The 267926-nt window shown below is 47.2% G+C and overlaps 9 protein-coding genes and 1 non-coding gene across 22 annotated transcripts; 6 read left to right on the plus strand and 4 right to left on the minus strand.

Annotated features, from left to right (window-relative positions):
- Nucleotides 1-617: 617 nt before the first annotated feature.
- ZMYND12 (zinc finger MYND-type containing 12) lies at nucleotides 618-37279 on the minus strand. Of its 2 annotated transcripts, XM_040974455.1 has the most exons (8): nucleotides 37097-37279; nucleotides 22683-22824; nucleotides 20116-20287; nucleotides 9557-9726; nucleotides 6255-6377; nucleotides 4706-4817; nucleotides 3790-3939; nucleotides 618-739 (listed from the first exon to the last, which is right to left on the minus strand). In XM_040974455.1, exons 1-8 carry the CDS (start codon nucleotides 37204-37206, stop codon nucleotides 618-620), a joined length of 1101 nt encoding a protein of 366 aa, XP_040830389.1. In that variant the 5' UTR covers nucleotides 37207-37279. The 2 variants fall into 2 exon arrangements, with proteins under 2 accessions (XP_040830389.1, XP_040830390.1); XM_040974456.1 differs by lacking the exons at nucleotides 20116-20287; nucleotides 37097-37279.
- A 461-nt stretch (nucleotides 37280-37740) lies between these two features.
- PPCS (phosphopantothenoylcysteine synthetase) lies at nucleotides 37741-40662 on the plus strand. The gene is made up of 3 exons (XM_040974313.1): nucleotides 37741-38248; nucleotides 38375-38478; nucleotides 39864-40662. Exons 1-3 carry the CDS (start codon nucleotides 37741-37743, stop codon nucleotides 40185-40187), a joined length of 936 nt encoding a protein of 311 aa, XP_040830247.1. The 3' UTR covers nucleotides 40188-40662.
- Nucleotides 40663-91575: 50913 nt separating this feature from the next.
- CCDC30 (coiled-coil domain containing 30) lies at nucleotides 91576-154334 on the plus strand. The gene is made up of 15 exons (XM_040974312.1): nucleotides 91576-91650; nucleotides 93399-93524; nucleotides 95066-95203; nucleotides 99639-99802; nucleotides 105887-106130; nucleotides 111093-111272; nucleotides 116994-117203; nucleotides 126325-126479; nucleotides 130268-130430; nucleotides 137280-137392; nucleotides 143323-143464; nucleotides 146373-146509; nucleotides 149789-149903; nucleotides 153570-153628; nucleotides 154000-154334. Exons 1-15 carry the CDS (start codon nucleotides 91609-91611, stop codon nucleotides 154193-154195), a joined length of 2184 nt encoding a protein of 727 aa, XP_040830246.1. The 5' UTR covers nucleotides 91576-91608; the 3' UTR covers nucleotides 154196-154334.
- A 3708-nt stretch (nucleotides 154335-158042) lies between these two features.
- Nucleotides 158043-176378, plus strand: PPIH (peptidylprolyl isomerase H). Of its 5 annotated transcripts, none has more exons than XM_040974316.1 (10): nucleotides 158043-158127; nucleotides 158402-158466; nucleotides 158689-158712; nucleotides 158928-158972; nucleotides 163012-163054; nucleotides 163969-164061; nucleotides 168279-168366; nucleotides 169852-169892; nucleotides 170910-170999; nucleotides 176051-176378. In XM_040974316.1, exons 1-9 carry the CDS (start codon nucleotides 158062-158064, stop codon nucleotides 170976-170978), a joined length of 534 nt encoding a protein of 177 aa, XP_040830250.1. In that variant the 5' UTR covers nucleotides 158043-158061; the 3' UTR covers nucleotides 170979-170999; nucleotides 176051-176378. The 5 variants fall into 5 exon arrangements, with proteins under 5 accessions (XP_040830250.1, XP_040830248.1, XP_040830249.1 ...); XM_040974314.1 differs by having other exon boundaries at nucleotides 176205-176378; XM_040974315.1 differs by lacking the exon at nucleotides 176051-176378 and adding an exon at nucleotides 175713-175836.
- Nucleotides 176379-183363: 6985 nt separating this feature from the next.
- Nucleotides 183364-198023, plus strand: YBX1 (Y-box binding protein 1). 2 transcript variants are annotated; one of them, XM_040974320.1, is made up of 8 exons: nucleotides 183364-183677; nucleotides 184092-184155; nucleotides 192335-192368; nucleotides 194351-194440; nucleotides 194766-195068; nucleotides 195322-195404; nucleotides 197014-197287; nucleotides 197652-198023. In XM_040974320.1, the coding sequence occupies exons 1-7, from the start codon at nucleotides 183512-183514 to the stop codon at nucleotides 197246-197248; spliced, it is 975 nt and encodes a 324-aa protein (XP_040830254.1). In that variant the 5' UTR covers nucleotides 183364-183511; the 3' UTR covers nucleotides 197249-197287; nucleotides 197652-198023. The 2 variants fall into 2 exon arrangements, with proteins under 2 accessions (XP_040830254.1, XP_040830253.1); XM_040974319.1 differs by having other exon boundaries at nucleotides 183370-183677; nucleotides 196993-197287.
- On the minus strand, nucleotides 191068-191172 carry LOC121152427. The gene has a single exon (XR_005883266.1). It is a non-coding gene; the product is annotated as a U6 spliceosomal RNA (small nuclear RNA).
- Nucleotides 198024-213459: 15436 nt separating the features above from the next.
- Nucleotides 213460-217199, minus strand: CLDN19 (claudin 19). Of its 2 annotated transcripts, XM_040974458.1 has the most exons (5): nucleotides 216847-217199; nucleotides 215651-215815; nucleotides 215465-215549; nucleotides 214189-214341; nucleotides 213460-213508 (listed from the first exon to the last, which is right to left on the minus strand). In XM_040974458.1, exons 1-5 carry the CDS (start codon nucleotides 217067-217069, stop codon nucleotides 213460-213462), a joined length of 675 nt encoding a protein of 224 aa, XP_040830392.1. In that variant the 5' UTR covers nucleotides 217070-217199. The 2 variants fall into 2 exon arrangements, with proteins under 2 accessions (XP_040830392.1, XP_040830393.1); XM_040974459.1 differs by lacking the exon at nucleotides 213460-213508 and having other exon boundaries at nucleotides 214165-214341.
- An 8092-nt stretch (nucleotides 217200-225291) lies between these two features.
- On the minus strand, nucleotides 225292-239721 carry P3H1 (prolyl 3-hydroxylase 1). Of its 4 annotated transcripts, XM_040974321.1 has the most exons (16): nucleotides 239219-239721; nucleotides 236583-236735; nucleotides 235450-235639; nucleotides 235176-235307; nucleotides 233613-233752; nucleotides 231938-232027; nucleotides 231625-231677; nucleotides 231337-231458; nucleotides 229412-229539; nucleotides 229214-229309; nucleotides 228703-228853; nucleotides 227051-227168; nucleotides 226542-226617; nucleotides 226133-226273; nucleotides 225730-225844; nucleotides 225292-225583 (listed from the first exon to the last, which is right to left on the minus strand). In XM_040974321.1, exons 1-16 carry the CDS (start codon nucleotides 239687-239689, stop codon nucleotides 225444-225446), a joined length of 2316 nt encoding a protein of 771 aa, XP_040830255.1. In that variant the 5' UTR covers nucleotides 239690-239721; the 3' UTR covers nucleotides 225292-225443. The 4 variants fall into 4 exon arrangements, with proteins under 4 accessions (XP_040830255.1, XP_040830256.1, XP_040830257.1 ...); XM_040974322.1 differs by having other exon boundaries at nucleotides 225481-225844; nucleotides 231337-231473; XM_040974323.1 differs by having other exon boundaries at nucleotides 225481-225844; nucleotides 239219-239718.
- A 237-nt stretch (nucleotides 239722-239958) lies between these two features.
- CUNH1orf50 (chromosome unknown C1orf50 homolog) lies at nucleotides 239959-244856 on the plus strand. 2 transcript variants are annotated; one of them, XM_040974461.1, is made up of 5 exons: nucleotides 239959-240041; nucleotides 240155-240270; nucleotides 243232-243318; nucleotides 243832-243963; nucleotides 244564-244856. In XM_040974461.1, the coding sequence occupies exons 1-5, from the start codon at nucleotides 239972-239974 to the stop codon at nucleotides 244747-244749; spliced, it is 591 nt and encodes a 196-aa protein (XP_040830395.1). In that variant the 5' UTR covers nucleotides 239959-239971; the 3' UTR covers nucleotides 244750-244856. The 2 variants fall into 2 exon arrangements, with proteins under 2 accessions (XP_040830395.1, XP_040830394.1); XM_040974460.1 differs by having other exon boundaries at nucleotides 239961-240050.
- An 8504-nt stretch (nucleotides 244857-253360) lies between these two features.
- On the plus strand, nucleotides 253361-266605 carry TMEM269 (transmembrane protein 269). 2 transcript variants are annotated; one of them, XM_040974462.1, is made up of 7 exons: nucleotides 253361-253488; nucleotides 254590-254701; nucleotides 257875-258013; nucleotides 261184-261281; nucleotides 261747-261890; nucleotides 262407-262607; nucleotides 266364-266605. In XM_040974462.1, the coding sequence occupies exons 1-7, from the start codon at nucleotides 253474-253476 to the stop codon at nucleotides 266483-266485; spliced, it is 831 nt and encodes a 276-aa protein (XP_040830396.1). In that variant the 5' UTR covers nucleotides 253361-253473; the 3' UTR covers nucleotides 266486-266605. The 2 variants fall into 2 exon arrangements, with proteins under 2 accessions (XP_040830396.1, XP_040830397.1); XM_040974463.1 differs by having other exon boundaries at nucleotides 262410-262607.
- Nucleotides 266606-267926: the final 1321 nt, after the last annotated feature.

Below are 267926 nucleotides of genomic sequence, written 5' to 3' on the forward strand. Positions count from 1 at the left end.
TTTGAGCCAGTCCACACTGGGGCTCATTGAGAGTAAAACACATGAAGACCTAATGGCTGGTTGATGCATCGCATGATTTTTATGTCTCACATCCATTCTTCTGGCCCTCCTTTACTGACTTCTTCTGCTATACAATATTTTTAAGTCCTCTGTTGATAGTATTTTCTTAGTGACTGCTCTAGGAATTATAATGGCTACTTCATCACAATCTAACCACAGACCAATGCTTGCTTAACTCCAGTAGAACAGTGTTTATTTCAATACAGCTCTATCTCCTACCTCCTCATTTAAGCACACAGCTATGCAACATGCGTCCCTGAAAGACTACTGCATTTGCAGGTTAATTATAAATATCTTGTTAGAGATTTGACTACATGTGACTGGGAGAGGTAAAAAGTCACAAAACACCAGGTACAAAGGTCCTGATCAATTAAGAGTTTTACTGCACTCTGTGCCTAAGGCTCTACACTATGGCAACAGGCAGCATAAGAATAAAACCCCAGTTATGTATACAGGCCCCAAGGAAGGTGAAAAGTCCAGTCACCCAAAGTGCCTCCAAGCAGTTGGGCAAGACTCATTTGTCCCTCAAATACCCCCGATGCAAAGCCCGTTGATCACTAAGTGATGGGTTGATCCTCTTCAGCTAAGATGAGACTCAGCAACTCCTGAATGGTGTTTTCCTCCTGGACATCGAGATGATAGTCTCTGACAAGCTCGAGGGCTCGCATGGCATATTCCTCTGCCTAAAACAGAAACGTAATGACAAAAGGCAACTGTCACAGGGAGGGCAGAACATTGGGAAGAAGCCCACTTGTGATCACCACTAGTTGCGTAGGAGAGAACTGATCTTTTCATGCTGGTTGATGAGCTCTTGACACCCATGAGCATTGGGGGCAGGTGCTGTGGCACAGCTGTCACCAGCAACGCCCAACAGTATTCAATGTAGGCACTGGCTTGAGTCCCAGCTGCTCAATTTCGGATCCAGCTCCCTGCTTGTGGCTTGGCAAAGCAATGGAGGATGACCCCAAAGCCTTGGGATCCCGAACCCATATGGGATACCTGAGAGTTCGTGGCTTCCATTGTAGCCATTTCAACAGTGAACCAGCAGATGAAGAATCTTTCTCTCTGTGTCTCTCTGTTTCTCTCAAACGCACACACACACACACACACAGAGTAACTCTGCTTTCAAATAAGTATTTTTAACAAATATGGAAAAACCCTATGAGCACACACTGAGCCCTTACAGCCTCCCACACCTGTGCTGGGTGTGGCGGGGTGAAGGGCAGAAAAACCCACCCATCTTCACAAACTAAGTACCTCTTTGTAGCAAAGTGAAATTTTGTAGGAACTCAGCCAGAGCCCGGTGGGCCAGCAATGGGAGGCACAGAGGTCACTAGGCAGTCACCACTGTGGAGGCCACGTGATTGACAGAGCCTCACAGGGCACCTTGGCATAGTCTCTGGCTCATTTCTTCCTCCTTGCCTTCCTTACTTCCTATACATATTTCCTGAAGGGCTTTATGTTTCAAGTACCATGATAGTAGGTAAAAATTCCTCTCTTCACAATATAGTAAGGGAGAGAGGATAAATAAAATGAACCAATAAAACAAGGTAGTGCTTGAAATAGTGATAAATGTCAAGGAAAAAAAAAAGATCAAGTGAGACAGGGAGATTTGAAGCATTAGAGGGAGTAGGAGGGGCCCACAGGCTTAGGGAGGCTGGGAAGACCGCTGACAGAGACCTGGAGGAGAGATGGACGGAAGTGCATCCTTTTTCTACGGTTCTTGTAGCTCTAAAGCCTTCAACACATTCTGAGGCAATGACTTCATTGGATATGCAGAGAGAAACTTGATCCTAGACTTGCCAGGACACTTGCCTTTGCAGAATTCATCATCTGGGGACCTGGCATGATAGCTCAACTGGCTAATCCTCTACCTCAGAGTGCTGGGATCCCAGGTGAGTACCAGTTCGTGTCCTGCCTGCTCCACTTCCCATCCAGCTCCCTACAATGGACTGGGAAAGCAGAGAGAATGGCCTAATACCTTGGGGCCCCACACCAGTATAGGAGACCTGGAAGAAACTACTGGCTCCTGGCTTCAGATCGACACAGCTCTGGTCGTTGCGGGCATTTGTGAAGTAAACCAATGAATAGAAGATCTTTCTGCCTCCCCTTCTCTTTGTAAATCTGCTTTTCCAATGAAAATAAATAAATCATAAAAAAAGAAAAGGGGGTGTGCTCAATATAAATTTGGAAAACTAAATGGAAATATTTACCTATTTCCTAACCATTCCTAGCACTAACTGAGAAAGGGGTTATGCCCCTCCCTGAGTTCCCACAATGCCCTGGGATTCACTACTGCACTTCACTATAACACCTGATTATGAACCTCAGGCCCTCGAGTTCAGCAGGTGCACAGCAAGGTTTGTGAAAGAAAGGAAGAAATGGGGCTCAGCATGGTGGGTCAGTGCCTAAATCCTTGCCTTGCATGCGTTGGGGTTCTTCTACATGGGCACTGATTCTTGTCCTGACTGTTCCACTTCCCATCCAGCTCCCTGCTTGTGGCCTGGGAAAGCAGTTGCGGATAGCTAAAATCCTTGGGAACCTGCACCCATGTGGGAGACCCGGAAGAAGCGCCTGGCTTCCAGCTCCTGCTCAGCTCAGTTCTGGCTGTTACAGCCATTTGGGGAGTGAACCAGTGTACAGATCTTTCTCTTCTTCTCTCTGTAAATCTGCATTTGCAAGAAAAACAAATTAATCTTTAAAAAAAAAAGAAGAAGAAGGAGGAAAGAAAGCAAGCTTTATGTTTTCTTATATCACCTGCATGGAAAGGCCTCTTCCAACCAATACAACCCATATTCTCCCACTTTCTTTATTTCTCTTTATAGGACTTGTCCCTCTCTGAAACGTAGATTATATTCTTGTATACTTACTTGTCTGTGTGACTTTCCCCAGAGAGATAGGGCGTTTACCTGGCTGTTCACCACCATGTCCCCAGTCCCTAGGTTGGTGCCTTACTCATGCTAGAAACTTAGCAAATATTTGAATGACTAAGTCAATCAAACAGACAATAAACCAGAGATACACCCCATTTACTCTCTGTAGGAAATTAGACAATTCCTCAGTTTCCTTATCTATAAGATGAAGGCAATTAAAAAAATCAATTTCATAAGATTGATAGATTAAATATACCAATTATGTAAAGGTCCTAAGCAAATAACAGAAACCTTGACTTGGAGGTTGTGACTCGGCCTGTGATGCCAGCATCCCATAGTGCAGTGCTGATCTGAGTTCTGGCCTATTCAGCTCCCAATCAAGTTCCCTTCTCATACACTCAAGTGCTTGGGTCCCTAACACCCACATGGGAGACCCAAATGGATTTCCAAGCTCCTGGCTTCAGCCTGATCCAGCTCCAGCCATTTTGTCCATTTGGAAAATGAACCAGTGAATAGAGGGTCTCCATTTCTCTCTCACACTCTGCCTTTCAAACAAACAGATTTTCCTCATCACCTGCACCTGCAGCGATCTGGACGCCTGTGTCTGAGTGCAGTCGGAGCTGCTATCCCATTCCTTGGAGGACTCTCCAGAGCTCTCCCAGCTTCCTGCCCTGGCCCAGGCTCAGCTCTCCTATGACCTCTGGGAAGGCTCCCTGGAGGAAGGAGGTAACCCAGGCTTGGTTACGTGGGCTGCACTCAACAAACAAGCTAGGTGCTAGCTCAGGACAGAAGCCAGTGGAATTGGGCAAAATGGAGCAGAGTTTGGCTATTACACAGGCAGCTTTTACCAGGACACTTGCCTTTGAAGAATTCATCATCAGGTAGTAAAGCATGGCCAGGGTTTTCAGAATGAAGACAGTTTTTTGGGGGGCTTGGTCCACTGTAGATTCTCGAATATTCAAGATGCACGTCAGCACCCGAATGGCTTCTGCTTCCTGGGCTTCATCTGCAAGGGAAGGGGAAGAGAAGGCAAGACTGACCTTGAGGGCACCTGGCCTGTGGGTGCTTTTCTGCCAGCAGCACAGGCCCATCAGTATCACCCCTGAGCAGCAGCCATAGGACAGCTCCCAGCTCTGTTTCCCCAAGCCTGCCAGTTTCATGGAAACCCTGAGAGACCTTCACTCCCTCAGGCCTCTAAGTGGCTGAGATCTCTCCCATGCAGAGAGTCCTGGATGCTAGGGTTTTTGTGCTCCTACAAACGACGCATTTGTCACGAATGGAACCCCTTGGGCCCACTTCAGCCCCCACTCTACAGCAAAGAGGGAGAGCAGGGAACTGAGGAGGCTCACACCACAGCGGTTGCAGGAGCCCGCGTGGGTCTGTTTAGGATTTTCCTCCACTGATGTCCACTCTTGCTTTGGTCACCGTTCAGAAGCCCTGCCACTGAGGAGGTCATCACGCGTGAAGGGGAAAGCACTGGAGTACAACAGCAGCACAACTGCTGTGCGGCGCTTGCTGACCCTGGAAGGGTCATGTTCAAGAAAAGGATCCTGGGACAAAATCCCAGGAGCTCTCTTGGGGCTTTTCCTCCCCCCGAAAGTTGTGTGCAATGCCAGGGATCTCAACTCCCGCTGGCACTGGTCGGGGCTCTTTGGGTCCCACGTTTCAGTTTTCCCCAGCAGCAAACCCGGGCAGAGGATGGAGATGAATGCAGGGAGCAGGGGGGCAGGTTTGAGAAGTGGGTGGGATGAAGTCACTGCTCTCCCACTTACCCAGGCCAGTGTCATTCACAAACTGCTTGCCCAGCAAATCTATCTGTTGGGTGCGAGCCTGTGAGAGGGCTTGATAGTGGTCATTTAAATATTTATACCAGATCTCAGAGACCTGTAGGGAAGGAAACAGCAGTCAGTCGAGCAAGCCAGATCACAGCAGTTTGACTGCCAGGTGGGGAGGCCAGGTCTCCTCTTTCATTGTATCTGGAGATAGTGGGAGTCCAGCAGCCTTAACAGCCCGGATCAAAGGGAGTGTGAAGGTCACCGGCTGCCCTGGCAGGTGGCAGGCTCAGCCACAGGCAGCCAGGATGGGGCTTAACAGCAATGGCTGCCTTTTGTAGAACACCCGCAATACCAAACCTCCACAGCTTCACATCTCCCTGGCGGGGGTGATAATGTTACTATTTCCACTTTAAATGTAAGTCAACTGAGGCTCAGAGAGGGTAAGATCTGCTTGATTTCTGGTAAGACCTGTTAAGTGACATAGCCAGGATGTAAACTCAGGTCTGTTTGACTCCACAGCTTCCATATTTCAGCTACGGCAAAAATGCCTCTTCCTGAGAAGTGGGGAATAAACAGAATCAACAGTCACAGGGTGACAGCCTATGATTATTTGCTAAGTGAGGTGTTATTGAATCAACATAACTGATATTTTAATATACCAGAAATTTAATAGACCAGAAGATAGAAATGTGAAAGTACAGCCACGCATGATGCAGTGTTCGAGATAACAATACACTGAATAATGACAGTGATCCCTCAAGGTTATATCTCCTAGTGATCTCACTACATTCTGTTTCTCACAAATGATGAAATTTCCCAAGGATGAATTTCTTAAGAACGTGTTCCTGTTATTAAGGATACATGACTACACTCTCATTTTTTTAAAAAGATTTATTATTTTTTTTAAAGATTTATTTTTTTTTTTATTGGAAAGGAGGATATACAGAGAGGAGAGACAGAGAGGAAGATCTTCCATCCGATGATTCACTCCCCAAGTGAGCGCAATGGGCCGATGCTATGCCTATCCGAAGCCAGGAGCCTCTTCCCCGGTCTCCCACGTGGGTGCAGGGTCCCAAAGCTTGGGCCGTCCTCGACTGCTTTCCTATGTCACAAGCAGGAAGCTGGATGGAAAATGGGGCTTCCAGAATTAGAACCAGCATCCATATGGGATGCCGGAGCATTCAAGGTGAGGACTTTAGCCTTTAAGCCACTGCGCCGGGTGGCACCTGTGTGTTTTACAACACATGCTGTTGGCTGTTTGGAGGAGTTTCATTCTTATTGAGCCATGATTCATTATTTGTTATCATCCTGTGGATAGTAGGGATTACTCTATTTTAGTAGTGAAGAAAAGGGAAGAAAAAAAGTGAGGTATGTCATGTGGGAAGAAAAACGTGGGTGCATCATGTGTCAGGATATGTGAGCTTGAGCAAGTCATTTCATCTCTCTGAGACTCTCTTTATAGAACATTTCTCATGAATGGATTGACACCATTTGTAAAATATCAGAGCTGAAGGTCAAGGCTCTGTCGCCACTTTACCCAGCTCACCTTGGAGTACAACGTGTCTGCCAGGTCCAACTTCTTAAGACCGTAGAATATGTTGGCCAGGTGGAAGTACCCTCCTGAGGTCCTGATGTCATCCGTTCCAAATGCACAGCTGGCAAAATAAATCTACAGCCAAAGGAAGAAGAACATCTGGGCTCACTTTGCAAATCACATATCCAATTAAAGACTTGTATACATAGTGCATTTAAGAAACTTTCAGAGAATTCCAAAACTTTCTGAATACATATTCTTCCAAAAGGAACTTCGAATGGTTAGCAAGCACAGGACAAAATGCATAACAGTCCTTGGGAACACACAAAATAAAACCACAGAGAGAGATCACTCCCCACCCACTAAAGTGACTACAACCCAAGAGATAGAAAGTGAAAAGTGTGGGTGAAGAGTGGAGCAAATGAAATCCTTGTGCATTATTGATGCCTCTGTGGAGTTTGTCGGGTCCAAAAGTTACAAGTAGCTAGATGTCTTTGTAATTCCTCTCCTAGGTGCTGACTCAAGGGAACTAAAAACACATGCTCACATAAGACTTGGATACCAGCGTCCATGGCAGCATTATTCACAGTAGCCAATTTGCAAATCACTGGAATGCCCATCAGCTTGTTATTGGGTAAAGCAACATGGTACACCCAGATGATGGAATACTACAGGTGAAAAAAGAAAAAGAGGGGGTCCGGCATGGTGGTCTAGTGTCTAATGTCCTCGCCTGGAACTCGCCGGGATCCCATATGGATGCCTGTTCTAATCCCAAGGCCTTGAGACCTGCACCCGTGTGGGAGACTAGAAAGAGCTCCTGGCTCCTGGCTTTGGAATGGCTCAGCTCTCGCCGTTGCAGTCACTTGGGGAGTAAATCATCAAACGGAAGATCTTCCTCTCTGTCTCTCCTCTTCTCTGTATATCTGACTTTACAATAAAAATAAGTAAATCTTTAAAAAAAAAAAAAAACAAAGAAAAGAAAAAAAAGGTATTGATGCATGTAGCAAGGTGGACACATCTCATATAATTTGTGGTAGATGAAAAAAATCAGATACAAAAGACCATATGTTTATATAAAATATCCAGAGAGGGAAAATCAATAGAGACAGAAAAAGCTTGTCTGGGCCTGCGCTGGAAATGGGAAATCACCACAAATGGATTATGTGGGAACAATGTGGGGTGCTGGAAGGTTTCCAGGACTAGCTAGTGCTGATGTTAGCATAACTCTTTGAATTTTCTGAAAACCATGGAACTGAGCACTTAAAATGGAAGGGTTTATGGCATGAATCAATAAATGTGTACATTTACAGGTTGGCTGAGAACTTTGTGCTTAATCTAGTCTCTACTGTGTGGTCCACCTCAAGACAGAACGTGCCCATGCTGGTTGTCTTGGAGGATGCAGAGTATAGAGAAGAAGCACAAAGGAAGTAGTGCGTTTCCTTCATGGCCAGGGCAAAGAGGTGGCATCCTCAAAAGAATTACCTGAAGGTATTTCATGGAAAGAGTTGTTCAAGATATGAAAGGGTTAAAGAACCAAGAATGACACCAGGGACTACCAATAGCCAGATGCTATTACCAACCCAGCACCCGACAATGTCAGGATTACCAGGGCCTGGTCAGACCTCGGGCTACAGAAGGAGAGAGGAAGGAACACTGCCCCTGCCAGGGCTGGGGTGCAGCATTGAGGCAGCAGAGGGTAAGCATGCCACCCACTCACTCTCCACCTCAACCCCCACTATGCCTCTCATTCTCCAAACCCAATCAATGCCAGAGAACAATGGAATACAGATTGTGTCATTCCCCAAAGTCATCCTCTCATGGTACAGAGGAGGACAGAGCATGGGTCTGGGATGGTGAATATGGGGAAACAGACAGCCTCAGAGTTCACTTATGGGTTTCTGCAGGCCCCAGAGGGAGGGTTGTTCAGTGGAAAAGGACATAACATCACCAACCCACATAGGGAAAGCAAACTGATCCTAACTCAGCCCACACCTCAGGCTCAGGACCTGTTCTTACTAGTAACACTTCTTTTCTTAAAAGATTTATTTATTTTCATTGGAAAGATAGATTTACAAGGAAAGGAAAGACAGAGGAAAGACAGAGAGGAAGTTCTTCCATCACTGGTTCACTCTCCAAGTGTCCAAAATGGCCAGAAATGAGACAATCTGAGCCAGGAGCCAGGAACTTCTTCTAGGTCTCCCATGCAGGTGCAGGGTTCCAAGGCTTTGGTCATCCTCCTTTGCTTTCCCAGACCGCAAGCAGGGAGCTGGATAAGAAGTGGAGCAGTTGGGACATGAACCATTGCCCATGTGGGATGCCAGAGCACAGAGGTGTAGGATTAGCCAGTTGAGCCGTAGCAATGGCTCCTGATAACACTTTCCAAGACTGAAAGCCTCCCAAGTTTGAGACTAATACCTCATTTATTATTCTCATTCTTATGTAATGTATACACAGAACTTTGTATTTTATAAAGTGTTTTTAAGTACCTAGTTCATTGAAGTTTAATGATAATATTCTAAAGTAGAAACAATAAGTTTATTTTTTAAAATAACAGCCAAACTACAGTTTATGAATTATATTGTTATTAACCTTTGTGATGAGTCCATAGGACAAAGATTATTGTATGATTTCTATCTTGTGGTGATGTATTTGTCCAAAACTACACAACTAGTGAAACAACAGAGCTGGGGGCAAGAAGTGAAACGCTTGAGGCTGGTACTACAGCCTGGTGGCTAAAGTCCTTGCCTTTCACATACCCCACATCCCATATGGGGGCCAGTTTGTGTCCCTGCTGCCCCACTTCCCATCCAGCTCTGTGCTTGTGTCTTGGGAAAGCAGTAAGGATGGCCCAAAGCCCTGGGACCTTGGACCTGCATGGGAAACCCAGAAGAAGCTCCTGGCTCCTGCCTTCTGATAGACTCAGCTCTGGCTGTTGCGACCACTTGGGGAATGGATCAGTAGGTGGAAGATCTTCCTCTCTGTCTCTCTTCTTCTCTGTATATCTGACTTTCCAATAAAAATAAATAGAATCTTTAAAAACAAAAAGAAGTGAAACTCTTCTTCTGAAATGTGTTCTTGTTCTATCCCTCTTTTTGCTTCCTCAGAGCATCCAAGGCTTGGAAAGACGTGACAGGGCCAAAGTTGAAGAGCTGGGAAGTGGGAAAGCTTGAACTCAGCTCCTTAGAAATATGTTCTTGCTTTTCACCCAACCAAATGGTAAGCTGTAAACAAAAAGTACTAGGGAAATGCTCAATTAAAAAAATAGAATTTGCTTTTCTCAGGACTGTGTGGGGGTTAGGACTGAACTTGCTTACATCATTGGCCAAGTGATAGCGGGCGTCCTCATAATTTTCCTTAGCCATGTAGAGAAGTCCAAGGTTCCGATGCAGTAAAGAATGGATGGCATTACTGCAATGAGTTGATTTGAGGACAGTCCACTGGGCTTGGGATAGATATTCTTCAGCCTGAACAACCCGGCCCAGACCTGCTCCAAAGAAGTAAAGAAGATCATGATTCAGATCCGAGCCAAAGAATATGGATGAAGTATCAGTCATCACTTATTCATTCATTTACTCAATGCCTCAAATATTTATTGATATGCAAAAGTGTGGATAGGGATAGTCATAGCAGCCTATGTGTAAAAGCCAAAAAAAGAATTAGTGGCAGGCATTGTGACATGGTTGATTTAAAACCACTGCTTAGGTTGCCCATATCCCACATCTGACGGTTGGGTTAAGACATGGCTACTTCACTTCCAATCCAGCTTCCTGCTAATGTGCCCTGGAAGGCAGCAAGTGTGGATTTCTGCCACATCTGTGAGAGACTTAGGCTAGTCCTTGGCTCCTGGCTGCAGCCTGGCCCAGCCCTGGAGGTTGCAGGCATTTGGAAAGGGAAGCAATGGATGGAAGTTCTCTTTCTCCCTCTCTCTGCCTTTTAAGTAGATGAAATAAATAAATAAATCTTCAAAAATAGTCGAATGACCATTAACTAATGAATGCAATGTGGAATATTTGTATCCATAAGTGAAATATTGTCCAGCCATAAAATGTGGCTAAACCTTGAAAGCACTATATTCAGTGAAAGAAATCAGACACAAAGACTGCACATGATTCCGTTTACATTAAATGTACAGAAATGGCAAATCTACTGGGACACAGAGTAGGTGTTCTTAAGGGCCAGCAGGTGTGGTATGAGGATGACTAACGGGGAACAATTTCTGATAGTTATAGGATGTTATAGGATGAGGGGTAATGAAAACATTCTGGAATTAGATAGTGATATTGCTTATACAACTTTGTAAGTCTACCAGAAAAGTCATGGAGTTCCACTTTAAAAGGGTGAATTTTTTTAAAGTGTGTGGGTTACATTTCTATTAAATAGTTATCCTTACTTAATAACTATTATGTGCCAGGCCTTGTGTTGAGTGATGAATCAAAGCCAAGACCCTTGAAAAACACACAGATGGGCAGGGGAACCCATTGCATCACCTGAATTAATAACACCACATACTCGTAAGGTGCAACAATAGCAAGTATCAGGTTTGGAAGTGGCAGCAAGTGGGAAACACAAAATCCTCTGGTCGAGATGCGGAGGGAGAGGTGTGATCAACCAACTCCCAGCCAGGTTTGGGGGTGAAGTCACAGCACAGGTGGAGTCATGGAGCATAGAAACAAGAGAGTTGGGCTTGGAGAACCTCTGGTTGGTCACAATGCTGGAGCACAGCATGAAGGACTTGAGACTCAGGAAATGAAGCTAAAAAAGGTAGATGGAAGGACTGGGCTTTTCTCCCTCCTATCTAGCTTCCTGCTAAAATACACCATGGGAGGCAACAGGAAACATTGGGCTTCCCACCACCCAAGCAGCAGACTTGAAAGGAGCTTCAGGTTCCTGTTCTTGGCCTGTTCTGGCTATTGCAACCATCTGGGGAGTGAGCCAGTAAGTGGAAAATGCATCAATCTATCTAGTTCTGCCTTCTACATAAAATTAAACCAAAGAAATTTTAAAAAGAAGAGGAAGGCAGGTCTTCAGTGGGAGAAGATTTGGATTGGGTTCCTGGCCCACGTTATTGTAGGCATCAGAGGGGTAAACAAGTCCTGGGTCTGTTTTTCTCTCTCCTCTTTCCTTCCCTGCATCTCTCTTGTTCTTCTTTCTCTGTTCTACTCAAACAAGTAAATAAATAAATAAATAAATAAATAAATAAATAAATTTTTTAAAGCAGATCACATTTAATTCTGATATTCAGACACTCATTGTACTGAAAACTTTAATTCCTTACAGCTGCCTAGCCCCTGCTTCCCCTCTTGGGAAGCTGTCTGGACTGGATAGGAAACTGGAGCTAGAGCATCCTATAGAGCACAGGCGGGCTATGGATGCCAAGTGTGGTAGATACTGCCGCAGAGATGGCCACAATGAAGGTTAGAAGATGACAACACAGCTCCCCATAAATTCCCCTCTAGTGCTTTGTCCTTGCTCTCGAGCCCAGCTCCTAGGTGAACAGTCTTTCTGTTCTGGTTGTAATCCTAGGCCACTGAGGTGAAGCAAAGGGCTGCTGCTAGCCCATAGGTCCTTAGCACTAGAACATAACTAGTATGGGTGCGTTTCAGTGTGTCTCTCCACACACACAGAACCTGCCTGCAGTGGCACAGGCTAAAACAGATGTGGTACAGACAAGAGGTGGACAATGGAAGTGAGGCAATCCCACTGTGGGATGGTAACTGTAGACAGAATAAAGGACAGCCACTTAAGGAGCCGTGGCATTTGCCTGAAGGGCAAGACAGTAGGCATATGCAGGGTTGGAAGCAATGTGGGTGACATTATGGGGGAAGCTTTGGCGGAACTCAGTGAAGAAAGTAAAGGACCTCAGAATACAGCAGTCACACCCCTCTTGAAGGTTGTGGTTGTGGACACCTGGGGAAGAAAAGGGATTCAGCATATACTGAGATCCTACCAGTTGCCATACTCTGTGTAAGCCATTTGTTATCTGTGATTTCAATGAATTTTGATTTGCTGATTTCCATGTATTTGAAAAGCAGAGTCAAGGGGAGAGAGAGAGAGAGAGAATATCTTCTAGTTGTGTCATTTCTCAAATATCAGCTATAGGCACATTTGGGCCAGGTCAAAACCTGGAGTCAAGAACCCTATGTGGTCTCCCACATGCGACCTAAGTATTTGAGCCATCACCAGCTGCTGTCCAGGGTCATTAGTACCTGGACTGAAAATAGAGGCAGGACTCAATTCCAGGCCCTCTGGTTGGCTTTGTGAGCATCTCAAAAGGTGACTTAACCCAACGTATCACAATGCTCACTCTGCATCTGTGATTTAAGTCTGTCAACAGCACTGTGAAGTAATTATCACAGAAGGGATTCACAGGGGAGGAAAACTCATCTATTCACCTAACTTACTTGTTTTCTATGACTTTACTAGGTGCCTGATCTCAAGGAACTTGACAATCAAATGAAATAAATAAACACGGGCCCGGCGCGGTGGCGCAAGTGGTTAAAGGTCCTCGCCTTGCACGCCCGGGATCCCATATGGGCACCGGTTCTAATCCCGGCAGCCCCGCTTCCCTTCCAGCTCCCTGCCTGTGGCCTGGGAAAGCAGTCGAGGATGGCCCAAAGCTTTGGGAACCTGCAACCACGTGGGAGACCGGGGAAGAGGCTCCTGGCTTCGGATCGGCATAGTATCGGCCCGTTGCGCTCACTTGGGGAGTGAATCATCGGACGGAAGATCTTCCTCTCTGTCTCTCCTCTCTGTATATCCGCCTTTCCAATACAAAAATAATAAAAAATAAATCTTTAAAAAAAAAAGAAATAAATAAACAAACAAACAAAAACATGAGATGCTATGATGGAAATAAGCAGAAAACAGAGACCAAGACAAAGTGGAGAGGTGACATTCAAGCAGACACTTAAAAACAGAAGTCAACCAGGCATGAGGGAGGAAAGAACCTCCTGAGCAGAAGGAGCAGTATGTGCGAGAACCTTCATCGAAAGTTTGGTGCCTGGATCATCCAATCAGTAAACAGAGCTGAGATTCAGGGGTTGGTGCTTGGTTTAGTGAGTAATCCTACCAGCTGTGATGTTGGCATCCCATATGGGCATGGTTCATGTCCTGGCTGCTCTATTTCCCACCCAGCTCCCTAATGATGGTCTGGGAAAAGAAGTGGAGGATAAAACATGAGTTTGGGGCCCAGCAGCGTGGCCTAGCAGCTAAAGTCCTCACCTTGAATGTGCCGGGATCCCATATGGGCACTGGTTCTAATCCTGACAGCTCCACTTCCCATCCAGCTCCCTGCTTGTGGCCTGGGAAAGCAGTCAAGGATGGCCCGAAACCTTGGGACTCTGCACCCATGTAGGAGACTTGGAGGAGGTTCCTGGCTTCTGGCTCCGGATCGGCATAACACCAGCCGTTGTGCTCACTTGGGGAGTGAATCATCGGATGGAAGATCTTCCTCTCTGTCTCTCCTCCTCTCTGTATATCTGACTTTGCAATAAAAATAAATAAAAATCTAAAAAAAAAATGCTTTTGGGCCCCTGCCACCCATGTGGGAGACCTATATGAAGCTCCTGGCTCCTGGCCTTGGTATGACTCAACCCTGGTCATTGTGGCAACCTAGGGAATGAACCAGCAGGTAGAAGATTTTTCTCTCTGTGTCTCTCTATCTGTGTAAATGTGCCTTTCAAATAAATAAATAAATCTTTAAAAAGCAAAAAGAGAGGGAGAAGGGAACATTGAAATTTGAACCCTGCTTCTTCTTTCTCCACAAAGCTGACAAGAGTGGGGAAGATGAGTAGGTACTTCCTTGAAGTGTTACAAAAAAATGTCATTTATACTTAATTAAAATTCTAAACTCATGCTAAAAAGGAGAAAAAAAAGGAAATCTCCAGTCTTAAGAATTTTTTAAGATGAGATAGAAGTATATTCTCAATTTATATGTTCAAGAGTGTTGGTAAAGGCTGAGCTAAACGACCATATTCACTGATGCATGCATTAGCCAGAGTAAGTGTGAGCTGGTTGAGCTTTGCCAAAACATTGACTAGCAGGTGGTGAGACAGGGGATGAGTCCTGTCAGGCCAGACTGCAGTATCACCCGGAAAGTGCAAGATCCGGAACTGGCAGTGGGCCTAGTTGAGAAATTTGGGCACCCCTCTGTTGCCCTCTGATGTGCTACAGCTTCCACCAGTGAGTATGAGAACTAGGGCTAGGGGCAGGCCTGGCTAGACAGGCGGTGGTATCAGCATGAGTGTGGGCTAGAATGGGGTTGGTAGGGCTGAGCTAGGCTCCAATATACATTGATGTGTATGAGAGCAAATGGGACGCGGGACAGACTACACCAATCTGCTGTACACATCGGCATGTGCAGGAACCAGGGCTGAAGGTGGGCCTAGTGAGGGTTTTGGGAGGGTCACTCCAACTGGGCTCCAGTTCCTGATGGTGTATATGAGTGTGTGGTGGGCAGTGTTGAGCTGGGGCACAGCATTCATTGGCTTGCATAAGAAATGAGGCTGGGGAACAGAACTGACTGGGAGGCTGCAGCTACCACTGTGTGTGCAGGCTGATGTGGGTGATGCAAAGAGTCGGACCCCACAAGAGCTAGCACACATAGGAGTCAGGTCTAGCATCCTCTCTGGTGAGGTTTCTTTGGGGACCCCCGAACTGGACTGCTGGACTCAAAACTCCAACCATGGGAAAAAGCACAGGGTCTGTGATCTGACTACGGAGTGCATGTATCAGAACTGGGCCTCCTCAGTTGCTGAAGCCTGTGCGATGGACAGCATGCCCAGATGCACATGGGAGACATGTCAGACAACTGAGGAGGATGCGGAGGATGTCTAACACCATGGATGGTAGAACAAAACGAACAGCACTGCTGGCCAAGCTTTGACAGCAAGTATGCAGTGAGTCAAGACTCTGAGCTGGGCTATGTCTGCCAACGACTTTGGAACAATTTCCTCAACCTTGCAGCAACGGGATCAACAGCATCTCAGAACTATTGAAATCACTTAAAGCATTACCCTTGGAACAGGCTCCACAGTGGGGACTCTAGGATGACATCAAGTGGCAGTCTCACATCCTCAGTCAGGTATTGGTGTAGCTAGACTTCCAGGAGCGGCCCTCTCCTCCTGCTCTCTCCCCTCAGAAACAGGAAGAATAGAAAGGAAGATTGGAAGTAGTTGTCTCACTTTCCCCCATTCCTGGACCGTTTCCATCCTAATCCATGGTTCACATGGGCATGCATCCTTCTCAACCATGTAAACATCATTAAAAAATAAAATAAATTTAATACGGGGGTTGGGGGGAGGAGGCTGGCGAGGTTGTCCACCACTGGCCTAACATGGCAACTTCCCACGTGGATGGCATTTTTCAGCTTTCAAAGCTTCTTCACGTTCGTCACACACGAACTCCTTTAATCCTCAATGCACCCTTGTGAAGAGGAATCAGAGTCAACCAACGTGGACACAGGAATTGCTAGGTGTCAGGTGCTGCGGGAATACTTTCTGAGAACCTTCTCTGCGCTGAGTTCTGTGCTGGCTGTACAGACGTTGTATGTGACTAAGAGGGGACACACATCTAGGTTTCCCTGAGCTTACATTCTAGTGGAACAAGATGTTAACTGTATCATGTTATTAATGAATATATAATTATTACTGGCATACATGCTCAGAAAAAAAAAAGGTGAGGATGTTTATAAATGAGAGTATGGAAAGAAGACCTGATCCAGTGTTAGGTTCCTAGAGAAGGAGATGATAACCTTTGAGTGAGATCTCCAGGGAAACCAGTTGGTTATCTGAGGGGGAGGGCAGAATTAGAGCAGTTTATAGAAGAGCCTGCAGCATCCAAGGAATTGGGAGAAGGTCCTTGTGCCTGGAAGGAAGAAAGATTTCGAGAGACATAAGGTTATAAAACTAAGGTAAGAGAATTCACTAAGAGTTGTTGTCATAGGCAAGACCTTGTAGCTTGCTTTAGCTTAATACATTTTGGCTTGGTACGGGCAACAGAGTAGCATATATAGCAGGAAAAGCCACTACCTACGATGCTAAAATCTCATACAGATATTGATTCCTGTCTCACTGCTCCACTTCCAGTCCAGCTCCCTAATAATCCAGATATGAGAACTAATGAAGATAGTCCACGTGTTTGGGCCCCTGCCACCCATGTGGGAGACATGAATAAAGTCCCCAGCTCTTGGCTCTGGCCTGGCCCTGCACTGACCATGACAGCCACCTTGGGAGTGAACTGGCAAGTGGATGATTCTCTCTTTCTCTCTCTCTCTCTCTCTCTTTCCCTAATTCTTACTTTCAAAATAAATAATTTTTTTTTAAAAAGAAAAGTTGGGCTCTTTTTAGGGGAACTGTTTTGATTACATTGTGTGTGTGTGTGTGTGTGTGTGTGTGTGTGTGTGTGTGTGTGTGTGTGTGTAGAAACCAGATTGGTGGGAGACCAGGGAAGACATTCAGAGACCAGTGAGTGAGCAAGCAGTGATGCAGATGGAAGATGATGGGACCTGACCAGCCTGACTCTTCCAACATTCCATCGATGGTCAAGATGATCTACAGAACCCTTGTCCAGTGTACAGCTCACTAGTTTGAAGGAACTATGTTCAGGATGGTGTGTCAGCCCTGAGCATAGTGAAGAGGGGGTACCTGCAGCTACCATCGTGGTACATAGAAGCAGAGCCTCACCAAGTCAGGGTCAAGAATGAGGGTGAGGCTGTCCTTACAGAACATGCAGCCCAGAATGCACAGACAGAGCTCATGGACGCAGAGCAAGGCTCTGCAAGGGGCAAGGAGCAGGGTTGCAGCTGGAGGATTAGTTCCTGCAGGGGAACTGAGGAATAAATAAATATTACCAATGAAAAATGAAGCCACTATTCTCATGGCCAGAGAAGGAACAATAAACATGGAATGGGAGAAAATTAAACAGAAGCCTGTGGTGTTGTAGTGCAATTGAATGCAGCAGTATAGACTCCTGGTCATCCACATATTGATATAAATATGGCTACAGAAATAAAAAATCTATATTTGTGCATATACAAGGGTATTATCAAAATTCGTGGGAGATGGAACAAAAAGATAAATTTATTTTGGTGCAGAAAGCATTTGAGATGCATGCATAGTTTATTTACAATTCATATTTCCTGTAAACTTTTGGATGCATCCTTGCATACACACATTCTTGTAGCAACATTTAGCCCCTCCCTCTGCTCATTGAGAAGACCCTGAGGTTACGGAAGGACACCAGTACTCCTGGAGCAATGAGGATGGCCAACAGAGAGCCTGTGGCTTCTCACCTCCACTCTCCACTGAAAGAAATCAGAGCTTTTTGGAGATACAACCTGCAGAGCAGGAAAATGATCAGAGAACAACAGGATATGTCAAGGAACCACAGAAGCCCACTTGGGTGGGGGCTGGTGCTGGACAAATCAGGGATAATTTGAACATCAGATTAATGATTATAATGGACTGTCCTCCACTAATAAAACAGGAAATCTAGAGGCCATATTGATATACATGAGCACATTAGAAGTTTGGTGAGGAATGAGATGTCTACACAGTTTCAGAATATTTCAGAATAAAATTAAAATTGTAGAAAGACCTTATGAAAAAGAAGCATGGCAGATATCACTTTAGTAAAGTAATTAAGAAGCCCGGTTGTGGCACAGCATGTTAAGTTATCACTTGCGATGCCAACATCCCCATATGGACATTGATTCATGTGCTGGCTGCTCAACTTCCAGTCCAGCTCCCTGCTGATATGCCTCAGAAAGCAGTAGAAAATGGCCCAAGAGCTTGAGTCCCTGAGCCCACGTGGGAAACCTGGATGGAGTTCCAGGCTCCCAACTTTGTCTTGGTTCAGCTCTAGCTGTTGCAGCCACATGTGGCGTGAATCAGTAGATAGAGGATCTCCTGTCATTAATTCTGCATTTTCAAATGAATCAATAAACCTCAAGGTCATTAAAATGAACATCATCGGTAGTGGGAAAAAGTGAAAACATGTGCCAACATGAAGAATGAGATGAGAATACACAGCTTTGCCTCCTCTCTAAATTGCCAAACTTGAGTCTAGTCATAAGGAGACATCAGACAAATCCAGATTCGGTGATATCGTCTAGAATGATTGACTTTGATAGTGTCAGTCATAATCATCAAGGACAGACAGAGCTACTCCACCATGAAGGCTAAAGATACATAACAACAAAACAAAATGTGTGATTCTGAGCTATCTCTTTTGGTTACAAAGATACTATTGGTATGGTGGGTATTATGGCACAGTGAGTTAAGCCGCAGCCTGAGATGCCTGTATCCCACACTGGAATGCTAGGTAGAGTCATGGCTACTTGACTTCGGATCCAACTTCCTGCTAATAATCCTAGGAAGCAACAGATGGTGGTTCAAATACTTGAGTCCCTGTCATTAACATGGAGACTGGATGGAGTTCAAACTCCTGGTTCTACCCTGACCCAGCCTTGTCTATTCTGACCAGTTTGGAAATAAATGAGCAAAGGAAAGATGTGTGTGTGCGCGCGCGCGCGTGTGTGTGTGTGTGTGTGTGTGAGACTCTGCCTTTCAAATAAATAAATACTTTCAAAAAAAGATGTTATTGGGAGAATTGGAGAGATTTGAATGGAGGTTACAATAGATGAGGTTGTGTCACATTTAGGAAGGAGAACATCTTTATGGGTCACATAGGCTGGAGTACTTCCTGAGAACAGGATGTGAGGTAAAGATGGCAAGAGGGGAAAAAGTGCTTGCGTGCTGAACCACCTAGAGTTTCATTTTGGAAAAAAAGAATAATAATAAACGGTGACTATTCTGATGAGGGATGAGGGCATTTGACATAGTGCTTGAGACCCCATGTGATAGATAGCAGAGTACCTGGGTTCAAGGCCTGCCTCCACTCTGAATCCCAGCTTCCTACTGCTGCAGGCCTGGGGAGGCAGCAGGTGATGGCTCAAGTAACTGGGTTCCTGACTCCCACATGGAGGGCCTGGATTGAGTTCCTGGATTGTGGCTTCCACCTGGCTCAGCCCAAGCTATTAGGTCATCTGAGGGAGTGAATAGTGGATGGAAGATTCTCTTACTCCTGTGCTTTCACTCATTCATTTTCTGTGTCTGCTTTTAAAAGAATAAAAATAACTAGATGAACTTCAGAAAGTAGTGACATGCTGGCCAGTGTTTAAATTGGAGGCCCAAGATTCTTAGTTGCTCACAGAATGCTGCCTCTCTTGCTGCAGCAGCCCCACGTGGGAGTCAGCTAAGCCTGTGCTCTCCTCTCAGAATTGCTTCTCCTTGTTTCAGGGTTGGGTCAGTTCTTGTCTCTCCAAACCATGTGACCCTGACCCTTGGGATTATGCTTCCAACACAGCTTCACATGCAAGCTCCACCCACAAGAGTCTGCCTCCCAGGAATGTGTAGTTAGATCATATATAACAAGAAGCTTCTACTGTCATTCAAGAACCACACCTGATGTATTGGGGGTGGCTGCCTCCTGCAAGGAACCTATGGTAGAAAAGTCTGGTCTGCAGAGACCAAGTAACTGAAGCAGATACCCGAAGGTCCCAGGGAGAGAAACTGAGGGTACCAACCTTGGTTTCCGACAGCATCACAATTCTAGTCCCTTGCAAAGCCTCACCTCACTTAGCACACTCCAGCATCCTAACACATCTGTTTCATTCCAGAGACCAGCCTTAGTGGATTTCTATTGGTTGTGGCCCAAACTTACCTACATCTCTTTCTCCACTCTGGCCATGCTTCACAACAAGCTTGCTCTTCTACAAAAAGTGCTCTGGGGACACTGTCAACGCTGGGCTCAGGTTATCGGGGTGACTGAATGTAGCACTTCTGACAGGCTCCAGAAGGTCAATTTTACTTACCAAGGCTGGCCTCAGCCAACAGCAGGTAAGCAGGTACAAGCTCTACCGAGCTCAGGCCATGAACGTTCATGCGGAAGCGGAGGGAATGCAAAGCTGCAGGGACGGCATCTTCGTGTCTTCCTTCAAAGAGGTATTTCTGGGCGACAGTGTAGCAAAATTCAATCAAATGCTTCTGTAGAAGACGGAAATAGAGCATTTGAGACATGAAGACTAGAGGCAAAAGAGGGTATGATACACCTGGAGAAGCGGCCAGCTCAAAAAGGAACCAATGAAGACACACTGTGAGCCTGCTTATATTAAGGTGGCCTTGAGACCACCCAGAGAGATGACATGAAAAGGCAACCTCTGCACCGGCAGTCCCTTGGGGTCCAGGAGCCCAAGGTCAGTGCCTGGCACATGAATGTTCGATGAATGTTCAGTTGTTAGATGAGTTAATCAGTATTATTCTTATGGTCTCAGTACAATTTCCAGCTATTGTGTGTCAGTATGATGCTACCTTTTTTTTATTTTTCCTTCTGGTTTTATTCTGCTTAGCTAATAAAGGGAACTTTAACTTTGCACCATTACAAGGCCACTTTCAATGTGTTCATTTGTTTGTTTATATTTATTTATTGGAAAGCCAGATATGCAGAGAGGAGGAGAGACAGAGAAGGAAGATCTTTCATCTGATGATTCACTCCCCAAGTGAATCCCACAATGGCCAGAACTGAGCCAATCTGAAGCCAGGAGCTTCTTCTGGGTCTCCCATGTGAGTACAGGGTCCTAAGGTTTTGGCCCGTCCTTAGCTGCTTTCCTATGCCACAGCAGGGAGCTGGATGGGAATCAGGGCTACCAGGACACTAACTGGTGCCCATATGGGATCCTGGCGCATGCAAGGCAAGGACTTTTAGCCACTAGGCTGCTGCACCAGGCCCTCAAAGTGTTTTAACACTAAAATTGATGAGTCTGGAGTTTGGAGATTTACAGCTAATGAAGGAATACTTTTTTAAAAAGTGGGATGTTATTATCAGAGAGTAAAATATCCCTCCCCACATACATTTCTTTAGTATAGCTTGAGTTGATTATTCAGAGAAACTGCATACTGGGAGACAAAGAAAAAAGCTGTGCTTCTGCAAAAGAAAATTCTATGTTAGACAACAAGAATGCAGATAGAGGTTTTCTTATCTGCTATCCCCTTATCTGCCTGAAATAGCCAAACCTAGTCTTCTGATGACTGTTACCTGGGAGACTAGCTCGCTAAGAAGGCCACCTATATTGGGTGCATTTTCTGCTCCTCACTCTTCCCTACCGTGTGCCACCTCCCTCCCACCACCAGGATCCTCAAGCCCCCATATACTTCTAAGGTTCAAAATGCTATTTAAACACCAGTCATCTGACCCTTTCCATGAGTCTCATACCTTGCGACTTCTGTGTTTCTGCACGTGTACATTTTCCCCTGTTAATCTTTCTATTGACATTTCATCAACTAAAATTATAAAACGTTCAGAGGGGAATCAGAAAATTTAGAACTTCCCTACCGTACCAATGGTAACAGGTATGAAATTTGCTGATACTCTTTATTTATTCAGTAGTGTATGTTTATATAATTCAAAACTCTTCTACTGGGGCTGGCATTGTGGCATAATGAGTTAAGCTACTACCTACAGCAAAGGCATTCCATGTGGGAAGCAATTGAAGCCCCCGCTGCCCCCACTTCAGCTCCAGCTCCTTGCTAATGGCCTGAGAAAGCAGCACATGACCCAAGTACTTGAGCCCTGCACCCACGTAGCAGACCCAGAAGCAACTCCTGCCCCTGGCTTCAGCCTGACCCAACCTCACACATTGTGGCCATTTGGAGAGTGAACCAGTGAATAGAAAACTTCTCTCTCTCTCTCTCTCTCTTTTTCACTTTGCCTTTCAAATACATAAAACAGGTGTTTTTTTTTTTTAAAAAAAAAAAAAAGCCCTCTTACATGACCAGGCTTTTATCAAACTACCTGGCAAATGTATGTGCTATGAGCCAAATTATATTCTCCCAACATTCCTATGTTAAACCTAGCCTGTAGTCCCTCAGCATGTGACTGTGTTTGAAGACAGAGTTTTGAAATGTGTGATTATGACAAAATGAAGCCATCACATGGGGCCCTGACCTATTCCTATGGTGTCTTTATGAGGAAAAAAGAAGAAGAAGCTGGGCACACACAGAGTCACCAAGATGGGAGTACAGCAAGGACACCACAGAGGTCGCGTCCTGCAAACCAAGAAGCAAGAAGAGAGGCCACTAAAGCAGCCGAATCTGCTGACTGCTTCCTCCTGGACTTGCAGCCCCCAGAAGTGTGGGAACATAACTGCATTGTTAGACCACCCCACCTGTGGTGCTTCACATGGCAGCCTGCGCAGACTAATGCAGTGAGCGCTGAGTCAATGTGTGAGAAACAAGTGACAGAGAAGGATGGATAAAGGCATGGAACAAAGTCTCTGCCCTCATCCAGGTCAAGCTTCAGTGATCTTGTGGCAACTGAGGCCTTTCCCTTGTCCTGGGTACTCTGACTGCACTGTGACCCTCCCCTGCAACCGGGGGGACCTACCTGTCGCTGCTGCTGCTGCTGCAGGCCGTGCTGCCGCTCTTCCTCCGAGTTGTAGAAGGGCATGGTAGTGCGCAGTGGAATCAGGAGCTGACATATCTTCTCGTGGATGCTGCTCCAGTCAGCTTTCTGATGCACTACGCCACTGACATGAAAAATACGGGCTTCATTATCTTTACCTTTAACCTCACTTAACATTTTATGTGCCCCTCTGACTGGCCTAGCCCTTAGATACTGCAAAAATACATCTAAAACAACCCAGGGAGGGAGCTCCAAGCCATTTCTGATGCAAGTTTCTTTTCTTGCACATGGTTATTTTAATAGTGTAAAACCCCATGTTGGGGCTGGCGTCGTGGTGCAGCACGTAAAGCTGCCACCTGTGATGCTCCTCCACTTCCAATCCTCTCTAACTCTTTCTAATAAACACATCTCACAAACAAAACAGCACAACCCTTTTGAGGTTGGGGTATGTTTGGAAGTGGGAGTTTGTCAATTCTGCCAAAACTTTAGAATTAAAATCACACAGAGATGTGGTGGTTGATCTGCTTAATGAATAACAAAGACAATTTTAATCATTTTATTTGCTTATGTAACTATTTTTTTAAAAAAGATTTACTTATTTTTATTGCAAAGTCAGATATACAGAGAGGAGGAGAGACAGAGAGGAAGATCTTCTGTCTGATGATTCGCTCCCGAAGTGATCGCAACAGCCAGTACTGCGCTGATCTGAAGAAGGGAGCCAGGAGCTCATCCAGGTCTCCTACACAGGTGCAGAGTGCCAAGGCTTTGGGCCATCCTTGACTGCTTTCCCAGGCCACAAGCAGGGAGTTGGATGGGAAATGGGGCCACAGCCATTAGAACTGGCATCTATATGGGATCCTGGCACATTCCAGGCAAGGACTTTAGCCGCTAGGCCACCATGCCGGACCCTTATGTAGCTATTTATTTTAAAGGCACGGTGACAGAGAGACAGGCATAGACACACAGAATCAGAAATCTTTCATTCCATAAATGCTTGCAACGGTTCAGATTGGCCAAGCTGAAGCTAAGAGCCAGATACTCCATCTGGGTCTCCCACGTTGGGGGCAGCGAGTTGGGCCATCAGTAGCTGCCTTCATGGTGTATTGGCAGGAACCTGGATGTGAAGCAGAGTAGCTGAGTCTTGAAGCAACATTCTCACTTAAGATGCTGATGTTACAAGTGACAGTTTTGCACACTGGATCGCAATGCCAGCCCTGGGCAACTTAATTCTAGAGTAATGTAAGGTCATTTTCAAGAGATGTGAACACGGAAGTTGATGGACTTGAGTCCTTGTCTTGGGAAAGGGAAGGGATTTACACAATGAAGCTCTAGGAGTTACTATAAAAGCCTGTTTGCCTATAATTGGTGCCACTATGCTGCATGGCTCCCAGGAGTACTTGACATCCTAGTGGATGTAAAGTAATTATCTCACCTATGGTTTTAATTCATATTTTCCCAACATTTTTCATGTGCTAATTGGACACTGATGTATTTTCTTTGGGAGAGTGCTTGTTCAATTTTTTTTTTTTTTGCTCATTTCTTTTTGTTTTATCTATATGTTTATCTTCATTTTGTTTGGAAAATAGAGAGAGACAGAGAGATCTTCCATCCACTGGTTCATTCCCCTAAAGACATCCACTGGCTCATTCCCCAAATGACTTTAGAACTGGGCCAGAAAAAAGTCAGGAGCCAGGAACTCCAACTGGGTCTCCCATATTGGTGGCAGGGACCCAAGTACTTGACCTATCATCTGCTGCTTCCCAGGGTGCACATTAGCAGGAGGCTGTGTCAGAAGCAGAGGAGCAAGGATTTGAACTCAAGGACTCTGCTATGGGATGTGGATATCTCAAGTGGCACCAAATGTCCATCTTTGCTCATTTTTAATACTACATCTTTTGTCTTTTTACTTTTGAGTTTTTAATTATTTCCTTATATATTATTCCTTATACTAGATCCTTCTCAGATTATGATTTGTAAATATTTTCTCCCATTCTATGGATTGTATTTTCAGTTTGATAGTATTTTCTGATGCATGCAATTTTTAATTCTGATGGTGTCTAATAATCCATTTTTCCCTCTGATTCTTTGTGGTTTTGATGCACTCTCAAAGAAACTGTTACCTACTGTTACCTAATCCAAGATGATAAAACTTTGCAACCATGTTTCCTTCTGGAAATATTTATACATTTAGCTCTCACGTGTAGATCTCTTTGTACATAAGGCACTTTTTAAACTATTGTTTATGGTAGGAAGGGTTTATTCTTTCCCCATTGGCATCCCTGTTGAAAATCAACTGACCCTAGATACATAGGCTTATTTGTGTACTCTCATTCCCATTCTATTTACTTATATTATAATCATATCAGTTCCATAGTAGATTTGTAGTAAGTTTTGAAATGGGAAAGAGTGATGTTTCTAACACTGTTCTTTTCCATAATTGTTTGTCCATTATAGCTCTTTCCATCCGTGTGAAGTTAATGGGCAGCATGTCTACATCTGCAAAAAATATACGTAAGTTGACATTTCATAGACATTGTACTGGATCTGTAGATTAACTTGGGAAATGTTGGTGTCTTAATATTATTAAGTATTTCAGTCAATAAATATAGAATAAATTTCTATTTTTTATGTTTTCTTCAATTTCTTTCACTGACCTTCGGTAGTTTTCAGTATTCTATGCCTTGGGTTAAATTGATTCCTAAGAACATTTTTTGTTTTAAAAAAAGAAAATGGAATGGCTGGGCCCAGCGTGGAGCCTAGTGGCCAAAGTCCTTACCTTGAATGCACCAGGATCCCACATGGGTGCTGGTTCATATTCAAGGCTGTTCCACTTCCCATCCAGCTCCATGAGTGTAAGCTGGGAAAGCAGTAGAAGATGGCCCAAAACTTTGGGACCATGCAACCACATGAGAGACCTGGGAAAGGCTCCTGGCTTCAGATTAGGTCAGCTCTGGCCATTGTGGCCACTTGGGGAGTGAACCACAAGATGGAAGATCTTCTTCTCTATCTTTTCTTCTCTCTGTACATCTGCCTTTCCAATAAAAATAAATAAGTCTTTTTTAAAAAAAAGAATCTGGAATATGTCGCTCCATTCTCTTCTGGCCTGTAGAGTTTCCTGTGAAAGGTCTCCTGTGAATTTAATTGGCATTTCTTTATATGTCAATTGATTTTTTCGCATGCACATTTAAGGGTCTTTTGTTTATGTTCAATTGAAGAGAGCTTGATGATCAAGTGTCATGGTGAAGGTAGCTTTAGGTCGACCCTGTTGGGGTTTCTGTGTCACTCCTGGATGTTGTTTCCCAATTCTTTTTCCAGATTTGGGAAGTTTTCCCTTATTTTTTCATTAAATACACCTGTAATCCCAGTTTCTCTTTCTGCACCTCCTGGGACTCCCATAACTCGTATATTTGGCCTTTTAATAATGTCTTTCAATTTTTGAAAACTTTTTTTTAAGCTTGATCCGGCTCTGCTTCCAGCTTTTTGTTTCCCTCTGGTGACAGGAAATATTTTTTTTTAAGATTTATTTATTTATTGGAAAGTCAGATATACAGAGAGGAGGAGAGACAGAGAGGAAGATCTTCCATCCGATGATTCACTCCCAAAGTGAGCTCAATGGCCGATGCTATGACGATCTGAAGCCAGGATCCAGGAACTTCTTCCGGGTATCCCACACAGGTGCAGGGTCCCAAAGCTTTGAGCCGTCCTCGACTGCTTTCCCAAGCCACAAGCAGGGAGCTGGACAGGAAGCGGAGCTGCTGGGATTAGAACCGGCACCCATATGGGATCCCGGGCGCATTCAAGGCGAGGACTTTAGCCGCTAGGCCACGCTGCCGGGCCCCAGGAAAATTTTCTAATTTTGAAATTCTTTTTTCTGCCTCCTTCATTCTATTTTGGAGACTCTCTACTGTACTTTTAATTTGCTCCACTGTATTTTCATTTCTGATACATCACCTTCATTTGATTAATTCCCAGTGTGACATATTCCCTAAATTCCTTGAATGCCTGCTTTATATGCTTCTCGTTGTTGATAAGAAGCTTTATAACAAGTGTTTTGATTCTGTATCCCCCATTTCCTCAATGTCTTCCTCAGTGAACTCTGAGATTGGCAAAGGCTTTTGCTCCTTTGCAGGGGAGTCTTCAGTAATATTCATTGTGTTTTTGTCTCTTCTTTTGCTCTTGGTCATTGTACTTCTAGTTAGAAGATTCTTCTCCTTGGGGCAAGTTTCTAAACCTTGTCACCCACAGATCTACAATTCAATTTTACTTATTGCTTTTGGTACACAACTCTTTGCAGTCAGTTGTGCCACTTCTTCCAGCAAGTTCTGGGTCTGAGTTCTTATGTTAGATTTCCATATGGTCTCCGTAGCCCCAGCTCCTGGCTCACCAGTCTCCACCTCCTGTGACACTGTGCTTAGGCTACACTGTTGTCTGCACAACCTTTCTCCCACTTCCAGCTTGAGCAGTTCTCAGGTTTAGGGAGACACCAGGTATCCTATATAGCTAAGTTGTTGGTAGTAGTGATCTTGCCAGAACCTGTTGGCCATTAGGTCTCAGGGCCACCCAAACCTATCTTGACCCATATGATGCCATAGTCAGTAGTATTTTCCATGTGTGACTAGTGCAATGCAGTGAGTTCACTCCCAGCTCAGTGTATGCACAGCTCACTCTTGTCCCTGCCATCTTAAATTCTTTACCACAGTGTACGAAATGGTGCCTGATGTGCCATTACTGAGTTCTTGATCTACTGGCCGTCAGGTCTGAGGGCTACCCAGACAGATCTTGGATGGAACCTGTAGGATGCGATGTTGTTGCAGTTCACTGAGCCAGAGATGAGTTTACTCCCAGCTCAGTGCATGCTCAGTCCTGTCCCATAGCCTTGCCTCCCTGCACAAAATGGTGCCTGATTTGGCTCTAGGGGGCAGACTGGGTTGTGAAATCCACCCTGTTCCTGCACTACCTGTCTGGGTCTGCTGCTCTGTCTCAGCTCCTGGTCAAATCAAACAGACCAGCAGGATGAGCAGTTCTTTGTCTGGGTTCACCTCCTGAGTTCCTGATGAAAATCCCTTCCCACCTGATTGCTGGTGGAGTTCTGGCTGCTGGTGCAATTCAGATTGCCACTGGCTGGATGCCACTGGGCTATCAGTCACTGATACATAAGTTACATAAGTATTCTCTTATAATCTCATTTCCATAATTTGGTGCTAATATTAGCGTTTATTTCATCTCTGATTGTTGTAACTTGAATCTTCTTTTTTCTTCAGCAGTCCAGCTTACAGGTTTGTCAATTCTGTTGATCTTTTCAAGGAGTCAACTTTGAGTTTCATAGATCCTGTAGTTTTGCTTCTTTATTTACCTCTGTTTGTCTTTAGTATTTCCTTCCCTCTACTAGCTAAGGTCTAAATCCTACTCAGAGCAATGCAAAGAGAAAGAGCTGACAAATACATTTTTGCTTGCTTTGTTAGTTATTGAAGATGGAATCCTAGGTTGTTTCTTCGAGATATCTTTTTTAATGTATAGGTTTAGAGTAATAAATTCATATAGTATACTTTGAATTTCATTAGTATATTGTGCTTTTGTATTCATTCGTATCAAAGAGTTTACAGTTTCCCTTTAAGAGTTCTTTGATTCAATGTTTGCTTAATAGTGCACTGTTTGTTTCTATATATAGTTATGTGGTACACAGCAATATTTCTTCAGACCATATATGCAATTGTAGAGCCACAAGATCATAATGTAATGGAAAAGTGCCTGTCACAGAGTGATGTCATAGCTATCTTCTAAGCACACAACAAAATCTCTTAAGGATGCAGTTCTCAGAACTTCTCCTTCATTCTTGAGTGACACATGACTATCTGTATATTTCCAAAAATTCCAACCATTATTAGTACTTTCATTACATTGTGGTTGGAAAATTTTGTATGATTTCAGCACTAATTTACTGAGATTTGTCTTATGGTCTAAAATGTGACTTATCCTAAAGAATGTTCTAAATGTTCTTGAGGTTACGAATTCTCATATTGAGTGATTTAGAAAAAGATTTATTTATTTTTATTGGAAATGCAGATTTATGGTGAGATGGAGAGAAACAGAGAGATTTTCCATCCACTGGCTTATTCCACCAATAGCTCAATGGCCAGAGTTGAACCAATCTGAAGCCAGAAGCCAGGAGCATCTTCTGAGTCTCCCACATGGGTGCAGATTCCCAAAGCTTTGGACCATCCTCTGTTGCTTTCCCAGCCCATAATCAGGGAGCCGGATGGGAAGTGGAGCAACCAGGACATGAACTGGAGCCCATATGGGATCTTGGTGTGTGAAGGGGAAAGATTAGCCAGTTGAACCATTGTGCCAGGCCCATTGAGTGGATTTCTATCAACGACTGTTAGCTCATTAGTGTATAGCATTGTACAAGTCTTACGTTTCCTTACTAATCTTTTGTCTAGTTGTTCTATTCATTACTGAAATGTGGATAATGAAGTCTCCAAAGATTATATCCAATTGTATTTTTCTTCAATTCTCTCAGTTTTCACTTTATATATTTTGAGGCTTCTTGTTAGAATCATATAATCGTGGGCTTTTGCATTTATATTGTCTATTACACATGTTCACTTAAATGCAAGATAGCTAACTGCTGGATTTCACTTACTCATATTTCAAAACAAATAATAACCCAGGGGAGAAGCAAATCAAGCCTTACTGCACAGGCCCATATGGTAAATATTTTAGGTTTTGAGAGCTCCCTGTTCCCTTGCAACTACTTAGCAATGTTGTTGCAGCACAAAAGCAGCCAGACACAAAACAAGGCTGTTTTCAGTACACTCCCTTCTTCCTTCTTTCTGTGACAACATAAATTTTGGACAGCATTTAAAAGCAGTCTGTGGGGAGATATACAGAATTGTTGTAAACAGATCAATGAAAGCTCTTAATGGCAAGGATACAGAAATAGCTGGGTTTTACAGTGCATTTGTCAAGTAGGCCTGACTGAATTACCAGGTGAGCAATGGAAGTGTCAAGTTGGGTGAGGAACATACTTTCCACTGAGTGAGGGTGGCCTATCTCACCTTTCTAAATAAAGTGAGTTTTATTACATATGTGTGAGCTCCCTCCTTATCCAACTGTCTCATCACTAACACCCAATACAAGCGGGGCTATGTATAAACGACTTTTCACTCAGGGTTCCCAATGAAGCAGCTTATGAACTACACAGATTTTGTTTGGCCATTATTATGATTATTTCAAAAACCTGAAATCAAAATTTTTAGGCAGGAAATCATTCTATAGTTCACCACAGTTCTGAAGGCTTCCCATGACTAAACACTGCTGATTTTCTCCTGGCCAGTTACAGCATTTAAATGAGTCCCATATGCTAAATAAGAGAATTTTTAAAAACAATTAGTGTTATCTATGTGCCATGATTTGCAAATGTACACTGTCTGTCACTAATACTTCAATGTATACTTTCTTAAATGTACATTTTCTTAACAATGTTCTGTTTCTGGGTTGGCATGATGGTTCAGTGGCTAAATTCTCACCTTGCATTGTGACAGGATCCCATTTGGGTGTTGGTTCATGTCCTGGCTGCTCCACTTCTCATCCAGCTCCCTGCTTGTGGCCTGGGAGAACAGTGGAGGATGGCCCAAAGCCTTGGAAGGCTGTGTCCACGTGGGAGACCTGAAAGAAGCTTCTGGCTCCTGGCTTTGGATCAGCTCAGTTCCAGACATTGAGGCTATTTGGGGACTGAGTCAGCAGATTAAATATCTTCCTCTCTCGCCCTCTTACCATAAGACTTAAATCTACCTTTCTAATAAAAATAAATAAGTCTTTAAAAAATGTTCTGTTCCCTGGGAATATGACATACAAAGTAGAAAATACATATTGATTATATCTCGTACACAAAAGAAATGTATATAGAAAAAGAACAGAAGAAAATTCACCAAAATGGCAGGTTATCAATCTCTGGATTATGGGAGTCTGTGTATTTTTCTTCTGCTTCTTTAGATTTTTAAGTTTTCTGTAATGAGCATGACTACAAAATAAACTTTTGCACACACAAAGAAACTTTCATGAATCCAAGCTGACTTTTCTTTTGCTGTTTAAACTGAAGATGATGAAAATATGTGTAATGTTCCAACTTGGTCCTAAGTAAGGACAGCACTAGTGCTTCCTAGTGCTGGTATTAGATATACTTAGCCATTAAAGCCTATGGAACAGTTGGCTTTGTTCTGCTGAAAAATCTTAAAATCTTTATTACACAAGGGCATAGAAGTCTCTTGAAAAGAAATAAAAAAAGATGTTCTTTAAGAGAATTAAAAGCATGTAAAAAAGAGAAAAAACACAGATGAGGAGGGTATAGCAAATGACACTTTCTCCATTCACGCATCCTATATTAGTAACAAATATTTCAGAATACTTTGCTGGAGACTCTGGGGCATGAACTGACAGATGTGACATAGATCTAAGATGGCAGACATCTAACAGTCCTTCAGTACACATTCAACAAAACACCTGACATTAATGAAGAATGCTGAAACAGAGATAGCATACTCACAAACATTTACAACAGAGAAGGGCATAAAAAGTGATCAGAGGGCCCGCGGTAATGGCCTAACACTGCTGGATTCTCGCCTTGCATGTGCCAGGATTCCATTTGGGCACCAATTTGTGACTTGACTGCTCCACTTCCCATCCAGCTTCCTGCTTGTAGCCTGGAAGGGCTGTGGAAGATGGCCCAAGGCCTTGCAATCCTGCATCTGTGTGGGACATCTGGAGGAGGCTCCTGGCTCCTGGCATTGGGTTGGCTCAGCTCCAGATATTGTGGCCATTTGGGGAGTGAATCAGTGAATGGAACATCTTTATTTCTATATATCTGCTTTTCCAATAAAAAAAAAAATATATATATATATATATAAAAAAGAGTGGGGCCAGGTGCAGTGGCCTAGCGGCTAAAGTCCTCACCTTGAACACACTGGGATCCCATATGGACGCCAGTTCTAATCCCGGTGACCCCATTTCCCATCCAGCTCCCTGCCTGTGGCCTGGAAAAGCAGTTGTGGACGGCCCAAACCCTTGGCACTCTGCACCTGTGTAGGAGACCTGGATGAAGTACCTGGTTCCTGGCTTCGGATCGGCGCAGCATCGGCTGTTGCGCTCACTTGGGGAGTGAATCATCGGATGGAAGATCTTTCTCTCTGTTTTTCCTTCTCTCTGTATATCTGATTTTGCAATAAAAATAAATAAATCTTTTTTTTTTTAAAGAGTGACCATAGATTACAGAGTGAGCTGTGAGGAAGGAATCACTTCCGGCTGGAGGGATAAGGTGCACAGGGATGCCTTAAGAAAGAAGAGGATTGTCTACCGCCATACTACCCTGAACCTGCCCGGTCCCATCTGATCTGCCACCTCTTTCAACGTAACCGAAAGTCCCTCAAGTGATGGTCACACAGCAAATATGCACTGGGTAGATGGCAGGTGTGGACACAGATGTTGGTTAAGTAAACACACAAAATATACAAGCAGTGGAAACGTCTGGCAGGAGGCGGGGGGGGCGGGGAGTAGTATTTCCTAGAGAGGAAAAAAAAGAAGGGTGTTGAGATTGGGTTTAGACCTCTTTGGAGAAATGATTTTTAAACTGATGGTTGAAGGATAAAAGGAAACCACGGAGGTTCATGGTTGAAGGAGTAGTTCTCAGCTCAGGGAGAAGTGAAGAAGCTGAGGAAGCAAATCAGAACTCCAGTCCTCTGCAACTCTGGAGAGCAGCATAGTGAAAAATCACAATGGAGAGGCAGTAAGTGCCAGTGGTTGCAGTTACACATTCTGAATCACATTCCAGACACAATGAAGCCACCAAGGAGGAAAGAGTGGATGCCACCCCACTCTCCTGTAGCACACAGCTTACAAAGAGGTGCAATTAAACAACGGGCCTCAGTCCATGTTCTAAGTGCTGGGGTGCAAGGCATAGGGAGGACTGTGAGAGCACTGAGACACACCTGCTCCACCTGAAAAGGGTGCATCACTTTCCACTTGGATTACCACAATAGCTCCTTCCTCAGTTACACAGCTTTCAGTGTCCACCTTCCAATCACCACTGCGTATCACCTTTCCTTCACACAACAGAAAGTACCTTGGCACAAAATCATTCATAACTTTGCCCAGGATACATCTATGTTATGGGCTGGTCCTTTTTTGTTTAAATTTCCACCATGACTTATCACAATGATTTTCAAATGTTTGACTCAACCTACAAAACAAAATCATTGTACCAGTATAATGCACACATATTCCCATAAAATACTAAAAAACTGTTTTAAGCAACCCCAGTTGTAAGCAACTGCCTGGGTTTCCTTGTATCTATGCAAGTTTATACTTCTGGGAGAAAAGCAGCCAATAGCTATCAGGCATTCTGGACCTGCTTATTGACAAATTTGTGTTAACTATACCAGTATGCCAACATAGTTGTCTATTCTTTTTTTAATATGTGGCAAAGGCAGAGAATGGCAGGGCAGGATGCACCACCAAAGCTCCTAAGCAGGGGTGCTATAAATGGCCCAGGGAAGGTGCTCTAGGGACATGTTAAAGTGGGAGTAATTGAGCACATGTTTGAGAGGGGAGGAATGCCTTCTGAGGGTTTTTACAGACCAGTCCACTGCATTTGCAAGTGAGAGAATTGAGATGGGTGACTCAGAGAAGGGAAATGGTAGATATGCCTGGGTCAGGCCAAGTCACCCACTCACAAAAGAGACCTGGGCTGGGCTGGGCTAAGTCACATTGCCCACTACCCACTGGCTCATGCAAAAGCTGGGGCTGGAGGGCATGCTGAGTGCGCTAGGCCACAGTACCTACCTGCAAGTGTCAGAGCAGGGGTGGCCATGTCAGGCTGGGCCACAGCACCCACCAGAATGTGAGAGACTATGATCTGAGGGCAGGCAGATTCTGAAGGGGACTTGCAGGCTTGCCTCTGTGGGAACGCAGCACTCAAAAGTTTGGGTGAATGGCAACAGGCTGAGCCAGGCTGGGTCACAGAAGTAAGCTGACATTCACAGGAGCCACAGCTGGGAGTTAGCCAGACTGGGCTTGGCTGCAGCACCCACCAGCATACACAAAGACTGGGACTGAGGGCAGACCATGACAAGCAGGGCTATAGAACCCACCAGCACATGTGATAGCTGGTCCTGGGAGTGGGCCTCGTAGGGGAACTGGGGAACTCCCCTAGTAGGTCACAGCTCCCTTGAGTGTGAAAGCCAGGGCTGGCCAGGCCAAAGTATCTGCTGGTGCTTGAGAGCCAGGAATGGGTATGAAACAGGCTGGGCTTGGCCACAGCACCCACCAAAACATATAAGCTAGATCTGGGAAGTCTGGGGGTGGGCCAGGTGAGCTGTGTTATAGTACCCACTGGTAAAAGCCAGAATGGAAGTGGGACTGTTGGGCTAGGCCACAGTACCTGCCTGTGAGTGACAAGATTGGGAGATGACCATGTTAGGTTGGACCACAGCACCCAATGGCACAAAAGATCCAAGGCCTGTTAGGGGAACTTTCCTACTAGGCTGCAACTCCTACTGGTGAGCACAAAAACCAGCACAGAGTGGGCAGGGCAGGGTGGGCTGCCACACATCAGCCTATGTGTGGGCCAGGTCTGGGGGCAGGTCAGGCTGGGCAGTCTGCAACACATACTGGCACAAACAAGAGCCAGGACAGGACTGCAGGCCAGGCCGAGTTGGACCACAACACCTGCCAGCTCACCTAAGGGATGGGGGTGGGCCAGGCTGGGCTAGCCTGCTGCACCAGTTGGCATACATGTGGGCTGTGGCTGGGGGGCAGGGCAGGCTGGATTAAGCCGCAGCATCCAGAGGTGTGCATGAGAACCAGATGGTATATGGGCTCGGCTAGGATGTAGCACATGCCAAAACCAGAGTTAGGGACACACCTTTTGGGGCTACTAGGGTCACCCTGACCTGGCCATGGTACCCACTGACCTATGGGAAGACTGGGCCTGTGGTGGGCTGGCTGGGCTAGGTTTCAGCACTCATCAGTTTGCATGAGAGTTGGGGCTGGGTCAGAACTGACCAGGCAACTGCAACCATCAGTATATGTGTAGGCTGGTGAAGGTAATGGACTAAACCTGACCCTACATACAAGTCAAATTTAAGGTCATCCCAGGTGAGGTTTCTTGGGGAACTCCCCAACGAGACTGTAGAACTCAAACTGAAGCCACAGGGAAACATCACAATATATGTGGTCTGTCCCTGGAGTGCATGTATAAGAACTGAGACTCCTCAGTTGCTGATGCCTATGCAGTTGTCAGCATGCCCAGATGCACAATGGGGATATGACAGCCAGGTCATCTAGGCCAGCAGAGGACACTGAGTGCCTTGTCAGAGGATGGAAAGCAGAATAGGATGGACAATTCTCCAGCCAAGCTTTGCAGCATGCTCCTGGGTCTTCAGATGCACTAAGGTGGGTCTGGTCAGCAAACAGATCTTGGAAAGATTCTCTCAACCTGGTACAATGAAGCTGATGATGTCTCAGAGCTGTCCAAACAACTCAAGTGAACACCCTCAGAATAGTCTTCCCCACACTGGGATCTCTGAGGCGTCATCAAAAGACTGTCCCCCATCCCTGGGTGTTGATGTAGTTTGACAGACTTTCCCCCCTTGCATACACAAGAGAGAAAACAACTTTAAAACATTTGTTTTAAACATATCTCAACCTTCCCCTCTCTAATGGGAGGCCCACCTCTCTCAACTAAGTAAATAATATTAAAAGATAAAATGAAAAATTTTAAAGCTGTAAAAAGGGAAGCAGTTCAAACAGGGTGACCCTGATTCTTTTTATTCTAGGTCATGTCTTTTCTTTAAATGCTGGTTTTAACTTATTTATAAACTGCTAATGAGCTCTGGTATAGAGCCCAAAAATCACTGGCCACTCTCTCCACTACTGTCTTCCCCCTGATTTCTCAGAAAACCCTGTTCTTTCACCTTTTATCCCAACGACGCTGGATGCCAGGAATGCCCCACCCTCCTGCATGATTCTGTCCTACTTCAGACTCCTACTGATGTCTCAAGACTCAGCCCACACACTTCTTCCCCAGGGAGACCTTCTGGAAACAGTGCCCCTGGGAGCATGCCTCCATCCTCAGAGGTCCTGGCCCTCATCACACCCCCGCATTCACAGCATGGGTCATGAGGACTTCTTCAGAATGAACAAGTCAGGGCAGACTGTAGAACTGAAATCAAAATGCAGTAAACTTGGCTCATTGCTAACTGCAATACTTCTCTCTTTCGTAACTCCTGCTTTGCTTACTTGGCTGTGAAACTGTATGAGACTGTGTAGGCTCGAAGGCAGAGCCTCCTACGTGACCTTTGGCACGTTCGGTTCCCAGTTCCCAGGTCCGCTTATCTCATGCATGTTGTCAATGCCTGACAGGACTGCTGGACCGGAAGGGAGACAGGCACAGGATGCCCAGCTGAGATAGGCAGGAACACACAGTGCCTCCTCTCTTGCCACACTATGCAAGCCACTGTAAAGTGCCCCTGTAAAAACTCTGTAAATGTGCTGTCTGGGACCACACTCTGGTAAACACGGTCAGTCTTGGTCAGTCGGTTGCCTAATCCTCTCATTGTAATTAGAGCTTTGTTGTAACTGTCGCTAGTGTAACATTGTGTTTTAGCGGTCAAAATGGATGCAACACAACACTGCATGGGACACCCAGATTTCACTCTGGAGTGCAGGTATGGGTACTGCTCCTCCGCTTCTAACCCACCCTCCCTGCAATTTTATCAGGGTAGGCAGTAGATGACGGCACCCACCCACGTGGGGAGCCATGGGTGGCGTTCCTGCCTCATTGGCTTCAGCCTGGCCCAGCCCACCTGGGCAGGTATTGAAGGAAAAATCATCTGATGAAAGACCTCTCGGTGTTTTAAATAAATCAAATCAAAACAAACAAACAAACAAAAATAAACAAGTGAGTCTAAGTTGTGGATTCATTTGTCGATGTCAGTAAACTCTGTTTTTGTTTTTTTTTTTTTTCATTTCAAGCCCCCAAATAGGGTTTAATCTAGAGCAAAGATCAGGTGATGTCGCTGAAAGACAGGGGCATTGATCTGCTTACCACCCCTTCTCACAGGTCAGCCAGCTGTGTCCCTCCCTCACAGCCTCCGGAGTCCGTCTTCCTTCACGTTCAGAAATGCCCCATCTACAGTGGCAGCAGCTGTCCCCCCAGCTGCCCACAGCCTGCTGACACCTGTCATTCTCCTAAATGACCTAGTTTTCTGTTGGAGAATGTCCACCCCTGAGGGGAGCTGGGCTACGGGGATGCCGCCTTGAGGAGCCCCTGGCAGCACCACGCTCAGCTGGGTGCAGGACGCTGGAGGAGGGCGTGGACCAGAAGGAGTCGAGGCGCCTACCAGTAATAGGTGACTGCACAGGCCGCGCACACGCGCTCCGCCGGGGCTTCGCACACCTCACAGCAGAGCCGGCGCCCCTTGGGCACCGCCAGCGGGTAGATGGAGTTCATGCCGCCGAGAGCCGCGTCCGTCTCCAGGACGGTTGCCCGGTGAGGCCACGATGACCCTGGCGTCACGTGACGAGGCTCTCCTAGATTTCAAGGGCAAAGAGGAGGGGTGTGGCTCTGCCGACCTCTCAAGTCTATCTCTGAAGTTGTTTTTAAAAATGCAAAACAAAAGAAAAAAACCTAAAAGGACATAACCTCCTCACAACTTTCAAAGGTAGCTAGAAAAACTTCTCCAAGAAAATCCCAATTCGGAAAGGGCTGTACGGTGGCCGCTACAGATTAAACATGGTCGGCTCTTTATCCAGGCTAGGAAACTAACAGAAGGAAACGTGGCAGGAGGAGTACGTCTCAGCGCAGGGTCCGGTTCTCGGGGCTCCGGGACGCAGCCTCCACACACTCCCAGACAGGCGAAACTCAGACCAGACGCCCAACCGGGCAGCCACACGCCCACTCATGTTGCGCCTGCGCGTGGGCTCGGCGAGGGGCGTGGTGCCAGCGGCCCGGGGCGTGCGCAGGCGCAGAGGCCCTTCGAGACTGATGGCGGAAAGGGACTTGGCCGCCGAGTTCCCCCGGCCTGCCGGTGCTGCGCGCTGGGCCGAGGTTATGGCCCGCTTCGCGGCCAGGCTGGGCGCCCAGGGCCGGCGGGTGGTGTTGGTCACGTCAGGCGGCACCAAGGTCCCGTTGGAAGCACGACCAGTACGCTTTTTGGATAACTTCAGCAGCGGGAGGCGCGGTGCCACCTCGGCCGAGGCCTTCCTGGCTGCGGGCTATGGGGTCCTGTTCCTGTACCGCGCCCGCTCCGCCTTCCCCTTTGCCCACCGCTTCCCGCCCCAGACCTGGCTGTCGGCCCTGCGGCCCTCGGGCCCGGCGCATTCGGGCTTGCTGAGTCTGGAAGCCGAGGAGAAGGCGCTGCCGGGCTTCGCCGCGGCTCTGCAGAGCTACCAGGAGGCAGAGGCTGCCGGCACCTTTCTGGCGGTGGAGTTCACCACTTTGGCGGACTATTTGCATCTGCTGCAGGCGGCAGCCCAGGCGCTCAACCCGCTAGGTGCGTGCTCTCTGAGTTCGTCGGTTGCAGGGAATCAGAACCTCCACCCTTACCTCCCAGGGGGTCCAAAAGGAGCGTATCCCATAACCCTCCCCGAGATGTCATCGCTTCTGCTTCCTTTTGCAGGCTCCTCTGCGATGTTTTACCTGGCTGCGGCCGTGTCCGATTTCTATGTTCCCGTCAATGAAATGCCTGAGCACAAGATCCAGTCATCGGGGGGCCCACTGCAGGTGATGGGCGCTTCTCTTCCCGAGCTCTGACCCTCCCCCCATAACCAATCTGGGGTTAATTTCCTCTTGATCTCGAGATGGTCTTTCCGCGTTCTTTAGGCTCTAGGCAGTGGGGCTACAGAGAGGAGCAGAGACGCCCCCGAGGCCTCACAGTGTAGTGAGAGAGCTGGAGGCAGACGTGATGAGCACAGCGCAGATGTGTACTGGGTGCAGTCAGGCCATTGGGTGCCCCAGGACGGCATTCTTGAACTGGGTTTAAGGGAAGTGTGGAGGGTTTATCACAAAGTGGGGAGGGTCATTCCAAGTGGGTTTACATCGTTGGAGCTTGTGCTGAGAACCGAAAGGTGACCAGCAGGTGGAAGAGATTGCTGGCTTCACCATGGGCTTGGCCTTGAACCGTGGAGCTCTGGAGCCCCTAAGGAGGGGAATAAGAGAGTCTCTGAGAACATTCTGGCATTGGTATGAGCGGTGAGTTAGCAAGAGAGTAGGAGAGTTATAGTTGCAGGTTTGTATAGTTTAAGGGGAAGGTAGTGGTACACCTGAGGTATTGAGGCAGTCTGGTGTCTTGGAACTCAAGGGTATTTTTCATCCATTCCTTTGGGTGATAGCAATAGAATTTAAATAGAAGCAGCACTTGCCAGCTTTGTAATATTATGGTTCACGTGGTCATTTCTTCAGCATTTACTGGACATCTCTTATAGGCCAGTCACTGTTTATACTCACTAGGAAGGCCATAAGACAAATATATCACTACTTGTGATAAAGAGAAAAAGAAAGCTATAGAATCCTGATCACTTGCTGACAACCTTTTCTTGGGGAAAATTCTAAGGATCCGTGATTTTAAGCTCTGTAAACTTTACCATCTTTTTTTTATTTCAGCTGTTATTTTCTTAGTCCTGTCTTGAAAGTAGAAATGGGATTGAAGTCTTGAAAAGTAGAAAGATGGGATTGGGAAGCAGGTGGTAGGAGTTGAAATCTAGGGACAATAAAGAAAATCAGTTGCTTCCTTGCTGCTGAATCTTGAATGCTACCAGTACAAGCGATGTTTTATGCTGAGAGGTTAAATAACCCAACTTCATTGGTTTTCTGCCAGAGTAGCATTTGCACAAGCTGATTATTTGTGTTTCTTTGAAGGTTTTGTTTAAAAACTGGAGGGGAATGTTTGATCATAGCTTGTTGTTCTTTAGAGTTCTGTGAATAGTGATGAGTGGCAGAATAGGACTTGCCAAAAGGCTTTCAAACTAAATATTTAATGTGCTTTGAAAAGTTTGATAGTTGGAAACTTCACTTAAATTTATATCAGTAAAAATCAAAGTCCTGGAATCCTTGGTTTCCTGGTAGGTAGTGACCAGTTTGCTTATTAAGCTTTTCTTTTTTTGATACAGATAACAATGAAGATGGTGCCAAAAATGCTTTCTCCTTTGGTTAAAGATTGGGCTCCCAAAGCATTTATTATTTCCTTTAAGTTGGAGACTGACCCCTCCATCGTAATTAATCGTGCTCGGAACGCTTTGGAAGTTTACCGGCATCAAGTGGTGGTGGCTAATATCCTTGAGTCACTACAGTCCTTTGTGGTTATTGTAACCAAAGACTCAGAAACCAAATTGTTGCTATCAGAGGAAGAAGTAGAAAAAGGCATAGCGATAGAACAGAAGATAGTGGATAACCTTCAGGCTCGACACACAGCTTTTATAAGTGAGAAAAACTGAAGGAAAAAGCCCTTAGAGGATGAAAAGGTGTTCAGTGGACCAGGGCTCTCACAGAGGGTGAGAACCAGAATAAATGAGGACAGGGAAAACAAAAGAAAGGGGAAAAGTGGCAGTGTGCAGGCCAGTAGGACTTGCTGTTTGTCTTTAGTGATGGAACTACCTGCCACGCTCAGCTGAGTTTCTTCTTGACTTTGAAATTGAACACTAGAGCTATATCTCACCTTTAAAAAAAGAGCATACAGGAATTCAGTACTCCTCAGAATGTACATGGAGGCCTGAATGTCAGCTTTTCCATACCAGAAAAAGGGGATTATGGGTGCATGAATGGTCATGCCTTGAAGATCAAGTAATTGTTGAGTGCCTACTATTGCCAGGCCCTGTGTTGAGCTTTGGTGATTAAAAAGATGAGCAAACATGTCTTGTTTGAGAAATGGATGTATAAAAAATTATGTGCAATAAAGTCTGTGCCTGAAAGCCTCCTGAATGGAAGGGATATTGTTTTTGGAAGTCAGAGGTGGAACGCGGGAAGAAGCAGACCTCCCCGAAGTTGGGTCCTGCACAATGGTGAGTTTTCCTCCAGTTATGGCTCACTTCTTGTCCTGTATTCATTCCATATTTGATGAACAGTTTACCATATATATATTCTTTAAAGCTTTATTTTTTTTTTTTTATTGGAAAGGCAAATATATAGAGAGGAGGAGAGATAAAGATCTTCCATCCACTGATTCACTCAAATGGCCACAGCAGCTGGAGCTGAGCCTGTCCAAAGCCAGGAGCCAGGAGCTTCCGCATCTCCCATGTGGGTGCAGGGTCCCAAGGCCTCAGGCTGTCCTCGCCTGCTTTTTCAGGCCACAGACAGGGAGCTGGATGGGAAGTGAGACAGCCGGGATACGACTTGATGTCTATATGGGATCCCAGCAGATGCAAAGCAAGGATTTTAGACACGAAGGTATAGTGCTGGGCCCACCTTTCAAATATTTTGGGAACTACTCTTGAAGTCAGTTTAGCATGATCTTCCAGCTGGGACCATGCTGAGGGTCAACCAGCATTGTAAAGAATTATCTGTGTAGAATCAGTTTAGCTATCCTTGCCACCTATTAGTTTTATAAAATAATAATAAAAATAAACAAACAGGTAGGTAATGTATTCAGTTTCCTCATCTGTAACATGGCAATTATGGGGGTGAGCTTTTGAGGCAGTGGTTGCCACTTCAGACATCTGCATCTTTTTTTTTTTTTAATATTCAAAGGCTGAAATTCATTTATTTATTTTTTAAAGATCTATTTATTTTTCTTACAAAGTCAGATATACAGAGAGGAGGAAAGATAGAGAGGAAGAACTTCCGTCCGATGATTCACTCCCCAAGTGAGCGCAATGACCGGTGCTACGCCGATCCGGAGCCAGAAGCCAGGAACTTCTCCTGGGTCTCCCACACGGGTGTAGGGCCCCAAAGCATTGGGCCGTCCTTGACTGCTTTCCCAGGCCACAAGCAGGGAGCTGGATGGGAAGTAGAGCTGCCGGGATTAGAACCGGCACCCATATGGGATCCCTGCACATTCAAGGCAAGGACTTTACCTGATAGGCCACTCCACCAGGCCCAGACATCTGCATCTTAAATCAGAATGAGTCTTAAGTCTTGGCTGCATTTCTGATCTAGGTTCCTGCATCCTGGGGACAGTAGTGATGGCTTGAGCACTTGGGTTCCTGCCGCACACATCGGGCACCAGTCCTGATTATTTCAGGCACAGGTATTGGGGGAATGAAATTGGCAGGTAAAAGATCTCTCTGTTTTCCTGAGATGAAGTCTAGCCTGATAGGGCCTAAGTGGGCTTAGAGGGGGCTGGAGAATTTAGCGGCCAAGAAAAAACACTTAGGAGAGCTGTGGTGACAGAGGGAGAAGCCGAAATACCAAAGTAAGAGGTAATAAGATCCAGCCGGGCAGGCCCGGCACAACAGTGTAGTGGTTAAGGTTCTTGCCTTGCACGCCTGGGATCCCATATGGGCACCGGTTCTAATCCCAGCAGCTCCACTTCCCTTGCAGCTCCCTGCTTGTGGCCTGGGAAAGCAGTTGTGGACGGCCCAAAGCCTTGGGACCCTGCACCCATTTGGGAGACCTGGAGGAAGTTCCTGGCTCCTGGCTTTGGATGGCCACAGCATTGGCCGTTGTGCTCACTTGGAGAGTGAATCATCAGACTGAAGATCTTCCTCTCTGTCTCTCCTCCTCTCTGGATATCTGACTTTGCAATAAAAACAAACTAAATCTTAAAAATAATAATAATAAATAATCCAGCCAGGGAACACAGGTAGACCCAGCAAAGGTTTGGAAAGTGTCCTCTTGGGGAACTAGACTAAGACCAAAAAGTGTAAGTGGTGTTTGGAATACCAGTAAAATGTAAGTTTTGATAACTAGAATCGTGCAAATTTAACATCTTGGCAAACTAAGCCTAAGTCAAAATCCGTGTTGCTCAGAATTATTTTATTTTGCATTATTTACACAGGACCCAAAAAATGTAGCTAAACTGAAGTGTCAGTGAACAGAATTTGCAAAGATATTCAGCCTTTGGTGTAATTGGCTCATGTCAAAGTTCTTCGGTTTTAGAATAATGAGTCCAGAAGTGTCGTGTAACCCTAGTGGCACGAACAGATCCAGGCCTAAAATTCTGAAGTCCTGATCTAACATGCCTGCTCCTTTAAGAATCAATAACAGAATAATAAAGATAAGGTTCACAGGTAGGCCAGTGCTTAGATGAGGCCTTTATAACCTACTGAGGCTCTTTGAAAAGTTAGTAAAAATAAAATTAGAAACTTATTTTGCTGCATTTTTTATTTTTTTAAAGATTTATTTATTTATTAGAAAGTCAGATATACAGAGAGGAGGAGAGACAGTGGATATACAGGAGAAGGAAAGATCCTCCATCTGATGATTCACTCCCCAAGTGACCGCAACGGCCGTGGTGCTATGCCCATCCAAAGCCAGGAGCCAGGAACCTCCTCCAGGTCTCCCACGTGGGTGCAGGGTCCCAAAGCTTTGGGCCATCCTTGACTGCTTTCCCAGGCCACAGGCAGGGAGCTGGATGGGAAGTGGAGCTGCCAGAATTAGAACCGGCGCCCATATGGGATCCTGGCGCCGGTTCAAGGCGAGGACTTTAGCCGCTAGGCCATGCTGTCGGGCCCATTTGCTGCAATTTTTAATGCACGCCTTTTTTCATTTCAAAAAATCATTTTCCATGGATTTGGGGGGAAAAAAAGAACAACAAAATTCTGCACCAAAATGAACTTTTCATTCCCTTTGCACAAACTTTTTGAAGTCCCTTTGTGTTGGAGAACTGGAACACCCTGTGACAAAGAGTCCCACTCAGCCACCGACGCGCTTCATAACGTTGCTATGGCTACTGCTCTCCAAAGGCAACGGAAAGAGCCTTCACCTCAGCTCCTCCCCCACGGCCTGAAGGCCAATGGCGTGCATCGGAGCCACGGTCTCCACAGGAAGAACAGTCCTCGGGGCCAATGGCAGGCCTCTTATCTGTGGCTCCAGCCGGAAGGACGCCTTAGCGTCTCCGCCCTGAGCACGGTTGCTATGACGCTCGGGTTCCCTGGCTGCTGAGGTGCAGAGAGACCGTGAGTGTTGCCACGGCTCTCCCGCTGAGAAATTCCCGGTTTGCTTCCTGACGTTCCCGCCTCAATCCCGAGGAGAAAAGCCCTGATCCGCGCCTGTTTCTCCTTCCTGGACCTGTCCGCTTCTGTCCCCAACATGGCCCGAAGCCGCCAGAGGACAGCCCCTCCTGGTCCGGCCCTGCGTGCCCTGGGCTGACTCTGAAGGAGAAGAACCTTGCCGGTGCTGGCTTTTAGGGTTCAGCCACAGCTTTAACCAGAGAGGTGGGTGAGGAGATTCGCGCCTAGAGCCAGGCCGCTGCAGCGTCCACGGGGCATAGCTGTCCCCTCCGTGTAGGTGTGTGAACTCGCCCTTTTCTGTGGTATTTCAGCCGTCGTTCCCACAGAAACTGAAATCCCGACAAGGCCTCGGGGGTTTGGGCCGTGGTCATCGAGTCAGGCACCTTCTGCCTTTCGAGCTACAACCTCATCCATTCCACTCATCATGCGAGCTCTGGTTTTCTCATCTTCCTCCTTCATCTTTCATGCTTCCCTGTTCACGCTGCACGTCATTAAATGTCCACTCGTGTCCACCACCTGTGTGTCCGTAGTCCACCTCATCCTCTCCCCTCAGCGATGCTCTGTGTAGCCAACAGGAACCTTCTCTATGTCCCTGCACTGCAGCAAGGATTTGGTTTTGGCCAAACCAGGGACTAGATGCGACAACCAGGGACAAATGCAAAGTACCACAAAGCTGATATATTTTGAAAAAATGGAGGAAAGAAATTAAAACTGTAGTTGGAGGCCCATTTCCAGCTTCGAAAAGGAGGTTGCTGCTTGTGAAGTGATCACTGCCTCAGGAGTGAACCTTAGTGAAGTGCCATATATGTGACAGGGCTGTCCAAAGTGACCATCTAACAGGATTTCAATGTTAAACCTTTGTGAACCCAGCAGCAGATGTGCTGGAATTTTCTCTAGAGGAGACAGTTGAAACAGTTCATGTCCTCTCTTCATGTTACTTTTTCAGTCAGAAAACATTCTTTGTGACCTGAGTCAGGATACAAAAAAACAGTGAATGAAAATAAATATTTTTTGGTAGGAGAATGAGCTTACTAGTGCTAAAAAGACAGAACTGTTATGCCTTACGTACAAAATTAGATGAATTTAGATACAGTACAGTTGTAGTTTAGCTTGGAGAGTTGATTTAATTTGTCTTAATAGCATGACTTCCTTATTAAGCCTCACTCTTTCTTCAGCATTCAGGTTTAAATGTAAGCTTGAGTATCTTGGAAATTTTTGATTGATTGATTGACTTGAAAGGCACAGTGACAGATCTTCTGTCTGTTGGTTCAGTGTAATAGGTGGGACTAGGCCAGATCACAGCCAGGAACAGGAGCTCCATCCCAGTGTGGGATATGAGTGACAAGAACTCAAACGACTTGGGCCGTCCTTCCTGGGTGCCGCCTTCCTGGGTGCATTAGCAAAAACTTGGATCTCAAGTGTGGAGTAGCTGGGACTCAAGCCAGGCTCTCCAGTGTGGAATGCAGATGTCCCAGGCAGCAGTCTAACCCACTGAACCATAACACCAATCCCAGGGTACACATTTTGGCAGGTGTTTTGAGAGGCTGTGATGATTTGGATATTTTGAGTTCTTGGACCAATTGAAGCAGCTATTTACAATCTCATGCTTAAAATCATTTTTTCTGATACTGAGAACTCAGCTTTCTGTTTTCTGAAATGTTCTATAGAATTTTTTATTTTTTACTTTCCACGAGAACTGAATAAATTCTAAGTTGAAAAAAGGTTGGGGGAAGCTGTTAATGCTATATGGCAAGTAGCCTTTTCTTTTTTCTCTTCCAATCCATATTGAATAAAACAAAGCGAGGTTGAATTAAAAGGCTTTTTGTTGGTCTCACGGTAGCAAAGTTCTAAACCTGGGAGGCAAATTGCCCCCTAAAAGACATTTGGTGGTAAATGGAATTATTTTTAGTTGTCACAACTTGGAATGTGCTGCTGGCATCTGATGGGTAAAGGCTAAGTAGGCTGCTAGACAAATACCTGGCTGTGCACAGAACAGCCCCACAACAAAGAACTGTGCAGACCAAAATGCCAGCAGTGCCAGGACTGAGAAATTCTGTCCTAAGAAGTCAGCAGTTCATCCTGTTCTGTCAGTCGTTCCTCACGTGTGTACATGTGTACTGTTACGTGTCTTTTCACTTAGTGCCATGTTTGGAACATTTCCCACATTGCTTCATTGTTTTCAACTAGTTAAAAAGGTATATTCTCCTTTGGAAATTGAAAAGGAAGAAATCATAGGGGCTGGCATCTTGATATATTATAGGCTAAACTTCCACCATACCTTAAGGACACTGGCCCTGGCTGGGGCAACTCCCTGCTTGTGGTCTGGGAAAACGGTAGAGAAAGACCCAAGTCCTTTGGACCCTGCAGTGATGTAGGTGGCCCAGAGGAAGCTCCTGGTTCCCAGTTCCAGATCAGCTCAGCTCTGTGGTAGCTATTTAGGGAGTAAAGCAGCAAATGGAAGGTTCTCTCTCTCTCTTCTTCCTCACTTTCTGTCTTCCTCTTTGTAGTTCTGCCTTTCAAACAAAACAGAAGGAAGTAATAGCAACAACAACAATAAAATAGAGGAAAGGGCCCTGCGCCATGGCTCAGTGGCTAAGTCCCCACTTTGCATGTACCAGGTTCCCATGTGAGTGCTGGTTCATGTCCTGGCTGCTCCACTACCATCCAGCTCCCTGCTAGTGGCCTGGGAAAGCAGTAGAGGATGGTGCAAAGCCTTGGGACCCTGCACCCACATGAGAAACCCAGAGGAGGCTCCTGGCTTCAGATTGGCTCAACTACAGTCCCTATGGCAGCTGCTCGGGGAGTAAATCAGTGGATGGAGGATCTTTCTCTTTGTCTCTCCTCCTTTCTGTAAATCTGCCTTTCTGATAAAAATAAATCTTTAAAAAGAAAATGAAGAGAAGAAATCATGTAGTATGTATTTTAGGTATCTGTGAATTTCAAATTGTAAGAAGGGATAAAGGGATGGGTGAAAATTCACTTGACTAGGTATTTCTCTTTTGATGCTTTACTGTTTACTTTTGTTTGCTACTGTCACTCAAAGATCACTGTATCCAAATCCCATCCTTTGCTCAGAGCCAGAAGATGTGCAGTAGCCTGAGGTACAGTCCTAGTTCCTATGCTGTACTCAGGGGAACCTGCAAGGAGGAAAAGCAACAGCAAAAAATAGAATGCGTACATTTCCCTGTCCTCTGTCCACTTATAATGCTTTGCAATCCACTTTGACAGCTTTGCCTCCGTGTTCTTTGCGTGTACAAGTCTAAAAACACACTAGGAAGTGCGTCTTGAAGGTACTTGGTGATCATTTCTACTTTGAAAAGAATAGTATTTTTTTAAATATTTATTTTTATTTGGAAGACAGAGAAAGTCAGAAAGATCTTCCATCTGCTTGTTTGTTCCTCAGATACTCATGACAGCTGAAGCCGGGCCAGGCTAAAACCAGGAGTCAAGACTTCAGATATTTAGCAGGGATGCAGGTAGGGGTGAGCCATCACCTGCTGCTTCCTGGGGTGTGCATTAGCAGGAAGTGGAAGTCAGAGAGCTGAGACTCAAATCCAGGCATTCTGATAGAGAATGTGGTTGTCTTATCTGCTGCACCAAGTACCTGCCTCACAATAGTATGCTTATGTATCCTGTTGTATGGGCGATTTTTGGTACAGTTTAGATATCAGCTTGAAAGAACAGATTTAAATTATCCCAAGATCTGCTTTTGTGGTATTGTGGGACTGGGATTGTGGTATTGCAGGTTAAGCTGTCACATGCAGGGTCAGTATCATAAGGTTGCCTATTCAGGTCCTGGCTGCTGCACCTCCCATCCAGCTCTCTACTAATGTTTAGTGGGAAAGTAGCAGAGGATGACCCAAGTGCTCAAGCCCATGTACCCACATAGGAGAACTGGAAGAAGCTCCTGGCTGCAGCCTGGCCCAGCCCTGGCCATTTCTGTCATTTGGGGAATGAACCAGTAGTTAATGGATGGAAGACCTCCTTGTCTCTCTCCCTCTCTCTCTGAAATTCTACCTTTAGAATAAATAGAACAAACCATGTTTTTAGTTAGTTAGTTTTTTTGTTGTTTTTTTTTTTTTTGTAAAGAGATGTTTTACTAGAATTTTCGAGCTAGCCAATCATCAGGTCTCACTAAATCCACTAGGACGAAAAATGTTCTGAAATCATAGCATTCCACACAGAGGGACCTGAGTGTCCAAAGCCCTGCAATATGTGTTTTGATGGAGAGCAATGAGTATTGTGGCAAAAAGAGTTAATGTAAAGGGGCCTGGCGCGGTGGCCTAGCAGCTAAAATTCTCACCTTGAATGTGCCAGGATCCCATATGGGCACTGGTTCTAATCCCAGCTGCCCCACTTCCTATTCAGCTCCCTGCTTGTGGCCTGGGAAAGTAGTCAAGGACGGCCCAAATCCTTGGGACCCTGCACGCACTTGGGAGATCTGGAAGAAGTTCCTGGCTCCTGGTTTCAGATTAGCTCAGCACTGGCTAGAGTGGTGACTTGGGGAGTGAATCGTCAGAAGATCTTCCTCTCTGTCTCTCTTCCTTCTGTATACCTGACTTTGCAATATAAAATAAAGAAATCTTTAAAAAAAAAAAAAGAGTTAATGTAAAGCAGACAGATGATAAAGTTACAGAGGTAGGAGCCAGGTTGCAGAACATCTATGCTGCCAAGCTAAGGATTTAAACTTGCCTGAGTGATCTACATTCAGAGACCTGTCTGGGAGCTTTGTGGAACACAGACTGGATGGGGCCAGTCTGGCAGGAGGAACATCAGTTAACAATGCTATTACAGTAAACTGAGCAGGTAGTGAGGAGAGCCTAGGCTCAGGCAGCAACCACAGCCCTGGAGAGGAAGAGAATTGGAAAATGATAAAAGAAGTAGAACCTATAAATTGTTGATTGGTTGTGCATGAGAGTCATCTGGGAAGGCAGAGGATAGTGGCCCGAGTACTTGGGCCTTGCCACCGACATTGGAGTCGTGGATGGAGCTCCTGACTTCAGCCTGGCCCAAGCGTGGCTGTTACAGACATCTGGGGAGTGAACCAGTGGATGAAGATTGATAATTCTTTTTTTTTAGATTTTTTTAAATTGGAAAGTCAGATATACAGAGAGGAAGAGAGACAGAGAGGAAGATCTTCCTTCCGCTGGTTCACACCCCAGGTGGCCACAGTGGTTGGAGTGATCCAATTTGAAGCCAGGAGCCAGGAGCCTCTTCCATGTCTCCCACGTGGGTGCAGAGTCCCAAGGCTTTGGGTAGTCCTCGACTACTTTCCCAGGTCACAAGCAAGGAGCTGGATGGGAAGTGGGGCTGCTGGGGCACAAACCGGTGCCCAAATAGGATCCTGGCATGTACAAGGCAAGGACTTTAGCCACTAGGCTACTGTGCTAGGCCCAGAAGATCAGTAATTCTCTTACTCTCCCTCCCTCTCTCTGTTACTTTGCCTATCAAATAAATTAATTCAATCTTATGTAAAATAAAATAGGTAAAGAATAGTCAAGTGATCAAACTTCCGGGAATGGAATGTGTAAGGAAAGTAGAATAAAATAATTGGGGACATTGGTTGTTGAATAAGGGTTGTTGAAATGATCAACAGTTCAGTCCAAGCCTGAAGAGAGAACAGATAAAACTAAAAAGTGCCTTGTCATTTGAGAGGATCTGATGATCCAGAGACTGAAGGTCTCAGTGTCAGAGTACAGTGAATGAGTACAGTGTAGGGGAGCAGCCATTATGATGACTACACATGTGCACACACACATACACACAGAGAAATAGAAAATAAAAAGTTTAGCAAGGATGGGTAGAAATTTTGACCCTTCTGCTTTGCTGGTGGAAGCACAAAATAATACAGCTATCATGGAAGATGGTAGGGCAATTCCTCAAGAAGTTAAGCAGGTATTTATCTAGAAATTCCACTCGTGTCTACCCTCAAAGAGTTGAAGGTAGATGGTTGTGCATCATTTTCCTTTGCAAAATCATTCACAACAGCCAAAAGGTGCAAACAGCTCAATATTCATTAACACATGAGTGGATCCACAAAATGTAGGCATATAATGAATACTATTCAGCCTTTTAAAAAGGAAATTCTGATACATGCTGACAGATAAACCTTGAAGGCAGTGTGCTGAGTGAAATAAACCAATACTGCATGATCCCACATTATGAGTTTCTTCAACTAGGCAGATTTATAGAGATAGGACAGAGGTTACCAGGGACTGAGGTGAGGGGAAGTGAGAAGCTGTGGTTTAGTGGGTGCAGAAATCATGTTATAGGGTAATAAAACGGTTCTGAAAAATGAATCGTGGTGATTGGACAATGCTGTAGATGTACTTAACAACACTGAATTATATGTTTATGAATGATTAAAATGAAATTTTACATTACATACATTTTATCAATTTTAAAACAAAAGGAGGTGGGGTCAGCATGGAACATTGGTAATTTGGAACTGCAAGATTGAGCAGTAGTTAGGACTGTGCTGAGAGCTCAGGAGCAGTCCTGGGAACGAGTGGCTAGATAGAATGAGTGTTGAAGAGCACTGGCACGGGAGTGTGCTCAGGTGCAACAGCTTGGGTGTGTTATGTGCTTGGACATTAAACTGTAACCTACACTGTCTTCCTGACCAGCAAGGCCCTTCTTTCTGCACCCCAACTGAACCTCAGCTATCCAAGAATTTCTTGGAACCAGGCATCCGAAAGTATCCTCAATATCTCCCACTTCTTTCCTTCCTTCCAAAGCAACACTCACACTCATCCCCCACAACGTGGAGCTCTGAGGTTCTGTAAGAGCAGGAAGCACAGAGACCTTACTGTCTGATTATTCACAAAAATAACAGCCTCATCAACAGTTTAGCTGTGACTGCTTTAAACACTGATGTTTTTGCTTTCAGTCTTTTCTTTGTGTGTCTGGTTTTCCCACCACTGTAATAATACTTTTGCATTCTGCTTTTTCTCTTATCACTGCAGCAGGGACAGTTTCCCACATTACCAAATCGTCTTCACACGATGGTGTGTATTTGTAATGTCTTGGGCCCTATGTACCCAGGATTAAACCATGAACAACTGATGCTCAGAGACCTTAACAGGAAGGAGAAGGGTGTGAGTAAGGACCAGAAAGTGGAGGTGGGAGCCACAAGATTTTTAGTTATAGGTTTTGGAAGGACACACGTGATGCTGCAAAGATTCAGACTGGGGACTTTTTTCTTTCAGTATGAATATCAGATGATAATTAAAGTTCAATCATCCATGAAAACCATTGATATGAAAAATATTGAGGCTGGAAATTTAGCAAATCAAAGGAGAAAAATTATTTTCCAAATATTTTTGTTTGCTTGTTTAAACATTTTCATTGGAGAGGCAGACCCACAGAGAGAGGGAGAGACAGAGATCTTCCATCCACTGGTTTACTCTGCCAATGGCTGCAACAGCTACAGCTGAGCTGATCAGAAGCCAGGAATTCTTCTAGGCTTCCCATTTGGGTACAGGGTTCCAAGGACTTTGGCCATCCTCCACTGCTTTCCTAGGCTACAAGCAAAGAGCTGGATGGGAAGTGGAGCAGCCAGGACACAGACTAGTGTCCATATGACATGCCAGTGCTTGAAGGTAGAAAATTAGCCAGTTTTGAGCTGTTGTGCCAGCCACTATTTTGCTTTTGAAAAAATGAAATTTTAATTATGTGAGCTCTCTGTAGTACAATAATAATTATGTACGTCACTATGTCTTGGATTACCTTGGTTAAAAGTTGTGCTTGGGCCCGACAGCTTGGCCTAGCGGCTAAAATCCTCACCTTGAATGCACTGGGATCCCATATGGGTGCTGGTTCTAATCCTGGCAGCTCCACTCTCCATCCAGCTCCCTGCTTGTGGCCTGGGAAGGCAGTTGAGGACAGCCCAATGCCTTGGGACCCTGCACCTGTGTGGGAGACCCAGAAGAGGTTTCTGGTTCCCAGCTTTGGATTGGTGCAGTACTGGCCATTGAGCTCACTTTGGGAGTGAATCATCGGACAGAAGATCTTCCTCTCTGTCTCTCCTCCTCTCTGTATATCTGACTTTCCAATAAAAATAAATAAATATTTTTTAAAAAGTGCTTAATGATAATACCAATTCCTATTCATAGTGTTATTTTTTAAAAGATTTATTTATTTATATTGGAAAGACAGATTAGAGAGAGAGATCTTACATTTGCTGGTTCACTCCCCAAGTGGCCACAACATCTGGAGATGAGCTGGTCCAAAGCTGGGAACTGGGAGCTTCCTCTGGGCCTCCCCAGCAGGTACAAGATCCCAACGCTTTGGGCCATCCTCTTCTTTCCCGAACCACAAACAGGGAGCTGAATGGGAAGTGAAACAGCCAGGACACAAACAGGTACCATATGGGATCCCAGTGGTTGAAGAGGAGGATTAGCCAATCAAGCTATTGTGCTGGGCCCCATAATTAGTGATTTAATAACAAAAATAAAACTTCCCAACAATCAGCATATTTTTCCCAAAGAATTATCTATTTTTTTTCTTCCTCACCCTTTTTAAAAATATTTATTTTTTGGGAAGGCAGATTTACAGAACGAAGAAGATATAGAGAAAAAATATTTCCGTCTGCTGGTTTAATACCCAAGTAGCTGCAATGGCCAGAGCTAAGCCAATCCAAAGCCAGGAGCTAGGAGCTTCTTCCAGGTCCCAAGTGGGTGCAGAGTCTCAGGCTTTAGGCCATCCTCTACTGCTTTCCAGGACACAAGCAGGAAACCAGATCAGCCAGAACATGAACTGGCGACCATATGGGATCCTGGCACATGCAAGGCAAGGATATAGTCAGTAGACTATTGCACCAAGCCCTCTCTTCACCATTATTATTTTATTATTATTATTTATTAGTTACTGAGTGATAGGGTTGCAGACCTTTGTGGGCTTCTGTTTAGGGTAGAGAGGGTCGAAATTAGGGGGAAAGGTGTATGAGACAAATGTTTCAGGCTTTTCTGCTGTGTAGAGGAGTGGTGTGGCACGGAGGGAGTGCATTGCTCCTGGCTGTTAAGCTACATCAGTGCTCTGGGACGGAGATGGAGATTTGCTGTTGGCTTGGACATTCTGATGTTGGAGGATGTTTTGAGGATGTTACTTGAGTGGTCTTGATTGTTCTGAAAAGTTGTTCAGTATCAGTTGTTACGAAAAGTTGTCAGCTTTGATAAACCAGCAGTGAGACATTCATTTTAAGATTGTTGGCTGTTCTTTTCCACCTGAGTGTGCCCATGAACCTAGGTGCTTGTTGTAAAGCCTGAACTGGAGTGTTGTTCAACCTGTCCTGTCACCCCCGCTCTTCAATAAATCAGCTGATATGGCAGTTCCACAGAGGTGAACCTAAAACTCCCCCACAGAATCTGCTCCCAGACCTGGTTCTCTAGCGCTAGTTAGTGTCATGGCCCAGTCTAATGTTGCCTGTTCCCTGTTCCAACACTCACTGGTGGGTACTGTGATTTGGCCGTACCAGGTAATCCCTCAGCCCTAACTTTAGTGCGTACCAGTAGGTGATAGTCGGTGGTGATCTATGGTATTAGCTCAGTTCAGGTCTCCCACCTAGGCAGGTGCATTAATCTGACTCAGAAAAGTCCTTTAGCTTTCTTCCTCCAAATGGCTTATCCTCAGTCCCCTTGCTGCCCTGCAAGTACAGTGGCCTTGTTTGCACACATGCCCCAGAAATCATTTTTTACCTGCAATGTTCTCCCCCCACACACATCCCAGACCCCTTTCCTGATCAATCCACAGCTCCTGTGCCCACAAGCACATGGGTCTCCCAGTCCAGTCTTTTGGTGGGGCACTGTGCTGGCCTGCCGCGCTGCATGCCCACCTGGAATCTCAGAGCCAGTCCTCCACACATGCCAGCCTGGGACACTACCTCTCTGCCCAGCCAGGATTCAAGTATGTTGACGAGTACCCAAGGCCAGACCACCAACACACCATGCCAGCATGGGGTCCTAGCACGCCTCCCCCTACCCAACCTACCTCTGCCTTGGACCCAAACACCAGGCCTGCTCTGCTCCACTGGCTCCCAGACTCCCAAGGCTACCTAGGTGCTGCCAGGGCAGAAGCAAGGGACCTAGAGTAAATTCTCTTAACTTCCAAATCTTTACTTTGTCAAGACTTTAACTCTCTGTGTAGCAGATTTACTGCCTCCTGGGTGTGTGTGTGTGTGTGTGTGTGTGTGTGTGTGTACATGCTTATAATGCTTTTCTCTTCTCTTTAACAAGGAAAAGGTTCAATTAGAAGACACACTTCACCATCTTGAGAAAGAAGGAGTGGATTTCCGTGCTCCAACAGGATTCTCTCTGATACTTAGACCAGCACAGTGAAGCCAGGCTGAGGACTGCTTCCCAAAATGTAGCCACGTTCATAGTGAAGCACATGGAAGAAATCAAAGAAGTAAGAATGAACAGCACAGAGTTTTAAAGGTACCTGTGGTTTGGTTCCCTGTCTTTGTTTAAGCAGACACATTATAAGTCAACGTTTGAGGGTCTAGAACAATGTTTCAATGGCTAAATCCTTGCCTTGCCCACACTAGCATTCCATGTAAGCGCCAGTTGCTGTCCCAGCTGCTCCACTTCCCATCCAGCTCCCTGCTTGTGGCCTGGGAGGGCTGTTGAGGATGACCCAAAGCCTTGGGATCCTGCACAGATGTGAGAGACTGGGAGGAGGCTCCTGTCTTCTGGCTTCGGATCAGCTTAGCCCCAACCATTGTGTCCACTTGGGGAGTGAACCAGCAGATGGAAGATCTTTTTCTCTGTATCTGCTTCTCTCTGTGAGTCTGCCTTTCCAATAAGGATAAATAATTTTTTTTTTTTTAAGTTAACACTCGAAAAAAATCACTGAGTGGTTGTAAAACACTTGGGCCCACATGTGCTTGTCCCCGGGCCTGTCCTGGTTTACAGGAGAGTACCTGTGCAAGTGCAGGATGTTGCCCACAGGCGACGGGCAATTTGGACATCAAAGCAGGGCTGCTCAGGGTGACATCCTTGTGTTGATAATGTTAGGATCTCAGCAGCCGGTCCACTAGGTCGCTCTTTTCTGTGAAGGCTCGGAAGTCTGATTAGTCAGCATACTGTGAGTGGATTCGCTTCCCCAAGCTGAGGTTCTGGTAAGCAAATTCAAAGAGACATTTGAAAAAAAAAACCCACATGCTTATTAACTGTTAAGTAATGTAATAGCCAAAGGAATCAGACACATGTTTCTGGTCACAGATACATTCTCATGCAATCACATTATATGGGGAGCCTTATGTTAATCACATATTTTTTAGTGAACAGACAGCACTGGCTAAGAGAGCCAAATTTCTGTGTGGGACTGTCTTCACGTGCCCCCATTTCTGGACCTCTTATATCTACCTACCAGCTTAGGTGGATAGACAATGTCATCTTCCACTGCTTACCAACTTTCTCAGATATTCTTTCTTTAAACAAGTTAGTACATTGTCTCACATTGCCTGGGAGTCTGGTGGCTTCATTTCTGTATCTCAGCTCAGATAAGTAACATTGAATTTTTAAAAAAGATTTATTTAGTTTTATTGGAAAGTCAGATATACAGAGAGAAGGAGAGACAGAAAGGAAGATCTTCCATCCATTGGTTCACTCCCCAAGTGGCTGCAACAGCCGAAGCTGAGACTATCCAAAGCCAGGAGCCTCTTCCGGTATCCCACGCAGGTGCAGCATCCCAAGGCTCTGGGCCATCCTCGACTGCTTTTCCCAGGCCACAAGCAGGGAGCTGGATAGGAAGCAGGGCTGCTGGGATTAGAACCAGTGCCCATATGAGATCCCAGAGCATAAGAGAACTTTAGCCACTAGGCTATTGTGTTGGGCCCAGCATGTTGATTTTTATTTTGGTTCTTAAAGGGCACTCTGAGTTGCAAATTCTTAAAGGGAAATGGGAACAGAAAGCAGCTTAGCTTAATAGGACATGAACTTTAATGATAGGCAGCTGTAGGTGACAGCTGCTTTTAATCTGGTGTTTGTAGCCTAGAACAAATTCCTTGACTTTTCGAGCTGAAGATCCTTGTCTGTGAAGTGGAGACGATGCTAGCTCCTTTAAGAGGATTTGTGAGTTTTATTCAGTTTAAATGTACCCTATCCTGGCTCTTGTGCATGCTGGTATTCTATGAATTGGCCTACCCCTACCCAGTCGGCTGCCCTAGAGCCAACCCACACATTTGTTGACACATGAAGCTGCCTTGCCTGCGCATGTGGGATCCCAGCATGAACAAGACAGGAACTTTAGCTACTAAGCTACTGCATCAGGCACAATTATTGGTTTCTTGTTGCCTTGGTCTTTTCCTCTTAAATAGGAATAAACAATGGTTCCTACCTAATTGGATTATCATAAGTAGTAAATGAGACAGTTATCTTAATTGCTTGGTACAGTAGCTGTCAATATAATAAGTGCTTGATAAAACAGATATTATGTGGCCCAGAATGGTGGCCTAACCTCTACTGCTTTCCCAGGCCACAAGCAGGGAGCTGAATGGTTGGTGGAGCAGCCAGGAGATGAACTGGTGCTCATTTGAGATGCTAGCACCTGCAGGAAGAAGATGAACCAATTAAACCATCACTCGGCCACTCAATATAGCTTCTTAACTTCGTTTTTATTTACTTAAAAAATGCTTTCAGCATCTTATGACAACAGCAGTTTGACTGTGTTTCCTTTAACAGTGTTGGTCCTTTGATTTCTTCCTAACAGGAACCAAAATAAAGGAAGATGAGGAAAGGCCTTATCCACAAGCCTCGCCCAGGATCTCTCTGAGTAGCCCAGGAGCATGGTGCATGCCTGGCAGTGGAGAGACAGACACTCCTGGTGAAATCTGAACTTGTGAACCCCAAGCCGGAATCTCAAAAAATGTGTGATCAGTGGTCTACAGGCAGAATTGTCACAGGTATTCTAAAAATAATTAGGTAATTGATTAAGGTACAAGTCAGTTATGAAATGCATTCCAGGGACAGGCATCTGGCCTGGTAGTTAACGCTCCAGCTGAGCTACCCACATCACACACGCTGCTGCACTGGCAGTCAAACCCCAGCTCTGCACCCATTTATAGTTTCCTACTAATGTGCATCGTGAGAGGTAACAGGTAATGGCTCTAGTGGTCGGATCCCTCTCACATTGCGGGAAACAGATTGGCCTGGCTTTGGATATGGTGGACATTCAGAAAGTAACCAAGGAATGGGAGCTCACAATCCCCCTCACAAATTAAGTGAATTAAAATGGATTCGTTCATTTGATGTTATTCATTAAAATATCAGAAAGTCTGTTTACCCTTGCTTAAGAATATAAGTTCAGGACCCGGCGCGATGGCGCAGTGGTTAAGGTCCTCGCCTTGCACACCCGGGATCCCATATGGGCGCCGGTTCTAATCCCAACAGCCCCACTTCCCATCCAGCTCCCTGCCTGTGGCCCGGGAAAGCAGTCGAGGGTGGCCCAAAGCTTTGGGACCCTGCACCCATGTGGGAGACCCGGGAAGAGCCTCCTGGTTTTGGATCGGCATAGCATCGGGCGTTGCGCTCACTTGGGGAGTGAATCATCGGACGGAAGATCTTCCTCTCTGTCTCTCCTCTCTGTATATCCACCTTTCCAATAAAAAAATAAAATAAATCTTAAAAAAATAAGAAGAATATAAGTTCAACAAGTCATGGGCCCAGCATGGTAGCCTAGCTGCTAAAGTCCTTGCCTTGCACATGCCAGGATCCCATATGGGTGCTAGTTCTAATCCCAGCAACCCTGCTTCCCATCCAGCTCCCTGCTCATGGCTTGGGAAAGCAGTTGAAGATGGCTCAAAGCCTTGGACCCTGAACCCATGTGGGAGACCTGGAAGAGGCTCCTGGCTCCTGACTTCAGATAGGCTCAGCTCCAGCCATTGCGGCCACTTGGGGAGTGAATCAACGGATGGAAGATCTTCCTCTCTGTCTCTCTTGCTCTCTGTATATCTGACTTTCCAATAAAAATAAATCTTTATTAAAAAAATTAAGTTCAACAAGTCAGGGAGAAGTAACATTTAGCCCAGCAGGTAAGATGCTCTGTGTCTCATCCAGTTGCCTGCATCTGCACCCTGGTTCCAGCTCCCAGTGATAATTTCCTGCTAATGCAGATCCCAGAGGGCAGCAGGGCTGGCTCGAGGAGCTGGGTTCCTGCCACCTGTGTGTGAGCCTGGATTGATTTCCTAGCTTCTGTGTTCAGTCTATCGCAGCCTTGGCTGTGCAGGCGTTTGGGGAACGAACTAGCTGATGGGGACTCTCCCTCTTTCTACCTCTCATGTAAATAAACTTTTTTAAAGTTTTCATCACTTAGATAAAAGCCAATCTGACCATATAAATATGTTTTCTTTATAAATGACTGAACTAGGTTCAACAAAATGTTGTTTAAGATTTTTGTGTCTATGTTTGAGTCGGATTACCCCGGATTTAATATAGAGTCTGTTTAGCCCAGTGTTGGTCAACCTTCTTTCCATGAATGCCTCTGTAAGGCAGTTTTTAAAACAACGTTTTCCTAATCATTCTCCGTTAACACTTTAATTGTACAAGCATGCCATATATCTACTTATAGGATATCAGCACATCTGTGCTATCTGCATTAAGACAGCAAGGAGGTATTTTGTGCCTCCAAGAACAAGTATCATCTGCTTTAAAAAATGAATTGAACTATGTTTTCTCTTTTGCTAACATAAATTGGTCTTTAGTTGTTTAGCTATAAATGAAATTTTTATTCGTAAAGAGTGGTTGATGCAGGGTTTCTTGATTTTTGTTAAGGAGAAATTTAAACAAATCCACCAACCTTGGGAAAGAGGACATCAGAAGTGTCAAAACCTGTGTAGCAAACTAAAAAAAAAAAAAAAATCTGAATAAGGTGTTAAAATATACATATTACACATATACATATTACACATATATGATCCTTTATTTGGTAGTAGTAGCTAATTGCAAATTGGCTTTTACTGTGGCAGTATTTTGTTTGAATACATGAAAACACACAGTGTTCTGGTGCAGATGTTTAGCACAGCAGTAGATGTTCTCATCCCTTATGGGTGTGTGCGGCTTGCTTCCTCATGCCAACGCACTGGGAGGCAGTAAGTGGAAGTTCAAGTGTCTGGGTCCCTGCTGCCTACATGGGGGACCCAGGCTGAGCTCTGGGCCTCTGGCTCCTGTAGGACTTCAGGGAATTAAGTAGCAGATCTATCTGTGTATCTCTTTCTGGCTTTTCGAATAAAACGAGAACAAATAGATAAATAGTGTTTTTGTAATGTATGGATTCATGCTGTAAAGATCATTGAAGTGTGTGTGACAAAACTTGGAGGAGAAAAAAAATGCATCACCCATTTAACACAGGGACTAATTTTGATTGAACATCTCAAATTTAAATAGTCACTGTATGTAATATCCCTTAACAAAATCACATTGGATTTATGCCTATTTCAAAAGTATCTTTGGAACACTTCTTTTGGGGGAGTCCATTAAAAGGAATAGCATATAATTTTAAATAATCAATTGTCAGCAGCAAGTTTAATTTTTTTTTAATTTCATTTTTAGTGTTGTTTATATAGTTGAGAAGAATGCAGGTCCATGTAGGTCCCCAATTGGGTGGGGAGGGTTGAGATATGGAGGAAGGTGGGTCTACAATTGTCTCTGTTTTTTTCTCCTGTGTCTGCAGTGGGGGAAGCAGAGAGGGCCACTCTTGCCAAAGCACATCAGCACCCGGGGATGGGAAGATAGTCATTTGATGACATCGTAGAGAAGCTGATGTGGGGAAGAGTGTTCTGAGGGTGTCACGTGAGTGGTTTTATTTGTTCTTAGATGTTGTCAGCCTTGTAGCACCATGGTTGATGAAATCTTTCCAAGGTCTGTTAATTGACAAAGTTTACCTTAGTGCATATACAAACCCAGAAACATACTATAAAACTTGGCCAGGTGAGTGTCTGACCTGTTCTGCTTTCCATCCTCTGATGAGATACTTGGTGTCCTCTGCTGGCCTAGATGAACTGGCTGTCATATCCCCATTGTGTATCTAGTCATGTTGACCAGTGCACAGGCATCAGGACTGAGGAGGCCCAGTCCCTATACATGCACTCCAAAGATGAAACACATATGTTGTGATTTTCCTTGTGGCTTCGGTTTGAATCCCTCAAGAACCTTGCCTGGGATGACCTCAGCCTTGGGAAGACCCCAGTGCAGGGTCAGGTTGGTCTGTCAGCATCACTAGTCAATGCACATATACCAGTGGATGCAGTTGCCTGGTCAGTTCCGACCCAGCCCCAACTTTCGTGTAAATTGATGGGTGCTGCAACGTAGGCTAACCCAGTTTGCCACAGATTCAGTCTTCACATATACCAGCAGGTGCTGTGGCCCAGTTGGGACAACCCCAAATAACCTCCACCAAGCCCTCCCCCAGCCTCGGTTTTTGCGTGTGCAAGCATGTGCTGTAGCCTAGCGTGTCCCAGCCCATATACCATCTCCTTCTATGCATACTCATGGATATTGCGGTGTAGCTCAGCCTGTCCTGCCCCACTCTCAGCCTTGGTTCTTGTGCTCACCAGTGGTAGTAACAGTGTAGCAAGGAAGTGCCCATGGTTTCCCTGTCAGGCATGCTCCCATGCTTGCAATAGTCAGACTGAAGTAGGCTGAAGTCAGAAGCTGGGGTGCAACCCAGATCCCTCTTATGGATTGCAGGAGATCAAGTATTGGATCTGTCCCCTATTGCCTTCCAGGATGTGCATTGGCAGGGTGCTGGATTCAAGAAGTGCAGCCAGGACTCAAAATCCAGACACTAACATGGAATAAAGGCATCTCAACTGGAACCGTAACCTCTAGTCCAAATGCATGTCTAGAAATCACATGATTATAAATAAAAGTCATCAAATTTTTATTTGTTTCAGCCTGATGAAAGAAATGCACTTAAATGAAACATTGTTTGCTACTTTGCTAGCTTTCAAGGGTTATAGAAAATAGCAATATGTCATTATTAATGTATCGACTGTTTCATTACTAACAGTATCTTTATTTCAGTCACATGATGAAGATCTGGAAAAAGAGAAGGCATCACAAAACTGCATAGAGAGAGGTGTGGAACACTGAGCAAAGAGGTCAGTGATGGCTCATGCTGAGGTCCCGAAATGCATTGATGAACTGCAAGAGGAGAAAGAACAGAGTAATTCAAGTAAGCTGTGGTTTCAAGTGACCATTTCTGGCCGTATTTTACCTGTAATGTCTTTTCTTGGGATAGGGGAAGAGAACACTAAGGAAAAAACCTTTTTAAGGTGAACACATGAAAGTCTGATTAATAGTCTCATTTTCTATAATGTCCAGAAATCTTTATTGAAGTGTAAACATAACATACCTACCAAAAAAACTGCAGTACTCATTAGTATATACCACTCATCACAGAAAGTCCCCAAATCAACCCACAGATTGGAAGAAAAAAATGTAGATCCAGAAGATGTCAAGAACTCTTTTCACTAAATCAGAAAAAAGTAGCCCAGTTTAAAAGAATGGGCAAAGTGTATGTGAATGGCCCATAGGCATATGCATAAATGCTCAACACTTTCCATCACAGGATTTGATACAGGTATATGAGGAGGTGAGTATTTTAATTTCCTGAATGTATTCATACCACAATCTAAAATGCTATGGTCTGAATGTGTCCCCCAGAATTCATGTGTTGGATGCTTGATCCCCAGTGCAGCCGTGTTGAAGGGTGGGACCTTCAAGAGGTGGTTAGAGCACGAGGACTCTGCCCCATGAATGAGCAGACACCATTATCATGGGAGTGGGTGAGTTGCTGCCAGAGTGGGTTCCTGGTAGAAAGATGAATTTGGCCCCTACCTTGCATGTATGCTCTGTGGTACTTTCCCAATTCTCCCATGAGATTAAGACCCTCACCTGATGTGGTACTTTCCTCAATTTAGACTTCCCCAGCCTCCAAAACCGTGAACCAAGGACTTCTCTGTTGATGATAAATTATGCAGTTTCAGCTATCCTATCAGAATATTATAAAATGAAATAGTCATGTAGCAAAAACATTACACATATATAACTTTTAAATAGTTACTATTTGTCAATTTAAAAGGGAGAGAACCAACACCATTAGTTGTTAGGGAAATGCAAAATAAAACCACCGTAGATCTGCTTCACACCCATCACAATTAATTGTAATAAAAAGGACCAATGGTAGATGTTAGTAATTACGGATATGGAGAAATTAGAAATCCCATACATTGCCAGTAGGAATGCAAAATGGTATAGGCACTTTGGAAGACAATTTGATGATTTCTCAAAATATTAAAAGTGGAATTACCTTATGACCTAGCAGTCTTATTCCTAAGGATCTACCTAAGAAAATGGAAAACCTTGTGTTCACACGAAGACTTTCATGTGACTCTTACTGTTATTCTACAATAGCCAAACGTTACAAACAATGCTCATGTTTATCAACTGGTGAATGAATAAACAAAATGTAATATAGTCATCTGGGTAGAAGATAGCTAATATACCAGGCCTGACAGCACTGTTGTCCCATAGCTGGATGGTGAGTCCTTGGCTTGCTCCTGGGAACTCGGATTTAGGAGGGTTTCCACCATTCCATTCCCTTACTGACCACTGGGTTCACTGAGCTCAAGTTGTCGGTACAGACAGCATGATCTCCTTTCCTCCAAAGAGGCTGGGATTCGGGGACTTATTGGGCGTAGAGCATGGATGTGAGCAGTCCCCAGTAAAACTTTTGGGTAGACAACACTTCATATGGGTTGTCAGAGTTCACTGCTGGGATACACAGCTCTTCCCAAGTATTCAACCAAATATAATCTAGAAGCTACCATGAGGAGATTTCCGAACTAAAGTTATTGTCCCAAATAGGTTGATTTAAAAGGAGATTATCTTGGGTGAGCCTGATCAATCATTTGAGTCCTTAAATGGGATGGGACTGTTTCTGGAACCAGAAATTTTGAAGTGTGAGAAGGGTTTAACCTGAGAGAGAACCATCAGCTAATTGACAAGTACTGTTTTAAGCTACTGAGTGGTGATTGTTGTACAATATTAGAAAACTAATGAAATATCTAAAGGGTGTAAGTGAAACAAGATGTGCTTGAGTTGGTCATCTTCAGTAGCTGAATGATGGACACATATATTTCCATTCTTCAGTTCTATCTACCAGAAAGTGTAATACTCATTAGTGTATGCCACTCACTCCCAGAAAGTCCCAGGATCCCAGAAACAATGATTGAATTTTTTTTTTTTAGAAAATATCTAGCTGGGGGCTCTCACTATGGAGTAGAAGGAAGCTGCTGCCTGTGGTACCAGCATCCCATACGGACACCAGATCAAGTCTCAGTTGCTGCATTTCTGATGTGCTCCCTGTTAATGTGTTCCCAAAAGAGGAAATAGCTTTCCCCAGGAAAGCAGTGGATTATGACCAAACTGGTTGGGCCCCAGCACCCATGTAGGGCAACTGGAGGAAGCTCCTCGCTTCTGGCTTCTGTGTCGGCCAACTTCAGCCACTGGAGCCGTTTGGGGAGTGAACCAATGAATCTCTCTCTCTCTTTCTCTGTCTTTCAGTGTGTGTGTGTGTGTGTGTGTGTGTGTGTGTGTGCGCGCACGCGCGCGCATGTGCGCAACTCTACCTTTCAAATAAATAAACCTTTAAAAGAAAGAGAGAATATCTAACAGGCTGGCACATGCCATGCGATAAAGCTGCTGTCTGCAATATTGGCACTGATTTGAGTCCTAGCTGCTCCACTTCCCATCCAGCTCTCTGCTAGAGTTCTAGGAAAAGCAGCAGAAGATAATCCAAGTGCTTGGGCCCCTACCACCTGCATGGGAGACCTGGAAGCAACTCTTGACTCCTAGCTCTGGTCTGGACTATCAGAGGAGTGAACCAGAGAATGAAGACCTCTCTTCCTGTGAATGGAAGATCTCTTGCTAATTCTCCCTCTCTCTGTAACTCTAACTTTTAAATAAATAAATCCTTAGAAGAGGAAGAAAATAGTATCTAGAGTAAACACTAAATAGACTTGAAAAGTAAACTGTCAGTACAGTAGAAAGTTATTAAAAAGTTACAGCCAATAAAGTTCTAGAGACTTTACCAGTTGAAGAGGAAGCAGACTGCTGCAGTTTTTCAGCAGCTTCACAAATGCGGCAGAAGCAGCTCATCTGGCAGTTCAAGCTGTTGTATTTGATCTCTGATGTTGCATGAATCTAGTGTATAATATATTTATTCAAGTGGAAATGAAATCAAATCATTTCAGAAGACCTGAAGTTCCTATTCAGGGTTTTAAGCTTCATAGAAAGTAATCTGGAAACCCCTGGTGGGGAGATAATTCTGAACTCTCTTGTATAGTAACTGAGGCCTTTGGGATTTGATGCCTGCCTGTGTCTTTGCACTCATTTACCATTGCTCATTGGCTCATTTGCCACACTTGCCTAACTTTTGGCAGTGTAAACATGAGTTGTGTTCAACTACATATATAGCTCTCACAGACTCAATAATCTTTTACCTTCCTTCCTTTGTTCTACTCTTGGTCTATTCCTTTACCTGTGCTATTCCCCCTTTTGGAATGTGTTTTCTACCCAGTTTCACTCTCCTTCTAAAGAAGAACACATTGGAAAATCATTCTTTGAAAACAAACCTGGTTTTTACATTCCAGCCACACTATTTACTAGTTGTGAGACAGTGGGCAAATTGTTTCACTTTTCTGAGCTTTGCTTATTCATCTATAAAATGGGAATTTAATATCTACCTTGCATATCTGTCATCATCATGTCTGAAATTGGGGGCAGTGTTATGGCACCATAGGTTAACCTGCTGCTGGGATCCCCACATCCCATATTGCAGTGATCGGAATCAAATCCTGCCTCCCCTCTGGTCCAGCTTCCTGTTAGTGTGCATCCTAAGCGGCAGCAGGTGATGGCTCAAGTTCTTGGTCTCTGCAATCCACGCAGGAGACTGAGATTTAGTTCCTGAAACCTGGCTTTGGCCAGGCCAAATCCTGGTTCTTGAATACACTTGGGAGTGAATTAGCAGATGGAATATTCTCTTTCAGATAATTTTTTTAAATATGCATATAAAGTGAACACATGTCAACAGTGATATGATAGCAATACCTGCTGATGATGGTAGCAGTAGTAGTAGTGTTATAGTCAGAAGATAATTTAAGGTGAACCTGACAGGTTATATTGGAATTTGCTCCAAAAAACCTGAATGTTTTGAATATAATAAGAAAACATGCACAACTGGTGCTGACAGACTCACTCTGATCAGTAATGGTCTTTTATAAGATTCGTGTTCTCCATTCTGACAGTGCTGGAGACCCTTTGGCCATATCACTGGTGAGGAGACCACAGGAGGCAAGGGGGTAAAATCTGGATTTGAGAGCCCAAATTAAATCAACTCCAGTGACTTCTGCTACCCTCATACAATTCTCAAACAGCACCAAAAGTGTTGTGAAATTTTCTCTTCTGCCTTCCTTCTTTTCTTTCTAGCAGACATTAGAAAAATATGAATATAATCATGTGCTGAAAAATGATACTTCAGTCAAAATTAACTGTGTGTTCCATAAAATTCTGACGCCTAGTGGCATCCTTGCCATCTTCACTTGTGTATGCACACTGTGTGATGTCCACACATAGAACCTTCCCTGTTGTTAAATAACACACAGCTCACATGACTGTGTTATTGACTGCAGGAACTGTTTTAATTATTTCTAGGCATAACTTCCTTTCACTAAACTAGTACTATCCCTGCTAGAAAACTTTCAACTGTTCATTGTGTTACAGTGCCACAAACTCTTCAGCCTGGAATCTAGTGGAGGAAATAGGTAAAGACATCTACGAGTTCAGCAGATGAAGGATAGGGATATGTATATAGGGTGCAGTAGCAATATTCAGAGAGAAATCTAGAAAACTACGGAGATGACATTTATGTTGAAACTCTAAGCCAACTAGATGAAAAGGGGTGTCTCAAAGAGAGTTATTTGAATTATTATTATACTAATTTTTAAAAATATATATTTATTTTTATTGGAAAGGCACATTTACAAAGAGAGAAAGAGAGCGCGAGAGGTCTTCCATCTGCTGGTTCACTCCCCAAATGGGCACAGTGGTCAGAGTTAAGCTGATCAGAGGCCAGGAGCTCTGCTGGATCTCCCTTGTGGGTGCAGGGTCCCAAGGCTTTGGACCACTCTTCTTGGGTTTCCAAGGCTTCAGCAGGGAGCTAGATGGGAAGTGGAGTATCCAGGATACCAGCCAGCACCAGTGTGGAGGTAGAAGATTAGCCAATTGGGCCATCATACCAGCTCCTCTACTAATCTTTTTTTTCTTACACGATTTTTTTTCCTTTTAGATTCTGCACTTGAAAAGGCCCACCTAGAAATTGAGAAATTGAAAGAAAATTTGAGAAAACTGAAGGAAAGTGGTGAGTCATTCTAGCAGATATAATAATAACAATATATTAGCAATAATGTAATAATATGTTAACTAATATTTTTTAGTAATTAACTATTACTACTACTAATATTGCTGTTGATACTACTGTTATTGCTACAGTTTTTCTGCTAAGTGACTGGCACTGTGCCAGGCACTTTATTATCTCTAATCTTGGTAACAATTCTAAGAGTATTATTATCCACATTTCATAGATAAAGAAACAAACATGGCAATATTAAGAGAGCTCTCCGATAGTTACATTAAAGTTCAGAGCTGGCATTTGGATTCTTATTTGTCTGACTCCTAAAAGTGTCATCAACAACAATAACTCATGTTTTACTGGAACCACTGAGAGAAAGCACCGTTATAATACACATAACCATACTTGCATACATTTGTTCACTGCAAAGCCAATAGGTTTAGAATCAGTGGCTAATTTAGTAATTGACGCTAGCTTGACAACATGAATATGTTACAAACTATTAACACTGCAACAAAACTTGAGTGTCATTATAGTAACAGCTCTACAAATAATTTAAAACATGTTTATCAGCTCTAAATAATTCTAAAATTAGATGTGCTGTACTTTTCAAAAATGTATGAATACGGTTACAAAATGAATATGGCTTTCTTGGTAACTGATAGAGTAAGCATAGAGGAAGTTAGGGTGGAAAAGACCTGAAAACACTACCAAAAAGACCTAGTTGGTATACATAGAAAACTACCAGAAGCCACATTTTTTTTTCATGTCCCCTTTGAACTTTCAAACAAGGAGACCACCCTAGTCCATAAGATCAATCTCTGGAAGAATGAAATCATACAAAGTATGTTTTCTGATCATAGTGGCAACAAACTAAAAACCAATAACAGGACTCTATTAATAAAAATCTCTGGGCCTGACTCAGTAGCCTAGTGGCAAGAGTGATCCCATAAGGACATCGATTCTAATCCCAGCAACCCCGCTTCCCATCCAACTCCCTGCTTGTGGCCTGGGAAAGCAGTCGAGGACGGCCCAGAGCCTTGGGACCCTGCACCTATGTGGGAGAGCTGAAAGATGCATCGGGCTCCTGGCTTTAGATTGGCATGGCTCCAGCCATTGCAGGCACTTGGGGGTTGAATCATCAGACTGAAGATCTTCCTCTCTGTCTCTCCTCCTCTCTATATATCTGACTTTGCAATAAAAATAAATAAATATTTTTTAAAATCTCTAAATATTAGGCAAACTACTTCTGAAAAAGAAAAACATGCCTTCAGAGATAAAAATATGATAAAGGATATAAGAAAGTTGTACAGCAGAAGGCCGGCTCTATGGCGGCTGGGTCAGTCTGTGAGGGCACAATCCTGGGCTGCCTGGTCAGGAGACCCAAGGACTCTGTGTCACCAGCATCTGCCACCACCATTAGACTGAGAAGAACCAGATGAAGCCGCTCTCAGGCTACAAGCTCATCTCTTGCTCTCAGAGCTGTGCTCATCACGGTGGCTGAAGGTGGCCCAGCTGACAAGCCCATTTCAAAGGTTGCTTGTGCCTACCACAAGTGCCAAGCAAAGAGGAACTGCTGGGTGGCATAGTGGGCTAATCCTCCACCTGTGAAACTGGCATCTCACATGAGCACAGGGACTGCTCTACTTCCATTCCAGCTCCCTGCTAATGTGCCTGGGAAAGCAGTGGAGGCTGGCTTTGGGTCCCACACCCATGTGGGAGACCCAGAAGAAGCTCTAGGCTCCTGCCTTTGAACAGGCCCAACTCTGCCTATTGTGACAAGTTGGGGAGTAAACTAAAAGATAGAAGATCTCTCTCTCTCTCTGTAAGTCTGCCCTCCAAATAGAAATAAATAACTCTTTAAAAAGTCAAAAAAGAGGGGACTTGAGAGAATCAAAGTGGCAGAATAGGGTAAGGACACATTTAAACAGATGGAGAAACATTAGCCAGTGTGAAGCTGAGAGGGCACATTCCAGAAAATAGGAGAAGACAGAACAACAGCAGCAGAAGGGTACCTGGAGACTGACAGACACAGCAAAGCAGCGAAAACAACGGTGTGGTGTTGCAGTGACTGATAGCCCAGTGGCATCCAGCCAGTGGCAATCTGAATTGCACCAGCAGCCAGAACTCCACCAGCAATCAGGTGGGAAGGGATTTTCATCAGGAACTCAGGAGGTGAACCCAGACAAAGAACTGTTCATCCTGCTGATCTGTTTGATTTGACCAGGAGCTGAGACAGGGCAGCAGATCCCAGACAGGTAGTGCAGGAACAGGGTGGATTTCACAACCCAGTCTGCCCCCTAGAGCCAAATCAGGCACCATTTTGTGCAGGGAAGCAAGGCTATGGGACAGGACTGAGCATGCACTGAACCTCAGTTACTGGACATCTGTGCTCAAAACCGTTTGGCTCATGAATAAGTGTGAGGAGTACAAAATTGTGCATTCTGTTTCAATAGTTGGCAGGGTATTTGGGACTGGACAGGACAGTCTGGCAGCTGTGCTGCACAGACACATGGTGGGACTGAAGAGAGCAGGAAGAGTCCTCCATAGATGTCTGAGTGAGTGCTCCCTAATGGAAGCTTTGGTCCACAGAGTAGGTGATGTTCTCTTTATTTCAGACTCACTTGACCTACAGAAAGCCAAAGAACATAATCAGAGGCTGGATGAGGAAATTCTGACCTTAAGAAACCGGGTTCGATCACTTGACTCAGAAAAAAAAGTGCTTGGAGAAATGGTGAGTTTGATTTAGTTTTGGAAATTTTCATAATTGATATGACAATAACAGTCAGCACCTGAGTTGGCCATTAGGAAGACGTGATGCTAGTGGATAGAATATTCCAGGTAACTGTCTTATATGCTTTGGCCTTATATGCATTGTATGAATATTTCTGTTTTATGCATTTTATTTATTTTTTTAAAAGATTTATTTTTATTATTTTTTTTTTATTGGAAAGGCAGATATACAGAGAGGAGAGGGAGAGAGGAAGATCTTCCGTCCGATGATTCACTCCCCAAGTGAGCGCAATGGGCCGATGCTATGCCAATCCGAAGCCAGGAGCCAGGAACTTCTTTCCGGGTCTCCCACACGGGTGCAGGTTCCCAAAGCTTTGGGCCGTCCTTGACTGCTTTCCTAGGCCACAGGCAGGGAGCTGGAAGGGAAGCGGGGCTGCTGGGATTAGAACCGGCACCCATATGGGATCCCAGGCGTGCAAGGCGAGGCTCTTAACCACTTGAGCTACCACGCCGGGCCCTGTTTTATGCATTTTAACGCTTGTGCTGAACAGTAAGGTTATGCTGTGGTATAAATATAGAATTGCTCTCTTGTAGTAGGAATTCAGATAATTGTTTGGAGTTAACATATTTGCCAAATAGAAAATACTGTTACTGGGCCCAGCATGGTAGCCCAGTAGTTAAAGACATGCCTTACACATGCCAGAATCTCATGTGGGTACCAGTTCATGTCTTGGATGCTCCACTTCGCATCTTGCTCCCTGCCTGTGGCTTGGGAAAGCAGTCAAGGACGGTCTAAAGCCTTGGGACCCTGCAGCTGCATGGAAGACCTGGAAGAAGCTCCTGGCTCCTGTCTTTGGTTCGGTGCAGCTCCAGCTATTGCGGCCACTTGAAGAGTAAATCAGCAGACAAAGATCTTTTTCTCTGTCTGTCCACTCTATAAATATGACTTCTCAGTAAAAATAAGTAATGCTGGGCCCGGCGCGGTGGCGCAAGTGGTTAAAGGTCCTCGCCTTGCACGCCCGGGATCCCATATGGGCGCCGGTTCTAATCCCGGCAGCCCCGCTTCCCTTCCAGCTCCCTGCCTGTGGCCTGGGAAAGCAGTTGAGGACAGCCCAAAGCTTTGGGACCCTGCACCTGCGTGGGAGACCCAGAAGAGGCTCCTGGCTTCGGATCGGCATAGTATCGGCCCGTTGCGCTCACTTGGGGAGTGAATCATCGGACGGAAGATCTTCCTCTCTGTCTCTTCTCTCTGTATATCCGCCTTTCCAATGAAAAAATAATAAAAATAAATCTTTTAAAAAAAAAAAATAAGTAATGCTTTAAGAAAAAAAACAGTGTTACTCTGTTACATTGGATAATTTGACATTGTTGATATAAATCTTTAGTTGTATTCTAGGTTTACTCCTTTCTTAGCAATGTATCTATTGATTTTTAATATATACTTACAAGTTAAGAATATATATGTATATATATATGTAATACAGATGTATGTGTGTATTGTGTGTATGTATGTGTATATACATATATGTATGTATATATTCGTTTTTTATACTCACTTTTCATTTATAGCTCTAGTACCAAACAAAATGCTTGACATAAAACGAGATGCTTAAGAATAGCTATTTTCTGGGCTGGCACTGTAGCATGACGAATTAAGCCTCTACCTACAGCACTGGCATCCGATATGGATGCTGATTCAAATCCTGGCTACTGCTTTCTTTCCCATCAAGCTCCCTGCCTGTGGCCTGGGAAAGCAGCAGAGGATGGCCCAAGTGTTTGGGCCCCTGCACCCATGTGGAAGACCTGGAATAGACGCCTAACTCCTGCCTTTAGATTAACCCAGCTCCAGATATTGTAGCCGATCAGGAAATGAACCAACAGGTGGAAGATCTGTCTCTATGCATGACTCTCATCTCCCTATTTCTCTCTAACTCTCTCAAATAAAAATAAATAAATTGTTTTTAAAAATTGACTATTACCTCAAAACTGCATAAAATAACTAGTACAGAAAAGGATACAGATATGGAGAAATTGCAGCCCCTGGCTGTTACTGCTGGGAATATAGAGTACTGCAGCCAGTGTGGGAAACAATTTGGCACTTCCTCCAAAAGGAAATTGTTGTGTGATCTCAACGATTCCAATCCTTTTTTAAAAAAATGTATCTTTATTGGACAGGAAGATCAGATTGACAGAGAGGAGAGACAGAGAGAAAGATCTTCCATCCTCTGGTTTACTCCCCAAGTGGCCGCAACAGCTGAAGCTGAGCTGATTCGAATCCTGGAGCCAGGAGCTTGTGAGTACAGGGCCCCAAGGCTTTGAGCCATCCTCTACTGCTTTCCCAGGCCACAGGCAGGAAGCTGCATGGGAAGTAGAGCAGCTGGGACAGGAACTGGCACCAGTGTGGGATCCTGGCACTTGCAAGGTGAGGATTTAGCCATTGAGCCATCATGCCATTTGAAAATTTTATTTTCAAATTAAATAACCCAGTCGCAAAAGGGTTATGTATTTCCATTTATATGAGACGCTTAGAACATTCAATATCAGAGACAGGAAGCAGAATCTTGGCTACCAGGACCTAGGACTAGGAATAATAGGGAATTATTGTTTAGTGAACAGAGTTTTGGTGTAACATGAAAAAGAGTTCTGGAAGGACCAGCCGTGTGGCATAGTAGATTGAGCTTTCCTCTCCAACACTGGCATCCCATGAGTGTTAGTTTAAGTCCCAGCTGCACCACTTTCAATCCAGCTCCCAGATGAAGTTTCTGGGAAAGCACTAGGAGATGACCCAAGTACTTGGGTCCCTGGCACTCACATGGGAGACTCTGATGAATGTACCAGGCCTGTCTGTTGTGGACATTTGAGAAATGAACAAGAGAATAAAATAGCTCTATCACTCTCAAATAAAAAATGTTTTAAATGGTTAAAACGGTAAATAAATTTCCAGCTATAGGCAAGTGCCTGGATTGCATTGTGCCTCTGCAAGTGTTACACTGCTGGAAGAAAAGCAGCCGGTAACTGGAGGCATTCTGGGCCTGGTTATGCCAAATCTGTGTTAGATATAACAGTGTGCCAGCATAGTTGCCTAGTCTGTTTTCGTCTATTAAAGATATGTGGATGGGGGTGGTGGGGTAGGGCAGCAGACACCAGTATACCAGCAGATGATGTCTGGGGCCCCTGGCAAGTGAGCAGGCAGGATTCAGGCTGGTTGCCATACTGCCAGAGAACTGAACTTGAGGATCTGTGCTCTCAAGGCATGAGGGATGTGGATTGCTCAGGGAAGGGGGCCTGGGGATGTGTAAGAAGGAGCACTGCTGAGGGAGAATATGACAGGTGAGGCATGACTTCTGGGGAACTTCCACCAACCAGGCTACTGCACTTGCAGGCAAATCAGGGGACTGAGACCAGGTGGTTTGGAAGAGGGAAACCTTTTAGGGCCAAACCAATACACCTGCCCACGTGGAAGACCTGAGCTGGGCTTGTTAGTATCAACCACCATCTACTGGCACATGCAACAGCCGTGACTGGAGGGTTTGCTTGTTAGGACTCAACCACATTACCTGCCAATCAGTGTCAGAACAGCAACGGGTAATGTTAGACTGGTGCATCACACTCTCCAGGCTGCGAGAGAACCAGGTCTGGAGGCAGTTTCTGTGGGGGGACTTGTGGGCTTACCCCTGTGGGACTGCCATATCAGCTGCTTGCTTGAGTGCTGGGAGTGGTGACAGGATGAGCTAGGCATAACCATGGAAATCACCAACATTCATGACCACTGGCTTCAAACAGGCTGGGCTGATCCAAGCTGCAGCACCCGCAGGCACAACCAAGAACTGGGTGTGGGTCAGGCCAGGTCACAATATCCACCAACACATACAAAGGCTGACAGTCGAGGGGAAGGGGAGCAGACTGTACCAAGTAACGACCTAACACCCACTGGCATGTATAATATCTGGATTTGGGAATGAGCTAGGAGTGGGAACTTGGAGAACTCTCCTGTTGGGCTGTTGCTTCCGTTGGTGAGAATGAGAACTGGGAACAAGAGCAGACCAGGCTGGGCAGGGCACAGCACCTGTTGACTTTCATGTAAGCTGGATTAGGGAAAGAGGCTGGACTGAGTGACCGTATCTCCACGTCGGGAGCCCTGGGATGACACTGGGTGACTGTCCCAGGTATTGATGTGGTTGGGATGCTAGGAGCAGCCCTCTCCCTTCTCTATCAGTTTTCCCCAAATACAAGAAAAAAAGAGATTGAAAACAGTTGTCTCATCTACTTTCCATGATTCCTCGACCCTCCCCACCCTCATCAGTGGTCCAAATGGGCATACATCCTTCTTAACTATATAAACATCATCAAAAATAAAATAAATTTTTTAAATGGTAAATAATGCTATAAAATGAAATTGTAGAAAAGAAAGGGTGAATAAACCAATGATTGCTCAAGATGTCTTGGTAAATTTGTAACACACGTATATGTTGTATATATGCATGTGTGTGTTTGTATGTGAGAGAAAGAAGACAGAAAGTGTGTTAGTTCAGAAAGTACAGAGAGAGAAAAAGAGAGTGTGTGTTACTTCAGGAAGCGCAGAGGAGAAAGAGAGAGAAGAGCTCGAGAAATGTTCATCCCAAGCAGTGAGAAACAAAAGAAGGGCTTTTATTTGAGGGGAAAATGCCTATTTTATTCTGTTGCCATGTGTTGTTAACAACAACAAAAAAAATTTATGTATTTCTTTTGTATTTCAAATACTTATGTAATTTAAAACAAAGTGCTAATGTACTCTAAAATTGGTAAGTCTACAAGCTATTTACTTTATTTTTAAGGTTGAAAGACTTAAAGGAGAGATGCGTGACTCTCAAGAGAATAAACAACTCGGAGACCGTTCCCTTGGAAAAGCTGCTGGTGCTGACCAGAGAATACAGGTATTTTAAGTTCTTTCTGACTTTGAAATTTTTTTTTAAGATTTATTAATATTTGCCTGTTCAGTGGTTGCCGTTTTCGTGAGCCCTGGGGGTATAGCATCTGGTGGGACTCAGGTCGCCTGGCCTGAGTCCTGAAGCCCCCCTGCAAGTTAAATGCCAGATTCGTGAGCCCTAGGGGTGAGGGATCCGGCAGGACTCGGGTTGCCTAGCCTAGGTCCTGGAGGCCAGCTGCATGGTAGGTGCTAAGTTCATGAGCCCTGGGGGTGGGGGGATTTGGTGGGGCTTGGGTCTCCTGGCCTTGATCTCTTGGCTCGCCTAAGCAGTGGGAGCTGGATTTGTGAGCCCTGAGGCAGGAGATCTGGCAAGACTCAGGAGGTTGTTTGGCCTGGGTCCTGAGGCCCACATGCGAGGTGGGTGCCAAGTCTATGAGCCCCCAGGGGCAGGGGATCTGGCAGGGCTCAAGTTGCCTGGCCCTGGTCCTTGGATCTGTCCACAAGTCAAAAAGGCGTAGCAGTGGGAGCAAACGCTGATGTGCATAGAGAATATGGCAGTCCATTTGGTACCATTCCAGAGGAAGGAGAACAGAGCAAATTGGACAACTATCCCCAAAAATCTTGGTGAATGGAGGCTTGAGGTCGACTATGTCATCCAAAGGACATTGGGAGGATTGGCTCACCCTTGGATTGGTGATATCAACAGCATTTCAGAACTATACAAAGCACTTGGTCAGAACCCTCAGAACATGAACTACAGCAGGACCCTGGGTGATATCGGGTGGCAGCTCCGCATACATGGGTACTGGGACATTTCAGAGGCTGGGTGCGGCTTCCCCCTTTATCTCTCCCCTTTCCCCAGAGATAAGAAGAAATGGAGAATTAGGAAACATGATTTTACCTACATTTCCCTAACCCTCAATACTTCCCACCCTGGTCAACCATGTAATCATCATCAAAAAAAAGAATAAATTTTTAAAAATATTTATTTTATTTCTTATTGGAAAGGCAGGCTTTACAGAGAAGGAAAGATAGAAATATCTTCCATCTGTTGGTTCACTACCAAGTGGCCGTAAAGGCTGAAGCTGAGCTGAACTGAAGCCAGGAGCCAGGGACCTCTTTCCGGGTCTCCCATGCAGTGCAGGGTCCCAAGGCTTTGGGCCATGCTTGACTGCTTTCCTAGGCCACCAGCAGGGAGCTGGATGGGAAATGGAGCAGCTGGGACATGAACCAGGCATGCAAAGCAAGAATTTAGGTGCTAAGCCATCATACCAGGGCCCTGAATTATTTTTTTTTTTTTAGTTGCATTTTTGTAACATATGCTGGAGCAGTTGGTGCTAAGCTACTTTCTTTTAGCTGGATTACTTTTCTTCCTGTTGCCTAGCCAGTTCAAATGGAAGAAGCATTGGGATATAGAAATATGTTTCTGCTTCTTTTTCCCTCACAAGTAATTTTAACAATATAGTAGATTACTACTTAATAAAAAAAAGAAAGTATTACAAAGATACAACCAATCTGAACATTATAAATGATCCAGAAGAGTTAATTTATGGACTCGGACAATAATTAGACATGGATGGGTAATGGAACAACACTGAACATAGCCAAATATGGCAAAAAAAACTGCTGAGGTCTAGGCTCCCATGTGTACAATCCCATGTGTACAATCCTCCAAGTATAGTTCTACATGATTAGTCTCTGGAGTGGTGGACAAAACAGCTCAACCCAAGACCCCAAGACAAACTGAAATAGTCAGTAATGTGTGTTTGGAAGATCTGTGACAATATCCTCACTGTGGTTTTCATTGCCTTTTAACGGTGTCCACTTATAATTGGATGTTTTAACATGCTTATTGGCTATCTAGACTTGTTCTTTTATGAAGCATCTGTTCAGATCTTATGCTCAACTTTAGTTGAGTCACATGCGTTCCTTATATTGAATTGGAAGAGTTCCTGATCTTGAATAACAGCCCTTTGTTAGATATATGCACAAAGGAGCTTTGAGAAGTTTGTGGAAAGTAGAATTAAAAGTTTGTCATAGTTTGTTGTAAAAAAATTGAAATCCACACATAATTTTTTTCCTAGCACACATTTTTAATGAACTTTTTGAAGACCTTTGTAAAACACCAGTGTTCATTGGAGATATTGATCTGTAATTTTCTTGTGGTGTCTTTTTAAACTTATTGGCTTGCAAGAGAGATACCAGACAACAGAGAGGTAAACAAGATCTCCCATCCACTGATTGATTCACTTCCTAAATGCCTACTGTGGACTAGGCTAGGCCCACCTTGAAGTCAGGAACAGGGTGCTCGACCCGCATCTCCTGGGACCCAACTAGTTCATCAGCTGCTGCTTCCCAGCATGCACGTTATCAGGAAGCTGGAGTCAGGACTCAAACCCAGGAGCTCCAGAAGGGAAATAGGTGTCCCAACTGCCATCCTCACTGTTGGACCAAAAGCCCACCTCTTTGTGCAATCTCTAGCTGCCTTTGCTTTCATGGTAATATTTGTCTCTCAAAATGTGTTAGCAAGTAGGTCCTCTCGCTTTGATGTTTTGGTGAAAAGAGGAGTGGTATTACTTCTTATTTAAATGGTAGAATTACAGTAAAATCATCAGGTCTGGACATTTTTTGGTTGGAAACTGATTCAGTTTCCTGGTTAGTCTTGTTCAGTTTTCTATTTCTTTGTGATTTAGTAGTGGTAGGTCTTGAGTTTCTGGAAATTTGTCCATTTCATGTCAGTTGTCCAAACTATTGGTCATAGTATTCTCTTGTATTTGCTTTTAGTTCCTACTTTCAGTAATGTTCCCACTTTCTTTTCAGATTTATTTATTTCATTTTTATTGGAAAATCAGACATGCAGATAGGAGGAGAGACAGAGAGGAAGATCTTCTGTCCACTGATTCACTCTCCAAGTAGCTGCAACATCTGGAGTTGAGCCTATCCAAAGCCAGGAGCTTCTGGGTTTTCTGTGTGGGTGCAGGGACACATGGCTTTGGGCTGTCCTTGACTGCTTTCCCAGGCCACAGACAGGGAGTTGGATGAGAAGCAGGGCTGTCGGGACACAAACCAGTGCCCATAAGGAATCCTGGCGCATGCAAGGCTAGGACTTCATTTCTGATTTCAGCAATTTGAGTCTTACCTCTTACTTTAGTCAGTATAACTGAAGGTTTATCAATTTTGTTGATCTTTTTGAAGAAAAATTTTTATTTTATTTTCTCTATTTTCTACATCTCTTTATCTCTGGTATAATTGTTATTTCCTTCCTCCTGCTAGCTTTGGTTTTATTTTGTTCTTTTTCTAGTTTGTTTGTTTGTGGGGTTTTTTTGTTTTTTTTTTTTTTTTTGTTTTTGTCATTTCAGACCATTTTTATTCCCTGTTATACTGAGAGACAGACAGAGCCACCTCCTATCTGCTTTTTCACTCCCTGAATTCCTGTGACTGCCAGGCTAGTCCAGACTGAGGCCAGGAAGCAGAAACTCCATCCTGGTTCCATATGGTGACAGAGCCCCAGGCTAACAAGGAAAACAGAGTTAGGATTCAAGTCCAGACACTCCAGTATGGGGTTCAGGAGTCCCAAGCTGCAGTATAGCCACTGTGCTAAATGCTCACTCCTAGTTCTTTTATGATCATTATTGGTTGATTGATTTGTTTGTTTGAGACACATAAAGAGATAACAAAGAAGAAGGTATATGGGGGAGGGGTACAGGGAGGGTACTCTCATCCTGTGGTCTCACTTTAATGCCTGCAATGGCTAGGGTAGACCAAGACCCAGTTGCAAGCCAGAAATGCAATCTCCCAGCAGGAGTGGCAGGAACCCAGTTACTCAGCATCATCACGTGGTACTTGCTAGCATTGGTATTGGAAGGAGGCTGGGATTAGGAGCCAGAACTGAGAACTGAAACCAGGTACTTTGATATGGGATCCAGGCATCTTAGCTGCTAGGTTGAATGCTCACTCCCTTTGTTCTAGGTCTTTAACTTACACTTAGGCTGTTGGTTTGAGATTCCATTTTTTGAATATATGCAATTATTGCTATAAAATTTCCCCCTTTTCCTTGACTGTGCTGCATTGTAAAAGTTTCAATACAACATACTTTTGATTCCATTTGTCTTCTTGTTGTTGTTGTTGTTGTTGTTATGGCAGATTTACAGAGAGGAGGAGAGACAGAGAGGAAGATCTTCCATCTGCTGATTCATTCCCCAAGTGGTCGGAATAGACAAGCTGAGCCAATCTGAAGGCAGGAGCCAACAGTTTATTCCGGATCTGCCACACAAGTGCAGGGTCCCAAGGCTTTGGGCCATCCTTGATTGCTCTCCCAGGCCACAAGCAGGGAGCTGGATGGGAAGTAGAACAGCCGGGATATGAACCAGCACCTATAAGGGATCCTAGTGCATGCAAGGCAGGAATTTAACCACTGTTTCGTTGCATCAGGCACTCCGTTCATCTTTTTTCTTTCATTATATAGTTCCATAGGCACAGTGATTTCTTCTTCTTCACATTCCCCCCAACCAATGCAAAGTCCTCATTCTGCTATTTAAATAAATCATGACATTGTAGGTATAGACAATAGTAGAAAGTCAAGCTTCCTAATATCCAGATGGCTTTAACAGTTTCACTGGAAGTCCTCCTTTTTCCATTTATCTTTATGAATTTTCTAATTTTACTTATGATTTCTTCTTTAACACATTGGCCATTTAATTCCCAATAACCTGTGAATTTTCCTATGTTTTCTCTATTGTTAATGTCTAACTTCATCCCATTTTAATTAGGGAACACAGTGATTCATCTATTGAAACTTACTTTGTGGTCTGACCTGGTCTAGGCTGGGGACTGTCCTATGCTTTTTTGAGAAGAGAAGAGTGAGGGATATATTGAGTAGTGTTTTGCATATCTGTTAGCTATTATTGGCTTACTGATTTGTTCAAGTTCTCTGGTTACTTACTTCTGTGTAGCTGATCTACCTTACATTGAAAATGGAGTATTGGACCCAGCGCGATAGTGTGATAGTTAAGGTCCTCGCCTTGAACATGCCAGGATCCCATATGGGCGCCGGTTCTAATCCTGGCAGCTCTGCTTCCCATCCAGCTCCCTGCCTGTGGCCTGGGAAAGCAGTCAAGGACAGCCCAAAGCCTTGGGACTCTGCACCCGTGTGGGAGACCCGGAAAGAAGTTCCTGGCTCCTGGCTTTGGATTGGCATAGCATCGGCCGTTGCACTCACTTGGGGAGTGAATCATTGGATGGAAGATCTTCCTCTGTGTCTCTCCTCCTCTCTGGATATCTGGCTTTCCAATAAAAATAAATAAATCTTTGAAAAAAAAAAAAAGAAAGAAAATTGAGTATTAAAGATTCCAGTTGTCATTGTTGAACTATTTCCTATCGGTTCTACCGCTTTTTGCTTCATGTTGTGTGACAGCCTATTATAATTTGCTAAAATATTTGTGTCATATCTTCTTTCTCTATTGAATCTCTAATTAAGATATATTGCCGGGCCCAGCACGTGATGGCGCAATTGTTAAGGTCCTCGCCTTGCATTCTCGGGATCCCATATGGGCGCTGGTTCTAATCCCGGCAGCCCCGCTTCCCATCCAGCTCCCTGCCTGTGGCCTGGGAAGGCAGTCGAGGATGGCCCAAAGCTTTGGGACCCTGCACCCACGTGGGAGACCCGGGAAGAGGCTCCTGGCTTTGGATTGGCATAGCATCGGCCGTTGCACTCACTTGTGGAGTGAATCATCGGATGGAAGATCTTCCTCTCTGTCTCTCCTCTCTGTATATCTGCCTTTCCAATAAAAAAAAAAAAAAGATATATTGCCCTTCTTTTGTTTCTTGTAAACTTTTTGGTTTAATGTCCTTTTGTCAGCATTAATGTAGTCACCTCTGCTGTCTTTTGGTTATTATTTATATGCAAGGTATTTTTAATCCATTCTTTTTTTCAGCCTATCGAGTCTTTCAATCTAAAGCCAGTCTCTGGTAGATTATGTATGGCTTGATTGATTTTCAAATCCATTATGTTACTTTCTGACATAATTGTGAAGCTTAATCCCCTTATGTTTAAACTAATTTCTGATAAGGAGAGACTTACTTATATCCTCTGTTTTCCTTAGTTTTTTGGTCCCTCATTTCCTGAATTTCCCTCTCACATGCAATTGAGTTCCTTTCTCTCTCTCTCTCTCTCTTTGTATACATTCTATAACTATTTTCTTTGTGGTTAACATGAAGGGTAGAGTAAATTTGATATTATGTGAGATAAACTTCAATGTCATACTAAAACTTGTCTTTTATAGCTATGTGACTACCCCTTCAACTATTAATGTTACAGCTCTGTTCAGTGTGTTTCAAAAACATAAATTAATAATATTTTAGATATTTTAAATTGTCAAAGGCAAAATGAAAATTGTAAACCAGTATTATATTACTAAATTTTAGACTAAGGGCTTTTGTTTTATTTTTAAAGGACTTATGCATTTAATTGGAAAGGCAAATTTACAAACAGGAGGAGAGACAGAAAAGACCATCTGGGTCCTGGCGTGATAGTGTAATGGTTAAGGTCCTCACCTTGAACGCACCAGGATCCCATATGGGTGCTGGTTCTAATCCCGGTAGCTCCACTTCCCATCCAGCTCCCTGCCTGTGGCCTGGGAAAGCAGTCGAGGATGGCCCAAAGCTTTGGGACCCTGGACCCATGTGGGAGATCCGGAAAGAAGTTCCTGGCTCCTGGCTTTGGATCGGTACAGCACCAGCCTTTGTGCTCACTTGGGGAGTGAATCATTAGATGGAAGATCTTCCTCTCTATCTCTCTTCCTCTCTGTACATCTGCCTTTCCAATAAATAAGTAAATCTTTAAAAAAAGAAAAAAGAAAAGACCATCCACTGTCTCTATCCTCAAATGGTTGCAACCACTGGAGCTGAGCTGATCCAAAGCCAGGAGCCAGGAGTTTTCTTGCTAGTCTCCCACATGGATGCATGGTCCTTTGACTTTGAGCCATTTCCGCCGCTTTCCCAGGCCAGAAGCCAGGAACTGGATGGTAATTGGAGCAGTCAAGACACCAACCATTACCCACCTGGCTTGCTGATACTACAAGGCAGAGGATTAGCCAGTTGAGCTATGGATCTAGACCCATAGACTATTTTTTTATTATATCTTTGACAATCTTTACATAGTGTATTAGGGGAAAAAAGGTTCAAGGGCTATAGGGAAGGGGTAAGACTATTATTTCCATATTGTTTCCTTCATGTATCTGAGGTAAAGGGTGATTTTAAGGGAGAAGCCCCACCCAGTTTCCCACCTACCCCAAGTCCCGGATGTGGGGCATGCTCTGAGATACTTGTTCAAGTGGTTTTGATAGTTCACAAGCTATGAATCGCTGCCCATCTTGCCACTCCCAGCACGATGAGGTCTTTGAAGAATCCACTGATTGACACAGTCCATCATAGAGTCTCCATTTGCCCAGTATTTGCCAACATATAGCTGAGGTGGTTGATTGACTTGTTCTGTCTTCTCTCTTTTCTTGGTTAAGGTTCTGAGTCTGGCATTTCGATTGGGGACATCCCCAAAGAAACTTTGAGGTGCTCTCAGACCAAATTCTTCTTTGTTCTAGCTAGCACAGGGCCCAGCACAGTCCATCGTCCCAATCAGTTGGTGGTTGCAATTGCTGCATTGGTTCTGTTTTCAGCCCCGACTTCCATTGCAGCCAATGGGTGTTGCAGTCCAGCCTAGTTCTGCCCAGCACATACTCAACCCTCACATAAACCAGTGGGAGCTGCAGCCTAGTCAGAGCAACCCACAATAACCTCCAGCAGGCCCGCCCCCTACCCTGGTTTGCCAGTATGTGTAGCAGTAGTCCAGTCTGTCCCACACCCCATTCGGCTCTCGTACATGTCTGTGGCTGTTGAAGCTTAGTTCTATCTAACCAGCTCAACTATCCAGCCCTCACGGATGTTGTTGAGTGCCTCTCTGTCTAGCCCCACCCCAGCCCCCTCTCATGGGAGTGGTAATCCAAGAGGGAGGATCCCACTATTTCCCTCCCAGGTTTCTCTCACGCCCAAATTATGCACTCTTCAGGTGGTTCTGTGATTTGACTTGACAGAATTAGCCCCCAGTGCCAGCTTCTGCCAACTGATGCTGCGGCTAAGCTCAAACATCCCTCCCCCACTCTAATTGTAGTTTGCACCAGTAGGAATAATCAGCCCAGCCTGGCTTTTCCCTGATCTAGTCCCCATGAGGCCCACAGGTGTTGTAGCCTGCTTAGTCTGGTCTGCACCGATCCCAGCCCACGATCTCCAGTGGGAGTAGCTGTCCAGCAAGGGGACCCTCCCCTTAATCCCCCTGTCGGCTCTGCCTCCTCCCTTCCTGGTTCTCACGTGTGCATTGGTTGGGTGCTGCGGTCAGATCCATTACAGGCAACCTCGCCTTGGCATTCCGTATTGTGCACTAATTTTTGTCGCAACCAAATCCGGCTTGACCTACACTCTGTTCTGGTGCTCGGATTTACCAGTGGATGATGTGAACTGATTCAGCCTTGTCTGCCCATGACCCATGCCAAATGTATGCTAGTGGGTACCTTTCCCTGGCCTGATCTGGGCTGTTCCCTATCGTAGAGCTCACTGCAGGGTCTGTGTCCTGCCAGAGGAGTTGCCCAGGCTCTTCCATCAGAACCCCTCCCCATGCCAGATTTTGCGCATACCAGGAGGTCCATGAGCCAGCCCTACTCAGTCCACCTCCTGTCCTAGCAGGAACAGTGGCTTTTCTTGACTGGCCTTCAGCCCAATTTGGTTCTTGCTGTTGGATGTTTCAGCCCAGCCATGGCTCGTCCATACCCACATATGGCTCACACATGGCTCAGTAGGGATTGAGACCTTGCCTAGTCCGTCCCACATCTACCCTGATCCTCCAGGACACCAGAGGATGTTGGAGTCTGGCCAAGCCTGGTGCATCCAGTCCCAGTCCATACTTGTGCCAAGGGATACTACAACCGTTTCCTGATCAGAACACAGCCCCCATTACAGCCCACGTGCCCCTTAGTGGGAACCTCAACCCAGTTAGGGTGTCCCCTTAGCTCCCCAACCGGGCCAGTTCCCAGCCATAGATCACGCGCATGCCAGTGGTTGCTCTGACTCAGCTTGGCACAGACCTTCACCTGTCGTGGCCTCTGGCTTAGCGTTCCTGGCTCATGCAGACCAGTAGGTGCAAGAGCCTAGCTCGACATGACCTGTGCTCCATGCTGGTTTCTAGTTTTGCTTGTGGGCTAAGGTTTGCTCAGTCCTGCCCAGTACACCCCATTCCATTACCAATTCACACAGCTGATGGAGCTACTTTGCCCAGCTCGTCCGACCCCCAGATCTTTACTGCATGTTCACCAGCGGGAGCTATGACTTGCCAGGGGCATTTCCCAAGTTCCTCCACTTGATCCACTCCTTGACCGAGTTCTCATACATGCCAATGAGTTTTAGGCCAGTGCCCGGCGCAGTCTGGCCTTCCATTTGGCCTTGTATGACCTGGTGAATATTGCAGCCCGGCCCGCCCCACACCCTGTTCAGGATGCACATTCGGATGCTGATGCCTTGACCAGTCCAGACTGTTGCAGATTCCTTTACTTGTGATTGATGGCAGGCTCCTTGGTTACACCTAGCTTAGTCCATCACCACCCATACACTTGAGCTAACCAGTGGGGCTAGAATTTCCACAGGGTTTGGCCTACACATCCCCCGCAGAATCTACCCCTACTTATGGTTGTTGAGTGTTAGTTAATGTCATGTCCGTATCTAATGTGACCCATCTTCTGATCCATCATCATGTCAGGTAACAGGATATGATTCTGCAGGACAAGCCCCAAGCTTAGCTTTTGCATGAACTGGTGCTCGGTGCTCAGCATTGTTAAGTGATTACAAGTTCTTCAAAGGAAGGGTTACTGTCTTTGGAAGTCTTTAGGATTGACTCACATTCCAGAAGCACAGTGGGTTCAACCTGGAGCTACATAAGTAGCGATTCAAAGAAACAAAACCCCAGAGGTCCAGTCCAGACAGCCAGCAGGTGGAGCCTGGCACCAAATGGTGCACTGACCGCCCGGGGATACATGGTGGCTGGCGTGTGGGATCCAGGCATGAGATGCCCCATCCTGAGGCCCACCAGACCCATAAACTATTAAGTTTTAAAACTGCAAAACCTTCTCATGTTATATAGAAAACAAAAAGTGAAGCTACAAACCATTGTTAAAAATAATAGTTAGATTTTATAATTGTAATGTGTTTGACTTTAATTTCATGACTTTGAGTTACTATTAACTCTCCTTTCATTTTTGCAGATTTCCTTTTACTGTTTCTTGTGCAACCAGAACAGTGGTGATGACCTCACTTATAGCTTTTGTTTAACTGAGAGTTATCTTAATTTCTCCTTCACTTTTGCAATATACAAGGTTCTTTAGTGAAAACTTTCCTTTTAACAGTTTTGTTGTTTCAGTCCCCAGCCCTCTGACCTACAAACTTCCTGATTTATAGTTCTGCTGTTAATCTTATAAAGGATCCTTCACATGTGACAAGTCACATCTGTCTTACTATATTCAAGGTTTTCTCTTTGTCTTTGCCTCCAGTATGGGATGCAAGTATCCCAAGTGGAATCCTAACCAATGTACCAAATACCCACCCCTGTTTTGCTTTCGGTTGTTGTAGGATTAGCCTGAAATGTAAATTAGGTCTTGCCTGAATGTGTATCTTTCCTTGGGCATATGTACTGATTTTCTAATTTCCTCCATGTTGTAGTTGCTTTTGGGTAATCTCTTCATGTTGCCACTTTCTGGAAAGTGCCTTGCATCAGAAATCCCTGAAAGATGTAGTGTTTACCTAATCCAATCTGTGTCCCAGTAGCTAATAGCTTCTAATGTCTCTTATCAAATGCCCCAGACATTTATTTTTTTTCCACTTTTCTGCTTGTTGTAATGAAGATAAGTCATTCCCCTTTTTTCATCATGGTACTTTATTGCTTGTTTGTCTTGTTTTAATTTTTTTTGTTTTTGGTTCATTCCCTGCTTTTCTGTGGGCAGATTGAAGGTTTGTTTTTTTTTCTTTTAGAATGAATTTCTAGTGCTAAATTCATGTCATAGCACAGCAAGTTAAGCTGCCACCTATAGCACCAGCATTCCATACAGGCAGCAGTTTGAGTCCTAGCTGCTCCACTTCTGATCTAAGTCCCCGCTAATGTGCCTGGGAATGAAGCAGAGGATGGCTCAAGTACATGAGACCCCACACCCAAGTGGAAGTTGCAGATGGAGTTCCAGGCTCTTGGCTTTGGCCAGGCTTAGCCCTAGCCATCGTGGCAATTCAGGGAGTGAATCAATAGATGGAAGATCTCTTTCTCTGTCTCGCCCTCCCTCTCTGTAACTTTATCTTTTAGATAAATACAATAAACATTTTTTAAAAGAATGGATTTCTGTATTTTTAATTAATTAATTTTATTAATTTTAAAGAGATCTAAGAGTCAGAGATTTCCCGTATGTTGGTCACCCCCTCCAAATGCCTCCAACATCCAAGACTGGGCTATACCAAAGGCAGGAGCTGAGAATTCAATCCATGTCTCCCACATGGATATCAGGAATTGAGTACTTGAGCCTTCATTACCTATGATCTCCTGAGCTGGATACTAGCTGGAAGCTGGAAATGGTAGTAGGACCAAGGTTTGAACCTCGGCAATCTGATATGTGATACCAGCATTCCAAGAACCATCTTAACCAGTACACCAAACACCCATTTCTGTTTTTTCTTGTTTAAATTTTAAAGCCATCTTCCATGAACTTCTTGTAGTCCCATGTATAGTCATTTTCTTTTGTCTTTGATGGTGACCATAACTGTGTACCTCTCCTAGTTTTATCATCCATATAGTCACTTGAAGGAGGATGATCTGGGAATCAGATGAACTGAAAATTGCAGGAAAGTTCTTGAGGGTGGTATTTGTTGAAGGGCAAAGTAAGGAAGAAGGTATGTTCAAGGAAAGGCTTCAGGTCACAATGCAGATCTGATACTGGTTAACCAAGAAGCAGGAAGCAAAATTGCAAAGGAAGAGCATCAGACTGGCATAGGCCTTAGGATGTCTCAGCCAGGCCAACAGAGTTTTGGCAGTGATAACATTTAGAGGAATTCCAGATTGGGCAGAAATGGCCAGGCCTTACTATTTCCACTATGCTCGGTTGTTCATCAGAAGCTGCCCTGGGGAGACTAAGGTGAGAACTTCCTTGAGGGGGATATAAGGGATGCCTCCTCATGGCCCTCTGTATCATAGAATCCTTAAAACTGCGGAAGATCTTTGGAGACTCTCAAATTATTCTACTTCCTCTGTAATAAATGTTGTCTGTGAAATTTTGGATAAAGGAACATCTATCTTATTTTAAATGAGGTTCAGAAAAGGAGTTCACACTGGTTTTCCTAATATTTACTTCTTTCTCTTTTTTTTTTTTTTAAGATTTTTATGCATTTATTGGAAAGTCAGATATACAGAGAGGAGGAGAGACAGAGAGAAAGATCTTCCATCCGATGATTCACTCCCCAAGTGAGCACAACAGCCGATGCTATGCCGATCCAAAGCCAGGAGCCAGGAACTTCCTCCAGGTCTCCCAAATGGGTGCAGGAGCCCAAGGCTTTGGGCCGTCTTCAACTGCTTTCCCAGGTCACAAGCAGGGAGCTGGATGGGAAGTGGAGCTGCCGGGATTAGAACTGGTGCCCTTATGAGATCCCGATGTGTTCAGGGCGAGGACTTTTTAGGCACTAGGCCACGCTGCCAGGCCCAATATTTACTTATTTTTCAAAGATTTATTTTATTTGAAAGTCAAAACAACAGGGAAAGAGAGAAAGAACACACACATACTCATGAAGAATGAGAGGGAATCTTCCATTCACTGGTTCACTCCCCGCGGGTGCAACAGCTGAGGGTGCATCAGGCAAAAGGCAAGAGCCAGAAACCTTTGCTGTTTCCCATGTGGCAGGAGCTCAAGTATAGGGTCATGCTCCATTGCCTTCCCAGGTGTATGAGGAATCCGGTTCAGAAAGGGAACAGCTGGAACTCCAACCAGTGCTCCATTATGGCATGATGGCATTTCAAGCAGCATCTTAACTCCCTATACCACAGTGCCAACCTCATTTATCTATTTTTATGTATTTGAAAGACAGAGGCATCTCCAGTCTGCTGGTTTACTCCCCCCAAGTGCCCAGAACCATGATTGAACCAGGTTGAGGCCAGGAGCTGGGAGCTTAGTCTGGCTCTCCCGCATAGGAGGCGGGATCCCACCGCCTGAAGCACGTTTCTCAGGGTGCTCATTATTCACAGGAAGCCTGAAATCATAGTAGATCCACAACTTGAACTCAAGCATTGTGGTATGGGTGTCCCCAGTTACTATCTTAACTGCTGTACTAACTGCCTGACCCACTTTTCTCTCATGTTCCTGGATCTCATAGTCCTCTATACTGTAGTATAACCAAGTTTTCTTTTTCTCTCTCTTTGACAGCAAGACTTGAAATACATGAATTTCTTATATTTTCCAAATAGTAAAAGTGAAGCTTAATATTGACTCTAATGACCCTTTCTCGTCATCCCCGCTGGAGAGGGCCATGAAGAACACTGCATAAATGCCTCTTCTGTGTAGAGGTTTTTGCAGCTAGGACTCTTAACTCCAGAGATGAGCAGTAAATAGAAGCTAAATGACCTTTCAAATCCATTTCCTCAGTGCCTTTGGAGATACTTATCCGGAGATAACTGACGAGGTTTTACCTTCAGAGTTCTCTTTTAATCATGCATGAAGAATAAGCCTCAAGCTTCCTTGATTGTGTTTGCAGACAGGCCCTGGTAGCCTCAATAATGATTAGCTGAAGGGTCATTCTTAGCCTGGCGCTGCCGTCAGCGGGTGAGAAACACAGCCCTTGCGAGTGAGTGCCATGGCAGACCTGATCTGCTCCTGTACTGTACCCAGCGTGGGATCGTTAGCTTCCCCATGGGCGCTCAGGTGCCTCCTGCAATCGCCCCTTCCTCACTGCTGACTGCTTCATTTTCTGCTTCTTACCCAGAGGAAGTAGAAGGATAATCTGTTGTTTACTTGAGTGTGTCCACTTTGATGAGAACACAGGACACCCAGACGTTTGGTTAAACATTATTTCTGGGTGTGTCAAGGAGAGATTTCCAGAAGAGATTACCCTTTGAATCCATAGCAGATTGCACTACAGCTTGCCAGCTTGAGTGGGCATCCTGCAGTCAGCAGAAGGCCTAGGAGCACAAAAAGTGGGAGAAGGGACTGTGTTCTCTGCCTGCTTAAGCTGGGCCACTAGTCTGCTATCTTCTCAGACCCATCATTATATGATCTGAATCATCTCTCTCTCTCTCCCATATATAAATATATGTGCATTTATATATGTATATACACATGTATGCATGATCCCCATATTTGAAAGCTCAATCTGACTACAGGTTCATATTTTTATTTCCAACCTGTATTCCAGGGATGCTTAATGAACCAGAGAAGATATAAATTTCTTGATCTTCTCAAATGCTAGTCAGAGATGCCCCTATTCCTGGACATTCTACAGAGAGTTTCTCCTAAAAATTTCCTGGAAAATAAAGGGGGGAGCCCGGCACGGGGGCCTAGCAGCTAAAGTCCTCGCCTTGAACACGCTGGGATCCCATATGGGTGCCAGTTCTAATCCCACCAGCCCCACTTCCCATCCAGCTCCCTGATTGTGGTCTGGGAAAGCAGTGGAGGATGGCCCAAAGCCTTGGGACCCTGCACCTGTGTGGGAGACCCAGAAGTTCCTGGTTCCCGGCTTCGAATTGGCACAACTCTGGCTGTTGTGACTTGGGGAGTGAATCATCGGAAGGAAGATCTTCCTCTCTGTCTCTCTTCCTCTCTGTATATCTGCCTTTCCAATAAAAATAAATCTTTAAGAAAGAAAATAAAAGGGCCTGGCGGCGTAGCTAGTGGCTGGAATCCTCACCTTGAATGCACCGGGATCCCAGCGGCTCCACTTCCCATTCAGCTCCCTGCTTGTGGCCTGGGAAAGCAGTTGAGGTTGGCCCAAAGCCTTGGGACCCTGCACCCGTGTGGGAGACCTGGAAGAGGTTCCTGGCTCCTGGCTTTGAATTGGCCCAACACCGGCCCTTGTGCTCACTTGGGGAGTGAATCAACAGACAAAAGATCTTCCTCTCTGTCTCTCCTCCTCTCTGTATATCTGACTTTGTAATAAAAATAAATTTTAAAAAGGGGGGGGCATGAGGCTTGAAAGGGAAGAATAGTCTAGAACAGCACTCCTTTCTGTCGAGCAGATACCTTGAGATATGAATGTGTTACTGACCCATTTCCACCTGAGGACAGACTTAGCACCCAGTCAGCCCCCTTGGTGCTGATGGTATATACGTCCTCAGAAAAAAGACTTAGAATGGAAGGGGTGCCAGGTATCTTGCAGGAATCAGGAGAGCAACAGCATGCTGAGCCTCTGGAATGTGTCAGGATTGTTTTAGGTGTCTTCCAAACATCTTCTCTTGTCATCTGTGGGGTCATCTGACCCAAGGTAAATAGAAGTGTTCCCTGTTCCCTTTTTTTTTTCTTTTTTAAAATAGTTATTTCTTTTTTTTTTTTTTTTAAGATTTTTTTTTTTTTTAACAGACAGAAGGAGATACAGAGGGAAAGATCTTGGATCTGCTGGTTCACTCCCCAAATGGCCACAACATCTGGAACCAAGCTGATCCAAATGCAGAAGCCTAGAGCTTCTTCCAGATGTCCCACGTGGGCGCAGGGTCCCAAGGCCTTGGGCCATCCTTGATTATTTTCCTAGGCCACAAGAAAAACTGGGAGCTGGATGGGAAGTGGATCAGCCAGTCCCCATTGGGATCCTGGCGCTTGCAAGGTGAAGTTTTAGCCATTGAGCGATTGTACCAGACCTGAGTGTTCTCATTTCATACTCTTGTTTGTGAAAACTTAAGGGAATTTGGCCAGAGTCACAGCCAGGAGCTGATCCAGGTTTATCTGGCCCCAGTGCTTATTTTCTACACCACACTGATTCTTGTGTCAATTTATAGAGAGGATTTATTGTAACCCATGGGACCATAGCGTGCCCAGAGGTGAGCATGTAAATCTCTTCATGCAATGACCGGGCATGTCTTATTCTCTATACAGTCTCACTTAACTACGCAATCCTGGGGCAGCTACACACAAAGTTGGCAGTAAAACTCATCAGGTAGTACCTGGGAGTCGCAGTTGAGTTCAGGGCACAGGAAGATCCCTATCTTCCAGGTAATAGAACACAGAAATGGAAAATTCTGAACTGTTAAACCGTTGCTTTCAGGCCATTGGTGGCTATCCCATGCTAATTAGACAGTTTGAAAACAAATCAGCACACCTGCTCTGTTTGCTGCTGGCCTTGGCTTCCAGTGAGGTAGGTTCCCTTGAGCTACCTGGGAAACTCTAGATCTCATTTCCCATCTCTCACATTATTTTCTGGCCTTTCCTTATTTCTCTATTTTAAATTTGGTCAGCAGTCTCAGGAGGTATATAAATCACCAAACTGTGTAGATAATTTGTATAACTATATTAAGCATGTATATTGAATATTTGTAACTATGTTCAATGTGTTGCAAATTATGACACATTTCAAATATATCTTAATTGGGAAAGCAGTCTTTTTGAAAAAATATAACATTAAAAATATGTGACATTCTTTTTCAAAGATAGTTTATTTAAGAGGCAGAGAGACCACTCATCACTGATTCACTCCTCAGATATCTGCAAAGGCTAGGCCTGGACCAGGCTGAAGCTGGGAACCAGGAATACAATACACATCTCTCACATGGGTAGCAGGGAGCCAAGTATTTGAGCCATCACTTGCTGCCTCCCATAGTGCACATTCGCAGGAAGGTAAAATTAAAAACTGAGCGGAACATGAACCCAGGCACAATATCGAGCAACTTAATTGCTGTGCCGGTGCCCAATGCACATGACACTCTTACTCTAAAACAGTACAAAGAAAATGAAAAGTTTTAAGGTTGACATGGCTTCTTCTACTGTGTTCTGGGGTGTCTCAGGTGGCCTGAAAGCAGAGCTACTAGAATTCTTGCCTAGAGAATTGAATGCCCCAGCATGCCATGGTCAGATTTTCAAAAACATTCACCATCACAGGTGATGGTTGATGAAAAGGAAGAAGATCTATCCCAGAACAAAAGAATACATGCTTCCCCACATCCCTGTGTAATGTTGTTGAGTCAATAAAATTCCCAACTAAACCTGTGGTCCACACAGCTGAAAGAATTCTGAACATTGCAGGTTTCAGCATTAATTTTCGTATTAGCATTCCCCAATCTTTCCAAATCATCAGTTTGGGATTGTTACCTATTTTATTGATGTTCAGTATGAGACAGGTTTAATAAAGTAAAGCAGTTTGATCAATAGAAGACAACTGGAGTTCTATATTGGATTTTTCTAATGCGTATTCCATTTAGCTCTGCAAAGGCTCACGTCGTAGTAAAGCAACCCGCTCGCTGAAGGATCCAGAACCAGATAGGAGATGGCACTTGCCATTCAGAAGAGACCTCATGGGTGTATCCTCAGGGAAGGATGCTTAAGAAATGTAGCTCTGTTTTTCAAGTAACACATGTATGCATTATAACTATGGTTTATTTGGATTAAGATTTCCATCTTAGAGCCCAAGTTATCAAGCACATAGGAAGACAGAAAAGAGACCAGTATGAAAGGCCAAGAAACCATTAAAGCACAAGATCTGAATGAGGTAAGACTATGTAAAATTCAACATTCTGTTACCTTTTGAAATACAGACAAGGTAAACTCCATAAGGATGCCCAAGTATTACTGAGAACAGAAGGAAGGCAAAGCCATGCTTCCAGAACTGCTAACTCTGCATTCTAAGATTGTCATCAGTAGTTGCGAACTGCCCTTCCTGGGAGTAGTCAGTCAGAAAGGAAACCATCAAAGACAGATCTGGGATAAGCTAGTATAAAATAAGCATGTTGCAGTGCCTCAATGAATAGTTAAGTGTGAAAAATGAGAATAACATTGCAATAATGTAAGCTGTCACTCACAAACTTTATGAATAGCACATCCATTGATACGTGTAGATAGATTTAGATAGATCCGGTCATCATCATCCCTGTTCCTCACATGAGGAAACCAGGTCTGAAAGTGAAGTCACTAGCTCTTGGTCCCACTGTTGGGAACTGGAAGAATGGGACAGGTAGGGTTCTCCGCTGACACACCATTTGGCACAGCCCGGATAGCAGAGTACAGATCAGATGTGTCAGATGCATGCGGCTTCCCTACTGGCCAGACTTCACATGTAGTTTGTTCCCGGGACAGGCACACCCTCATGGTAGAGCAGGGTCCTCAACTTACCTGATGACAGGGAGGCCGATCATCAAAGAAATTGGCTCCATTCTCACTCTGTGCTAACTAAACTGCATTTTTATTGCAGTTTAATCCTCTGGTAGGTTTAAAAGAGATTTTCTAATTGTACAGATTAGGGGTGTATAAGGGTGATAATTTTATATATACCTGTGTGATGCATGTGTAATAATCAGATCGGTTTAGCTGGCATTTCAGTCTCCTTAAAGAATATTTATGATTAACACAGAATTACACGTATTTATGGGATGCAGTATAACATTTCAATACATGCAACAGTATGTTTTGATTAAATCAGGACAATTAATGTTCCCCTCCCTTTATCGTTACTTTGCATTTGGAAACTTTAAGCTCCCCTCTTCCAGGTATTCATAAATATATAATAAGTTTTGTGAACTACAGTCACCTCACTGTGCTTTGTAACAACAGAATGTAATCCTTCTATCTGTGTTTTAGACAGGAGGCATAAGTTCCTAACAGGCTTTTGTACAAAAGAGAAAACACACTTGACAAAATTGAATGGAGTAGATATTAAAAGGGCTCTTACATCAGACCTGGATTTGAATCCCAGTACTGACTGGGTAACTTGGTCCCATTATGTAACATACCCAAGCCTCACTTCTCTCTTCTGAAAAAAAGCATGTAAGAATTTCAGTCTTGTGAGAGTTCTGAGGAAATAAAATGAGATAATGCATGTAAAGCAATTACTACCATAGTATCAGACAGGTAGGATAATAATAATTATCATTATTACTATTCAGTAAGTAGTAGCTGCTACCTATATCCCTCCAATCATTATTATTAGTTAATGTGGAAAGATTTTAGCAACACCTTATATTTGGTAGGTACCGAGAATTTATACAATACTTTCAAAATCACATTTTATTCCTTCTGTGATGGCCGTACTGTAGGAAGAATAACTGTCACTACATTTTACATTTGTATGAACAGGCTCAGAGAGGAAAATACATTGGGAGTGATGGCACCCTGAAGTAGTTTGTCTTAGTTCGTATTCATATAGTTCCTATGTGACTTTATAACTGAGCTAGAAAGCATTATCACAATTTATAGGAAACACTGCTGTTGTATATAGGATTAATTGTAAAATGCTTTTTACAGATATTTAACATGAGCCAAGAAAACATTGAAATATTTGAAAGTAATTTAACAGAAGAGAAAAAGAAGAGAAAGCAATTGGCATGCAGTCTTAATTCTATACAAAAGGCTCTGAGAGTTAAAAGTGAGGTACTACCCTGCAGGATGGTGTCTCTCTCTTGTGTTAACCATAATTTAGAAATTTCATATTGTCTTCTATTTTATCTTAAAATAAATTGCAACTATGTATTCTTGCAGTGCCATAACTAGTACTGTAGACTGGGCAACTGAAATAACATGTATTAATTTTCTTACAGTTTTGAGACTGAAAAATCTAAGTTCAAGGTGCTAAACATTTCATAATTCACTTCCTAGTAAGGGCCTCTCCTCCTGGCTTTTAGACAGCCACCTTCTTGCTCTGTGCTCACACGAAGGGGAGAAAGTGAGTGCGGGTCCTTCAGAAGCACCAGACCTATTACATCAGGGACTCATTCATACTTTCTTATTTGGCCTTTATCACCTCCTTTTTGGTATTAGGGATTAGGGCTCCATCGTATGAATGGGGGAGACCATAATTCAGTCCATGGCACTACAGCATATGTACTTCTAGTAGTGATGAGGCACAGTTCTGCTGCTTCCCCACGCTGAGTTCCAGCACTAGCTAAGGGGTCTGTAATCAGCAGGTGATTGACAGCTGTGGTGTTCATAGATTCACATACTTGTCTCTCAACCTTGTATCAGAAAGATCTAAAAAGAGATGATTCATCTTTGCTTTGAAGAGAAGTCTGGAAGTGAGTTCCTGGAAGTCTAGATAACCAGTTGAGAGGACAGGGATGTTTCTTAACCAGTTTACAAGATGGGTGAGAGCCAGTGCAATACCCCAAGCCCCATCCTCATGGAATGAGGTAGGCCATTGATACCCTGTGCCTTCTGGGAGGACACCCTCTTACCTTCCTTTCTCTTTGTTCACTCCCTCTCTGACTTCATTTTAAGGAAACACCGAGTAGCAAATTTCTTCACCTAAAGTAAATTTGATGTGCCCTGTCCCCTTCATTGGACACCATAGACTAGCTCTCATAGACTGACTTTCCTAGTCTTCCACCAAACACTGTATATTCCATAAGATCAATATAAAATTTAATTTGAAAAAATCTATATCTAACTGAAGTATTTCCTCTCATGGGTATGAAAAGAAAAAGGAACAAAGAACACGCTAGCTGACTAAGTCACAGGACATACATTTTTAGATAAGGCAGCAGGATGTGTGTTTAAGAACCTGGAGACAGATGGACATAGGTCTGCAGTCTCAGCTTTACAACTTCCTGACTTTGTGAACCTAAGTGAGTCATTTCAGTTCGCTCAGCCCTAGTTCCAATAATCCTCTGATTTGACACAGGCTAAAGGTAAACCTCATAACACATTAGCCTATTAAAGGTGACTTTTAAAATGCATTTCAAAACAGGTGATAACCATGGAAAGCAGGAGTTGTGGGAGACCTCACTTCTGTACAAACCTTGCTTACAATACAAAAGACACTAGAAACCCAGTCTTTCAACCTTGTGGATCAGCAAAACTAAGAATGTTCAGGTTAAACAAGAAATTTCCAGAAGCATTTTAAGATCTGTTTTAGAAATATTAAACCTTATATGGAGAAGTAGCCTTATTCTAGAATATCTTCATTTTTTAATTAGGAATTAGAAAAATCAAAATTGGAACTTACATGCCTATATAATGAAATGCAAAGTCTTCCAGGGGCAGCAGACAGCAAAGGGCATTTTTTAATGGTATATGACCTGCTACAAAAGGAGAATTCTGAATTAGAGACAAAGGTGAGATCAAAGTATTCCTATTTAAATGTTCAATTTTTAATATGTTTTATGAGAGTGGGACAGAAGAAAATAACTTTCAATAACAAATGACTTAAAGATTGGAGTTTCTTTTATGATTACAGAGCAAATCACCATATAAAATGGATTATAAACCCTGCTATATTTGTATTTCAGTATAAATAGTAAGACTTCAACCAGTACCTGGTGTTTAGAATTTGTGAATTTTTAGATTAAAAGCAGCTTCATGCCAGCTTAGTTACTAGAGCACATAGTATAATCTGAAAGGTTACTCAAATGTCTTCAACTTAAAAAGTTAGGACCCAAGGCCCGGCACGTGAAGACGCAGTGGTTAAGGTCCTCGCCTTGCACGCCCGGCATCCCATATGGGCACCGGCTCTATCCCGGCAGCCCCGCTTCCCTTCCAGCTCCCTGCCTGTGGCCCGGGAAAGCAGTCGAGGACCGCCCAAAGCTCTGGGACCCTGCACCCGTGTGGGAGACCCGGAAGAGGCTCCTGGCTTCGGATTGGCATAGCATCGGCCGTTGCACTCACTTGGGGAGTGAATCATCGGACGGAAGATCTTCCTCTCTGTCTCTCTTCTCTGTATATCCGCCTTTCCAATAAAAAATAATAAAAATAAATCTTTTTTAAAAAAAAAGTTAGGACCCAAGTATAGTTTTCAGTTACACTGGGAGGTGGACTTACACTTAAGATGTTTCAATGTCCTGACCCCAGTTAGTTCCCTGAGCTTAAAAATGGCAATCAGACCAGAGTTATTCTGGTGTTAAATTGAGAGGTCACCTGGAGTGTAATTTCTTGAGTCCTACCTAGTGTGTTATCTTCTAACTGAAAATTCCCTTCTTCAATAATTCTTTTGATCTAGATTAAAATGGCAGTAAGGCGTGAAGGTTTGAACACAACAGTTAAAATATGCTGGATTATGGCTCAGCACCCTCTGTGAGATGAAGAACGAGATCGAAGCCTAATTCGTTGTTATGTGTAGTTGTTTAAAAAGAAGGAAGGAAAAAAGCGAGGGAAGAAACCAAGTTACTGGAAGGTTGGGGCATGGATCCCTGTGTAACCATAGGGAGGGAAAGGTCCAGAACACAGGGTCAGCTGCCTGGAAGAGTGAGTGTGTAGGACACAGCCTACTACTGACCTTAGCTTGTGGGAGCTTGTCCCACGGTGACAAGGGAAGGACCGTGTGTCTCAGAGAACCATAGGAAAGTTAACACTGAAAAGATGGACTAAAGTGAGCAGCATACGATAAATCCTCTAAAATAATAATGTACAAATCTCTATCCTGGCAATACACCTCTCGCTCCTTCCCTCTCCCTGTCTTGTTTTTTAAACTGTTATGTTGAAACAATTTTACACTTAGTAGAAAAGTCACCAGAGTAGTATGAAGAATTCCCATAAAGCTCTGCCATTCTAAATGTTAACATGATGCTGTATTTGCCCTTTTATTATCTCTCTCCATGCACACACAAACACACACACACAGTGAACTCTTTAAAGTTAGAGATATAATCTTTACCTTTAAATATTGCCATGTGTTTTCTAAAAATAACAATATCTCATGTTACTGCAATGCAAATCTCAAAACTTGTAAAATTAACACTGACACAGTAGTTCTCTGGTATCTTCAGCTTGGATTCAGATTTGTCAGTTACCATGCTCTCTGTTTTTCTAGCATTAGGCCTGAGCCAGGACCATAAATTATATGTAATCACCATGTCCCGAGCTCCTTTAATCTGCAACAGTTCCTTGATCTGTGTTTGCCTTTCATGACTGTGTTGTTGAAATATGCTGTTGTAGTCTGGGCAGTCCTGACAGACTACCATAAACCAGGTAGCTTAAACAACATTCATTTCACACAGTTCTGAAGGCTGGGAGCCCAAGGTCGGTGTGTTAACAAGTGCCGAGTTTGGCAAGGGCTTCTTTCCTGCACACTGCCGTCTTCTCTCTGCACACTCCCACAGCAGGGAGCAGAGACAGAAGAAGCATACTCTTTCCTATCACTTCTCACAAGTGAATTAATGGCATCCTGGGGGATTTGCCCTGGTGACCTAAGCACTTCTCAGAAGCCATTGCACATCTCTTTCCATTGTGAGTAGGGTTGCGATATTTTGAGGGAACACAAGGATTTCTTCTGAGAAATGGCCATTTGGATTTGCTGACATTTCCTCACAACATTTTTTTGTCGGGGGGTGGGCAAGAATACTACACAAATGATGTTCTATCCCTTTCAGGGCATGTTATAAGGAAATAGGAAAATTTATGTTCCATTATTCATGATGTTGGCTTTGTTAGACCAAGGCGTTAAGTCTCTCTGCCTTCAGAATTAATAAACATAAGGAGGTATTTCAAGACTATATTGTTTTGTTTCCCTTCAAACTTCTATCCCTTACAAGTTTTTGTTTTAAAATTCATCATATTCCACTTTCTCTCCAGAACACAGAATATTTTAGACTTAAAATGTACTTTGCTAATTGTGGCTCAAGAGGATATGTTTTAAGTACTTGATGAAGCCCCCATTTTCTGATCTGGATCACAACACACAGAGTCCTGGTCAGAAAAATTCAAAACTGATAGGATGAGGTCATACGGGCCAACTGCTGCGCTTTACAATACAGAAATTTGTGCAGTGCACAGATGTTAAACTGCTGTCGAGTTAGATGGTGATTCTCAGCCCATGTTCTTTTCTATCCCACTGTGAGGCCTCAATCAGAAAATGGAAAGATCAACTTAGTTTTTATAGTAGTTAGACATGGTTAATTATTAGGTTGCACTATTAGTCATCAAGATAACATCCTGATAACTTGTAGAAGCAAGCTGGTCCCACAGTGTCTGTGTCATGGATGATTCTGTCATTTTTTCTTGACAACAAAGAGCAAAGCTCCCACTCCCCAGCTTTGTCATGCAAAAGTTCAGAATACTCAGAAATACGTTATTGTCACCATCCTCTTCAGAAGATAGTAGCATCTCTCACATCAAATCTAAACTTCACTTTTAGTCATCCTTTACTTCTGAAGAACCTAACATACATTATGTGTAATGTGTGTGTGTATTACAAAAGCCACAGAATCGATGATTAACTCATATTTTGGAAGCTTCTTCTTGCTTACAGTAATGCCAGATCATTTGGAAAGTTGTCTTTCAAGTCTTCCTAATCTGACCTCTCCCCTCAATCTTGTTTTATTTCCTCAGCTTCTCATTATGTAACCTCTATTCTAGTAAATCCTCCTCCTCGTTTCTCTACAGATTACTCTTCATTCATTCTGTTACTGCCTTTGACCACATCCCTCCCTAAGATTAAACTGTGCTGCTCAAAGTCTATTCCTCACCTACATGCTGTGCCTTGAGCCCAATCAAGGCCAACTTTTCTTCCTGGGAAAAGTTCGAGTCCATGTGAGATTATCTGGATTTTTGGGATTTTAGACCACAGTCATCACTGTAGTTTTGCTTTAAGGAATTAAAAAGGTATAGGAAGCCTAATTTAAGAAATTCTTAAACTAATCTTTAGAATTAAAGCCATTGTGTTCTGAAAAACATTTTCAGGCAGAGTTGGGATATGAGTCAGGAATATTGCTTCCCTTAGCTCTGTAATTTGATGGGGATCCCTTTTCCATTCTTTGAACCATTTTCTGACCATTTTTCTACTACCTGAAGGAAGTCTTACATTTTATATGAAGGTGCAAATAGTAATCCTAAAGGAAAGGAAATCTTCAGAACCTGGTTGTAGAAGTCAAACCACAAACGAAACCTGAATTCCTGCTTTTCCCAGTCACACAACCAAGAGGTGACTCTCACGCACGTAATCAGAATTGCCTGGGAGGCTCATTTACAGGGTGGGTTCTTGTCTCCTGTCCTGCTTGCCTGACTCAATCTCAGGACGGGAGCTGCAGTGTGCCTTTCATCAGCCTCTCAGGCGACGTGTTTGTGTGCTGGGGCCTGAAAGCCACTGTGATAGTCGCTGAGATAGCCTGGGAGCCCTTACAAGTTCATGTGTTTTCCAATAAGTGGAATCAGTTGTTCTCTGCCATATGAATCCAATCTTCTTTCTGTTCTCTTTTATAAAAGTGTAAGAATATACTTTTATGAGTCGGGGAAGTACATTTGAAACTTAACAAAGGGGTGTGATTATAGTGTAAAATTTTATGGGCCACGTCATTTTGCTTGTTTCAAAACTTAAAATGAAACTCAATGGACCAACCCCAGAAACCAAATACCCCCCTTTTTAACTTTTTACATCTTAATACCCTCAGTAAGAATGGGCTAAGTTATATAGCAACTACAAAGTAGTAACCTGGAGTAAAACCTCAATTAATACATTATTTAACGTGGTGACTAAACATTTAATTGAACAGTATACTTTTTTTCAGAGTTATATGTAATAGTACCCAAAGTAGAATACTTTATCTTTGTACTTTACAGGTCTTGAAGCTTTCACAACAATTTGAAAATTTAAATCATTTTACTCTTGGGGGAAAAACAGCAAATTTGATTACAAGTGAGAACACCTGTAAAGATCTTGTGTCTAAATTGTCAATTTTGGAAATAGAGACTCAAAACCCAAAGGAGGAGAGAGAGGAACTCTGGTAAATAGAGAAAAACCACGTGTCATAGGAATTATTTATCTTAATCACCATAAGAACTTGATATTCATTCAAAGGATGTGAGTGTAAAAACTAATCATAAGCATTCTCTAAAGAGTTTGTCTTTGATGAATTACTATGTTTTAAAAATGTTTTCTTTCTTTGTGAAATACATATGTGTTTTCTGTAGGAAATATAGAAAGCATGGAGAAGCCTGAAGGAATTCTTATAGCCTATTATTCCTGCTAAGATTATTTTATCTCAATTTTTTCTTTTTTCTTCATGTATACATACAAATGTATATTTTTATGTAATTAGGACTACTCCCTACATAAGTTTGTTTAGTTGGTTGCTGCGTTTGTTTGTTTTGCCTTTTTTATGCACTCATTAATAAATTGCAGAAATATAGAAACACCCAAATTTATATCTCTATAAGTTGATTTTGCTAGTTTAATCTCCCTGAATTTTATGTCCTCTTAAAAGTTGCTTTTCGCTTTAGAGTAAACTCTGAGTCCAGGATTCACCACCAAGAAATACAGTTTCCAAAGTAGGAAGGACATAAAAGAGAGTTGGTAGGGAAGGGACATGGTCAGGGTGTCAAGAACAAAAGCCATGAAGCAGGGTTACAATGTTAAGGTTTCCTGTTTGGGGGGAAGAGCACTAGAAGGCTGTATTATCAGGCTTTTGGATGATACAATTGCAGTATTTCTATAACAGGGAATACAAGGCTGCTTAATTCACTGGTGAGCACTGAGGAGACAGTGGCCTGGCTTTGGTAAGTGGCAGTAGAGATGAAATGATCGAACTTAGAGCTCTAGTGAAGGAGGAGCTGACAGCAATGATCAAAGCAGATAAAAATCCACACTATTGGTCTGGCGCAGCAGCCTAGTGGCTAAAATCCTCGCCTTGCACATGCCCAGGATCTCATATGGGTGGTGGTTCATGTCCCAGCAGCCCTGCTGCCCATCCAGCTCACTGCTTGTGGCCTGGGAAAACAGTCAAGGACAGCCCAGAGCCTTGGGATGCTGCACCCACATGGGAGACCTAGAGGAGGCTCCTGGCTAAGGATTGGCTCAGCTCCTGCCATTGCCGTCACTTGGGGAGTGAATCAGCAGAAGGAAGCTCTTCCTCTGTTTCTTTTCTCTGTATATCTGCCTTTCCAATAAAAATAAATAAATCTTTTTTAAAAATCCACTCTACTGATTGGGGTAATTGGCAGGAATATTTGCAACAGGAACCAAGGCTGTGGCCTTCATTCATATGTGGACTGGGGGTGCCTTTCCATTAGAAATATACTGGGCTTCTCTCTCTGAAGAATTGCCTGCTGCCTCCTGTTTCCATGACTTGGTCCAAACTGCTTCCCATATCTGGGCTATTCCGTCTCTGTGTCTACCACAGGCTTCCCTGTCTACCTGCCTCATGATGCTTTCCTGAGGCCCTGTTCACAGTCTCCACCTGCCTCAGGTCCATCATGTAATCACATCAATAATAGCAACCAACAGACAGAGAGGGAAAGGCACAACAGGATCCAGATATCCATCTGGGTCTCCCATGTGGGTGGCAGAAGTCGTCATCCACTGCTTTCGTCAGGTGTATTTGCAGGGCACTGTGCTGGAAGTGGAGCAGCTGGATTCAAACTGCCTTTGCACCACAGTGTTACTAGCCCTTTAGAGTTGTTCTTAACTTTTATTCAAAAAGATTACTCATGTGGTTCTTCCTGAAATTCATCTCTTCTGTTACTTTTATACATTCTGCAAAAGCAAATGGCACTTGATCCCAGACTGGGCTTCCCAAGCAGAGGTTTAACCCCACGCGAATTCACTGTGCTCCAACCCCAAGCCTGCCATGGGGTCCCTGTGACTCCTGAGGAAAGCCCACTGTCGTTCTAATTTCCACTAAAGGCAGACTAACATCTCTTGTTTCTGCTCTCAAGATTTCCCTGTCTGTGTTTTTTTTTTTTTCAGAAGTTTGACTGTGATATGGCTTGGTCTTGTTTTCTTTAGGTTTATCCCATTTAGGAGCTCACCCGGCTTCTTGAATCTGCTTCTTTGCCATTTGGAAAGTTTGTACCTATTATTTCTTAAAATATTTTTCAGCTGTCCTTTTCCTCCCGTCCTTTATTGATGTGATGGCATTAAGTCCTAGGCCTGTTGTTGCAATGCCAGAGGTGCCAGTCACTCCTTTTGTTCACTTTTCTATCTCCTATTCAGAGGGGACAGTTCGATTGCATTGTCTTCAAGTTTACAGATTTCTTTTCCCTGTCCTTCCATCCCACTGTTGAGCCCAGCATTGAGTTTTTAAAAATTTTTACTTATGTTTTTCAATTCTAAATGGCAGTTGGTTCTTTTTTATGTATTCTCCACTTTTTTGAAACTTTTAAGACATTTTGTTTCTGTGAAATAGGCTCATAAATTCTCATGAAGAATTCTTATGACTGTTGATTTACAGTCTTTGTTGGGTAATTCTAATTTCTCAGTCTTGCCATCAAGTTTTTTTTGTTTTTGTTTTATTCATTCAAGTTTTGATTTTAGAATTCTTGATGTGATGATTATGATGAGTGATTTTAGTAGGCTGATTGATTGATTGATTGATTGATTTAAGTGCAGCAGTCAGTACACAAATTGGCATCCACATAGAATCCCAGTGCATGCAAGGCAAGGATTGCACTGAGCCTTTGTGCCAGTTAGTAGGTTTTTTTTTTTCAAAACTATTTATTTATTTGAAAATCAGAGTCATAGAGGACAGACAGAGATTGAGGCAGAGAAAAAGAAATCTTCCATCTGTTTTTTCACCCCTCAAGTGGCCATAATGTCCAGGGCTGGGCCAACCTGAAGCCCAGAACCAGGAGCTTCTTCTGGGTCTCCTGCATGGGTGTAGGGGCCCAAGAATTCGAGCCATCTTCTGCTGCTCTCCCAGGTGCGTTAGCAGGGAACTGAATGGAAAGTAGAGCAGCTGAAACTCGAACCAGTGCCCATAAGGGATATCAGTGTTGCAGGTGGGGGCTTCACTCTATGCCTTGACACTGGCATTGATACTTAAATTCAATATGATGAGTGATTTTAGATTGAAATCTAAATATTTTGAGTATTGTATGACTATGGGTCTTATTTAACTCTTTTCTTTATCTAATAGAACTCATGGATAAGACTGTATTTAGTGGTCTTCTCTGAGAGCACTCCGTTAAGGGAAGCATTTGGGGGAGGAAGGTGCTCTCTGAATACCTGCCAGGAAGGGGGATAGGTCCAGCTTCTCCACTCAGCCTCCAAGGAAACCCAGGGGAGAAAAGGATCTTTATTGCAGCTGGCGAGAGACGGAATTCCTCTCCCTACTAGGCTGAGAGAGGGAGTGCTTCATTACCGCTTCCCACTTCTTGTCTGACACCAGAAGACAGGCAGAGGGTGGGAAGGAATAGTGAACCTCTAAGCCGCCTCTGACGCCACCTGCTGGAGTGGGGGAAGAGTGCCTCCACGTGGCCGACGGGTGTCTGCGGACGCTACAGTAGGAATTCAAGTCCCTGCTCCGTAGTAACCTGGTGGGAGCCTGGTGGAAACAAATGAGGGGTGTCACTTTCCTGGTGTTTGGCTGGAAGTAGCTGGTGTATGTGTGTGCGTGCTGTGTATGGGGAGGGTGCTGCACTGTAGGTATTGTCTGAATTGCTGTCTTCTTCAGCGCCATGTCTGGATGTGTAAATACCAGTCCAGAAGTAACCCCGGGAAATTTGCAGCCATGCTATCCCTCTGGTCTTTAACTCTTCAGATGGTCTACTGTCTTTTCTTCACCTTTCAGTCTTCCTATGTTTTTTATTTATATGTTCAGGGTTTTTAGTTTTACTTGGGGGGGGGGGAATAGAGAAACATAGATCTTTTCCATCTTCAGGAAAGAAACTCTCTTTGTGTCCATTTCTAAACATTATGAAATACATGTTTACATTTCCCGTGTTCTAATAAAAACTGATCCTGAAAGGCCAGTGGTACACAAAGGAAAAGAGAAAGCTCTTCCATCCATTGGCTCATTCCTCAAGTGACTGCAACAGCCAGGCCGGGGCCAGGACAAAGTGGAGCCAGGAACTCCTGATCTCCAGTGGGGAGATGTGTTTATATCAGTTCTGTTTCAAGTATCTCCATTTCCATGTCTCCACTTGGTCATTTATTTTAAATCACATTGTTGTAAATATCATAGTTGGCATTCAGCTTTGTGTGTGTGTGTGTGTGTGATAACTTGCTTTATTTTAATAAGTCCATTCATGTGCAGTCATTTGAAGAGCCTTGGCATCTTTGGTCCGCCCTATTCTTCCTTCACATTCTCTGATCTTACCAGGCCCATTTCCTCTTCTTGGTTTCTGTGGTTCGTGGTCCCCTCTCTTCCTTCCTTGGACTCCTCAGACTCCTCTGCTTGTTCCTCATAAGGTTTTAATCTTCTTTCCAAGATGACTCTCCTCACCCCACTTTCTCTCTTCTTCCTGGGTGGTCTTACCCAAACCAGTGTTGACGTCACAGTATTCAGCCCCTGTGTCTTTTCCTTCGCCACCTCTTCACTCCATATCCCACATTTACCTGCTTTGCTCTTGCCTTTTTGCCCCAGACAAAAATCCAGGTGTCTTCCATGACTTCACTCCTCTGTCTTTTTTTTTTTTAATGGTTAATTTATTTAATCAAAAGGCAGAAGGAAAAAGAGATATGGAGAGAGAGAGAGAAGAAGAGGTCTTGTATCTGTAAGTTTACTTCCCAGATGCCTGTAAAAGCAGTGCTGAGCCAGGCTGAAACCAGGAACCAGGAACCCTAACCTGCGAGTAGGTCTCCCATGCGAGTAGGCCAAGTCAGGAACCCATGATTGAGCCTGGTTCTTGCATGTAGATGCCAGGGACTCAGGTACTTGAGCCACCATCATCTGTTGGCATGCAGGAAGCTGGAGCTGAAGCAGAGTAGCCAAGACTCCAGTATAGAATGTGAGTGTCACACAGAGTGACTTCACCGCTGTACGAAAAGTCTGCTCCCATGAACTTTTGGAAGACTGTTCATATACACACACTTCTACCGTTACATGTATTATTGTCTCTACTCATCCGTCAGACCTCATGTTTCAGTTCCCTGTGTGCCTCCGCAGGCTCTGCATCCACAGATTCAACCAATGATGGATCAAAAATACTTTTAACAAAATTATGTCCAGGTACAGGCTTTGTGGTGCAGCACGTCGGGCTGCTGCTTGGGACACCCACATTCCAATTTGGGGTTCCCAGTTTCGTGTTCAGCTACTCTGCCCTTTCCATCCAGATTCCTACTAATGAACCAGGGAGAGAACAGGTGATAACATAAGTATTGGGCCCCTGCCACCCATGTGGGAGACCCAAATGGAGATCCTAGCTCCTCCTTTTGGTCTAGTCTAGTGTCAGCTGTTAGGGGCTTTTGGAAAGTGAACCAAATGGAGGGATATTCTCTCTGTCTTTCTTTGTCACTCTTCATTTCAATTTGAAAATTAAATGCATTTTAAAATTGCACCTGTACTAACAATGTACAGAATTTGTTCCCTGCATTATTGCTTGAATAACATAGAATAATAGCGAATTTAAGTAAAATTTACATTGTATTCATTATTATAAGTAATACTAGAGATGATTCAAACTGTATGGGAGGATGTGTGTAGGTTATGTCCAATGCTACATCAGTTTATATCAGAGTCTTCAGTATTGTTGGATTTTGCCATCTGCAGGAGTGCTGGGACCAGTCAGCCATGGAGACTGAGGGATCACTGAAGCTACGATACATGTTATCTCCTTGCTTGATACTTGTTTTTGCCTTTCACTGAACTATAAACCTTGAAGTCAGAGTTTGTCTTACTGTAAACCTAGTGTTTGCCAAAGTACCTAATTTTATTTTAGAGTAGTTTTTTAATCTTGACAACATATATCTGCCCAGTTGAAAAGTGTAAAACTCATTAAAATGGTTGTTTTTGGTAAATTAAGGTCTGTGATGGGTCATCTCCCTGAATATAATAAATGGGACTTTCTAAGGGTTATTTGTGAGAATAAGATTACTCTGCTGAAGCATTCAAGGTGGACATAACGCTTTTTATTGTTGTATTTGCACCAAGTCCCACATTAGGAGAAAGTGAACAGAAGGAAATTGCAGAGGAGTCAGTACAGGAGGGTGTGGTCCTGAGAGAGAGGCAGGAGGAAGAGGACTGCCAGCAGAACCAAGATGAGAAAGATGCAGAAGAGCCGTTGATCATGAAGGCTGAGGAGGTGGTGAGGCTTAGACAAGAGCTGAGCCATATCGACCAGAGCCTGCTGCACTCCCAGAGCTCTGGGGATAGTTCAGATGACAGCTGTGCCCAGGTAGGTGTCACAGACACTTAGATGGATCCATTTCCTGCTACTGGATGCAAGCATAAACACTTTAAAATGTTGTATTTATTAGTTCATTTATTTATTTGAGACAGAGCAAGAGAGAAACAGAAACAAAGCCTAACACTCCCCAGTCTGCTGTTTCACCCCAGAAATGCTCTTAGCGGTCAAGATTAGGCCAACATTAAAAAGAATGAAATTATACAATTTGCAACTAGATGGTTCCAACTAGAGACCATTATGCTCAGTGAATAAGTCAATCAAAAAGAGAAAATGCCTCTCTAGAAAATGTTCTCTCTAATATAAGGAATCCGTCGTGCAAATTGGAATGTATAGTGGTGCAGTAATGAAGACTATCATATCCAGAAGTGAAGACATAATGCAACGTGCATCTCTGCTTCCAAACAAAAGATAGACTCCCAATGAAAGTGTTGGATATATCTGGACAATGGGTTGATGGACTGCCTGGACATTGTATGTACCACTATTGTCAGGGCTCACTTAAATAGCAGACTGATGGAATTGAAACTCCTTTGAAGAGTGTGACAATGTGGGAAAAATCAATTGGGGGCAGAAAATGGGAGGAGAGGAATCCCAGATTATATAGAATTGTATGATAAATTTCAAAATTAAAAAAAAAAAAACATTAAGCCAAAGCTGAAGGTAGAAATCAGGTCTCCCACATGAGCAGAATAACCCAACTACTTGAACCATCACCAACTACACACCCCCCAGAGCCTGCATGAGCAGGAGGCCAGAATCCGGAGCCTGAGCTGGCCGTCAAGCCAGGCATTTTCCAGGCAGAACTGCTGCCAATCCTGTGTTCTTTGGCTTACTTGAAGATTAAAATTAACAAGGATGCCTGTTTAGTACTTGGATGGAAGAATTAACAAGGATGCTGGATCCCATGTGGGTACCAGTTCTAATCCCGGCAGCCCCACTTCCCATCCAGCTCCCTGCTTGTGGCCTGGGAAAGCAGTTGAGGATGGCCCAAAGCCTTGGGAACCTGCACCCAAATGGGAGTCCCAGAAGAGCGCCTGGCTTTGGATCGGCGCAGCTCCAGCTGTTGTGGTCACTTGGGGAGTGAATCATCGGACAAGAAGATCTTCCTCTCTGTCTCTCCTTCTTCTCTCTCTCTCTCTCATATATATATTTCTTTTTTTTTAGATTTATTTTTATTATTTTTTTTATTGGAAAGGCAGATATACAGAGAGGAGAGACAGAGAGGAAGATCTTCTGTCCGATGAATCACTCCCCAAGTGAGCGCAACGGCCGATATGATGCTATGCCAATCCGAAGCCAGGAGCCTCTTCCAGGTCTCCCACGCGGGTGCAGGGTCCCAAAGCTTTGGGCTGTCCTCAACTGCTTTCCCAGGCCACAGGCGGGGAGCTGGAAAGGAAGCAGGGCTGCCAGGATAGAACCGGCGCCCATATGGGATCCCGGGTGTGCAAGGCGAGGACCTTAACCACTGCGCCACCGCGCCACCACGCCGGGCCCTCATATATATATTTCTGACTTTGCAATAAAAATAAATAGATCTTGGGCCCGGCACGGTGGTGCAGTGGGAGACCCGCGTGGGAGACCCAGAAGAGGCTCCTGGCTTTGGATCAGCATAGTATCGGCCGTTGCGGCTCACTTGGGGAGTGAATCATTGGATGGAAGATCTTCCTCTCTGTCTCTCCTCTCTGTATATCTGCCTTTCCAATAAAAAAATAACAAAAATAAATCTTAAAAAAATAATAAATAAATAAATAAATCTTTTAAAAAAGGTATTAATAAGAATGCAACGGGCAACCCAAATAAGGTTACTGGGAGGCTTGTGTGCAAGCACAAGGGAGGCAGCATGACAGGAGAAGGTTCTGCTCACTGGCTCCATTCTGAGAATGGAGCAGATCTGTCCATGGCGTTGGGAGACTGTGGTGGTTTCTTGGCACATGGCACTTTGGTCTGGCTCACCCCTGTAACACATGCCACTTTGGTGTGCACCCTGCTCAGTGTCTTGCGTAGTCACTGTTGGTTGTTTCTGGTTTTTTGTTTCCCTTTTCACACATATTGCTCTGATGGATGGTGCTCATCACTGCCAACAACCCAGGAGAGTCACCTGTCAGCCACATTGAGCCATCCTGAACATGTGCACCAGTTGAAAGCCATAACAGTGCAGTGGGGGATCTTTCATGGCTAGGGTACCTGCTCCTGATTGCCTTAAAGCTAGAGAAGGATAGATAATTAAGTTGGGAGGTGGATATATATATCAAATTGTTGGGGGGGGGGTTGTGTGTGTCAGGGGGTTTTTTGTTTGTTTGTCTGATTTCTCATAATTAGGAAGACACAGAAAAAGCTTTCATCTGCTGGCTCACAGAGCCAGTCCAGCTGGAGCTGAAACCTGGAGCTAAAAAAAAAAAAAGAAGAACGAAAGAAAGAAAAAGGCTTATTGAAAGTCAGATTTACAGAGAGGAGAGAGAAATATCTTCCATCTCCTTACATGGCCACGGAGAGCTGGAGCCAAGCCAGGAGCCAGGAACCTCGTTCATATCTCCCATGTAGGTGCAGGGTCCCAAGAACTTGGGCCGTCCTCAACTGCTTTCCCAGACCACAGGCAGGGAGCTGGATGGGAAGTGGAGCAGCTGGGACACGAGTTGGCTCCCACTGGGCATGCTGTCCCTTGCAGGGAGAGGATTACACAATGGAGCCATTATGTAAGCCCCAAAGGAACTGGATTTTGATGAGTCCTGTTTCTATCTAGTCTCAAAAACAAGGACATGTTGGGCTTGGTTGGCACTATAGCCTAGTGGCTAAATCTTCACCTTGCACGTGCTGGAACCCCATATGGGTGCCAGTTCGTGTCCCAGCTGCTCGGGATCCCATATGGGCACTGGTTCTAATCCCAGCTGCTCCACTTTCCTTCCAGCTCCTTGCTTGTGGCCTGGGAAAACAGTAAAAGACAGCCCAAAGCCTTGGGACGTTGCACCTGCATGGGAGATATGAAGAGGCTCCTGGCTCCTGGCTCCTGGCTCCTAGCTTCAGATTAGTTCAGCTCTAGCCACTGCAGATACTTGGGGAATGAACCAGAGGATGGAAAATCTTTCTGCCTCTCCTTTCTGTAAATCTGCATTTCCAATTAAAAAGAAAATCTTTTTAAAATATAAGAATAATTCTTGAGCTCCATCTAAGCTCATCAGGAAAAATTGCTGATTAATTGCTGATGTCTGCCCTGAACTGGTGGGATAAGGGAATGTCAGGAGAGGTGTCACCTCTTCTGACTTGACGTGCAACTGGCTATATAAAGTACTTTATTTTCGCAAGTAAAAGATTATAGACACACAACTATATTCAGATGGTTTTTGCTATTTATTAGAGAGCTGCTTGTGGGAGAAATAATAGGAATGACCACAATCATGAAAGTTCTTAATATCTCTATTTTGCAGACTCCTGTACTAGCTAAGATTTCACTTCCTACCTCTTTCTAGAAGGGATTTTGAGATCCACAGAGGGATGCCTTTGTAGGGTTAAGAAAGCCAACTTCAAAAGCCTGATAATTTACATGTGAAAAGGGATTCAAGCATTCATTTGGAATTAAAAAGTCAACGTTAGTGAAGCCAAAAATATATTTGAAAAGAAATTCAGATGTGGAGTTTGAAGACTAGGCAACCCACAGCAAACAACAAAAATGTATGTGTGAAAGAAGGTTCCCATGCATGTTTGAGAGGAGAGGGTGTCACTGGATTAGTTCAGAAGACCCAGCGAGGAGTGTGGCATGAAATATTCATGAGAGGGTTACTGTTCTGACTCCCAGCTTGCTGGATGTGGGCTAGAGTGGGAGGCCTGAGCGAAGGCTGAACATGTAGCCTTGGAACACACAGCCCACAAGGGCTGCCAAGTCCTGGAGCTTAAAATGACCAGCGTGTTTTAAGAACATGTAAGGTGGAGCATTAGAAGTAATTGCTCTAGGCATTTTATAAAAGAGCAAATAGTTCAGTATAACCCATAACCTTTTAGAGTTTTACTGAATTCTAACAAAATTCAGTTCAGAAAATAAAAGGTTTAAGTTGTTCTTATTCTGGGCTGGCAAATTGGCTCCACAGGATAATCCTCTCCTTGTAAGAGCCAGCGTCCCATATGGGTGCCAGTTTGTATCTCAGCTACTCTACTTGCCATCCAGCTCCCTGCTTATGGCCTGGGAGAGCAGCAGAGGATGGCCCAAGTCCTTGAGCCCCTGAACCCAAGTGGGAGACCCAGAGGAAGCTCCTGGCTCCTGGCTTCAAATCAGCTCAGTCCTAGCCATTGCAACCATTTGAGGAATGAGCCAGCAGGTGAAAGATCTTTCTCTCTGTATCTCTCTTTCAGATCTAATAAGGGACTGATACCCAAAATTATGGAAATAAAAATACAGGTATCATATAATCCAGAAATCCCCAAAGCCAAGTTGTAGAAACAACCTAGTCACTCCATCTGGGCTGCAGCTTCCCCTGTGGCACATGAAAGCCAAGCACGTGTTGGGCAGGGCTGGGCTACTTCACAGCACCCATTGGTTTGGTGAGGATGGAGGGCAGAACAAACCGATCAACTACCCCAGTGAAACTTGATAGCAAATTTCTGGGCTGAAGAAGACTCAAAGGTGAATTATGACAGCCAGTCGACCTCGAAAATATTTCCTCATCCGTTGAGCAACAATATCTGTTGAAAGCACATAAACAGAACTCTCAGAATGCTCCACAGGGCCCTGGCATGGTAGAGGGCTCCAATGGATGGGAGTGTTTCGTGTGTACTCTCAGCCTCTCAAATTAATGAATGAATGAGTTAAAGCAACCATTAAAAGAACAAAAGCATGATTTAAAAGATAGAGCAAAATGCTTCAGAAAAAAATTCCCACTCTGATCATTCTGAAAGCTTGATGCTATTTTACCAATAATCTTTGAAATTGCCTCTTGTTTCTCTTTTAAATGTTTGCTGTAGTATCCACGATCTGGAGAGAAACTGAAATGCCAGCAGCAAGAGGAAGTACAACAACTGCGCCAAAATTTGCACCGGCTCCAGATCCTTTGCAACTCTGCTGAAAAAGAGCTGCAATATGAGCGAGGGAGGAACTTGGACCTAAAGCAGCATAATAGTTTACTGCAAGAGGAGGGCATTAAGGTAACTCCAGTGGGCATATCCTTTATTGAATGTCTCAGTTGGCATTGGCAAGAAACAAAAGTCTTTCGTTTTATTATTCATGGCAAGACTCACAGATGTGTGGGCGATTTGAACCTGGTTCCTTCCTCCTTATGTATTCCCTGCTAAATAAGGACGGAACTCAACCATTTCTCTGCTATTTAAGGGCTGTTCACACCATCAATCTGTAAACAGAAAGATTTAAAATTGTACAGTCCTGAGACATGCGAAAGTCATGAGTGGTTCCCCCTTTGTCTTTCCCCTTCCCCCAAAAACAACAAAAAGAAATAGCAAATTTGGAAGCAATGACTACACCCAATTTTCCCTAAACTTCAATTTTTCCCACCCTGATCAACTGTATAATCATTATAAAAAATAAAATTTAGTTTTTAAAATAATAATAAGTAAATAAAATTATGCAATCTTAGGGCCAGCATGTGCCCTAGCAAATAAAATTAACACTTCGCTTATTGAAGTACCTAGTTTTATATCCAGCCATTGCTCCAGACTCCGGCTTCCTGCCAGTGCAGACTGTGGGAAAGCTCACATAGCTGGGTACCTGCTACTCACATGGGAGACCCGGATGGAATTCCTGCTGCCTAGCTTAGTGCTCAGTCTAGCCGCAGCTCTCTCAGATGTTCAGGGAGCAGCTCAGCAGATGAGAGCACTCCCTCACTCCCTCTCCCTCCGCACATCTCTCAAATAAACACATAAACCTGGAAATAAACGATACAACCTTTTTAAATCATTATCTGGAATTTTTAGCATTTACTAAATTTCAATGAACTAAAGCAAAATGCTAGAGTGTCCTGCCCTAATTGTTTATCACGGATCCCTGACAGATATATCTATTATGATTGGTCCTATCAAGTGTCAACTACACCAAGATAATATTCCTTGGGGGGAAAAGTTATTTTTCCTATCACAAGAGCATTCAGAAGTGAAGGGGACATCCCCAAACATGCTCGTTTTCCTATGACCTGTGTAGGGGAGGGTGTTTAGCCAGTAAGACGCCAGTCGGTCTCACTTTGGAGTGCCTGTGTTCGATGCTGGCTCCAACTCCATCTCCTGCCTGTGCCAGGGCAGACCCCAGGAGGCAGCAGGCTCAGCTAGGTTCCTGCCATCCTCATGGGAGACTAAATCGAGTTCCTGGCTCCCAGTTTTGGCCCTCGGTAAGAACATTTCAGGCAAATAGAGAATAAAGCAGTGGATGAGAAGGTGTGTTTTTTCTTCTTCTTCTTTTTTTTTTTAATCTCTATACCCCCATTTAGATTAATACATAAAAATAATGTATATAGAACTGCCATATACAGATTCATCTACATTTTATGTACCACCAAAAAAATGTTCAAAATGATCCACCCAGGAGCAAGCACTTGGCACACTGGTTCAGTCACTGTTGAGGATGCTGCTGCCCCATATTGGAGTGTCTAGGATGCAGTCCCAGCTTCACCTCTGATTCCAGCCTCCTGCTACTGCACGCTCTATGATGAAACAGGTGATGGGTCACCCATGGGGAAGACCCCTATGGAGTTCCAGACGCTGCCAGGTTTCCTTTGTAGGTGGCATAAACCCAGTTACTTGACACCTCACTGCTGCCTCTCCCAGGGCTTGCAGTAGCAGAAAGCTGGAGTCAGGATCACGAGCCTGGTATCAAGCCCAGGAACTCTGTCGCAAAGCAGGCATATTAACCACTAGGTGAGCCATCTGCATCTGCGTTCCTTTATAGTTAGTGTTTTCGGAGGTCTGATTTTAAAAATCTTTGCCATAAGCAGATTCTCCTACGTTGTCTTCTAAAAGCTTCATGTTTCAACTCCAAATCTTAAATTTATTAGAGTTTATTTTGCTGTATACTGGGGCTTTTTTCTATGTGATATTCAATTTTCTGGAAAGCAAATTGGTTTATGTTGTTACCTGGGTCATAAAAAGATTAGTGGGCGGGGTGGGAGGGCTCTAAGCTCGCCAACCTGCCCCATTGTTCAGCCTGCCTTTCCTTGTGCCAGTACCACACTGTCAGTGACGGTAGCTCTAGATCAATATTAGTATTAGAAAGAGCCAACGTTTTCACATTGTTCTTACTCCAGGATATCTGGGTTATTCTAGGCCTTTTAAAGTTCTGTGTAAATTTTGTAATCTGTTTGTTAAGCTGTGCACACATACCCTCATGAACTTACACACACATGCATATACTCACTCCATCTAGACAGATTTCAGTTGGAATTACACTGAATCTGTAGTTCAATGTGTACTGAATGGGAAATGCTTTAATCTTTTAAAATATTGAAACTTCTAATTTGTGAAGTGTAGCTAGTCTTTAGTTTCTCTCAAAATTCTCACATACTTTTTTTGGACATAGTCCTAAGCATCAGTATTTTCTAAGTAGTAACGCTGTAAAAATCTCATTGTCTTAACTATTTCCAATATGTAAAAATGTACTTCATCTTTTTCCAATACAATTTTTTGCTATATTTTCTTATTATTTATAGGTATGATTTTAGGAAATCCAGGCAAGTAGGCATATTATCTGAAGAATAAAAGGTGATTTTTTTTTCTTGCGAAAATGATCCTTTTCATTCTTTTCTTTTTGGTCTGCATACTGGCTAGTAACCTCACAATGCTGAGTAGAATTGGTGATAGTAGGATCAGTTTCTCATCCCCAATCTCAAAGGAAGAACCCTCACATTCTTAGTATGTTTTGGTAAGCTTTTTAGACTTTCTAAAAACCACATTAAGGAAATTTCATTACTGTGTTAGTTTGCTCAATGTTTTATGATAAATGCATGATGAATTTCATGAAATTATTTGAGAGTAATTTTCAGTCCATTAGTATGCTAAAGCGCATGGGTCATTGTCTGCTGCTTTTCCCAGCCCATTGGACAATGAAGCAGCCAGGATTCAACTGGTGCCCGTGTGGGATGCCAGCATCACAGGTGTCTGCTTTACCTGCTATGCCACAGGACCAGCCCCAGAAACTTGTTTTTAAGATTGATTTTTACTTAAAATCAGACACTTTCTACATGTCAGATTATTCCTCCAAATGGACCACAACAGCCAGGGCTGGGTCAGACCAAAGCCAGCACCCCAGAACTCCACCTGAAACTCCCACATAGTTCACAGGGGCCCATGCATTTGAACCGTATATCTGCTGCTTTCCTAGGCACATGAGCAGATGCTGGATCAAAAGGGGAATGACTGTGCCCATGTGGCATGCTGATGCTGCAAGTGGCAGATTAACTGGCTGCATCACAATGGCCCTACTTGTTGTTTTGTTTAATATAGTGATGATTCTTTTTACTTTCTTGTTAGTTACATATGCTATCTTGCATTTCCCTAAATTAGTATCGCTAGACATGTATTCCAGAATCCTGGCTTCAGCCTGGCCCAGTCCTGGTCATTACAGCTATTTTGGGAGTGAACCAATAGATGGAAGCGTTCTCGTGCTCTCTCTCACTTTCTCTCTTTCTGCTTGCTCTGTATAACTGAAATTTTTTAAAAAGTCTTTACAAAATTAGAATAAAGTCTGTTTATTTGCCTACTTTATGTGATAGTTTTTTAATCTCTAAAAATGTGTAAATGAACAATCCCAACAATTTCATAGATATGAAGATTCAGCATGTATAAATTTGTATATATATAACATATATAAATATACTAAAATATATAAATCAAATACAGTAAATATCCTGTAGGTGACCTTTAACTTTTTTTTTAAGACTTATTTATTTATCTGATATTTGAAAGACAGAGTTACAGAGAGAGAAGGAGAGACAGGGAGATCTTCCACCCTCTGGTTCATTCCCCAGATGTCACAATGGTTAGAGCTGGACTGGCCCAAATCTGAGAGGCAGGAGCTTCTTCCTGAACTCATGTGGGTTCAGGGACCCAAGCAATTGGGCCATCCCCCGCTACTTTCCCATGCCATAAGAAATGAACTAGATCAGAAGTAACGCAGCTGGGACTCAAACCTGCTCCATATGGGATACCAGCAATCCAAGCTATGGCTTAGCATACAATGCCCCAGAACCAGCCCCAGAAGATACAACGTATTTGAACGGCAGAAAGAAGAAGAGCCATCTTCCATCTACTAGTTCATTCCCCAAATGCACCCAATAGGCCAAAGCTAGAAGCCCACAACACTTCCCAAGTCTCAGGGACCCAAGGACTCCAGCCATCAGTGCTGCCTCTCAAGAACACGTTAGCATGAAGCTGAGTCAGAAATAGAATAACTGGAAACAGAACTAGGCATTCAGGTTGACACTCCAAGCAGCGACTTACTCACTGTGCCAAATGTCCACCCCATCACCATCTAACCTTTACTAGTTGTGTCCTATGCACCTGTCTCCATTGTTTGTGTTCTAACTGCTTCATTTCACTTACTAGTCTCATAGATAACCTGTCAAGCAACAATTATCCCCACGTTACAGATGAAGAAATTGATACTGAATGAGTTTGAACATCAATAACTTTTAGATTCACTTGATATATTCTGGCTAATCCATAGAAGCCAAAGGTGAACAATATTACAGTCATAATTCCCATTAACTTGGTTGAAAAGGCTTGAAATTGGAAAACACTGCTTTCCATGAAGACAAAATAATTTTTCTTTCATCGTTTTAATATGTGAGATTTCCCTGACTAATACACACATTCACCGGATTCCGATTTCATTCACTTACTTGTCCATGGATTACTGATTAACCACCTACTCTGGTCAAGAATATGAGAAATGCACCCTTTGGCTTGTAGCATGGAAAAGCAGGTATAGCCCCTACCTGTAATGCCAGCATCCCGTGCAGGTGCTGGTTTGTGTTCTGGCTGTGCTACTTCTGATCCAGCTCTCTGTTAATGGCCTGGGAAAGTAGCAGAGCATGGCTCAGGTAGCCAGGGTGACCCTTGCCACGCACATGGGAGACCCAGATGAAGCTCCTTGCTTCAGCTTGGCCCAGCACTGGCTTGAAACCATCTGGGGAGTGAACCAGGGGGGTGGAAGTTAACATGAGATGTCTCTATCTCTCGCTCACTCACTTTTTCTCTCTCTCTCTCTGCAACTCAAATAATTAAGTCAATAAATCTTTAAAAATATATAAATAAATAAAAAACACCGTCCTCAGAACAGACATTGGTTGCTTTAGCATTAGTCAAGTCGCTGCTTGGAACAACCTGGGATCCAGTCCCAACTCACTTCTGATCCACTTCCCACCAGTGTACACCATGGGAGGCAACAGGTGAGGGCTCAGATACCGGGATCTGTGCCACCCATTTGGGAGACCTGGATTGAATTCCAGGTACCTTTCTTTGACCTGACCTAGTCATGGCCATTGGGGGCAGTTAGGGAAAAAGCCAGGGAATGGAAGATCTCTCTGTTTCTCTTCTCCCTCTGCTTTTTCAAATAAGTAAGTAAATCTTTTAAAAGAAATAAATCCACCTTGGAGTGAATACAAGAAAAGGTGAAAATGCTTCAACTCCACATGTGTAGAAACCCTTAGGAGAACCGCTTGATCCACCTCCACCTGACTAGATGAACTGGGACAAACCTGACAGGTGCATGGCAGGTCCAGGAAGGTGCTCAGTACATGTGGTACACGTGGCTCTGCAGTGCTCAGCTTTAGCTGTGTGCTCGCCTTTGAAAGCCGCTCCTTCTGGCTCATAGAACCATCCATCCCATCCCTATTGTTATCAGTCACATCGATTCTCCACTTGTAGATGAAAATTGAACTACAGCAGGCCCAACAGAAGTTACTGGACAGCACGCGGACGTACTCCTCCCTCACGGCCGAGTGGAAGCAGTGTCAGCAGAAGATCAAGGAACTGGAGCTGGAAGGACTCAAACAGGCTCAAAGCATCAAAGCTCAGAGCACGCTACAGGAAAGGCTGGCTCAGGAGAAGGCGAAAGTCGCCAGTGCTGAGGAAAAGGTAAGCAACTTCCTACTTGGTATAGAGGGGACTGGGTACCGGTACTGAAGTCCTGCTTCTCTAACGATTTAAAAAGTAGATGTGGAGCCTGGTACGGTGGCCTAGCAGCTAAAGTCCTCACCCTCAAGCGCCAGGATCCCACATAGGTACTTGTTCTAATCCCAGCAGCTCCATTTCCCATCCAGCTCCCTGCTTGTGGCCTGGGAAAGCAGTCGAGGACGGCCCAGAGCCTTGGGACCCTGCACCCACATGGGAGACCTGGAGGAAGTTGCTGGCTCCTGGCTTCGGATCAGCACAGCACCAGCTGTTGAGGTCACTTGAGGAGTAAATCATCAGACAGAAGATCTTTCTCTCTGTCTCTCCAGCTCTCTGTATATCCGGCTTTGCAATGAAAATTAAAATAAATCTTAAAAAAAAAAAGAAGTAGCTGTTGTATGTACTAAATACAAATCTATTTTATCTTTACTTTGTTTTCCTCTCTCTTTATATAATTTTGCCTGTTCCAAAAATGAATTTTTTAAATTAAATAAATTTCATTGAAATTATAATGTGAACTTAAAAAACTGACTGAACCCATATGGGATTTGCTTTCCAATTATTACTTTTAAGTTTTTTTTTAAGATTATTTTTATTATTTTGTTTATTGAAAAGGCAGATATACAGAGAGGAGAGACAGAGAGGAAGATCTTCCGTCCGATGAGAGCGCAACGGCCCGATGCTATGCTGATCCGAAGCCAGGAGACTCTTCCGGGTCTCCCACGCGGGTGCAGGATCCCAAAGCTTTGGGCCGTCCTCGACTGCTTTCCCGGGCCACAGGCAGGGAGCTGGAAGGGAAGCGGGACCGCCGAGATTAGAACCGGCACCCATATGGGATCCCGGGCATGCAAGGTGAGGACCTTAACCACTTGCGCCACCGCGCCGGGCCCTAATTTAAGTTTTAAAATGCCTTATTCTCTAATCTGGATGACTATGTATATTACTTTTTTTAAAAAATTATTTCATTTTTATTGGAAAGTCAGATTTACAGAGAGAATGAGAAACGAAACAAAAGATCTTCTAACTGCTGGTTCATTCCCCAGGTTGCTGCAACAGCTGGAGCTGAGCTGATGCAAACTCAAGAGCAGAAGTTTCTTCTAGGTCTCCCATGCGAGCGCAGGGTCCCAAGGCTTTGGGCTGTCCTTGACTGCTTTTCCAGGCCACAAGCAGGGAGCTGGATGGGAAGTGGAGCTGCCAGGATTAGAACTGGTGCCCATATGGGATCCTGGTACATGCAAGGCAAGGACTTTAGTCACTAGGCTACCACACCAGGCCCGGCCCATGACTCTTTTAACGGGGTGACTTTTTAAAGAAATCAGTGTTGTCAATAAAATGAACCTTTTTTTTTTTTTTTTACCAAGTATTGTCCTTGCATTTTAGGGTGTCATACACCAGGTGGCAGTAGTATATAATGATTACACATTCTTATGTATAAGTTGGTCACAGTCAAAACTCAAATAATTGGCCCTGACAGGATAGCGTAGTGGTTAAGGTCCTCACCTTGCACGCGCTGGGACCCCATATGGGTGCTGGCTCTAATCCCAACAGCCCTGCTTCCCTTCCAGCTCCTTACCTGTGGCCTGGGAAAGCAGTTGAGGACAGCCCAATTCCTTGGGACCCTGCACCAGTGTGGGAGACCTGGAAGAGCTCCTGGCTTCCAGCTTCGGATTTACTCAGCTCCAGCCGTTGCAGACACTTGGGGAGTGAACCATCGGATGGAAGATCTTCCTCTCTATGTCCCTCCTCCTCTCTGTATATCCACCTTTCCAATAAAAAATAAATAAGTCTTTAAAAAAAAACTCAAATAATTGCATCAAATGATATATAAAGCAAATAATTTAAAAATCGACAATAACAATCTGAATTAAACTAAAAAATCTGGAGTGGTTGTCTGGTGCGAAGGTTAAGATGCCAGTTGAGGCGATCACAGCCTGTATTAGAAACCCTGGCTGGAGCTCTGCTTCCAATCCAAATTCCCACCAACACATCTGGGAAGAGAGCAGGAGATGATCCATGTGCTTCCAGCTCATGTTGGAGACCAGGATGGTGTCCCTGGCTCCTGGCTTTGGCCTGGCTCGGGCTTGGCTGTTGAAGCCATTTGGGGAGCGAACCAGTGAATGCAAGATCTGTCTTTGCTTCTCTCACTTTGTCTTTTATGTATATTTATACATAAGTTGGTTTTTACAAAAAATAAAAAATTGGTGTGCCTAATGAAGATTGATCACCTTTTTTAAATGCAGACAGGACAGGACCAGTACCAGTAGCCTTCCTCTGGTGCTGGCATCCCCTGTCAGTGTCAATTCATGTCCCTGCAGCTTTATTTCTAGTCCAGCTCCATACTAATGCTCCTGGGAGAATGACAGAAGATGGTGCAAGTGCTTGGGCCGTTGCATCTGCATAGGAGACCCAGAATATGCTCCTGTCTCCTGACTTTAAACAGGCCCAGCTCTGGCCATTGTGGCCATTTGGGGAATGAACCAGCACATGCAAGATTCTCTGTCTCTCATTCTCTCTCTGTTCTAGCTCTGCCTTTCTAAATAAAAATAAGTAAATAAATATATGAAACAAATTTGTATAAATGTTTTAGAAAGCAATTTGGGGGTCTAGCACGGTAGACTAGTGGCTAAAGTCCTCACCTTGTACACACCAGGATGCCATATGGGCACTGTTTTGAGTCCCAGTGGCCGCGCTTCCCATCCAGCTCCCTGCTTGTGGCCCGGGAAAGCAGTCAAGGATGGCCCAAAGCCTTGGGACCCTGTACCTGTGTGGGAGACCCGGAAAGAAATTCCTGGCTCCTGGCTTCAGATACGCACAGCTCCAGCTGTTGTGGCTGCCTGAAGAATGAATCATCAATGGAAGATCTTCCTCTCTGTCTCTCTTCCCCTCTGTGTATCTGACTTTCCAATAAAAATAAATAAATCTTTTTTTAAAAAAAAAACAAAAGCAATTTGGCATTGTATGGTCAGCTAAGGTATATCATACAACACAACACTTCTACTAGGAAGAAATACTAAAAAGACTATTATGATACACATATATATCAGAACACGGGATTATAATCATGGTTTCTAAAAAACATTTAATTCTTTTTATTTGAAAGAATAATAGAGAACAGAGAGAGAGAAGGCTCTTCCATCCATTGGTTTACTACCCAAATGGCTGCAATGACCAGAATTGAACTGATCCAAAGTCAGGAACCAGTAGCTTCTTCCAGGTCTCATGGGTAGGTACAAGGGCCCAAGGACATGAACCATCCTCTGCTGCCTCTCCAGGCCACAAACAGGGAGCTGGAGCAGCCAGAACACAGACCAGTACCCACATGGGATGCCAGTGCTACTGGTAAAAGATTAGCTAACTGGACCCAGCACGGTATCCTGTGGCTAAAATCCTTGTCTTGCATGCCCAGGATTCCATATGGTTGCAGGTTCATGTCCTGGCTGATCCTCTTCTCTTCCAGATTCATGCATGTGACCTGGCAGAGCAGTTGAGGATGGCCCAAAGCCTTGGGACCCTGCGCCTGCCAAGGAGACCAGGAAAAGCCTCCTGGCTCCTACTTTTGGATCGGGTTAGCTCCAAATGGCCACTTGGGGAGTGAACCAGAGGTTGGATGCAAGATCTTTCTGGCTCTCTTGTATGTCTGCCTTTCCAATAAAAATAAATACATCTTTACAAAGAAAAGAAAGATTAGCTAGCTATGTCACAGGACCCAAGGATTACAATTAATAGTAATGTTGCATGGAATTTCACACAAAAAGATGAAAACAACTTCAGTACTTGTCCCATGTGAATAAAGAATTTTCATATAGACCATTTCAGTGAGCAAGGCAAAAATCATTAAATATTAAAGATAGAAGGCTCCAACTATAACATCAGGAAGGTATTTTCAAGAGAGAAAGGCCTAAGAAAGTATTTGTCTTTTAAGCACAATGCAGGTGAGCAGAATAATAACTAACAATCAGCAACAAGGCAGAGACAGAGCCCATCATCAGAAGGCCAGAATTGTAATCCTGATTAGTTTGCTCAGGATAAAACAAAAGCTACCAGAAGGGTTTGAATGGTAACAGCTTTCCAGTCTTATGAAATTCAGAAGGGTGGTATGGCACATCTATCTCGCTAAAAGCACCTTCTGGGCAGTGGTAAGCATATTGATTTATTTTTATTGGAAAGTCAGATATACAGAGAGAAAGAAAGAGAAGATCTTCCATCAGTTGATTCACTCCCCCAAGTGTCAGCAACAGCCAGAGCTGTGCCGATCCGACGCAAGGAGCCAGGAGCTTCTTTCAGGTCTTCCACGTGGGTGCAGGGTCCCAAGGACGTTTGCCATCCTCCACTGCTTTCCCAGTCCATAAGCAGAGAACTCGTTCAGAAGTGAAGCAGCAGGGCAGAAACCAGCACCCATATGGGGGTGCTAGCACTGGAAGACAGAGGATTAGCCTGTTAGCCACCACAGCTGCCCAACTTGTACACTTTTACAGAAACTACCCTGCTAGTTTCTTATTTCAGCAGAGAAGTGACCCTGACTACCCACTGGCTCTTCTCACCTCTTACAATAGCATTTTTCCAAACAACTAAAAACAACCCACACATCTTCTGCCATAACTTTTATTATTTTAATTTTATGTAGATTTATTTTTATTTTATTTTGATGATGTTTACATAGTTGAGAAGGATGCATCCCTATGAGGACCCCCAATTAGGGTGGGAAGAGTCAAGCAATGGTGGAAAGTAGAAAAGACAACTCCTCTCCTTCCAGTCTTGCTTTCTATTTTTCTTGTGTCTGGCAGAAGACAGGAGAGAGGAGAGGGTGCCATAAGACGGTTAATAAGCAGTGTTATTTACCCAATCAGAGCAGTGAAAATGAATTCATTATAGCAGATGCAATGTAGTATTGAATTTTTTTTTTTTGTAGATTTACTTATTTAAGCCAGATATACAGAGAGGAGGAGAGAGAGAGAGAGGAAGATCTTCCATCCGATGATTCACTCCCCAAGTGAATGCAATGGCCAGTGCTGTGCCGATCTGAAACCGGGAACCAGGAAACTCTTCCGGGTCTCCCACACGGGTGCAGGGTCCCAAGGCATTGGGGCATCCTCGACTGCTTTCCCAGGCCACAAACAGGGAGCTGGATGGGAAGTGGAGCAGCCGGGATTAGAACCGGTGCCCATATGGGATCCCGGCGTATTCAAGGCGAGGACTTTAGCTGCTAGTCCACGCCGCCGGGCCCAGTATTGAATTTTTTAAGTCAAAAAGTATGATTTACACTGGAAAACAACCGTATGAACCAACCAGTCACTTTTTAAAATCTTTGTTTATTTGAAAGAGATAAACAGGAAGACAACTGAGCGAGCTCTCCCATCACCTGGTTCCATTTTTTTTCCCTAATTTTTGTTTTGAGGAGCAGAGTTACAGAGAGATGGAAGAAATCTTTCTTCTGCTGGCTGGCTCCCCAAATGCCTACAAACTCCAGGGCTGAGTCGATCCAAAGCCAGGAGCCAGGAGCATCTGGGTCTCTCAGTAGGTTGCAGGGACCCAAAAACTTGAGGCGTCTTCTGCTACTTTTCCAGGCCTCAGCAGGAAATTAAATTAGAAATGGAGCAGCCAGGATAGCATCCATATGGCATTCCGTAGCCACAGAAAGAAGGATAGCCAGCTGAGTCCTGGAAGCAGCCGCATGATTTGCTTGTGTTTCAAAATCCCACATTACCCGTGGATTCCAGGAAGGTTGCACCCGTGCCATGCCAAACTATCAGCAGGAAGTGGACAGGTCAGGGCCTCTGGATCCTAGGCACGCCCCGCGTGTGCCAAAGTGCAGGTCTGGAAGCAAACGGGCTAGTGGCCTTTAGGGTCCTAGACAGTATGCATTTTGGTGCAGCAAAGCGCAGGCCTGGAGTGGCAGACCAGGCGCCTGATGCTGGGGCCCCAGGCAGGTCATCCCTGCAGTGTACTACTGTGATGAATCAGATGGACTGACAGATAGTTAAGGGTTCTCATTCCTGATGAAGTTCCTTGTTTTGTTGTTTTTTAAATTTTTTACAATTGTTTTATTTTGGGCCCGGCAGCATGGACTAGCAGCTAAAGTCCTCGCCTTGAACACGCCGGGATCCCATTTGGGCACCGGTTCTAATCCCGGCTGCTCCACTTCCCATCCAGCTCCCTGCTTGTGGCCTGGGAAAGCAGTTGAGGACAGCCCAAAGCCTTGGGACCCTGCACCCGTGTGGGAGACCTGGAAGAGTTTCCTGGTTCCCGGTTTCAGATCGGCACAGCACTGGCCATTGCATTCACTTGGGGAGTGAATCATCGGATGGAAGATCTTCCTCTCTCTCTCTCTCCTCCTCTCTGTATATCTGGCTTAAATAAGTAATAAAAACAAATAAATATTTTTTTAAAATTCTTTTATTTTGGTAATTTTTACAGAGTTGATTAGGGCACAAAGGGTCAAGGGCTACAGGAAAGTGGGTAAGACCACTTTATTACTATTATTATTATTATTTTCTGTATCTGGGATAAGGGAAGAGATGAGCAAACCAGTGGGAGCTGCAGCCTAGTTGGAGCGACTCCCCATTCCCCCAACAGGCCTGCCCCCCTACCCTGGTTCCCATGCTTGCCACTATGTACCGCAAGCTTGTCCAGTCTGTCCCACATCCCATTTAGCTCTCGTACATGTCAATGGGAATTGAAGCCTAGTTCAACCCAACCTGCACTATTATCCAGCCCACACACATACTGGCAGGTGCTGTTCTGTCCAGCCACTGCTGTCCCAGTCCTGGTTTTTGTGCTCTCCAGGGGGAGTGGTAACCCAACAGGGAGGTGCCCACTATTTCCCTCCCAGGCCACTCCCACTCCCAGATTATGCACTCTCCAGGTGGTTCTGTGGTTTAACTTGACAGAATTATCCCCCAGTGCCAGCCACTGCCAGCTGATACTACAGCAAAGCCCAACCAACCCTTGCCCACTCTAATTTATGCTCACACCAGTAGGAACAATCAGCCCAGCCTGGCTTTTCCCTGATCTAGCTCAATCTCCTTAAGAGCAAAGGAACAAAATTAGAATATCAGCTCCAATCACTGTTGTTGTCATGACAAAACCAAGGAGACACAGCCCATTCTAGTCCCATATGTGAGTTACTGTCAAAGAAATCGCCCCTGATTTATCAGCTTATCAGAATGGGAGGGGAGCCACCATCCCACACTTCTGATGTCCTTTCTGTTCTGAACAAGGTGCTAGATACTGCTACCCATTGGGATGGAGTCCCCTCTTTTTTCTATCCTTTGTCCCCCTTCCTGAGATAGTGCATAAAAGACACTAGTTCCACCACTTTCTCGGGGTCTTTCCTTCCTTGGAGCCCCTTCCTGTCGCTATGGCAGGAGGCCTCTCTCACTCTTAAATAAATCTGGCTTTGTGGACCTGGTGGTGTGGCCTAGCAGCTAAAGTCCTCACTTTAAACACGCCCGGATCCCATATGGACGCCAGTTCTAATCCCGACAGCTCCATTTCCCATCCAGCTCCCTGCTTGTGGCCTGGAAAAGCAGTCGAGGACGGTCCAATAGAACAGGACCCTGAGGATGAGGAGGATGTCCACTGATGGCCCTGGCATTACCAAGAAACCGGCAACAGGATCTCCATTCTCAGGGACAGGAGACATGGGTGTGTCCTGGCACACAGTACATGTGCTGCCTCCAATGTTGACTTCTGTGCAGGGGAGAGGTTCACGCCCAGGCTCACACAAATGATGACTCAAGTCGGCCTGCCCCTGTGAACCAGTTGAAGCCTTTAGATACCTCTTCAAAAGACAGAAAAAAGGCAGCAGCTTCCAAAAGTGGTCATGACTGTGCAGAGGAACACTCTCTATGGCTCCTAAGTTGAGAGAGAGAGAGAGATTTCTGAACCAAGGATATGTAAGGCCTACATCCTGGGACAGCAGAAAGTAGCTACAGAAGATGATATAAAACTAGCTGCTTCAGCAACCCTTGGGCACAGATGAAACTAGAAACATCTCTCTCCAGCCTTCCCCCCGCCCCCGCCCATTCTATACCTGAATGTGTTTCTGATTTCCTCGTCTTTTAAATAAACTTAACAACAGCATGCCCAGGCTGAAATCAGAGGTCAGGAACTCAGTCCAGGTATGCCACATGGGTGAACCATCACCTGCTGGTGACCAGGGTGTGAATCAGCAGGGACCTGGCATTGGTCGAAAGCTGAGATTGAACTCACACACTACGATATGGAATGCAGGTGTTCTAAATGGGCTATTAACTATTACATCCAATTCACATCCCCAATCACAATTTTAGGTGACACTTTCTTGTGAAAAAGTGAATAAACACATTTGAAAGAAGTACCTAACTAAAAACTACAGGTCTTTAAAATTTTCTTAGGAACCAAGCGTGATTGCTTAGTGGCTAAAATCCTTGCCTTCAACGTGCCAGAATCCCATATGGGCACCAGTTCTAATCCCAGCAGCTCTACTTCCCATCCAGCTCCCTGTTTGTGGCCTGGGAAGGCAGTCGAGGATGGCCCAAAGCCTTAGGACCCTGCACCCACATGGGAGACCTGGAGGAGTTTCAAGTTCCTGGCTTCGGATCGGCACAGCTCCAGCTGTTGTGGTCACTTGGGGAGTGAACCATTAGACAGAAAATCTTCCTCTCTGTATATCTGACTTTGCAATAAAAATGATAAATAAATCTTTTTAAAATTTTATTTATTTATTTATATTAGAAAGGCACATTTGCAGAGAAAGAGACGGAGAAAGGTCTTCCGTCTGCTGGTTCACTCCCCAAATGGCTTCAACAGCCGGAGCTGAACCAATCCAAAACTAGCAGCCAGGAGCTTCTTCCAGGTCTTCGACATGGGTGCAGGGTCCCAAGTCTTTGGGAAATTCTTTACTGCTTTCCCAGGCTTAGCCACTGAGGATTTAGCCATTGCAGGATTTAGGGCCCATTGCAGCGGGCCCTAACCACAACCTTATGAACGGATTTATATGTTAGTCCTGCCATGTTTGCTGTTTGTTTTCTATTTCTCTAATTTGAAAAACAAACAAAGGTCCTACTCTTGTTAACAATCTGTTTTGAAACATTTTTCATTTAAGATTTTGGAACTGCAGCAAAAACTAGAATATGCCCAGAAAGTCTGTCTCACAGACGCTTGTATTTTGAGGAAGAAACAACTTGAAGAAAAGATCAAAGACGCAATAGAAAATGAAGCTAAAGTGAAACAGCAGTATCAGGAAGAGCAGCACAAGAGGTAAGGGGAGCAGTGACCGGCCGGCCTGTCCTGGGCAGGACGTGATGAGCTCATCGCTGGTGTCCGTTTACCAACATCATGTTTGTGTCCCTTCTGTCCCGCTGAGTCAGCTCAGCTACACAACTGCGTATATATAGCACTGACCTCACGCTCTTCTGTCTGTTTTCCTGTTTGCCTCTGGCACTGGATCATGGGATTCTTCAAGGAACCTTCTTTCTTGTTCAGAGACACCAAGTAAACTTTCTTGAATGACTAGATGGCCCATGAAATATGATAGACTGAGATTTGCTTTTCTAACTCCCTGTCTTGACTGGCATACATTGAGGTTACAGTGAAGTTGGTATTTTGCTTTTTTAAAAAAATATATTTATTTATTTTTACTGGAAAGTCAGATATACAGAGGAGGAGAGACAGAAAGAAAGATCTCCCATCCAATGATTCTCTTCCTAACTGGCCACAATGGCCAGAGCTGAGCCAATCTGAAGCCAGGAGCCTCTTCCGGGTCTCTCACATGGATGCAGGGTCCCAAGGCTTTGGGCCATCCTTGACTGCTTTCCCAGGCCACAAGCAGGGAGCTTAATGGGAAGTGGAGTCGCTGGGATTAGAACTAGTTCCCATTTGGGATCCTGGAGCATGCAAGGAAAGGACTTTAGTCTCTAGGCTACCACAGTTGGACCCCAGGTATTTTGTTTTAGTAGTCTGCCATCTTACTCATCAACAAACTGCTGCCAGTTGAGAAATGTTCAATTTTTTTTAAATTATTGCCATTACAATTCTTATTCAAAGTATTCTTTTGAATGCCCTGACCTTTAATAGCTGGTGCGTATTTATATAACACTCAGAATCATCCACATATTTTGAGAAAGATGTAGTTTTAACCACTGCAAAAAGATGCAAATGTCCTCATATACTTTGTGCCCCACAAACTTATGAACTATTTTGATCTGTTTATCTGGAATTAAATTTCTGCTTCTGTGATGTCATTTTAATAGTTTATCACAATTTACTGGGTTTTTTTCTTTTTTTAAGATTTATTTATTTTTATTGCAAAGTCAAATATACAGAGAATAGGAGAGAGAGAGAGGAAGATCTTCCATCCGATGATTCACTCCCCAAGTGGCCACAACAGCTGGAGCTGAGCCAATCTGAAGCCAGGAGCCAGGAGCTCTTCCGGGTCTCCCACACGGGTGCAGGGTCCCAAGGCTTTGGGCCATCCTTGACTGCTTTCCCAGACCACAGGCAAGGAGCTGGATGGGAAGCAGGGCTGCTGGGATTAGAACCAGCACCCATATGGGATCCTGGCATGCATGGCAAGGACCTTAACCACTACACTATCACACCAGGCCCACAATTTGCAGTTTTTAAATTTTTGCTTGTTTGTTAGAAAGACAGAACTCTCATCTGCTAAGTCACTCTGCACATGCCTAAAACAACCTGGGCTGGACCGATAACAGAGCCGGAAATTCAATCCAAGTCTTCCATTTCAACCGCTTGAGCCCCCAGCATACCCTAGGGATTTGTATTGGTGAGAAGCTGAAATTAGGGGCTACAGCCAACTACTGAACTCAGATATTCCCATGTGGGACGCAGGCATCCCAACCGGCGTCCTAACTTCTGGCCCAAAGCCCTGCCCCCTCTAATCTATTTAATAAATCCCATACATTGGACATTTACATTTTCCCCAGTTTCTTGCTATTACAAAGGCATTTTATATATCCTGACTTGTAATAGTCAAGATTCAGTGAGAGATCTAGAAGCAGTAAGAAGTGTGTGTATATCTATGTTACATATAGTTAGGTTCAGGGATGACTGAGAGGAAGGAAAGAGAAACTTTTTTAGCTTAGGCAGTTGTTTTACTGGCTGCTCGTTGGCAGAGATGGCCGTCCAGGGTATACAGGACTGGACTTTCATACACCTTAGGCAGGGGGGTGGAAGAAGGCAGCAGCTCCTCAATTTGTACATGCGTGTGACCTGGAGCAAGTGGTCTGTAGCTCAGGGTGCACCTCCCAGTGGAATGACACAAGGCCTGAGTGGTTCCTGTAGAACACTCCATTCATTCCTGAGGACATAAGGCCCTGAGGACCCATCCTGGACTCACTCTGCCTCAGGCCCGCAGCTCGCTCTGCCCAACCTAATGTCTATACATATACTCTTTTATAATTTTATATGTGTAAGACTTATTTCTTTTATTTGAAAGGTCGAATGACTGAGACACAGAGAGAGACAGAAGGGAAAGCTCTGCTGGTTCATTCCCCCACATGGCTGCAACAGCCAGAGGCCAGAAATTCCATCCTAATCTCCCACGTAGTTGCCAAGGGCTCCGACACTTGGGCTGCCTTATGCTTCCTACACAGGCACATTAGCAGAGAGCTGGATCGGAAACAGAGCAGCTGGACTCAAACTAGCATGTCCATGTGGGATGTGCTATATCACAGGCAGCAGTTTAACCTGCCATGCAACAATGTCAGACCCCCAGGCATGTATTTAATAAGAGATTCCCTACAGGAGTTTGGTTCTTAAGCAATTGTAGAAGTTTATGCTCTTCTTTCTCTAGTTACCTGAGATAGGAGTTAGAAGGATTAATTTGAAATGTTTCTTCTTTATAATATATGCATCTAATATGTCAAGGTTCCCACTTTTTACTGTATCCCACAAATGCTATAAGCTGTATCTTCATTTTCATTTAGTTCAAAATATGTCTAATTAATCATGAAACTTTATATAAGATTCATACATGATGGTAATATGAGGAAATAGTATCATCATGTTAGAAGCCTTGGAACGAGTATAATGAGTGTTCGGCAGAGAAATCCCGATCCCCTCTCCGGAAGAACCGGTCTTGCTATTGTGTGATGTGAAAGTTGGGACATGTACATTTTCATGGATTTTTTGGTTTGTTTTTTTAATAAACTTTTGCAATAGTCTAAAAAAAAGTTCATACATGATTTGAAGTGTATTTATTTCCAAACATTTGTAATTTTCCCATCAAATTGTTTTTGATTTTTAGTTTTATAATATGGTATCTTTTAAGCAGTTACATACAATTCTATTGCACAGATGTAAGTTATGTAATATTTTTTAAAGTTTATTTTTATTCGTAAGTCAGATAAACAGAGAGAAGAAGAGACTTCCCAAGTGACTGCAACAGCCAGATATAAGCTTATCCAAAGCCAGGAGCCAGGAGCTTCTTCCAGGTCTCCCCCACGTGGGTGCAGAGTCCCAAGGCTTTGAGCCATCCTCGACTGCTTTCCCAAACCACAAGCAGGGAGCTGGATGGAAAGTAGGGCTGACAGGATTAGAACCAGTGCCCATATGGGATTCCAGCTCATTGAAGGCAAGGACTTTAGCCACTAGGCCACCAGGCTGGACCCATGTAATATGTTTTTTAAACATTTTTGCCAGGTTAAATAATGCTTCATTGAATATCTGTGTGCTTAGACTGGGAACTGCCACTCAGTGTGACGAGCGTTATTTTGAAGGAGGCTTTGGTGGTGGCACATAGCAGGCACCTGTGGAGCCAGGATGCTGAAGAAGGCTTCCCCTAGGGCCTGACACGGAAGCCTAATGGCTAAAATCCTCACTTTGAATGCACAGGAATCCCACATGGGCACCAGTTCTAATCCCAGCAGCCCCACCTTTTTTTCTCTTCCCTTTATGCTGTGGACACATACCCTATCTAATTAAGTAAAAACGTTTCCTATGGAAGCATAAAATGTGAATTCTGAACTTCATTTGCAAGAATTTGGTATTCACAGTGTGACTTAATAATGTGCATTTACTGCCTTCAGGAAACTCCTAGATCAGAATGTCAGTGAGCTCCAAAGGCAAGTGAAGACCTTACAGGACAAAGAGAACCACCTGGAAATGACCAGTTACCAGCAACAATCCAGAATTCAGCAGCAAGAAGCCCTCCTCAAACAACTGGAAAACGAGAGAAGAAAATCTGAAGAGGTAAGACAGGAAACAGACATGCCTCACAGACTCCCTGTTCCTACGGGCCTGAGTGGCAGCCAATTATTAGCGAGTGCCCAGCCCTTCACCCTTTAGGTTTAGCCAGGGCTTCAATCAGGAAAGAAGCTGCTCCAGAGAAGGAAGGTCAGAGGCTCGAAGCTTACATACAGCATGACAGACAGCTTTGTCCCAAGCTAGAGCGAGGGAGAGGGGCTTGGGGTTCACCATGGACGGTGGCAGCCTGAAGAGGGGAGGAAAGGTACAATTAGGCTGTCCCATGGAACCGACAGAATTCTCTCTGGTCGCACAAGTTGCCTGGCTGGAGCAGACCTTTCCCTGGCAGTACAAATACTTTCACTAACAGAAATTTCCTTAAAGGATAAATTTCTTTTATGAAAGCTACCTGTTGGGCCCGGCAGCGTGGCCTAGCGGCTAAAGTCCTCACCTTGAACACGCCGGGATCCCATATGGGTGCTGGTTCTAATCCCAGCAGCTCCACTTCCCATCCAGCTCCCTCTTTGTGGCCTGGGAAGCAGTTGAGGATGGCCCAATGCTTTGGGACCCTGCACCCATGTGAGAGACCCCAGAAATGGTTCCTGGCTCCTGGCTTCGGGATTGGTGCAGCATTGGCCGTTGCAGTCACCTGGGGAGTGAATCATTGGACAGAAGATCTTCCTCTCTTTCTCCCCTCCTCTCTGTATATCTGGCTTTGTAATAAAAATAAATAAATCTTAAAAAAAAAAAAAAAGAAAGCTACCTATTGCTGGCACACCCCCAGTTGCTTTTTAAGCAGCAGCACCATCTTTGCTACGCAGGTTGGGCATGCAGAGCAGAACTCCACTTCATCGGCCAATCTTGGTTGATGATTGGAGATCGCAGCTCACCCCCAGTTATTTTTTAAGCAGCCAGCACAATCTTTGCTCCCCAGGCCGCCCACCAATGAGCTCTGGGGACTTGGGGATGATGAATTACTACCTAGGAACATCTATGGATACAGACACCATACATGCAAGTGAGGAATGAATCCTGATGGACACCTAACAACAGAGCCACTTGCTGTGCCTTAGGTGATGTGAAAAGAATAATTACACATTTCCCATTGCAAATCCTACTTACTTGCTGATGGATGAAGACTGCTGACATCATTCCTACTCTGTACGCCAAATGAACTGCAAACGTTATCTTTTTAATTAGGTACTCTAGTGTGACACATTCACTTTCTAGATTTTCTTCTTATTTGTTTTCTTTTGGTACAAAAGCTTCTAGGTGGACCTCTATAATTCATGCGTGAATCTGTAGCCAGAGACCATTTCAATAATGTGTATAGTTTTATTTTTAAAATTAGGCTGATGCATAAGGAAACCAATGTCCTTCACTTTATATTTGTAATCTTAAATGATAAGCATTATACATTTGAAAGTTATCTTACATTAGTGATTAACTTAGCCCTAACTTTATTTACTTTCATTTAATGATCTCATCTAAAGACTTCATTATGGCTTTATAGAAAACAACTAACCTATTTTTCATGTTTCCTAAGTGATAAACATGTTACATATGGAGAAATGTAGTTGTTAAAAAAAATAAGAACTAAAATTTCCACTTATTGATTAGGAAAAATAGTGACTTGGGGATAATAATATATAAATAAAGCTTTAAGATATAACTTTCCAAAAAAAAAAAAAAGAGAGAGAGAAAGAAAGCTACCTGTTCCTATGCCTGCTGCTTCTCCGAACAACCAACTCAAAATATGCGAAAGTGTATTTCCACGTAGCATATCTGGTCTCCTTGGCTCTTGTCTGGAATGATATGTCCTGAGCCCAAACACAGGCAAGAAGGGATATAACACAGGGAACAAGATGCCTACAAAACAATCAAATGGCCAGGAGCCAGCAAGAACTGGTGCGAGCCTCCAGAGAACCCTGAGGTCAGGAATCACAGGAAGACCACCTCCCACAGTGAAATGGGGGGTTTGCAGACACTGTCCCTGAAGCCTCGACAAATGTCTCTTCCTCTGCCCTTCACCTGCCAGCTGGTGCCAGAAGAGAAAAAGGAGAAAAAAAAATCCCAAAGTTGTTTTTTTCTCTCCATACTCAATACCAGCTTCCATACTTCACTTATGATACTGTTGCGTGGAAATTCAACACAAAAGATGACAGCAGCCTCATTTCTTGTCTCACATAAAAGAAGAATTTGAGGGGCCTGGTATGATAATTCAGTTGACTAATCTTTCCCTTCAAGCTCTGGGATCCCATATGGGTGCTAGTTCATGTCCTGACTGCTCCACTTCCCATCCAGCTGCCTGCTTGTGGGGCTTTGGGAAAGTGGTAGAGGATGGCCCAAAGCCTTGGGATCCTTCACCCACATGGGAGACCTGGAGGAGCAAAAGATGGCTCCAGATTGGCTGGGCTGTGGCCATTGCAGCTACTTGGGAAGTGAAACAGCAGGAGAGATCTCTCCTCTCTGCAAATCTGCCTTTCTAATATAAATAAATAAATAAAAAGTTGCAAGAGAAAATGTGTCTTTCAAGCACAATTCAGGTGAGAACAACAGCTGACAATCAACAAGAGGGTGAGGACAAACCTCATCAGAAGATCACAACTGTAAGCCCGTCTAGCTTGCACAAAAGCCAACGGGTGGGTGTGACTGATAAACTCGGGAGGGTGGGAAGGCACTTTTGTCTTGTTAGAAGTACCTTCTGAGCAAGCATTCTGTAAGATTTTAAAGCACCTTTTGTACCTTTTCCCATTACAACAGGATGTGACCCTACTAGCTATTGGCCCTTGTAACTCCTCACAATATCAGTGTGTGTGATTTTCGTAAACTGCTGTAGGACAAGAAGACTGAAAAAGAACCAAAGGAAGTATGTCATCTGTCACCAACACCCTCCCTCAGGGCTGCCTCTAAAATTCCTCCCATGTCAGTTGTAGCAAAGCCACTAGCCAGAAGCAGTTAACCCTCTGCCTGCAGCATCTGCATCCCTGACGGACACTGGTTCAAGTCCTGACTGCTCTGCTTCCTATCCAGCTCCCTGCTAGTGGCCTAAGGACAACAGAGGGTGGCTCAAAGCTTTGGGCTCCTGCAGCCATGTGGGAGACCCAGAAGAGGCTCCTCTTGCCTGGCTTCAGACTGGCCTAGCTGTGGCCATTGCGGCCGTTTAGGTAGTGAACCAACAGAGGTGGAAGATCTCTCCCTCTCTCTGTCTCTCCCTCTCTGTACCTCTGACTTTCAAATAAATTGAAATAAATGAACCCTTAAAAAATATGTGTGAGTGTGAGTGTGTGTATATGTTGCAGGAATTTTGACTCCGAGTATGGCAGCAACCTCAAATTCTTGTCTCGCAGGAAAGAAGAATTTTCATGCGGACACAGTTTAGTTTTAACGCAAGATTTATTAGAAAAGCTGAGAAGAGAAGACTCCCGTCCTAGTGACGGGAGGGGGCTTTGAGATAGAAAGGACCCTTACCCCCTGCCACAGTGGCAGGAGGAAGAGTAAATAGAAGACCCTAGTCCTCTGCCATAGTGACAGGAGGAGAAGAATAACCCTCTGCCATAGTGGCAGGAAGAGAAGAAGAACCCAAAACCCTAGTGCTCTGCCATAGTGGCAGGAGGACAAGAAGCCAAAACCCGTATCAATGGTGGGGAATGCACCTTTTAAAGGTTTCCCTCAAAGATGTTTCTCCATAAACAAAGAAAATTCCTGATTTCCATGGTACCTGGCCTTGGGACAAAAGGTCACAGAGATACCAGACATAGGACATTCCAGGCCTTAGGCAGATGTGTATTACTTCTTCCTGCTCTCCTTTCAATGATAAAGAGATCAGCCTGAGGCCCTCCCACAATGGCCAGAGGAGACGGCCTATACTTCAGGTGGGGAATTGATATGCTAATAGCACTCCGTCCCTTGGAAGAGACGTGCTCTGGTGAGTCCAAGACCTGGTGGGGAAATTCTCTTTTACTCGGGGACCCAGAATACCCTAACTGCCTACTACCCACTAACTCCTCTCTCATATATATATCTATATATTTATATAGATATAAATTATCTCAACTAAAGACTTCATTTTGGCTATATATATATAAACACACACAAGTTCATTTAAAACAAAAAAAAAGTGAAGGAGAAACAAAACTCAGAACAAACAAAACAGGAGGGAATTTGTTAGCAGCAGGAAGTGGTAAAGGTCTTTAGAGGCAATGAAAAGGGTATAGAGTAGGAACTGGGATCTGCATTAGGAAGAAAGAAAGAAAAGAAAGAAAGAAAGGAAGAAAAAGAAAGAGAAAAAAGAAAAGAAAAGAAAAGAAAAGAAAAGAAAAGAAAAGAAAAGAAAAGAAAAGAAAAGAAAAGAAAAGAAAAGAAAAGAAAAGAAAAGAAAAGAAGGAAGAGGTGGGCCTGGCGCAATAGCGTAGTGGTTAAAGTCCTCATCCTGCACACGCCGGGATCCCATTTGGCCACTGGTTCTAATCCTGGCAGCCCCACTTCCCATCCATCTCCCTGCTTGTGGTCTGGGAAAGTACTCACAGCATCTCTCTACTTCCTGTTCACCCACTACATCACAATATTGGCCTCAATTCAACCAAACTTTTTTAAAAGATTTGTTTATTTTTATTGGAAAGTCATATATACAGAGAGGAGAAGAGAGAGAGGAAGATCCTCTATCCAGTGGTTCACTCCCTAAATGGCCGCAATGGCCAGAGCTGAGCTGATCCGAACCCAGAAGCCTGGAGCCTGTTCCAGGTCTTCCATGCAGGTGCAGGGTCCCAAGGCTTTGGGCCATCCTCGACTGCTTTCCCAGGCCAGAGACAGGGAGCTGGATGGGAAGCAGGGCTGCCAGAACACTAACCAGTGCCCATATGGAATCCTGGTACATTCAAGGCAAGGACTTTAGCCTCTAGGCCACTGTGCCAGACGCAGAAGGACTTTCTGCTTCCAAGATCTCTGCATCTTCTGGAGAGGAGAAGGTCTACTTCTTTATGGCCAGGATGGAAGGCTCTGGGCACGCTCCCTTCAACCTCAATCTCTTTAATAAAATTGCTGCTCCTATCCATGAGGACTCTACAGCCATGAACTAATCATCTTTCAACAGCAAGTACCCTGTGTCATGAATTTGGAACACCCATCATTCAGACTATGGCAAACACATACAAAGGACTTGCTGAAATTCAACAGCATCTATTTGTGGTATATATATATATATATATATATATATATATATATATATATATATACTAAACCTAGAGGAAGATTTCCACTCAGTTTGTCATCAGAGAATTACAGTGTAAAACAACAGTGAGATCTCACCATATGTCTATTAGAACAGCCAAAGTCCAAAATACTGACACTGCCAAATGCTGGCAAGACTGTGGACCCATAAGAACTGTCAATCATTGCTGATGGGTCTTCAAAATGGGACAGCCAGTTTGGAGGACAGCTTGATAGTTTTTAAAAAACTAAATGTACTATTACCATGTATTTCCAGGAGTCATGCTCCCTTCATATTTACCCAAAGAGTTGAAAAATTACGTCCACTCAGAAATCTGCACATTGATGTTCATTTAATAGCTTTGCACCTGATTGACAAGACTTGGAAGAGACAAAGATACTCTGATTTGAGCGCTGCTGCAAACTCACAGACCTGAAGGTTCTTTGATAAATGTGTTGAAGGAACAAACGTAGAGTATATTTATTCCAGAATTTCAAAAGGCAACTCTAGGCTCTTGGACATTTCTTACTCAACAGCCCTCACTCCTCAGTTTAGAAAGTCAGTGTGTGGCCCGGCACAATAGCTTAATGGCTGGGGTCCTCACCTTGAATGCCCCGGGATCCCATATGCGCGCTGGTTCTAATCCCAGCAGCTCCACTTCCCATCCAGCTCCCTGTCTGTGGCCTGGGAAAGCAGACGAGGACGGCCCAAGTCTTTGGGATCCTGCACCTATGTGGGAGACTTCCTCTGGTTTTCCCATGCAGGTGCAGAATCCCAAGGCTTTGGGCCATCTTCTACTGCATTCTCAGGCCACAGAAGAGGAGCTGGATAGGAAGCAGGGCCTCCAGGATTAGAACCGGCACCCATATGGGATCCTGGTGCATTCAAGGTAAGAACTTTAACCACTAGATTACTGTGCTGGGTCTGAGATTGCTTTCAGTTTGTAGAGAATGTTTTGAAGCCACTTGAGACACTTTCATGCCATTCCAGAGGGCCAGTTTGAGTCCCAGCTGTTCCATTGCCAATCCAGCTTAATGTACCTCGAAGGGGAACAACAGGTGATGGCTCAAGGACTCAGGTTCCTGCCACACATGTGGGAGACCCCGATGGGATTCCTGGCTTTGGCCTGACCCAGACCTGCTATTGTGGCCATGCAGATGGAAAATCTCTCTCTCTCTCTCTCTCTGTGTCTCTTCCTCCATCTCTCTCTGCAATCTGCTTTTATTTATTAAGATGTATGTATTCTGAAAGTCAGAGTGACAAACAGGAAGATTTTTCCATCTACTGATTCATTCTCCATATGGTTTATAACTGCCAAGGAGTGGGAGCCAAGAGCTTCTCCAGGTCTCTCATGTGGGTGGCAGGGCCCCAGTTCCTTAGGCCATCTTTTGCTGCTTTTCCCAGGTTATTACTAGGGAGCTGGATGAGAATGGAGCAGCCGGAACAGGAACCAGTGCCCATAAGGATTGCCAACATAGCAGGTGGCAGCTTGACTAGCTACACCACAATGCTGGCCCTATTCTGCCTTTCAAATAAATAAACTTTATTTTTCAATTGTTTTTGTTTTATTTATTTTTGTAGGTTTTTTCTGGTTTTTTTTCCTAATAATGTTTTTTAAAATCAAACATTTAAAAAATATTTTCCAGCATATGAAGAACAACCAGGAATTGTCAGAGAAGCTTTCTGGATTACAACAAGAAAAGGAAGCACTTTGTGAAGAATATGGGCAATTTTTGAAGCAGGTGGATGTCCATGTGAGGTAAACAAAAAACAAGTTTCCCCTTGGAGGTAAACCAGGGGGAGTCATTTTTGCTGAGTCTGCTTGAGGGTTAAGTCAAAGAATACTCGCAGATGTAACTCTTGAGGAGGGCTGACTTAATTTTCTTTCTGTTTGCAGAAGTTCTAACCTTAGGACTTCTCCAAGGGAGACCAGGGGGCAAGTTTCTTCTCCCATTTGGGAGGGAGAGGGGAATTCCCATGTGTGTCCTGAGCCCTGGTGGCTCACTGGCCTGTCCCTGCATGAGCCCGCTCGCTTACCAGCAGTCTCCTTTCGCCTTCCCACACGCTTCTCAGCCCGTAGTGTGTTCTCCCCCTTTCCACTCAAGATTCTCAGATGGGTCACCTGCTCTAAGCAGCCTGTTTTGTCAAATCCAGCTTGGGCTGGGTGCAGTCCTCATATCCCTGCAGTGCTTTGTACCTGCTTCTGTGTCTGCAGAATTTACTGCGGTGCTTTGAAATAATGTGTTTCATTTGCTGTCTTCCTCACCAGACTGGCTAGAGGCCCATCCAGGGAATGGGCCATGGGCTTGCTCATCTTTCCACCATGGTCCCTGACACTGAGTAGAAAGTATGTTCCTAAACTTCCATTCTTTCTACCATTCCCTGCGTCATTGTGCCACCCAGCTCCTTCCACTCTCTTTCTCTCCTTTTTTTTTTCTTTTTTAAGATTTATTCAGTTTTATTGGAAAGTTAGATATACAGAGAGGAAGATCTTCCGCCCGATGATTCACTCCCCAAAGGACCACAATGGCTGGAGTTGAGCTAATCCGAAGCCAGGAGCCTGGAACTTCCTCCAAGTTTCCCATGTGGGTGCAGGGTCCCAAAGCTTTGGCCCGTCCTTGACTGCTTTCCCAGGGCACAAGCAGACAACTGGATGGGAAACAGGGCCACCAGGATTAGAACCAGCACCCATATGGGATCTTGGTAATCTTAAGGCAAGGAGGACTTTTAGCCACTAGGTTACCACAGTGGGCCCAGTTCCTTCCCTTCTCAAGTATAGCCCTGTGGTTAAGAGAGGGAGCCTGGTTCTGTCAGAAAATAGCTGTGTGGCTTTTAAACATTTAAAAATTTTTTTTTCATAATACTGTTTACATAGTTGAGAGGGATGCACACCCAGCGGGCCTTTGATTAGGGTGGGGAGGGCCAGGTTCAGGGAAGGTGAGTGGGACAGATATGTCTGGGTTTTGTTTTTTTGTTTTCTTTTCCTACTTCCTTGTCTACAGGAGAAGATGGGTGGGGACCACTTGTTGCTATCAAACTACATCAGCACCCAGGGATAGGCAGTCATTTGATGACAGTTTGGAGACTACGATTTAGGGACGTGTGTTCCAAGAGTACTACTGGAGTGGTTTTGACAATTCTGAGATGTTATTATTTTTGTTGCTCCAGGGTTGAGAAAATCTTTTTTTTTTTTGAAGATTTATTTATTTTCATTACAAAGTTACAAAGTCAGATACACAGAGATGAGGAGAGACAGAGAGGAAGATCTTCAGTCCGATGATTCACTCCCCAAGTGACTGCAACAGCCGGTGCTGTGCTGATCTGGAGCCAGGAGTCAGTCCTCGACTGCTTTCCCAGGCCACCAGCAGGGAGCTGGATGGCAAGTGGAGCTGCAGGGATTAGAACCGGAGTCCATATGGGATCCCGGCACATTCAAAATGAGGACTTCAGCCATTAGGCCACGCTGCCGGGCCCCAGGGTTGAGAAAATCTTTCCAAGATCTGTTGGTTGACAAAATCCACATTAGTGCATCTGCAGACCCAGGAACATGCTGCAAAGCTTGGCCAGGAGAACTGTCTAACCTATTCTGCTTTCCATGCTCTAATGAGGCACTCAACATCTTCTACTGGCCTAGAGGAGCTGGCTGGCATGTCCCTCATGTGCATCTGCGCATGCCTTTCAAATAAATAAAAAGAAATTTAAACATGTTTTAAAGACTAGAAAGAAATGCAGCAATAGAATACTGATCATATTAGAAGTTGGCTGTTTTCCAGACTTTTTCTATAATTTATCTTCTTTCCTTGAAGAATACATTTAATTTTTAGTAATCCAAATAGCAGAATGAGAGGCCATGGCAGCTGCTTGGCATCTGAAGTGAGACAGTTGGTTTTTAGTGTCCTAGTACAGCACAGGCAATAGACATTCCAAGAAGTGCATGCGCTTCACTGTGAATAGCCCAGCAACCCAGGGAATGACAAGCAAATTGTACACCACCAGATGTTACAGCTAGAAAGCTCCAGACCAGAGGGCAATGAAAGTCAGTAAAATCTTTCCCCAAGCGTTCCTAGTAAAAGGGAAAATGAGAACATTGATGAGATGCAAATAGCTCCTTACAAAGATCCAAGTCACAACAGTGGTGATGGTGGGCAGTCTTGAAGAGTATGTGCCTTTCATTACGTAGGCTGCAGAACTGAATGGGTCCAGGGCGGTTTGATGAATGCAGCCAACTCCATTAATTAAGCTGCAGGCTGAGGGCTTGTAACAGAGACCCTGGAGAAGAATGGCTTCAAAACAAGTGCCTTGTGACACGTGCCTTACTTAACAGTGTAGGCAGATCCATCCAAGACTGGTGTGGCGGCTTAGTGTGTCGGAAGGCCGAGCTTGTGTTTTGCTGCTCCAGCATCTTTAACATATTGTCCTCACCCACCTACTCTCTAACTGGAGAGAGCTCACTGTTACATTCTGACCAAGAAGAAAGAAAGAAAGAGCGGCTGGCATTGAAGCAGAGCCGGTTAAGCCACTGCTTGTGACTCCAGCATCCCACGTGGTCATCACCTGAGTCCCAACTTCCGATCCAGATCCCTGCTGAGATACCTGTGAAACAGAGGAGGATGGCCCAAGTACTTGGGCCTCTGCACCCATGTGGAAGACCTAGGTGAAGCTCCCAGTTCCTGGCTTTGACCTCACCCAGCTCCCATCATTGTGGCTGTTTGGAGAGTGATCCAGAAGATAGAGAATCTCTCTCCCTTTCTCACTGTCTTGTTCTCTCACTCATTCTCTGCCTCTGTGTCTTTTTGTCTAGCCATAACTTTCAAATAAACAAATAATTTTTAAAAAGGGGGAAGGGGAAGAAGAAGGGCCCAGCATGGTTGCCTAGCAGCTAAAGTTCTCACTTTGAGCACCAGGATCCCATATGGGTGCCAGTTCGTGTCCCAGCAGCCCACTTCCCATCCAGCTCCCTGCCTGTGGCCTGGGAAAACAGTCGAGGACGGCCCAAAGCCTTGGGACCCTGCACCCACATGGGAGACCCACAAGAGGTTCCAGGCTCCTGGCTTCGGATTGGCTCAGTTCCAGCCATTGCAGCCGCTTGAGGAATAAATCAATGACGCAAGATCTTCCTTTCTGTCTCTCCTCCTCTCTGTATATCTGACTTTCTAATAAAATCTTTAAAAATATATATTAAAATAAAAAGGAAGAAGAGAAAGAAATAGGGGAAAGCCAATGCCTTCTATTTTCCCTTAAGGCACCCCATTTCCACTCACTTTATGTTGGCATCTGTAATAACGTAAGAAGAAACTGGCTGCTCACAACGCCAGGAGCCAATGTCTGCGTCTCTGCCAAGCTGCATCTCACCTGGCGGCCTGCTTCTGTGCTGCAGGAATCTCCATTGCTCACCTTGGTATCTGGCTAACAGCTAAATGGGTCTCCTCATGGAAAAACACTTGAATTTGTTATTTTATGCACAGCCAGCAAACAGGAAGAAGGGGAGACTACTTTGGAAACTGGAGGAGCCTTGTAAAAAAAAACACTGAAGAATGAGACCTGACCTACAAGGCCTTAGAACTCTCTTGGGGTAGCTCTTCCATTGCACGTGAACTAAAATGAGCACTTGGATAGCCCACTTTGCTCCTCCTGTCTTGTCTGGTTCCACATGGTACCAAATACACAGCTGGTTTTGTAGCAGTAGGGTACTGCAAGGGAAGTTCACAGGCTCTGGGGCTGTATTCTTCTCTGTAGAAGCAGTTTATCTATGGGGCAACGGACAGGTGCTATGGTTCCCCGGAATGACTAACAGAACTCAGAAGGGCTATGACCTTCACAGTTTTCAGCCAAGGACAAAAGGTACTTGCAGAGCATCTAAGAGACACAGCACTGAAGCAAGCACTCAGCCATCTCCTTCCCGCAGACTCCACACACGTGTCAATCGGCAGCTGGGCCGTATTCTCAGCCTCGCGCCCTTTGCCTCGTCTGAGTTTGATCTGTATGCTCTCACTGATCATTAGATCAGAAGTGAAGCAACCTGGGTCCCAGCGTCCAGGGATTTTTTTAGGGGGCAGTTAGGAGGGGGTGGGGAGGTAGAATCAGGAGTCAGATTAACATGGAATCCGCCGGTCATGGCCTAACTATTTAGTCCCCAACCCCTGCTTCCCTTACCTACCCCAGCAGTCCAGGGACTTAAGTGAAGAAAAATGCATTCATCATAAAATCCACTGTTAGAATAACCCACCTGGCGTGTCACCCGAGGCCTCAGGTGCATGAGGGATTGTCATCAGGTAAGATACTCCAAGGGCTTAGAGGTTGCCTCCTCTAAGGAGAGCCAGTCCCTTCAGTCACACTGAGTAAGCTCAACAGCCGCACACCTTCAACATCCTGAGCCAGGGAGTGCCCCTGGAGCAGCTGGGACCCACCTCACAAGGGTGTGGAGCACAGACAAAACTCAAGTGCGGGTCTGTTTCCAAGGTGTGCTTCTACGTTTCTGCTCCCATTCGACTGCACAACATTGCCCTTGATTTTGCCCTTCTGGCCCTCTCACACACATAAGCTAATGTCTACCATCCTACCCTGCCTTAACATCAAGGATTCTATGTGGACATGCAGCTGAAATCTGGGGTCTGTGGGCAGGAGAGAAGCAAGGCAACAAATACTTGTACTTTAGAGCCTGCCACCAGTAGTTTGCTTACAGTGAGGGGCACAAGTGAGGTGCGCTCCTCCCAAACGTGCCTGGGACTTTTTGACTCCAGCCTCCTGGGAAATCCCTAAGGATTGCTAACATGCAGAGTCCCAACATTTCTGATTCTGCGGTTTGGCTTGTTATTTATTTTTATATTTGTCTTTATTGAAAAGGCAGATTTAAAAAGGAAAGACAGATTGTCCATCTGCAGGTTCACTCCCTAAATGGCTGCTATGGGGCCCATTGTGATGGCTCAATGGCTAAATCCCCACCTTGCAAGCACCAGGATCCCATTTGGACACTGTTTTGTGTCCTGCCTGCTCCACTTCCCATCCTGCTCCCTGTTAATGGCCTAGGAAAGCAGTAGAAGATGATCCAAAGCCTTAGAACCATGCACGCTGCACCTGCATCAGAGACTCAGAAGAAGCTCCTGGCTCCTGGTTTTGGATCAGCTCATCTCCAGTCATTATGGCCATTTAGGGAATGAACCAGTGGATGGAAGGTCTTTCTCTCTGTCTCTCTCTCTCTCCATAAATCTAATCTGCCTTTCCAATGAAAGTTTAAAAATCTCAAATAATAATAATAATAAATAAATAAACAAATGGCTGCAGCAGCCAGAGCTGAGCCAATCAAAAATCATTATCCAGAACTTTTTTTGAGTTTACCATGTGGGTGCAAGGGTTCTAAGGCTTTGGGACCCTTTAAGGATTTGTCATTTGCTGATTCACCCCCCAAATGGCCATGATTCAAAATGTATCAGGGATCAGAAGCCAAGGGTTTTTTAAAATTAAACATAGAAGCTAAAGCCATATCACAAGCATCAGTTCAGACTGAAGTAAGCCAGAGGCTTAAATCCATACGTAGGGGATTATCCCTTGTTCATTCTTCAACATGGGCATCCCTCTCTGGTGCCAGGTTCCATATACTAACAAGAGGCGACCCAGACAAGGTGGGGACTGAGGGGTAAAACACGTTGTGACTGTGTTCAGGTGTGCCTGTACTGAAATTTACTTTTATAGGAACTATAACAGGAAACATCACCACAACAAACTCAAGCTTCAAAAAGTCAAGGAGCGTCTGCTTCAGAAAGTAGAACTCCGAGAGGAAAGAATCAAACACCTTGAAAATGAAATCGGAACACTGCAACAGCAAATGGAAAAGGTGAGGAAGAAGATGAATGGGCTAACAGCTCAGTGGTGATGCTGTGGCTGACCATGAAGAAAGACCTCTCACTTTAAAAATTACTTGGGGCCTTGTCACAACCTTTGTTTAACTTCTTATCTTTGTACCATATTTTTTTTTTTAAAGAAAAGATTAGTTTATATGAAAGGCAGACTGACAGAGAAGCAGAGAGAATCTTTCACTTCATTCCACTAGATTATTTCCTTAAGTGGCCTCAACAACTGAGGCTGGGCCAGGTTGAAATCAGGAGCTAGGGATGTCGGCTGGACCTCCCACATCACTGACAGGAGCCCAAGCATGAGGGCCATCCTCTGTCGCCTTCCCAGGCACATTAGTGGGATGTTGAATGAGAAGTAGAGCAGTAGCCAAGACTCAAACCACACTACAGTCTAGGTGCTGCCAAGTGATGGTTTACTTCACTGTACCACCGCACCAGATTTAGTTTGTTTATTTGAAAGGCAGGATTGCAAAGAGAAGGGGGGAATGGAGAAACAGATTTTCCATCTACTAGTTCACTCCCCAAACAACTGCAATGCCAGGACGAGTAAGTCTGAAGCCAGGATCCAGGTCTCCCATGTGGGTGGCAGGAGCCCAGGTACTTTGGCCATCCTCTGCTGTTTTCCCAGGTTCATTATCAGGGAGCTGAATCAGAAGTGAAGCAGTCAGGATTCAACCAGTGCTCATATGGATGCTGGCATCACAGACAGTGGCTTGACCCTCTGTATCACAACATTGACTACAATGTCTTTACTTAAATAACCACTCATCAAAGACTTCCAAACTGTCCTCTTTAGTTCCTCCTTGTGTCCTGCAACCCTCACTATGCTTATAACTCCAGTGTGGTTTTTTGTTTGTTTTTAATAATCTTACTTAGTTGATTAGGGTCAGTGTAAGTTTTAAATGACCGTGAAAACCATTGATCTGGGGCTGGCATGGTGGTATGGCACACCAACCTCCCATGTGGATATCAGTTTCAGTCCTGGCTGTTCTACTTTCCATCCAGCTTCCTGCTACTGGCCTGGGGAAGCAGTAGAGGATGGCCTAAAACCTTGGGACCCTGTACCATATACCCACATGAGAGAACTGGAAGAAGTTTCTAGCTGCTGGCTACAGATAGGCTCAGCTCTGGCTGTTGTGGCCTCTTAGGGAGTGAACTGTGGACAGGAGATCTTGCCATCTGTCTCTCCTTCTCTTTGTAAATCTGCCTTTCCAATAAAAATAAATAAATATTTTTAAAAACAAAAAGAGCAGGCCCGACGCCGTGGCCTAGCGGCTAAAGTCTTCTCCTTGAAAGTGCCAGGATCCCATATGGGCACCGGTTCTAATCCTGGTAGCTCTACTTCATCTAGCTCCCTGCCTGTGGCCTAGGAAAGCAGTCGAAGATGGTCCAATGTCTTGGAACCCTGCACCCGCGTGGGATACCTGGAGGAATTCCTAGCTCCTGGCTTCAGATTGGCGCAGCACCTGCCGTTGCGTTCACTTGGGGAGTGAATCATCAGATGGAAGATCTTCCTCTATGTCTCATCCTCTCTGTATATCTAACTTTGCAATAAAAATAAAATAAATCTTTAAAAAAATCAATTTACTTTACTTGAAGAGAGAGACAGGTATATTTTCTATCTGCTAGTTCACTTCCCAAATGGCCTCAACAGTCGGAGCTGGCCTGGCCTGCAGCTGGGAGCCAGGAGCTTCTTCCACTGCATGTAAGAGTATTGGCCCAAGGACCTGGACCACCTTCTGCTGCTTTCCAAGGTCATCAGCAGGGAGCTGAGACATGAACCATTGCCCTTATGTGACCCTGGCACATACAAGGCAAGGATTTAGCCATTGAACTATCACACAAAATAAATCTTTAAAAATACACACACACACATTTCTGTTTCTTTATACATCCTTGCCTTCACACTCTTTTAATAAATGTCATTTTTCACTGCGAAGGATGTTATGGAGGTAAGGAATGATTCACATTTCAGTCCTTGCCAATCTCTTACTAATCAAGGGCCCTTCAGTAGCAGCAGTTGAGAATCTCATTACAGATTAAAGTGTCCCGGGAATGGTGGTTTTCAGTCCAACACCTTCATTAGCTTGCTGTTTAAAAAACGAAAACAAAAATAAATAAATAGGAAAACAAAACAAAACAAAACAAAAAGCTACCTAATTGCCCCCTCTTGCCCTTGTGACTGCCAGCGTCATTCCCCTGCCTCCGCCCCACACACTCCCAGCTCCAGCAGGTGAGGGACAAGCACAGACAGGACACTTACCCATCAGACCTTTGGCAAGTTCATCACTGAGGTGAGCCTGGCAATTCTACACTTCTGAGTTCTAAACTCCTCATTCCTTCAGTATAGGAATGTTAGTTTGGTGTGGTTTGATTCTTTGCTTTTCACAAAATATACTCCTTGTCACAGTTACTGCTTTGGAAGAAATCTTTTTTTTTTTTTTAGAAAAGGAAGTGAGTTCTCAGGCTAGAAGTCATTTCAGCATCACTGTGAGAATAGTGTCAGCTCCTAGCTTCCATTTTTGGCTTGAGAGCCTGATGCCCAAGCGCCGAGTGAGATAGGCAGACTCCCCCCATTCAGAGTGGAAGCTACGGAGTAAGAATACAGGAAAGAGCACTGGGACCGCAGTGGAGCCAAGTGCTCAGGTAAATTTTAATGTGACCACACACAGAAAAAAAATTATGTGACCCAACAAAATGTGTGACATAAAATAACCAAACTAAAAAGAACCTCCTAGCTGGGATGACTGGCAGTGTCAGCCAACAGAGAAGAGAGACTGGAGGACAAGAAACAGCCAAGTGGAATATGCTGCTGGAGTTCAGACACACTGATGCTCCTGTGTGATTCACTGTCCCGCCGTGGTAATCCCATGACTCTCTAATCCCTAGGAAAGGGCATTGCAGGAGCAGGTCACGGCCCAGAATGATGCTCTGCTCCTGGAGAAAAGGAAGCTTCTGGAACAGGTCACTGAACAAGAAGAAGTGATCCACAGCAACAAATGCATAATAACTTCAATCCAGAGCAGGTAGGGGCGGTCCTACCTGAGAAGACCACTGAGAGGAAGTTTGTCCCCCAACAAAGACACAGTCGCCAAGCATGGGCCTTGGGCTTGTGCCCTATCCTGTAACTTCTGCCCCACTCTCTGCCATCCTCAGCAGATTGGGGTGGGGAGGGGCTTGAGGGCAGAGGTGGTAACATAAAAGCATAGCATGAGTAAGCCAGTCAACTGTTCAGAGAGGATCATGTCTCCCACGTTGATAGCAGCAGCCAGTTACGTGAGCCGTTATTGTTGACTCACAGGCTCCGCATTGCTAGGAGGCTGTAGTTGGGAGCCCATAGAACCCAGCCACCCTGATGTGGGATATAAGCATCTTTAAAAAAAATAATATTTATTTTTTATTACAAAGTCAGATACACAGAGAGGAGGAGAGACAGAGAGGAAGATCTTCCATTTGTTGATTCACTCCCTAAGTGAGCGCAACAGCTTGAGCTGCACCGATCTGAAGCCAGAGTGTTTTCCAGGTCTCCCACATGGGTGCAGGGTCCCAAGTTTTGGGCCGTCCTCGACTGCTTTCCCAGGCCACAAGCAGGGAGCTGGATGGGAAGCGGGGCCACTGGCATTAGAACCAGTGCTCATATGGGATTCCAGTGCATTCAAGGCAAAGAGTTCAGCAGCTAGGCTACTGTACCAGGTCCAGGATATAAGCATCTTAACCAACATTTTAACCTCAAGGCTAAATGCCCATCCTTGATGTATTAATTTTTAACTGATGAAAATATTATAAGTAAACAATCAGCCAGCTGCTTTAATTACCCTGGAATTTTTTGTAGCCAGGGGCGTTTGACAAGGTGGTTAAGGCACAGTTGGGACACTCATATGCCATATCAGAGTGCCTGGTTCCAGTCCTGACTCCTCCTGCTGATGCCAACTCTAGGAGGCAGCTGATCATGGTTTGAGTGCTTGATTTCCTTCACCCACTTGGGAGACTCAGACTCATAATATTTGAGGCTGCTGGCCTATGCTGGACCCTGTCCTGACTGCTGTGGGCATACCGGAAGTGAACCGCTGGATGGAGTCTCTGTCTCACTCTCCATATCTGTGTCTCTCTGCCTTTCAAATACAGTGTGAATAAGTGAAATAAACACAAAACCTTTTATGTGTTTATTTGAAACGCAGTTCTTAGAGAAAAGATTAGGGCAAACAGTGATCATAATAATGTCAACAGTAGCAATTTTAATGGTTATTTGAACATTTACTATATACTAGTGTGAGTCTCTCTTTCACGCTCTCTCTCTCCCTCTTTCATTTAATCCTATCACCAGTCTCCAAGAGGCAGGCATTATTGTTGAGCTTTGTTTTACGGATGAAGAAGCCAGGGTGCAGAAGGGTGGGTCAGGGAACTTGCCCAGCCTACTCGATAGCAGAACAAGCTCAGCTCAGCCTGGAGCTCTACCACTGGGGGAGGTCGGCCAAGCCCGCAGCAGCTCTCTCGTCCGTTGCTTTGTGCAGTCTGACCTGGAGACTCTTTAATGGTGTTTTATCATCTCTGTCTCCCATTTGATATATCCTATCTCAACCATTGGCCTTCTAAGACTTCTGTCATGGCTTCTGACAGTCAGACCCCAGCATAAATGACTTGTTACTCTTGCCTTCATGTTAGTTATGTTCCTGTTTGCCCTCTAAGGACACACTCTGAAACCCTGTATTGATCTTAGATGTCTTTCCTTAGATTATGTACCTTCTTCAGGATATTTCCGTCTTTTATTGATGAGCAATCTGGGGCTCAGATTTGTAATTTGCTAAAGGCCACATGGCCAGTAAGAGGAAGAATCAGAATGTAAACATAGGTCTCTGATGAAAATGATTCCACTGTGAAGTCTCCCACCAGCGATGGCCTTAGAGAGGGAGAGAGCCGTGAAGAACTTTACCATGGAAATCTGATGGATCTGAGTTGGCAACATCCCAGCTTTGTGCATCTCTAATTTTATGTTCTACACTTGATCTTAGCCAAAAGGCCAAAAAGTGGTCTAATTTTATGTTACTAAACAAGTTGGTCCAGCTTGTTTATGACCCTCTATTCTCGTTTTCCTTTTCCAGAGTCATTTTCTGATAGTGTCAGCTCCATGATGCTATGTATTTCATGGGATTGTTGTGGGGGTTTGATGAGCTAATGCATGCGAAGTTGCATTTGCTTGCTGTGTGGGTATGTCACAGGGCCTGAACACAGTAAGTAGAGGATAAATGGCTGCTGCTGCTGCTAACTCAGAGCCAGCTCAGCACAGGGTCAAAATGGACACATTCCGTAAAGTCGTACTCTCTGAAGGCCTGTGGAGTCTCTCAATCCCACCCATAAATGGAATCATATCCTTCCTGAAATTGCTCAAGAACAAGAATTGTGCCTTTTATACTCCTGCACATATTCTTAATAACCACATTTAGCCAGAAGCTGAATGACTTTTTTACTTGCTCATGAAATGCAGTAGGAATTATCCTTATTGAGCTTTAGTTCTAAAATCTAGACAGTGTTCTAAGACCCAGAACTAGTGGAAAGGGGTTGGGATATAAGTTGTATATTTCTTTTTTTATATATAAAGATTTTTTTTAAAGATTTATTTTTATTATTTTTTTATTGGAAAGGCGGATATACAGAGAGGAGAGACAGAGAGGATCTTCCGTCCGATGATTCACTCCCCAAGTGAGCGCAACGGGTCGATACTATGCTGATCCAAAGCCAGGAGCCTCTTCCGGGTCTCCCACGCGGGTGCAGGTTTCCAAAGCTTTGGGCCGTCCTCGACTGCTTTCCCAGGCCACAGGCAGGGAGCTGGAAGGGAAGCGGGGCTGACGGGATTAGAACCGGCGCCCATATGGGATCCCGGGCGTGCAAGGCGAGGACCTTTAACCACTTGCGCCACCGCGCCGGGCCCTAAAGATTTTTTTTAATTACAAAGTCAGATATACAGAGAGGAGGAGAGATAGAGAGAAAGATCTTCCATCCGATGATTCATTCCCCAGGTGAGCGCAACAGCCGATGCTGTGCCGATCCGAAGCCAGGAGCCAGGAACTTCTTTTTCCAGGGTGCAGGATCCCAAGGCTTTGGGCTGTCCTTGACTGCTTTCCCAGGCCACAAGCAGGGAACTGGAAGGGAAGTGGAGCTGCTGGGATTAGAACCAGCGCCCATGTGGGATTCTGGGGCGTTCAAGGTGAGGACTTTAGCCGCTAAGCCACACTGCCAGGCCCTAATTTGAAAGTTTAGTAATAATACAGGACTTTCTAGTTTTAACTGTGCTTTCTGCCATTCTCAAGAGTTCTCTTCCTGGATAAAGAAAACAAGCAATTACAGGAAAACAGTCTCCGGCTCATCCAGCAGATCAGCCTCTTAGAGCGCGTGATACGAAGCATCAAGATGCGTGGAGGGCAGGTGAGATGTGCGCTTCCTATTGGGTCCTTAATCTGAAGCTTGCGTGGCCAAGATTTCTGTGCCGTCTCCTCCCTTCATCTTTGGATAGCTGCTGTCCAGCTCTTGACATCATGGAGGCTCTTTGACACTGCACTGTCTTTGTCTTTCTCTCATCAATGCTAGAGGGAGACCCTGCAGAGGAGACCTGTGTCCCCACGTGCCACCGCCTCAGCATATTTGAGCATGGAGCCATGTTAGATGTTTTCTCAGATATGATTTATCTCAGCATCCCTGTTTGCTATGTGTTTTTGTAACCCCGTCTGAAATGAAAGAGGAGCAAATCTGTGGCTCAGAGAGAGGAAGTGAAGCTGGTTTGATTTGGGAAGGAGTTTGGCTGATAGGATAAGCATCTTGGTCAGGGGAGAGTGATTCTAAAATTTCAAACAGACAGGTAGCTGAATCAAGACAGATATCCAAGGTAAGTGACTTCATACCAGGTATTGAGTCTGGCCGCTGGGCAGGTTAGCAGGAAGAACCTCAGTGATCAGAAATGCATTCTGAGTCCAGGGCAGGGGCTCTTTACTTCCTTCCCTGGAACAGATCCTCCACAGTGCATCCTGCATATTTGGGCTCCATTGCTATGACTGCCAACCTGTGTGTTTCCACTATCACAAAGGTGATTAGGGACCAGTGTTGTGGCACAGGGGGTTAAATCATCCCGTGTGATACAAGGATCACGTGTGAGCACTGGTTTGAGTCCCAGCTGCTCTCCTCTCATCCAGTTTCCTGCTAATGCACCTAAGAAAGCAAGGAAGGATGGCCCACGTGATTGGGCTCCTCCCAGGCCCATGGAAGACCTGGATGGGATTCCAGGATGCTGACTGGCCTGGCCTTGGCTGTTGCAACCATTTGGAGTTTGCATCAGTGGATGGAGGGGCCTTCTCTGTATCCCCTTCTCCGTCTCTGTGACAACTGTCTTAAAATAAATAAATTATTCTTTTTAAGGAAAAAAGAAGACATTCAATTTTAAATGATTATTAAAGATAAAATGGATGACAGGCATAAGTTATCAAGTATATTGTTTGTCAAATTGATGGCATTCAATCAACGAAACCTACTTCCTCTCAGTGCACATATGTTTATTTGGGGTTTTTTGTTTGTTTGTTTGTTTAAGAATTAGTTATTTTTTATGGAAAGTCAGATTTACAGAGAAGGAGAGATATGGAGGAAGATCTTCCATCTGCTGGTTCACTCCCCAAGTGACTGCAACAGCCAGAGTTCAGCCAGTCCAACACCAGGAGCCAGGAACTTCTTCTGAGTCTCCCATGTGGGTATAGAGTCCCAAGGCTTTGGTCCATCCTTGACTGCTTTCCCAGGCCACAAGAGGGAGCTGGATGGGAAGTGGGGCCGCCGGAATTAAAACTGCCCATATTAGATGCTTGCACATTCAAGGCCAGGACTTTAGCCAATAGGCTACTGTGCCAGGCCCTATTTATTTGGTTTTGCATTAACCATTTACTAAGTTCTTCCTGTATGTAGAGGGTTTTTTCTTTTCTTTTTTTTTTTTTTTTTTTTGACAATCTTTATATAGTTAATTAGGGCAAAAAAGTTCAAAGGCTACAGGAAAGTGGGTAAGACTATTATTTCCACATTTTTTTTTCCTGTATCTGGGGTAAAGGGTGAGATAAGGGAGAAGGCCCACCCAGTCTCCCACTCATCCCAGGTCCCTGATGTGGGGCATACTCCGAGGGTCTTGCTCAAGTGGCTTTGATAGTTCAACAGTTATGAATTGCTGCCAATCTTGCCATTCCAAGCATGATGAAATCTATTCAGAATCCACTGGTTGACATAGTTCACCTTAGAATCTCCATTTGCCCAGATTTTCACTGCCAACAATATGGCTGGGGTAGCTGATCGTTCTGTCCTCTAATGTGGTGCCAGGTATCTTCTGCAGGTTCTGATGGACTGCCATATCCTCCATGTGCACCTGGTTATGCTGTCCAATGCTCCGTCTGAGCGTCTTAGGAGGCTTGGCTCTGGCACTTGAACTCCATGGTGGACCATGGAACCTACACTTCTCTTCATGGTTGGGGTTCTGAGTCTGGCATTTCAATTGGAGAGATTCCCCAAAGAAACTTTGAGGTGATCCCAGACCAAATTCTTGTGTGTACTTGGCAAGTACAGAGCCCGGTACAGTCTAGCACCCAAATCAGCTGGTAGTTGCAATTGCTGGGTCAGTTCTGTTTCCAGCCCTGTCTTCCACTGGAACCATTGGGTGTTGCAGTCCAGCCTGATTCTGCCCAGCACACACTCGGCTCTCACATAAACCAGTGGGAGCTGCAGCCTAGTTGGAGCAACCTGAAATAACCCCCACCAGGCCTGCCCCCTGCCCTGCCTGGTTTCCCATGCTTGCCAGTATGTGCAGCTGACTAGTCCAGTCTGTCCCACATCTCATTCAGCTCTCATACATGGCATATCAGTTTTTTTTTTAAGATTCATTTTTTTAATTGGAAAGGCAGATTCACAGAGAGAAGGAGTTATGCAGAGAAAGATCTTCCATCCGCTGGTTCACTCCCTAAGTGGCCACAACAGCTGGAGTTCAGCCAATCCAACTCCAGGAGCCAAGAGCTTCTTCCAGGTCTCCCGCATGAGTGCAGGGTCCCAAGGCTTTAGGCCATCTTCCACTGCTTTCCCAGGCCACAAGCAGGGAGCTGGATGGGAAGTGGAGCAGCCAGGATTAGAACCGGCACCCATATGGTATTCTGTGTGTACAAGCCTCTGAGCCATTGCACCAGGCCTTAAGGTTTAAATTTCTAAGCATTGTTTATTTAAATATTTTTAACACAGAGAAATAAAGACTGAACTGGAGTCAGACAGAAATCTTGCATTTGCTAGTTCACTCCCAAATGTCCATCACAGCTGGGACTGGGCCAGGCTGAAGCTGGGAGCTAGGAGTTCAAACTGGGATTGTGTGGGGATGGCAGGGACACGGCTGCTAGAGCCATCACTGCTGCTTCCAATGATCTGCATTAGCAGGGAGCTAAAATGCAGAGTGAGGCTGGGACTAAAATTTGGTCATTGAATATGGGGTGTGTTATCTAACCTGTAATGCTCTATGCCCACCCCAGTTTCAGGGTTTTTTGTTTGTTTGTTTGTTTTGGGGGACTAAAATAAGCATGTTAGAAATCCTATTTTACAAATTTTTATCTACCTTTATGTTATGTTATAAAAATAAATATGAGGAGCCGGTGGGGTAGCCTAGCAGCTATAGTTCTCACTTTTGCATGCACCAGGATCCCATATGGGCAACAGCTCTAATCCCAACAGCCTTGCTTCTCATCCAGCTCCCTACCTGTAGCCTGGGAAAGCAGGTGAGGACGGCCCAAAGCCCTGGAACCTTGCACCTATGTGGGAGACCCGGAAGAAGCTCCTGGCTCCTGACTTTGGATTGGCTGAGCTCTGGCTGTTGCGGACACTTGGGAGTGAATCATCGGACGGAAGATCTTCCTCTCTGTCTCTCCTCCTCTCTGTATATCTGACTTTCCAATAAAAACAAATAAATCTTGGTTTTAAAGTTTAAAAAGTTCACCAAATTAAAAAAAAAAAACGTATATGAGCAAAAGCTCTAGGGACACACTGCCAATGGTTTATCACATGTGTTTTAAGTCATCTCTCCTTTCCTTCCAGGAAACAGAAATCCCTGAACTTGAACTACTGAGCAAAATACTGCCTTTACCAAACTCCAGGTTAGTAAAATCAAGACAGCCATCTGCATTCCTGAGGGTCATTGCTGCTAAGCAGGTCTGAGCCACCAGCTCGAGAAAGCCTAATGTTTTGAAGTGATTTTCCCCCCACATTTTTATTTGAATGTTCCTCCAATTCCTTCTCCCCTCCTCACCTTCATTCTTACACCTCATGGAATCCTGACATAAGATAGGAGTTAATTCATGAACATGGGTTCAAGGTAAATTTCACTTGGTTATCTTTGTATTTGACAGTTGTAAAAAAAAAAAAAAAAAGAAACAAAACACCTGAAATCCTATTGCAGTATCCTTGCATCCCAAACTGCCACCAAGAATCCTGTCCCCACAGTGTCCTTATACATGGCCTTTCTTAGTTTTCTAGGAACGGGTGGTTTGGGAATCGGAAGTCCTCAAGAGACGGAAGATCGCATGTTACAAGCAGTAATGGCAGTCCCAGAGTCGCCCGAGTCTCCTTCACGTTTGAAGAATTCCAAAGCAGGACACACAACTGTCGGTTCTCTGAAACAGACACACAGCCTGCCAGAACAAGAACACAGCTCAGGACTATAACCTCACAGGTGTCGAACGCTACACTGACCACACCTGCCGAGGTGCACTACGGCGTACAGGATCACCACACAGCCCCACTGGACATCAACCAAAAGTCTTCCAAGACTATGAGTATGTTCATTAAACCACTTCAGAAAAATGGTTTTCTTGTTTGTTTAATATCCTCAAAGGTCCTGCATTCATCAATATTAAGACAGACTTAAGAGCTCAGTGGTTTTTGCCTTCAGTACAGCACATGTGTGGTTAATTTAACACTCCTCCCATTATCACAGTATTCTTAGTTGATCACTTAAAATAAATCATTTACTTTCATGTGGAAGGCAGAATTAGAGATAGAGGGGGAGAGCAAAAGAGAGATCTTCTGTCTGCTAGTTCATTCCCCAAATGACCACAAGGACCAGGGCTGGTGGGGCTGAAGTCACAAGCCAGGGGCTTTATTCAATTCTCCCACATGGGTGGGTGGCAGGAGCTCAAGTACCTGGGCCATCTTATGCTGCTTTCCCAGGAACATTAGCAGGGAACTGGACTTGAACTGGATCTGCCAGCACTTACATGACATGCCATTGTAGCAGGCTGCAGCTTAACTCACTGTACTGCAACACCATCCCCGTTACTACTACTTGAAAGTCAAAACAGGAGGCAGCATTGTGGTGCAGTCCAGTAAGCTGCTGCTTGTGACAGCTGCATCCCACACAAGAATGCCCATTCAAGTGAGTATTGGTTACTCTGCTTCGGATCCAGTTCCCTGCTTGCTGTGACTGGGAAGGCAGCAAAAGATCCCTAGTATGCATCTACTTGGCTTTTAAAGCCTGGCCTGGCTTTGACTGTTATAGGCACCAGGGGAGTCTGTCTCTCTCTGACTTTTAAATTTATAGGTATATTATTTACTTTACCAAAGGTAACTTATCTTTGGAGACACAGAGAGAGACAGACAGACAGACAGCAAAAGCCCCCATCCTCTAGCTCACCACCCAAATAACTACAACAGCCGGGGATGGAGGAGGCCAAAACAAAACCTGGAGCCCGGAGCTCAGCCTGCATTTCTGACTGAGGAGGCAGGGAGTCAAGCACTTGAGCCATCACCACCGTCTCCTAGGGTGTGTGTGAGCGGGAAGCTGCAATCAAGAGCCCACGCAGACACAGGCCGGCACTGTGCTACGAGGTGCAGATGTCTCCAGTGTCGTCTTTCAGCACTAGGCCACACGCCTGCCCCAACCTGACATTCTAAACAGAGCTACTTTGATTTTGGAGTTATTCTCCTCTGGTCTTCATTCAAATAAATGTGTTCAAATAGTTATCATCATATTGTACATTTTGTTCCACCATGTAAAGGAATGTTTTGAAGGTTTTGGTGCAAATAGCTTTTTTTTTTCTTCTCTAGAAAAAGTCCCAAAAGAAATTTGCAAAATTGGCCAACTTGCCTCAAAAAGATCTAAGTATTGATATGACTCTGGTACATGTTTCCAGTCAGGTTGCTCAGTCTTGTTCAGTCTCACTTGCTCCTTGAAATGGAATCAACGGGCCCAGCGTGATGGCGCAGTGGTTAAGGTCCTCGCCTTGCATGCGCCAGGATCCCATATGGGCGCCGGTTCTAGTCCCGGCAGCCCCGTTTCCCATCCAGCTCCCTGCCTGTGACCCTGGGAAAGCAGTCAAGGACGGCCCAAAGCCTTGGGACCCTGCACCCGTGTGGGAGACCCGGAAGAAGCGCCTGGCTTTGGATTGGCTCAGCTCCAGCTGTCACGGCCACCTGGGGAGTGAATCATTGGAGGGAAGATCTTCCTCTCTGTCACTCCTCCTCTCTGTATATCTGCCTTTCCAATCAAAATAAATCTTAAAAAAAAAAAAAAAAAAGAAATGGAATCAACACTGGTTCCTATTTCCACAGCATTATGAAGACCATTAAAGTATGTAGCACTTAGCAACTGCTTAATAAGGGCTATGTGTCATCACACATTCCACTAGCAGTTTTGAGTGTACTAGTTTTTGCACAACTTCAGCAAATTGAAAAGTTACCAATTAAAATGTTTATTTAAAAATGATTAGTGGGCCCAGGATGGTAGCCTAGTGGCTAAAGTCCTGGCCTTTCATGCACTGGGATCCCATAATTGTGCAGGTTCTAATCTTGGATGCCAAACTTCCTATCCAGCCCCCTACCTGTACCCTGGGAAAGCAGTGGAGGATGACCCAAAACCTTGGGACCCTGCACACATGTGTGAGACCCAGAAGAAGGTCCTAGCTCCTGGCTGCAGATCAGCTCAGCTCTAGCCAATGTGGCCACTTGGGGAGTGGACCAGCAGATGGATCTTTTGGTCTCTCTCTGTCTCTCTGCCTTTCCAATAAAAATAAGAGTTTTTTAACTGATTAGTATAAAACCATACTGAAGGATGAATGTTACTGCTCTTTTTGCTTACTTGTCCTCTCATTTCCTTCTCTTATTTTTTTTTGTAAACATTTATTTATTTATTTAAAAGTCACAGAATCTTCCATCTGCTGGTTCACAGCTACAACAGCCAAGGCCAGACCAGGCTAGAAGCAGGAGCTCCTTCCAGGCCTCCCATGCAAGTGGCAGGGACCCAAGCACAGATGTTTTCCCCAGGCCATTAGCTGGGAGCTGAATGGGAAGTGGAGCAGCTGGGACTCCAACCTGTGCCTGTAGGGGATGTCAGCGTGGCAGGCAGCAGCTTTACCCGTAATGCCACAGTGCCGGCCCCTCCCTCTTTATTTGCTTAGACGTGGACAGGGAGATTAAGGGGGGGGGGGAGGGTAATCAGAAACACAAACATCCCTTAAGTTAAAACACACTAAATTTTTATGTGCTACACGTATTTTCTCACAGAACTAGAAATGATGATAAAAGGATATAAACACAATAATAGATGTGCACGCTCTGAGTCTGAACCTTGCCCAATGCACTCAACACAGCAGATGTACTGGCTGATCACCTGCTAAGTGCCATGCAAGGATAGGCACTGTGACTCCAGCTCTGAACAAAGCAGCAGACTCTACTTCCCTGGAATGTGGTGCTGCCTGGGAGGAGGGAATTAAGGTGTGGAGAGAGGTAGTATGAAGCTAATTTTGAGTGGTCTAAAGAAAACGGGATTTTGGTGGATAAGGGCTGCTTTAGGTGCGGTACAAGTCATCTCTTGTCTCCGTGGAGGGGTTGTCAGGCTGAGCTCTGAATTTTGTACAAGGCACATTCCCTGCCTCCAGGACCTCCATCAAGCAAGGTACTCTACCAAGGCCGCGAAGACAGGAGTGACCCCCAAGTGACAGGGGTCAACACACCGGGACTGAGAGCGAGGGGTGCCAAGTGAGGCCAGGCAGGTGGCAGCCAGCGTACAGGGTTTCCTATGAAAAGAAAACGGATTTTGTTCTAAATATGGGAAGTCAGGATTGACTTATACACTCACGAATTCTTTTAAAAAAAAAAATGTTCCACCTACTCTGTGGGAAGTGGTCTCTGAGCTAAAATTCGAATGTGCTGACCTGAAGGAAGGGTAAGACCTGACTGAGGATGTCTGACAGGCCGCCCTCACGGTCTCACCTGCCTGTGTAGGCGCTGGCTCAGGAGTCTTAGCTCCAACTACTGATGGCGAACCTGCAGGCGGCCCACTACAAAGACCCTAGACCTTGCTCTGTACTAGTACAGTCCTGCGAGCAGGGGGTAAGGGAGTCCCGCTGACCTCGAGGAGAAAAAGAACCCTACTTTCCTCCCCCTCACAACCTGGGGAGCTGCCCCTCCCACAGCTCCCGTCCCGGAAGCCAGTCTGCCCCTCTGCGCCTGCGTCGCCGACTAACCTCCAAGGGGGCTGAGCTTAGCTGGCCGGAAGCCCCAGCTCCCCGACTTGTGCTTCCGGATCGCAGCCATGGCGGTGGCAAATTCAAGTCCTGTCAACCCCGTGGTGTTTTTTGATGTCAGTATCGGCGGCCAGGTGAGATCCAGGCGACCACTCAGACCTACGCGGAAGGGAAGCTGAGCGGGCTTAGGCAGAACCCACCGGCTCCTGGGAGAGCGGGCGCGGGCAGGCATGTAGACCACCGACCTGCTGCCGGGAGGGCGTCGCAGCGCCCTGCTGCTCGAGGCATGGGGTGGGCGCCAAGGGCTGGACGAGGGAGCTGGATCTGGGGGCGGCGGGACCACCTGCCGGCCCCGGAGCCCTTGCCTGCCTCGGACTCAGCCTCCTGACCGTCTACCTCCTGCTGCAGGAGGTTGGTCGCATGAAGATCGAGCTCTTTGCGGATGTTGTGCCCAAGACGGCCGAGAACTTTAGGTAAGGAGCTGCACCCACCTTCCCTCGTCGCCCATCCCAAGCCCGTAGGCAGCCCGTGTGTCTGCAGGTCCGTCCACTCAGGACCCTGGAGATCCAGGTCCTTGCGTTATTTAGAGTCTGGGATTGTTCCGTGTCGTCTTTTGTGGGGAACTGGCTGGTGTCCGGTGGGAGGAGGCGTTCTGTAGCACCAGGGTGGCTAAATGATTCCTTCTTTCCTTTCAGGCAGTTCTGCACTGGAGAATTCAGGTCAGTGTTGGACTTGCGTGCCTGCTCCCAGGGCTGTCCTGGGGCTGCACTGTGCTGCAAAGCCACAGGCAGGTCTTGAGTGGCTGCAGGTGGTGGAGTTGCCTCATATCCCCTCTCCCAGCCACCTGTAGGCGAGCCCCTTGGGCTGCAGTCTTGAATTGGAAAGGCCTCTGTTAACTTGTCATTATTCAAAGTCTCTTTCTTTCTGGTTCTAGAAAAGATGGGGTTCCCATTGGATACAAGGGGAGCACCTTCCACAGGTAAGGATGAAGACTGGTCCTAGGATTCTGCTCAGATACCGAAATCCAGGGATGCCTGGTCCCTTCCATAAGTTGCAAAGTACTCATTTACTGTGTATGTACAAAATTTTGCACCCAAATTTTCTTTGGCTTCCCTTTCTGATATCTTTTTCATGTACCCTTGTTTTTACATGTAACCCACATAGTCCTCCCACATACTTTAGGTCATCTCTAACACACTCCTGCTACCTAGTAAGACATACTGCTTTATTGGGGGGAAAATGACAAGGAAAAAAACCCTCTACATATTCAGGTACAGGTTTTTTTTCCTCCCCAAGATGTTTCATCTCAGTGTGCTTGAATTCATTGGCTGTAGAATCTGTGGATATAGAGGACTGGTTGTACTTTGTTAAGGGATTAGGATTTTTATTTACATTTTTAAGAGGCTGAGAATTAGCTTTCATCTGCTGCCTCAGCACCTTCCACCTTCATCGCCACCGAGATGCAGACAACAGCCAAAGCTGGGCCAGGCTGAGGCTGGAATCCAGAAACTCAGTGTATCTCTCCTGTGTGGATGGCAGGACCCAGTGACGTGAGCCACCACTCACTGCTTTCCAGGGTGTGCATGGGCGGGAAGCTCTAAGTGGGAGCAAGCCAGACACTCCGATGTGGGCTATGGATGTCCCCAGGAGTGTTTTAAACACAAAACTAAACATGTGCCCTCCAGATTAGGAATGTTAAAGAAAATTAAGTCAGCCCAATTCTTAGATCTTGAGAAGAACTGCTTTCATGCCCTCAACAACTTAAGGATTTAGTCTCCCACTGACTCATTTTATGTGTTAAACACAGAAACTGCATCCTTCCACTACCACTATCCTGTCAATTTTATGCCGTTGTTTGTGTGAATACAGAGTTTAAAGGTTTGCTTGTTCATTTGGAAGGCAGTTACAGAGAGGGAGATCTTTCATTCACTGGTCACTCCTCAAATGGTTACAATGGCCAGGACTGGGCCAGATTGAAGCCAGCCAGGAATCTGGAACTTCATCTGGATGTCCCACACAAGTAGCAAGGACCCAAGTACTTGGACCATCTTCCACTGCTTTCCCAAGGGAGCAGGGAGCTGGATGGGAAGAAGAGCAGCTGGGAGCTGAACCAGTACCTGTAGGGAATGTTAGTGGGGCGGGTGGTAGTTTAACGTGTACCACCATAATGCTAGACCCTAATTTTTCTGGTTTTTTTTTTTTTAATTTATTTGAAGGTAAGCTGACAAAAAAGGTAGACAGAGGGATAGAGATCTTTCATCCACTGATTTATTCTCCATATGACTGCAACAGCTAGGGCTGGCCCAGAGCAAAGCTGGGAGTCCAGCCCACAGTGTGGACCATAGGGGCCCTAGTATTTGAACCATCATCTTTGCATTCCCAGACACATTATTGGAGCTGAATTGGAATTGGAGTGACCGTGCTCACACAGGATGGTGGTGCCACAGGTGATGGCTGATGTGGCTGTGTCACATTGTTGCCTCTACGTAAGCTCTTTTAAAGCACTTGGCTACAAGGATTAACACAGCAGCGGCACCCATCTAAGGCTGACTAGAAGTTGCCGAACACATGTCCTCACAGAAGTGTTTTTTGGGGTGGCACTATAGCTCAACAGGCTGGCTAATCCTCTACCTACAAGCACTGACATCCCATGTGGGTACCAGCTCGTATCCTGGCTGCTCCATTTCTGATTCAGCTCTCTGCCTATGGCCTGGGAAGCAGCAAAGGATGGCCCAAGTCCGTGGGCCCTGCACCACATGGGAGACCCAGAAGAAGCCCCTGGCTTTAAATTAGCTCAGCTCTGGCCATTGCAGCCGTTTGGGGAATAAACCAGTGGATGGAAGATCTTTCTCTGTGTGTCTCTTCTCTGTAAATCCCTCTTACAAATAAAGAAAAATAAATCTTAGACAAGGAAAGTGGCTTTTGTGTAAGGCTGTGGTGGCCCTTTGTGGATGGTTGCAATTCCGGCAGTCTTTTTGTGGTAATTACTGTCAGCTGGCAGTGGTGAGCAGGAACCCCTTCTGCATAACCTCCCAGCTTTATGTTTTTATTGTTGTAAGAGTTAACAGCCTTTACATGCATGTGCATGTATGGTACCTAACCTCTGGCAACATGTTTTATTTTCTGTTGCAGAGGAGGAAGCTGAGGTTGAGAAAAGTTGAGGATCCTGCCCAAGAGCACTAGCAACCCACATTAACCCTCTGTGTAGCGGGCCATCGCCATTCTTTTTTTTTTTTTTTTTTTTTTTTTTTTAAGATTTACTTTTATTGGAACTGCAGATTTGCAGAGAGAAGGAGATACAGAGAGGAAGGTCTTTCACCTGCTGGTTCACTCCCCAACTGGCCACAATGGCTAGAGCTCAGCTGATCCAAAGCCAGGAGCCAGAAGCTTCTGGGTCTCCCACATGGGAATAGGGCACCAAAGATTTGGGCCATTCTTTACTGCTTTTCCACACCATAAAGCAGGGAGCTGAATGGGAAGCGGAGCTGTTGGAACACAAGTTGGCACCATATAGGGATCCTGCAGTTGGAGGTGGAAGATTAGCCAGTTGAGCAATTGCACTGGGCCCTGTAGCTCTCCATCCTATATACATTCTCTGCTGTTCCTATCCCAAAAGCTAACATTGAGTCCTTAACATGCCTTTTGCTTTGGTGAATTTTTCTTAACTTTTCCTGCAGGATTTTCACTGTTACTGTGCAAGTACCAGATTACACACTTAGATCAACTCCATAGTTAATTAGGATAAAAAGGTTCAAGGGCTGTAGGAAAGTGGGTAAGACTGTTGTTTCCACATTGTTTCCTTCATGTATCTGAGGTAAAAGGGGATATTGAGGGAGAAGCCCCACCCAGTTTCCCACCCACCCCAGATCCCAGATGTGGGGCATGCTCTGAGATTCTTGCTCAAGTGGTTTTGATAGTTCACCAGTTATTAATCGCTGGCAATCTTGACAATCCAAGCACAATGAAATTGTTGAAGAATCCACTGATTGACATAGTCCATCTTAGAGCCTCCGTTTGCCCAGTATTTCACTGCCAACAAATAGCTGAGGTGGTTGATTGACTTGTTCTGTCTTCTCTCTTTTCTTGGTTAAGGTTTGAATCCGGCATTTCAATTGGGGAGATCCCCAAAGAAACTGTGTCTGAGGTGTTCCCAGACCAGATTCTTGTATGTACTAGCAAGAACAGGGCCCAGCACAGTCCATCGCCCTAATCAGCTGGTGGTTGCAATTGCTGGGTTGGATCTGTTCTCAACCCCGACTTCCAACTGGAACCAATGGGTGTTGCAGTCCAGCCTGATTCTGCCTAGCACATACTCGGCCCTCACATAAACCAGTGGGAGCTGCAGCCTAGTCAGAGCAACCCACAATAATCCCCGGTAGGCCCACCTCCGCCCTGGTTTGCCACGCCAGTATGTGTAGCAGACCAGTCCAGTCTGTCCCACATTCCATTTGGCTCTAGTACATGTCAATGGGTATTAAAGCCGAGTTCCATAAGATGCTCTTATTTATAACTAAAACTGTGTTTTATGGTTAGTCATCCTTTCAGCCCACTCATTCCAAAAAGAATAATAATTGGTAAGTGAAAGTGTTAAACGTTGTACTTTTTTTTTTTTTAAAGATTTATTTTTTTTATTGGAAAGTCAGATATACAGAGAGGAGGAGAGACAGGGAGGAAGATCTTCCCTCCAATGATTCACTGCCCAAGTGAGCGCAACGGTTGATGCTATACCGATCCAAAGCCAGGAGCCTCTTCCGGGTCTCCCACGCGGGTGCAGGGTCCCAAAGCTTTGGGCCATCCTCGACTGCTTTCCTGGGCCACAGGCAGGGAGCTGGATGGGAAGCGGGGCTGCCGGGATTAGAACCAGCGCCCATATGGGATCCCGGGTGTGCAAGGCGAGGACCTTAACCACTGTGCCATAGCGCCGGGCCCAAATGTTGTACTTTAAAGTTAACATTACAATGACCGGGTAAGTGTTTTTCATGGAATCCTTTTTCAGGATCCTTTGCTCTCTGTTTCAGGGTCATAAAGGATTTCATGATTCAGGGTGGAGACTTTGTTAATGTAAGTGTTATTCCTTCCCTGTCAACCCTGGGGAGTTAGTTTGTTGTTGTTAATTGCTGCTTCTGTTTTGACTGTGGAGACCCAGGCTTGCACTTGAGAACAGTGGTCAGGATCGATGAGGGTAGAGGAAGAGGATGGTTATGGGGATGTCCTTTAAAGTGGTTGGCTGCTGCTCCCTGCACAGTGACAGCTCTTGGATGGAGTCCACACCTGCACCTTTTGGGGCCACAGGCCGGACTCTCCCAGTGTACTGCCAGATGATCCATGGGGGGACCCTCGGGAGCTGTTAGAATGCAACTACAATTTGCTTGTTATGAATGGAGGAGGAAAGCCTCTTTGAGTGAGCTAGGCACTTACATCCTGTCTGTCCTTCTGTTGTCGCAAGGCCTGGAAAGCTAGAGTTTTCATCAGAAGTTGAGTAGGCAAGCAAATGGAATGACATAGATAGTTCTAGAGGGACACTTTACTGTATTTACTAGAAGAGGCCAGTGAATGGGCTAAGCATGATTTTCTTAAAAAAAAAACTCACGTATTTGAAAGGCAGAGACACACAGACACAGGCACACATACACATGAGAGAGACGGGGATGGATTTCTTCTGCCAGTTGATTCACCAAATGCCTGTAACAGCCAGGACTGGGCCAGGTTGGAGTCCAGAGCCAGGGACTCAAATCTGTGTCTCATGGGTAGCAGGAACGCAGCTACTCGAGCCATCATCCACTGCCTCCCAGGGTGTACTTGAGCAGGGAACTGGCACTGGGAATGGAGCTGAGACTCAAACCCAGGAATTCTGATGTGGGATGTGGGTGTCCCAGACAACATTTTAACTGCTGGACCCATCATCTGTCCCTTTCATCTCATTTCTAGGATGCCCGATGCTCTGTGTTGCTAACATTTCCCTTCTTTTAACTCAGGGAGATGGTACTGGTGTTGCCAGTATTTATCGGGGGCCGTTTGCAGATGAAAACTTCAAGCTTAGACACTCAGCGCCAGGCCTGCTCTCCATGGTAAGTGAGGTCCAGGGGTACTGTTAGATTTATAACCAGCTGGTTTGTCTGGAGGCCCCAAGCTCCGGATGGAAGGAAGTACTTCCTTCTCCTGCTTGGCCCAGGCCTCAGGCTCTAACACCCTGCCTCCTTCTGTCTGGTTTGATTTTGTTGGACAAGGCCCACTAGCAGATTGGGGAACCAAAGCTGAGTTCGGCGAGTGTTTTCTTAACCTCTGTTTGACCTAGCATGTGTAGCCAGGCATTCACCTGCTGCCCAGTTGCACCTTCCAGACATGGGGATCATCACTATTCATTGGGGTGCGTGGCCCCTGTTCCCCCACTGCCCAGGCACTGCTTTGCCTTTTCCCAGGTCAGGCCTTGCTGCCTGCCATTCCTTCTCTCCAGTCCTGTTCCATTTGACATGTCACTCCCCTTTCCAGCTCCCCTCCTACCCACTCACATCCCTCATCTGCCTCACCGCTCCCTGCTCTCGCATAGGCTTGCTCTTGCTTCTGCCGCCCTTGCTCACACCGTAGCTCTTCTCTGTCCTTGTCCACTCATACACATAGGCATTTTGTGGGTGAAGATCGGCTCACGGTCACACCATTTCAGGTATAGACCTGATCCCTGTGCTCGTAATCCTGTGCGTTCATAGGGGACATGTGCCACGGGGCCTGGCCAGCATGGTGTGACCTGTGCCTCGGGCTGGAAAAGGACCGCAAGGGCCCAAAAGACTGGGAGTGCAGAAGCCGTGACAAAGGAAGGGACATTTGAGCTATTAAAGGGATGTTTACCAGGTAGCATGCAAAAGCAGAGCATTTCTAGTCTTGCACACAGACCATGCAAAGAATTGTGGCCCTAAAGCAGGGTGGCATATTGAAGGTACAGAAAATGGCTAAGGGTAGCGACAACTGCATAGGCACGTGGGAACAGATCCTGAAGGGCTTTGATTTAAAATTTAATTTATCTATTTTACTATTTATCGTAATTTTTTATTATTGTTTTATGATACAGTTTCATAGAATCTGGGATTTTCCATCTTCCTCCTCAAGTTCCCTCCCCATCCATTGATTTCCCCTCTGGTATTACAATAGGTGTCCTTCATGAGCAGCCATAAGTCCATCATGCTGCTATTGAAGTGTTTCCTGACATTGTAGGCATGGTCAGTGTTGGAGAGTCCAGTATCCTACTGTCAGGATATTTTTCTTTTTTTTTTTTTTTAAAGATTTTTAAATTTGTATTGCAAAGTCAGATATACAGAGAGGAGGAGAGACAGAGAGGAAGATCTTCCATCCGATGATTCACACCCCAAATGACCGCAACAGCCGGTGCTGCGCTGATCCAAAGCCAGGAGCCAGGAACTTCATCTGGGTCTCTCACACAGATACAGGGTCCCAAGGCTTTGGGCTGTCCTCAACTGCTTTCCCAGGCCACCAGCAGGGAGCTGGATGGGAAGCAGAACTGCCGAGATTAGAACCGGTGCCCATATGGCATCCTGGCGTTTTTAAGTCAAGGACTTTAGCCGCTAGGCCACGGTGCTAGGCCCTGGGATATTTTCAGCTATTTCATTGGGAGTCCATCTTTGGTCTAGATGCATAGAAATATACTACACTATGTCTCCACATCTGAACATGTCAGTCTCTGCTACACTTGTATTATACATCCCTTTAAATAACAGAGCCAGTAAACACAGACCACGACATGGAGAAAAACAGTACATTTTCATTATCGTGAGATTGAAGAACATATTTATCATTACATTACAGAGAGAAGTATCTTCCATCTTCTGGTTTACTCCTCAGACAACAACTTTGTCTAGCTCAGGCTGAAGCCAAGAACCGGGAACTCAGTCTCCCTCATGAGTGACAGTACCCTGTACCTGAGCCACCTCCTGTTACCTCTCGGTGTCCATCTGCAGGAAGGTAGAACCAGGAGCTGCCTGGGACTCAAAGCCAGGCACTCCCATATGAGACAGGTGTCCCAAGAGGCATTTCAACTGCTGTGCACCAGTTCCAAAAACTGCATTTAAGTTTTTATTTTCAGGCTGCACAGGTAGCAGGATCCTTCAGCACCCAGACCATCACAATATCAGGAAGCTGGGTGCACAGTATCGGGAAGCTGACGGGGGTGGAGACATTCTGATTTGGGATATGAGTATCTCATGTGGTGTCTGAACTGCTAGATCAAACGCCCTCCTCTCCAGCTCCGAGTTTCAGAGTAAGAGTCCTGCTGCAGGGTGAGGACCAGATGGGGCTAGTGAGCCTGGGGCCAGGAAGCCATGTAGGAGGCTGCCACACCCGGAACAGAGACTGGTGCAGCAGCCAGTATACAAGCCCTGTCGGAGTAAAGCCACCCAGGCAAGTACAGGGTGAGGACCTGAACCCTCTCCTTGCACACTGCACCACGACCCCTGAAAAAATCGGGAAGGGAGGGGCCGCCATCCCTGAAGGAGTTGTGAGGGGAGGTCCTGGGATGTGCTGGGATGTCCTGATACTGTGCAGTTGCGCATCCCACAGCACAGGTGGCTGTTTTTGCTGCCATCTACTACTAGGTCATGAATTTGTCAGCAGCAAGAGCTGGCTACCATTCACCTCCAGACCTTACTACCTAACCTGGAAAGGCTTCTGAGCAGACGTTGATCAATGGCTGGTGATCGAACAGAGGCTAGCGCTGCAGAAGATGTGCCCCACAAGTGGTTTGTGTGCATTAATTCATCTGAATGCTCTTCACATCCACTGGAGGGTGCACACGAGGAACATGAAGCACAGAGGTTGCGTGCCTGAACGGGGTCAAGCCCGGTCGTCTGGGTGCAGGCCGTAGGCTGTAAACAGGAGCCACACTACCCCAAGAATGGGTAAATGAGCGCCTACAGGCAGAGCGTGTCCTTGAGCCATACCAATGTGTATGACTTTCTGCACCTGCTTGAGAATAAGTGATTACACATAAGCAGCAAAAAGAAACAAGAAAAGATGACTGTAGTCCCTAGGAATTCAGTCCCACATTCCAAAGTGTGGGACCATTGTGGCCTATTCAGGCAGTCTGCTTTTCTTTCATACGGAAAGTTCTTGAATACCTGCACAAAACTGCAGAGCAGCCCCCATTTTAGGTGGGGGATTTGTGAAGTGTGATGTAAACTCCTTAACCAGAGGTCACCTCTAAACACTCTTTAATGCATTGCCAGTATTTCTCTTCACAGTTGAACAGATTCGATCAATTTCAGTCCATTAAAGATCTGAATAAAAGCCTCTAATAAAACTGCCAGTTATGGGATCTGTCTTTCCTTCAGTGGTATCAGTTTCAGTTTTTCTTAATCATTTTTTTCCAAAATAAAGGAAATGTGCAATAAAACATTCACAAGATTAAATAGAGTGTTTTAAAAGGCAGTGCTGCTGAATTCCAGCCTTGGTTTGCTGTGTGCCTTGGTTTTCCTGTGAATTTCAATAATACATTGGATGTGGCTTTACATATGAATAACTACAAAGCAAATCTGATTAAATATGGTATTTGGGGCAAGCAGGGTGGCGTAGTGCATTAAGCTGCCACCTGCAGTGCCAGCATCTCACATGGGCACCAGTGGAAGTCCCTACTGCTCCACTTTTGATCCAGAGCCCTGCTAATATGTCTGGGAAGGCAGCAGCAGGTGACTCAGGTGACCAGAAGAAGCTCCTAGCTTCATTGAAGCCAGTTCAGGAGCGAGTCAGTGAGTGGAAGTCTCTCTATAACTTTGCCTTTAAAAAACATTTTTTTTTTAATTTTTTAAATCTTAAAAGCGTAAAATGAGCAAGAAAAAAAAGATTAACTATTTTTGTTCTGGGGTTTTTTTGGTTGGTTGGTTGGTTTTTTAAGATGTATTTATGTGAAAGGCAGACTTATGGGGAATGAGAGAAATCTATTCACTCCTCAGATGGCTGCAATGCCTGAGCTGGACCAGGAGCTTCTTCCAGGTCTCCCGTGTGGGTACAGGGTCCCAAGCACTTGGGCCATCTTCCACTGCTTTCCCAGGTACATTAGCAAGGTGCTGGGTTGAAAGTGGGAACCCAAGCTCAAACCAGCACTCATGTGGGATGCTGGTGTCACAGCCCCCATCTCTGTACTTTTGGATGCTAGCCTAGGCTGTGCCTCCTGATAGCTGCTCAGTTTACTAAAAGGAAACATGGCGGGACCAGGGCTGGGAACCTTACCTCTCAGTAAATGTGACCACAGAGACTCACTGCAAACATATTTGGTTTCCATCAGGCAAACAGCGGTCCCAGTACAAACGGCTGTCAGTTCTTTATCACCTGCTCGAAGTGTGATTGGCTGGATGGGAAGCATGTGGTGTTTGGTAAGTTCTGCTCCTGTCCCATTAGCTAGGCTCCCCTTGCGCAAGAGGGAACTTGATGGGGAGCCAGGCCCAACACTGACCAAGAACGCTCAGCGGGTAGAATTGCTGCAGGTAGTAGAGGCCAGGTGGAAGGTGGTGGCGGGGAAGATGTGTGCTAAGAGGACTAGAAGGAAGGGCAGAAAGGGGGAGCTGATGTGATGCAAGACAACCTGGGCAGTATGTTTTCTAAAAGGAAAGACCCAGGTGCTCAAACTAAAGAAATGCTGGAGAGGCAGCAGCTACAGTGAGGCTTTGGGATTGTTCAGATCTCAACCACCTTTTTTTTTTTTTTTTTTTTAAGATTTATTTATTTTTATTGGAAAGGCAGATATACAGAAAGGAAGATCTTCCATCCAATGATTCACTCCCCAGGTGGCCACAATGGCCGGAGCTGCACCAATCCAAAGCCAGAAACCTCTTCCAGGTCTGCCACGTGGGTGCAGGGTTGCAAGGCTTTGGGCTATCCTTGACTGCATTCCCAGCCCACAAGCAAGGAGCTGGATGGGAAGCGGGGCTGCCAAAACTAGGACCGGCATCCATAAGGGATCCTGGTGCTTGTATGGCAAGGACTTTAGCTGCTAGGCTGCAGCACCAGGCCCAACTTTGCCACTTCTTACCTGTGACCCTAGGCCAATCATTTTGTCTCCGATGAATCTTGATTTTTTTTTTCTTTAAAGATTTTGTTTATTTTTATTACAAAGTCAGATATACAGAGAGGAGGAGAGACAGAGAGGAAGATCTTCCATCCGATTATTTACTCCCCAAGTGACCACAAGCCAGTGCTGTGCCAATCCGAAGCCAGGAGCCAGGAACTTCCTTCAGGTCTCCCACACAGGTGCAGGAACCCAAAGCATTGGGCCATCCTTGACTGCTTTCCCAGGCCACAAGCAGGGAGCTGGATGGGAAGTGGAGCTGCTGGGATTAGAACTGGTGCCCAAATGGCATCCTGGCGTTTTCAAGGCGAGGACTTCAGCCACTAGGCCATGCTGTTGGGCCCTCGATTTTCTTTTTTTCTAAGATTTCTATTTTATTTGAAAAATTTGCAGAGAGAGCAGGAAAGTCAGAAAGATCTTTCCATCTACTGATTGACTTCCTAGATGGCTACAGTGGCCAGCACTGGGCCAGGCCAGAGCCAGGAGCCCGGAGCCTCATCCAGGTCTCCTACTGACATGACAGGGGCCCGACAGTTGGGCCATCCTCCACTGCTCTTCCCAGGATATTATCAGGGAGCTAAATCAAAACTGAAGCATCTGGGCCACAAGCCAGCACCCTGTGAGATGTCAGCATCGCAGGCCATGGCTTTACCTGATATGTCACAACACTAGCCCCTAAATTTTTCAAATTTAGTAAAAGGCTTAGTAAGATAATATCTTAAGAACGTGCTTTGGAAATTTACAAATGCTACGTGAACAAGAGCGTTAAGTCCAGCTGGTACTCTTCCTACAGGAAAAATCATCGATGGTCTTCTGGTGATGAGAAAAATTGAGGTGAGTCCGACCTTGCTCTCTTTCTCAGCACTTTCAATCTGGTTCCCACGGACTAGGGAAGCGCAAAGGGGCAGAATCCACACTGCCTCTAGTCCTTGGGCTCTCTTGGGAAAAGAGAGGGAGTACCCTCCTCACGAAGTGCCCTGGACCTGTAGGTGAGCTCCCACACTGAGGGTTGGCCCCTGGCCACCTGCCCTCCTACTGATAGGGTGCTACTCCTCATCCCTGCCCATCTCTCCTTGCTCAGTGAGCATGGCAGGCACCTGGCTGTTCTCCTGGGATGCCACATCTCTGCCCAAGCCCTTGCCCTGCTGTCTCCTCCACCCAATAGGCTGGCCTTTCCCTCCCCATTGCTGGTACCCCGTTCGTCCATCCAGGCCCAAGTCAAGTTTTCTCTGACAAACGTTTCTTTTTATACTTCTTATTTTCCATTCATTTACTTTTTGGCTGTTTCTTTCTTTTTCTTATATCTTTTTTTTGTTTTGCTCTTTCTCTCCTTTTTCTTCCTTTTTTCTCCTGGTTTACTCTGAAAATGCCTGCACTAGCTGGAGCTGAGCCAGGAACTCAGTTCAGATCTCCATGTGGGTGACAGCGGCCCAAGTGCTTAAGCCACAACCTGCTGTTTCCCAGGATATGTGTTAGCCGGAAGCCTCAGCGGAGCTGAGATTGGAAGCCAGCTACTACTCTGATATGGTCAAGGTGTCTTCAACTGCTAGGCCAGCCGCACTCCCCCCGCCATTGCTTTAAGCAGCAGTTTAGTTGCTCTGTCTCTGCTTATCCAACTCTGTTGTGTCTTACATTGCTGTGTATCATAGGTTTGACATTTTTCCAAGTGCTTTCCATTTCTCCTTGAACTGTGTCATACACCTTCCCTGTCTGCTAGGATGTAGATTGTCCCAGTATCAGTCTCTGAGTCTTTGGTCATTAGCCTAGGAGCTGGAGACATCAGAATTGGTTCACAGTGAAGGAGTGAAGAAGTCACCAAGTGGATAAATATCTACTGTGTTCTCTTTCCAGAATGTTCCCACAGGCCCTAATAACAAACCCAAGCTGCCTGTGGTGATATCACAGTGTGGGGAGATGTAGCCCAGACCAAGACTGAATCAGGTAAGTCTTTGTCCTGCTTGGTTAGGAATCAGAGAAGAGGGCATTGCAGCCGTAAGACGTACTTTGGAGTTGTTGCCCTTCTGGGCCTGTTTCCACTTCACGGTCACAGTAAAGCTCAATAGAAGAAGAGTGTGTCTTAGTCCCTTTTTTTTATTGCTGTAACAGAATGCCCAAGACTGAATAACTCTGAAAGAATAGCAATTTAATGTCTCCTGGTTCTAGAGGCTGGGAAAACCAAGAACTTGATGCAGGTTCCAGTTTCTTGTGCTTCAACTTAGAGGAGAAAGTGGAAGGGTAAGTGGGCAGTGGGCAGAGAGCACGAGGCTTGGACCTGCTCTCTGATAACCTGCTCTTGCACTAACTAGTCCAGTCCCAAATGAGCAAGAGCTCACTCCTGATATGCATTCATATTCTCATGAAGGCCCATGACCCAGACACCTTACCAGGCCCCAATGCTGCTCAATCGAGGAACTGGGTGTGTAACACGTAAACTTCTGGAGAACGCTCAAACCCCAGCAGATGACTAGAGCAGTTTGTAGTGTACAAGGCATTAGCCTGCAGACTGCTCAGGCAGTTTCTAGCAGCAGTGTCTAGTTGTGGTTCCATTTGGTAGCTGTACTGGCTCCCTCCTTGCCTCTTTTTGGAAGTGATGCTGCACTGACGCTCCAGGCCCTGACGTTCTGTCTGCCAACCTCATGCCCAGATCTTGCCCGAGTCAGCCTACATGCTCCCTTCTGTGCCCTGCCCTGTACTGAGCGGAACGCAGGGTGCAGGAGATTACGGCATGCCTCTTGCCTTCAGGATCCCTGGTCCCCCCAGGTGATCACTAGCGCTGTGTGTGAGATTGCAGAGGGAGGCAATGAGTAGCCAGCAGGTGAAGGACGCTGGGGTTTTTTTCTGTTGTTATTTTTTTTTTTCAAGGCTGCGGAACAGAAGGTTAACACGTCGAACACACTTAGACCTTTCCCATAGGTTAACATGCTTGTCTTACCGTTTTGCCTTGACATTTGTTTTGTTTCTATCTTCCTCCTTCCTCTCCCATTCCTAATCCCTCTCCTCTCTTGTACTCCTCTTCCTCTCTTTTCCTTCTTTGTTGTGCTTCTCCTTTTCTCCATTTAAAAGTTGTAGATTTTTGACATTCTCTCCCCAAACACTAGGAACTGCTAGAACTAAAGAACATCCCTGAACACCACAGTAATGTTCTCTAACACATAGCACTTGTTCAAGCTTCCCACTTGCCCCGACAGTGATTGCTGTAGCGTAGAAAGGGGGAAAATCCAATTAAGGCTCCCCTGTTTTATTAGACAAGTAATGTGATACAATCTAAAAACTCACCAAGCAGGGAGAGGGCAGGTCCCCTTTGCCTGCTTGGGTGTGTACAGGAGGTGTGTCCAGCGGAGCCCTTTCCCTTGCCATCTAGTTTTAGGAGGTTTTCTTTTTCTTAAATAACATCATACTGTGTTTGTCTGTTTTTTCAGTAAACTTGTTAGTTCATGTAAAATTGCCTTTGTGTGTAAAAAAACGAAACATGCTGTCATACCAACCCCACGAGCTGCTGATGTCGCACGGAGCCAGTCCTCCCTGCCTGCAGGTCCCAGTTCTGCAGGTGCAACCAACCGCCTGACTAAACACACGCAGACATCCTTTCTGCTCATTATTCTCTGAATCTTACCACAACTTCCCCTAGCGCTCACATTGCATTCAGTGTCATAAATAATCCAGAGAAGACATAAAGCCTCCAGGAGGATGAGTGGGTTCCAAGCAAATAATATACCCGCTTATACGCAGCACATGGCTGTGGACTTTGTAACCTAAGAGGGTCTAGACTATTTACCTTTCCTTTAATGAGTGTCAATTCTGCATTTCATGTATTATGATTGTTTTCTACAAATATATATAGATTTTTTTTTAATTTTATTTTTATTGGAAAGTCAGATATACAGAGAGGAAGAAAGAGAGAGAGGAAAGTCTTCCGTTTGTTAATTCACTCTCCAAATGGCTGCAATGCCCAGAGCTGAGCCACTCTGAAGCCAGAAGCGAAGAGCCTCTTCCAGGTCTCCCACACAGGTACAGGGTCCCTAGGCTCTGGGCTGTCTTCGACTGCTTTCCCAGGCCACAAGCAGGGAGCTAGATGGGAAGCAGGGCCGCCAGAATACTAACTGGTGCCCACATGGGATCCTGGCACATGCAAAGCAAGGACTTTAACCACTAGGCTGCCATGTCACCTCTCCAAATATGTTTTAAGGAAAAATTGGCATGTGTTACTTACATTTTGTGATAGCCTTTGCTATTTTCTCAAATTTGATGATGTCAGAATTATCAATCCTTTGAGGCTTCTTTGACTCATTTAAGAATAAGAAAGTCATGGGCCCAGCACGGTGGCCTAGCCCTTGAATGCCCCAGGATCCCATATGGGCACCGGTTCTAATCCCGGCAGCTCCACTTCCCATCCAGCTCCATGCTTGTGACCTGGGAATGCAGTCAAGGACTGCCCAAAGCCTTGGGACCCTGCACTTGTGTGGGAAAACCAGAGGAAGCTCCAGGCTCCTGGCTTCGGATTGGCTCAGCTCCAGCCATTGCAGCTGCTTGGGGAGTGAACCATCATATGGAAGATCTTCCTCTCTGTCTCTCCTCCTCTCTGTATATCTTTCTTTCCAATCAAAATAAATAAATCTTTAAAAAAAATAGAAAGTCTTGACTACTTCAGATCGCAATCCGTGTTATTCCTAATATTTCTGTAGCTTTATTTTTCTTTCATGACTACCTAGCATTTATCTTTATGAATAGTAGGAAGTAGAACTTTTGTGTTTTTTCCAGATGGAGCTGTAGGCTTGTACCACACAATATGAATGACTGTATGTACATCTATCCGTGACTCACATTGTGCTCAGAGCACTTGGCAATTCCAGGCATTCAATATCAACGTATTACATGAGCTGGTAGAGAGGCGGAATGTTAGGCATTTTAGGCAGGGAACTGGTGTGTCAGCAATGCCAAGGCAGGAATGCACAAGTATATGCTGGGAGCTGCGCGTGAGCCTCTCCCTGCAGAGGCCAAATGGTCCTCCCCGGCCCCATTTGACAGCCTGCGCTTTGCTCCACCGTCTGTCCCCTCTCAGTAGCTGCTTGGTGGGTCCCACCCTGACCTGCTCCCTGCATCTCCTAGACAATCAAAGATCAGCTGTTTAGAAATTCTTTACGTCGGGAGTCTCCCTGCTGCATTTTCTGAGTCTGTTATCGAAGTCCCTATTGGCGGCTTGGTTTCTGAGGGTGGAGATCCTGAGGATCATGAACTTCCCCTCTGACCATTAGCAGAAGCATGTGAGCTCTGCCCCCACAAAAGCCCCTCTTGTCAGCTTAGGGCTCCAACGGAATGTACTCCTCAGATGCCCATTGGATGTTCCAGAGCCTGTGTGAACTAGGTCTTTAGGACTGTGCAAGAAATCATGCCTTCCGTCGGGAAAGGGAAGGTCTGTGTGTGTGTGGCCTGTGTTGTGTGGAAGCCGCAGACCATGCAAATGGGGAGCACTTGTAGTGTGTTAAAGGCTAAATTTTTCATTTTGTGCAATTCAAGAGCCGTATGTAGTTAGTGGCTCCAGCGAGCTCTAACATTAGGTCCCTCTGATTCGGTCTCAACCCTGACTTGCTAAGAAGTCAATCTCATAATATTATTTAGAGATACTATAATAAAAACTTTTATTTATGAATTATATTTTTTAGATTTATTTATTTTTATTGGAAAGGCAGATATACAGAGAGGAGGAGAGACAGAGAGGAAAATCTGTCCAATGATTCACTTCCCAAGCGGCCGCACAGCCAGAGCTGAGCCGATCCGAAGCCAGGAGCCAGGAGCTTCTTCTGGGTCTCCCACGTGGGTGTAGGTTTCCAAGGCTTCGGGCTGTCCTGCACTGCTTTCCCAGGCCACATGCATGGAGCTGGAAGGGACGCGGGACAGCCAGGATTAGAACCAGTGCCCTTATGGGATCCTGGCATGTTCAAGGCAAGGACTTTAGCCACTGGGCTACTGTGCCAGGCCCAGGAGCCAGGATTTGAACCAAGGCACTCCAGTGTTGGGTATCACACCCCAGGTGACCTGTTAGCTGCTACACTCAACGCCTACCTCAGTAGCTACTTCTTCAGCACAGATACAACCCAGAGACTCTTTTTCAGTTTATGTTGTCCTTTTTCATGCTTGAATCTCTGGTTCTGCTTGCTCATCTACCTTATAATACTGTAGAAATGTAGATTTACTAATCCTGAGTCAACAACTGCTGCTAAGCTCAGTTTGTTACTCCTTCCCCAATCCCTTCACCTTCCCAGGTCTAGGTGAGGCTGTTCCAACCGGGGGCTCCATCAATGCTTAGTTTGTTCACTCCTCCGGTACAGCATTTAACAGCAGTAGTCACTGATGTGTTGGTCTGTGCTTCTCTGGACTGAGAGCTCTTTGAAGCAAGAAGAGCCATGTTCCCTGACACAGCGCCTGATCCACTAGAACTTAGGTCCTTAGGTGCTGGTGCCTGCCCCTATGCACTTGATAGGTGAATTTATACGTTTTTGTACAGTTTGCTTGGAAGACTCAGGGTGAATCTTCTGTCTGAGCCTGCATCCTGCCACAGGACCCACTGTCCTCAGGAGAAGGGGTGGCTCCCCGTGGTGGCCAGGGAGGCGGGCAGTGATATCTGGCAGTAGTCACTCCTTGCTTCTCTCAGTACAGCTGTCTTCAAGGCCATAAACAGTGCAGGCTTCCTTCCTTTTTACCCCTGCCACCAGAACCTGCTAGGAGGAGGGATTACTCTTTGTTCCGGAGTTGCACCAACTGCTGCCAATTCTGATGAGAAGGGCACAGACTGGAGCCAGGGAGACCAGGAAGCCCCATCACTCTGCTGGTCTTGACCTTAGACAGTAAACCCCGGGACTACTTCGCTGCTTTCCACGGAGATTATGTGTACCACTTGGAGGGGTGAAGGGCGAGTAATAAATGCGACAATATGCTTGGCCGTAAACGCTAGTGTCTGTCTTGGTTCTTGTGAAATGTACCTTTCAACGTTGCAGAACCCAAGGTCCTGCCTGTGGTGAAAATTGGACCAGCTCAGTCCTGCTGGTCCAAAAGAGAAGCAGAGGACAGTGAGGAGCTGCATCTCCTTGCGGGGCCCATGTGCTGCCTGTGTGCCCAGCCTCACTGCTCTCCACTGCTCTGCTGTTGTAGGCCTCGCCTTGCTCCAGTGCTGTGCTTCGGTCAGACACTCTGGATTGGCTTATCCTGCCTGACTGCTGCTATCCACTCAATCAGGAGACTCCGGAAGTACCGCAGGTTCAGAACCCAGGATCGTCTGTGTTTAAGTCTGCAGCTGTAAATAAAGTTTATGTGTGTTTTCTAGTATCATGCTGTTATTTGTTGTTTTTACGTAAGAGACAGAGGTTCCGTCTGGGCTCCCATCTGGATGGCAGGGACCCAGGCACTTGGCTATCACCTGCCGCCCCTGCAGAAGCAAGAGCCTGGACTTGAAAGCCCAGGCACGCATACACAGGACATGAATGTCTCAAACAGTGTGGACCACTGCACCAAGCACCTGCTCGTGTTTAACCTGTGCTGAGGGCCCTGTCTCCTCAGGAAGGCTGGTTGGCTCCAGAGGCCCACGCAGCCCAGGGCCAAGTCCTGGCTGTGTATGAAGTTCTCAAAAGCTTCGTGGAGAAGTGCAATCAAAAGATATATTTATCTGGTATAAAAACACTCTTAAGTCCATGCATACTTTTTCACAATGCCTTTTTCATGAACCTTTAGAAGATCCTCATATGCTTGAATTTCATAATTGTCTTTGCACCAAAATACTTTCAATTCTATTTTCCTTGAACTTTTTGATGGACACTTATGTACCGTCGTGGACTTGCAAACAATGGTAGGTGCCCCATTATAGGTTTAAGCTTATTGGAAACCAAATGCAAAGCCCCAGGGGCTTAACATCACTGGCCAAAAGATGTTTCAGCTCTGCAGTATATGGAAAAAGCGCCTTGCCATTGGGATGTCTGGGGCTGGGGTTCCCTTTGGTAGAGTGTGTCTTATGAAGTAGGAATTACTTAACAAGCCTTTAAATCTGGGGTCATTTTTTCAAACAGCTGAGCTGTTGAAAATTTCCCTTCCTCTCTCAGTCCCAGCTTCCTCATCTGTAGAGTGAGGTAATACCAGTTCACAGCCTTGTTCTTTAAAAAAAAAATTATTTATTTGGATTGGAAAGGCAGATATACAGAGAAGAGGAAGATCTTCCATGTGATGGTTCACTCCCCACGCAGCTGCAACAGCTGGAGCTGAGCCAATCCAAAGCCAGGAGCCTGGAGCTCTTCTGGGTCTCCCATGCGGGTGCAGGGTCCCAGGGCTTTGGGCCATCCTAGATTGCCCTCCCAGGCCACAAGCAGGGAGCTGGATGGGAAGTGGCACTACCAGGATTAGAACTGGCGCCCATATGGGATCCTGGTGCGCTTAAGGTGAGGACTTTAACCGCTACACCATCACACAAGGCATTGGAGTGCTGCTCCTGTGGTTACTTCATGGACACCCTGAGCAACTGGGTGACATGAGCTAAACTACTCTGCCATGCTCCGGGACTGGCTCTCTACAGCACTGGATATGCATCTCCAGAAAGCTGGGTTCTTTGAAATAGCTAATCCTGGGCCCCGTGCAATTAGCCTAGTGGCTAAATCCTGGCCTTGCATCCACCTGGATCCTATATAGCACCAGTTCATATTCCAGCTACTCCATAGGCCAGGGGCAGGTGAGCGAAATGGCCCTGGCCTATCAGTCTTTCTATGAAATGACTTGACCCCTGCCCTGGTTCACGCCCAGGGCTCTGTGCTTGGCCGCCATGTTGCTCGCCAGTGACTTTGACTGTTAGTAGCCATCTTGTTGACTTAGTGACCTCTTTGCCCCTGAGCCTCACAATGCTCCTCTGCCCAGTACCATTTTAGGGTCAGATGTTAAGAGTGTTTCTGCCTGAAGTGATCTTTGGAAAACAGTTCTGAGAGATGTTGCTGTTTTCATGACCCTGAGGAAAAGCTCCCAAGCTTGTAAGGGCATGCTGTTCCATGGCCTCTGGCAACTCCCGAAGTGTTGCTGCAAGCCTGTGCCATGGTGGGGTACTGGTGCAGTGATCCAGACAGCCGTTGTGCCACCAGGGTCTTTTTCGATCCATTTTCTGTGCACCATTGCCATTCACTGAACTGAGTTGCAGTGTTCCGAGTTAGACCCAAGGTTCGATGTGCATGGAACACAGACTAGTGGCAAGGAAGACTTCATGAGAGCAATCCATAAACAAGATAGATAGGTAGGGGAAGGAAGCAGGCACTGAAAGAGGGTTGTTAGAACCTTCTGTGACTATCCAAAGGCAGCAGTGGTAAAAGAGGAGGTTGGACAGGAATGGCAAAGAAGGTGAAGGTTAGCAAAGTCATCCAGAAGCCTGTTGACCACATTAATGAATCTGGACTGCTCGACAGCTAATACAGATTTTTGTTTAAAGATTTATTTATTTATTGGAAAGGCAGATATACAGGGAGGAGGGAGACAGAGAGGAAGATCTTCCGTCCGATGATTCACTCCCCAAGTGAGCACAACGGCCGATGCTATGCCAATCCAAAGCCAGGATGGCCGATGCTGTGCCGATCCGAAGCCAGGATCCAGGAACTTCTTCTGAGTCTCCCACACGGGTGCAGGGTCCCAAAGCTTTGGGCAGTCCTTGACTGCTTTCCCAGGCCACAAGCAGCGAGCTGGATGGGAAGTGGAGCTGCCAAAACTAGAACCAGTGCCCATATGGGATCCCAGCATGTTCAAGGCGAGGACTTTAGCTGCTAGGCCACGGCACTGGGCCCAGCTAATAAAGATTTTAAGAGAGTGCGAGACGATGGCACAGTAGGCTAATCTTATCCTGCAGTACTGGCCACCGATGGTCACTGATTCGAGTCCCGGCTGCTCTACTTCCCATTCAGCGCACTGTTAACAGGCTGGGAAAGCAAGTCCTTGGGTCCCTGCACCCAAGTAGGAGACCCAGAAGCCCCTGGCTCCAGACTTTGGATTGGTTCAGATCCGACCATCGTGGTCTTTTGGGAAGTGAACCAGCAGATGAAATATCTCTCTCTCTCTCTCTGCTTCTCTTTGTAACTCTGCCTTTCAAGTGAAAATAAGAGCTGGTGCGGCAGCATAGTGCCTAAAGTCCTCATCTTGCATGTGTTAGCATCCAATTTCGGCACTGGTTCTAATCCCGACAGCCCCGTTTCCCATCTAGCTCCTTGATTGTGGCCTGGGAAAGCAGTCAAGGACATCCCAAAGCCTTGGGACCCTACATGTGGAAGACCCGAAGAGGCTCCAGGCTCCTGGCCTTGGATCGGCATAGTTCTGGCCATTGCAGCCACTTGAGGGAGTGAATCAATGGCCAGAAGATCTTCCTCTCTGTATATCTGACTTTCCAATAATAAAAAAAAAAACCTAATTTAAAAAATGAAAATAGCTGAGCTGTATGGCTGCGTTGGGGGAGGGACGCTCACTGCAGGCTTTCAGTATCCCCTACTTGCAGGCTTTCCCAAAGGTGCAGGTATGTACAGCTGAGCACATAGGCTCCCTGTGGTGGAGGGACGCTCAATAAGCTTCCGGGACCACCCCATCCTGGAAGTTTTCTGGTTTTTTTTTTTAAAAAAGAGATTTGTTTATTTTGATTGGAAAGGCAGATATACAGAGAGGAGGAGAGACAGAGAGGAAGATCTTCCATATGATGGTTCACTCCCCAAGGGACCACACGGCTTGAGCTGAGCCAATCAGGAGCCAAGAGCTTCTTCCAGGTCTCCCACACAGGTGCAAGATCCCAAGGCTTTTGGCTGTCCTGCACTGCTTTCCCAGGCCACAAGCAGGGATCTGGATGGGAAGCAGGGCAGCTGGGATTAGAACCATGTGGGAACCTTGTACATTCAAGGTGAGGGCTTAACCATTAGGCTAATTGTGCCAGGTCTGGAAGTTTGTTTTGTTTTGTTTTTTACCCACATGGGTGCCTGTAGCTGGGCTGTGTGGCTCCCTCCTCCTCCCCAGCGGCCCACCCTCACAGTTGGAAAGGTTTTGATTTACGGGGGGAATGATGGAATCTCATACGTGGTAGTGAGAGACGACTTGTGGTGTTTATGCCCAGGTTAGGAATTGCAGCTGAGGGACTTCCATAGATAAGTCCATGACATGTGTGTGTAAGTAGGGGACAGACACCAAATTGGTTTGGAGGAGAGAACAGAGTGAGAGAAGTGGGTCTGGTAGAAGAATCTGTGTGGGAAATGTGGGCTCACCCCTGTGGAACTGCAATCTGCTGGCTCGCCCAAGAACTCCGGATGGGGTCAGGCCTTGTGGGGACGCTCTGGAGACGCCCCAGCTGGGTTGGCCTTCCCACTAGTGAGAATGAGAGTAGGACTGAGGGCAGCAGGCATGGCTGTACATGGTTACAGCCTCCACCGGCACGGGTGTGCACTGGCATGGTGGAGCGGCAGATTGGGCTAGATCCCAGCCCCCAATGGTACTTGTGAGAGCCAGGTTGGGTGTAGAACAGGCCAGGCTACATCTTGACTTCTACTGAACTACATGAAAGCTGTGTCTGGGTGCGGACCAGGTATCACTGGGCTGCAACACCCAATGGTAAGAACCAGATTGGGTGTGGCTGGTTGAGCAAGGTCACTGTTCTTGCCAGGGCAGGAGGTGGACAATGTCAACCTGGGCCAACAACCCACTGGTGTGTGCGAGAACTGTCACTGGGAGGAAACTTGGGAAATTCCTTCATTAGGATGCAGTCCCTGCAGGTGAGCACAAGAAGCAAGGCAAGGCACAACCCAGACAATGCCAGGTTACAGTACCTGATGGCATACATGGGGGTCAGGTCTGGGGACAGATCAGTCAGGGCCAGCACATAGCATCCATTGGCAGATCTGAGAACCAGGCCAGGGGGCAGGTGGAGCCAGATTGGTTTGCAATACCAGCCAGTTCACACTAGCACCAGGACAGCAATCGGGCTAGGCTAAGATACTTAGGCTGCAGCACCCACCAGCAGGAGCTGGAACCGGGACAAAGTAGACTAAGACAGCCTGCGCAATAAGACTGCAGATGCCGAGGTGAGGTGAGTCATGCCAGCCTGGGCCCAGTGAGGGCTAGGTTCGTGAATCCCAGGAACAGGAAATCTGACAGGGTTCGGGTACCTTGGCTCAGGTCCTGGGGTCCACCACATGATGGGGGCCGGTTGCCTGATCCCCCAGGGACAGGGGAATCAGTGGGGCCTGGGTTACCTAGCCCGGGTCCTGGGACCTGCCTGTGAAGTGGCTGTCAGGTTTGTCAAGCTCGGGGGTGGAGGATCAGGTGGGGCATGGGTCTCCTGGCCTGGGTCCCGGGGCCCACCTACGAGGTGGGTGTTAGATTCGTGAGTCCCAGGGGTGAGTGATCTGGTGATGCTTGGGATGCCTGGCTCAGACCCTTGGCCTCGCCTGCAAGAACATATCCTTCTTAATGAAAAAGGCAGAGCAGTGGACACAGGCCCTGTTGTAAAAGAATATGACAGCTCATTTGGTGCCTTAGCAGAAGGACAGAACTGGACAACTACGCCAAACGATGACAGGAAAAAAACTCAGTGAATAGAGTCAATGGACATTGGGAGGGTGACATTATCCTTGGATCAGTGAAATCAGCAGCATTTCAGAACGATCCGAACCACTTGGACAGAACCCTCGGAGTATGTACACATTGAGACTCTGGGTTGATATGAGGTGGCGGTTCCTCATCCCTGGGTACTGGGCCGTGTGGAAAGTCATGAGTGGTTTCCCCCTTTGTCTCTCCCCTTCCCCCAGAAACAAGAAACAGCAAATTTGGAAGCAATGAGTATACCCCATTCTCCCTAAACCTTGATCCTTCCCACCTTGATCTACCATGTAATAATTAGAATATAAAAAATTTTTAAAAACTATTAAAAGGTTGACACTGAGGTTAAGTATGCTAAGCTGCTGTCTGCGACACCAGCACAGCATCAGCCTGGCTGTGGGAGTCCTCATGGTGCCACTCTGGATTCTAATTAATTGCCTAGGAGAGCAGCCCAGGCCAGCACATGGGAGACCCACATGGACTTCCCACAGGCTGTGAAGTGCTCATCCCAGGAGTGAACCGCAGGTGGAATCTTTTTCTCTGTTCATCTTTCTGTCACTACGCCTTTCAAATAAATACATTTTTTCAAAGGGACAGAGCGTGCCTAGTTTGAGCACCCCTCCTGGACCTTGCCTCTCTCTACCGCCCAATGCTTTCTTCCGGGCGTGCATTCTCCCCAGGGCCACTCCAGGCCTGGGTGCCTAGAAAGTCGGAGCTCCACCCTCTTCCTGCTTTCACTCCCCAGGGGCTTTGTGCTTTTTGCAGCTCCGGGATGTCGGGAGCGTGGAATTATTTAAATTTCTGGCTGAATCGCGAGCTCTCTCTCGTCCCCAGCCCTGTAGTAGACGCTTAATAAAGAACGAATCTCGTGGGCGGACGACTCGAGCAACAACATCAGGTGGCAGCCCCGATTCGGTTGCTTGTGAAACGTGGGCACGAATTCTCAATTTCACACGGTTCAAGAGAGAAAATGCAGAAACAAACCAGTCAAGTGTGGCTTGGCCAATGAACGTGATCTGAAATGAAATCCGATTTGTGGGCAATGCAATATATAGATATATTGCATATATATGTATATATATATATATATATATATATTTTTTTTTTTTTTTATCCAAGTCAGGTCTCTGAAGCGCACCCTCCGCCCCTAGCGCTCCAGAGCCTGCGCGGTCCCTGCAAGGTGACTGCTGCTCCAACACGTCCGCTCGTAGTCAGCTCAAGAAAGCCGCTGGCCGCGCCGCACCCACACGGCCATTACAAGGACGGCTCCCTCCCGCGACACCACGGCATTTGGAGCCGTCCCCGGAGGGCTAAGGTGTCGTCCCACCATTCGCAAGCGCCGGGTCAGGCGCGGTCACCCCGGCCCAGTGGTTTGGTCACACCTTTTCCTCAGCGGGGATGGGATTCCAATCCCAGGCAGCCCAGCCCAGTCGGCCCGGGCGGCCGCCTCGTGAAAGTCACGTTCGCTCTGCTCGTCCTCTCGGGTACTCTATGGTTCGCGTGGTGACTACTCTAATTCTAGTTCCGGTCTCTATGGCGGCGGAGGCAGGAACGGTTGTAGGTCGGCCGAATTAGCCGCTTAAGGGCCAATGAGAATGGAGGAGTGATAAAGCATCAGCCAACGGGCGCCAAGCTTCGGGGTCAGGTGGTGAGACTGACGGCAGCACTGACCAATGAGCCGTGCCGGGGGCGGGACGATCGCAAGGCTTATCCCGCCCGTCCCGCCATTCTCGCTAGTTCGATCGGTAGCGGGAGCGGAGAGCGGACCCCAGAGAGCCCTGAAGAGCCCCACCGCCGCCGCCGGCCTAGTTACCATCACACCCCGGGAGGAGCCGTAGCTGCCGCAGCCGGCCCCAGTCACCATCACCGCAACTATGAGCAGCGAGGCCGAGACCCAGCAGCCGCCCGCCGCCCCCCCCGCCGCCCCCGCCCTCAGCGCCGCCGACACCAAGCCCGGCACCACGGGCAGCGGCGCAGGGAGCGGTGGCCCGGGCGGCCTCACATCGGCGGCGCCCGCCGGCGGGGACAAGAAGGTCATCGGTGAGGGGCCGCACGGACACGCGGGGTGGGTGGCCGGCGGGGACCGTTAGCCGGAGCAGCGAGGAGGGGGGCGCGCGCGTGCGGCCGCCCCTCCCCCCGTGGGCGCGGGGGGCTCCGGGGCGGGCGGTGCGGCGGGCGCGCCCACGGGGGGCACCGGCCTCGTGCGCCCGGCTCCCTTCCGCGTGTGTGCCCGGAGGCCGCGGCGCCGCCTACGCAGGCCGGAGTGGGCCGGCTTCCCCTGGCCTCACGTGCTCGGCGCCCGCGGCCTGCGCGCACACACACACACCCATCGCCGGCCTGCCCCGGGGCGGCCTCGGGCAGCACCCACGTGGACGGCGGCGGAAGGGACCGCCGGCTCACCGAGGGCCGCTTTTCGCCCGATTTTTTTTTTTTCCCCCTTTTTATGTCTTCCAGCAACGAAGGTTTTGGGAACAGTAAAATGGTTCAATGTAAGGAACGGATACGGCTTCATCAACAGGTGAGAGGCCCGCGTGGGGCGTGCGTGCTCGCGGGGCTCCGGTTGCCGCCCACCCGCGCGGCACGTGTCGAGGGCTGCGGGCAGCCGCGGGTCCGCAGATGGTCTTTGTTTGGCAGCTAGGTGGTTTGCTCGGAAGCTTCGCCCGGCGCCTACCTGCCCGGGGCTGGCACGCGCGGGGAGGAGGCCGGGGGGCCGGGACACGAGGTCAGCATGCGCGCGGGTGTGCAGCCTTGGAGGGCCATGAGGTGTGCCAGGGAGGAGAGAGCTGGCTTTTTTTTTTTTTGCCCCCCGGTTGTTTCTCAGCCCCAGAGTCTATTGCCTTTGTTCAAGCTTTCACTTGGGCTGTGTGGGAGACCCGGGTGTTCAGGGGGAAGGACTCGTCCGCGAGGAAATGGTCCGATGCCGGCTGGGTCCATGTGCGTGAGGGGCAGGCCCGGTCCGCGCACGGGGGTGCAGCGGCGGTCGGACCCTGGGCTCCGCACTCCCCAGGCTCCCTTGTGCGCCGGGCATCCTGCTCAAGATGGCTGCCAAGGCTGGTCGTGCAGCTCCGGGGGTGCAGGCACCGCGAGTGCCAGGCGCGGGCCCGGCCGCCCAGGTGAGCCCCAGGGGGTGCGTGGACGCCACATGGGCAGGACGGGGCTCTGCAGCCACCGGGCGGGCTGTGGAAACACCCAGCCGTCAGATGGGCTGCCTGCTCCCCGCATCGCGGTTGCGGGGAATCGTTTTGTTCCAAAATGTAGGCTTTCCTGACTGACCTGTTTGTCTTTATAACGTAGCACGTTTTTTCAGTGTTGTTGCGGTGCGTTACTATGAAGGGAGGCAGCTGGTTTCTAAATCAATGAGCGTTTTTGTTGGTCTTTCCATCTTACTGTTAAGGCAGGAACGAGAACTCAATTCCAAACCAGTAGTCTTCACCCAGTGTCATTTCTGTCTTTCTCCTCTCGGACTTGGGCTCTTTAGGTCTTGGTACATTTTTAATGAAATTGCCAGGTGTGATCATGATGGAGCATGCCTTAAATCCTTGCTTCTCCTCTTTGATCCAGTGGAATCTTTGGTGTGACCTCCAGAAGGGTCTATAATTTGCAGCCTACTCGGTGGATGGGTTGTAGTTTTTGTATCTTATGGTGTCATCTTGCATAAGGTAAACTGCCTTATGTTGCCTCTTAAAGGTGTGCTGTGTGGCATTTTATTAATATCCCTTGAGATGCCACTCATTGATTACCTGTCTTGGTTTTGCATGAATTCAATTGGTCATCCTCCAGGGCAAGTTAACCACAGATTGGCTTTTGATGTTCCTTTGTATCTTGACTTTAGCTACTCTGTGAGATTAACTGGTGAAGCTGTCCTTTATGTTTCTACACGCGTTATGATCCTGAGTCTTGTTTAATAAGTACTGTAAGTTCTGACTCCAATCAAATATGGGGGAGATTTGCCTTAGTTAACGAAGATGATCTTAAATGTAGCTTGGAGCTAGCGGTGGGTTTTATGTGTAGTTCGTGTAGTAAAATATCCAACTGGATCGAGGGCACTGGGTTTTCCTGAGGGAGGAGAAAAGGCAGACACGTGTACTGGGCATCCCTGTGGAGGCGAGGTGCAGGAACTCCTTAATGTCAGCCTAGGAATTTTTTAGATGGTATGTTTTAGGTTAGGTTAAGATACCTTTATAATTTTAAGCTGTCAGATATTTTCAATGTAAATTTTTTCTGCCTTTAAAACATTTTGTAAATATTTTTCAGCCTAAGCTATTGCTCACAGTGAATTATCAGCTTTTTAATCTAAAGAGAACTAAAATGAAAGGAACTAAAATAAGAACACAGCTCATAAAATAGCAAAAGTTGTAGCTCCGTTTTATTAGATGGTGTATTTTGTTTTGACTTTGTCTGCAAAAAGTACTTCCTTTATGAGTCCCCTCCAGGTTCCTGCTCCTGTTCCATTAAATCTGTATTCACCACGCTTGCGAAAGGTTGCAAATGTCTGCCATAATTTGTTTTCCTGTGGAACATGCGTCTCATAGTGGGCAAAATTTGGAGTGCTTTTCTGTTGTTATCCAGAGTTTTTATCTTAAATGATGATTCTGAAGCTTTGATGTGAGCAAAGAATTTGAAGCAAAGAGAATCAAGTAGAGGTCACGAACTAGTGACCTATTACTGGCTAATGTACTCTGGCTATTTTTGTTTGGACAGTAGTAGCGTCCAAAAGGCGGGTTTTTGGCAGAGCTTTGAGGATATTCGTATTCCACAAAGGAGTACCTGGGTTCAGTTCTTGGCTCCAGCTTCCTGCTCATGTAGACCTTGCTGGCAGCTGCTATGGCTCAGGAAAAGACCATGAAAAGCCTAAAATATTCAATGTTATTGGAGAAAAAAATGTAAACCTGTGAAAAGGTGAAAAGCCCTGGGTTGTTGAAAATAGACAACTTGAGCCTTAGACTGTCACGGCTTGACTAAGTGTAGGCATTAAGGAACACTTTGAAGACCCAGGAGTGGATGTGCTGCTCAGAGAGGGCCATGTTGGAGGGGTCCTTGGAACTGGGACTCTTGGGTGATCTTTACGCAGACTGTCTTATTAGCTCCTTTTCGGTGGGTTAACCATTGATTTGAAAAGCCAAAAGATAGGTGCATTTGGAGATAACTACTGGTTTGCTTCCCGTATGCCCACAACAGTGAAGGTTAGGAACAGTTCAGGCAGAAGAAGCCAGGACCTGGAGATTATTAGTCAAGTTGTTGTTGTTATTATTATTATTTGAGTTGGTAAAGTTCTTTTGAGCAGGTTGGGCTTTTAAATTCTTCATTTGAAAAGCAAGGTGATAGAAGTGTTTCGTACTTTGCTGCAAATGGCTGCAGAGACAGTGGCTAGGCCAGACTGAAGTCAGGAGCCTGGAATTCCATCCACCTGGGTCTCACACATGGGTGACGGGCCCACAGACTTAGTGTCTTCGAATTTCCCAGGAGCATTAGCAGGGAGCTGGCACCCCATGGTGACTTTCAGCTCCCTGCTGATTGCCTGAAAAAAGCAGTGGAAGATGTCCCCAAGTGCTTGGACCCACGTGGGAGACCTTTAAGAGGCTCCAGGCTGTGCCCTGGCCATTGCAAACACTTGAGTGAAAAAAAGTATGTGTCCCCGTCTGTCCGTCTGTCCCCTCTGTTCCCCGCAGAGGCTGAACTGGGCCTAGGTGAAGCTAGGCACTGAACTCACTTCACATCTCTCACATGTATGACGGGAACCCAGCCACTCCCAGGGTGTGCATCTACAGGAAGCTGAAACAGCGAGTGGAGCCAGGCCCTGGCATCCAGTGGCTGCCTGTTGAAAAAGGATCTTTGTCAGTAGTCTGGCACCACCAGTGGTACTGGCATGCCATGTTGCACGCCTGGCTGCTCTACTTCCAGTCCAGCTCCCTGTTAATGGGCCTAGCAGGGCCACAGAGGATGGCCCAAGTGTTAATTGACCTTTGTCAAATCTGGGTAGGATTAAAGGAATGGCTGACAGTGTTTGTGTTTGAAAAGTATGATGTACCTTCCGTTAGACTACAATATGTAGGAAGTAGTGATAGAAGAAACAGTAAGACACAGTCTGGCATCTGTGACTTGCCATGTGGGTGGAGGAGTTCCACTTCTGAGTGAACTTCAGCTGTACCTCATGGTTCTTAGACACAACAAAAAGTAGGTAAGGTGCCTTAGCTTGTTGGGAGTCATTAACCCCCCAGGTAGATGAATAATGACTGAAGGTGAAAGCATGCTGCTGTTGAGCCATTTGACCACCCAATTATAACTGCTGCTTTTGTTTTCTCTTTTAAGATTTTGCTTTCTTCTTTAAAATTTCTTTTCTGGCTTGGCTCAGTGGCTAAAGTCCTTGCCTTGGGCACCAGTTCTTTTCCCAGCTGCTTTGTTTCCCATCCCGCTCCCTTCTTTTGCGCTGGGAAGGCAGTGGGGGCTGGCCCAAGGCCTTAGGATCCTGCACTTGTGTTGGAAACGCTAGGGGGCTCTTGGCTTTGGATCAGCTCAGCCCCAGCTGATGCAGCCACTGGGGGAGTGGACCAGTGGAAGATCTGTCTACTCCATAATCTGATCTGCCTTTCCAATGGGAATAAATCTTTATTACTCAGTTATTTTTATTGCAAAGTCAGATACACAAAGAAGAGGAGAGACAGAGGAAGATTTTCTGTCCTTTGATGCACTCCCCAAGCGACTGCAGTGGCCAGAGCTTAGCTGATATGAAGCCAGGGGCCAGAAGCCTCCTCCAGGTCTCCCACAGAACAGGCACAGGGTCCAAAAGCTTTGGGCCATCCTCAACTGCTTTCCCAGGCCACAAGCAGGGAGCTGAATGGGAAGTGGGGCCACTGGGATTAAAACTGCCCATATTAGATTCTGGCGCATTCAGGGTGAGGACTTTAGCCACCACTAGGCTATCATGCTGGGCCCAATACCTAGTAAATTTAACGTGCTCTTCCTTCCCCTTTTTAATATAGATTGAGGGTCAGGGAACTGCCTCCCACCACCTGTTTTGTTTTTTAATATATATAACTGGTTAGTTAAGAATGGTTCAGTTAGTGGGAGAATACACAACAGACTGACATACTAATGTACATCTTTGGATATTTACTGTCTGCCCTATGGAACAGGCTGCAGAAGTGTAGTTAATACTACTGCACCTGGAGTAGATGCTTAATACTTACCCCCAATTGGAGAAGTCATTTTGCAGTTCACCTCCAGTGGTAAAATATAAGAATGCAGAACAAGAACTTTTGAATTAACATAGCAAAGAACGGGCCCTGTGAAGCTGAAGTCCACCACTGTCCCTATATTGCAGAGTTAGAGTGAATAGCATTGCTTTAGGCTGCTTTATTTAATATTGGCAAAAAGTGCTAGTACTTTTTACTGTGAAGTATATACTCAGATTGTTTACTTGAAAGGTGAGTTTCAGAGACATCTTCCATCCACTAGTTATTATTAGTAATGAAAACCTCCAAAGGGAGTTGGAATTGCAATGAATTTTTTAATAGCATATTAAACAGTTTCTACATTATGAATATCAGATCGTGGGGCCTGGCATGATAGCCTAGTGGCTAAATTCTCTCCTTGCACATGTTGGGATTCCATATGGGCCCCTGTTCATATCCTGGTTGCTTGTGGCCTGGGCAAGCAGTAAAGGATAGCCCCAAAGACTTGGGACCATAGACCTACTTAGGAGACCCGGAAGAAGCTCTTGGCAGCAATCAGCTCAGCTGCAGCCGTTGTGGCCAGTTGGGGAGTGAACCAGCAGACAGAAGATCTTTGTTTTATTTTTTCTGAATTTTTTTTCTTCCAGAAAAAACATCTTGACCAGGTCTTTATGTAGCCATCCATCAGGTCTAACGCTCCTGTGCACTTCAGTGGGCTGCCCCTTTTCCATACAGATGATGCTCTGTCTTTGGATAAAATTTTGTTTTCTAAGATTATAAGTTTTTATTTGAAGGGCAGATTTACAGGAGGAGAAACAACTTCCATCCTCCGCAACTGGCTGCAGTGGCCAGACCCGGGCAGATCCAAAGCCTAGAACTGCTTCTAGCTCTCCCACATGGGTGCAGGGGCCCAAGCACTTGGGGCAGTCTTCTGCTGTTTGGGCACATCATCAGGGAGCTGGATCTCGGGAGTAGTCAGATTTGAACTGGCAACAGTGAGAGATGACCATACTGCAAGGTAGCAGCTTAAATACCCCCGCCCCCAAGGAAGAACTTTTTGCTTGGGAGGGCGGGGGGGGGACACAGTACTACACATGCTGGTAAGTCGTTACTGTAGAATTTACCTGCTTTCTCTATTCTACAAACTCTTGTTACCTCCCTAGAGTTTTAAATTCAACCTTGGGACTCTGGGCCTTATGACCATCTCATCTTTTTATCTTGAAAGAATCCTAACTTTCAGGTCAGAACTTAAAATTTGTGGATTATTACATGTATGCATTGCTCTGTAGATGAGCAAGAAATTGCAAAATCAGTTGTCAAGTAGTCAATCCTGGTTGATTATAACTTGTTGTCTTCCCCCACTAAAGCTGCTAGGAAGCCAGGTTGGGGTCAAGCACTGAGCTCCTGGCAGTTTGTTTCTCCTCCAGTAATTCTTCTAATACTATCACTTATTTCTAACCTCCAAGCTAAAGAACCCAGGTCATTTTTCATGTTTTCCCCCACTTTTGCCTGAGGAAAGCCATCTCAGTTACCTCATCTGCAGTATCTTTGACTCCAGAATGGGCTCCTTGTATGTAGACTTTCTTTAACTTTAAGCCAAGGGTTTTCATCTAGTAATATCAAGTCATATCCTCATTTGGGAGGTGAAGCATTAACATGCATAGCATTACCATTCATATATATGTGTATTTTAAGATTTGTATGTTTTTATTGGAAAGGCAAATATACAGAGAGGAAGATCTTCTGTCTGATGGTTCACTCCCCAAGCGGCTGCAACAGCTAAAGCTGAGCCAGTCCAAAGCCAGGAGCTAGGAGCTGCTTCTGGATCTCCCATGCGGGTGCAAGGACCCAAAGTTTTGGGCCGTCCTCGACTGCTTTCCCAGGCCACAAGCAGGGAGCTGGATGGGAAGCGGGCCGTCAGGATTAGAACTGGCGCCCATATGGGATCCCGGTGTGTTCAAGGTGAGGATTTCAGCCGCTAGGCCACACCGCCGGGCCCTATTTTAGACTTTTTATAAAAGTGACGAACTTCAGTGGGATGGGCAGTATGTTACCATCTCATACCCCTAGAAGTACTTTGGTGCTTCATATTCTGGAAGAACTTCCTCTCCAACCCCCACGCTAACAGGTTGAATCTATGCCCTTTGCTGTAGAGCGGGATCCCACAGCCGCTACTGTTAGTCTGCAACGCTTCTTCCTTTAGTTTTCTGGAGTATAATGCCTGCTGGGACAGTTTTTGCAGCACTCCTTTCCACCAGCATCAAGCATACAATTTCACAGATTTGTGTGTCATCCTTGTACAGGGGCCATGCTAATTTTTTCTGCGTGGTTCCAATTTTAGTATGCTCTGAAGTGGAGTAAGCATGCAGAAAGATTGATTTTACTTGAAAGTCAGAGAGGGAGAGACAGATCTTCCAACTGCTGGCTTGTCCCCCAAGTGGACATAACAGCCAGGGCAAAAAGGCAGTTAAAGAGGAGAAACAAAGACTTTTCATCTGCTGATTATACTCTCCAAATGGCTGCAAAGGTCAAAGACAGCAGCTTCTTCCAGACCTCCCACATGGGTGCAGGGGCCCAAAGACTGGAGCCATCCTCTGCTTTCCCAGACCACAAGCTGGAGCTGGATCAGAAATGGAGCAGCTGGGATCCAAACCAGCATCCTGTATAGGAGAGGATTAGCTACTACGTCACTGCAGTGCCTTATAAGCATTTCTTTAGCAGCAGATTGGACTAACGACTGGTATGAAGTGATTTCTGTCATAAAGGGGATGTGTATGCTTTTAAATAATCTTGTTCACCTTTGATCTTTTAACTGCCTGATGGGAGGGTAGGGGTACTGGTGAGAATGTATTGGCTGGTGCTTCTGTTTGTCATTAAGAATTTTTCATTACAGATTAGACTTGAACTCAGGGTGTAGGACTCTCACATACTCCCTTTATTTCTAACAGACCTGGTCCTCCCATCACCATCAGAACCCCTGGACCACAGTGGTGCACTTATTAACACAACTGAGAAACCAGCAGTGTGATCTGCCATTGTTGCAGAATCCATAGTTTACATTAGGGTTCACTCTGAACTTTTTGTGGAGCCTTCGGAGGTCATTTTAATGACCTCAAGGAAGGTTGGGAGTTTAAACATTGGAGAGGAAATGTTTGGGGGTGAAGTGAGAAAGTATTGCTCCTTCTTCCTGTCGGTAACCATGCTGTCCAGCGGTCAGGGTGGGGTTGTTAGAACATGGTTAATGTTTAACAGGGTAAGGAGTGGCAGAGCATATGTTGCTAGACACTTGGGCTCACATAATTGTGGCTCAGTAGGTCACACTTTGGTTTCTTTGACTCTGATTATCCTGTGGGCAGTAAGGTTATAGTTTATAACTGTTTTATTGAAGAAGAGATCGTGGAGGTGTACTTAACCAGATTTCCTGGTTGCTAATTGGCAGGGACAAAGTCATGGGGGAGGGTGGGGAGAGAAGCTTACTGATGTATTCCATTCACTCAACTTGTTCAACTTGGTTCTGTCTCACAGGAATGACACCAAGGAAGACGTATTTGTACACCAGGTGAGTGTAAAGATATTTGCACTTCTAGCTCAGGGTTTGTGAGATGGAAAGGATTGAATGTTTTCTCAGCTAGTATTCCTGGCAGAAGGTTAAGCCCAACCAACCAATGATTTTAGTTTCTATAGGAATATAGTGGAATCCACTTAAATATATATTTCAAATTGGTGTTTTTATAATAGCTGTAGCTTTTCTAGGGGCTGCATCTGCTGAACTAATTTACTAAATTTCCACACCTAATTTCAGATGAACAAATAATTTCCATCATTCTACACTCAAGCTACTGGTGTTGCTATTCATACCTAGAAGTTCAGCAAGATGATTGCAGATGCTGTTAGGTCTGCCTTCTGCTGAGGACAGGTTGGACAGGTGGGCACCAGAGCACTGGGGTCCTCAGAGTTGAAGGTTCAGTGGAAGGCAGTGTGATTTTGACAAACTTGAAAAATATACATGAGTTTTTTATATTGGCTTCCAGCATTTTCAGAGAAGAAAATTATTATAAGTTTAAATGCTACATGCTGACCTTCCTCAAGTATCACTTAAGTAAATGTTTAGTCTGGAAGTCGAACCTAAAGTTGTGCTCACATCGAGACTTAGGCAGTGGGCTTGGGTGGCAGTGTACTTCTAAAACGGACTGCCTATGGCTCTCTGGAGTGTCCTGTACAGTATTTACTGGCAGCCAGAACCCTAGCAGATAATCAGTCTCATGAAAATATGGAAAGACTTAAATTCTAAATGTGAATAAAGGATTGCTTAGACACAATTTTGAAACGGTCATTTAAAATTGGTATCTTGTTTGGCAAAGACATCTCTGACATAACTTCCTTCTGTATGTTTTAAAAGAATGTGCAGCCTTAGGAACAGTGACTTTGCAGTCTTGTTGCCTGTGTCTAACACTCTAGTGTTGGTGGGAGCTAAAGCTACTAAGAGTTTGAGAATTTTAGTTATCCATGTTTCTGCTATCCCCTATGACTGCAGATAATTGAGAGTTGCTACTTATGAAAGATGACAGTTTAGATGACAGGTGAGATCAAATTATTATTTAACAGCTCACCCAGTTGTACTGACATTGTGTCAGTGACCTGCTTTTACTCTGGAAGTGGTTTCAGCATGTAGTTGTTTCTTGGAACTTTGGCTGGCTGCTCAGATCTTAGTTGTGTCATGAAGGAGACTGCAGTTGTGGGCATTGTAGTTTTAATTGCCCTCAGATTTGTTGGTCGTCCTGCCTCCTCTGGAATGGAAATGCGTGAGTGCTCCTGTAGCTAACACATCACTAGGATGTAGCTGGGAGAGTCCCCCTCTGCTGCTTAGGAGCTATGAAAGTCCATCTGCAGTTGCAAGGTGTTAGCCTTCCCTCTTGGACTTTACCTTAAGGGTCTGAAGAAGTAGACAAACTGTTGCCAAGATTTACTGTGTTTGGGGGAGGTAATAACAGCCTCATGCGGTCAGATAATATATATATAGTAAATGGCAGAGTTAACATGTGAATTGCATTTCCACTGATGAGTTGGAAGGAATTTGGCATTTGTAATTGAGTTTGATGTTGAAACACAGGGACAGAGTTGGTATGGTCAACTTGAAGGATGTAAAACCAAACTTGCCTGTCATCTAAACTGGTTCTGTGTGGGGCTGGTTTTTACTATGAAGTGCAGTCTTTGGGGGATAGATCGATATCCTGACTTTGCTTAAAATCCATATATGCTTTTGCAAAAAGCATTCTTAAATAAATCTGTTGTCTTGTATTAAATTGCTTTAGTTTTGCAAAAAGTGGTAAAATGCTGGGATTTTGAAAGATTGGAATGTTGGTTGAGGCTGGGGGTATAGCATTGCTCCCCACTTTGCTAATCATACAGTTTGGTCTTATTTAAAGCAAATTTAAGATAAGTGTGTATCCAAGCTAAAGTAATACTGACTCTGGTACATTTTAAATGAAAATTCCCGCTATTCTCCCCTGTTAATCTATTTTTGGAATGTGATATTACTAGACTGCCATAAAGAAGAATAACCCCAGGAAGTACCTTCGCAGTGTAGGAGATGGAGAGACTGTGGAGTTTGATGTTGTTGAAGGAGAAAAGGTGAGGATGCTTTTTGTGTAAAGGTTTGACTTCGGTATGGAAATAATTTGGAGGTCTCATCCATTTGGATGGTTGCGCTCAGGTGGCCACATGAACGCAGGTACCTCGAGCCTAATGTGCTGGCTACAGTTAGAGGGCCATCTCTTCAGAACAGTGAGGAGCTGATGGGAAATCATTCCTGTGTACCCCTGACCACACAGGTCCCTGCCCCCTCCCTCTTCCCTTTGTATTGTTTGCCTTGCCATTTTGTTTTGTTTTGTCTCGACTTTCTGAAGCTTATTGAGGTGTTCTGATTTCCTTTGTCACTGTGTAATGGTTTTTGTAGGGTGCGGAGGCAGCAAACGTTACAGGCCCTGGTGGAGTTCCAGTACAAGGCAGTAAATATGCAGCAGATCGTAACCATTATAGACGCTACCCACGTCGTAGGGGTCCTCCACGCAATTACCAGCAGAATTACCAGAATAGTGAGAGTGGGGAAAAGAATGAGGGATCGGAGAGTGCTCCCGAAGGCCAGGCCCAACAACGCCGGCCCTACCGCAGGCGAAGGTTCCCACCTTACTACATGCGGAGACCCTATGGGCGTCGACCACAGTATTCCAACGCTCCTGTGCAAGGAGAAGTGATGGAAGTAAGTGTCACCAAATCCCAGCAGCAATGTGATGTGCTTCTGACGTGGATTGGTTTTTCCATTTCCTGGACTTGTCGCCCCAGGTGTGAACTAATCAGTGGGGATGTTTGGCTATAACAAAAGGAGCTAATGTAAAACGTGATTATAATTACTAACTTAGTAATTGCAATTACTAAATCAGAATTAAATCTGATTTAGTATTGTACCCTTCATGCTACTGATCCAGTAAGCTTGATTTCAATTGTCTCCTCAGGGTGCTGACAACCAGGGTGCAGGAGAACAAGGTAGACCTGTGAGACAGAACATGTATCGAGGTTATAGACCACGATTCCGCAGGTATGGTCCAGCTAATCCACTTGTATTTCAAAACCTTGTTGGGTGTGTTGATCATGCTTTTCCTGCAGTCCTTTTAGACTCCTATTAACACTTTCTTTCGTCAGATGCCTAAGAGGTGGACTTGGAGTCAGTTATCTTTGAGAATGTGTTGTTTGCATCTTTGGCACTGGGTAAAAAGTTTGTAGATGAGGTCTGATTGTTTTGTTTCACCTAGAACAGGTGAGAAAAATAATTTAAACCGAATTCTGGTAAGCCTGCTTCCTAGGAGGGAGAAAATACCGTTTTAAAGCAGTGGGATTAGCTGAAATAGACCACGGAAAGTCTCCCATCCCTGTGGGTGACCAGGATGGAGTGTCTTGTTCTACCTCTCCAGTGAGTAGCTAGATGCCTGGGTTCAAGTGTATTAACCAGAAAATGTAAGGTTTTTCTGTCTGCTTCTGTTCAGCCTCCCAAATATAAACTTCATTGTTGGCCAGTCCTATTTGTGGGATCTTGTGAAAGACTTTAAGTTGCTTGCTTTCTTGTGTATATTAAGCAAATATTTGGGAGGTTAGAGACGATTTGCAATTAGCCTCATGGGAAAAATAGAGTATTGTACTCAAGTAAGTTGTCCACTGTGGTTCTATTTTCCTAGCCATTTGAACAGTAAGCTCAGATTGGGAAAAAATAGGTATCAGTGGAGAATCGTGCTTGATTCCAGGTTAGAAACAAGCTCTGAATACCTTGCTTTTTAGAAAGCACCTCTCAGCCTGTGGCAAGTGGGTATTGAGTGGGATGGAAAGGTGGCTGTTGTAGCAACTGGGGAGGGAGCTAGGGCTTTGTGCTGAAGATGACATGAGGTAAGACTGGCTTTGGGGAGTGTGAAAGTGGAAAAAAAGTAAATACAAATGTGATCCCACAGGACCTGTAGAGATGCAAGATCTTGATGGTTCCTGAGCTGTGAGCACAGTGGAAGGGGAAAAGCGTGCGTTGCTAATCTCTGCAGAAAAACAGCTCATGCGATCTGGCTTTTAGTGTCTGTCTATCGATTCACTTATTCTGGACATGTATAAGTAGTTAGCTTTCTGTGTGTCGGTGCTTAGTTCCTTTTTATGTCCAGATCACATTCCATGATGCACCACATTTTTTCCTCCTCATTTAAGAATATTTAAAGTTTTTTTCCACATTTCATTGTGACTGGCTTAATGTACTTTTTCTATAGGGTTGAAACTTTGGTTTCCCTTGTGAAAAAGGATGGCTGTATATTTTTATTCCTTTGAATTTTGTTATACTCATCTAAGGTTAGAGGTACTTGCTCACAGCTCACAAACCCAGTTAACAAATCCGATCAACAAGGATGATGTTGTACCGTTAGTATTTTTTTTTGCTTTTTCTGTGGCCTGAGATTTGCAGGTTCATAAATAATTACCTTCTACTTTACTTCTCCTTCATGAATGCATTACATTCAGTGTGTAAAATGAATTTTCTGCTCTTTAGTTCTTGCTAAATACTGTCTTGAGCCCACTTGGTAAGACTGCCATTTAGTTGAGTCTGTCGCATGTTAACAGCCACTGCGTGGGTTGGTTGAAGGTGACTTTCCCATTTCCAGTTTGTACAATGTTCATTCTAGAGGTCCTCCTCGCCAAAGACAGCCCAGAGAGGACGGCAATGAAGAGGATAAGGAAAACCAAGGAGATGAGACCCAGGGTCAGCAGCCACCTCAACGTCGATACCGCCGTAACTTCAATTACCGACGCAGACGCCCAGATAACCCTAAACCACAAGATGGCAAAGAGACAAAAGCAGCCGATCCACCAGCTGAGAATTCGTCCGCTCCCGAGGCTGAGCAGGGCGGGGCTGAGTAAAAAATGCCGGCTTAACTTAACATCTCTACCATCATCCGGGTGAGTACACCCATGAGTACCGGGTAGGTACTCATGTTGCCTCAGCTGAATAGTCACACCCTGGCTAATCTTAAAATTTCCCAAGTATATTCCATATCAACTTTTATGAATGAATTCTGCGGTTTCACTAGTAAGCTGGGGAACAGTATGGCTGACCTTACTGTGAAAGCAACAGCTGCTACAGTAAAGAACCCAGATAATGGTGACAAGCCAGTTGTTTTGGGGTGGGGATTTTTGCTTAATATGAAAGAGCCTAACATGTGGTGCTAATCCTGGCCGGTCTGAAGTGTGACGGTGTGCTTGGATGGGGCTGGTTTGCTGACTAGTGAATTATACATGATAGCCTTTCACTTTTTCTTTACAGTTTAGTCATCCAACAAGAAGAAATGAATGAAATTCCAGCAATAAGAAATGAACAAAAGATTGGAGCTGAAGACCTTAAGTGCTTGCTTTTTGCCCGTTGACCAGATAACTAGAACTATCTGCATTATCTATGCAGCATGGGGTTTTTATTATTTTTACCTAAAGATGTCTCTTTTTGGTAATGACAAACATGTTTTTTAAAAAAGCCTGGTTTTTCTCAATACACCTTTAAAGGTTTTTAAATTGTTTCATATCTGGTCAAGTTGAGATTTTTAAGAACTTCATTTTTAATTTGTAATAAAAGTTTACAACTTGATTTTTTCAAAAAAAGTCAACAAACTGCAAGCACCTGTTAATAAAGGTCTTAAATAATTGTCTTGGTGTGTGTTTCTGAACTAAAACCTGGAAGATATGTTCTTGAGTAAACTACTCATTGTCCCTTTATTCATGAATGAGGCAGCAGTTCGGGGAGTGGGTACCTGCTATTACAGAATGCCTCCAGATAAGTCTGTGTGGAAGCCCCAATCTGCCATATTCCAGGTGGTGGTCTTTGCCAGAAGGTGCTCAGGATTTAAATGAATGACTTGGCATTTGGGGGATTGGTGAGTTAAAATCATTAACTTTGCCAGAAGTCCTTCTAAACTGCTGCAGCAGGGTTTGAGGGAAATTTCACGAAATTATTGCGACCCTGCTTACTGTGATTACAGTGCATGGTGGTCTGTACTGGCCCATTCACTCCCAGCTGATGGTTGTTGAGAAATCCAGTGCTGTACCACAGTAGCTACAGCCCTGTGGTGCCAGCATCCTATATGGGCATTGGTTTCAGTTCAAACATGGAACCCCAGACAAGTTGAGGCTGGCCCATGGCATAGTATATGTTAAGCCTCTCTGTTCTTGCTAGTGTTCCATCTGGAGGGCGATTCCTCATTGCACCACTCCCCGTTGTTTCCCAAAGAAATAGTGGAGGATAAGCCAAGGTATTGGGACCCTGAACACTTCTGTGGAAGACCCAGAAGTGCCAGGCTTCAAATCAGCTTAGTTGTGTTCGTGGAAGCCACTTGGGGAGTGAACCAGTGGATTAAAGATCTCCCCTGGAAATTCTGCTTTCCAGGTTTTTTTTTTTTTTTTAAACAGTATCCAGACTTGAGCCAGCATTCCAATAAGAGATGCAGGCATTCCAAGCATCCGTTTAACCCTGTGCACAGCACTTGCCCCAATAAAACACTTTGAATGCTCTGCAATGTCTTGGGAGATAGAGGAGAAAGTATTACAGATCTTGGATCTGTTTCATGCCCCCTGCAGATCGACACAACAACCAGGGTTGAGCCAGAAGCTTCATTTAGATTTCCCAAGTGGGTTCCAGGGCCCACAGATGCTTCCACTGCTTTTCCCAGGTAATTGCCAGGGGGCTGGATCAGAAACGGAGCTGCTGCTACACAACCGGTGCACACATGGGATACTAGTGGAGCAGGGAACAGCTTTACTCACTACAACAATGCTGAATTACATTGAATTTTTTTTTTCCACTAGGGTGGGCTCTGGAGGCAGCATGATGATTCAACCAGCTAATCCTTTTCCTGCAAGTGCCAGCATATCACTGAACGTCTCAGCTGTTCCATTTTCAACCCAGCTCCCAATTTATACCTGGGATGCAGCGGAGGATGATCCAAAGATTTGGAACCCTGCACCCACATGGGAGACCAGTAGAGCTTCTGGCTCTTGGCTTCAGATTGGCTCAGCCACTGCCATTGTAGTATTTGGGGGATGAACCTGCCTGTTTGTGCCTCTAAATCTGCCTTGGCTACGATGGCAGGCCTCGGTGTCACTGCTGGATTGCCTCCTGAGATTCCCACATCACATATGAGAGTACCTGCTCTGCTTTAAGCCCTTTAAGCTCTGCTGCTACACATCCTAGGAGGCAGGGACTTGAATCTGCCACAGATATTGGAGACCTGGTTAGAGTTTTGCATTCCTGGCCCAGCGCTGGCTATTGTATGCATTTAGGGAGGGAGTGATTTCTGTTCAGTTGTCTGTGTCTCTGACATAGATGGAAACTTTTTTTTTCAATTTTTATTATTTTTGTTTTGATGATCTTTATGTAGTTGATGAGGGCTCAAAGGATCAAGGACTACAGGAAATTGGGTAAGACCATTGTTAATGGAAACAATTTTGTCTTTTCAAGATTTTTTTTATTGGAAAGTCAAATATGCTGAGAGAAGAAGAGATAGATTTCACTCCCCAAGTAACTACAGCAGCTGGAGCTGAGCAAATCCAAAGCCAGGAGCCAGGAACTAAAGGTCTTCCACGTGGGTGCAGGGTCCCAAGGCTTTGGGCCATCCTCGACCGTTTTCCCAAGCAACAAGCAGGGAGTTGGATGGGAAGTGGAGTGGCCAGGATTAGAACTGGTACCCACATGGGATCCTGGTGCGTGCAAGGTGAGGACCAGGCCCAAAATAATTGCTTTTTTTCTTTTTTTTTTTTTATGATTTATTTATTGGAAAGTCAGATATACAGAGAAGAGGAGAGACAGAGGATCTTCCGTCCGATGATTCACTCCCCAAGTGAGCACAACGGCGAGTGCTATGCCGATCCGAAGCCAGGAGCCAGGAACTTCATCCGAGTATCCCACACACACAGGTGCAGGGTCCCAAAGCTTTGGCTGTCCTCAATTGCTTTCCCAGGCCACAAGCAGGGAGCTGGATGGGAAGAGGAGCTGCCAGGATTGGAACTGGCGCCCATGTGGGATCCTGGCGCTTGAGGGTAAGGACTTTAGCCACTAGGCTGCTGTGCCGGGCCTGACTTGATTTTTTTTAAAAGATTTATTAATTGGAAAGTCAGATTTCCAGAGGAGAAACAGGAAGATAATTCCTGTAAGTTCTCTCCCCACGTGGCCGCAACAGCTGAAGGTCAGCCAATCTGAAGCCAGGAGTCAGGGGTTTCTTCCAGGTCTCCCACATGGTGCAGGGTCCCAAGGCCTTAGGCCAGCTTCTACTGCTTTCCCAGGCCACAAGTAGGGAGCTGGAAGGGACTCACAGCCAGGATATGAACCAGCATCCATATGGGATCTTAGCACATGCAAGCCTAGAACTAGCCAGTAGACTACTGCGCTGGGCCCTCTAAATTGATTCTTTGCGTGTGAATTCCAGCATCATATTTCTTTACCTTAGAATTCTCTGTGAAGTTTATGGTGTTCCTTTTTGTATTTTTCCATATGAATTTTGTTCAATTTGCTGAGTCAGTTTTCATTTCTCATTTCTTTAAACATAGCAAGACTATTTTGTTTGTTGGTTAGTTGTTTTTTTTTTTTAATTATTACTTTGGTAATCTACATAGTTGCTTAGGGGAAGATAAAGGGAAAAACCCCACCCAGCCACCCACCCATTCCAGGTCCCTGACATGGGGCATGCTCTGAGGGCACTGCTCAAGTGGTTTTAGTAGTTCAACAGTTCTGAATTGCTGCCAATCTCGCCATTCCAAGCATGACAAAATTTCTCCAGAATCCACTGGCTGGCATAGTCCCTTTAGGGTCCTCTGTTGTAGTACCAGGTGTCCTCTGTAGGCTCGGATGGACCTCCACGTGCACTTGGATATACTGTCTACTGTTGTGTCTGAGCCTCCGAGGCTCATCTCCGACACTTACCCTCCATGGTTGAACCATGGAACCTGCAATTCTCAGGATTGGGGTTCTGGGATCAGTAGTTCATTTGGAGGGATCCCCAAAGAAACTTCGTCTGAGGTGATTCCAGACCTGATTCTTGTGTGTGCATGCCAGCACAGTGTCCAACACCATCTGTCACCCCAATCAGCTTATGCATATGCTGGTGGTTGCAGTTCTGGTTTCAGCCCTGTCTTCCACACAAACCAATGGGTGTTGCCTGCCACACACCAGTGGGAGCTGCAACCTGTAGGCTGGGTTGGACAAGGCTGTAGTATTCACTGGTGAGAACCAGGACTAGGGGGCGAGCCATGCCAGGCTGGGTCAAAGCACCCGCTACCACGTACAAGACACAGGACTGGGAACAGGTCTGGTAAGGGAACTTTGGGGACTCTTCTGTTAGGCTCCTACTGCTAAATGCAAGAACCAGAGCCCGGGGTGGATCGGGCTGGGCTAGGCCCCCATATCTCCTGGTGCATGCAAGAGCCTGAATAGGTGTGGGACAGGATAGACAAGGCCATGGCACCCGCTCATTCACATGAGAACTGGGTCTAGGGACAGTCCATACTGAGCCAGGCTGCAACACTTGCTGGTGAATGCTGAGACTGGAAGCAGGCCATGCCACACTGGGCTGCAGCACCTGCTAGCCCATTAAGACAGGACTAGGAGCAATCCTGGTAAGGAAACTGGGGACTCTCCTGGTAGGTCACTACTTCCCCTGGTGAACATGAGAGCTGGGACTGCAGGCATACCAGGCTGGCTAGAACACAACACCTACCAACGAGATGAGCCAAAACTGGGTGCAAGTCATGTCATACTGGATCACAGCACCTCCTAGGAAGCACAAGTACTAGAGCTTTGAGTGGACCTGGTACAACTGTGGACACTCCTTTAGTAGGCTGCAGCTCCTGCTGGTGAGCACAAAAGCCAGGGGTGGGGGTAGCCAGGCTAGACAAGGCAGCAGCACCCATTGACATATGTGTCAGCCAGATCTAGCAGCAAGTTGGGCTGAGCTAAGCTGCAGCACTCATGGACATACACAAGAGCTGGATGGGATGCATGCTAGACCAGGCTAGGCCACAGCACAAGGCGGCACATGCAAAAGCTGGGATTGGGGTGGGCCTGGTAGGGTTATCAGCGGTTACTTCAACTAGGCCACAGCCCTCACTGGATGGGCTGGCTGGACTGGGCCACAGCACTCATCAGTTCATGTGAGAGATGAGGCTGAGGGCAGAACTGGCCAGGCAGCTGCATCCACTAGTATGTGCATTGGCTGCTGCAGGCGATGAGTTTAACCAGACCCTGCTTTGGCTGTGCACAAGAGTCAAGTCTGAAGCCACTCCAGGCGGGGTTTTCCCAAACTAGACCATTGGCTCAAACCCAGTGACATGGAAAATCACAACATGTATGATCTGATCTCAGAGTACATGTGTCAGGACTGGGTCTCAGTTGCTGGTGCTCATGTAGTAGACAGCATGCCCAGATCCATGCATGAAGGATATGATAGTCAGCTTATCTGGGCCAGCAGAAGGCATTGAGTGCCTTGTCAGAATAGACGGCAGAACAGGTTGGACAACTCTCCTGGCCAAGCTTTGCAGCAAGTGTCTGGGTCTGTGAACGCACTAAGGTGGACCTGGTCACCCAACTGAACTTGGAAAGATTTTTTCAAGTCTGGTGCAACGAAACTGACAATGTCTCAGAGGGTGCTCAAGTAGCACCCTCATCAGGGTCTTTAAGAGGACATCAAATGACCATCCCCCATCCCTGAGTGCTGATGTAGTTGACAGCAAGGAGCATCCCTTCCCATTCCCCCTCTGCACACACAGGAGAAAAAAAAATATGTGTCTCACTCACCTACCTCCATGCTCGACCCTCCCCACCCTAATCAGAGGCCCCATAAGCATGCATGTACCTCAACTATGCAAATAATGTTAAAATAACAGGGCCTGGCACAATGGCGCGGTGGCTTAATCCTCACCTTGCAACTGCTGAGATACCATATGGGCGCTGGTTCATGTTCCAGTGCTGTCCTAATTCCCTTCCAGTTCCCTGTTTGTGGCCTGGGAAAGCAGTACAGGATGAACCAAAGCCTTGGGATCCTGCACCTGCATGGGAGATCTGGAGGAGGCTCCTGTCTCCTGGCTTTGGATAGACTCAGCTCTGACCATTGCAGCCACTTGGGGAGTGGAACAGCAGCTGGAAGATGTTTTCTCTGTATTTTCTTCTCTCTGTAAATCTGCCTTTTCAATAAAAATAAATCTTTTTAAAAAGAGGGGGGGGGGAAAGGAAATTAACTTTTTAAAAAATATTTTTATTTTTATGGAAAAGGCAGATTTACAGAGAGAAGGAGAGACAGATCTTTAGTTCACTGGTTCACTCCAAGTGGCCACAGAGGCTGCAGATGGGACATGAGTCAGCGGCCATATGGAATCCCAGGGCTTTCAAGAGGAGGATTAACCAACCGAGCCATCATGTGGGCCCAGGAAATGAACAACAAAAAAAAAAGACATTTTTCAAAAGAACAGGTTCAAATGGCTAACAGACATATGAAAAGATGCTCAGACTCCCTAGCCACCAGAGAGATACAAATGTAAACCCCATTTGCAACTCCAGTGAGGTTGGCCTACGTTCAGAACTCTACCAACAACACTTGCTGGCGTGGATATGGGGAGAAAGGTACCCTCCTTCACTGCTGGTGGGAGTGCAGGCTAATGTAACCACATGGAAATCAGCATGGAGGGTGCTTAGAGAACTGCAAATAAACCTGCTGTATGATCCAGTTATCCTGCTAGTAGGAATATATCCAAAGGAAATGAAAACTGCATATTAGAAGGGGGATCTATCATCCTATATTTATAGCAAAGCAATCTGCAATAGCAAAGACATGGAAACAACCCAGATGTCTATCCATAGAGGAGTGATTAAAGAAAGTGTGGTACCCCAGCGCCGTGGCCTAGTGGCTAAAGTCCTCGCCTTGAACATGCCGGGATCCCATATGGGCACCGGTTCTAATCCTGGGAGCCCTGCTTCCCATCCAGCTCCCTGCTTGTGGCCTGGGAAAGCAATCGAGGACTGCCCAAAGCTTTGGGACCCTGCACCCACGTGGGAGAACCGGACGAAGTTGCTGGCTCCTGGCTTCGGATTGGCATAGCATCGGCCATTGCAGTCGCTTTGGGAGTGAATCATTGGACGGAAGATCTTCCCCTCTGTCTCTCCTCCTCTCTGTATATCTGACTTTGTAATGAAAATAAATAAATCTTTTAAAAAAAATCAATAACCCTTTCCATACTATTTTTGCTGCAATGCATGAGTTTTTGTATTGTGTTTATTTTCATTCATTTCTTCAAACTAGTTTCTTTTCTCTTGTTAAAATGTTCACTGACTCACAGATCACACAGTAGCATCATTTTCTCCAAGAAGCTTTTGTGTTTTCTTTTTCATTTCTCCATTGACACATTGGTTATTCAGTAGTATGTTACTTAACTCCATGGTGCTGTAAATCTTTCGTTTTATTTTTATTCCTGTTGTTGATTTTGTTTCATGGCTTCTCATTTAAGGGAATGCATAGAACTGTGTAATGGAGACTATCATATCCAGTTGTGACAATACAATGCAGTGTGCATCTCTACTTCCAAATCAAAGATGGACTCCCATTGAAATTGTTGGATATATCCTGACAATAGTGTGCTGGACTGTCTGGCATTGTCTATACCAGCAATGTCAGGACACACTTAAATAATAGAAATATGGACTTATAACTATTCATAAAGCACTATACTATTGTAATAATATGGGGGAAATAAGTTTGAGGGAGGGAATACAGGGCGCGGGGAGGGGAAATCCCAGAGCCTATGAAATTGTACCATAAAAGTAAAAGTAAAATAGAAGAAAAAAAAAATAGAAGATGTCTCTAGTTTTCTCCTTCTGGCACTCTGTCTTAGAAATGAATACATTGGGGCCCGGCGCGGTTGCGCAAGTGGTTAAGGGTCCTTGCCTTGCACTCCCGGGATCCCATATGGGCGCCGGTTCTAATCCCGGCAGCCCCGCTTCCCTTCCAGCTCCCTGCCTGTGGCCTGGGAAAGCAGTCGAGGATGGACCAAAGCTCTGGGAACCTGCACCCGCGTGGGAGACCCGGAAGAAGTTCCTGGATCCTGGCTTCGGATCGGCATAGCATCGGCCGTTGCGCTCACTTGGGGAGCTGGAAGGGAAGCCAGGCTGCTGGGATTAGAACTGGCACCCATATGGGATCCCAGGCGTGCTAGGCGAGGACCTTAACCACTTGAGCCACCGCGCCAGGTCCAAGGAGCATTTTTTTTTTAAGCTTTATTTTTATTTCTTGAAAGTCAGAGTTACTGAGACAGAGATTTTTCAATCACTGGATCACTCCCTAAGTGGCAGTAACAGCCAGAGCTGAGCTGATCCAAAGCCAGAAGCCTGAAGCTTCTTTCAGGTCTCCGAAGCAGGGGCTCAAAGACTCAGCCATCCTAGGATGCTTTCCCAGGCACGTTATCTAGGAGCTGGGTCAGAAGTGGAGCAGCCTGGACTTGAACTGGTGTTCATTTGGAATGCCAGCATCACAGGCAGAAGAGTAGTGTGCAATGCCATGGCACCAGGCCCAAGGAATACACATTTTAGACATGTATGCATTTATCCGAAAGAGTGACAGAGATAGAGGATGGGGAGAAAGAGAAAAAAACCTTGCCCATCTCCTAGTTCATTCCTCAGATGGCTGCAACAGCTAGGCCAGACTGAAGCCAGTAGCCAGGACCTCCATCCAGGTCTCCCTCATGGGTGGCAGGGGACCAAGGCCTTAGGCCATCATATGCTGCTTTCCCAGGCAGATAGAGAATGGGTGAGAAGTGAATCAGTCGGGACTTAAACCAGCTGCTCTCCAGTTATGGGCTTAACCCCCGTGGGCACACTTTCTGATTTGTTCCTTGCCGGAGTCCAGCTCCAGCTGAGTTCGGAACTCGCGAAGGGTGCATGGATGAGGCGTAAAGAGGAAAGAAAGAGACAGACCACTAGGACTTCATGATCATAATGGACGACGCACAAAAGCTGTCCGCTTTATTTATACAAAATCAGTCAAATTCTGGCTCAGACTTTTTACGTCATGACCAAGTGGGTGTTTCTAAGGGTAATTCTGCCATTAGTTTTACCTAAAAACAATAGAAGTTCCTGCTAGGATTCTTATCCTACAACTCAATCTTGTATCACAAAGAAAAGGAGAACTTAAAGATCAAGGAAAGAATGAAAGCCTAAATACAGGTCCCTTGATTAGCATAGGTTCAATGGGGACAGCCAAGACAGTAGGAATGATAAAGGGCCCTTTTTGCAAGATATTGACCTCCAAGCTCAGGCTGAGCAAAAGGTTAACCTCCCAGTAGCAAATGCCAGGATGGATTAAAATTCTTCTGCAGGGTGGTCCAGTGTCCATGCAAAAGAAGGTGGAGCTGCATTCAGGTGGTTGTAGAGACATCTGCCGGGTGGGCCCTGCGGAACAGCGGGAAATTCCTTGCGGCCCTGCCTGCAATAGAACACTCTTCACCCCCTCATGTCCCCCACATCTACTGCACGGACCCCAACAGTTCCTTCACTGGGAGGGTCATTTCTCACTGGACTTCAATGTCTAATTTTTGTCACTACAAAGTTATTTTGTAATTATTCATTAATAAGTTACTCATGTCAGTTGGCATTCTGTTCTAAGGTAGAGCTTTATTATTTAATTGTTCACATCCATATGGGCTAATGGATTCTTGTTTTTGTTGCATGAACAACCACCCATTCAGCACTACTGTCATTTCTTTGAATGCCCGGATTGGTCCGTCTTGCCTCTGACATCTGCATCCTTCCGCCGTGTGTTTAGTACTCACTGAGGCGTCTCTTGCTGTCTGCAAAGCAGCATGCTCCAAGTTTGTTTTGTTCCTTCCCTGCCTCTGCCACATCACGGAGCTCAGCTACCTTTTAGTGCAGAATGAAATTTAGACCGCAAGACATGAATCCTAGGGTTCCCTGCTGTTAGTGGTGTGTCCTTGCAAACAGCTAGGCCTTCCAAAGGGCTGGGCTGGTAACCACATGGGAGTACATGCATCACACGATGTGCATACAAATGCATACACAGATGCCAGTGTGACCTGATATTTAGCTACATCTGTAAAAAACCACGCTGGCAGGGGCGGGGAGGGGGCACTGATTTGCATCACAGCACAGCTCGTATGCCTACCTATGCATGGGTCACCTGGAGAGTTGTTGAACACGGCAGGTTTGAGTCCACTTCCGTTTTTTTGTTTAAAAAGGTTTATTTTATTTACTTGAAGGAAGGGTTATAGAAAGAGAGAAATCTTCCATCTGCTGGTTCATTCCTCCATTTGCTGGCCCATTCCCCCCAATGAACACAACAGCCAGAGCCGGACCTGATTGAAGCCAGGAGCTTCTCATGGATCTCCCAAGGGATGTCAGGGGCCCAAGAACTTGGACCTTCCTCTGCTGCTTTCCCAGGAACATCAGCAGGGAGATGGATCTGAAGTGGAGCAGCCAGGACTCAAACCAGTGCTGATACAAGTTGCTAGTCGTGCAGTAGGTGGATTAACCCACTGTGCCACAATGCCAGCCCCATCTGCTTCACCTGATTCAGCTCCCTGCTAGTGCACATGTCAGTGCAAGTGCTTGACTCCCTGCCACACATGTGGAGTGGGTGTTCCAGGGTTCTGGCCAGCCCTGCCTGTTGAGGCCAAACGGGGAGTGAATCAGAGGGTGGAAAGCTTTTCTCTGTAACTTTGCTTTTCAATAAATAAATAAATCTTAGAAACAGAGAATAAAGGTGAGGTGTCACACAGCCACACAGCACTCACTGGCCTACATATGCATGGGTCACCTGGAGAGCTGATGAGCATGCAGTCTGGCTGCCTAGATCTGGGGTAAGCTCTGGGATTCCACATTTCTAGAAAGTTCCTCAGTGATGCAGTGCTGCTGTGAGAGGGTTTTTCCCCCCTTAGAGTGTATCTCTCTTAACTATGTAAACAATATTAAAAATAAAAAAGGAGCCAGTGCAGAAGCTTGGTACTGGGATCCTCACCTTGTATGCACTGGGATCCTATAAGGGTGTCAGTTGGTTTCCTGGATGCTTCACTTCCCATCCAGCTCCCTGCTTGTGGCCTGGGAAAGCAGTAAAAGACGGTCCAAAGCTTTGGGACCTTACACCCATGTGGGAGGACTGGAAGAGACTCCAGGCTCCTGGCTTTTGGATTGGCTCAGCTCCAAGTGTTGCAGCTGCTTGGAGAAGGAATCATCAGACGGAAGATCTTCCTTTCTATATATCTGACTGTCCAATAAAAATAAATCTTAAAAAAAAGAAAGAGAGAGAAATAATGCATAATCTTATGTTTGGCTGTTTGTTTTCATTGAATCTTCCTGTACCTCCACCATTTTCTACAGTGAATACAATCAAATAATGAAAGTTATAAAAGTAAAGATATAAAAATAAGATTTATTTATTTATTTATTTAGGTGCCAAGATTGTGGCACAAGAGATTAAGCCACTGGCTACAACTCCAGCATCCCGTATGGGTGCCAGCTTGAGCCTGGCTATTCCATTTCCAGTCCAACTTTCTGCTAATGCACCCCAGACGGCAAGAGAACATGGACCCTGGCACACATGTGGGCATCCTGTTGAAGCTCCAGCCTTCTGGCTTTAGCCTGGCCCAGCTTGGTATTGCGTCCATTTGAGGAGTGAACCAACAGATGCAATTTCTCTTTCTCTCTCCCTCTGCCTTTCAAAGAAATAAGTGGTTTAAAAAAAAAAAAAAACATTTAATATGGCTCAGAGTGACGGTTTAATTGGCTAAATCCTCACCTTATATATGCCCATATAGGTGCCGGTTCATAACCAGCTGCTCCATTTCCCATCTAGCTCCTTGTTTGTGTCCTGGGCAAGCAATAGAGGATGGTCCAAAGTCTTGGGACCCTATGCCAGCATGGGAGACCTGGAGGAGCTCCTGGCTTTGGATTAGCTCAGTTCCAGGCATTGCAGTCACATGGAGAGTGAACCAGCAGATGGAAAGTCTTTCTTTCTGTCTCTGCTTCTCTGTGCAAACTGCCTTTCCAATAAAAATAAATAAATCTTAAAGAGATTTATTCATTTGAAAGTGAGAAAGAAATATTCTATCTGCTGGTTCATTCCTCAAATGCAACATCCAGGCTGGGGCCAGGCCAAAGCCCATGAATCTGGAATTCCATCTGGGTCTCCCATGTGCATGTAGGGACCTGAGCACTTGGGTCCTCTTCCCCTTCTCAGGAGCTTGAGCCGGAAGCTGATCAACAGCAGAGCAACCAGTCAATATTCAACTGGCACTCCAAGCTCAGATGTAAGCTGTATCTTAACCCATTGTGTCACAACCCCAGCTCTGGGAGTTGCACTTTGCCTAACAAGAATATCTAGCATGGGTCCAGTGCAATGGACTAGCGGCTAAAGTCCTCACCTTTAGCGCACCAGGATCCCATATGGGCGCCGGTTCTAATCCTGGCTGCCCCGCTTCCCATCCAGCTCCCTGTTGTGACCTGGGAATGTAGTTGAAGATGGCCTTAAAACCCTGGGACCCTGCACCCACATGGGATACCCAGAAGAAGCTCCTGGCTCCTGATTTTGGATTGGCTAAGCTCCAGCCGTGTGGCCACCTGGGGAGTGAATCATCGGACGGAAGATCTTCCTCTCTGTCTCTCCTCCTCTCTGTATATCTGACTTTCCAATAAAAATAAATAAATCTTAAAAAAGTAATATCTAGCATGCAGACATCCCTCAACTTAGAGTGGTACAACTTAAGATTTTTGGCTTTCAGCTCATGTGAGAGTGATATACATTCAGTACAAACTGTGCTTCCCACTTGGAATTTGGATCTCTTCCTGAGTTTGCAGTGCACGGTATGACCGTCAGGGGGTACCCCGACTCCCCATGACCCACCCATCCCCTGCATCATGAGGAAAGTTGGTCATGCTCTGCAGCCTCCTTGTCACCAACGATGCTGGGATGCAGCTGCACGGGAAGTCTGGTGCTCTGGGCCTCGTGTGAGCTGCTGGTGCCCACTTTGAGCTACTCCAAGTGTGCATGCTCAGGGGAGGCACAACTGAGCTGCAGTGTTTTGTGAGTGAAGTGTATGCAACGGGTTCTTAGGATGCTCCCAACCCAGGAGGAGTTTGCCGAGCTGTGTGTCAGTGCAAGGAACATCTGCAGCCATCCTCCCACTGCCCCGTGTCTGAAAGCACCTGTTAAATGGTACAATCAGAAAACACAACCTTAGAGGCATTTTTCATCCCTCATTTATTACTTTTTATTTCATCCGCAACAAACACGTAGAGAGAAGGGTTGCCTAAAGCTTTGAGTGACACCAGCATGTGCCAAGCTTATTTTCTAACCTTCCTGCCTCTTGAGACTTCTATGCCTAGAGCATTTTAAAGCCAATCCAGCCATTGTATCATTTCAGTGTATAGTTTTCCAGGACCCAGAAAAAAAAAAATAACCACAATCAATGAGTCTCAAGTGTAGCAGGAAGCTAGCGTGCGCCATTCAGGTGTGTACCTCCTGGCCTCTTCCCAGCCACGAGATGAGGTTCTGGCAGGCTCCTGCAGTGGCCCTGGGCTCACTCCCCCGGGGCTGAACACTTCCCTTGGCGCTGTGCTCCTTGGCCCTGGGGGCCTTCTTCCAGGGCTGAGCACACAGGCATACTCAGGTTAACATTGTATTTTATGGGCTGCCAATTTCATTCACAACGCACTCTGCTTACAAACAACAAAGGTGTTAGAAGCACATGCTTTGACTTGGAGCCATGTCCTCCTCGGTCTCTGTCCAATCCCGTAGCCCTGGGGTTAGGACAGTGAACAACCAAGCCATAAAACCTGCAAAACTGGCTGTGTGTCTGGTTTGCAGCCCAACTGCCCTTGATCTAGACATTTGGTGGTGCTTGGGGGAAAGGGAGCCCCTTCGCAGGAGAAGCTGGGATTTAGATTTCCCAATTCCTGGAGTTCCAAACTCCATGTTTTTTCCCAGGCTCTCACTGCCCTCACACAATGTGTTTATGTTTGTTTTCACCTTTTTATTTGAAAAGCAGAGAGGCGCACACACTCACACACACACACACACACACACACACACACACACACACGAAAGTCCTTCATCTGCTGGTTCAATCTTCAGATGCTTGCAATGGCCAGAGTTGGGCCAGGCTAAAACCTGGACCCCAGAACTTTTTTTTTTTCCCAGGTAAAACAAGAAAGTTATTTGTTTTATTCTGGGTTCTGGAAGCTCCAATGCTGAGAGGGTGGCAGAGAACCAACCACGTGGTATACCAGCTGCTGCCTCCCAGGGAGCACATCAGCAGGAAGTTGGGAATAGAAGTGGAGCTGGGACTAGAAGCCAGGCACTCCAGTGTGGAACTTGAGTGTCCCACATGGCATTGTAAGTATTGCACCAGATGCCTGCCCCTCCATCTTTCTTCAGTGCATCAATTGGTTGTGTAAATCAGCAAGATCTGCCTTTATCTTCCCCTGCCCCTAATCCCTGGCTACAAGCAGAAAGGGCTTCCCTTAAAGAACAGACTGAAGCCTGCTGCTTCTTGGCTGCCAGGTCCCCTGCCCGTGTTGAGCTGGCCTCTCACAGCCCCTGAAACCCAATCACAGCAGGCAGCATGCTCACTCCCTGACATTCTCCTGCCAAGTCCCCCAGCCTCCGGTACCTCCGCGAACCTGAAATGACAACACACATTTTCCTGTCCAGCTGCTTCCTGACCGAGCCTGCCAAATCCTTGGGGTGGGGAGAGGAGGACCATCTGGCCCTGCTCAGTCATCGCTACGTCACAGGGACTCCCAGGGGCCCACTGAGCCCCAGGTTCCCAAGTCTGCACTGGTCTGGGCCCTTTGGGCTGCATGTGTCATGATTCAAATTCAGAATTCTTTCCTCTCAAAAGGGTGCTGATGTGAGGGATGGGGCCCGGGGCTGCCCCAAGCAGGAGGTTTCACTGCTCTTCTTCACGACCCCAGAGTGGCCCGAGTTGGCCTCCCAGAGGTACCTGTGCAGAATGTACACTGCGGTTCCCAAAGGGCTGCTGAAGCTCGGAGCGGCAGGTGCACCCATGGCGACTCCAGTGTGCACTCAAGGGCAGATGAGAGCCACAGCATTGCAGCGTGCATCGAGCAGGCCACCCCACAGCTCCTTTTGTTGCACCCTCACATCCCTAAGTGCTCTGCAATGAGTGTGACTGTTATCTGGTCCTGCTGGGTTTCCATTGCTTTACCTCTCAGCATCCGGCTGGAGGGAGAAGTTCAGCTGCATCCTTGGGACCCAATGACTTGGTGGGAGATGTGTCACAGACTGTTGGCAGAAGAAGCCAGGGCGGAGCAGGCTGGAAGTGGGTGTGAGGGGCAGGAGAAGAGCAGGCTGGGTAGGGGAGTCTCGGGGTGCGGGACACAGCCTGGCTTATGGGGCGTGTGGAGGGTTCCCCACATTCCTTCCAGTTTTTCCTTTGTCCTTACAAGGGATAAGATTTGAAGACCAAGAACCCTCCCAGCTCGGACCGCACCTCTGAGTGTAGCCTGGAGCTCTGCCTAAAGCTGAGCCACCCTCTTCCCGCTCTGTGGCAGAGCTGGGCCCGCCACACCTGGACACAGGGGCCGGACTGGGCTGGCTACAGACCTGGCCCAGGACGGCCCTGACATCCTCCCCTATGGCCTCTGCCCCAAGCAGCTGCCACACAACGTTGCTTTGCTCGTCTCTGCTGGCCAGCCCTGTGCTGCAGGGCAGAGTGAGGGCATGCTTGTCACCTGTGGACCTCATCATTCCCCAGCAGGGGCTCCCCCTGGGGTCTGCTCCCTGTGCTAGGGGAGGTTACCAGGGTTGGGATCTCTGCCCAGGTTCTGGTGCTAAACCTGGGAGAGGCCATCCTGGGCAAGCTACTCAGGAGAGAGAGGACTTGGGGGTGCCCTGTAACCCATTGCAAAAGCCCCACGGGTCAACTCTAAGTTCTCTGAGCCTGGTCCCTTCTAAGCCACGCCAGGGACAGACCAAATGACACCATACTTAGGGCTTTGGTTGATTTCTTTTTCCATAAAATACCAAACACACAGTGTAGCTGTGGTAGGGAACAGAGCCTGGCTGGGGACCTGGCCATTACACACCCAGAGGGCCTTTGGCGGAGGCAGCCAATTTAACGACTGGTCTGCAAGTCAAAAGAGAGAGAGCTGGTTAGTGGGAGAGGTGGGGGCTGCACGGTTCAGGCCAGCACGGAGCCTGGCCAGTGCGCTGGGACCAGGGCCCATCCCCAAGGGTGGGGCAGTGTGGGCTGACCTAGCAATGGATGCAATGTATCCAGGCAGTGCAGGGTGCCCTGCGTGTGGGGGACAGAAAGCAGGGCTAAGGGTTCTGGTCTCTCTGGGCTGCTGTTTCCTTGTGTGCAACAAGGGGACAGTTGTTATCCTGGCCTTGTCTCTTCCACAGGGAAGCTGGGAGGAAGCAGCCAGGGGAACCAAGACAGCGGACAGACTGCTGGGCACTAGAGCTTGCCATGGTCGCTGCAGACTCCCGCCCCCACCCCTGGCCCAGCACACAGTAGCCCTTCAGGGGGCAAACAAAGGGGCCAGCCGGCCCAGCTGCTGCTGTCCACAATATGCCCATGAGGCCGTACGAGCAGGCTGGGGTCCAGTGCATGTGACAGGTTGGGCCCTGCCTCAGCCCCCTCTCTGAACATTTGCACGTGGGTCTCAGATTGCAGGGTGGGTGTCCAGAGGCCTGGCCTGAGCGGGGGGACATTCTGAACCCTACCGGCCCCACCCTAGGTACAGTAGCAGCTGGTTGGAGTGCTGGGCAGGAGGGCACCAGGGCAGGCACACTCAGACGTACTCTCGGGCAGCCGTCGAGGGGCCCGGCCGGTAGGGCTGTGGGCTGCTGTTTGTCCGCTCGGGCTCCGGGCACGTGCAGCAGAGGAAGGCGCCTCCCAGCATGGCCAGGCCAGCTGAGGCCCAGCCCACGAACAGGGCAGGGCCGAATTCATACCTACAAGGCAGAAGAGTACCCATCAGCTGTGGCTCCAAGCCCAGGCTCTGCCTGCCTCACCCCAACCCTCTCAGGTGCTAGGACAAGGGGACCTAGAGCCTTCCCTGTCTCCTTCAGATAAAAGAGATGAGGTCCTCTTAACCCTGAGAACCTTGGGCTCATTTTCCCATTCTGCCAGTGGAGGGGACAGGGGAGGGTCTGAGAAGCCCAGATGGCTGAGCTCCCTGCTCCTAATCCAACTCTCTGGGCTGTCCACACCTGGCACTGCTGGCTGCTGCCCAGTGGCCTCCTGGCTCTCCTGTGCCTTACTCAGTATCGGGCACTTGCCCCTGGTGTCTCCAATACCCTCACACCTGAAGTCTCCTCAATTTTCTCCCTCCTCCATACCTCTGCCTCCTCCAAGAAGCCCTCCTGACTGTGGCAGTTCAGATACTTCTTGTCACCTTCTTTCCATCCCAGGACCTAAGTCCCACTGAGGTGTCTGGGGTAGAAATTGTCCCATGCTCTGCATGGGGCCTTCCAAAAAGCATCTGGAGCCAGACCCGACAAGCGGTGGGACCATGCCAGTTCCTAAGTAACTCCAAGCCTGCCCTCCACTGCTTTCTCCTGGGCCCCAAGCCTGCTCGAGACCTCGGCCATGTCATTTTCTGCTTGTTCTCCCGCCACCTCTCCACCCCTACGAGCAGGAGGGATCAGCTGCCTTGCACTGCAGGGTGGGAACAAAAGGTCACATGATCTGCCCTGACCGATTCTCTGGTCACATCTCCCTTCCCTGCTGCCACCGACAGCAGGAAAGCAGCCCAGGGATGCCAGGCACCCTCAGGGCCCAAGTATCAGCTGAACCCCTGCTGCATCATTGCCCTCACAAACATGGATGCTGTTCCTCGTGGTCTGCCTCCATTCTACAGGGGAGCAAAGCAGATGGAGCACCTGCCCAGGTGTGTGCAGAGCTGGGGTTCAAACTACTTCACACCTGGGGGAGTCTTCACTGTCCTGGGTACCTCTGAAGCTTCCTGCCCCTCCCTCCAGCGTGCACGCCATATCCCGCTTGGCTCCACTTCCAGTAACTTCTCAGCTGGTGTCTCTCAGACAGAGTGAAGCCAGAGGCCCAGTTGACACTCACCTGGCGTTGACAGGTGTGCTGGGGTTGAAGAACTCTTGGGTCACCAGGGTGGCGTACCATGAGACAGCTGTCAGGGTGCAGAGGCCTACAGACAAAGTGGGATGCTCAGTTCCATTGAGTCACCAGAGTGTGGTCCAGTGCTGCAAATGAGACCACCCAGATGGTGGAGGAGCCAGGAGCACTCACCTGCCAGCAGGAAGAAGGCACCCCCAGCGATGGCCACACGGTCCTTGGCAATGGGGTTGCTGTCTCCAACCCGCGTGCACTTCATGCCGACGACACTGAGGACCATGGCCACAAAGCCCAGGAGCACAGCCACCACCATCAGAGCCCGTGCCGACTGGATGTGACCTGGGAGGAACGGGGCAGGGCGGCACTCAGAGGGTGGGGGTAGGGTGGCAGGAGCTTGAGTGGGAGCTAAACCACCCACCAGCAGGTGAGCCCAAGGGGTGACTAACAGGGAGCCAGGGCAGGGCCTGAGGACAGAGTCCCCTCTCATTGACCCGTTTCCCAGTCCTCCCCAGTCCTCAGAATCAGCTCTTCTGCTGTTTCTTGGCCTTGGTCCTCCTTCTGGTCCTGCCTCAACCTCCCAGGAGCAGAAGGACGGATTCCTGCTAGGGCTAAGACTACACAAGGAAGAGCTGAGGGAGTCTGAAGCCCCTGTGATCATCTCCTCCACCTGAACTGTCCTCACTCTGCCTGGGAGTCGCCCGTGGCAACCATGTGCTGGCCAGTCCTGAGCCCTCTGCTGGCTCAGGGCACCTGGACCTGCACAGTGCAGAGAGCAGCTCTGCCCAGTGTGTGTGTGGTTGTGGGGGAGGGGTGGCTCCAGGGTTAGAGCTCATGGATGCCCCCTTCCAAATCACCTGTCACCACTCCATGCCCAGCAAGGGAAACCTGTGCCCAAGCTCTTGTGTTCCCAAATGTGTGTGTGCACCCATGTGGTATGCCTACTTGGGGCAGGAGTGGCAGCCTGGCAAGCAGGTGTGAGAGAGCAGGGAGGGGACTGCACTGGACCTTGGGGAATGCCAGGCCCTCCCCGTTCCTCCTCCCATGTCTTAGAGCAGGTGTTAGCTTTCCCCTTCACATGGAGGAACCACCCACCCCACCCCAGTGTTGAGAGCTTCAGGCACTTGTTCAAGGTTATGATGGCAGAGCTGAGATCTAGACCCGAGGCTGCCAGACCTTTATGAGAGTTGCAGGCTGTCTTGGACACTCCCTGCACACAGACTAGCAGTTGGGGGTTCAGCGGGGGCACTGGCTGGTGGAGCCCAATGCTGACTTCAAACAGGAGGAAGCTTGTTTCTGTCCCTCCCTGCCTCCCCAGCCTGCTTCCCTGAGACGCCCCAGTGTCAGCCCAGTCCCACCAGCCCAAGGCCTACCATCCAGGGCGAGCAGTGAGTCGTAGAGCTTGCACTGCACCTGACCGGTGCTCTGAGAGGCGCAGGACATCCACAGCCCTTCATAGAGGCCCACGGCCGTGATGATGGCATCGCCCGCGTAAGAAGACTGCTTCCATTGTGGCAGGGCCGTGCTGGCAATGATGCCCACCCAGCCACCCAGGGCCAGGAAGTAGCCCAGGAGCTGGAGGCCCGAGTTGGCCATGACCCAGGGGAGGTGACGGAAGGTCCCAGGTCTCAGAGCTGGGCCAGGGTCCTGAGCGGCTCGGTGGTCATGGCCAGATGAGAGGAACAGCAGCTAGAGCGAGCCAACAGAGAACGGTCAGAGGCAGCAGCCTTGGCAGCAGCAGCGGCAACTCCAAACTCCAGAATGCAGGGGGAGGCCCCCAGGGCTGGAAAAGGCCAGGGGCCCGCCCACAGTGACTACTGAAGCCAGGGTCCTGTAGAGCTTCGCCCAGCCCCCTGGGATGGAGGGGGCCAGCCCACAGGGGCCAGGTGGGTGCCCTTGCCCCGCCCGCAGTCTTGGGGACGGGGAAGGGAGGGGCTGGGAGGAGTAGCTCCAGGGCTTTCTCAGAAGGAAACCCCTTAGGAACCTGGATCAAGCACCCTCAGACTCTGTTAATCCCACCCGGGCACCAGCCCTGGGAAGCTGGACTTTGCCCTTGGCGGCTGATCTGATCTGACTGTGGGTTTCTCTGCCCTGACTTGAGGGCAGAGAAGAACAGGAATGCCAGGCCAGAGGGAGACCTCAAGGAGCGCTCCTGGGAGACCTGTCTGGGGCCAGTGTGGCATTGCTAGCTGAGCTGGGGTGGGAGAGTCAGGAGAGGGCTCCTGGGCATCCAAGCGAGGGGCACTCAGCGATGGGTCTGAGATCTGAGGGGCATTAAGGGGCCCGACTGAAGCCAGGCCAGAGCTGGCTGCCTGCCTGCAAGGGGCCTGATGGGGAGCTGGGGAGACAGCACTGACTTTCTGACATCAGCTCGAAGGGGAATGGATTGATTGCTCATGCCTTAATCCCAGGGCTGGCTGGCTGGCTTGGTGGCTCCCACTGGTACCTGAGACCCACAGCCTGGCTCAGGCTGCCCCCTCTTAGTGCCCCACCTCCTTCAGCACGCTCAGGCCTCAGGAGCAGGGGAATGTTTAACTCTCCTCGAGCTCATTAGCAATCCCCTCACGTTCCCTTGGCACCCAGCTCAGTGTGGGTGCAGCAGGAATGTGACCACTGTGTTCCCACTCTAGCTGGCCCCTGGCCGCCCCCCTAGCTGTCCCCCAGCCTTCCCCGGACTGACTTGGGGGAAGGCAGGGTCTTGCTGCAGACCCCAGGGAACTGTCTCCCTCCATAGCCCCTGCCCCCTCTGCAGGGACACATCCCCAGCAGCTCCCTTGCATTCTTCACGTGGCTATGCAAACAAGGGGGTGCTTGCTCAGACAATGGCAGCCCTGTGTGCCCGCTCTGCCAAGGCGTGGGCTCCTGGTATGGCCTGGGGCTCCCACCCTCACAGGGGTCGGGAGGGGCACTGTTTGGCCTGCAGTCTTCACACTGGGTCCCTGTGAGGCCTTCTGTGCTGGCAAGTTCAGAGCTACGTGTGTCTGAATCCACTGACCTGCATTGCTGTAAACCGCAGGACTGGAAGAGTAGCTGGGGTCTAGAACAGCAGCAGAGAAATCAGCCCTGAATTCAAATTCTTCAACCAGACGGTGACATGATAGGAACCAAGGTGGGCAGACAAGTTAAGCCGCCATTTGCAGCACTGGCATCATATAGTGGCATCCACTTGAGACTCACTGCTCCACTTCCAATCCAGCTCTCTGCTAATGTGCCTGGGAGGAGTGCTAGGACCCCTGCACCCATGTGGGAAACCCAGAAAAAACTTGTGGCTCCTGGCTCTGGCCTGCTCCAGTCCTGGCTGTTGTGAACATTCGGGGAGTGAGCCAGCCGATGAAAGATCTCTCTCCCCACTCTTTCTCTGTAATTGTTTACTATAAGATAAATAAACAAATAATCTTTTTTAAAGGGGGAGGGGACAGACTGGACAGAGAGGGGAGAGGAGGTGAACCCACACCCCCTCCCCCAGACCCAGCAGCATCCAACGATACCCAGCAGCCAGAGCTTCTTACCCAGCCATTCACGGACTCTGCAAGCAGGCCTCCCCCGATTCCCAGGAAGTCACTCGGAGTATTCTCCATGTGGACCTGAGTGCTGCTGGCTCCCAGGGTCTCTCCCCACACCCTGCCTCTCTGAGAGGGGCGTTGTGGCCACATGGGCAGGAGGCAGGCTGTCCTAGGATGGGCCTGTATGTGGGAACTGTGCTGATGGTAGAATCTCAGTCTGTACCTCGCCAAGTGGCCCAGGTTTGCTAAAGTGTCTGGTGCAAGCTGACGGCTGTAGCCAGCAGCTGCCCAGCACATGCGGGCCCGAACGGCAAGCCCTGCCTGCCCCCAGCTGGGCCTCGGCCCTTCTCCCTGCATGGTGTGGGAACTATCTCTTGGGAAGGATGAGCCAGGAGTCTCACACCATCCCAGGTCCTTCTCTGAGCCTGAGCCTCAAGGGCCACTGATGCAGCAGGCCACACCCCTTGGAGCCACCAGGCCACGCCCCTCCGTTGGCCAACAGGGAACCAGCTATCCCCCAGCACCCCTGCACCTGCCGGAGCACTCCCCTGCCACATGCTGTTGTCGTCTTCTCTGTCATTTAGGGTGGTTTGATTTGAGTCTGTGCTGGCTGCTCCCATGGCTGCCCCTCATCTGGGTGCCAGCACCTTTGCAGCTTGGATCTGCTTCTGGAGTGGTGCCCATGCCCATGCCCTGCTCCAGTATCCCCCGCAGCCAGGGAACCCCAGGCCTGTTGGGAATGGCATGGAGACTCTGGATTCTGCCCCAACCATGCTCCAAGCTCAGAGAGAATTAAAGTTGCTTTGTTGCTGTTGAGAGTACATTCCTTGGGCTCAGCGCGGTGGCTCAAGTGGTTAAGGTCTTCGCCTTGCACGCCCGGGATCCCATATGGGCACCGGTTCTATCCCGGCAGCCCCGCTTCCCTTCCAGCTCCCTGCCTGTGGCCCGGGAAAGCAGTCGAGGACTGCCCAAAGCTTTGGGACCCTGCACCCGCGTGTGAGACCTGGAAGAGGCTCCTGGCTTCGGATCGGCATAGCATTGGCCGTTGCGCTCACTTGGGGATTGAATCATTGGATGGAAGATCTTCCTCTCTGTCTCTCCTGTTTCTGTTTCTCCAGGAAATCGGGGCTCCGGGTTTACTTCGGCTGTGGGAAAGCTGTGTGACATCAGGCAGGTCCCTCTGCTGCTATGGGCCTGGCTACTCAATGACAAGTATGATGATCTCTCGCTCCCTAACATTCATTTATTTATTTGGAAGAGCTACAGAGAAACATTCTATGTACTCCTTCACTTCCGGCCACAATGGCCAGCACTGAGTCAGGACGAAGTCCAGAGGGTGCAGGGATCCTAGCAGGTGTCATCTGGTGCTGGGAGATGAGTCAGAAGTAGAGCTGCCAGGACCCAAACTGGCATCATATGAGGTGGATTAACCTACTATGTCACAGCACTGGCTTCAGAATAACACCTTTTGGGAAAGAAAAAAAAAACACTTTTTGGGAAAAATATCTTTTTTTCTTTTCTTTTTTTCCCAAAATTTATTTAGGCTGGGCCTAGCACAATAGCCTAGTGACTGAAGTCCTTGCTTTGCATGTGCCAGGATCCCATATGGGTGCTGATTTGTACCCTGGCTGCTTCACTTCCCTTCCAGCTCCCTGCTTGTGGCCTGGAAAAGTAGAGGATTGCTCAAGGCCTTGGGACCTGCACCTGCATGGGAGACCCAGAGGAAGCTCCTGGCACTTGGGTCTGGATCAGCTCAGCTCCAGCCTTTTTGGCTACTTGGGAGTCAACCAGTGGATGGAAGATCTTTTTCCCTGTCTCTCGTTCTCTCTTTAGATATGACATTCCAATAAAAAAAATAGATCTTTAAAAAATTTTAAATTTATTATTATTATCATTTTATGATAGTTTCATAGGCCTTGGGATTTCCCTGACCCCAACCCCAAAACCCCTCCCTGCCAGTGAGTTCCCCTATTTTATTACTGCAATATTGTTCTTCCTAAACATTAATATGTCCATCATTGTGGGCATGGACAATGGCAGAGAGTCCAGCATGCTATTGTCAAGATATCGTTAACAGTTTCATTGGGAGTCTCTCCTTGATCTGGAAGTAGACATGCCTACTGCATTGTATCCTCACACCTGGATATGATAGTCTCCATTTCACAGTTACTATACATCCCCTTAAATGAAAAAGCCACAATACAAAATCAACAACAGGAAGAGAAATAGAAATTTACAATGCCATAAAGTTCTCAAGAGGTTTTGGTAATTCCACGGTCCTGAATTGTTGTTGATCCCGCCACTCCAATCGCGACGAGATCTCTCCAGAATCCACTGGCTGACAATCCGCCTTAGAGTCTCCATCTGCCCAGATATTCACTGCCAGTGCTTGGTTGGAATAGTTGATCAATTTGTTCTGTCCTCTGTTATGGTACCATGTGTCCTCTGCAGGCTCCAGTGTACTGCCATATCCTCCATGTGCATCTGGATACGCTGCCCACTGCTCCGTCTAAGTCACTGAGGAGGCCCAGCTATGACACATGCACTCTGCGGTCAGACCATGGAACCTGCAATGGTTGGGGTTCTGAGTCCAGTGGTTCAATCAGTAAGGAATCACCAAAGAAATCTCATCTGAGGCCATCTTAGACCTGATTCTTTTGTGTACATGCCAATACAGGGTCCGGCATACTTCATCACCCAAATCAGCCTTCACACACGCTGGTAGTTGCAATTGCTGGGTCAGTTCTGTCTCCAGTCCCAGGGAGCTGGATGGGAAGCAGAGCAGTTGGAACATGAACTGGCACCCACATGGGATCCTGATGCGTGCAAGGTAAGGACTTTAGCCATTTGGTTACCACACTGGGCCTGCCCCTAAAAATGTTTAAATTATTATTATTATTATTTAATTTGAAAGACAGAGAAACAGAGGTATCTCCCATCTACTGGTTGACTTCCCAAATGCCCCTAACAGTTAGGGCAGGGCTGAAGCTGAGAGCTGAGAGCCAGAACTTAATTTCCCACAAGAATGGCAGCAACTGACAACATAGCAGGAATCTGGGGTCAGGGACACAGCCGGGACTTGAACCCATGTGGGTGCCCCAAGTGGCAGCGCCCCAGCTGTTCATGAGGGGGTTGACAGATGTCAGAGAATCAGTGAGATAGGTTGTTGGAAAGTCTAAAGGGCCTGAAGAGCATGTGATGGGAGATCTGCTCTCGACGGGTTCCGAGCTGGGTTTCCCCACACCCCAGGGCCCGTGTTACTACTGCCTTCTCCTGCGGGCGCCTGGACTGCTGAGGCCGAGGCCTTCTCCTTGCGGGCAGTGTCTGGTTGATGGAGGCCTTGTTAAGTCTTTGTTGTCAGTGGGCTAACAGACATAAAGAGAACTCTTTTTGCTTCTTGCCTAATGAACCAGAGACATCCACTTGGTCCCCCACTGCCAGTGAGTGGGGCCAGACTTGATGGCTGTAACCACCATCTGAAGTTCCAGGATTGTGCTGGTCTTCCTGCTCCTAACTCAGGATCAGCTTCTCATGGAGTCACAGGCTCAGCAGGTCCCCGGGAGCTGGTGGGCAGTCCTGCCGCCCTGCAGCCTCCCTTAACTGCTGCCCCTTATGGGAACCCCGTAACTGTATATTCTCTTTGTTGCACACAGTGGGCTGCTGGCCTCCTTCCTGCGCATCAGAAGCCATACAGGCAGCCCCATTTTTGTGTCCCACCCTCTGCCCGGGCCAGGCACCTCTACAGCACATGTTTCCTCCTTCTCTGATGGTGCTGCACATGGGCTTCTTGGTGCCCCTGCTGAGAGCTCTTAGAGCTGCCTGGAGTGCCAGGGATCAAAGCATTTCACATCCAGGTCTTCCCCCTTTGCAGTGGTTTGGATCTCAGTTTTTTTTTTTTTTTTTAAGATTTATTTATTTTTATTGCAAAGTCAGATAATATAGAGAGGAGGAAAAGTCAGAGAGGAAGATTTTCCATTTGATAATTCACTCCCCAAGTGACCACAATGGCTGGAGCTGAACTGATCCAAAGCCAGAAACCTCCTCCAGGTCTCCCACACAGGTGCAGGGTCCCAAGGCTTTGGGCCGTCCTCGACTGCCTTCCCAGGCCACAAGCAGGGAGCTGGATGGGAAGTGGAGCTGTCAGGATTAGAACCAGTGCCCATACGGGATTCTGGCACGTTTAAGGCGAGGACTCTAGCTGTTAGGCCACTTTGCCCGGTCCCTGGATCTGTTTCAAAGATGTAATTCCCCCAAGGACAAATGTACTAATGGTCTGGTCCCCAAAACCTTCTGTTGAATGTGAGTACTGAGAAGATGGGGACTTGCATCCAATCATGGCGTTGGTAGGTGATTGCCTTGGGTCCTTAGTCCCATGGATGGATCATGACGACTGTAAGTGAAAGCCTGGACGCCTGCCATGGGTGTATCTGCCAGCAAGAACACTGCTACCAGATGCTGAGACAGCCAGGCCACTGAAATTTGTGCTCTGAAACAGTCCTGGTTCAATCCTAAGCAGACATTTCCTTGTAACGAAAGGCTAATATTCCATGTTTGTGAAGTTGCCCCTCTCATCCTCCCACAGACTCTCTCCCTTCATTTCCTGTTGTTGATGTTATTACTAAACACAGACCAGACGAACACAGGCGCCTCTTGGCCAGGACTCCAGCACCAGCCTCTACTTCCGGGATGACTCGCCCCAGCCTAATTACATACACTTATCTTGGTTCCGTTCCTGTAGAAAACATTAAATTGTTCTGAGCTCAACAGAGACAGTCTGCTGTCTCCGTGTAGTTAGCATTATATAAAAATGGAAAAGGTCATTGTGTGGAAATTTCTGGAAAACCAGAATCAGGCTGATGCAGCTGTCATGTTGTGTATCTACCAAGCGCTAAGCAGCATGGCAGGTACTTCGCATTCTGGGAGGTGAGGTTTGTCAGCCCCCGTTCCTGGGGAGGAAGCACAGTCAGAGGTTGTGTAACTCGTTGAAGGTCACAGCAACCAGTGACGTTTCCACCAGCCCAGCAGGTGGGCCAAGTTCATGGTCTTTCTGTGAACGCAGTCTTCTATGATGCATGAGTCACCAGAACAAGTCAGGGGAGAATCCACCGCGATGCATGCAATCACAGAGCAATTCCTCCAACCTAGCAGAGTGTCCTGTATCTGGCAGTGGTTGAGATGTTGCTTGCGCACATCCCATGTCGCAGAGGCTGCGCCCGAGCCCCCAGTCTGCTTCTGAATCCAGGTGCTGACACGCCAACACCCAAAGCCCTGGTGGCCATTCCTCTTGCAGCCTTGCTCAGCTCCTGGTGCAAGAAAAGGCAGCTCACCTCCCAGCCGCTCAGCCATCATCTTCATGCCTTTCTCAGTCCTCACATTCCCTCCATCAGCACCTCTTGCTGGCTCGATTTCAGAAAGCCGCATGGGAGCAAGTCTTTGACCCTCGTTGCCAGGTGTGAGCCACAGTCCCTTTCCTTGGCTTATCCCCTCACTGCTCTCATCTCCACTCTTGGCCCCAGGATATCTGCCAAGGCATCATCCAAAGGCATTTCCCCTGCTGGGAATCCTTCCGTGACTCCTGTCTCACCAAGCCAATGCCTTGACTTCACAGTGGCCAAGGCCCCTCAGGTCCTGGCCGCCTGCCACCCACTTCCTCCTCCCCCTCTGCATCACAGCATCAGGCCCCTTGCTGCCGCTGCCTTAAGGCCCTCACTTGCATTGTTTCTTCCTAGGATTATACACACACAGGTATCCCACATTTATTACGTCTCCCCTACAACATTGAATATTGACGAGGCGGGGGCCTGAACCTGTTCACTACTGTATTCCGAGCCCCAGGCATGCAGATGGTGCTCAATAACTAAATATCACACAATTGAATAAAAGATTGCTGACTGCAGGTTCTCACGTTCACAGTTTAGAGCTCAGGAAGGGCGGTGGCCTTGGTGACGGGGACCCGGATCTCCTGTTCTCTGTCTCCTGGAGACGCGGCCTGGGTGCGGGCTCTCAGGCCAGACAGCAGAGCAGGAAGCACGTGGCTGATGTGGGGCACCGTGCCCAGGGGCTCCTGACCCTGCTCCCTGCCAGGGGAGGATTAGGAATAATCCTGACCACTCACCCAGGGCCTGGCAGTTTACAAAGCGCTGTGACAGCCGAACTTGCATCTGGCCACAGAAACCCTCCTACCTGCCCAACCCCCGCTGCCCCTGGAAGGTGGGTAGAGTCGATGAGCTCCCACTGTGGAGACAAGGCCAAGGTCCCTGAGGTTAAAAGGCCAGTCCAAGGCTACACAGAAAGCAGCAGGCTGGGCCAGGCCTTTGTGTACGGACCCTGCCACTGCATCCTGCCCGAATGAACTCCCATCAGCCGAGGCCTCCCGGACAGATGGGGCTGATTTCCTATCACTGAACAAACCACCAAGTCCAAAAAAACCCACGAATCCTTTATTCTTTGGCTGTCTATACAGACACTTAAATACTATCCTGCTGTCCGGTAGCTCCCTGTGCAGGCTGCCTGGGTTGTGTCGAGTCTGCATCCTGAGCCACCAGCCAGCCCAGCGGGAAGCAGTGTCCTGCTGTGTCCACTCCAAGAGCAACAGCACCGTGCAGAAGGCCGGCCCACCACTTGGTGGCCCCGAGGGCCTGGCCAGCCCCGGATGTGGGACAGAGTTTCTCCCTGAGGGTCTACCCGCCCACCTGTGTCCACCTGGATGTTGTCATAGCTCATCCTTGGGCCCTGACTTGCTGCCCGAGACAGAGTCTTGTTGAGGTTGTGTGGGACCCTGCTGGGCGCCCACAGGCTGCTCCTGGGGCAGGTCCATATCTTCTGGGCTGAAGAGCATCTTCACCAGGTCGTCGGCCTGCACCCTGTCCTGTAAGGGACAAGCCCTGCCTGCTCAGAGAGGTTCTGGGTGCAGGAGCTCCGCCACGCCAACAGCCTGCTTGGCCCAGCAGGGAGCCAGGAACCCAATACCCTCCTCCATTCCGGTGGGGCCCCATGTCCAGGTAGCAGAGAAGGCCCAGAGAGGAAGATGATGCTACGTGACCCTGGGGACACAGTGTTGGAGCAGGGAGTCCCAAACCCAATGCTGTGAAGCCCCCGGTGAGAAGCCTTGTGGAGGAGGAGGTGGCACAGGGCCTGTGCAGGAAGGGGCTCTCACCCGCTCACTGTGTCGGGGGTCCAGGGTGAACCACAGGGCGATGGCACAGCGTTGCCCCCTGGTGACGGCCTTCACTCCGTGTGGATTCTCTGTGCCTGAAGAGAATCCCACAGCTCTGCCGCACTTGGGCTGCACCTCCGCCTAAAGGGGACAGAAAAGGGAGTGCAACCCCGCCCTTAGAAAAGACCTGAGCTTATGGGGGCCCACGACTGAAGATGGTTCTTTCCAAAGCTGGAGCTACAGAGAAAGGGCAGCCAGCCAGAGCAGTGACTGGCTGCCCTGGATGCCCCAACCCCCCGGTTTGGGGCAGGGCATACAGGCCACTGGGAAGACCAGCCGGTCAGTCCACTGCCCACTCCAGAGAACAGACATCTGTGTCTCTTGGGCAGGAGAGCAAGAGAATACTCACCGTCACCGTCTTGGCATCCAGTTCAGTGAAATAAAAGTTCCCTCCATCAAAGTCCCCGTTCAGGTAAAGGATGGCGCTGGGGAGGAGAGACACACGGTGCTGCCCTTCTGCCCTGGCTACTCCCCAAAAGCCTGCACCTCCACATGTGCCCAGAGGCGGGGTGGGAGGAGAGGGGCCTTCACAAGACAAACGCCTTCAAAGACCTTGGAAGCAGCATGGCAACCTCTAACCCTCCCCCTCTCCACTCCCTGACACTCTAACCATAGGGAATCCAGCATGTCCTTGGGAGCAGGTGTGTGTGGGGGGGTTCTGTACCACCCACCCCGTGACACATGCATCACACTACTGTAACGAGTTTCTCATTGAGGGGCTTCCTATCCAGAGGTCTGTGGGATGAAGTAGTGGGCTTTAGGAACAGTTGGCCTAACTTGTGTGTCTGCGTGCATGTCCAGGGGTAGGGAGAGAAGGTGGGGCACTGCCTGCCTTGTGGCACCTGCCCCTGTACGCACCTGTAGTCCCGGAAGGTGTAGGCAGGGGGCTCCTTGACACACACGAGGGTCTCGGCATTCAGGATGCAGTTGTCCACGTGCACTGGATGGCTACTGTCCTTCCTTTCGGCCTGTGTCTCTGGGCCAAGGAAACCCGGGTGAGTGCTGGGACATCATAGCCCTTCCTCTGTCATGGGCAGGATGCTGGGGGTGCTTGGAAATGGTCAAGGGACTGAGGGTCGTGGGTCTCGAGCTAAGCCATAAGCACAGTGGCCCCGAGTCTGCAGGCTTCCTGGGATGGCTCTCGGCAAGGGCAGGCACAGCACGGCAGGAAGAAATGGTCACATCCTGATTGGATGACACACTGGGCCCAGGGAAGTGATGAGTGGAGTTGGGAGGTGGGATGGGTGCAGGCTTGGGGTACTCAGTCCTATAGGAGGGGAGGGGTGGAAACCTGAGTGATGAGTGCCGGGAAGATGGGGCCGGTGGTTCTAAGGAATCTATCCCACTAGAAGGCTCTGGGGGTGGGTGGACTGAGAAATCAAGTGGGGAGGGCACACAAAATGCCAGGTCAACCCTCCCCCAGGGCAGCCTGTCCAGTGGGTCACCAGGTCCTTCCCTCCTTCTCTAGCCTCACTGGCTCCTTTTGGATTTAGGCTTGCATCTTCCTCCCCCACGACCACTCTTCGAAGCTTCCCTGCCTCTCCTGACACCTGGCTGTGACGCTGTTCTCTAAAAGCCAAGGCCCTCATGAGTCCACGGCTTGACAATGCTCTGTGGCGTGGCCCTGCCCGGACACTTCATGTTGAGGCTGCATGACTCAGGCTGGCAGGACTCCACACATCCACGGGAAGCAAAGCCCTCTCATGTGCGCCACCTGAAGGCGCGGCAGGGCTATGCATGATCCCCGCAGCCTGTTCTAGCTCACCCCTTCTAAGAAAAACAAAAGGGACGGTGGGAGTCAGAGAACAGGGAAGAACCTTGAATCCCTCAGACACGGGAACAAGCGGGCTTGCAATGCAGCTCAAGACGGTTACAAAGTGTAAGTGAACTCTTGGGCTCAGGGTTGTGGTACACTGCCTGTGATGCCAGCATCGCATATGAGTGCCAGCTCAAGTTCCAACGGCTCTGCTAGCTCTCTCTTGGTGCACCTGGAAAAGCAGTGGAATGGCCCAACAACCTGGGCCCGGCCACCTAGCGGGGAGACCTGGATGGAGCTACAGGTCCCTGGCTGTGGCCTGGCCCAACCCTGGCCATTGTGGCCATTAAGGGAATGAACCAGCAGATGGAGGATCTGTCTCTCTGTAACTCCACCTTTCAAATCAATAAAATCAATTTTAAAACCCTCAAATGTTTTGTAATTCAGCAATTTTCTTAGCTTCCTCAGCTACTAGGCTGCCCAGGGCCTCCTGCACCTTCTTTGGGCTGCACGGCTGTCCACCCCCTTGCCCTGTGCTCTCCACAATGTGTTCCTGATGCCTCTACCTCCTCTGGGAAGCCCTCCAGGCCCTAGTCAGGCTTCCTGTAACTCTGCCACACTGTTGTGATGCCAAGGTTCTGCGAATCGGTCCGGCTGCTTCACCAGCTAGGACAGGGACGGCCCTAGCCTCCACACCCCGAGTGTCCCACCCATGCCAGGGCACAGTGTCCTCAGAGGGGATGGGAGGGCCCACCTTCGATGGCAGTGCGGCACACCAGGTGTGAGTAGGAGAAGTAGAGGGGGGTGTCCAGGCGGAAGTAGGACTCCATGACGCGCCGTACCTTCTCCGTCACGTTGTAGTACAGGTGTGCGCTCTGCAGAGGGACCTTCCCTTCCTGCCCCAGCTGCCAGGAATGTGAGTGCTCAGCTACCCCAAAGGCCCCTCTGTGGCCACCAGAGACCCCTGCCACCCCCCTGCTCGGGGTGCAGTGTCTGCTCCCCACAAGCAGCACACCCGCCCTCCACATGAATACCTGCTGCCGCCTGCCCAGAAGCCCAGTGCTCCGTCTGCCCCCCTCTCCTCCGTGACACTTGGTCTAGCAGACAGGAGCTACAACAAGGCTGAGCTCTTCCGAGCCTCACTCCCCACATGCTGGAAACTGGCGCGGGCAGGCATGGGCTCCAGGTTTCCCCTCATCCAGCGCCAGCAGCTTCTCCCTCCTACTGCTCCTCAGGCATGCAGACCCCACCTGCACCCACTCTACCTTGAGGGCTTTGAAGACAGTGACGCCATAGAACTTCTCGTTGGGAGTGTGCGGGGAAGTCTGCCCCCGGTAGCCATCTCCCGAGGTTGCTGCTGCCTGTAAGATCCCAAAGTTAAGAGGCAGTGGGCCAGGATGGCCTGAGATGAGGTGGGTGGGGGGAGAGTGGGTCAGCAGGGGCCGCCATCCTGCTTCCCTTACATTGGTCAGTCTCTGTAGCTCCCGACACTCGTCATCAGAGATGAGGCCATCCATCACCACCCGCTGGGACCCATTCAAGACCTTGGAATTCATGGTGAGACTAACGCCTTCGTAGAGCAGGGGTCCACCTGGAAGGCAAGCACCAACTCTGGCAAGACCCAGTAGCAGTTCTGCCCACCTAGACCCTTCCCTGCAGACTGTTCCTGTGTAAGGAGCAGAGGTTCCAGCTGTTCCCTGGTCCATCACTTGCACAGGTGAGGTGGTTCCAGAGGACTGTATCTGGAGTCGAGAGATGGATCCAGGGCCCAGTCTGGTCTTGCTAGGAAGGCTCTTGGCCTTTGTGTATTGTTCAGGCACCATCATCGACACATTCCTAGGCCATGACCTCCACAATCGGCAATTGCTGGATGTGACCTGTGGTCCTCCGCTTCTCAGCTGTGTGCCCTTGGCAAGTTACTGACTCGCCCGAGGTTAACCCTGAATTCAACTCATGCTCTGATCTGACTGATAGCATTTCCCTCTAAGTTTGATGCTGATGACAAATAAGACAAGTGACCATCCTAAAAGTATTTGACACACGGTAGAAGCTTAGAAGTTTGGATGACCATTCTAACACCTTCATGATCACAGTCGCCATCAACGTTTACTTGCAGAAGGACCTGCCAGTATGCCTAACCCATCTCAGGGAGTGAAGAGAAGCGGGTGGGAGCCTCTGGACACTAAGCCATGCCAGACCAGTCCTTGCCCTCTGCTCCTCCTGTTGAACCATTAAAGCCAGTAGGGGCAGAGACCCAGCATTCCCTCTCCCTGCTTCCATGGGGTCCCACTGTGATGGGGACACACCAGAGACTCCGCTCAGTCCTTCTACTGGCTGAGGCCTCAGTGTTCGAGGAGCACTGCGCAGACTAGCGAGGGATGGGCACTGGAGGGTTGTACCTGTTCTGCAAGTTACTTAACAACCAGCACAAAGCAGGCTGTAGCAGCCTAAGGAGTTCAGAAAGAGAGGACTCCAATCGGCTGTAGAGGCCGATGACGTGGCAGAGCGGGTAAAGCTTCCAGCTGTGTGCCAGCATCAGTACAGGTCCAGGCTGCTCCACCTCCAGTCCAGCTCCCTGCTAACATGCCTGGGAAAGCAGCTGGAGAGGGCTCAAATGCTTGGGCTCCTGCTATCCATACGGGAGTCCCAGAAGAAGCTCCTGGTTGCTGGCTTTGGACAGGCCAAGCTCTGGCTGCTGTGACTATTTGGGGAGTGAATTATTAGATGGAAGACAGTTCTCTCTTTTTCTGTAACTCTGCCTTTCAAATAAATGAATAGGTCTTAAAAACAAACTTTGAGGGGGGTACCTGAGACAGATTCAAGGGCAGGGATCATGGGAAGTGTGCTGGCAGGAGGGACACAGTCGCACAAAGACTGTGAGTGGGGGCAGGCTGCAGAGCAAGGGGCAGCCCTGCTTGAAGCAGAGGAGGTGTCATTGGAAGAGGAGGCTGTGTGCCTAGGGGGAAGGCAAGGAGGGCAGGGGTAGCATCCTGAGTTTGCAAGCCAGCTCTGGCACCCACCAGTGGGCAAGGACGGACCAGATGAGGGGAGAGGACTGTGACTGCTGGCAGCAGTTGATGGAGCCAGGGGCAATGGGATAAAGGCAGGCAGAATAGAGCTATTATCGGCAGGCACCCAGAGGGAGCGGCAAGGGGGGGGAGGAGGAGCCAGAGGAGGCTTTGAGCAGTGTCCTACAAACGCCTCCAGGGGGCGCTAAACTCACATTTCTGTGATACAGGAATTCTACTTCGCCAAATCGACAGGGCTATTCGCAGCTGGCAGTCCTGCTGGCGAGCTGGGAAGGCCCTAATGCCAGCTGGCCCAACCTGAGGCTGGCCTGCGGGGTGCAGCCTGACAACATGCCCCTTCCTCTTCTCCTTCCTCTCACCTTCCCGAGTCAGCCTGCTCACATCCAGCGACTCCTTGGTCTTCTCTTCTACCAGGGTCTCAATCTCCTTCATGAGGTTTCCAATCTCCTGGGAGATGCGCACAGCTGTCTCCCGTTCGGACCTGTGGGTACAGCCACTCTGAGGCCTGCCACCCCAGGGCCAGCCCTGGGCTTCCACCCCAGCAGCCAGCCCAGACCCGCCCACCCTGGGCCCAGAGTTCGCATCTGCCTGGGCTTGGGAGGCCTCATCAGATCGATCCAATCATGCAGTTTCTTCAAGGTCCTCACTTCTGTTTCTCTTGCAACCTCTTGGGAATCACCTCTTCTGGAGTCCACGAATCCTAACAGTAGGTCAGGGAGAAATGAACAATGCAGGGGCCTTCCTTAGTCTTCCAGGGTCCCAAGGTGTACAACGGGGCTACGGGGGGAAATTCACCCACCTCCCTTCTGGAGGCGAAGCGGGGGTCTCCTGGCTGCCCCTCCCGCTCCTCTAGGTCCCTCATGGTCCCCTTCCACAGATTCCCTGCCTGCTGACCCTCTGACAGTGCAGCGCCTGCCCCACTCGCACCACACTCGCCCGCCCCTCTTTCTGCTGGCTCACCGGATCCACGAAGGGAATTCCAAACACATCATAGGCAAAGAAGAGCAGCTCCTTTTCCAGCAGGCTGCGCTGTCGGTACTCCCGGGCACTCTGCAGAAACAGAGGCAGGGGGCCCTGGATCTCAGCCCTGCCCCTTCACCCTGCAGGGAGACGGTCCCTCTCTGGCTCTCCATTCCCTGGCTCTCCGCCATGACTGACTGCTCTTCAGCTAGGACACAAGTCACTCTTCTCGGCCCAGCGGTTCTCCTGCCTAGCACAGGTGGCAACACCAGCCCCCCAGGTACCTGTGGGACAGAAAACTGGCTGGCTTTCGTGAGATGAGGATGACAACATGGCAGGAGCCCCATACTCAGTGGGGGAGCCTTGGTGCCAGGTGACACCGAGTGACTCATCTAACCTTTACAGACACTTCTGAGGTTGGCTCTATTATCTTCACTTCACAGGGGAGAGAACTGAGGGGGTGAGGGGGGAGTGTTGTCTGTTTAAGGTGACGCTTTAGGAAATGGGGGAGCAGGGACACCTGTTCAAAACCAGGGCCTCCTGGTCCCAAGGCCCATGACCTCCCGCACTGCCTCTTGCCTTCCTCAGCCTCTGACCTGACAGCAGCCCTCCCCGAAGACAACCGCAGGAGAGGGCCTACCTGGCCCAGCAGCCTTCCTGCAGGCAGAGCGCACCCAGCATGGGGTGCTTGGGTCACACCTTTCCCTAGGCGCCCTGCTAGTCTCCAAGCAGCAGGCGGAAGACAGACACAAGAAGACACCATTAGTTAAGATAAACAGTAAGGCACAGTTCAAGCACAGCAAGGTAAAGGAGAGATTCCTGGGCTGTGACCGTATGGGAGTGAGTCCTGGGCTGTGACCGAGTGGGAGTGGGTCCTGGGCTGTGACCGAGTGGGAGTGGGCCCTGGGTTGTGACTGAGTGTGCGTTTCCCAACACCCTATGCCAGGATTGGCGTCTGTACTGGGCTGAACAGCCACAGAGAGTCTGGCTGCCACTTGTCAGCCATGGGCCCTGGACAAGTTCCTGCCAGCTCACAGCCACTGTCCTTGCCTAGGATCTTAGTAGATGTTACTTTCTAGAATGGACCCTGGTTAAAAATGGCAGACTGACCATGTGGGGCTATCTTTCCTCTCTCCCCCAGACTCGCTAATATGACTTTAAAAAAAGGGGGGGGGGAGAGGAAACACTATTAACCAACCAAGACAGAGACTGGAAGTGTCATCTTAAAGCCAGACTGTCAGCATCTGGTGGGCCAAGGAGCAGTTCTAGACTGGTGGTCTTCCTGTGGGAGGGCAGCAGCAGGGCCCTGCCTACTGGAGTCTTGGGGTTGCAGAGACCAAGGGAGGACCCTTGTGCTTCTCCTCTGAACAGCAGGCTTGCTGTCAGAGCTTTCCTTCTTGTGTTTGAGAGGTGGGAAAACGCTGAAGGAGCAAAGAGGACACACAACGGCAGACAGCAAGGAGAGGGAGATGGAAGTCGGAGGGAGATGATTCCGTGACACCCTGGCCAGGTGGCACCAAGCATCCCCGTGCCAATGAGGGGACAACCTGCTTTGCAGCTAACCCTCTGTATCAACTCTGGGCCCACCATGATGCCGAATAGGCCTCAAGTGCTCCCACCCTGGTCCCCGCAACCAGGACAAGCCCTGTGGGGCACATGCAGCAGCAGGTCTCACCTCCCGGGGGTTGATGGATCTGGCTCGTTCCTCTCCAAGCATGGCTGTGTAGTAGGCCAGATTCTGGGTCATCACCTCATCGCTGGGGAAGAAGAGGAGGTAGGTCTTGGCACATTCTATAGCCTGAGTGTAGTTCCCAACTGCAAAGCAGCACATACATAAGATACAGTTACATATGGCTACAAGAAAAGGAACCACTTAGATGCTGCTCTTAGCACAGTTGGAGCCTACAATGACATAGTGCTAGCTGCCGCAGAACAGACTGAGGCAGGCATGTGGGCGCAGCCAGTTAAGCCACAGCCACCTATGCTCAATCCCATGCATGAATCTGGATCTTGGTTCCTCCACTTAAAAAAAAAAAAAAAGAAAAAGAAAAAGAAAAGTTGGGCATGGTGCAATGGTTCAATGGCTAAACCCTTGCTTTGCATGTGCCAGGATTCCATATGGGTTCTGGTTTGTGTCCCGGTTGCTCCACTTCCCCTTCAGCTCCCTGCCTGTGGATTGAGAAAGCAATCAAGCATGGCCCAAAGCCTTAGGACCCTGCACCCACGTGGAAGATCCAGAAGAAGCTCCTGGCTCCTGGCTTTAGATCGGCTTAGCTCCAGCCATTGTGGCCACTTGAGGAGTGAGCCAATGGATGGAAAATCTTTCTGTCAATCTGACTTTCCAATAAAAACAAATAAATTAAAACAAAAAGATTTAAAGACTTATTTTTATTGGAAAGGCAGTTACAGAAAGAGAAGGAAAGACAGATTTTCCATCTGCTGGTTCACTCCTCAGATGGCTGCAATGGCTGAAACTGGGCTGGTCTGAAACCAGGGGCTTCTTACGCATCTCCCACATGGGTGCTGGGTCCAAACACTTGAGTCATCCTCCTCTGCTTTTCCAGGCCATTAGCAGGAAGCTGAGTTGGAAGTGGAGCAGCAGGGACTTGAATTGGTGCCCATTTGGGATACTGGTGTTACAGGCAGAGGCTTAATTTACTATGCCATGGTACTGCAGAACAGACCGAGGCAGGCATCCTGGGAAGCAGTGGGTGATGCTTTAAGTGTTTAAGTTCTACATGGCAGACCCAGAAGTTTTGGGCTCCTGGCTTCAGCCAGTCCATTCTGGGCCACTTCAGGTATTTGGGGAGTGAACCAGCAGATGGGAGCGCACGCAAATGACAGAGACCCAACCACCTGGACCATCACCTTCTGCATCCCAGGAAGCTAGGTGTGAAGCCGGGACTCAAGCACTCCACCATGACCTTCAGTGCCCCAAATCTCAACTGCTCAAAGGCCAACCCCTGGACACCTCTACTTTTGCTACTACCTTTAATTCGAATTTAAACATTAGATGAAATGTTTCAGAGGGGACAAGAAGTATGTCTCCCTCCCTCTGTTTTCTGGTCTGGCTTCTGAAACCAGCTTCCTGTTGACAAAGGGACCACCTGGCATGGTGTCTCCCATAGGCATAGAAAGAATCCAAACAGACTGAAGAAATACATAACTATAAAAAGCCCACTCCCCATCTTGCTCTCATTGTCTTAGGGCAACAGAGAACGAAACAAGCAGGGCTTACTGTTATAATAGGCAAACTGCAGATAATTATAATGTGATGGAAGGAAGTCTTCAAAGGGCTTTTCTCTGCTTGGGTGGGAAGCAAGCTCGGTGACACAGTTCTGCTTGCAGCTGAGGACCTGGATGTAATGATCTAGAAAAAAACACAGAGGAGGCGCCAATAGCACCATCTTCCCGTTCAAGTGGAAGCAGGAATAAGGCTGAGCATGCAGCGTGCGTATCATCAAGGTGAAGGAGGTGGGGGCTGCCAAGGCCTGGCTCTGAGCTGGGTGCACCTGTGATGGCCTGGAAGAGGTCAGCGTTGTAGTCCAGGTAGTTGTAGCCGTCGTAGTCATAGGGGCCCTCGCAGAGAGCCCGGCACTCCTCGTGGGCCACGAAGTACTCCTGCAGTGCTGCCTCCAGGTGGGGCACGGCTTCCTGCGGCTGCTCCTCTGAGTAGAGGCGCACACCCAGCCGGAACTCATGCTACTAGGAGGAAGCGGGGAGTGAGGGGAGCCCAGGGGACCCCTCTGTCTGCCATTCAGGACACAGATGGCAGGGGCTAACTTCTGAAAATCTCAACACACTCAACTCTTTCTCTGGACAAGTGTGAGGGAATTCATGGCCACTTTGTTGCACTTTTTTTTTTATAGCCTTAAGAGTTTTCAGATATACAGAACTGACTTCAAAAATGTCATCCTGATGTTGCTTCTAAGTTACTGAAGTGTAAGACAGCAAAAGCTATTTGTAAACGTGCTCCATCACCATAGCCTGCTTTCTATGGAGAAGATGTTTCCTGTTCAACAGAGCAGCAGTGCTGAGGAGCTGGGCACCACTTGTCACAGTGGACGTGAACAAGACCAGAAAAAAACAAGATGCGTCCAGTACATGGCGTCTGCACAGGATGGACCATCATGCGGCCATCAAAAATTGCCTTTTCCAAGTACCCTTCTATTTCTCCTTGTGTTTGGATGACAGAAGCTTGAGCTAAGTGAGGTTCTTTGCTTTGACTTGAGTCATATCTAGTTCTTTGTCCCTTAAGGTTACTCTGTGTTTACAGTTTAATCCCCTTGTAGAAAATGGCTGTAAATTATCTGTAAACTTTTTCTTTTTTTTTCCCTCTGTAAACTTTCTAAGAGAAACAAATTGCAAATGTGAAGATCTTATGTTAAAAAAAGGTGTTTTCAAAGAAAATCTGAAGACACAGAGACGACTATAGGTTAAAAATTAGATATGAAAGTCTTAAAAGTATTGTAAAATATTCACTGGTTTTCTTAGGTGCTAGCATTAAGTGATTATTTTAAAAATTTGTTGACATTGTTCTGTTATGCAAAGAGAATATTCCTTTAATCAAAAATTAACCCTACCACTAAAAACCACTTGAGAGAGAGAGAGAGAGTGGGAGAGAGAGAGGAGACAGGGTTTTCACCATGTGGGGTTGGGCCTCAAGGTCCCTGAAGTCCTCTTCCTTCACTCCAGACATGGTCTGGTAATAGTCCAGGTTCTGCCGCATCTCCAGGTGCTCGGGGTTGCCCACAAAGAAGGTATGTGCTGCTGCCACGGCTTTTTCCAGCTTGTTTATCTGGGAATGAAGCACAGCTGTAATTCTCACCTGAAGAGATGTGACCTGAAGTGCAGTCCACAGCAAACAGGCAGCCCCAGGCATTCTGAGCCTCCCTCACTGTGCCTAGCTGCTGCCAACCAAAGGCTGAGGGCACAGGGGCCTGGGCAGCTGCAGCCACTTCCCAAACCAGGCATAGGGGCTGTTTACACGCTAGGAGTTCATGTACACTAAAAAAAGGGTACATTGCAGGAGCATCGGTGTGAGATTGTCTCGATGATATATTTTCTTTATTTTTAAAAAGATTTTATTTTTATTTGAAAAGGCAGACTTACAGAGGGGAGAGACACTGCTGGTTCACTCCCCAAGTGGCTGCAGTGGCCAGATGAGTCCATCTGAAGCCAGGAGCCAGGAACCTCTTTCAGGTCTCCCATGTGGGTGCAGAGTCTCAAGGCTTCGGGCCATTCTCCCCTGCTTTTCCAGGGTACAAGCAGGGAGCTGGACAGAAAGTGGAGCAGCCAGGATAAGAACCAGTACCAATATGGGATTCCAGCATGTGCAAGGCAAGGATTTAGCCACTGGGTTATTGCACCACCAGGCCCACTTGGAATTATTTTTAAGAACACTTAAGAACATTAAGAGCATTTCTGGATTGGTTTTATTTTGTTTTGTGACCTAGCTTCGGATTGGCTCAGCTCTAGCCACTGTGGCCACTTGGGGAAGTGAACTAGCAAATGGAGGATCTTTCTCTATCTCTCCTTCTCTCTGTATATCTGCCTTTCCAATAAAAATAAATCTTTAGAAAAAGATTTATTTATTTGAAAGCCAGAGTTTCAGAGAGAGACCATCTTCCTTCCACTCTTCACTTCCTAAATGGCTGTGATGGCTGGGGCTGGGCCAGTCTGACTCCAGGAGCCATGAGCTTCTTCCAGGTCTCCCACGAGTGCAGAGGCCAACCACTTGGGCCATCCTGTGCTGCTTTCCCAGGTGCACCATCAGGATAGGAATCACATGGGTGCCCATAGGGGATGCTGGTGTTGCAGGTGGTGGCTTAACCTACCACGCCACAACACAGGTCCCAGGACTGTTGCTTTTAAGGATCTACTCTCACCCCCCCCCCAGATCCCCCTGCAGTGGTGTGTCCTCCCCCATCTCCTCACTCCCCTCCCCACCCTTTTCTTGACTCTCTAAGCACTGAGGCACCTCCCTCCCTCCATCTGGAGGACCCAGCCCCATGTGCCCACATCACCCATCCTGTCACCACTTTCCTTCTTCCGGGGCTTATTCTCCAGAATTAGCTAACCGGGTCTAAAACCCAAGCCTGAGGCGGGTTCTCTAAAGCCTGCAGACTTCTCTTCCCCAGTTGGTCTCACTCACCTCCCCAGTCCCCTCTCCTGCTGCCCCCCACGCATCCTGACACCCCAAGCACAGCTGACGTTCCCAGGACAACCCCATGCTGGGTCGTCCTCTTCCTCCTTCCGGCTCAGCCTCTCTCTCCAGCAATATTTGGGAGTTGGATCTCCTCTCTTCTTTTGAGACTCTAATTTCTGAGCCCAAAGCTATGTTCTGTTTCTTTTGCGGCCCCACAAACCTAGCAGCCGTCCCACAAAGCGAGACAGAAGCCAAAACTCAGGGGAGCGGCTAGCTAGCTGCACACTAACTGGAACACGGCTCGGACTCAACACACGCCTGCCACAGCCTTTCCAGAAGCGCTGCTGGACCCTGTGACCAGACCCGGCCCAATTATTCTGAATGGAGGAACAGAGGGGAAGCACGAGAGAAGAATATTTCTTTGTGGGGGTCTCCCAAAGTCTCGAGGTCTCTCTTTAGCTTGAACAGGAGGTCTGCTAAACTTCAGACATCACAGACTTTCTCCTTTTTCCTCAACACAGTGGGATTAAGAACCGCCGGCTCTGGGCCGCCATCACCACCGTCACCACTTAGGGGCTGTGGTGTTTCACGCCCATGGGTGTATCTGGCCCTGGGGTTCCTAAAAATAGGAATTTTCTTTGGCAACCTGACAGAGGGTCCCCACCCTTCCCACCCCACCCCCCATCCAGGGAGCGTCTAGGCAGCCCCTGCTGGCGACGTGGCAATCCCACAGCCTGAAAGAGAGCGGCTGGGCTCGGTGGCGGCAGGAAAGCCATCACTGGAAAGCGATCCGGGAGGAAGAGAAGGTGGACGCGTCCAGCATCCCTGGGACGCAGCGGAGTCGGGTCAGAAGAACATGGGCCGCCGCTTCGGTGTCCTCCAAGGAGGTCCCCCACGAAGCCCCCAAAGGCCAAGGATCTGTGCGGCCTGTGTGCTAACTCCAGGCAGTCTTTCGGGGTTAGCGTCTGCCCACTCCTGCGCCCGAGGAGCGCTCCCCAGGCAGGAGGTCCCCTCCCCCGGCCCTCTCTCTCGGACACTTTCCGGGCGCCCCCAAGCCCACCAGGATCCCCTGCAACCACGCCCCTGCCCCGGAAGGACTCCCGCCAGACGCCCGGCTCCGGGCAGGCCTGCACCTTGAAGTAAGCGACTTGCAGGTAGTTATAGGGGCTCCGCTTACGGAACTCCAGCTCCAGCTCCTCGCTCAGCGAGTGGGCGGCCGGCGGCCCCAGGCAGCGGCGCAGGCAGGCGGCGCGGCGCAGCAAGCCCCCGAAGAAGCGCAGGTCGTGCAGGGCTGCGGCGGCCGGGGTCTGCGCCGCCAGGCTCGGGGCCGAGTCTAGGTCCAGCTCCCACGGGAGGTCGGCGGCACACTGCGTGCGGCAGCGCAGGCGGAGGGCGCGCAGGGCGGCCCGCGAGCGCAGCGCCCGCTCCATGCTCAGGACCACCCCGGCCCAGTCCCCGCGCGCGTAGGCCGCGGTCCCTTCGGAGAAGAGCAGGTCGGGCGCTGCCATGTCCCATGCCGCCTCGGACTCGACCTCGGCCTGGGAGGCAGCGGCGGCGACAGCCAGCAGCAGTGTGGTCAGCAGCCTCAGCGCCCGTGCCGCCATCGCCTGCCCAGACCTAACGGCACCGCGCGCCTCCCGCCCCGGCGCGCCGAAGCCCCACCCACCGACGGGTCCCGCCCCCGCCAAGCCCCGCCTCCCACCAGGGCAGCGCATGCCCACAGGGCTTGGGGCGCCCCGACCCTCCCCTTTGCGGAGCGTCGGGCGTCAGCCAGCCAGAGCCCCGCCTCCGAATCAGGGCCGGGTGGGCCCCCCAGGACCATAAAAGCTCCGCCCACCAGCCTTTCTGCGCATGCCTCTTCGGCTCGCCCCGCCCTAGCGGCTGTCATGGAGGACGGAGCACCGTGCGGGCAGGCTGAGGGAGCCGCTGAGAGTTCAGTAGTGCGGTCGGCAGCAGGTCCGGGAGGTACGCGGAACTGGGGTCAGCCAGGGGGAAGGAAGCCCCCTCCCCAGAGGGCAGCCCGGGCGGGGTCGGGCGCTCACGGGCTGTGTCCCCCGGTGTGTGTCCAGGAGCCCCGGTGGAGTTCACCCCGACCCCCGGCGGCCTGGCCCTGGTGAGCCCCTACCACACCCGCCGGCCCGGGGACCCCTTAGACCTCGTGGCGCTCGCGGAGCAGGTGCAGAAGGTGAGGAGGCACACCTGGGGAAGTGAGTAACCCTCTCCGTTCTCGGTTCGCCCTGCGACTTTCCCACACCCGGACCGCGCAGCTGCTGACAGGTGGTGGTGGGTGTTATTTAAAACACGTTAGAATTATTTAAGACAGTTTGAGTTCTGGTTCATGCGATATTACGATATTTTACGCGCAGCTAATTCCCGCAACCTGGTTCTTTATCGTGAGCCGAAAACACCACGCAACGAGGTATCTTAGGAGGTTTATTCCAGCAGGGCAGGAATGGGGTGCAGGTGGTGGAGAATAGCAGGGAAGCCAGAAGGAGGAGAGCGAGCCAGAGCCGCACCTGGGGGCCTTTTGTCTGCAAGGTGTGGGGGGCCGGGATGATTGGGAGGGGTGGAGGGCAGGCCCCAGGGCATTGGTGCCTGCAGGTGAATGTCTTGGGATGATTGGTGAGCGGGCAGAGTTGGGGAAGGGGCTGGAAGGTTGGGGGTGGGATTCTCAGGTGGAGTGCGAGGTTACATCTGATTGGTGATGGCTAAACCAGCGCGAATTTCGTGAGCTGCGAGGAAAAAAGGAATGGTACTGGGTCCAGGGTGGGATATTTGAATAACTCCTTAGAGTGGGGTGGAGGTGGGCTGCCTTCTGTCTCCATTTCGAACCTGTCAGGCCTGACCAGATCCAGTATCTGGGCCATCTTCTGCCTTTCCAGGCACATTGGCAGGGAGCTGCGTTGGAAGTGGAGCAGCTGGGACTTGAACTGGTGTCCATGCAGGATGCCAGCACCGCAGATGGAGGCTTAGTGTACTACATCGTGACACTTCCCCTGCCCCCCTTTTAAAATCTTAAAAATACCAAAAAAAAAAAAAAAAAAAGATGTATTTATTTGAAAGCTGGAGTTTCAGAGAGGGGGAGAGATCTTCCATCCCAAGTGAGCCAGGTTGAAGCCAGGGACTTCATTGGAGGTGTTCTACATGGCTGCAGGGGCCCAAGTACTTTCTTCTGCTGCTTTCACAGGCGCATTAGCAGGAAGCTGAATTGCAAATGAAGGAACTGGGCCCAGCACGATAGCCTAGTAGCTAAAGTTCTTGCTTTGCGTGTGCCAGGATCCCATATGAACGCCGGTTCTAATCCCGGCAGCTCCACTTCCCATCCAGCTCCCTGCTTGTGGCCTGGGAAGGCAGTTGAGGACGGCCCAAAGCTTTGGGACCCTGCACCTGTGTGGGAGACCTGGAAGAGGTTCCTGGCTCCTGGCTTCGGATCAGCACAGCACCGGCCATTGCGATCACTTTAGGGAGTGAATCATCGGACGGGAGATCTTCCTCTCTCTCTCCTCCTCTCTGTATATCTGACTTTGTAATAAAAATAAATAAATCTTAAAAAAAAATCCTACATCTTTTCCATGGGAATTCTTTCAAGTAGCACTGTGAGTTGAGTGTGAGTGCCTCTAGAACGTACGCATTGTTCAGTTCCTGCGTTCCTCAGCACTCCTTATTCCTAAGCCAATTACTTGGTTCATTCTTTTTTTTTTCTTAAGCTTTATTTATTTTATTGGAATGTCAGATATACAGAGAGGAGGAGAGACAGAGAGGAAGGTCTACCGTCCAATGATTCACTCCCCAAGCGGCCGCAATGGCTGGTGCTGAGCCAATCTGAAGCCAGGAGCCAGGAGCTTGTTCAGTCTCTCATGCAGGTGCAGGGTCCCAAGGCTTTGGGCCATCCTTGACTGCTTCCCAGGCCACAAGCAGGGAGCTGGATGGGAAGTTGGCCTGCCGGGGCTAGAACCAGCACCCATATGGGATCCCGGCGCATTCAAGGGGAGAACATTAGCTGCTAGGCCATTGCGCCGGGCCCCCTTGGTTCATTCTTTAACCTGTTTCTGTCACATACTTGTGATTATTGCCTACGTGATAGTGCATTATTATCTTAATACACAGAATACCAATTTTAATTGTTTATTTTGTCATGTCTGAGTCATTGTTACTTTAATGTATGGTAGCCGCAGGCTACTATGTGGTTAATGGAACTGAGGCATCACAGTTTTGATTGTGGTTCAAATTTTAAAAGCCTATCTGCTTCAATTCTTGGAACGTGTACATACTTGAGACAATCAGATGTTCAACTGTTTCAACTCTATCCTGTTGTGTAACAAAATACCAGAGGCTGGCTACTTTATAAGGAAAAGAGGTTTAGCTCACCGTGTTGAGGGTTCAGAGGTGTGGCAGTGGTATTGCTCGGCTCAGGTGAAACCTCTTGGTCCATGGCCTTGTGGCTGGTAGTGGCCTGGCAGGAGCTCCCGTGACAAGGATTCCCGTGGTGTAGCCGGAAGCAACATGGATTCGGAGTCAGGCTCATGTTTTTTTTTTTTAATTTATTTGTGTTTATTGGAAAGGAAGAGATACAGAGAGAGAAAGGTCTCCCATTCGCTGGTTCACTCCCTAAATGGCTGCAGTGGCTGAAACTGAGCCAATCCGAAGCCAGGAACCAGGAGCTTCTTCCTGGTGTCCCACGCGGGTGCATGATTCCAAGCCTTGGGCCATCCTCAAAGGCTTTCCCAAGCTACAAGCGGGGAGCTGGATGGGAAGTAGAGCAGCTGGGACAGAAACTAGGACAAACTAGGGCTCATATGGGATTCCAGCACGTGCAGGGTAAGGATTTAGCCACTGGGCCATTGAGACGGCCTGTATCACATCTTACAATAATCCACCCTCAGGGAAACTAACGGATCCTGCAAAAACCGCATTCACTCCCACCCTCACTCCTGCTCTATCATACTGTGCCAGGGACCAGGCTTCCAGCACAGAACCACGGCGGGGACACACACACAGACACACCCACACATCGGGGCCACAGCAAAACGGGAACGTGTTCGTGAGAGGCAGCGACACCACAGAGCTCTCTGCTCCGGGATCTCCATAGCAACAGATAGACGACTGATCAGTTTCCAACCCACAGTTGGTTTTCCCTCATCTATAGGCTGATGAGTTCATCCGGGCAAATGCCACCAACAAGCTGACGGTCATAGCAGAACAAATCCAGCATCTGCAAGAACAAGCCAGGAAGGTAAGAGACTCCTGAGGTTTCTGTGGTCTTGTTTTGCTTCACAACATTGCTGAGCTTGAAGTCATTGTCACTTGTCATAACTTACTTGTCCTCAGAATATCCTAGAAAGGTAGAGGGATTGGGTTAAAGGAAAACACACACTTTGGGGGTTGAGGAGTTTTTTCAGGATTTATTTAAGAGGTAGAGAACTGATATTATGTGTTCTACTGATTCACTCCCCAAATGCTTACAACAGCCAAGGCTGTGCCAGGCTGAAACCAGGAGCCAGATACTCTATCCTGGTCTCCCCTGTGGGTGACAGGGGCCCAAACACTGTAACCATCTTTTGCTGCTCCCCAGGCACATTAGCAGGGAGCTGAATTGGAAGCAGAGCAACTGGGACTCGAATTGGTGCCTGTATGCAATGTCAGTATTCCAAGCAGCAGCTTAACATGCTCCACCACAGTCTGATTCCAGTTTCTACCTGAGTGCCTGTTACCTCAGACCCCTGAGTTCTTACACCCCTGCTTACAGGTCCTCGAAGATGCTCGCCGACACGCTGACCTGCACCACGCAGCCTGCAACATGGTGAAAAAACCTGGCAACATTTACTACCTCTACAAGCGGGAAAGCGGTCAGCAATATTTTTCCATTATTTCTCCAAAGGTAAGAACGTTCATTCTTTGCGCAAAACTCTTCATTAGCCTTTGAGAAATTCTTGGCACTGATAAAAAGTCTCCTAGGAGATTGGGACAGTGCAAACATGACCCCCAAAGATCTGTGTGTGCTTAAGTCATTTCACTTACTCTGCTAAGCGAGGAATCTGGTATGTCATGTAATTATCTTTATGTTTTAAAAGTTTTATTTATTGATTTGAAAGAGTTACCCAGCGAGAGAGAGAGATCTTTGATTCCCTGTTTCACTCTGAGTGGCTGTAACGGACAGGGTTGACTAGGCCGCCAGCGTCAGGAGCCTCATCTAGGTGTCCCAAATGGGTAACAGGCCCAAACACTTGGGTCATCTTCCCTACTTTGTCCAGGCCATCCGCAGGGAGCCCGATGGGAAGTGGACTGACACAACCGTGTGGCAGTGGCTGCTCACTGCATCACAACACAGGCTCCACGCAGCGGTTTCCTAAGGGTGGATCTGACTCATCCAAAGTGAAAAACCAGAGAAGAGCTTTGTGTGCTTCACAGGGCGTGAGCTCAGCTGCATCCGTCCACATCCTGCGCTGATCTGACCAGAACTGTTTCCTTTCCCCTCTAGGAGTGGGGAACGAGTTGTCCCCATGAATTCCTGGGCGCTTACAAACTGCAGCACGACTTGTCCTGGACACCTTATGAGGACATTGAGAAGCAAGATGCTCAGCGCCGCCTGCTGGACACAGTGCTGGGCCAGCCGGTGGCCCTGCCTCCGTGCCCCGAGCCTAGTGTCCAGGGACTGCCCCACTGAGCGTGACCTCTGAGGACCCAGCCCCTCCTTTGCTGGGCCTGCCCTTCGCCTTCCTGGGAGGTGCCATGAGTGGAGAAGGTGTGGTTGAATCATGACCTACTTAGCAGGAGACCGTGTGTGGCTGTAAATGCTGTTGTCCTTCTATTTAGTTGGGATGACAGGGAATCATGTCATCCTGTTGGGTCCTCGCTGGGCCTGGCCAGCTGCCAGCTTCAGGAAGTTGGGTGGTGAGCTCTCCCTCGTCCTTTCCGTCTGTTTTTATGTCAAACCATCAGAGGAAGAAGAGTTTCTCTCCCCACCAAAGGGCTGGTGGGTCATTTTCCAGAGAGAATGGTTTGGTCTGTACGCAGCTGGAAGCATTTGAGATTGGGGTTAAGGAGGCAGGTGTTGGACCTAGTGGTTAAGACACTCCTTGGGATGCCTACCTCCCATATCGGAGTATCAGGTTCAAAACTTGGCTCCACTTCTGACTCCAGTTTCCTGCTGAAGTGCACCCTGGGAGGCAACAGTGCTGCCTCAAGTACCTGGGTCCCTGTCACTCACATGGGAGACCTGCGTTGAGTCCCTGGCTTCTGGCTTCAGCCTGGTCTACGCCCGGCCAGTGACAGGCATTTGGGAGGGGAACTCGGCGGGGGCGGACTTGGGCAGGGGGTAGGGGAAATCCCAGGGCCTATGGAACTGTGTCAGAAATGATAATAATTTAAAAAAAAAAAAAGTAAAGCCAGGCATTTGGAGAGCGAACCAGCAAATGAAATTGAATTTATTTTTATTTGAAAGACATATTTATAGGGAAGATGAAAGGGAGGGAAAGATCTACCATCTGCTGATTCACTCCCCCAAATGGCTTCAACAGCCGGAGCTGAGCTGATCCAAAGCCAAGAGCCAGGAGCTTCTTCCAGGTCTCCCATGTGGGTGCAGGTCCCAAGGCTTTGGGCTGACTTTACTGCTTCCTCAGGCCATAAGCAGGGAGCTGGATGGGAAGTGGGGCAGCAGGGACATGAACCCCACCACCCATATGGGATGCTGGTGCTTAGAGATGGAGGATTAACCAGTTGAGGCTTCATGCCAGCCCCATAAACAAAAATTTAAATCGCCTGAAAATTGAGGTTGAGAATTTTTCACACTTGGTGTAGCTCCAGCTTTATATTTATCTGGGAACACGCGTGCTAGATAATGGAGAGTGAATGGGGGAACTTGCTGGCCTCGTGCTGGCTGTGATATCTGGGCACCTCTACTCCTCTGTCTTCCCTGCTTTGGCTGGAGAATCGAGTTAGCTGCAGAGGCTGGGTTTGTAGGGCTGGGTCAGTCGGTCTCTAAAGTCAGAATTTGAGACTTGGGAAAGACTTTAAAGGATATTGCTGTCTGACTCCCTCTGTGGCTTCCCCAGGGAGGAGACCCTGAGCTCAGTTCTGCCTGTGGCAGAACAAACCCAGCTAAGCGATCACCTTCTGATAGCATCGAAGAGAGACTAGGGCAGTGGGAGTCAGGCAAAGGAAAAGCAGCCAAACTGCCCAGCAGTTAACCCGGATGAAAGCTATTTGCGTCCAGAATCATTCCAGAACTTAACAGGGCCTCTCTGGCTCCATAGCTCTGGTTGTGGTTCCGACTGGGCTTCTGCAGGACCGTGGTCCCTGTGGACTGTGTGTGTAGCGCCTCCAGCACTCTGGTGCTTGCCTCAGTGCCCGATGGTCTGCTGGCTATGCTGTGGCAACAGCAGCGAGAGTTGTACTCTGGGGCCTGTGCAGTGGCCTAGCGGCTAAAGTCCTCACCTTGAACGCACGGGATCCCATATGGGCGCCAGTTCTAATCCTGGCAGCCTTGCTTCCCATCCCGCTCCTTGCTTGTGGCCTGGGAAGCAGTAGAGGACAGCCCAAAGCCTTGGGACCCTGCACTCACGTGGGAGACCCGGAAGAGCTCCTGGCTTTGGATCGGCACAGTACCAGCTGTTGTGACCACTTGAGGAGTGAATCATCAGACAGAAGATCTTTCTCTCTCTCCTCCTCCTCTCTGTATATCTGACTTTGCAATAAAAATAAATAAATCTTTAAAACGTTATACTCTGGAACCCATAGTTGCCCAACTTCCTTCCTGAGATGAATGTTCTCCAGTCAGCCCCATCCTGGTGGTCATGGCCCTTCCCGATAAGCTGTGTTCCTGGAGCACTGTTGCCTGCCTAAGGCCTAGCACAAGCTGTGTGTGTGTTACTATAACACAACGCCTGGTGCAGGTAGTGTATGAAAACGCCATGCTTCTGGCAAGGTCCCTTGGCTGTGTCACACACATCCACGGTGAGTGCATGGGAGAGCAGTGACCAGAACGAGTGGAAGAGTGAGGTCCATGGGACAGAGGAAGTGACTGAAAAGGGCCTGGCTCATTTGAAACAGCCTGCTCTCCCTGGTGGGAACTAAGCCACCCCAGGGAGAGCAGTCCTGAGCCAGTCACTTCCTGCGGGCCTCGCCTCCTAAATGTCCCTTTCAGTTCCATCACCCCGAGACCACGCTTCTGGCATGGGATCCACTGGCGTAACGAACCCTAACCCAGCCCAGCAGACTGGACCCTCACGGGTCACAAGTCAGTTCTCAGCCAACGTGGAGCATCCACAAAGGCCTCCTGCCAAGAGGTTGCAGAGGTGTGCCAGGAAACATGAGTGGGCACTTCTGACTGTACCGAAGTACCTTGGGATTTTAGAAGGTTCTGAGTGGGCATGACACATTTTGCAAAGATTCTTTATTAAAATTATGGTGGCCTAAATGACAGATTTTTGTTTTATGGCTTCCACAGATCAAAGGTTTAGGCACAATTTTGCTGTATTCTGTACCTCAGGGTTTCTCTCAAACCCAGACTGCAGGCATGTGGTTGGCTGGGGCTGGGGTCTCATCTCCAGGCCCGGCTGGGCAGGGCCTGCTTCCACTTCTACTGTGGCTGGATTTCAGTTCCTTGAGAAGCCGACGGGCTCCGTCCATGAGCTGCCACCTGCGAGCCCAAGCTTGTCCCCATGAGTTTCCACACAGGGCAGTTTCTTTGTCACAGCCAACAAAGACAGGAGTCCACTAGTGGGACATGCGACAGCCTCACTGTGTTTTGGCAGAAGCCAGTCCCTGGGTCAGTAACACTCGAGAGAGCCACCCCAGGGTGTGGACCCCAGAAAGCAGCATCCCCAAATCATTGTTGAGTTCTTTCATGTCTCACCTCTGCCACTGTGCTCGGGGCAAGGGAGGAAGGCCCACAAAATGGTCACATGGGACTCCCAGCTCGGACAGAATAGCCTCTTCCTGGCAGACAGTTCCTGCTTCCCTTCTGTACCCACCTCCAATCTGTTTGCACACAATCATTAATTTGAGCTCTTAAAAACACAGTTCTGGGCTCAGCTCGGTGGCCTAGAGGCTAAAGTCCTTGCCCTGAGTGTGCTGGGATCCCATATGGTCACTGGTTCTAATCCTGGCGGCCCCACTTCCCATTCAGCTCCCTACTTGTGGCCTGGGAAAGCAGTTGGGACCTTGCGCCCGCGTGGGAGACCTGGAAGAGCTCCTGGCTCCTGGCTCCTGGCTTCGGATTGGCACATTACAAGAAGATCTTTCTGTTTCTCCTCCTCTGTATATCTGACTTTGCAATAAAAATAAGTAAATCTTTAAAAACAAACAAAACCATACAGTTCCACTCCACTTTCCTAACCACACGTCTGAGAAACTGCCTTCCGTCCCATAGGTGCACTTCCTGAGCTGACCACTAGGGGGTGAAATTGCTGCTTCCTGGTTAAGTCCACTGCTTTGCTTAGGGAATAATTGCAGCGACAGTGGGAGGTGATTGTGGATGTAGCACCTTAGCCTAGGCTGCTAGGATGCAAGGGCTGTGTGTAGTAATAGCCACTGTTTTAAAGGTTTATTTGAAAGCAGAGTGTTGGGAGTGGGCATGGGGAGAGGGAGAAAGAAATCTTCATCTGCTGGTTCATTCTCCGAATGGCCCCAATGGTCATGGCTGGGGCAGACTGAAGCCAGGAGCCTAGAACTCCATCCAGGGTTCCCATGTAGGTGACAGAGGCCCAAGTGCTTTAGCCATCTGCTGCTTCCCAGCCCCATTTGCAGGGAGCTGGAGGGGAAACAGGGCAGTCAGGACTTGGAACCAGCACTCTGATATGAGGAGTGGGCAGCCTCAACAACAGCTTAAATACTGCCCTGAGACCCATGCCAATGCCTGGCAGCAATGCCCCAGTGATCACTGTTCATTCTCCCAGTAACTTCATCAGCATGAAGTGCCATCCAGGTCCTGGGGTCTGGAGAACAACTGGCTGACATTGCAAGGAGCTCACAGTCCCAAGGGGTTGAAGCCAGTCAGCAGCGGCAGCACGGCAGAAGGCCGAGACAGCAGCTCTGCACAGGGGACTTATAGAACACCTGAGAGGGATCCCTTACTCAGCCTGGGGAATTTGGAGGGCCTGACACCTGCTTGGGTGTTGAAAACAAGCAGGAGTTAAAACTTCTTGGTGGCTCCAGCTGTCTTCTCTATCAGAAGGTTGTGTTGAGCTTAGGGTGGGGTTCATTGGTGGGCTGCCTTTATTTGCAAATGAAGAAGGGGGCAGCTTGGGCCAGGCACAATGGCTCAGTGGCTAAATCCTTGCCTTGCATATGCTGAGATACCATTTGGGTGCTGGTTTGTGTCCCTGCTGCTCCACTTCCCACCTAACTCCCTGTTTATAAGTTGGGAAAGCAATAGAGGATGGCCCAAAGCCTTGGAACCCTCAGCCCACATGGGAGGCTCAGGAGAAGCTCATGGCTTCAGATCAGCTCAGCCCTGGCCATTGTTGCTACTTAAGGAGTTAATCGGAGAATGAAAGATCTTTCTCTCTGTCTCCCTTTCTCTGTAAATCTATCTGCCTTTCCAATAAAAATGAGTAAAACTTTTAAAAGAAAAAAGAAGCAACTGTAGCAACCAAAGTAACCTTAGCCATCAGAATTGGTAAAGTGAGATATATCCTGCTTAGAAAAATCCTCCTTTCTAAGATTAAAAATTATTGGAAAATCAGATTTACAGAGAGGAGAGGCAGAAGAGCTTCTGTCAATTGATTTATTCCCCAAGTGGCTACAGTAGCTGGAATTGAGCAGATCCAAAGCCAGGAGTCTTTTCTGGGTCTCCCGTATGGGTGCAGGGTCCCAAGGCTTTGGGCCATCAACCACTGCTTTCCCAGGCCACAAGTAGGGAGCTGGATGGGAAATGGAGGTGCTGGGATTAGAACCAGCACCCATATGGGATCCCGGCAAATGCAAGGCAAGGACTTTAGCCACTAGGTACTGCGCCAGGCCCAATCCTTATTCCTAACAGATACAGGGAGAGATGAAGGGAGGAAAAGCAAGTCCAGATAAGAGGCATGTGAAGGTAAGGAAAATGCCCTTTAGGGGATTACAGCCAGTCCAAGGTGAAGACCATAGATCAGGCACTGTGTTAGAACGAAGAAAGGATTCAGAGCTGGCAGCAATAGCCTTTAAGAACCTTTGTTCTGGAAGCTGGCCTTGTGGCATGGCAGGTTAAGTTGCCATCTGAAACACCAGATCCCATATGGGTACTGGTTCAAGTCCCCACTGCTCCACTTTGGATTCAGCTCCTGCTAATGGCCTGGAAAAGCAGCAGAAAATGCCTCATGTGTGTGAGCCCCTGCACTCATAGGGGAGACCTGGCAAAAGCTTCTGGCTTCAGCCTAACCCAGCCCTGGCCATTGGAGTTATTTGGAGAGTGAATCAGCAGATGGTTCTCTCTGTCTCCTTCTTTAACTCTGCTTTCAAATAAATCTTATAAAAGAAGACTCATTTTGGCAACAGAGGCAGCATGAATGATTAGGTACCTCCATCCCCAGGCCAGCAAGAGATGTTGGGATTTGCGCTAATGGCGATGGTGCAACAGGGAGTGACACATCTCATCAGTTCTAACATGCATTTGTTTCCCCACATCCAGTGTCTCTGAAACCTAGGTGCTCCTAAAAGTCCGTGGGGTGTTGCAGTTTAAGTGGCAACTTGTTTTTCTTGGAGGTTACATAAAACAATTGTGTGTCTTTCAACAAGCAACATCTTAGATTTGGTGAAGCCTGCTTTTGCAAAAATGCAATAGATTGGCTTTTCACTAAATGGTGGAGATGGGAAATGAGGAGTCTTAGGTAATGCTTGAACCGCTGGCTTAAATGTATGGAATTACTCAGCACAGTATGGAAGAGGAAGATGGCCCTGGTGCTTTTCACAATAGAAATGCTGACCTGGATTTGTTTATTCTACTCTCTGGCCCTGTCTGGGCCTCCTGGGTGTGAACAGCCAATTGCAGCTCCTTCTCCACCTGAGAGATCTAGGAGGATGGAGGGTTTGTTATGTCCTTATGTTCTCAGCTATTGTCAGTCTGCAACAATTGAGCCACTTTGTTGTTTTCTTTTGTTTCAGAGGCAGAAAACAGAGCAAGGTAAAGGGAATGGGAAAGAGTGTACTCCCCCCTGCTGCTCCACTTGTCACATGCTGGGACGGTGCTTGGCCGAAGCCAGGAGCTCAGAGCTCAGTCAGGGTCTCCCAAGTACTTGAGGTCTCACTGGTTGCCTCCCAGGGTGCACATTAACACGACAGTGGGAGGAGAGCGGGGACTTGAACTCCCGTCCACCTGTGTGGAATGCAGGTGTCCTATCTGGTATCCTCACCGCAGCTGCCCTGGTGGAACTCTGTTCTGCCAAATGTATCTGTGGTCTTGGTTGATCCCCTTAAGGCCCCGCCCCTGTGGGGCCTGCAGCACGTGGAGGATCTGCAGAGTCAGAAACTGGCAGAGAGGGTCAGAGGTTGGGTTCTGGCACAGTCATGCTGGGTTCCGTGGCCTTCACCCTGTGTGGCCTTGGAGACAGTCCTCTGCAGCCTCCATGAAGAGTTGTGACGGAGCGGAATGACAGACGTCACAGAGCTCAGCTGTGCACCTGTAACAGGGCAGCAGCGGTTGGCCCGGGGCTCGGTAAGGATGCCCAGAGGATTGACTAATGGCCTTCAAAAAGCTCACACAAGGGCCTGGTGTGATAGCCCAGTGACTAAATCCTTGCCTTGCAAGCACTGAGATCCCGTGTGGGCACTGGTTCATGTTCTGGCTGCTCTACTTCCCATCCAGCTGCCTGCTTGTGGCCTGGGAAAGCAGTAAAGTCAGCCCAAAGCCTTGGGTCTCTGCACCCATGTGGGAGACCCGGAAAGAGGTTCCTGGCTCTTGGCTTCAGATTGGCTCAGCTCTGGCCGTTGTGGTCACTTGGGGAATGAATCATCAGGCGTAAGATTTTCCTCTCTGTCTCTCCTCCTCTCTGTATATCTGACTTTCCAATAAAAATAAAATAAATCTAAAAAAAAAAAAACCAAATTAAACAAAGTTTCATTCCATTTTTCATTAATTTCTTGAAGTCTCCTTTGAGAGAAGGTAAGTTTCTTACCCAGGGTCACTTAGTATGAGCAGTTGAGCCCAGGCTCAGGTATAAAGACCTGAGAGTCAATCCCTGGAGCATGGGCAGTGGGAGTGAGATTCCTGTGGGTCCAGAGCAGGTCTCCCCCACTTCTCCCTCTTCCTGGCCTATCCCATTGGGGCCAAGTCTGTCTGCCCTCTCTACCACGGGCTGTCACTCCTCCTGTGGCTTTCTGCATTGCTCACATGCTGCTAACTCCCATGTGCTGCCCTGGCCCTGGGCTTCACGCACCTTTGGCTTGTCTGACAGCCTGGCTGACCATCTCCACCTGACTCCCAGCTGTGATGAAGGTGGCATGTCACAGCAGATCTCTCACGTTCACCGCCAGTCTTATGTCTACTGGCACCTGTCTCATGCTGTTGTGAAGCCCAAGACCCCCGTCCGCCTTGAGCCCACCTGTTCTTCCCGTATTGATCCGCAAGTCTTCCCAGCTCCGCTTTGCAAACACAGCCCAGCTCTGACTGCTTCTCCCATGTCCACCCTCTGCCCCCAGCCACCAGCGCCTCTAACTTGGGCTGGTGTGGGACAACTTCACTTGCCTCCCTACCCCTTCAGTCTACCTACACTGAGACTACCAGCCTCATATTTTCAGACTGTAAATGAGAGACCAACATCTCTGCTCTAAACCCCCCCCCAAGAAATCTCGTTACACTGGAATGAAACCCACACTTCTCGCCAAGGTTCTGTGGGACGGATGGCCTTCTTGCAGCACTCCCCAGGTCCTACTAGGCCAACCTTGTTATTCTCCCCATCTAGCAGTTTGTTTGTGAGTCAGGTTAGGCTGTCCCATCTGCTCAAAGCACCATTCCCAAGAAATAGAAATAAAAACACTATCTCCAGGTTTGGGTCCAAAGTCCTTAAACAGGTGTCATTCATCCAACACACATCTTCCAGGGCCCAGCAGAAGGAACAGCCTAGGTATGCAAACCGCGGCCACCCTGAGGCTGACTCTCCCCTCCCTCCAGGTCCAGTGTGCCCTGGTGCACTTCCATGCCAGTCGTGCCGTTCCGCCACTTGGGCTGTGCACCCACGTCCTGCTGCTTGCGAAGCCTCCCAGGCTCGGGGAAGTGACCCAGCCCCGCAGCTCCCCCGGAAGGCGAGACCCTCCTCTTTCCCCGTCAAAGGCCCGCAGCCCCTCCCCTGCTCCCAGGGATTGTGAGCTAAGAGCCAGGGCTGAGAGGTTTGGTCGGGAGCTGCGCCTGCTCGCCCGGGGCGGCCTTTCCACCACGCAGACAGCAGACTCTATCTCGCAGCAGATCCATCTAGCGATGTCTTCGCCCCAGGTGAGCAGCGGCCGGAGTCCGAGGCGGGGCAGGGAGCAGAGGTGCGCGGTCCAGCGGCCTGGCGCTAGGTAGCACTCGTCAGAGGCTACACCTGGTGGGGAACCTGGTGGCGACACTCTCCTCTGGAGTCAGGGCCCATACCCTTGCCGCTTGCCTCTCTCCCACCAGCGGCCTGTCTTGCGTTCTTTTCTCCAGTTTGCTCTGCTCTCAACCCGTGTCTGACAGGAACACCAAACACGCTCTGCTGCAGGCTTTGGTTCAAGGTCGTGCAAACACGCCTGCCACCTGCCACTGCCCCACCCACCCACCTCCAGTCGCACCTACCTGCATATTGTGCTTCTATACCCACCACAACTCCTCCCTCCACCCATACACGCTGTCCACTCTCAGCTACTGCTGAAAGTCACCACCTTGGTGGGACCTTCCTTTGTCCCCCACGGCAGACTTAGTCTCTTTGTCGCTGTACACCCGCAGCAGCTGGGAGGTCTCCTGTCCTACTGACACCTTCACCCAGCTGCCTGCACTGCCAGACGCTGAGCCTGTAGAGGCTGCAGCCTGGGTCTTGTTCTCTCTGCCCACAAAACACCAAGGCCAGACATAGAGCAGGCACCAGAGGAAAGCCTGACCGAGCAAGTGGATGATCACGGCGATTGAATAGCCGATGGCTGGCAGTTCACTTAAGAAGGCTTAAAAAGATTTATTTATTTGAAGAGCAGAAAGGAGAGAGAGAAACAGAGACACATAGAACACAAGATCTTCCCAAAGGGAGCAGCATCTGGTGTCCCGTGTGGGGGCAGGTGCCCAAGCACTTGGGGGCGGGGCATCTTCCACTGTCTTCCCAGGGGACATTAGCATGGAGCCAGGTTGGAAGCGGAGCAGCTGGGACTCCCCACTGGTGCTCTGATATGGGATGTCAGTATCACCAGTGGCGATTTAGCCCACTGTGCCACAGTGCCAGCCCCCAAGAAGGCTCCTCGGAGACCACAGTGAACTAGCCCAGAGGTGGGGTGCCCAGGGATTGGTGCCATGAGAGGGCCCAGGGAAGTGGCAGGGGGACCCAGGGTCGTTGTGTAGTGAACGCTGAATGACTTGTGTTGTCAGGCTGCGTGTTGGTCTCAGGGGACCCCAGTCTGCACTCAAGTTGCATCCCCTGAAGCAAAAGAGGAGGAAGACAAGGTAGGCGATGTCAGTGCCAAGTGCCAAGTGTCACACGGTGAGTACAAGGGGAGGTGAGCACACAGAGGGGCAACAGGCCGTGGGTGGGGGTTAGGACAACAGGCCGTGGGTGGGGGCAGGGACAACAGGCCGTGGGTGGGGGCAGGGACAACAGGCCGTGGGTGGGGGCAGGGACAACAGGCCGTGGGTGGGGGTAGGGCAACAGGCTGTGGGTGGGGGTAGGGAGGCCTTGGCAGGGCTCCAGGGGACAGAGGGAGGGAGAGCGAGAGAGGGTTGGGTAGGGCCACTGTATCAGCAATCGATTGGACTCTACCTCGTGGGCTTTAGGAAGCCAGCGAGTGCCAGGATGTGCTCCTGTGGGCCAGGGCCTGGCCAAACCCTCGGGTTGCCCCTCCTCTGGTGAGCTTCCTCTCAGCCCCTTGCTGCTCCCTCAGCAGCCTGGCCACTTCTCCTCCCACAGGGCAGGAGCAGGTCTCACTCTTCCCAGGCTTCCACGTGCCAGGCCGCCATCTTTGCCCACGTGCTGAAGCTTGCTTTAATGGAACGCTCGCTCTGATCTCGCTGCTGTCAGCCCTGCATTCTTTTCCCCTCTGCCAACAGTGCTTCTCTGGCAAAGAAGGGCCCCGGCTCAATCCCCAGCTCCTGGCACAAGTCACCAAGCTGTCCTGAACCCTCCGCTTCCCTGGCTGCTTGCTGAGGTGCCACCATGAGCAGCAGGGTCTGCCAGTGTCCACAGGCATGTGTGAATCCCTGGACAGGCAGGGACCAGAGTCCTCCAAGTGCCCGGCTCGAGCTGGGCATGCTGCCAGCATGTTGTGCCCTCCCATTGATCCACACACACGACAGAGAACACTTTGGCTTGCTCTCCACCTCTAGTGTGACCTTGAGCTCGGTTCTTCCCCTTCCTTGGTCTTCCTTTGCCTTAACCTGGACAGTGGGGACAACACCACTTAGCTGATTGCATTCATGGGGCCAGTGGAAATCCGGAACATGGAAGCACCTCATGAGTTAGAGAAGACAGTGGGAGGGATGGTATAGCAGACAATGGATTGTTCATCATAAATCGCGCACACACACAGATGTCAGAAAGACTGACTGCTCTGATAGGATCAAGGCTGGGCTGCCTCTGTGCCACGTGGCAGTAGGCCAGGCAGGTGACAACTGCTGAGGTCAGCCCCCGTGGGCTCATGCAGAAGGGGTAGGCAGCCAGGTCTTTGCCTCCTTCCCGCCCCCACCCCAGACTTCCCTGGAGGTCCTGCAGAAGGAGGCCTTGGAATGATGGCTGTGGCCATACAGCTACGGACTCCACTGGTAACTGAGGCCAGCCTTTGGGGCCAAGGAACCATGCAGCGCAGCCCTGAGGATCTCCTCCAGTCCAAAGCCTGAGGGTGGCCTCTCTTGGCCTTTGATCTTGGTGGTGGGTTCCATGGGAGAGGAATGTGACTTGATTAGCTCTGCCCACACGAGAAGGGCACCAGGCCGTGCACAGGGGACTAAGCATAAGGCTCCGCCTGCCTGAAGTTGGTGAGGATTTTGTGAGCAGATGGGCCTGGAAAGAACTCTTTGTGTGTTTTGTTGCAGTGCACACTCCCTGCTGGTGGTTGGTGTGGCTTACCTCAGCCAGCCAGCTTCTCTGTTCCAGTGAAGGCCTACGATGTTTTCTCCCAAAGTCTCTCTGCTTCATGCAGTAATTTCTGGGGATGAAATTCCCATGTTTGGTCTCAGAGACCAGACAGGCTGTGGAGATGGGTGGGGTTGATCGGTTCTTTTTAAAATTTATTTATTTATGTTGGAAAGTTGGATATACAGAGATCTCCAAAGCCAGGAGCCAGGAGCCTCTTCCTGGTATCTTGTGTGGGTGCAGGGTCCCAAGGCTTTGGGCCATCCTCAACTGCTTTCCTAGGCCACAGGCAGGGAGCTGGACGGGAAATGGAATCCCTAGGATATGAATCAACACTCATATAGTATCCCAGTGCATGCAAGGTGAGGACTTTAGCTACTAAGTTGCCACACTGAGCGTGTTGACTGGTTCTTGGCACTGGGGAAGACCGAAGACGGGGTGGCTCAAGGCAGTCTGGGCACCACATGCTGTAGCACCTGGCAGGCCTGGGCACCTCAGCCCCCTCCCGGTGCCTTTGCGGGCCCCTCTTGCTGACACCTATGGCCCTAGCAGATTTAGATCAAGCAGTTGGGCTTTGTCTCTACCAACTTAGTGTGTGACTTTGGAACTGTTTTGTTGTTCACAAACGGGACTCTCAGCATCAGACATGAGGAAGGGGCTGAGGGCCGTGCTGGTGCATTTTCCACTGTTCACTTCTGCTGTTGGAGGTAGTTTGCTGCTCTGGTTGGGGCTGTCATAGCAGGTGCTAGGGGCACCCTGGCTGTAGCCCTGGGCTTCAGGCTTGACCTACAAGACAAAGCTGTCTCCTGACTCCATGGCTCTCTCAAGCCAACCCGAAGTGTATGATGAAGGCCCATCTTTTCTTCTCCCCATCTTAAAGTTTTCTTTTTTTTATCTGAATGAACAACACAGAAAGACATAGTGGGAGAGACACACAGAGAGATATCTTCTGTGCACTGGCTCAATCTCCAAATGGTTGTAATGGTTGGAACTGGGTGGGTCTGAAAGCCAGGAGCCAGGAGCTTTATCTGAGTCTTCCATGTAAGTGGGAAGAAGAGCTCGAGTGCTTGGGCTGCTTTCCCAGGCACAAGCAGGGGTGGGATGGGAAATAGAGCAGCGGGAGCATGAACCAGCTGCCCATATGGGCTGCTTGGCACCACAGGCAGCAGCTTTGTCCACTATGCCATCTTTCCAGTGGAGAGGGCTTGTACCCTGGGCCATGGGAGATGCTGGGGGGTTAACATACATGATGGGAGTGTCTGTGCTGTGAGGCAACAGGCCGTGGGAGAGAGGCAGTGGAAACGGTGATGGTGTCCGCTCTCCTGCGGTGCTATGGAACTCTCCCAAGCTGGGGCTCCTCCTCTGCTCCTTTCCTCACCTCTGTTTTGTCCCTTTCATCTGCTCCTGTTTCCTTTAGTCCAGCCAGAGCAATAGAGCAAAGGAAGGGTGCAGCTCTGGGGTGAGGTCTAGGGAAACGGGAGGACCAGGTTCCTGGGAATCTTTTCTCTCTTTTTTCGGGGGGGAGAGGGTGGGGGCAGGGGAAGGTGATGGACCTTGGGAACTCCTTGCCCTTCTTTCCTGGGTGCCAGGTCAGTGCAACTCTTTCTCCCTGGGCAATGAACAGAGCCACTCCCAGCTTAGTGCACTTTCCTGGAAGGATATTACCAATGCTTTATCTCTGGCCAACATGGTCCTGGGGCTCTTCTCCATCTTCTGCAGCTTCAGCAGGTAGGTCTGGGGCCCAGTATGCTCTTGGCCATAAGCTGCAGCCAATGGCAAGGGTCGGAGATGGGGGGAGGGGAGGGAAGGGCACTGTGACCCAGGAGACAACACTGCAGTGCGTTCATGGGAGGAGAAAGTGGTGCCAGTTCTTTCTGCCCTCACCCTCCCATCTCAGAATTCCCTGGCTTGCTTTGCTTCCTGTGTTAGGTTTTGAGGGGCCCTGGTGTAAGAAGGCTTTGAGACTCCAGATAACCTTGGGTGAACACAGCCAGCTTAGGGGAGGAGGTAAAGACAGGGATCAGTTGAGGGGCAGGTTTAGGAGTCAAGAGTCAAAATTCCAGCCTTACTGATTCCACCAGCCTGAGATGCGACCTCACTTAGGTCACACCCCTGGTCTCAGTCTTTCCTTCTGCAAAATGGGGAATGTGTAGTATGTTTCTCTCTTGTTTCTGCTAGCTATGGCTATCTAGAATATCATTTTTGAGAAGAAGTGAACAATTCTGTTCTAGAATGTTCTGACTTAGTGGTATTCCCTACATTGCAGAATAGTTGAAACTGGCACTACTGAGGCATATTTATGTGCCCCCCTGAAAGTTGCAATTATATATTTTTTTTAAGATTTGTTTATTTTTATTACAAAGTCAGATATACAGAGAGGAGGAGAGATAGAGAGGAAGATCTTCTGTCCGATGATTCACTCCCCAAGTGACCGCAGTGGCCGGTGCTGTGCTGATCCGAAGCCAGGAACTTCCTCCAGGTCTCCCACATGCGTGCAGGATCCCAAAGCACCGGGCTGTCCTCGACTGCTTTCCCAGGCCACAAGCAGGGAGCTGGATGGGAAGTAGAGCTGCTGGGATTAGAACCAGTGTCCATATGGGATCCCGGCATGTTCAAGGCGAGGTCTTTAGCTGCTAGTCCACGCCGCCGGGCCTGCAAGTAAATCATATGTATACACACACATATATATGTATATTTAAAAGATTTATTTATTTCTTTGAAAGGCAGAGTCACAGAGAACACACACACACATACACACACACACACACACACACACACACACACACACACACACACACACAACTTCCATCCACTGGTTCACCTCTTAAAAGGCTGCCATGTCTGCAGCTGGCTGGTCTGAAGTCAAGTGTCGGGAGCTTCTTCCAGGTCTCCCACATGAGTGCAGGGGCCCAAGACCTTGGGCTGTCTTTGGCGCTTTTTCCAGGCCATCAGCAGGGAGCTGGATTACAAGTGGGCATGGGTCCTGTAAATTACTTCTATGAGTGGTGGCATATTTCTTTTTTTTTTTAAGATTTATTTTTTTTATTATTTTTTCATTGGAAAGGCAGATATACAGAGAGGAGAGACAGAGAGGAAGATCTTCCGTCCGATGATTCACTCCCCAAGTGAGCGCAACGGGCCGATGCTATGCCGATCCGAAGCCAGGAGCCTCTTCTGGGTCTCCCACGTGGGTGCAGGTTCCCAAAGCTTTGGGCCGTCCTCGACTGCTTTCCCAGGCCACAGGCAGGGAGCTGGATGGGAAGCGGGGCTGCCGGGATTAGAACTGGCGCCCATATGGGATCCCGGGCGTGCAAGGCGAGGACCTTTAACCACTTGCGCCACCGCGCCGGGCCCGAGTGGTGGCATATTTCAATGTCAGTGAAAAATAAGTTCTTTGAAGATGAATGCTTTGCAATATGCACAGCCTTCTTATTTTTTAAAAATAAACTTCCTTTTTTAATAATTGCAGATCTCTTTTTTAAATCTATTTATTTTAATCTGGAAGGCTGATTTACTGAGAGGAGATGCACACAGAGAAATCTTCCATCTGCTAGTTCTCTCCCCAGATGGCCACAATGACTGGAGCTGAGCCAATCTGAAACTGGGAACCAGGAGTTTCTGCTGGGTCTCCCACGTGGGTGCAGGGTGCCAAAGCTTTGGGCTGTCCTCGACTGCTTTCCCAGGCCACAGGCAGGGAGCTGGATGGGAAGTAGAGCAGCTGGGACACCAGCTGGCACCCACATGGGATCCTGGTATGTGCAAGGTGAGGATTTAGTTGCTGAGCCATTGCACTAGGCTCAAAAACCCAAGAAATTCTAAAACTAATCATTTAAACTCTCCACTTTAGGGAATTAGAAAAAAAGAAGAGCAAAATAAACCCAAATAAGAAGAAAATAATAATAAAAGCTAGAGCAACAATCAAATTAATTGAAAATAAGCAGAAAATCAATTTAGCCAAAAAAGAATTCTTTGAAAAGATCGATCATATTGATATAGCTCTAGTCATGCTAACCAAGGAAAAACCCAAGGGGTTATGGTGCAACTGGTTAAGCTCTGCCTGCAGTGCTGGCATCTTTATGGGCCCCAGTTCGAGTCCTGGTTGCTTCCTGCTAATGTGCCTGGGAAAGCGTTGAAAGACGGCCCAAGTGCTAGGGATCCTGCCCCCATGTGGGAGGCTTGGACGAAGCACCTTGATCCTGGTTTCTGCCTGGACCAGCCCTGGCTGTTGTAGCTGTTTGCAGAGTTAACAAACTGATGAAAGATCCATGTGTCTCCCTGTCTCTAACTCTGACTTTCAAATAAATAAATGAATAAACAAAGGTTTAACAAAATGAAAAAAAGAAGACACAAGGGAAAATATCAGAGATAAAAGTAGGACCATCTCTATTGATCCTATCAATAAAGTGATAATGAACAAATACTACAAGACAACTCCAGGCCTGCAAATTGGATGGTCTTGATGACAGTCCTTAAATGATGGGAGCTACTTAAATTGATGCAAGAGGAAATAGGTCATCTGAACAAGCAGGTTCACATCCACCCAAGAGATCAACTCCTTGGTTTTTCAGGCCCAGACAGGGAACTTTGACTTATCTGAGAACCCAACAGGAGACAGTGACAGAGGCTGGGATGGAAAGTAGGACCCCTGGGCCACCAAATGTGTCCAGAATGTAGAGGTGGAGTGGTCCTTAGTGATAACTGAGGGACTCAGGGCACCCCTTCAATACAGGGTTAGGTACATGGGAGGGGTGCGGCCATGAATGTGTTTATAACAGGTGGTTCAGGTGTAGATCAGAGAGGACATAGTATGGGAGATGTGCAGACACAAGACGGGTATGGGGGACAGGGAACTATGTGGGGATCGTGAAGGAGCCACCCTGTGGGGGTCTGTACTTCAGAAAATCCCAGTGTGCCTCCTGGATGCTCCTGATCAGCTTCCTGTTAGACACGATCGTCGGGACGATGACCAGACACCTCCATATCTGCTCCAAGCTGGGTGAGTGCAGGCCTCAGGCCCCTCATTCCTCCCCCAGGGGGTACCCATCTCAGGTCACCATCCTCTAACATCCCACTGGTCTGGCATGTCCCTGGCCTCTGCGGCTGACTCATCGACCTGGGGTCAGTCCCTGAATTACCTTGACTTTCAGTGTCCCTCCTTGCCCAGCCTCTCCCAACCAGAACAATGCAGGTGTTGGAGTGGGGGCAGAAGGGAAGAGTGGAGAGATAGGAAATTATCAGAGCAAAGCCTCTGTTCGCACATGCGCTGTTGCTTGAAAAGGGAGTGGGTCTCACCGCTTACTGGCTTGTGTCTAGTTCAAGTCCAGTGCTTGCATGCTAAAGTGGAGCTGGGAGGAGACCTGAATCCTGAAGCTGTGGATGGTCCTGGGGAGCAGTGGTCACTCTTTGGGACCTGAGGTGTCAGGCATGGACATTCCTCTAAGCTGGGGCCTTCTGGGAATAGGAGCGGAGCTGAATGATTTTGCTGTCTTCACCACCTTCGGCTTGGCTTCAGCTTTGCTCCTGGGAGTGGACGGGCCTCTGAACGGGTTCCTGGCCATCATCTATGTGTTGGCCACTTCGTTCCGCCTGTGTTTTTGTCCAACTGGTGAGTGAACTTGGGTGGCCTCAGGACTGAGGTTAGGGGACCACAGAGCAGGGGGGCTGTCAGGTGCCAGGAGCCCTGGGGGGGCCAGTGCAGGGAGGAGGGAGAGAGGCAGCTGTCAGTGTCTGCTTGTCGCAATTCTCACTTTCTTCACGCACTGGAGGCTGTGGGTTGCATTGGTAGAGTTCTGGCTTGGGCGGGAGAGTCACTGCTTGGCACAGCTGTGTCTTTTTCCTTCTGTGTGCCACCTGGATGGAGCAAGGTGTGGAGCAGGTGCACCTGGGATTAGACTAGGACACTCGAAGGACCCCATCAACAGCAGCGACAAGCCCAGCTCCTCACTGGCTGCCTGCTCTCCCCGAGTCACCCGGAGCACAACCACACAGTGTGTCTGTACGGCCTGCCACTACACCCTGGCTTGAAAGAGCCTTTGGGACCTGAGCAGGAGCCGGGGCTGGCCTCAGCCATGTGCCTGTCACGCGTGGAGTTGTGGCTCAGCCCTGTGCTCTTCTTCCCTAGAAGGCACGCCCGTCTCCAAGGGGCTGCCCTGCCCCTACGCTTCCTGTGTCCTGGCCTCCACCTCCCTGCTGACCAAAGGCAACACCTTCATTCTCTGCTGCATGGCCTCCCTCCTTATCCTGTTCATGATCGACCAGAGCTACTACCCCCACGACGAGATCCTGGAGTCTGAGAGCTGGAAGAAAGCAGTGTTTTTGGGAGGTGTGTATGGGGGAAGGCTGCTCTCCTAGGTCCCTGTCATCTGACTGCTGCTCGTGGCCAGCCATGGCTCACTAAGGCCTTCTAGGCCACCCTTCCTGCTGCTATATTTTCTCTGTGGAGCTGCTCAGCAGCTGATGTCCTGCCCTGCCCTGCCACCGAGAAGGACCAGCTTTCCGTCATGCTGTAACTTCTAGTGCCTAGAACTGCACTGATTACCCAGCAGATGCTCAGTGAAGAATTATGGGACGCTCACAAGTTCAGACAAATTTAGGTAGCACCCACCGTGTGTCCAGTACTGGGTGTCAGGCTGATAGACACCAACCCAGGAATGGTTAGAAATACCTTAAAATGTTCTGTGTTAATGTGTGGTGGGAGCACAAGGTGCCCTGAAAGGGTGTGTGTTGGGAGACCTTAACTGGGGGTTAGGGAGAGACAGGATCCTTCAGGAGACCTGCAAGATATGTGGCTAGGTGAGTGGGAGGAGGCGGTTCAGTCACAGAAAACTGGTGTTGTGAGGACCCCGAGGCCGGAAGATGCCGGTGTATTGGAGCCGAGTGGCTGGAACTTGCAGAAACAGAGCCATTGACACTGAGGCCAGTGAAGAGGACACGCTGCAGGGGCTTGGGGTCTGACCCCCAAAGCAAGTGAGACATCTTGGGAGGGACTGATGTGGTATAATGGCATGACTGGGTCCACAGTCCTTGCCGGTCACTGGGCTGTGGCATGGAGGATAGGTTGTAGGGACAGAGAGCGGAAGTGGGTGAAGCCAGATTTGAGTGACAGGTGATGCTAGGAGTGGGACTTGAGAGAAGAGGGGCATATGGACTTGACCTTGAAACAGGAGGAGGGTGCCATGGGTCCCAGAGGCTGAGTGCTGGGTTCCAGCCTCTCACGGGCCCTAGAAGATGCCTCCCTAAACTTGGCAATGATTCAGGGCTTTCCTCAAGGAATGCTCACTTTCCTGTACATGCAATCAAGACAAGCATCTGTGGCTAGTCAGGTTTTCCCCTCACTCCCTGCCTGTGTGTCCAGTCTGGTTTGTAGGGTCCTTGACTCCATCCTGACCTTCCCCAGATTTATTTTATTTGGAAGGCAGAATGATAAGGAAACGGAGACACAAAGACAGAAGGAGGCCTTCTATCCACTGGCTTGTTCCCCAGAGGGCGTCAACAGCCACATTTGGGCTAGGCTGAAGCCAGGACCAGCAACCTGGTCTCTCACATGGATAACAGGGACCCTAGTACTTGGATCATTTTCTGTTGCTTTCCCTGGGTGGATTAGTACAAGGCTGGATAGAAAGTGGAGCAGCAGGGAATAGAACTGGTGTGCCCATGGGAACCTGGCATTCTAAGTGATGGCCTAACAGCAGCTCCAGGTTTGACCTCTGTAATGCTAGCATCAACCACTCCAGGCAGGTTCCAAGCAATGGTTCTTCCTATGCCCTTGATGGCAGCGGCAGAATGGCAGTGTGAAAAATCTGGTCTTGCAGCTGGACAGACTTGGGCTTAAGTCCTAAGTGCAGCTCATAGTAGCTGTATGAACTCGGGTGAATGTCTCACTCAGTTTCTTTTGTCTGTAAAATGAACAATTCCTAACCTTGTAGGGTTGTTGGAGCTGAAATGAGACAATGGACGTGACTCCTCTGGCACAGATGTACCCTGTCATGGTTGTTTCTAGCCCCTGGTGTTCATTCATAGTAAGAGTATTGCCCACGGCGATCTTTGGTGCTGTGGGCACTCCTGATCCCCTCTTCTCCAAATGAACTCGGCACGTGGCCTTGGTCTCCCATGCGTGGAGTAATTGACAGCATCAACTTTTACACCAGTCCCACTGGGTAGCTTCCAAAACATCTGCTGTTGACACTCCTTTTCCGTGGAGTGAGCCACTCACCTGTTTAGACCCAGGGGTCCCTTTCCTCCAAGAGTTGCATGGAGCTGAGCTCTCCTGTCAGGTACTTGCCAGTTTTTTTTTTTAAGATTTATTTATTTATTTATTTATTTTTCAAAGATTTATTTTTATTATTTTTGTATTGGAAAGGCGGATATACAGAGAGGAGAGACAGAGAGGAAGATCTTCCGTCCGATGATTCACTCCCCAAGTGAGCGCAATGGCCGATGCTATGCCGGTCCGAAGTCAGGAACCTCTTCCGGGTCTCCCACACGGGTGCAGGGTCCCAAAGCCTTGGGCTGTCCTCGACTGCTTTCCCAGGCCACAGGCAGGGAGCTGGAAGGGAAGCGGGGCTGCCGGGATAGAACTGGCGCCCATATGGGATCCAGGGCGTGCAAGGCGAGGGCCTTAACCACTTGCGCCACCGCGCCGGGCCCAGATTTATTTATTTTTATTGCAAAGTCAAATATACAGAGAGGAGGAGACAAAGAGGAAGATCTTCTGTCCATTGTTTCACTCCCCAAGTGGCCACAATGGCTGGAATTGAGCTTCTTCCAGGTTTTCACGTGGGTGCACGGTCCCAAGACTTTGGGCCATCCTCAAGTGCTTTCCTAGGCTGCAAGCAGGGAGCTGGATGGGAAGCAGGGGTGCTGGGATTAGAACCAGTGCCCATGTGGGATCCTGGCACGTTCAAGGTGAAGACTTTAATCACTACGCTGTCATGCCAGGCCCACTTCCTTGGGGTTTTAAATATCACCCCTGCCTCTGTAGGTCACCGACTTCTCCAATCCATATCCTCAATCAACTGCATACCTCTTGAGTGGTCCTCTGGTAGATCCTGTGTTCTGAGTCTCATAGTGGTGGTCATTCCCTTGGAAATACCCTGATTGTGAGCTCTGTGAGATAGTGTCAATGTCAGACACGAGGTGGCCAAGGGTACTTCCTGTTCCTTGGCCCCAAAGACAGGTTTGTGTCTCAATCACAGGATTGTGAGATGTAAATGAAGCTGTTTGTTTATAGTTCCTAGAAGGCCTAGTGTGGATATCCCAGACTTGTCTTGTGCTTTTTGCTGGTGAATCAGAGTCAAATTGGGGGTGAAGGAGGAGTCTCCCAAATCTCCCCACCCCTGCTACTCCCTGGCATGGGTTTGGTGATTTACTGTGAGGACACACAGGGCTCCGATTGTTGATTCCATGGATAAGATCAAGTTCCAGTAAACTCTGCTGAGGGAAACAGAACTTAGGTGAAATTCGGAGGACAGTGCAAGGTTCAGGGTCCTGTCCCAGGAAGTCACACAGGAGTGCATGAAGCTCCTCCAGGTCAGAACTGTGATCATATGTGTGAAGTGTAAATTGAGATCACATATGTGCATTGTAGTTTGTCACAGGGCCAGCACGCAAGGTTTCCATCAGGAGCTAGTCATATTGACACTCTCTGCATTGCTTGTGTCAACTCTGGGCTCCCTGAAGGCAAGCAGGCACTCAGCACAGAGCGCACGTGGTCCAGGCATGGTGAGCCGCTCGGGGCAGGCACAGGTGTATGGGACTCTGGGCTCCACATTGCTAGGTGTCAGCGAAGGGCCAAGGTTATGAGCAAGCCATCTCAGGCTCCAGCTGGCTGTGTTAACAAGCCCATGGGAACCTTAAAACCATTAGAAGATTGCTGTCTTTCTAATCAGGGATCTAGGCTGTTTCTTGTTGGCCAGGGCTGACTTTTTGATCTGAATTGAATCAAGTGGAGCCTGAGAATGCACTACACTACACTCAGATGATCCAGTTTCTTGGGGTAGTGGGGATGGGGGTACCCAGCAAGGGCACCTTCTCACAGCTTTAGAGGAATTTAGGTTCTCTCTCTTTTTTTTTCTTCCAGGTGTCATCCTGCTGTTTTTCTCCCCGTTCTCACTCACTGCTTTTTACTGCCTCCTGTGGTCGCTCTCCTACATTTTCTTTCCAGATGCCCTGTGGGGCAAGGCCATCTGCTTCAGGCTATGACCCTAGGGAGCCCTGCAGTCCGCCAGCTCCACCAGCCCTGCTGGGCGCCCTGCCAGCACATCGATGGACCGCCCTGCTTTAGCCTCACTAAAGCATTTCTTGTGCCTCTGTTGTCACATGCTGCACGCCTGATCTCTCAGCAGCCTTGAACAAGAACAGCCTGCCGTGCCGTGGTGGGCAGTGGCTTTGGCTTCCTTCCTTCCACTCAGTCTAACTGCCCTAGGACCAAGGCCATACATATCACACAGATCAGGTGCCACTCCCGCCCCACCTAGATTGGGACTGGATGTGAGTCTAGGCCCCAGTCCTGGCTGGGTGCACTTGTGTCCTGTGTTTATCCCTGGGTTAGCAGCTGGACCATCATTACTGCTCTGCCTCGTCCCTGCTGGATCAGTTTTCCTGAGTGGGGAAGAGGGCTTCCAAGAGTACTTCCTGCTCTTCGAGCAGAGCCAGCTGCAGGACAGTCACGTTGCCCTTTGTGGATGTGTGTGGGAATCTGTAACTTAACAGTTTTGTATTTTTACAGTTTGAAGCATCTGCCTTTGGCTTTGTTTTGAGATCATCTACATCTGTGGGACAAGGGCCTTTTTCTTTCTTTCAAGATTTATTTATTTTTATTGGAAAGGCAGATTTACAGAGAGGAGAGACTGATAAAGATCTTCCATCTGCTGGTTCACTCTCCAAGTAGTGTCAATGGCTGGAGCTGAAGCAATCAAAAGCCATGAGCCAGGAGCTCCTTCCGGGTCTCCGGCACAGGTGCAGGGTCCCAAGGCTTTGGGCTGTCCTATACTGCTTCCCAGGCCATAAGCAGGGAGCTGGAAGGGAAGTGGAGCAACCAGGACACAAACTGGAGTCCATATGGGATGCCGCCGTGTGCAAGGTTGAGGATTTAGCCACTCAGCCCAAGATTTTACTTTTCAAGAGAAGCTTTTATTTATTTTAAAGTTTCTTGTTTTGTTTATTTAAAAGCTAGAATGGTAGAAAGAAAGAGAGCTTTCTACCAGTTGAATCCTTCACAAATGCCTGTAATAGCTGGGGCAGGGCTGGCAGAAACCAGGAACCTGAAGCTTCATCTGGGTTGCTTTTGTAAGGTGGAAGGGACTCAGTTATTTGAGGCGTCACCTGCCACCTCCAAGGGTGTGCATTAGCAGGAAGCAGAAAGAGCTATGGGGAACCTGAACCCAGGTGTTAGGTAAGGGATGCTGTCATTACTTGTGCCACAACACCTGCTCCTTCCCGCCCCCTTCAGTTTATGTATGGGATGTAACTACCCTTTGAGGAATTGCCATTTGCTGACTTTTGGAGTAGTATCAAAAGCTAGGGACAATGATCTAAGAAGGCTGTTTTACTCCTCTTTTCTTACTATGTATCAATATGAAAACCCAGCTGCCTTCAAATAAGCTGGATAGTAAAGAGATTTGACACATTGTGAATGCTGCTT

The sequence above is a fragment of the Ochotona curzoniae genome, unplaced genomic scaffold (genome assembly GCF_017591425.1).
Source record: "Ochotona curzoniae isolate NIBS_2020 unplaced genomic scaffold, NIBS_Ocur_1.0 contig_2404, whole genome shotgun sequence".
NCBI lineage: Eukaryota > Metazoa > Chordata > Mammalia > Lagomorpha > Ochotonidae > Ochotona > Ochotona curzoniae.

Excerpts from the sequence above, each read along its gene's own strand:
- ZMYND12 (XM_040974455.1), bottom strand. The coding sequence starts at position 37,206 with ATGAACTCCATCTACCCGCTGGCGGTGCCCAAGGGGCGCCGGCTCTGC. Across the intron at positions 22,825-37,096 it reads TGTGCAGTCACCTATTACTG|TGGCGTAGTGCATCAGAAAG; the intron begins GTAGGCGCCTCG and ends TTTTCATGTCAG. Across the intron at positions 20,288-22,682 it reads AGCAGCAGCAGCAGCGACAG|AAGCATTTGATTGAATTTTG; the intron begins GTAGGTCCCCCC and ends CGTCTTCTACAG.
- PPCS (XM_040974313.1), top strand. The coding sequence starts at position 37,741 with ATGGCGGAAAGGGACTTGGCCGCCGAGTTCCCCCGGCCTGCCGGTGCT. Across the intron at positions 38,249-38,374 it reads CCAGGCGCTCAACCCGCTAG|GCTCCTCTGCGATGTTTTAC; the intron begins GTGCGTGCTCTC and ends TTCCTTTTGCAG. Across the intron at positions 38,479-39,863 it reads CATCGGGGGGCCCACTGCAG|ATAACAATGAAGATGGTGCC; the intron begins GTGATGGGCGCT and ends TTTTTGATACAG.
- CCDC30 (XM_040974312.1), top strand. The coding sequence starts at position 91,609 with ATGAAAGGCCAAGAAACCATTAAAGCACAAGATCTGAATGAG. Across the intron at positions 117,204-126,324 it reads TCGCCAGTGCTGAGGAAAAG|ATTTTGGAACTGCAGCAAAA; the intron begins GTAAGCAACTTC and ends TTTTCATTTAAG. Across the intron at positions 143,465-146,372 it reads TGCAACAGCAAATGGAAAAG|GAAAGGGCATTGCAGGAGCA; the intron begins GTGAGGAAGAAG and ends TCTAATCCCTAG.
- PPIH (XM_040974316.1), top strand. The coding sequence starts at position 158,062 with ATGGCGGTGGCAAATTCAAGTCCTGTCAACCCCGTGGTGTTTTTTGAT. Across the intron at positions 158,467-158,688 it reads AAGACGGCCGAGAACTTTAG|GCAGTTCTGCACTGGAGAAT; the intron begins GTAAGGAGCTGC and ends CTTTCCTTTCAG. Across the intron at positions 164,062-168,278 it reads CGCCAGGCCTGCTCTCCATG|GCAAACAGCGGTCCCAGTAC; the intron begins GTAAGTGAGGTC and ends GGTTTCCATCAG.
- YBX1 (XM_040974319.1), top strand. The coding sequence starts at position 183,512 with ATGAGCAGCGAGGCCGAGACCCAGCAGCCGCCCGCCGCCCCCCCCGCC. Across the intron at positions 195,069-195,321 it reads TGCAAGGAGAAGTGATGGAA|GGTGCTGACAACCAGGGTGC; the intron begins GTAAGTGTCACC and ends TTGTCTCCTCAG. Across the intron at positions 195,405-196,992 it reads TATAGACCACGATTCCGCAG|TTTGTACAATGTTCATTCTA; the intron begins GTATGGTCCAGC and ends TCCCATTTCCAG.
- CLDN19 (XM_040974458.1), bottom strand. The coding sequence starts at position 217,069 with ATGGCCAACTCGGGCCTCCAGCTCCTGGGCTACTTCCTGGCCCTGGGT. Across the intron at positions 215,816-216,846 it reads CTCACTGCTCGCCCTGGATG|GTCACATCCAGTCGGCACGG; the intron begins GTAGGCCTTGGG and ends CGTTCCTCCCAG. Across the intron at positions 215,550-215,650 it reads TGCCTTCTTCCTGCTGGCAG|GCCTCTGCACCCTGACAGCT; the intron begins GTGAGTGCTCCT and ends CTTTGTCTGTAG.
- P3H1 (XM_040974321.1), bottom strand. The coding sequence starts at position 239,689 with ATGGCGGCACGGGCGCTGAGGCTGCTGACCACACTGCTGCTGGCTGTC. Across the intron at positions 232,028-233,612 it reads GATCCATCAACCCCCGGGAG|AGTGCCCGGGAGTACCGACA; the intron begins GTGAGACCTGCT and ends CTGTTTCTGCAG. Across the intron at positions 226,618-227,050 it reads TACACCTTCCGGGACTACAG|CGCCATCCTTTACCTGAACG; the intron begins GTGCGTACAGGG and ends TCTCCTCCCCAG.
- CUNH1orf50 (XM_040974460.1), top strand. The coding sequence starts at position 239,972 with ATGGAGGACGGAGCACCGTGCGGGCAGGCTGAGGGAGCCGCTGAGAGT. Across the intron at positions 240,271-243,231 it reads TCGCGGAGCAGGTGCAGAAG|GCTGATGAGTTCATCCGGGC; the intron begins GTGAGGAGGCAC and ends CCTCATCTATAG. Across the intron at positions 243,964-244,563 it reads TTTCCATTATTTCTCCAAAG|GAGTGGGGAACGAGTTGTCC; the intron begins GTAAGAACGTTC and ends TTTCCCCTCTAG.
- TMEM269 (XM_040974462.1), top strand. Across the intron at positions 254,702-257,874 it reads CAAGTGCCAAGTGTCACACG|GTCAGTGCAACTCTTTCTCC; the intron begins GTGAGTACAAGG and ends CCTGGGTGCCAG. Across the intron at positions 258,014-261,183 it reads ATCTTCTGCAGCTTCAGCAG|AAAATCCCAGTGTGCCTCCT; the intron begins GTAGGTCTGGGG and ends TCTGTACTTCAG.